Here is a 288,358-nt window from a genome sequence, read left to right on the forward strand (position 1 = left end):
TCAACAACCGCATATAAACCAACATCTGGAAGTAGGGACAAATGTTTGAGAGAACTTGAACGCAGACATTAGAGACAACTCAGTTACGGCAGGGAATCACTGATGAAATAGAAAGGCAATTAAAAAACCCTGCTCCTGGCCCTCCTGCCCCTCCCTTCCCCCCCCCCCCCCCCAAATGTCTAAAATATATTATGCTAGTCTGTGTCTATTTTTCTAAAGAAGGGGGAGAATTATTTTAAAATAGTATAGTCAAGATTTTTTTTCCAAATTAGCCCACTGCAGTGTGTTTTTTCCTTAAGATAGTTTTTGAATCTAATTAAAAAACCTCAATATGACTGTGTCCTTATGCAAAAATTCCTGTTTTCACTATTAAAAAAAATACTTCCTGTGTAAAATGAACTTTTGATTCTCTTTTGATACCTCTTTGAGCATTCAAATACACTGTAATGTTAAACCACTGCAAATAATTTTAGGGTGAACAATGTCAGGGCCGATGTGAACGGTGTCACCAGAACACCACCTATTCCTACAGTTCAGAGCTATCCCACAGTCAGATGCTGGAAGTAGAGAAGAGATGATGAACAAAGCACTATTTATGAAGTCTTTAATATTTTCCTTAATAAAGTAAAAAACTGAACCTAAGAATAGGGCACAAAAATTGCTTGCTAGGAAAAAAGTATGTGCTCTTTTGGAGCACAAATTGCTAATTTTTAGGATTACAGTCATTGCTGTCTCTTAATTGTCTGTAAAATCCAAGATTAACTGCTGATCTACAATGAGAGAAAGGAAAAATAAACCTTTTATCTTGATAGTACATGTAATCAAATCCTATTTTGTGAATTGTCTAAGTTCTAAAATGCCCCAGCTTTATAAACTGAGTTTCGTGTACTGTGAAAAAAAAAATTGAGGACAATCTTTTGTCTGTTCTCTCAATTTTGGGTATCATGTCAAATCACATTACTGCTGTGCACTCTGTAACTTCAGTGTGTGTTGGACACAAAACCTTCCAAAGTGGACTGGCTGAAATGTGTGTTTCCAAGGGTAGGCAAACAAAACCTGAAACTGCTAACAACTGAAGACTGGGAAAATACTGATGGGTCACCATGTTTTGAGATGATAGACACAATGAAGTTCTCATAGAAGAAAAACACAAAGTAGACTACTGTCAATTTCTATTTAAAAAAAAATGCTGTTACTTTTTTTTTTTTGCTTACATGTATTTTCCCATTTACTGTGTGATGTTTAAATAATAGTTAGCTTTACCAAGAGATATATATATGTATTGTGTGGATTTGCATTATTTGTGCTACCGTAGGTTTACAGGCCAATATTATATGCTATCTTACTATGTTAGGCACTCTGTCTAAGAATCACGATCATCTATTTTACATTTGTCTGACAAGTATCATCACAACCTCTATTACACAACAGACTACGGGCCATTACCATGTTGACCCCTCCTTCATATTAAGTATCTGCAGACTAACACGAGAACCAAAACCTCAGGAGATGTAGCTATTTTTAAAAGACTAAACATTCAAGACTACATAGTTCCTCATATTTATTTTGTAACTGTCTTGTTCTAAAACATATTAAAATAGAAAAGATGTTCATCTGATTCATCATACAAAGAAAATACCAACATAGTAATAAAATACTGAAAATATATGAAAGCACCCAAACATTAAAATATCCATATTGGCAAAGACTCTAAGAATATATTTCTTGCAATTTTACAGTAAAGTGCTATTCAATCCACTCAAATTAAGGAATCGGCATTTTAATAGCATGGTTATTATTATCTTAAGGTTACAAATTACTTTGTTACCTTTCTCAACGAGACAACAACCCATTTTGTTGGAAGCAAAGCATTTGAGTTGCATGCACCTGAAAATAACCTAAATAACAGCTTTATAGTAAGCAGTGAACATGTAAGTTGCCAACTCATTAAGAAAACAAAATACTGAGAAACAAACTGAACAGAAATGAGATTAATGAAAAATTAAGAAAATGTAGATGTGGTAAACCATTGTATAAATTAAGAAAGGACAGAAGACTGTGCACCAAACAGTTCTGTATACTTGCCTTTTACATGGTAATTTTTTTAGTAATCATATTATTACTCTGTTTTATTAGTTAATCAGTTTACTAATGCATTTTTTAAACTGCCCTTTTCTATTTCCTAGAAATGATGCTACATCTACAACACACTGGAGAGATACTATAAGCAAAAAGACAGAAGCAGAGTATGACCTTTGTTTTTCCTCAATAATCTCTTCTTACCTATTGAAGTCAACAGACAAAACTAAATGATCTCTTAGAAAGCCAATTTGTAGCAAAAATTAATTCTAGTAAAGAAATTATTTTGAATTTTTAGACCTCATCAAGAGTGAAAATTTTAAATGTATGAAAAATACCATCAGTCTCCTTTTAAGTGTTCATCATTTTAATATACATATTTACAGCAATGAGTACAAAGAATCCTTGTTAGCGTAAGTTCTCGCTAGCTTCATACACCATTTCTACATCAGTTTCTGAGAAATGGCAGATATAACACTTCTATGTTGCCTTCAACAACTATTTAATCTTCCTGAATTGACTTGCTTTTTTCATAAATTCATCTGTAATTTAAGCATATTGCACATCTCAGAATAAGTTCTTACATTGACTATTTATTAGCCTTTTTATGAACCGTTCATAGGTCATCAAAAGTCAATGCTCACACTCCTTCCGCAATTCGACTAAAAGTTGCTTTCAAAAAAAAAAAAAAAAAAAGGAAAGAATAGGAATAGTGTCTCATCATGATTATTTCATTACTATCTTTGGAATCAAACAAGGGTTATATTCCTGGTCAATATGGTTGTGTGTATGTTATTTGGTAGGAAATATTTACAATAACTTTGCATTCAGAAAAAGCACAAAAATAAGGAATTTTACCAATGAAAGCAATGAGCCTGAATTACCAAAATAACTACTAACAACAAATATCTTCCTTTATACGTGCATGTACATAGATTATGTAAAAAAATCTGCCTGTACTACATAATTTCTGTAAATTTTCCTGAATGAACAAGTTAACCTTTAGAATACACTTAAATCGACTGCTTGCACCTTCTATGAGAGTAATTCAGGATGTAGGAATGAATATGATAAAAAGAAACAAAATGTTGTATTTAAAGTAGTTGAATAGAGGGAAAAAAACCCAGTTTTAAATTACGTTGTTGTATTTGGTTTCCTCCTTCCAGTTCAGTAGTATTTATTGAGTTGTACAGTGAAAATAGGTCCTAGCTCTAACATCTTCCTCATGCAGTGTTCTAAGTGTCAACTTTCAGTAATTTCCTTTGCTGGTCATTCATGTCTTCTTTTTTTTTCAGCAAATTTTATCATCGTTCACCCTTGTGGGCTCAAAAACCTCATTTTGGCAGTTCCAGAATCTGAGTGCAGCACTGCGATCTCTTCCACCCCAACTAATCATGATAGGCAGCACATCCAGTGCAAAGCAATTCTTTTTAGCTTCTCTGGGTACATGCCAGGTAGAAGCAGAAGGCAACAACAGTAATTGATAGTAATGATAAAACAACTGACAACTGCTGGAACCAGAGGCAGCGATCAATCTGCTCTTGAAGTCGTCTATTAATTTGCAGTAAACGAGTTAGCTGAAAATAGAAACAGTTTCATTAAATTAGAATTACTGCACATGAAAGTACTTTTTAATTTAGAGCTATTTAGCAATAACTATAAGCACAGGGAAAAAAAAAAAAGACTTCTTTTAGTGATCTCTTAGTGATACCTTTTCTATCACTACATACTTAGGAATCTGTTGTACTAAAAAAGCTTTGGATCTTAAGAGTTATGGATAGCCTATATTGCAGGTGATATCAAGCAGGTGATATCTTTACACTAGGAAGCAAAAGATACCGCTGAGGCTCATTGATACCCCAGATCTGTAATATATACAAAAGAAATGAGCAAACTGCATTGAAAGTAGTATTTTATTAAACCATTACCATTCAACAAAATAATTAAATCACTATCACTGATTTAGTTACTTTCAGTTGCTGAGCTTTTCAAATAGTATAATTTACAAAGTACCAAAGAGGTTTAGTACAAATTCTTTTTATCTCTATCATATTTTATAATTTTGTTCAATATTCAGCACAAAGGAATACACTATTACCTGTATATGTAAATCTTCATTGGTTTTTGCTGGAATATTAAATGTATTCTCTTTCAATGTCAGAGAAGAAGGCTTACTACTTTCTACAACATGACACCTGAGCCTGTGGAAGAAAAGTACGCACCAAAAACCATAAATTTAATGTAACATTGTATAATTAATAGTAAGCAGTCCATTGAACAGTTATTATATATGCTTTATTATCTGTTTTGGTTGATTGATTTTCTAAATGACTGTTAGAATTACAGAATCATAGAATCATTTGGGTTGGAAGGGACCTTTAAAGGTCAAGTCCAATCCCCCTGCAATGAGCAGGGACTATGGCACCCTGAAAAGGTTTCCCCAGTCTAACAGTTATGTTTTGACAGCTTTTGATATAGAAAGCAAGATCAGAATTATCTGCATGCTCAGTTGAAATGTATCTTCATCATCTTAAATTCATAGCAGAGGATCCACTGGATTATTCAGTCAAATACTACTACCAGAGATGCAACAATTTCTTGAACAGCGAGCAAAATCTAAAGGTTTTCTTTCCATTTTAAACCTTAGCAAAAACATTTTTCATGGAGTCCACCTCTTCCACAGTTGGATATGCAGGAACAGAATTTCAAGCCACAACTGAACATAGTGGAATCCTACACAATTTATAAAATACAGCAGAAGCTCCTCTGATAACATGCAAGTCAATTAGCATGGGAATGAATTTATTTCCTAAAGAAATAGTTAAATTGAAGCTGCGGCAATTTTCTATTTTAAGGAAAGAGAAATGCTAAAATTTCTCCGGCAAGACAAAACAAAAAAAAGGAACAAATATGTGTAATAAAATCTAAATAGATTCCTCCATGGCTGGGATAGAGTTAATTTTCTTCACAGTAGCTAGCATGGGGCTATGTTTTGGATTTGTGCTGAAAACAGTGTTGATAACACAGGGATGTTTTTGTTATTGATGGGCAGTGCTTACACAGAGTCAAGGCCTTTGCTGCTTCTCACCCCACCCCACCAGCAAGTAGTAGGGGAGCACAAGAAGCTGGAAGAGGACATGGCCGGGCCAGCTGACCCCAACTGACCAAAGGGATATTCCATACCGTATGATGTCATGCTCAGCATATGAAGCTGGGGGAAGAAGGAGGAAGGGGGGGACATTTGGAGTGATGGCGTTTTGGCTTCCCAAGTAACCATTACATGTGATGCAGCCCTGCTTTCCTGGAGATGGCTGAACACCTGCCTGCCAATGGAAAGTAGTGAGTGAATTCCTTGTTCTGCTTTGCTTGTGTGCACGGCTTTTTCTTTACCTATTAAACTGCTTTTATCTCAACCCACGACTTTTCTCACTTTTACTCTTCTGAGTCTCTCCACCATCCCACTGGGCAGGGAGTGAGCAAGCGGCTGGGTGGGGCTTAGTTGCTGGCTGGGGTTAAACCATGACACTCAGATAAAGCACTTCACTTGTATAATATTCAAGAGACAATAATTATATTCTCCACTACTTTTAATCTAGGTTTAACAAAAAGTAAAGGTCAGTTTTGTATTGATCAGTAACGTACATACATGGCATACTTTGCAGGTGATAAATTTAATGTAATCAAATAATCTCTCCCTATTGTTTCAGGCTCTGTCCTAAAAAAAATTCTAACATTTATCCAAGGAAGCTTAAGGTCACTCACATGATGTAGATTTTGTTTAACAGGGAAGTAAGGGATAAGCATTTGAAGCAAAGATAGAGCAAGACTCAGGCATCAAGTCTCAAAAATACTTTTTCCATCTTAATTTTGGCCATGTGAGGGTAAAGGCAGCTCCAAAAGAAAAAAAAAAAAAAAAAAACAGGAACAATCTAAAGTAAAATACAGTCAAATTATTTTTTTTAAAAGATGAAACAGCATCTGGATTATCATGACTCTCAGACTTCCAGATGAAAGAGAATTACAACGAACTTTTCCTAGAAATATGCAGTGATACAACTAGATGTGAACAGATGAGAGAGAAGAGTAACAGGTATATTTAAGAGAGTGTGTGGGAAAATGTATTTTCCTACTGGTATTTTTTCACCATTAAATATGGAAAAACACACATATAAACATGCGATAGGTTTTACAGAAATTTTCTACAAAATTATGATTTTGCATAGCAGAAATGGAATATTTTTTAATATTGTCTAGAAAAGTTTTGCATTTGGTATGTCTTCTTTCCTTGCTTGTTTTAGAAAAACACAAGTGGCACATTCTTATTTAAAAAAAAAATCTACTGTCCATCTGTATTGTCACAGGCATTCACATTTTTTCCACGTAACTCTTAATCAGCACAAGAACAACAATAAAAACAAAAGCATGTGCAGAATACCATTTTATGCATTAAAAACACCTCTAATCAGTTAAAACAGAGTGGAAGCATCAGCAATATACTTCAGTCAGTAAGGACATAATTGGGTTTAGAGAATCCTTCACTGATTATGAAATGCAAGTGCCATAAATCAGCTAAATGATAATGGCTAAAAAAAACCCTGTCAACAGAAAACCATATGCTCACCTATGTTCCATCACTTTGGTCCTAGGGACTTCTTTCCAAAACTGAGTCAGTTCTGGTACACCTGCTCCAGAAGACTGGTCCATTTCTGCTGCCATTATAAGGAAACGATCCTGCAGAGAAGCTGCAAAACCTGCCCTCAAAGGAAAAAAAAAAGCCGAAGTGTGCTTAGATAAAATGACAATATTACAAAGTGTATAGAAGCATTCTTGACCAAAAGTGTTTTAAAATGAGATCTTGTTCATTGCAGGACATTGGAGACTGACTTACTGGAAATAAAAACAATGAAATTGTTCTCTTAAGCTCGACAATTTTGATTACAATTTTCCCCAAATTCTACAGTTTCATTTTAACAGAACTAGTTACACCTGAATGATTGAAGGACAACCCAGAATTTTGTAAAGAATGCATTCTCCAGCAAATTCACTTGTCCTTGCAACAATTTAGGAAACTGATTTACGGCAAATATACCTCCCACTGTAATAGAGTACAAGTGAGACAGCTGCCACTGCGACTTTTTTTTTTTTAAAGACAAGAAACAGAATGGGCTGCAGACAACAGCTGCTTATACCTAAGTGGAGTAGTAAATCAGTAGGGGCAGTTACTCAAATGCTGTGTGACATCCATATTTTTTATAAATAGTAACACTCTCATACAACAGTCAAGTGGACATGGGTGTCAGTCAGCCTTACATCCCAGCAAGCACATACAAAAGTTAGGATCTAGAGCAGTCAGCCTGTTAATAAAACTTGTCCAGACTTCTTAAAAATTCTATTATAAGATTTTACTTACCACCATGAAGAGAGACTACTATATCCAATGATGTGCCAGGTTCACAGCTGCTGTTACTGGGTTTAACTCTGTATTTTTCAGGAGCAGTTGTTCTCACCTATAAACAAAAAATACCAAGCAAGCATATAGTAAATGCATGCACAAACTATGATTGTTTCATAACCTCCCTCATTCTGTAACAACTAAAATCCCCAAAAGCTTAAATATTAAGACATGGTAATACATATAGTCTTTAAAATACTTTCTTTTGTAGGAGTAATCAGATGCTGGTATTTCACTTTTTCCTCTCTCTCAACTACTTCTATCCTTTCTTTTCTGGCATATGCTGTTTTTCTCTCTTATATACATGCATAAAAAGAGCCAAGAATATTAAATGGACTATCTGTTAAAATTCTTAATGTGAAAGTATGGAAACTTTAGTTATTTGTGTGCGCAGAGAACACAAAAGATGTGGTGGAAAGCCAAATTAAGATGCAAGTCAACTCAGTATTTCTGAAGCATACATTCCTTTGACGGTAACATTTGCAGATGGAGCTGCATCATTTTGGAGCATTACTAATAACTTGTTCCCAGCCAAAATTTAAAAAGGAGAAAAATTCTAAAAAGATCACTTTTCAATGCTTAAGCCTTTCTTTTTCAGGAAGTATTAGGTTCTCACTAAAGAACTAACCATCACCATAGCTCTTTTTCAGTCAGTGCTCCAAAGATTTGTATTACTGATTATCCCCTTTGGGGTGGTACATAATAAGCATAAATTCAGCCAGAAGATTTCTTTGATCTGCTTCAAACATCACAACAAAATAAAAAATTTAGACTGAAAAGTGGGTTTAATAGTACTTCTTCCTCCTTACTCAGAACAAGAAGTTACAGATTTAGTAAAGTAAACCAGGCCACACATAAAATACTTACCTTAAAAGCCACTATGTTTTTAGTGACATTTGTGAGAACTATCAAACATTTTTTCTCCCCAGTTTCTTTGGATCCAAAATACAGTTCTTCTGCTGGGCTAATAAGAAATTTAAAAATAATTAGTTTCTTCAAAATTATTTTTACAACGTATCATAGAAAAAACCTGTCCACATCTACAGGAAAATAAAATACTTTCAACCTTGCATCCACAGTTACTATAAACAGTTTTTCATCAAAAAAGCTGTGAAAATAAAATGCAGAAATTTTGTAGTGAAGCTCAGGTTGACTCATGACCACAAGTGTACCTAGGTGCCTCAGCTGATTACTGCCCTTGACTTTTTCCATCTGGAAGAGCATGACCATGTGCAACAGCAGGAATAGCCAACAGATATATACAGTCACTTCAGCCACTGCATCTTACAGTGGTATGTTAAGGGAAAGCATCACTAATTTTAATTTATGCTAATATTAAAGAGCATAAGGTGTCACAGACAGGGAGTAATTTCCACCTTATACATCTATCCTTGTAATGGGTATAGTGCACACATAAGAGGAGCTGGCAGATATCTGCGAGTGGCAATCATTTCAACCACTACAACTAAATTCACTTGTATTTATGAGTCAGTCTTCACATACTTCTGGTGACACATGCATAAATAAAGTTATTGCTTGTTTTTAATATTCTTGTGCAATTAAGAGAGTCATGCATGAAATCTTTTAAACCATATCAAACTAACACAACTCATTTTGGAATAAGCATTCAAATGAACACTACTAGGCAAAAAGTAGGGCATGCTCATATACTACATGTTGAGAAGAAACTCAAGTAACAAGTGAAAAACTGTTTTCTTTCAATATATCTCATCAGGAGTACACAAAGAACTGCCATACTACACAGTACTACAGAACTGCATATTCTTTTGACAGAAAACCTTTTTCAAAAAATGTGTTACATTTTTTTCCCTTCTCCCCCTTTTAGAATGCCAATTTCATGTTAATTTGACCTCCTCCTCAAAAGACCTCCTTTCATAGTACCAATCCTTCTTTCTCCTCTCACTTAAACAAACCAGTGTATTAGCTGAGAAGAAAAATCCTTGGTGCTGTAGGGCAAGCCTTAACACCCATGCTAGAAGATGGATCCCATGGTGACTGTGTGTGTCAGGGGGTGCCATGTTTTACAACGCATGAGACAGTCCACATGACAAGGATTTTTTTTTCTTTTTGGTGGGGAGGAAGGAAGTGTTCTAAGAGAGACAGAAAGCAAGAAACTGATGGGTTTAAAACAGATTAATAGTGTAACTGTATCCCCTTCTCACCTCAGATTTTTTTCCTGTTCCCAAATTCTCAACTTAAGTAACCAACAACAGTAGGGAACAAAAGGATTTTAATTACAAAGTATTTTGTTTATCTTAATACTGTACTATTGCAGCTGTGTGTTACAGCAATTGCAAGATGAACCATGAGGCAGGAACGCATGAACTAGCATCAAAACAAGCCACAAAAAGAGCTAAGGAAAAGAATGTTCCACTAGAGCCTGATCTTTCTTATTCCACCACCAACTATGGCTATTGACATAAAAAAAAAAAAAAGAAAAGAAAGAAATAGGGCTTGAGGTCACTGCTCTATGCTTGTTGTCTGGGAAATCAACCAGTCCCATAGTGTTAGGGGTGGGTGGAGCATAGTTGTTGGGAGGGTGGGGTGTTTTTATTTTAAACAAACGCCCAAGCTTTCTTAATTTTTATACCACTTTCTTTACTGTGATGTGTGTGGGGTAACCATTTCGGATTGTAGTAGAAATTCTCATCTCAAAATACACAACATGAGTCTTCTGCCAGACAGTGCAAGTAAACTGCTGCTTTTTGTCTGACTAAATATATTCATTTATTGAGGAGGAAGGCCAAAAAAGATCAGTCTTTCATAGTAAGGTATGCAAGGCAAATGCAATCATGGTCTAAACCAGGAAGAGACAGATGACTAGTGAGTATGACTACAAATACAAGAAGCAGAAGAGCACAAGTACCCAGCTTTGGTCATACACCAAAGCCAAAAAGTACTAATAGGTAAGGAATATCCCTGCAGGGGGTCGTAGGAGGCCTCACGGAGTCTTCTGCAGCAGCAGTTAGAGAGGCACAGAAAGGCTGCTGGCTCTTGGCGATTTCATGGTGCCAGAGCTGCTCTGCCTCAGCTTCCCGGGCAGGCTCTAGGCTGCTCCCGTCACAGGGCAACACTGGTATCAGCAAGGATACAAGCTAATCATACTGGCAGAGCTTATAGTCCCCGAGATAGGTGCCTGTGACTAGTTATAAATGGCACTATATATTATCAGTTCAATAAATTTCAGTTCAGTGTCCTGAGAAAAATTCCAGGAAACTCTGTAGTTTCTACACTTAGATTATTAAGAAAGAGCAGTAACTGTGCATACTCGCAAGAATTTACTTTAAAAAAAAAACACAACAAATGAACAGCAAGGACAATGGAGACACCAGTATTTTATTTTCCATGACAGCAAGACTACAAGTATCAGCACCTCTATACTTGACTAAGTTTGGTCTTCCATTAATTTACATGAACTCCAACACTTCTATTCCAATGGTAGAACTTGAAATATTTTAAGAGAAAAAAGGTACAGTGTGTGTGTGGGGGAGGCATTTTATTTTCGGGGGGGTTTTGATTGTTGGGTTGGTGTGGTTTTCTGTTTTTTTTGTCTTTTGGGTTTTTTTTTGGTTTGGGTTTTTTTGTTTGTTTTTAAAGAAGCTGATGGAAGAACACAGCTGCTTTTGTTATAGGTACAGAAAATTTTAAACATTCTTTTAAAATCACAATTCTGCAGTCTATGCCTTTGTCCTGCCATACAAGAAACTAAGTTCATACAGAGGAGGGTTTTCCACAAAGGACTATAATTTTCATTTCAAAACCAGGAAAATTTGACACATACAAAATACTTTTTGATGCTAATGAGCATGTCATTATTCAAATTCATTCCAAAACTAATTCAGTACAGCAGTTACAAAGTTAGCTAAGGAATTACCTATAAATTAGATATTTTCTTCATTCATCTAATAGCAAACTGGAAGTGAAAATAGAAGTTAACATCTAAATCAATTTCTAAACAAGCATCTTAACCTGAAAGGCAGTGAAAAGAAAAAGTGATATTGGCTAATTGATTTTTTTTCCCCCTAGTTTAATGATAAAAAGCAGATTAACTGCAAGATGTAAGCACCTTGGATGACAAAATCTTCTGAGCAGATGTGCTATTTATACACTTCCCACACAAAATAAATTGGACCCATTCAGTAAGCTTCATTGGTGCAAACACTAGTGTAGACATTTACACTATCTTAAGTTAAAAGAATTCAAGCAAAGAATTCAGTGAAAGCTGACTTAGTAAATGCATTGTTTTTCTTAAGCCAATGCAATCAATGTCAAATCACTGCTCTCATTACAGATAAGCACAGGTTTAACTAAATTCAATGACAGACAGTTTCTCAATGAAACAATGAAGCACTTCTACAATTCTGTGAAATGTACACCTAACTAATTAGTACAAATAGCATGCCAACAGTGATATCGAAAGATTCACTAAAAATAATGTAAAACCAGAAAAATTCTTGGAGCTTTGTAAAAATCATTCTTAAAAGGATGTTTATAACTTGTTTTCCTCTAATAGTCTGAAAAAATAGTTTATTTTGAAAACTAACTAGTTCAGTATAAGTGTCCAAGGCACATTGTAAAAAAAATTAAAGAAAATTATTATTACCTGATATGTAATAAAGGTCCTTTAAAAGTGGTTAATGCTTTCTTTGCATTTTTTGGTTTGATCTCTGTTTTGTCAGTTTCCTCTGATTTGGAAATTTGTTCTATAGAATTCATCTGAGTAAAAATGATAGTAGAAACCTGGGTTACACATGTTACAGAATCATGCAGGTATTTCAAAGAATACAAGGAGGCTTATTTCAACAATTTATGTATTACAGATCAAGCTTAATATGTATTCATTCCCTGAAGCTGCTTGAAGTCCACTGAATAAAATGATTTGTTATAGAAGTTACATAATTATTAAACATGCATGAAAACTTCTGCTTTGTTTTTTTCCATGTATTTTCCTGATGCCCAAGGTGGTTATTTTTGAAAGCTCCAGACATGTTAAGTTATAGTACTTCAAATATTTAAGATGAAGCACTGATGTTATTCTTCCACTGCAAAACTTTTCAATCAAAACAGACACCCCAATACAATCACTGCAACACTGAACAAAAAACACAATAACAATTCCATACTTTATTGTATTGCAGAGTTACTAAACATATCTTCACTGCTTTTAGACGGAACTCTGAAGTATTGGAGAACTTAAAAGAAATAATGCCGATTGAATTGATGCATCCAAAACTGCAGGTATCTTAGGTTCTGAGGGTTTTCCTCTATTACATTAAGAAAATAGATGTCAGCAGGCCTGAACATCTTATTATAAAAAAATGAAAGAACTCTGGAATTAAGTGCAAAACGGGGGGTGGGCAGGAATACAGAAGACTGAAAGAATTAGTGACATCATGACTCAAGATCAGCTAGTTGAACAGTTTGCTTAGCCTTGTTTTTATTCCACTTAAAATACAGACAGAAGACATGAAGAGAATTCAGTTATGTAAATTTGAAGTATGGGAATGAAAGGAATACAAAATTTTATAGAAAATAGGTTTTATAAAAAGAAACCACACAGGAATCTGATTTCTTTTTTAATAATTACAGTTATAGTTAAAGGTTAGCGTGGAAATACACTGCACTAGTTGTGTGTTGGGCTTTATTCTACATAAATCTAATTAAAATTACCGGAGAAAATATTACTACAGCACACATTAAAGGTGGAGGCATCTACAGGTCAGGCACTTACTAACCAAGTTTATCACTCATGGCTCCCTCTACTCTGTGGAAAGAAATAGGCTCTTCTACGGGATAAGAAGAGGCATACATATATAAAATAAATCAGATGAATTCTTAGTGATGACAAGAGTCTACATATAAAGACTGGTAGTGCAGTAAATAATGAGGACGATATCTCACAGATTACTTCCAATCTGTTCGTTTGGAAGCTGGCCTTATTAAAAAAATATTTTAATATTTATATTTAGACACAGTCAGGTAAAAATAATTAACTTAGAAATAAGGAATGCCAACCATTCTTAGACAATAAGGGAGTATTTCTGAAAAACACATTTTGGAAAAGAATGTAACATTGAAGTGGCAAACAATGGTGTACTTTCTGTGGAAGAAATAGCAAGTATTATTCTTAAATACATGAACAGACGAATAGTGAGTTGAAGCAAAACAATAATCTACTTTTTACAGAAACAGTACCAACAACAATGAGATGGTCTGAAATTTTAAAAGTATGTTAAAGGTAAGGCCTTAAACGTGCCTTAAGATTAACTGATACATGATGAGCATAAATGTCAATCTTAGTTCATTGAAAAGATTGAGTAGCAGCTTAATTGCACATTATGGTATAAAAGAGAATACCATAAACCAAATCATTATTTTTAAGAGTGGAAAAAAGTAAAAAAAAAAAATACCTTAAGTAGAAAGCTGAAGTCAGCCAAGCAAATTAAAAACAAGCACTGAGGCTATTAAGCATCAAACCCAACTCACACACTGAACAGGAATTCTCCACGTTTCCATATCTGAGAATCAGAGCTTGGAAGATGTGCTACAATCAAAACAAGCTACTGAGTCTAATGGTCGGGAAGTCATCATGGTTATGTAATGCTTCCGTCTGACCTTAAGGTCAGTGAAGTTATCTTTTTTTGAATAGCTGGCCAAGTTGCAAAGAACAGCTGGACTACTTAAAGTGAGCTGTGTGTTTCAAATTATTCGACAAAAAGTTAAAACAGTAAATGAAACTCAAAGTGTAATATTAAAGTATTCCACTCCATTAAGCAGAAGTTTTTGCAATTCACCTTCCAAAATTAATTATGGCACTAAAGTGGTGAATTTCAGATTTTTCCTGCTATTTTCAAGAGCGATATCCCCACTCACTATCACTGCATACTCCTAAATATCACTTCATATAGATTTGTGTAATACAATGCCTTTATACTTCTGGATAAACACCACCGCAGGAAGATTATATTGTAAAACAGGATTGATGGATTAGGGATACAATTTCTAAATGAGACTAAATGAAAAGTTATATGTTGAGATTTTATCAATAATTTAAGAAAACAAATTAACATTCAGCAAAGTATAAATATATAACTGTTAATATTTTCTCATGTACATAGTGACCTAAGTATCTGAGAAAACTAGATGTATTTTAAGATGTACACCACCAGATATCTCAAGATTAAAAGTAAACAAACTAGAAAGACATAACCTTTGAAAACAAAACACAGAAACCTTTTCAATTTTACTGTACAATTCACTATATTCCAGAGATACACTAAATATTCGGTACAGGTTTTACTCATTCAGAAGCATGAATGAGTAAACTGAAGCAAGACTGAAACTGCAAGTATAATTTTCAGTTTTACTGGGTTCTTCTGTCAAACTAGAGGGGAGGGAAAAAAAAAGCCTAACACACAAAGTAAAAGCCTGACAGGAAACAAAAATTATATGCCTTCTGTCTCACTTTGTAACGGTTTAACAGTCTTGCCTCAACCTTCAGAGTTAGATACCTTTTTCTGATTAAGGTTTTGTTCTTCATTCAGCTCCCCAGTCTCCTTGGTGTCCGCATCTATCTCTTCTTTACTTTCATGCTCATCTTCACTAGTAATGGGTCCGTTTTCACATAAAGGAGTTTGAAAATCATCATCAACCAATGGAGGATAACTGTACTTGAAAGAATCCTAAAACGTAAGGAGATTTTTAAAGGACCAGTTATTTAGGAGGATGAGAAGTGACTTCTCTAGTATTTTTGTAAATGGAAATACTATCAATTAATTTTTTTTTGTTTCACATGACTTGTATGTTTCATTTATCCATTTTAAATTGGACCTCTGTGTCTTTATTTTATCATCATTAATAGACAAATAAACACAGTCATCTTAATGAAGCCACTAAATTGTAACACTGTCTGTAATTATAGTCACAGCAGAACCATAGAATCTGGTGTATTGAAGATCAGCATTCAGAGTCTTAAAGCTTAAGTTTTGTTCTTAGTTCTAGGAAACATGGTTTAAAACCTATGACAGCTATTTCTAAAGAATATCCCAAAAGTGATGAAAAACTTCAGCTGTTCTGTATTTTAGTTTCATAATAGCCACAGTTCAAAAACCAAACCAAAACAGAAACAAAACCACAAAATGACCCCAAACAATCCCTCAAGTTTAACCTAACATGTGGACCTTTAACATATCCTGCAACTCAGACCTCAATCTTTGGAATGCCAAATCATTTTAAAGACCATATTCAAGACACCCAAGTAATGCAGAAGCAGCATACTTAAGTTCTCAATGCTTCGACAGTAAAGGTATCTTTTCTATTTCTAGTTTTTGCTAACTAGAAATACTCTTAACATTCTCAAAATAGTTTATTACATCTTAAATAAAAGGAGGAGTTGAATGCACCATTAGCAAGTTTGCTGATGATACCAAACTGGGAGGTGCTGTTGACTCCCTTGAGGGAGAAGAGGCCTTGCAGAGGGATCTAGATAGATTGGAGCATTGGGCAATGATTAATGGCATGAGATTTAACAAGAACAAATGCTGGATGCTGCACCTAGGATGGAGTCACACTAGGCACAAGTATAAATGGGGAGAGGAATGGCTGGAGAGCAGCCTTGCAGAAAGGGATCTGAGGGTGCTGGTCAACAGCAGGCTCAACAGGAGTCAGCAGTGTGCCCTGGCAGCCAAGAGGACAAACCGCATCCTGGGGTGCATTGAACACAGCATAGCCAGCCCATCAAAAGAGGTGATTATCCCGCTGTACTCAGCGTTAGTGCAGCTTCACCTGGAGTACTGTGTGCAGTTCTGGGCCCTGCCATTTGAGAAGGATGTGAAGCTCCTTGAATGCGTCCAGAGGAGAGCAACGAAGTTGGTAAAAGGGCTGGAAGGAATGTCCTATGAGGAGCAGCTGAAGACTTTGGGCTTGTCTAGTTTGGAGAACAGGAGGCTGAGGGGCAACCTCATTGCTCTCTACAGCTTCCTGGGGAGGGGAGCTGGAGAGGGAGGTGCTGAGCTCTCCTCCCTGAGATCCAGTGATATGATGCATGGGAATGCCCCAAAGCTGCATCAATCAGGGGAGGTTCAGACTGGACATTAGGAAGCATTTCTTCACCAAGGGGGTGATCAAACCCTGGACAGGCTTCCTAGAGAGGCGGTTGGTGCCCCAAGCCCGTCAGTGTTTAAAAGGCATTTGGACAATGCCCTTAATAACATGCTTTAACTTTTGGTCAGCCCTGAAGTGGTCAGGCAGTCGAACTAGATGATCGTTGTAGGTCCCCTCCAACTGAAATATTCTATTCTATTATGTTAGAAACAGTATTTAAACAGGGGTCTCTGTTCCTACTGCATTTGCAAACAGTTTTAAACTCCAAGTACACTGAATCAGTTTATCAGCTTTTCCTTTGGAGGAGGAAAATAACATAGCTTTGACTTCTGTGAGGCAGACTTGAACCATGCCCACAGTTCCCAAACTATGCTACCAGCAGGGAGTTAAAAAGAGTGTTTCAAGAGAGTTCTCCATAAGCAAGCATATTTTCTCAAAACAAAGAACAATGTGACTTGGGGGGGGAAGGAAAAAATCTTAGATGGGGCCATTCAAAGAAACCCCAAACAAGACAGTATACTTCCTGCTAATCTATATTCAAGGCCTAAATCTCTCCTATTCTTCAGGCTGAAGCAACAGTCACAGACCTTTAGGTGAATGAAACAGGTATCCATTGGCTCAAGCAATATCTTATTAAGGGCCTAAAGGACAAGCTTTAAGTATCAGTAACAGACTAATTCACTATTAGAAAAGACTCCAGACTGTTACAAACATTACAGTAGGCTTACAGAATACTGACATCCTCCATTTGCAAATACAAGGCAGAAATAGCCAGCTTACCCTTAGCCAAACTGACAAAAAACCTTTTCCACTCCCTTCCAGCATATGATGAAGGACAAATGACAAAGTGACCTTAATAAAGAGATGCTAATTTTGCTGCACATTTCACTTGGCCACAATAATCCATGATGCTGGACAGCTTCAGCAGCTGAACAGAATCTCATCACTGGGACAACTCAAAGCACCACACTTCCCAATCACAGTCCATAAGTTTCAGTGACATGGGCTTATCTAATAACAAGGTGAAAACCTCAGACAGGTAAACAAGACAGATTTATTCAATGCTATATATCAAGCACTGAATAATTCTATAGTCTATAGAACACATATAATGCATTCTATAGACTAATGGCTTTCTTTTTAGCAGATGTAGAGACTTTACACTATCTTTGGCAATTATGGTAGAGATATCTTAAATCATGGTAGTGATAATTTCTAAGATTACATGTACGCATTGGCCATGAAATCACAGGCAAAATGCCTAGTGATGTCTTAACTTCAGGCCACTGACCTATAAAAGGTCCTTCCAAGAAAACAAGCTATGGGCTATCAATTCAGATACCCAGGTGAAGAGTGCAGCATTCTAGTACACATATTGTTCAATATTGGCAGCAGTGGAGGGAATCTTGGCTTTTACAAGGATGAATTGCCCATCTCTGATAAAGGAAAACGAGGCAAATGCACAAACTAAAACCCTACGGTATGTGCATGTCTTGCATCAATATGTACACTGTATGTACACCAATCTTGCACAAAATGTTACTGAACAGGCAACAAATCTCCCTGGCCAGCCAGAAACATGTATGCCTTAAGAATTGGCCTGTTCCACCATTAAAAGCAACATTTGAAACTGGTAGAACATGGGATACAACAAATTGGGAATGCAGGAAAACACTGACTTGCTATAAATTTATTAATAAATGAAAACGATCAGTGAGTGGCTTTTGAGCCCCTAACCCTAGTTTTCCAGATTGCTTATCATTAGCTTACTCCTAAATCTGTTTTGGGCAATTCCAACAAGTTCTCCAAGACAAACCTACTATAAAGAGAGGGACATCTGTGAAGTATGGACAAGAACCACTCAAAGCCAGGTACATGGTATGCAACCACTTTTGATTAGCAGTATGGTAACAGCCACAGCCAACAGACACTGATGAGGACTTGAATAGAACTTATGTTAAGTTTATATTCCAAAGTCCTGCAAAATCCAAGTTTCTGTTTTCCATAATTAGTTTTAATACTTTTGATGCTCTGGAGACACCTTAGTCCATTGTCTAAAACCGAGCAAGTTATTTTCCTCCTTTCACAGCTGGCTGACAGAAAATCCTTGATCAAAGGATCTTCATGCTAAGGAAAGCCTCAAATTCATCCTTTCAGTGACCCTGAGCCACAGTAAAAACAAAACATACATTAAAGATGACTTGACTGAGATACTGAAGCTTGAAGACTTCTGATGGAGACACAGGACAGTTCCCTTGATTAAGCAAAGTAACCATTGACTCCAAGTTCAATATTATTAATTCTATTTTCAAAATGGATTTTTTTGTTAATTTCAAAACTAGTCTCTAACACTTTTCTTGGATACCTAGATTCTACTGCACTTACATTCTCTATATCTCCCTAAAGTAACTAGCCAAATGACCTGGTCCACTAGTTGTTTACATCTGGCAAGACCTGGCTGTTTCAAGATGGATCCTAGTAGTTGACACAGCAGAAAGAGGATGAGAGTCTACTTATGACTACTGCATTGAGTACAAAGGCTGAACAGATACACCATGCTCTTCACCTGCATTACACTAGTTGCAAATATGATGATATGTTCCTAAATGTGGAAATAAAAGACGATGAAGAGAATTGGAAGGAGGCAAGAAAAAACCAAAAAACCACACGCTGGAATGGAGAGTAGAGGGAATTAATTTGTGCAAGTCAGCTACTGCCTTAAAAAAAACCAAACAGGCCTGACAACACTAATAATGGTGAATGTACTCTATCTTCAGAGACTCTAGTTGCCTCAAGAGGAGTCAAGGTTAACCACATCAAGAAAAGTTAAATTCTGAGAAAAGGTCAGTAAGTTGTCTGTCTTCTGGTTGAAAAAACTCCTTGCCATCAGAGAGATGCAAAATCCTGCTTTACTGTATGCACTGAAGAAATCTTTGGAAGGAGGATCCGGAGCACAATTTTGGAGTCTGAGTATTTGCTAACAATGCTTCCAGATGCTAACAGTTCTGAGGTTACAAGTTCAAAACACTCATCAAGCAGCAAAATACCAAAAAGATTCAGTAGTTAGACAAAACATCTGCTGGTTCAAAAAACAGGGCTTTTAATATGCAGAGATATAGCTGTTTTTCTGAAATTGTCAAAACCTTGGAGTCCTTGTCAAGCAAGTTTACTCCTATTCTACTAATTTATTTCTGTCACTGCAGCTTACTACCACAGATGAATGGTTTGGATAAGCCGCCTCCGTGATTCTGGTACTTGTTAATGCTCTTAGACAGGCAACATGAAGCCAACTTCGCCAATCACTAACTGGCAATAAGACCTTGCAGGACCAAGGCAGGATAAAGGATAACTAAGATTGTGTGCTCAGCCAGATATCCTTCAGGAGGATATTTAGCAAAGCCACAAGCTTCCTTCTTTAAAGGTGTAATTAGCTATCAGGTAAGATGGTCTAAAAAGCAGACAGAAGATACTCAGCTCTAGAAAGGAGAAAAAGAACTTCCCCCTCTATTGCAACAATAAGACAACACTGTGGGAGCTAGGCCCAGAACCACTGCTATACCCCGTTCAAATCCTTACTGAAGCCACTTCAGACATCATCAGCCCTTCCCCCAATGCCCACTCCTGAAGTTCAGCAATTTCAGCTTTCTCTAACATGAGAAAGTTCTTACATGAGACTGGGGAGTTTGGGCAGCAATTTTCCATGGAGAAAAAGGATATAATGTCTCATGCAACAGCAGTTCTTAAAGGCTGCTACTTTCAGTCAAATAAACAAGGTACCTTAGACTTTATTTTCCCAAAATAAGTTTCAGATGTTCTGGCTACCAGAACTCTACCTTGAGTTTATATACAAAGGAACACATCCTCTCCTACTGTTGTTGAAGCAGAGTCTTCCTTTTCTCCGTATTGTTACTGCCATAACTCCAAAAACACTTCAGAAAAAAAAAATGGAAAAAACGAATAAAAATAACTTCTCTACAGCGGGCTTATTCCATTACCATAAACTGTCTACAAAAATTTTAAACATGCTCTTTCTGCAAGTTCTATTATAAAGATCATGCAAACTAATTTACTGTTTTGTGAAAAATGAAACCTGTTGTACAAGATGCTTGTGCTGTTTTGCTATTTAGATTGCCCTAGAATAGGATCCAGGTTCTGTCAAAGTGATACCAGATTGTAGCGTACTCTTTGGAGCTCTAATATGCTCTTAAAAAAGAATCTTCTATAGCCATGTCTTAAAATGCAGCCCTAGAGACACAAAGGAAAAATAACTGCAATATGATTGTCTTTACTGAATCATAGCTTTGGAGCAGGATAAAAAAAAAGTCTCAGGGGGCCATGAAACCTATTTTCTGTTCACAGAACTTGTTTCATGAACCAACACATAATTTTTAATTCATTGGGGGGGGGGGAAGAGTAGAAGGAAGAATGACACTTAAAATGGATTTTTTTTTTAAAGGTCTGAAAAACAAAGTGGTTTCCAGTGACTTGAAAGTGGATGAATGATTCAGAAAAGTTATTTCTGTACTGAAGACTGCCAGATATCAAATTCTCATGATGTTAACCCATTTTATATTAATGTGATTTACAAATTATCATTGGCAGAACAATTTCAAGAAATTTCACATCCATGAAGTGCCAACTCTCAACCCCACATATATGATTTATATAGGCATGTCTCAATATCACAAAAGGACCGTGAAATGTTAATATACTTACAGTTCCACCCATGTGAGGTGGCAGATACTCTCCACTGATGTATTCCTGTACATCACTCTTGTTTGTGAACTTTAACATACTTATTGCATCTGGGCCAAGCCAACCCTTCACAATTTTAAAAGCAGCTTTAAAAAAAACAAAAGGTATACATAAGTTGTCAAGAAGGGTTTTTTTGCAGTGTATTGGTAGACACTATGGAACACAATGAGCTACCTCCCATAAGATACGGCAGGACCTGCTCTGAAAGTATCTATTATAATGGGGATAAACAGTGCAAGAAAAAGTATTATTTACAGAGAAAGTATTTTATGGACATACACTTTTCTATAGATGAATGCAGATAGACCACAGACTTTCATGGAAAGAGTATCTCTGATTTAGCAAATGACAATATTATTGTCTTGGAATTTAGCCCAGGAAGTACTGAGGGGGTAAGAGCAATTGTATTTCCAAATCTGTGTAAGGAAGGTTGGGAAAGATATGTGTACATTCTTCCTAGTTCAAATGTTTTACTGCTTTGAAGGACACTTGTTTAGATCTACAGAGTATTTTCAAATACCATAGTTATTTCAGTGATGGTAAAACATGAATATACAGAAAAATATAAAGTCAGCATAAAAATATGTATTCATATGGTAAAATATAGGAATAACATGTTTATCCTGTATATTATAATTAAAGATAATTATTGAAGTATACACATCAAAACGTATGTAATAATATCAGTGTCCACTGTCAGGCATCTATCTTAAATTGTGTATTCTAGTTTTTGGCTAGTTATAAGTGTCCATCATTTGTTGATGACAGTATTCCTAAATCATGAACAGATCTAGCTTTGAAAGGACTACAGCTGGAAACACTCAAGGAATAGAGTATTTATCAAGGTCTCCCAAGCTTTAAAGATAACAGCATGAATACAAACCCCTTTTAAAGTATGACCCAAAATACAATGCTAGAAGGAAAAACAAAAAGTATGCAACCTACAAATTGACAGATTTAAAGATGCACGTTTAACAAATTCCACCATTCAGCTGTATCTACACAGAGCAGAAAAATGCTTCCTATTTATGCTACTAATTTTAAAGAGTTATCATGATCTAAAAAAAACCAACCACAAAACCAAACAACAACTCACCATTCATTATCCATGGCATTTCAAAGATCACTATCTTTGCTGAAAAGACAAAAAGAAAAGGAAATAATCTGAATACCAAGTGTTCTGTATTTCTCTGTTTAAGAGGAAGCACAGCAGTAACGGTCATGTAAAAAGTGAATACTCATTTTTAGAAACCTCCATGTTCGCTTCCTTGTAGAAGCAATTTTGTATAATTGTTTAACATGTATAAACCTATTTCTATTACTATATAAAGACATTAGCTGTTTGTTTGGAAAACAGTTAATAGAATTCTAAGTTATAGACTGTTTATATACTTCTCTTGGGACACTGCTTTTCTGACATACTGTTACTAATAAGTAATCACCCCAAATAAGGTGGAGAACGGTAAGATCTCAACCTGACCTAGAAAAGTAACTATTGAATGGAAAAGAAAGTTTAACAGGTGAATTCAGCACCTCTTCTTACCAAAGAAGCAAATAGCAAGAATCTTTGTAAATCTACATTTTTTCCAAGCTTGCTTTGTTTTAGCGAAGTTTGAAAAGTTAGTACTTTGACTCAGAAGTGTCCCAAAATTTTTCTCTTGAATGTCAAAAAACCAAAAACATGATGTTGCACTTGCCTTTAAGTTTGATATTTGATCAAAGTTTTGAACTTCGATTAGCAAGCTGAAATCTAATATTCAGAGTTTAAGCAGCTGCTGTACAGAATTTCAATATTCAGACATATTTTCACCTAAAATGTACAACTCATGTAAGATGAGCTGGCAAAAACTGTTCCATGTTTGCCTGTCCATAAAAAAAGTTAGCAGGCAAGTATAGGTTTTTCCAACTGTGCACGCAAACATGCCTTAATCTGTTCAGAGTAAACCATTGCTCCCTAAAATTTTCTGCAGTCATTCATTCTTTGTCCCCTGAAGACTCCTAAAGGATAAAAACTGTCATGCAAGTTTGCAAAGCTTCTACCCAAGTAACAAGGAGCAAAAGAAAAAACAGGCCAATTCAGTTCTACTAGATGCTTATATAAATTTTTAATCTGTAAAAACATGTCTTAGATTCTTATTTCATGAAAAGCCAGTTGATTTTTGATGACTGAAGTTTATTTACAACACAAAGTTGTGCTGACTTATGAGCACAGAAGTATTCTGAATCTGTAACATCCACATGTTCCATGTGGTTACCACATAAAGCACATGCAAAAAGACTTAAAAGTCTCTCCCATCACGTGCAACATTATGAAATGCTATTATTATACATATCTACAGTGCTTAAGATGTAATTTACAATACTTACTGAGGAAGTTTGGGTAATAATCAGTAAAACAGTTGACAATAAACCGAACAAAATCCAAGTCCTAAAATAAAAGTACAGAGTAAACACAATATAAATCAAAACATTAAAAATACAGGCTTAGTTAAGCTAAGGTATATATTGAATAGCACAAGATACTTAGATTGTAATCATCTACGTTTAAATTTTACACATACTACAAACATCATCCAAACCAAGGCAATGCTTTTCACATCATTAAATTGCTGCAGGATTGTGGTCAAACTTCACTTTATGATGTAATAAAGAAATCAACAGACCTATTATCAATGCAATAAGTTAGGTATTTAAACTACTGCAGAGTATCAACAGTATTTAAGCTGTACAGGAAAGATGCTGGAAAAATAAATCTTTAGCACTAGAGAAGCTTGACAGATTATCTTAGTGCCTTACAAGGGAGAGCACTAAACATACTGAAATTTCCTTTCAATAACTTATCTTGCATGTTGTTCAATATACTACTGCACTCAGGATCTTCCACAGAAAAAGTAAGTTTTCCTTTTAAGGAAATTTTTGGTTTTAGTATTAGTTTGTGGTATGCAGAGAAATTGCAGGCAAAGGCAGCACTCAAAAGAGCTGCTTGTATACCACCCATTTTCAGGGTGCTTCCATCCAACGAGGAGTCGTACAGAAATAGTATAGCCAAGTCTCCACTGCAAAATCCAGGTATAATAGAACTGACTACACTGTAAAGGGCAAAAAAGGCATTTCATGAAACAGGAAGATAATAAAGTAAGATATGCCTTACCACAATAAAGTATTACAAAGGAGACCTTCAGAAATAGTACAAAATATATTGCTGATAGAGAATCCAAAGCCTGTCATAACAGTAAAAATGCTATGGGGAACGGGCTCTTAAAGTGATGTAAACATGCTATTACAACATTTGCAGAAAGACAGGAAAAAAACCAGCACCCTGTATAAGAGGATTACCCAGAACCTGAAGGTTTTTAGTAGCTTCAGTAATTAGAAACTAACTGAAAGCTTGATATCTTTAGATAGTAGGCAGAAGGTAGCCTTTAATAGAAGCATTTATCTCAACTGGCTGTTGCTTGTACCAAATGCATTATCTTTCATTTAATAGCAGAAACACAGTGATAGATTTCCAAGCAATGATTAGAATCTTCTGTGTGTTAACAAGGATGCTGCTCTTTATTCTGCTAACTAGCCAAAAGCAGCACTATCAGATATCAGGAAGATGGATCCATTATTTTGATGAAAGTCTGGAATTACAAGTACAGATTTCAGTAGACCATTCAATAACTGCATCTATTCTAATTACCTGAACTGATGCAACAAGGCATGAGCTATCAGAATTGCTTGGCTGCATATCAGTCATAAAAGCTGACATAGTAGATGTCCATAGCAATGGAACAAACAAATGAAGCATACTGTGGAAAAGATCTCAGAATCCAAGTTCTTTTACCATAAAATTTATCAATTACTCTACATGGCTACAAACAGCCATGTGATAAATGTACTAAGTACAAAGCAAGGCTGTATAATGGGACACTTATGGATAGCACTTGCTGAGATTGCATTTCTGGACGTCTCAAAGACACTGGAAAGAAGTTGCTTCAGGATATGCTCCACAAAACCTAAATCAAGTTGCTTTTTCACATCATGGAAATTATTACAATCCTTTATTCTTGTTATATAAAACCATAGCTCCAGTATTATCTTTAGCAGTATGGATATACAGCTTTCAAGGCACAGGTAAAAGCACCAATCCTGCCTTGCAAAACTCAATTACACCATATTTACTTGTCAAAATATCTTCTCAAAAGCTTGTGGCCCTGTATGCACAGCTGCAAGGTCCTAATGCAATATTAACCATCTTGCCTGGAAAAGATAGAAAGCAAGTTTTTTTTTTTTTACTTATATTTAAATGTATTCCTGCCATACCAATAAAAAAAGAAAGAACAAGATACAAGTTTTAGCCATTCCTGTAAGAATAACAGGACAGCACGGCATTTTGTAAGAAAAATTTTAATATTCTATAGAAATAAGATTTTTTTTACCTATAGACAATCTATGAGATTTTTAGTTGTTAGAGTGAATCTATAAATATGTAATGATAGGCAAGATCTCCATCCTGCAATCTAAACCAGCTTAGATTCTGCTCCTGAAAGTGTGTGCTAAAAATGTACTTTTCTCTACTGAACTCAAATGAAAATCTACAGAGTTCTCTGTCATTCTCTTCAGATATCTACATTAAAATTACTCAAATGCCACCTCCCCCCACACCTCCAAAAAAAATACTGATTTTTAGGTTGTCTAAGTTGAGGATCAGTAAAAACGTAAGAGATGATATTGTTCTAATCTTCTAAACATGCTTCTAACAAAGTAAATCTTAAAGATGCCTGTAGTAAACTATGGGTATGCATTTGTGCTTTCTTTATAGAGATACTAATAGGTAGAAAATCAGACCTAAAAGGAGATACTACAACATACATTCACTCCTAAATCTACATAAGTTTAAAAAACGCATTTTCATTTCCAAATTTCAGAAGAGGATCTCCACCAATAGATAAGCTGCACACTTAATTCTATGCCATTAACCAGATCAAGCTCTACTGGTGGTAGTAGTGTATCATTCAGACTGTATTAACAGCAACTGTAGATAAAGCTGTACACAAGCTGATACCCAGACTCATACCTAAAACGGATCACAAAAAACTAAATTAACAGGTCTGGTGAATTTAAATATTCACTGTAAAGATGACAACATAAAACAAAGATTACACCTGGCACACTTAGTTCGAAGTAAATCTAGTGATCCAGATATTAATCAGAACTTCTGCTCTACAACAAAAGCAGCTTTTGAGCATGAAGATTTTCATAAGACATACCTAAATCCAACTACACAACATTCTTAGGAGCAAAATCTGCATTAAAAAACCTCTAGAAAAATACACAAAAAAAGTCCAGGTGACAGCATGCAAACAGTCAGTGTACTGATGAGTGTTGAGAAGGGAGAAGAAAGTATTGGGATCAAAAATTCCATCTCAAAGCAAGGGAAGTGAAAAAGAACCACAAAAAATAAAACCCACAGCATGCAGTTGGCAATTCTGTCTTCAACTGCAATGTATTTACAAATAACTCCACATGGAGCAGTTTGTCATTTTGGTCCTCATAGAAGTGCTGACACATATGACATTCAGCAAAAAATCCCTATCTCAAGTTTACTGAAGTAAATACTTAAACAAGTGAACCAAATGTATTTATTCATATGTTTTGTAGGTTGAAATCCATCATCTCAGAAAAACTGTTCACAACAAATATGTACTAAGGCAATTGTTTGCCTCCTGAAATAGAGAACAACATTTCTGCATCGCAATAGAAAAATACCATACTGAGCTGAATCTCTAGCACAGTTGGACTAGAAGAAACCTCACTCTACGTATTACAATACTGATGCTACTACACTACAAACTCAGTATAGTTTAGCAGCCTTCAAAGAAATGCAGGTGTATGGATGCCAAGTTACAACAGGTTCAGATACTGTGCAAGAATCACTGAAGCAAAAGCAAATACAGAGTGTCCTCAAACACTATGAAATTCCAGAGGTCATGTAAAAAAAGATACTTAGGTGCTTTGTGAAAGCTTTAGTGAAAATGAAAGATACTCAACTACAGGATTTCTAAAGTAAGAACATTCCACAGGGAGCAGTTTGGGGGAAATGTTAACATTTCACAGCAATGTTTTCAGGGTCAGTTTATGAAATATTATGGCCAAAGAGACAATAAACAAAGCTTTTGAAAATTCAAAACCCCACAAATCACATTCTTTAAATCTTCCACATCTCCATACAGGCACAGGACTTAACAGTTCAGACCATCAATTCAGGAACAGTTCTTAAATACTTTTAAGTTTCATGTAACATACATGAACAATTTGCTTAATTCTAATGAGCATCTAAACTTAAAACATTCTCTGAAGTTTATTTCAGGCAGAGAGTTACCCAACCCTATGTATAACTGCAATAAATCTCTAAGTAATTCCCAAAGTAGACTACTGACTTGACATATGACTAACTGGTATGCAATTCATTTTTTTTTTATACTTGTTTCCAAATACCTAGAACACGGATTTTCAAATACTTCATTCTGAAATGTTTTTAAAATTGATGAAACTTTGAATTTTGTAAATTATTGTACAAATGGGAAATAGGTTTCTGGAATAGTTTCCAAAACTAGTATAATTCCCCTTGGCTTCTTTAATGATTCAGTTCTACAATTATATCCAAGGCAAAGGTGAAATCCTACTCTTAAAATCATTAGAATTTTCTTATCCAATTGCAATCTTTCAAATAATCATCACTTTTACAGAAGTGAATGAGCTACACTGCTCCTCCTTGTTTTTGTAGTCCTAAAGAACATCTAGAAATGCACAAAAACTTTTGCTAAGAGAAATGTCTTCTCTTCTGAATGAAAAGTTGTAATCTCTCATTTATGTAAGGTCAAGCTTAGAGGAAGTAGTCTTCAGTAAAGCTAACAGGTTGGACAAGGAACTGAAGAAGGGGATGAAGACATTATTCCTGAGGAAGTATAAACTTGAGTCTGATAGACTTCTGAACTGTAGGCCTATCACATCTCTTCAAATTCAGACACCCTCATTTTTTCTATATCTGTACACAGCAACAAGCATACAGATTTCTTCACCAGATTAGTCTCATCATTGTAATAACGTGTTTTGTAAGTAAGAGAAAAGGCAGACTTAGGCTATATTTGGTTAAGATGAATACTGAAAGTAATGCCTACTTAATGACTGCTCTTCCACATCCAGCTAGCTTCTCTTCACAACAAAATTCAATGGTGGAGAGAGATGCATGCAGGGACTTGAGAAATGAACACAATTTAAACATACAGGGACAGCATACATAGCATGGAGGATGGAAAGCCAGGACCAGGATCAGAATTGTCAACTGAAGATGCTGACTTGTCAGAACAGATCAAAGATCAACCACTGCATCTAAGGGTTTTAATGCTTCACCATTACCCCATTTTTCCATCCACTACTCTTTACTGACTGATTCGTCCAAAAGAGATGACAACAATGAAAATGGAGCTGTTGAAGAAACAGCAGCATCTATACTCACAGTAGAAGATGGCTCAGCCTATTGTCTTTTGGGTGCTTAAAAACTAAGTTCTACTACTGTCATCCATGATGACTGGCAAACCAAGCTGGTGAGCAACTACTATATATAGTTACTTTGGCTCAGTTACCAAACTAAAAGCAAGTTTTCAGTGTGCTGTACAAGACGAAGTTTAATACATAACAAAAGATTTTGGAAACTGCTCATGTCATGGGAAGAAGCCCTACATATCACTGATGTGAGCAATTGTTAAGTTATTTAGCTGTCAAGGACTGCACAGGGACTCCTGTTTTTCTGGGGACGTAAGTTAAATAATTCAGAAAGCAGTTAGAAAAACACAATAAAAATACTTACTATGTGACTGATTCCAGTTTCAGCCATGTCAAATACCACTGTTAAGGGCTTCCCATGATCTCTCTTGGCATAATGTTCTAACCAAAAAGCTACCAGTTTCTTTTTCTCAAGTTGCTGTTTAGGATCTCTTATATGATGTTTCACTCTGAACCAAACTTGTGAGAAGAAAGAAAAACACACAAAATTTGAAACAGATCCAAATTAACAGGAAATATTATGCAAATAACTATACAGGATGCACTAAAATTTATTACACCTCTCAGCTTGTATTCTACACTTCTACTGATTTTGTGGCCACTGAACAGCCAGAGAATCAACTGCATATCTTTCCATACACACCCCTTTCCCTGCCCACATTTTTATACTGGAACTTTTTAAAAATTGAAAATACAAAGAATTACAGCACAGAAGAAACAGCAGAATGGAAAAATGCTTTTCATGTATTTAAATACTACTTATCTAGATTATTATTTCATAATTTAAAATTAAATCACGTGGTCCTCAGATATGATACTATGTTCTGCGTATATCCTAAGTATTGTTGTGGTTGTGAAATTTATGTTTCTTCTCCTACTTAAGTTTTCTACAGCATTGTAGTTGATATGTTTTGAAAACTATTTATAGACACATTATGAATTATATAAAAAGCAACAGACCTTTCTAAAATAAAATGAAAAAATCTAGAAAGTGACCAACATTATATAAATGAAAGCCCAATACATGCCCTCCTGGAATAAGAAATGAGTCATGCAGAGACAAGTTTTTCCATGAAAAGTAGCATATTTCAAAGTAACAGACTTTATAAAAATGTCCGAAACCAAATTACTGATTATACAATGAAGTGATAAAAGAAGTATTTGGGGCAGCAATGTGAAGAACAGCCTTCATTTTTGGTACCTCTACAATACCAAAATTAGACAAGGCCTGAAAATAATTGTAGATATACTCTAATATTTTTCTCCCTGAAACTTGGAAAGTCTTGCTAAAAAACAGATTTCTTCTCCATGTCTTTTACTTCCAACTGCAAATAAATATTTTATGGCTCATGTAAAGAAACACTTTTTTTTTAAACATAGTATATTAACTAGATGCTGTAAGTTCTGAATTTCAAAAAGATACCCCTATTCAAACACAGGACTCTTGTGAAAGTAACCAATAATTCTTGAAGAATTTCTTTATACTTTCAAACATTTATTTTACATAACAGAATGAAAATGGAGTATGTGGCCCAAGAAACACATTTCTCAAGAGTTCCTGGTTAGTCAGCATTTAACTATGATACAATCTGAATTTGCATACCAAGTCAGATATTCTGACGCAATTAACGTTCACAGAAAAAACACTTCAGGTATGGAAAATTGAGTCATTAGTTATGTTTCAGTGACAATAAAATCAGAAATCATTATTTGCCTGACTTACACATTCTTGTCATGAAACAGTTGCATAATTTTTTCAGTCCAAGCACTGATGCAAGAAAGTCATGTTTTTTCCACTTCCCCCGCCGCAATCTCACCAAATTGAACCACCCAGTATAATCATGATCAGCTTTCTAAATGCTATAAAAAGATATCACCACCACTCATCCTTGAATACCTACCTTGGAGGCTAAAAGAAAATCATGCAGCATAACAAAGCAGCAATTTTTCATACAGCGCTGATATCTTACAATGATAAGAAAAGGGGCAGTCTGACAAAACACAGCCATAGAATAAAAGCTGTATTCTTCTAGCCACTTTTTTTTTTTAAACTAGTATATCAGTGTTTAAAACAGCCATTTCTGTAAATGATTGGATTGTTAGTGTATTTCTGGAACACACTACAAACTAGTCCTTTAAGCCAAGGAAAAGCAGAATTTCAGATTTAAATTTTTGGTTTTGTTCAAGGTTCAAGATCATTGCTTGAAAAGCCTCATGAGTTATTTGTTTTAAAAGCCTCTTTTACCTCACAGGATTTAAGCTTAATTAAATGTAAATATGTGAGATGTTACAACAGATTAGTTTATAGAAAATAATATTGCCCATCTATTATACACGATTCAAAAAACTCAGGAGTATTTCAGGCAACATTTACTGTTTCCCTACAAATCTTATTATTTAATTACTAGAAGTTAATGACACAACTTGAGAGTTCATTCTCCAACAATTCTCAGCTGTTCACACTATTACTGAACATTCCAATGAAAGAACAAAACAAGAAAACCATTGCAGACCTCCTATGAACCACTGCAAGTATGCAAGAATGTGGGCTGCTAGAAAAGCAATGACAATGCACTATAATAATGAACTAGCCATATACTCGCCACACAACAATACACTTCAACAGGAAAGTTAAAAATTGCATATAATTAGGATAAAGGTTTATGATTTTTGAAAACTGCTGATAAAGTTTCTTCACTCCACTTGTGATCCAAAGAGATACTCAAAGTTGCCAGCTTATCATTTTTAGTAAAAACAGTTGCCAATATGTACCTTCTATTTTTAAAACATTTATTTTTCAAAATAGATGCTAAAATGCTGAAAACAAAATAATGATCGATGACTGAAAATATTATATTCTGTGTAACTTACATAATTTATAGCCCTCCTTATCATATCCATGCAGAAAGAGAGAACCATTTTCAAATAACGATTTTGGAAGGACAGATTCTGTCAAGTCTGCAAAGCCAAATGAAAGATTATTTCAGTAATCATATTAATAATCACATTGTAACTTAACAGAAGTCACTAAAAACGCAGAAGTCTAGCAAGAAAACACAAAACTGTCTCTATAAACCACTTTCCCAGGCCTTTGCTAAATTGATGCAAATATTGAGCTCGTTTGAAATCTTTACTATCTTCTTCCTCTCATGCTGTAGAGTAGAATCTATTTAGAAAGAAATAAGAATAAAAAATTGATGTAAGAAAAAAGTGCTGCAAATGTTTATTTTTGCTCATATCTGCAATACCTCTTGCTCCATCCTCTAATTCAAATTGTGAAGTCCTGTAGATAAAGCTGACCTTCAAAATATTCTCACAGCACAAAAAACAGATCTATTCTACCTCGGGTGTCAGACCAGTGCTACTATGATGAACAACAGATCCTTGGTTTTCGTGTGTTTTTTTTTTTTGTTGTTGTTTGGTTTTTTAAGGACTCCATTCTAGCAAATGCACAAAGACAAAACAAGAGATAGCTGCCTTCCTTCCTGTTAAACAACCTTTCAATAGACATATGGAACCACAACAAAACAGTGAGACAGTACTGGCCAACAAAAAGCAATAGTTCTATTTTTTCCTGTTTTTTTCTTTTTTTTAAATGAGTAGAAAAGTTCTTGCTTAGCTCTCTGTGGTATCTACAAAACCTTTAATGGGTGCTTAATGTAACTACATATAAAAGTCAGTTGTAGTTCAATAGGAAAGCAACATACAACAACAAAATCATTATATAATATAGCTTACCATTAACTGTATATTCTTTCCTCCACTGAAAGCTTTCATCAATCATCTTTAATGTATCATCCACAACATCATGACGCCAAATCAGATAATTTTCAACCCATTTATCATCTTGGTGAAGTCTTTCCACATCTCTAGAATCGTATTTATCTGATTTATCTAGCAAATAAATCAATTATTGTAAGAATGTAGCATTTGTTATGAAAACATAAAAAGGAGATTTGTCAAGTTTCAATATAAGCATCTACTAGGTACATAGGATTACTTTTGCAGTCTCAAATTTAAGCAGACAAAGCATAGCATGAGAAATTGATTAAAAACATCTATCTACTGTGATGATATTTAGGAACACTACAAGATTACTCACACTAGAAAAATATTTTCTGTGATTCTTACTCAAAGAAAAAACATTAGAAAACAAGAAGGTGTGTGTAGGGCAGCTGTAATTTTTCTAAAAACAGCTTTCTATAATTAACAAATCACTCTATAGTCTAAGAATCTGTGTAGTGATGAATGTATATATTAAGCACCACTAGTTCGAGCTAGAGTTCTCAAACTTACAGGCATCAGCATGTCAGACCACGAAATGTCAGACAGCAGATGTTAAAATAACTATTTTTGGCCACACGCTATACATCATTGCATTAAACAAAATTGTTTTCTTTAAAAAGATTACACATTCTACACTTGTTATAAATTGTTACCTTACTGAACACAAACTACATGCAACTCTAGAGCAATACAAAACCCCCAAGCCTCAAACTCTTCTTCTATCAGGTTAGCAACAGGCTAACAGGTTAACATGCTTTAGGAAGTACTTCAGATGAAACAGGAGTTGCTGCTGCTCCTTATTTTTTTTTTAATTATTTTTTAAACAGGAAAGTTTGTAAAATACAAATGCCTAAGTGGACCTATTTTTATTGTAGATACGCTTAAACAACGGCTCAGTTTTTAGATCAATGTTCCTCTTTGTCCAAGAAATCTGCATCATTGGAATGTAAATCAAGTAAGAGCCCATGATAGAAACAGGCTTCTGAAAGCCACAGACACTGATACACATCTCTTTGCTAACTACTAAAAAACATAAGCTCTTAAACTATTCACTTAAATTTATTTGTGATTAGCACAAAAAAAATTAAGACTGCTTGTTAATAAAATAGATGTTAGTTTTCACATACTGCAAAGACTATTCCTCTGTCAGCAGCAATAAACTCAAAATAACTACTTTCAAGGCCATCATAATTAAAATAACTATTTAGAACTGTGACTCGATGGCTTAGGGATGCGTATTGCAGTCAGACATCTTAACTCTGAGGAAGTTGTTAAGAAAAATACACCATTAAATTCCGCTAATATTTTTAGTTTTACTGGCCTACATGCAAAGATATGACCTATTTTACTTGTCTTTCAATTTATACTGTTTCCTGTCACAATGTAACTGTAAGAATATACCATTTTAAATGTGTCCATCCACTAAGAGTTATTATAGTTGCACTCCCCCAATGCATCTCTTCACATCCAACTGCTTCTTACATAATCTACTCAATTCCTTCTTTATTAGCTTTCAAATTTCTCGTTCCCTTGATCCCAACCCTACTTTATCTTTTTCCTTAGCCAAGCCTACAGTCAAATCCCACTTTCCTTAATCTTAGTCCCCTACTTGCTCCTCTCTGCCCATAAACCTCCAATCCACTAAAAACTCTCTCACTCTTTCAGTACCTTCTCTCATCATTTCCAACTTGCACCAGACAGCTCATTCCCTATATTCTAAGTCCAGTAAAGCAAACACTCGGCACAAGACTGAAATGCTATTTAATCTCTCTGTGGCTCTAGGTCAACCACAGAAGGAACAAGTAGCAAAGATTTTGGGTATTAGATTTTGTAAAGTCTCAACTGCTCATTTCAAATTTGATTATTCCCCCAATGATTTACGATTTGGATAGTCTTGCCTGAGAAGCAATAACAGTACCTAGTTTCAAGTTAGAGTCATAAAAAATAACATTGGAGAGGATTTCTCCAGGTCCTAACTCCTGCTCGGTCCTGACTCCTGCTCACAGCAAGGCTAACTTCCAAGCTCAAACAGGTCACTAAGTACCTTTTCCAGTCAAGTTTTCTACCCTCAAAGGCGTAGAAAGATTCCACAGCCTCCCTTCATATAACATGCATTCCAACCCAAATCCCCTTCAGTGATATTGTCATGTACAGTAACCAAGCTGGCACATTCACAGTCAGTTAAAGAGAAGCATTGGCTTCTCTCAGCCATGGTATATTAGCTATTCTATGCCCATGGATTATTCAATATGACATATTGTCTATTCAACCCATTCATAGCTACTCATAGCCACAACAAACTAGGCCTTTGCAAGAGCAAAGATTTATTTTAACATCGGTATTACATGTCTCTAGTGCTTCAGCTACCTTACTTCAACTTGGTTTAATAATCTCTAATATGCACTAGCTTCCAGCTAAGAGAGACAGCAGTTAATCAATCAGCCAAGTATTTTTCTGAGATCAGTCCCATGTGTATCCTATTTGTATAAGGGATTTGAGTACTGTGTAATTAAAGAAAACAACACACACCACCAGGTAAAAACTAAGAGGATAACATTTCACACTGCTTTCTGAGGCTCTCCGTGCTCTCAGTACCTATTTTGGAGCAGAGCTGTCAGAATGACAGAATAGTGCATCTTGTATCAAAAAATAATGATATGCGAATGTTTTTAAATTATGTGGAACATGCCTCAGAACACATGTTTCTGGGCCACTAACAAGTTTTCCCAAACTCTGGACTTAGATGATATTAAAAAAAGACATTTAACTTTATGAATATTTTAAGAAAATGAAAGTGAAAGAGGAATGGAGAAAACATTTTATCCAAACTTTCAACATCACAATGAAAAGCCAGCTGGATTCAGAGATAGGAACAGTTAAAAAAAAAATTAAAATATTTTTCCTCTCTTCAGCAACTAAATTCTCAACAAGATCACACGTGTAATCTGAATTTACATATATACTAGAACACACACTAAAACAGGAACAACTAGTCAGATTCTGCCTCCACAGACACTTGCAGAATACCAGTATTTCAATCAGGTAAGCTTAACAAGACTGACAGAATAACAGGAGTACCAATTACTGTTTTAACCCTACCTGATTTATCCAATTCTTGCTACAATATAAATAAAATTTAGAGTGAGATTGTGAACCCAGAAGAAATGTGTTTTATCTCACACATATAAAGCAGAGTGATACAAAATTGCTGGAGTCCTCCAATAATCCAGCCATTGGCAGTATTTCAATTGAGAGGAGGAATTCCTCTTCAAATTTGTGCATTTCCCATAATTCTATAGACATCTGGAAACTTGTTCGCAAACTATTCTGTGAAATAATCTGAATGTTTCTAATTTTAAATCACTCATGGAACACTTGACTGTAGTTACTGGACTATTAGAAACTTCTGGAGTTACAACAGAATTAGTTGAAAGAAAATAGACCTTTGGAGTTCTCAACACAATTTAAACACATTCTGCACAACAGTTAAGAGGCCAAGAAGAAACAGAAGTCGAGGGGCACCCAAACAGAAATTCAGGTGAAATTATAAACTGAAGTGTCTTACCTCAGACAATCTCCAAGCCTAGCCACTTAAGGTACCTGTAAACATATACTGATGCTTTTCTCACTAGAAAATTAAGCACCTGTTTCATCACACCTGCAGAACTGCCATGAAGATGCTGAGACACCAAGTTTAGTTACCCTCAACTCCAGGGAGATGGACATCTCTATAATTAAGTCCATAACAAACAGAATTTCATAAGGTATTTGGAACACGCCCTGCTTGCCCCAGAAGTAACAGCATTCACAGCTACTTCTGTTCAGAAAAAGCTAGTGAAAGCCAGATATGTAGCAGCAGCGTCAGACTTCTGTGAAACAACCATCTAGAAGCTTGGAAACCCGGTTCCTCTTCAGCCCAAGGGATTCAAACTTTACTGTATCCCAGAATAGTTCCACAGCCAGTGGAAGAGGCAAAACTGGGATGCTGCAAGCCTTTTCTGTTGAACTCGTAAGCTGTGTAGAAACTAATCAAGACTCAGATCCAGAAACCGAGAGAAAGCATAACCTGCTTAGCAAATTTGATATATACCAGAAAGCATTAAAAACCAAATTCTAAGTTATATATAAAGGAGTAACAGTGACAACAGCAAGGAGACAACACCAAAATTAGCTCTCTTCAATGCCTTCAGGAAAATTTGAGTGAGCAAGAAGATTGACCAGGTCTCGGACAGAACTTTAAAGGTTAAGTTCATAATTTTATTTAACCTTATTTTAAAAATTGCTACTTAAAGTTACTTTCATTTCCTTATTGAACATTTGGGAGAAGACTGAGAAGACAGAACAAGTTGTTTGAACAGCAGCTTCTTCCTATTACTCCTTTTTTCTTGCCTAAGTGAGGAGTTCTGTTCTTTTTATGACCATATTCTGCCCTATTAATAGGCGTCTTCAAGCTGAGAAACATACAGTGAAACTCTGACTTAATTACTATCTTCCAACATAGAAAAGCCTGTATAACACAAGACAACAGCTCTGAAAAGAACTCCAGAATCAGGTAAAATTAAATGAACACAAATTTCACTGCAACACTTTCACTGGAAGAACTCATGAAATTCTTTGATGCACAAATTGTAACATCCCTTTGCTTCACATTGGTTTTTTTCAGTGCCATTTACATTATCAGAAGACCAATGCTGCACTGCTGTTTTCTTCCGGCATTCATGCTTTAGGAAGAATAATAGAAATTCGAGAATATTCAACAAGAATATAGAAGAAAGACTACAGGACTGGAAAACAAGCAGCACAGCTAAGTCCCACACTAAAATAATCCAGAGAAATTCAGAATTCGCAACCTGTAAGAATGACTCCTCCCTTCAGGAAGAACTCTCATCCAGAAAAGAAATGTTACAGAACAAGTCATACACAAAGCTAAGTAGGGATAGCAACTACATACCTTTGAATAGAGAAAAAAACCCCACTTCATTGTACAAAAAATTGGAAAAAGCAACTTAAAGTATGTCAAGTGTTCCATTACACAAAGCCTCTCTATTTAACTACTGCCTTAAGCTATTTCAGCCAAGAAGTCTTTGGTCTGAAACAGTCATAGTTATTCTTCTGGCCTTGGCTAGAAAGAGGAAACCCATTTTAATTGGCTGTTGATACCATTTAGGCATGTGCCTTCAATTGTTAGATGAGGAAATCTGCAAGACTGAAAACGATTTAAAAAGGTCAGTAGCCATAAAGGGACAGGGGTGAAGAAAACAAAACTATTTCTGCCCAATAAGGAGTTATTTCAACAAAATCAAGTGGCAATAAACAAATAAAATATCTGCCTCCACAAGATGTGATAAATTTGAACTTTTTGCAAAACTGAACACTCGGTGACAACAAAAACTACTTTCAATAGAAAGCTCAAGCACCAATATCACTTAGCTTTCTATAGAAGTATGGTTTTTATCCTATCCATATGTTTCCTATCTTATCCTTCCACCATTTCTCAGCCTGAAAGCCAAGAACAAGGGAAAATAGTTTTTTCAGAGCGTAAACAGATATAAGCAGGTATTCAAAACATTACCTTAAGAGTTTTCTACAACAGTCATATTACTATGTTTTTTGAGGATGCCCCATATGTCTAAAATTTTATTTGCAGTTGGCCAATATGATTAACAAAACACGTTTTGCTACTGGCTTAAAGAAAGTCATGGTGAAATTTAATCTTTTAAATTGGAGTGGGAAACCTCTCTTGCAAAATCTTTTTCTGAAAATTAAGCTTTGTCTAAAGGAGAAAGGAAGAGTATGCAAATGGGGAAGGGCAGGGAATACAAGCAATAAGAAATGGTAAATATGCAAAAAGAAGTGTGGAAAAGACTTGTTGAATGGAAAAATCTACCAAGATTTGATTACAAATAATTTCCACTGTAACATTAAAATGGAAAGTAATAGCCCAGAAATAAAAGCTTATTTTAGAAATCCTCTAAGGAATGAAAATGAAGAAAAAGACAAGGCTGTTTGGTACTAACAATGTTTTCTAGCAGTCAGTACTGGAAAATAATCTTTTGTTTTCATTGTTCCTGGCACCACCCAAATCATTTACATCACCAACTCTCACAAAGGATCCAAACAGACAAAACAGAAATTAGGCCCCAAACCACAAAGATAAAGTGCTGTCCGCCTATCACATCAGACAGCATTTGCTAGTCTATTGGTCTAACAGGAACTTTTAAAAGGCATATTTCCAATACTGAAATGCAAGGGTTTTAATTACTAGAGATATACATTCCTTACAAGAACTGAAGTTGTCTTTCAAATACAGCTAGAAAATTTACTGAAGAGAAAAACAACCACCACAAGATCTCAGTTAACATTAACCACTGCTTTGCAGATAAGATCTCACAGTGGCCAAGCTTTCCTTCTACAACCCCTCAACAGCCACATTTGCTCAACAACTTCATCAAGAAAGTTCTTGTTAAAACTTTGGGGAAATGAGCCAGTAAGGTTCCCTGACACTGTATTTTCCAAACTGCATCTGACTATTAAAACTATTCTTTGATTTAGTCGCATAAAGGAAACAACTGTATAATTCAGAAAACAGCTTTCTGGTGCTTTCAATTGCTGAACAAAACTTTTCCCATCCTACCTTGAAAATTGTCAAGACTGTAGTCTACAACTATTTGGTTGCAACTTTTATGTGAAATATTCCACCATGTATTATATGTCACAGTTAATATTAGATTTTTCTGAACCAGCTATGTATTAATTGCGCATATTCTGCTTTAATATAAAAATTGTATTCTGCCAATAGATAATTTTAACTAAATAACAGGATTTCAAAGGCCCTCTAAGTTTTCATTGGACAACAAAAATAAACATTACTGCAAGACCATCACAGCATTTGTGAGCATTAACAATTCTTATTGCATGGGGGGAAACCATGTAACTGAGTTCCATAATACGGAAGAATCCCCTCCTAACACAACCACCCAGTTTCTAGAATAATCAGGAACACTGTTTTCCTCAGAGGGAAAATAAACCAGTGGCAGCTGCACCCGCCAGAAACAAAACTGCCTGAAAATTTCACTCAAATTTTATCACTTGCAGCTCCCCTCTAAATGAAATTAGGTTTGTTCTGCAGAGGCCCACAATTCTATGACCACAATGAAGTTTCACAGAAAGTGTCAGTTTCTCAATGTGCCTTAATAGTGCCCTCAGTTTTCAATCGACTAAAATTGCTGGATATGAAGCAATCATTCATACCTTTACCACACAGAAAGTCACATGTTTGGGGGTGTCTGCATACATGCACCTCCACACCCCTTTGTCAATTAAGAGAAAGCATAAAAATACATTTTAGAACATATACATTAAAGGCTGAAGGACCACAATAATACTAAAACTTTGTTTTTCACACTTGAAGTGGGCATGACAAGATTAATTTGCATGTGGTGTTCCTAAATTTGAGGAGGGCACTTAAGAATGTAAACTCAAAATAATCCTAATCCTATTTTCTTGAAAGAGCTAAGCGCCCTAAACCATGACCCAAAAATGGGCTTAGTGAGAAAATGTCTTCAAAATACTGCGAACAGGATTACAGCTTACCTTGCAACAGTATTCAATTATTTTAATGGCTGTAACAACCAGCCCAACACAGGCTTCATTAGAACTAGAGAAACCTGTGGAATTCCAAGATTGTAAGGGAAAGTTCAACTGAAAAAGGTAACACTCCCTTTCAGCAGCAACTGTCCCAAAGTAGTTCTAGGCTTTCCAAAGTTATTTTTTTATGAGTTTGACTCTGGGATAACAGAATAATAAAAAAGCAAGATGAATCACCTATTGCAGGAAAATATACACATTAACAGCAAAAAGAATTTATAATTTAAGACGATCCTCCACTCTCCTGAGCCCAAGCTTTAAGACTGCCAAAGACATCTTTATTCACATAGAAATATCAAATGGCAAAATAAGCTCTCTCTTCTTCAAGACACTACTGTAATAATTTTGTCATCTTGCCAGAAATACAGATCATCTCTAACCAAGGCCAAAGTAATTTCCTTTATGGAAGTTAGGAGTGCAACCATATGAAAAGAAGTTGTACTACACTCAAGACCCTCAAAGTCTGGAGGAAAAGTGCTATAGCCAATCACAAAGAAGACATAGACATGTGCAACCCTTACCTAAAAGCAATAACTAGGTAACCTGAATAATTCTGATCAGGAACATCAAAGCAAGGCATGTGTTTGCAGGATTGAGTCTTATATTAAAGAAGATGCATGCAACTCCTAAACTACTCGGCTCCTACTGTATTTGCATTAAAAATTGGATAGGAACATGTTTTTAATAGAAAGCCTTTGGACAGTCATAATAAAACATACTGCTTACTGCAGTTGTTAGCATACTCTACTACTATATATTCTTCTATCATAAGCAATGCAAATCAACCCTGAAATGAAAGGAAACCCCTCTAGACTTACTCTGGTATTCCTTTCCCCTAGGCACCCCCAGCACCTCCTGGCCTTCATTTACAAGTTTAAAAGCTTCTGCACTTAAGAACTCAGTTGGACTCGCAGCATGATTTTAATTGAGGCCAGCATGAATTTAAAGTGCAAGTTACTCTAGAAAAACAACTGTTTCCTTGACAAACTGGTCAAGGTCAGAATTTGTTTTTTTCTTCTTCCATGTTTTATGTCCAAAAAGCACCAAGCACAGCAGTGTCCCAGAGTCCGCACCACAGCCAAACAAACATAACTGTGAGTCAAAACGACCCAGACCTTTGCCCCGACCCGCCTTGTTGCTCAAGAGAGCGACACAGAAGAGAGCACCAAGAGCCAACAGAGAAAACATCACGCTTTGTGCGCCATCCTCGCCCAGTAGCTTCGGCCACCTGAAGCAAAGGCAGAAACACCCACTCACCTGGGAAAGCGGGGATACAGGAAGCCCACAGGGGAAAAGCGACACCGGTCAAGCCCCAGAGACCACATCCACGGAGCTGGACCCACCGCTCCCAGCCCACCCCCGGCTCCATCACCGAGGCGCTCACCTGGCAGGTACTCCGCCTCGAAACGCCGCCTAGCCTCGCTTATCAGCACGGCCTTGTCCTGTCGTTGCTGAGGAGAAACAAGAAACAGGAGAGGCGTGAAAGGAAGGGAAAGGCCGGGGCCCGACACAGCCCCAGCCCGTCACCTGTGCGACGGGCCCGGCCATGCCCACCGCCCGACCCCCATCCCCAAGCCCCAAGCCCCAAGCCGCTGCCTGTGCGCGGGGGCGGTTGGGGAGGGGAGGCCCGGCGGGCAGCTGGGCAGAGGGCAGGGACTCACCTCAGCCATAGTCCGGCGGAGCCGCCCCCAACGGCCGCACAGCTGCAGCAGGGCCCGCGAGCGCGAGGGGCAGAAGAAATGGGGATGGAGGCGTCGCGTGACCCCGGCAGGGGGCGGGGCCTGCCGGCGGCCCGCCTCCCCCGCAGCAAGAGCGGAGGCGCCGGCGCGGCCCACCACCCACAAGCCCCTCCCAGCCCCTCCGGCCCCGCCCCTTTCCCGGGGCCTGGTCCCTGACCCCGCCCCCGCGCCGGTTCCGTCCGGGCCCCCTCCCCCGCTTCCCCTCCCGTCATGCTCCCTGCGGCGGGAGTTTCGGAGCGGGCGCGCGATCCTCTTGCTTCCTCCCTTCCCCCCCCCCCTCGCCCCGCCCCGAAACTCAGGCGGGAGCGGGGCGACCTCGGCAGCTGGGTAAGGCCTTGCCGGCGCGGAGCCTGTGGTCGCTGTTCCTCTCTGGGCCGGTTCTCTCCGCGGGAGCTTGCGTGGCCCCTGCCGGGCCGGGCGGGGAGGGCGTTAACAGCTGTCAACGGCTCTCGGGGAAGAAGCCGGGCCGGGGCCGCCGTGGGAGCCGCTCGGTGCAGGGAAGGGGGCGGTGAGGCCCGGCTGGGGCTGTGAGGGGCGCGGGGGCGGCTGCTGCGGCGCCTCAGCTGCCCGGGCCCCCTCAGCCGGCGGAGGGAGGGTGCCCTGCCGGGGCGTCTGAGCCAGGCGAGGGGCGTCGCTTCGTACTCCGGGGATTGAGTGAAACCTGGTGAGACGGCTGCCGTTCGCTCTGGGTCCCCGGGGTCTTGTCTGGGGGGGTGAGGGAGGGAGCCTTCTTGGCGGCGAAATGACTGGACTCTTCTTCAGAGAACTTTTTCCTTAAAGAGGAAAATTTCCTTATAATTTTAACGGAGAAGGAATTATATTTATTAATAACGCCTACACCTGAGTGAAGGCTCTTAAATTTGAGAATTCAAAGCACTGTTGCTTTCCAGTGCGCTCAGTATATTTGTGGAGCTGACACCTTCAATCACACAAACAGTGCAGGTACGGTTTGGTTTGGTTTCTCTCAATTTACATTATGTCATGTAGCTGTTGATGAGCAGCAGATTCATGCTTTGGTAAATAAATGCTAGAATACATTTCTGAAATGTTTCTGTTACTTAAATCTCTCAGTACAAAGTTGCTTAACTTCATTTTAATCTGTGAGATTAAAGCACATACTGGCCTCATATTATCAAATTAGTTTATGTCATTGTGTTGCAATGTATAGTTTCTCCTATTCTTAAGGATCAGTTCAGCTAGTCCCAAAACAATTTAATTTTTTTTTTTGTTCACTTTTGTAGATGTAAAATTTCCCCAGAGAAGTAATCCTGACAAAAATGGAGACACATACAGTTTTCGTGTAGAGGAACATATCTAAAGATAAATAAAGATGCTTCTAGGTGAGCAAGAACAATTCTTGTCCTACAATGGCGAAGTCCTTATATTTCAGCTGTCAAAACCAAAACATGTGGAAGGAGCAACTGATAAAACAATGAACTTATGTGTCAGAAGAATGGTGTTCAACAGAGACACTAAGCTGTTTGTTCAGAAGTCTTCTGGAGTATTCAGCATGCGTGCCAGTCACTTAAAAATTGAAATAATTTGTTGTAGCTGCACAACGGATTCCAGAACAGGGATTATTCTTCCCTGCGTTTTGATGAAAAAGAAAAAACAGAACAATGTTGTCAAATACCTTTTATTGTTGCTTCACAGCTCAAATCAATTTGAACTGTCCTTTCATTTTAAATTGGATTATGAGCTGAAAGAAGACATCAGGTTGTTTACTGGCCCTTCAGTCTTGTGGAGGCATACCAACAAGCTGTTCTACATCTCATGCGACACCTGCACTGTTCTGAGTGCTCCTGTTCAGCTTTCCTCTGTTGTGTGGACAGGTGAAATTGAGGATGAAGGCACTGTTGTCTTAGGGATAAGAACGGCTTGCTTGCCAGGGAGTGAAGATGAGGATGAGTTTTCCACTTCAGACAGAGCCATCTGGGGTAGTGAGTTCTTTGGATACGCAATTGAAACACAAAAAATGCTAATTGGCACATGCTTTATGCCTCATGCTTACAGCAGAGTGGTATCTTCTGTTTACGTCTGCAAGAATGAGATATTGAAAAAACAGCTCCGAATATCACTTGTTGCCATAACCCACAAGAATCAGCTTATTTGGTTCCAAGATGGTCTCCCTAAAGGTGTTTGTGAGCTTCCTTATGAGAAACCATGTTCAGTAAAAACAGCTGTAACCAGTAGCAATGATTTGCTATTTATTGTGTCTTTTGCCTCCGGAAATATCTGTGTTGTACAGAGGAGAGACAGCTTACAGGTATTTGTGGGTTTAAACAGCTCCCTTTTCCTACTGTATGTTTTTTTGTATATATTGTCTTACTGGAAGTTTCTGCAACTGAAAAGCTACATGTTTAAGTTCTATAGATTTTGTTATTGTTGTTATTGTTGCTTCTGTTAAAATAACCTGTCTAAAGTGTGAGATTGTTTTGCTTTCATTGCTTGCTTATATATCTGAAAATAAATCCTGGATTCTATAATACATTTTACAAATCTGAGCCAAAGCTTCTGTTGCTAATTGTAAACTTCCAGAGTATGAGAACTTGAAGTTGTAAGATAGTTATGAGTGTGCCTACATAATTTGTGTTAAAGTAAACTGGTATCATTGCAAAGCATAAACTTTTCATTGGAATTTAAAAGCCTTTTGAGTCTCACTTCCTAATAACAAAAAGTATTGTTTATTGTTTCATGAAAATGACAAGAGGAGGCTTCTCTCTTGTTTCCTGAAGTCAGGAGAGACAAAGTTAACTGCTAGGGTTTTGTAATACTCAGTCAAGAAGACTTAGGTAACTCAGGAAATGAAAGTTTGTCCTATTTAGTCGTCAGCATTATTGTACAAATTTGTCTTTACCTCTCAAACGTATTTAAGTGTGCAATGCAACAAAGATGTTTCTGAATGTCAAAGGTATAATGACTTTAACTGATCTGCAAGTATTACTGGTTCTAAATAAATGTTACAGCATTCAGCTATTCAGCTGTTTGAGTACACTGAAAAGTTATCATCTTCTCTCAAACTGTGTTCTCGAAAGTGATCTTTTTCCCCAGGGTTACATAGGCTCTAAATGATGGAGTAAGAGTGAGAGCCTGAAACTTCTTAAAATACTGTATTCCACACACCTGAATAGGTTGCCTCTTTATAAAAAACAAGCTTCACCAAAACAAAATCTTAAATACAAGATTTATTCAAATATATGTGTTTCAAAATCTCTTCTACTGTAGGTGGCCTCCAAATGGCAAAAAGTGAAGTCTGTTCTGGTGGATGATTTTATTGGCTCTGGAAGTGAGCAACTGTTACTGCTTTTTAAGGATGATTCCAATACAGACGTGTTAAGTACATTCAAAATAACGGATCTTGGAGAGGTCAACTATGTAGTAAGTTCAGCTTGCCTTTTCTCAGCTACTCAGTCTGTGCTTACTAAATTAAGAAAACCTCAACAAATCATTAAAGTATTGGTGCAAAGTGAAATTGGATGTGTGCTGTGAAATGCCCTGAAGTCTGAATACAGTATTCCCGGCTGTAATGATAAGTTATCTGGAGAGATTATTCTACTTCCTTGATAGCATCAACATTCGTTTGGGAAATTAAACTAATGCGGTTGAAAATGCTTCACGTATGCAACAGGTTTGCTACAATGCTTACCTTTTGGCTAAGAACTCTTAATTAAGGCCATAGTGCTTGTTAATTATCTTCTCATAATTGGGTCTTTCCATTATGTGCTAGCAAACTAATTGCTTTCAGAAGATAAGATTTTTCTTTTAAAATGCATACTGTGATTCCTCTGGTTTTCTGTATTTTCCCCCAGATTTTTATAATGCTGTGTAATAGCCTGTACCTTGGTTTCAGCTTTTTAATTAATTCAGGGTTTTGTTTTGTTTGTTTAGAGAGGTATTCATTATGAACATGATGTTCCTGCTGCAGAAGGATTGCAAGAGAATAGTTTGCTTACTGTCCAAGCTCTTGAAACAAGATTACAGGTTTGTACTCAATAGTTCTGCCTTCATATTTTCTCCAAATTACTTTTCTGTATCATTACGTTATCTAAAGGCTGAGGTTAATGATACTGTTTTTATTGGAGAAGTGGTTCAGGGAGAAGACAACATCATTAAGTAACCATGCTTGAATCAGTGGTAGTCTGTGTTTCAGTTCTCTCAGTTGTTACAAATGTATTTGGGTAATTGGAAGGGTCTAATTTAATTTTAATTAAACTTTTGAGGTAATACTGAAGCTATCCTATCAAAGCTTCGTAACAGTCATTTTACTCATAGATGTTTAAATACCAGTTTAATAAAATCAGAATGTTTACTACTTTTGCTCCTCATTACATACTTCGAGGTAGCGTAATGCTAGGTTCCCAGTGAGTGCCGATGAGTGGCAGTTAATCCTGAAAATAAAGAAGAGCGTTATGGTCTGTTTCTTTGTCCACAGACTTCAGCCAAGTTGGCTTTTACTTTTGCCCAAATTAGCGACCATGGTTATTTCACCACCTGCTGATGTTTTTCCTTCTGTTACTAGCAGTTTTATAAGGATAATTTTGCAAAGTACAGTAGGTGAAACTAAAATGTATCCTTCTTTTAATTAGCATCATTTATAAAACAAGGTGGAGGGAACTTGCCAGAGTCCAAGTAATCAATGGGGATATATCATTCCTTTCTTTCTTTCTTTCTCCCTTTCATCCCTTCATCCTGCTAGTAAACACCCCGCATACTCTCCAAGATGTTCTTTTGCAGTATTGTGTGTTGGCCTATACCAAATGGGTAATAACTGACAAAATAGGAAGATTATTAAAAAAAAAAAAAAAAAGCTTTAGGAGATAGTGTAAATCTCAAGTTGAGTCAATGATGTGAGGCTATTGTTAGTTTGCTAAGAGTGCTTTAAGTATGAGATAGAAGGTAATTATTCCCGTCATTTGAGAATTAGTGAAAACTTAAGTAGGATATTGTGGCAGTTTTATCTCCAGCCTTTAAAAATGAAGCAAATTAACTGGCAAAAGTTTAGTAATGGAACAAAAGAAGAACTATGACACATTAGGAAAAGACTGAGAGAGAAAAGACTTTTCTAGTTCTAATTGCAAAAGAGATGCCTAAAGAGATATTATATATCTTGCAAAAGAGAATAGCTGTTATTTGGAGAACACTGGACAATAGATTTTTTTTCCTTCCTGAAAGGCACAAGAAAGCAGAAGTTGGATTAATTTCGAGGACCTCTTGAGGTCCCTTCCAACCCTGCATTTTTACAGTTCTTCACTTTGCACATTAGAGACCTATTGGCTTTTACATGCAAAAGTGCAAGCTTCCATCCAAATGCCTTTTTTCCCCGTTTCTGGATTCTTTTGGGTAGTCATATATTTTAAAACTGATTTGCTGCTGCGTTCTTTCCCTACTCGTTACATTACTTTCCTCCTCTACAAAACAGATTAGTTTCAATCTCTCTCATTTGTTGCCCCTTCCACTGTTGTAATGAAGATTGTCACCCTGCCATTGACAGCTGTATGTTCTATGTAACTATGTTCTATGACTTTGTTCTTTTAATACACCAACTGGCTTTCAGCTGTACAGTTCTGTGAATCTGTGTTAGGATCAAATGAATAGTCTGTTTTGCACATTCTACTGGTTCTGCTGGAAACAAGCCACTGGCGGGAGATTTCATGTATCATCTGCTGATAAAGTTCTTACAGACACAGAATCCTTCGTAAGACCTTATTTATTTATTTATTTATTTAAAGATTTTTTTGATCTCTAATTTTCAAAGCCACATGCTAGCACAAGCCTTTTAAGCAAGTTGAAAATCTTCTGATGTTTTAATGCTGTAAATCTTTGAAATTGTCATGCTGATGAATTTGGAAGTAGGTGCAGATATTTCTTTTTAAGCTTACTGTTGCTTCCTTGTTGAGATCTCCGTTGTTCTGTATGTTTCCCTGAACAGTGAAGTACTTTTGCTGGTTTTTGTCATCAGATGATTGTTTTGATGCAATAGGGCATGGATCCTGCTTAGCTTGGGAATTTCCAAACATTATTTAGCCTTGGAGTGGTGCCTCTTGATATTTATCATGAAAATTCACATCTTCTGGAAATTTGCAATCAAATCACGTTTTGACAGTCTCTGTGGAATCTCATCTTTTAGGGCAAAATGAAATAGCAGATATAGCCTTTTTTCCTACCTCTGTTGCTTACCTCTATTTCACATCTGCGTAGCTGTTTTTTCTCCTGCAGAGAACTTCTGCAGGACTGAATTATGGTTCCTTGCATATAAGTAGGCTGCATTTAAGTTATACACAGCAATACATATAAGTTGCACTTTGCAGGTAGTGAAATTGAAAAATATATCAGTCTGTGCATTTTTTAACTGTTCTGTGTTTATCTTGTATACAGTCTTTTGGGCCCAAGTCCAGCCTTTTCTCTTCTGAAGATTTTTTTTCTTTAACACTCGTTTTAGTATCTTCGGAAGAAGACTTCTTTTGGCAGAGTACTACAGTTACATTACAACAGCTGAGGTTACAGCATTTCTCATGGTTTTAGTTGGCTGTTCTTGCAGAAGTACCACGAGGCAGAAGTGTCTTTTTATGTCCACTGGCCTGTTCTCCCCCCAAGTATTTAAGTTTTGCAAGGATTATAATGCCAAATTCTTTTACCTATGATTAATTTATTTCCTTTGACTTAGTTTGCCTGTTTTGGGGCAGGTATTTTTTTAATCCTTACTACTGATTTATTGAATTGTGCAATCTCTAATTGTTTTGTTCTTACTCTGACAATGCTGATTTGGGGTGGGTAGAAAGTTATTTAAGAAATAATTTGATTTTTATTACTATTTTTAGTGTAAGTTTTAAGTATTTATTTTTCTGTCTATTGCTGTGATTGACCCATTTTCTTTTTGATATTTTTTTCACAAGGGATTTTAGTCACTTGAAAAACGTAGAACCAGTTATTTATCATAGGAGCAGCTTCAGCATATAGATCTCTAAATTATGTTTCCCTCTGCCTTTTTTGACTACTTTTTCCATTTACCTTTGCTTTTCCCAATATTTTTTAGTCTTGCCAATCATGAATCTTCCTTTCCATTTTGTTTCCTTTGTAAAAGTGCCAGAGTTCTTGGCTCAGTAGTTTTAGCTCTGTATGTACGGGTATTACTTTATTTATTTATGAATACTGCAACTTTAATTGCAATGTGTCAAAGCACTTGGCTGTTCTACTTTCTAAGCCTCTGCCTTAATTTGCTTTGCTTTTGACAGTGATTCATCTGTTCTGCTGTTCATGGGGGATTTACTCACAGCTCTATTGTGTTTGGCTCTGGACAGCCTTGTTTTTATATTGATGTTTATTTTCTATTTTAAGGTGATCTAGTTGTATTGTCTTGTTTTCACAGTGCAAAGTTTGTGACTTCTGCTGATGTTTGTTGCGCAGTACGTCTTGGCATCTGGCAGAAAGGATGTGCATGTTGCTTGTTCTAGAGAGAGTTGATGGGGGGCGCTACCCAGTCTTGGGTTTGCCATGTGGTGAATTTTAGGTCTCATTCTTGTGTTGCCTTATGAGGAAAAAGGGCTTGCAAAAGTCAGCTTGGTCAGCAAGCATACATCAGTGAATCTCTGGCCATTGGGACAGCTTCTCAGTCTCTGCTTCCCCAGTTGCTTTCTGTTTCTCAGTTGTTTATTCAGGAGTTGCTCACCAATGGGAGTAAGTAATGGTTTGGTGTTCTGATGACCTCGATTAGGAAGGTATTGTAGAATCATCTTTGTTCTTAACTCTTCCTTTTCTTCTCCTGACTCAAGTCTGGCACTGGGTTATTTCTTGGAATCTGGTACTTACAATGCACGGCTTGATAGGTGGCAAATAATTTTTTTACAGAACTTATCATGATGAGCGCTACTTGCCCTAAATGCCCTTTGCCATTGCAGCTTGAGCAGAGGGCATCACTTCACTTAGATGAAGTGCTTTTTATTCGGGCTTGTCAGTTGGTTATGATTGATCCTGATTTGTTTTTTGGTTGTTTGGTTGTTTTTTTTTTTTTTTTGACCCGGGGGGGAGTTTGTTTTTGCATTCTAATGGTGAGCTTTGTTCTCTCCTTGGCAGCACTGGACTTCTCAAGATCTTGCTTTCCAGAGAATAGCTTTTGAGGAGCTTGCTTAAAATCTAAGAAGTTAGTGCTGGAATGCTTCTTTTTTTCTTCTTTTTTCTTTTTTTCTTTTTTTCTTTTTTTCTTTTTCCTTTTTTCTTTCTCTTTTTCTCGTTTTCTCTTTTTCTCGTTTTCTCGTTTTCTCGTTTTCTCGTTTTCTCGTTTTCTCTTTCTCTCTTTCTCTCTTTCTCTCTTTCTCTCTTTCTCTCTTTCTCTCTTTCTCTCTTTCTCTCTTTCTCTCTTTCTCTCTTTCTCTCTTTCTCTCTTTCTCTCTTTCTCTCTTTCTCTCTTTCTCTCTTTCTCTCTTTCTCTCTTTCTCTCTCTCTCTCTCTTTTTCTCTCTCTCTCTTTCTCTCTTTCTCTCTCTCTCTCTCTCTCTCTCTTTCTCTCTTTCTCTCTTTCTCTCTTTCTCTCTTTCTCTCTTTCTCTCTTTCTCTCTTTCTCTCTTTCTCTCTTTCTCTCTTTCTCTCTTTCTCTCTTTCTCTCTTTCTCTCTTTCTCTCTTTCTCTCTTTCTCTCTTTCTCTCTTTCTCTCTTTCTCTCTTTCTCTCTTTCTCTCTTTCTCTCTTTCTCTCTTTCTTTTTCTCTTTTTTTCCTTCCTCCTTCTTTTTTTTTTCCCACGGAGACATAGCCTGCACATAGCTATGTTTATAAACATAGCCTGTTTATAAAACTGTCAACTCTTCAATATATTTACTTGACCAATAATCAATACAAGTCTTGAGAAGAAATCAAAACTGGTATCAATGGAAAAATGAAGCAGAAATAATAATGAAAGGGCTGAATATCTACATAATTTGATAAAATTTACCTTAGAAGTTTGTCTTAAACTCTAGGTTTAATATTGAGAGGCCAAGATTCTTAGATTCATATTTTGGGAGCAGAGTAGCCTGACTTAAACATTTTTTAGAAGCATTACTTGAGGAACGCCAGGATCTTGACTTGTGATACTTGCATAAAAGTGGAAAGCTGAAAAGATATCTTGGTATCTTCAATATCAGTTCTTATTTGCAGTAGGCCTAAGCATAAGTCTAATGATCGTTTTTATCTTTTACAGGCTGGTTGCACCTCTGTTCGAGAGCTACAGCAGCATTTAGGACTCAAAAAGAGGGTTATTCTTGAATCTTGCAGAGCATTAATAGATCTTGTTGAAGAACGAACCCATATTCTACCAACGGCAAAAGAGGTAAAATGCAGAAGAGAGTACAGATCACTTCTGAATTCTGCCAAGCCATTAGTTGAGGGTGCGTCTCTCAACCAGTTGTTACTTTCACCAGTAGGGATTGCCACTATCAAAACTCATTAATCTGCTTTTTAAGTCTGGTTCATTACCTTAACCTGTCAATGTATGTAGATAAGAGTAAATTTAGTTGCCTTTACTTGAAATTGGTTTGCACAATACCTCCTGACAACTGAGTTGTATGAGTAACCTCTAACAAAGAGTTAGTGACAAACAGAAGGGCGAGTGTACAGTCTTAATTGGCACAGTTGCTTAGATATTGAATATCTGTCTGTGATCTAACATGTTACGAAAAATGAGCTGTCATAGATCTGTGTAAGCAAAATTGATTTTATAATGGGGGCAGAGTGAACTGTGGGCTGAGAAAGTGATGGAGGTTAGGAAAATGTTATCTTAATATGTTGTTCTGAAGAAGCCTCCTAATTTGCTTGAAATGGAGTTGATCTCCCTTTCAGTTAATGTTGTGGTCCCTTTCAAGACAGCCAGGTTTAGACAACAAAATTTCGAGCAATTAATGTAGTAATATAAAATACATTCTAGTACCTTAAATCTTCTTGGACAATTAATTGTATGACGGTTCAAGATTTATACATGTGACGTTTACAAGGAGAGAACAAGCTGTGCTTTTCATTATATCATGTGTTTTAAGAAAATGCAATTCTGTCTTTTGAATCTATTGTAGAGAATAAACTAGTTTATACAGATTTCATTTTATGTATCTTAAAAGCACTTCCAGCAATCATTTGTGGTAAAACACAAAGTAATGCAGTATAAAAAGAACTGATATCTCCACTCAATTTATCTAAAAAAACTGTTTTTCTGTAAGGAAGGTCTTGTCTCTCTCTGGGATGATGTAGAAAATCCTCCTCATTCTCTTAGTAAAGAGACATCATTGGCATCTAAAGTCCCAGAGCACTTCATAGAGAAACTGTGGCAGCGTGTTGTGGGTGACAGCTTGGTAGTTGGAGTAAAACTAACTGGATCATTTTACTTGTAAGTATATAAATTTATCTAATAATTTCATTGAGTAGTTTTATAGAAACTGAATTTGCAGGTTAAGCTCTGCAGTAGCAAGAGTGGATTTCTGAGCTTTGAACCTTCTCATTTTGAGCATCTGTATATAAAGCGTTTCAAGTGCATGTCTTTGTCAGTATTGTTGCTACTGCTTGTTTCTCTCTAGCACTGGGCAAAAAAATGCGTTGTATAGGCAAAAATCAGTTGTGTCAGTATAACCACATAATTACTGGAGGCTTTTTACAACAGAGTTTTCTTTCACAAAAATTATGGTCCATGTTGACACAGCTATGCTGACATCAGTATGTGGTGTAGATAAAGCTCTGTCTTAGCTATACAGTTCCTGATGCCTTACTGTTAACATCTTGCCATTCCGAAAGAGTGATTTGCTTAAAGAAACGCAAAAGAAAACATTTTAAATTCTCTGATCGACTTAATAAATACTCAGCTTTTGAATGGAACTATGCTACAGTCCAGTATCCAATCAAATAAAATATTTGCTAAGCTTGTGTTGCATAGATTATGTGGAACAATCAGCCATACAATACTTAAACCTTCAAAATTATTTGTTTATTCTTATTATTGCCTTTAAAATTATTTGTTTATTCTGTTCATTTTAATTGCTTGGTTCTAGTTGTAAATACTACTTATGTCCCTCCTTACTGGGAGGGAACTAATTTGGAACACAGTATAAAAAACAGGATTACATGAAACATAAATTTATGATGTGCATTGTGTAATGTAAACTTTGGTGGAGTAAGAACTTACCTTTTGACTTATATTCCCACAAGCAGTGTAGCTGAGACTGTGTTAGGGTAATCTTAAAGGCTATTGATGCCACTGAAAATCATTCAAGTGGTTGTGAGGGAGCTGACCTGTTACACCCTTTGGCCATTCTGCTGGAGCTGCAGGTATATTATTTCTCAACTGCCAGATTGCTATAACTTTACAAGAAAGTTGACCTGATCTTCTTGACAGCCTCTGTTAAGAGCCACTGAGGCAAGAGATTTTTTTTGCCTTGGCAGTGTTTATTCTTTTAGCTTTGATGATGATGACTTTGTTTTTGAAAATGAAATACTTAATTTCTGTATAGCTTCACAAATCCTCGGAATATTTTGAACCATGCTTTAAAAACGACCAGCAATATTGCCCTCTCCCCCATTTTTACAGTTGAGAAAAGATCTGTGAAGATGAAGTCATTTGTCAAAGGTTACCTGATAGGCTAGCAACAGAACCTAGGTCTTCTGGGCTCCAGTTCAGTACTATATACAACGACCTGTGTTTTGGGGGAAAAGGGCTTGCTTTCTCTCCACCCCCAACACTGTAAGTCTTTATTGATTATTTTTGTACTTCCTACTAATGCAAGATTGCAGCGATGTTTTAGATTGCATTATGAGGTGGTGATACTTCTCCATAAAGAAAATTAGGCATTCATAAGACTTTCAGATGTCAGTGACATCTTGAGTCTGAATTGATTGATAGAATAAGATACCCATTAAGAGAGGGTCTGAAACAGTAATATTAGGATTTCATTGAAAGAACCCTGTATTGAATAAATAAAGTACTTCATACATTTCAGGAAATTACTGCATGTTTAAGGTATTTTAAACCTTTTATTTTACTCTACATTCAATTTTGTTTGAATTATCTATAAAACAATATAGAACATCAGAAGAGCTTTCAGTCCTCAAAGAGGGCAGAATTGATACTTTCTGTAATTTTTTATTAAAAGAAAGTGTTTAAAAATAAACTATAAATGTCATAGAGTATCTGCATGGATTGTGTGGAATTTTCAACATTTTCTGGGTGAATTAGACATCCAAATTCTTTCAGTTGAAATGAGGCATCTAACTCCTAGAAGCTCTTAGAAAATTCAGTCCACGTTTTGAAAATCTTTATACTAAGCTTAGATGAAATAGTCATTTGAAGGACTTACACTCTTTGCACAGTCTATGAGTTAACCTGGAATGATACTGGAGTTTGTGGTAGTCTTAAATGTCTGTATATATCTGCAAAGTTCTGATTATTTGTCAGAAGGCAAAATACAAACTGGGAGTGCGGTCATCTTATATGGATTTTCACAGGTCAATGAGTGATGTCAGTTTATCTTTAGTGATGGATCAAGGCTTCTCTTCGATTTCTCCGATTATCAAGTGTCGAAATAAAATCATTAAGCTGAACAAAGCCGCCTCAGCATTGGCTGTCTCCTCGTGTCAAATTGAACCTCCTCCAAAAAAGATGAAATTGGACTTGCATAGGAAAAATGATCTGAAAAAAGAGTTTCCTAACAGATGTTCAAGGGTTCAGCTGGATGGAGCAAAGACAGTCATTGCTGTTACCAGCCTTTCACCATTATTGGCATTTCATCGTGTATGTTGCATAGTTCTTCTACATGCGAAGAAACAAAAACATCGGAACAATAGTTTACAGGAGAGCAAAAAGATTACTGTACTCTGTGGGAAAATTTTGTTAAGTCTGGAAGATATTTCAAATGGAAAACATTCAGTAAAGATGCTAAGGGATAATAGTTACTGTACAGGTAAATAGATTGATATAATTTGGATTCATAAATATATGGTTGATTCTTCTGTTTACTCTAGGTGTTGCCAAGCTAAGTTTTCAAAGTGTAATCACATCTGTCTCTTTGAACACGAATTGCATAGACCTGTTGGGAATTAAAAGCTGGGTGAAATACAAGATGGAACATTTTTCAAAATGGAAAAAACGTTAAGTGAGTTGCTGTAAGGTTTTGCACTAGCATTGGTGCTGAAGTATATCTGGAAAGGTTAAATTTGAAGATAAGTCTAAGTAAAGAATGCTGAAGCCTGCGTTTTTTCTGTAAATAAGATACTTACTGTTGATTAGATACATAGATTTTTTTTCTGACATAGTATTACCTCTTAAATAATACCAAAGTAATTGAAGCTTTTCCTCATCTGCACGTCTAGTAAGGTAATTTATTTTCCTTTCTTTTAATATTCCTGATTGAATTGATTTTGAACTGGGCTTCTGTTCATGTGGCGAAATACCCTTTTGATCGTTTGCAATGAATTTTAATTTCTTTCTTCTTTTAATGCTGTATTATTGGCTAAAGCCAACATGTCATCTTACTATCACGGGAGGCTATTAATAGTCTTCTTTTGGCAAGGTAACGTTTATCTTTAGAGCTCTCATGATATAGGTGGGGCTCTGTTAATCAGCTAACTTGACAGAAGTAGGTATAAGAATTTAGGTGAGAAGAAAATTCCCAAAGAATGCCTGAATGCAGGTGCAAACTCTTCACGTAAAACTGGGAGTGTGAACCAAAAATCTAAGCACATTTAATGCATGCAACATGATCAAAATATTTAGGTCAAATACCTTCTTACTGTATTTTCTTGCAGGTTCCATGGAAGATATACTTGCTGTCCTTGCAGTATCTGTCAGATTCTCCTTTCAGATTGTGTCTTCTGACTGCACATTGACTCCAGTAAAATTATGGTTACTGGGAGAAATGGAGTGCACACCATTTAAGGAATGCCATGACAACATATTCTGTCATAAAGCAGGAAATGTGTATGGTACAGTTTTTAACTGGACCCTGAAAAATCCTTTTGAAGGAGTTCTAACATTATTTTGCAGGTAAAATTGCTCAAAAAGTGTAGAGTATATTCACCTTGCATACACAATTTTTTATCTTTACACTATTTCTTGCTGGTACCGTAAACAACAGCCAAATTCATTACCAATAGGCTTCCAATATGATGATATGATAACCATCAGCAACAAAGGAATTATTTTCAAATCAGAACTATGGCAGAACCTGAACTGCATTGTTTAATTTTGTCTAGGCTAGAACACTGAATTACAAATAAGTCTAGTCTCCATTAATATCTGCTTGCTACTATTTCTTTTGTTCATTTCACTAGGTCATAATTTTATATTCATTTTTCTTATATTATTCTTAGTTTATATATAATTTTTCTTCAATGTGTTGATTTAGAAAAAAATTCCTTAAGGGGATGTTAAAAACAAACAAACAAAAAAAAAAACCCAAACAAACAACAACAAATCCCAACTTATACTGAATTTAAATTTATTGCTATTGCTATTTATTTTATTGCTATTGTCATTTTGTAGTTTAGTACTGCAACGTACATTTAGTCTAATTTTGTACATGTTTCTGATATATTTATCTCCTATTTACCATGATTTTGAAAAGGAAATAATCTGAAAAGTCTCAGTGATTTACTTTTCTTATGTAGATTCTTGGACAAATGTCTATAAAATTTCCTAAACCAGGCTAAACAAGTTAGTAATACTGCCATAATTTACAATTTAGCTGGATAAGGCTCACAACATAAAAAGTAGTTCTCAAGTATTGAGGAATGTTGCCTGTCCTGAAGAGTTCAAGCTAAAAAATAAAAGAAAGAAAAGGTATATCTCTTAAGAGTCTCTAATTTATAGCGAGGTTCAATCTTTTACTCAAATTAGGAGTTGATTTCCTTCTCTTATGTAAGAGGAAAGGCTGAAATGTTTAAGAAATCAGTCGGTAAATTTTAAGCCTCAGGACTTCTGGTTCCTTTTGAAAAGTTGGTTAGTTGATACTGTTCACTTTTGAGCCAATTTTGCATTAATAGTTAGTGAGCTGCACATTTATGGTGTAACTATGATTGTATTTTCTGTATCTCTTGTTCCCATCTTTGGATTGATCTTTTATCCAGCTAGGATATTTCTGTGATAGGTGGGAGCTACAGACTATTCTTTTCCACAGCCTTTCAGAACTAAAATAAACTATATCTGTTTTAAGTAGTGGAATGTTGAGATAACTAAATTGAAATAGAAGTACTTTAAGGAAAAATGCCTTTCTGATCTGTGTGAAAAAACTAGCTACTTAACGATGCTTGTGGGGGCTTTTGGGTTGTTTTTTTGTTTGGTTGGTTTTGGTGGGTTGCTCTTTTTTTTCTGAGATAATTTTTTTTTTTTTTCCTTCATCAAAAGACATCTTCCGAGGAGTTTGTCTGGGCAAACATGGGAAATAAGACTTTGGACAAACTCTACATTCCTCTTAGAATGAGGAATGTGTCACTGTGTCATATATGCTACACTGGTATCCAAGAGAGTAGGTTCCCTGATGATTACCAGCACTATTTTATCTTGGTTTCTTAATAATTTTGAATGTCTGATTTTTAAGTGCAACTTTCCCTCTCCAGTGACCATTTAAAAAAGACAAGCTGTGGGCCATCTAATAGCCATGCTGTATATACCTGTTGATAGGGACAGTCTATGAATATAAGTGACTTTTTTCTGCCCCTGAATGTAGACCAGACAACACATTTCCTTTGTGCTATTACATGTGGCCTTCACATACCATGAATTGCTTCTTAAAGAAACAAGTGATGCACATGTAACCCTAATCATGGACATATATTTTAGCATAGAATATTTATGTAGCTGAAGTTTGCTTAGTTCTTTTGACATACAGAGGCTAGTGTGCACGCTATTAGAAAGCCCTTGCTTATTCTTGTATGTAGAGTACACATAATACTTAAGACCATATTCAGCATAAGTTTTTCCCTGTTTGATTTAAAGTAGCTTTGTTTAATTTTCCACTACGGAATTTTGAAGATACAAGGTAGCTTTAATAATAATAATCTTATTTTACAGAAATCTGACTGTCTTGTTCCAGTGCCTGCATAGCCTTACTAGAATTCTCCCACCAAGCTGTGATGTAAAACTCCTGAGATCTGGAAGCAAAGGTGTACTTACTGAACAGTTAGCACTGGCTTTGGAAAAAGAAATGCTCACCTCAAGGAGTTCATTCTTCTCAAAAGAGAGTAAAGCTGAAAACAGTTTAACATGGGGGAAGAAGCCTGGCAAGAAAATCAGTGATGCTGCTGTGGCTTCTTTACTGGACAGTGAAGAAGGAGTTCAGCAATTCAGAAAGAAGCTTCAGAATGAACGGGAAGAGAGTGTGCTAAGTATGAATCGAACAATGAATGGTGCTCTTTACCGGGAAATTGTTTTGAAAATAGCAGAAGCTCAGCTCAGTTCAGATATGATAGTGTGGAGACTGAGCAAGTCCTAGAAACTAAATTTATTTTGAATTAAGTTTTATTAAAATTATACTATTAACTAATATTTATATTTTCATGGGTACTTATATTACTTTTTATTCTATAGCTCAGTTATTTCTACAGATAAATACTGGTATTTTGGTTGATGACTTGTAGCTGGTTTGGCAAGAATTTAATATCAAAGATAGCTGAGTCATTATTTTGTTACAGATTTCAAAAATATTATTTTTAAGGTATTTTCTAATAAGTCCTATTCCAAAATCATAATTCTTAACTATAAATGGACTATGTTAGAAAAAATTAACAAGCATGTAGTTTTTAAAATAGTCCTATTAAACTTGAAAGATGACTGTTTACACAGGTAAAACTTTTTTTAGAAATCTTAAAGACAGCTATAGAAAGGATCTAAGTTAAGCAACCAAGTTTAATTCATAATTTGAGTGTGCGGTTTGACAAATTCAAAGAAGAGACAGCTTATCTTCGTGATATATCAAGCCTTTTAAATAACTTTTAATGATATCACTTGAGGAAGAAAACTCTGATTGTACCTTGCAGCCCTATCTTCTAGAGTCCACCCTCAGATCTGAGAGATTTTTGAGTTTTAATTGGAGCTGGAGAATCAGATCAGGCCTCTTACAAAATTTCAAGAACTTATGAAGATTCCCTCTGTAATAAAACGCGTTCAGGTTTGAGAGGTCCATTCCTACCAAAAATCTAGTGATAGGGCTAATCTCATTGGTAAATCCTGGAGGATACTGTCCTTCCTTGGACGTTAACCTTGCTTCAATGTCAGAAGATTTGTTTACTCGTTCCCTGACTCCTAAATGATTGTCTGCTGATACTAACTGCTCAGTGGTTTTGGCCTATCTCAAGTATTTTAAATAATGGGCAACTCTTTGCCTATTATTCCTCCTTTCTCTGGTTTGAACAAGATATCATCTAGGCATCCAGGAAGATAACTGCCTGTGATCTTGCTGAGGTAGTTATTTTTTAATCATTTTTTTCCACCATTTTTCAGCTTTGTGATGGGCAGAAAGCTTAGAAAATCCCAAATCACAGTAATTTGCTTCCTTTTATCTCTGCTTTATGTAAGCAAAACATTCCTAGTGTTTGTCACCATTTTCCTAAAGTTGTCAAAATTTTCCTTTTCAGTTTTCCTGTAAACAAAGTTTTAACAGTTAACATCTGCAGCATGCACTCTGGCAATAAAAGTTTGGCAGGAAGAATGGAGAATATTTATTGACTCAAAGGAACATTGACATTTCAGAATAATTCTACATCTTTTTTTTCATCAGAAAGTTCAACTTCTGTATGTATGTCCTCCAGAAGTATTAGAGTGGTGATGGTTTTCAGTCCGAGGCGTCTTCTCATATTGGCAACAGGAGTAAACCAATGCACATATAAATGCAAAACACTAGCTAGAAAAACAGTAAATGAGAAAACACTGTGCTTTAGAAGTTCAACCCAGTTTAGTGACGTAGCCTCACTTTTGAGATACTCAAAGTATTAAATGTCTCCTTTTTTGGCTATATAGAAGGGAATTTTTGCATTAAGATGTCAAGAATGCCTTAAGAAATTGTCACAGGTATTTGAAACTCAGTATTTACTGGATGAGAAAGAATGGTGAAAAAAAAAACAACTTTCTTTGTTAAGCCACAGTTCTGTTCAGCCCATAGTCAAAGCTCAAGAGTTCATTGTCAGGGCTTGGCAGTTGTCCAAGTTGTCGTTGGAATTTCAGAAGAAAGTTCCTGATTATAAACACTTAAATGAAGCGAAAAATCTAAAAGTGCAATCCTGTAGCTTGCAGCTAAGGGCAAGACCTTGGTAAACCAGCTGAGCAGAAACTTTGAGAACAACAAAGCTACTATTCAGCTCAGGGCACTTGAAGGAATTTATGCAAAGCGATGTAAACAGTCCAGCAGCTGATTTTTATTAGCACTACTGTAGCAGCCTGGTGTCATGTTGTAACTAACCATCATATGTCTGTCTGTCTTTAAAGAGAAACTTCCACTTGTATTTGCATCCCTTTATTGAACTAGTAGAGTGGGACAAATGAAGAGAAGCTGCTAAGGACAGAAGTTGCCAGTTTCTAATTCCATGGAGTTGTTACTTAAGCAAACAGGGAAATCACGGAAGTGTAGAAGTGAAATTATTAGAGTACAATAATAATGCACACAACAACATGTTCCTATTAAAGAGTCTTTCCAGAGGCATGAATGCTTGGTTTGCGTATCATCAGATGAGATAATTAACAGCTTTCCTAACAGCTCTAAGATTCCTGGGAGTAGTTCTCCAACAGACTGATAATGCATAATGACATGGCACAACTTTCAGTCGTAGTGATGCAATTGTTAGGTATATTACATATGCATAGGAGATACTTTTGTGCGCCTGTTGTGGTTTAACCTGGCAGGCAGCTAAACACCACACAGCTGCTACAGTGGGATGGGGGAGAGAATCGAAAAAAAAGTAAAATTTGTGGGTTGAGATGAAGACAGTTTAATAGGACAGAAAAGGAAGGGAAAATAATAATAATGATAAAAGAATATACAAAGCAAGTTATGCACGATGCAATTGCTCACCACCCACTGACCGATGCCCAGCCAGTCCCTGCCCCCCAGCCAACTCCCCCAGTTTATATACTGAGCATGATGTCATATAGTATGGAATATCCCTTTGGCCAGTTTGGGGCAGCGCTCCTGGCTGTGCCCCCTCCCACTTCTTGTGCACCTGCCAGAGCATGGGAAGCTGAAAAGTCCTTGAGTAGGACTTTCAGGACACTACTTAGCAACAACTAAAACATCAGTGTGTTATCAACATTCTTCTCATCCTAAATCCAAAACACAGCACTATGCCAGCTATTAGGAAGAAAATTAACCCTGCCCCAACCGAAACCAGCACAGTATCCACCCCTTATTCTATACCATCTATGTCGTGCCCAGGTCTCACGCTTTCCAATACATTCCAAATAATCACCACCACTTTTCCTGTCCTTTGATATATACACATAGATATCATTCCCTTAGTCTAGAGGCCATCCCTATAAAACGTCCGTTGAGTTCATTTAGCCCATGACTTTGGGCTCCATCTGTCATACCTTCAGGGCAGAAGAGATGGTGTGTGGTGTTGGATTGTTGCATGCTGAAGCCGGTTCTGGTTCCACCACTGCTGCACTTGCCCGGTTCTATCATTGCTTCACTTTACTCGGTTTCATCAAAGTTCATTCTTCATTAATTTGGGTGATTCTTACTGTGATACCATTGATATGGCATATAGTAACCATAGTAGTGATGACATACAGTATTACATAGCAATTAACATCATTCAGTTCATTAGCTATTCTCACCCAAAATCAAATCCCCTTGAGGTACACGTCGGAATTCCCCATCCTCCCGCGTCACCCACCAAGTGCACCCAGGTCCTTGAGAAAAAGCAATCCCATGCATAGGTTTTCCTTTGCCTGAGGGAGGAATAACCCAGATGATCTTCCCCAGCATAATTTTTACGCGCACTTCAGGGACTTTATCCCTCTCCACAGTACGTAAGGGTTTTGATTGGGCAGGGCCAGCTTGATTGACAGATCATCTAGGGTTGACTAATCAGGTGGCTTTTGCTAAATATGTATCCCAATGCTTGAATGTCCCACCACCCATTGCTCTCAGCGTAGTATTTAAGAGTCCATTTATCATTCAATTTTCCCGGAGGCTGGTGCGTGGTAGGGGATGTAATAGACCCACTCAATGCCATGCTCTTTGGCCCAGGTGTCTATGAGGGTGTTTCGGAAATGAGTCCCGTTGGCTGACTCAATCCTTTCTGGGGTGCCATGTTGCCATAGGACTTGTTTTTCAAGGCCCAGGAGAGTGTTCCAGGCAGTGGCATGGGGCATGGGATATGTTCCCAACCATCCGGTGGTTGCTTTCACCATGGTGAGCACATGGCGCTTGCCTTGGCAAGTTTGTGGGAGTGTGATATAATCAATCTGCCAGGCCTCCCCATAGTCCTCCATACCAAAGAGGCTTTACTTGCTTGGCTTGCTTGATTGCAGTGCATGTTTCACATTCATGGACAACCTCTGCAATAGCGTCCATGGTCAAGTCCACCCCTCGATCACGAGCCCATCTGTATGTTGCATCTCTTCCTTGATGCCCCAAGGCGTCATGGGCCCAACGAACCATAAATAATTCACCCTTATGTTGCCAGTCCAGATCCACCTGAACCACTTCAGTCTTAGCAGCCTGATGCACCTGCTGATTGTTTTGATTCTTCAGTGGCCCGACTCTTGGGCACGTGAGCATCTACGTGACGTACTTTTACAGTCAGGTTCTCTACTTGGGCAGCAATATCTTGCCACAATGCGGCAGCCCAGATGGGTTTACCTCTGCGCTGCCAGTTGTTCTGCTTCCACTGCTGCAACCACCCCCACAGGGCATTTGCCACCATCCATGAGTCAGTATAGAGATAAAGTACTGGCCATTTTTCTCGTTCAGCAATGTCCAAGGCCAGTGTCCATCCAATGTCCTGGATGGCTTTCACCTCTGCAAACTGACTCGATTCACCTTCCCCTTCAGCAGTTTCTGTGATTTCTTGTATAGGACTCCATACAGCAGCCTTCCACCTCCGATGCTTTCCCACAAGGTGACAGGACCCATCAGTGAACAGGGCATATTGCTTCTCGCTTTCTGGTAGTTTATTATACGGTGGGGCCTCTTCAGCATGCGTCACCTCTTCCTCTGGGGATATTCCAAAATCTTTGCCTTCTGGCCAGTCCATGATCACTTCCAAGATTAGTGGATGACTGGGTTTTCCAAATTGAGTGATGTGGATCAGTAAATTGTGTGATCAGCGTGACCCACTTACTCCATGTAGCACCCGTTGCTAAAGGGAGGGGGACCCTCCCCTCGAACATCCAGCCCAGCACCGACAGTCGGGGTGCCAGGAGGAGCTGTGCTTCAGTACCAACCGCTTCCGAAGCAGCTCGAACCCCTTCATATGCTGCCAATATCTCCTTCTCAGTTGGAGTGTAGCGGGCCTCGGATCCTCTGTATCCCCGACTCCAGAACCCTAAGGGTCGACCTCGAGTCTCCCCTGGTGCTTTCTGCCAGAGGCTCCAGGTAGGGCCATTCTCCCCGGCTGCGGTGTAGAGCACATTCTTTACATCTTGTCCTGCCCGGACTGGCCCCAGGGCTACTGCCTGAACTATCTCCTGTTTAATTTGCTCAAAGGCTTGTCGCTGCTCAGGGCCCCATTTGAAATTGTTCTTCTTCCTGGTCACTTGATAGAGAGGGCTTACAATCAGGCTGTAATTTGGAATATGCATTCTCCAAAAGCCCACAACACCTAAGGCGGCTGGTGTTTCCTTTTTGCTAGTTGGTGTAGACATGGCTGTTATTTTGTTGATCACATCCATTGGGATCTGACGACATCCATCTTGGCATTTTATTCCTAAAAACTGGATCTCCTGTGCAGGTCCCTTGTCCTTACTTTGTTTTATTGCAAAGCCGGCCTTTAGAAGGATTTGGACTATTCTCTCCCCTTTCTCAAAAACTTCTGCTGTGTTGCCCCACACGATGATGTCATCAATGTACTGCAGGTGTTCTGGAGCCTCACCCTGTTCCAGTGCGGTGTGGATCAGTCCATGGCAAATGGTAGGGCTGTGTTTCCACCCCTGGGGCAGTCGGTTCCAGGTGTACTGGACGCCCCTCCAAGTGAAAGCAAACTGTGGCCTGCACTCTGCTGCCAAAGGGATGGAGAAGAACGCATTAGCGATATCAGTTGTGGTGTACCACTTGGCTGCCTTTGACTCCAGTTTGTATTGATCTCATTAGGTCGTGCAGAGTAGAAATTAGAAAGGCAAAAGCCCAGTTAGAACTCAACCTGGCCACTGTCATGAGAGACAACAGAAAATGCTTTTACGAGTATATTAATGACAAAAGGAGAGCCAAGGAGAATCTCCATCCTCTATTGGATGCGGGGGGGGACATTGCCACCGAGGACGAGGATAAGGCTGAGGTACTCAGTGCCTTCTTTGCCTAAGTCTTTAACAGTCAGAGCAGTTATCCTTAGGGTACTCAGCCCCCTGAGCTGGAAGACAGGGACGGCGAGCAGGATAAACCCCCCATAATCCAAGAGGAAGAAGTTAACGACCTGCTACGCCACCTGGACATTCACAAGTCGATGGGGCTAGAGGGGATCCACCCGAGGGTACTGAGGGAGCTGGTGGAGGAGCTTGCCGAGCTGCTCTCCATCATTTACCAGCAGTCCCGGTTAACTGGGGAGGTCCTGGACGACTGGAGGCTTGCCAATGTGACGCCCATCTACACGAAGGGCCAGAAGGAGGATCCGGGGAACTACAGGTTGGTCAGCCTGACCTCGGTGCCGGGGAAGATCATGGAGCGGTTTGTTTTGAAGGTGCTCACAAGCCATGTGTGGGACAACCAGGGCATCAGGCCCAGCCAGCACGGGTTCATGGAAGGCAGGTCCTGCTTGACCAACCTGATCTCCTTCTATGACCAGGTGACCTGCCTAGTGGATGAGGGAAAGGCTGTGGACGTGGTCTACCTGGACTTCAGTAAAGCCTTTGACACTGTCTCCCACAGCATTCTCCTAGAGAAGCTGGTGGCTCACAGCCTAGACAGGTGCACTCTTCGCTGGGTAAAAAACTGGCTGGACGGCCGAGCCCAGAGAGTTGTGGTGAACGGAGTTAAATCCAGTCGGCGGCCGGTCACGAGCGGTGTTCCCCAGGGCTCAGTACTGGGGCCGGTCCTGTTCAATATCTTTATCAATGATCTGGATGAGGGGATCGAGTGCTCCCTCAGTAAGTTTGCAGATGACACCAAGCTGGGCAGGAGTGTTGATCTGCTGGAGGGTAGGAAGGCTCTTCAGAGGGACCTGGACAGGCTGGATCGATGGGCTGAGGCCAACTGTATGAGGTTCAACAAGGCCAGGTGCCAGGTCCTGCACTTGGGTCACAACAACCCCATGCAACGCTACAGGCTTGGGGAAGAGTGGCTGGAAAGCTGCCCGGAGGAAAAGGACCTGGGGGTGCTGGTTGACAGCCGGCTGAACATGAGCCGGTAGTGTGCCCAGGTGGCCAAGAAGGCCAATGGCATCCTGGCTTGTATCAGAAATAGTGTGGCCAGCAGGAGTAGGGAGGTGATCGTGCCCCTGTACTCGGCACTGGTGAGGTCACGCCTCGAATCCTGTGTTCAGTTTTGGGCCCCTCACCACAAGAAGGACATGGAGGTGCTGGAGCGTGTCCAGAGAAGGGCAACGAAGCTGGTGAAGGGCCTGGAGCACAAGTCTTATGAGGAGCGGCTGAGGGAACTGGGACTGTTTAGTCTGGAGAAGAGGAGGCTGAGGGGAGACCTCATCGCGCTCTACAACTACCTGAAAGGAGGTTGTAGCGAGGTGGGTGTTGGTCTCTTCTGCCAAGTAACAAGCGATAGGACAAGAGGAAATGGCCTCAAGTTGTGCGAAGGGAGGTTTAGACTGGACGTTAGGAGAAATTTCTTTACTGAAAGAGTGGTCAGGCCTTGGACCAGGCTGCCCAGGGAAGTGGTTGAGTCCCCATCCCTGGAAGTATTTAAAAGACGTGGATGAGGCGCTTAGGGACATGGTGTTAGTGGACATGGTGTGTTGGGTTGACGGTTGGACTCGATGATCTTAGAGGTCTTTCCCAACCTTAATAATTCTATGATTCTATGATTCTATCCTGGACTGCATCAAAAGAAGCGTGATGACCTGTAAAGGTCCCTTCTAACCCAAACTATTCTATGATTCTATGATTCTATATCTTCTCTCTTGAGCAGAGGGACACTTACTCCTAATGGCTGACATACTGGTCCGTGGGGAATACGACATATCCTCTTTGAATTGCTGGAACTCCAGGGACAGTTTCTCAAGTTGGGAGAGATACAGATCACAACTAACAGAAGACTTTTTGTTACTAAAGCTGTCACTATTAGTAGATAACTTCACACAACACATTCACTTACTCGCACACTCCTAATTACTCTGTAGGAGCAACAACTGGGAGGCCAATCCCAACCCCTGGGACCTCCGTCTCCTACATAGGCAGTTTAGAAAGTCCCCTGAAGAACCCTTTGCTTCATCAGGTGTGTATATGTAATCCTGAAGGTTTTTTGTCTGCGTTTAGCAGCCACTACTTGCTTGTACTTGATCCAAGTTAATACAACCCATGTTTGATACTAATATGGGTAGTGGCTTTGTACATAGTCAGCAGGCTTTTGGTGTTCTGAATTTATCAGTTCTGGTGGATTTAACCGGACAACTGGTCTCCAGAGCTTACCAGTTCCTGGGAAACATTCACATGCTGCTTCTCAGCATATAATCTTCTTTTCCTCAGCCTGCTGCTTGCTGGTAACCATTCCTCTATCCAGAGCTGTAGAACCCCTTCACAGAAACTCGCACGGCAGGGGCCTTTATCACATATAAATTTTTGACAAGGTAGTAAAATTATGCCAAGAGCCAACTTGTCTTGACCCCAAAGGGTCAAGAAAACATAGTTTTGATTTCTGAAAACCAGCAGATGTCAATGGTTTCTGGCAGGTATCTATAGGAATGGTTCCAGTCCTCTGGCCAGGGCAGTGATCAGCGTATAGATGTGTACCTTGCAATGGCTGTATTACCACCCATTTCAAAAGACTGGGATGCAAAAGGGAAGCCTGGCATAGGAAGCATGAGCTGTCATGCCTAAATGCACTCTTATGTCTGTCTTAGCACTTTAAAAGTCAGCATGATTTAAGGCCCTAAGAAGAGGGATTGTGTGTCAAAGAATCCTGTTTTTCCAGCCAAGTTGGTATAATAAATAAATTTACTTATTATAGTGATTTTTCTCTGTCGTTCTCAGGCAGGAGAAACCCGTCTGCTCTAGAGTAGTCTCTGTTGGATAGCAGTATTTCCTTTTTACGTTTGTGTGTGTGTGTGTGTGTGTGTGTGTATTTTAGATCAACCAACAGGCTGCCAGGTTGTTCGTGGCAGTGAGAGTTAAGGCTTCTCTCCCAGCTACTAATTTCTGTTTTCCCACAGCTTTTGGCAATTTGGGAACTGTGACAGTCTTATGACTGCTTTCTTCTGAATCATGCTGACTCTGCTAAGACAACATAATAATGCTAGCATGTTTATCCATGACTGAGTTATTCATTAGAGACTATTAACAAAGGTGATAGGGTCAGCAAAAGGAGTATCCAAATAGTGGTAGTTTTCTTCTCCTCCCTTCTCTACTTCCCTGGGAGAGATGAAGTTTTAAACAAGTGGAAGATAAGTGTCGATGCAAGGATTTAAAATCTTGAATAGATGTAAAGGCATGGGTTTGAGCATTTTGTTGTTGGTGGTTTTAGTTTCTTTTGGTTTTTGGTTGGTTTCTTTTTCAGTATTCTCTTCTCTGCACTCTAGGCATGCCACTGGGTAGGAAAAAGGTGATCATCTTGATCAGTACGTAGTAGGATTTTCTAGCCAAGAGAAAAGTTGTACCAAATCCTCCCAGGGGAAAGGCAAAAGAGTAGGAGGTTTAGTGCTGCTGTTTAGTCATATTAATTATTGCTTTAAGGAGGTGATACTGCTTTGGTCTTTTCTGTGACCTCAGGTTTCTGGTATGTGACAACCTTACCCCTTGAATGTGTTGAGAAATTCATAATTCATAGGTGCAAGACAGCAGCTGCATGTTTATAAATCACTTGGTTAAAGCAAAGACTGCCAAAGTGTCAGGTTTGTATCAGTCCAGTTCCTGCCTGAAGTCCTACATTCACAAAACCCTGTTGCTTAACCGTGGTATTTAGGTCAGATCCGCAGGTTGGTAAAGCAGTCTCAGGTTAACTAATCCTCCTCCTTATTGTCTAAACGGAGAAGTGCCGAATCATTTGCCCGGCTGCGATCCTCACCTGCGCAGAGAGGTATAAAGGTAAGTGCTTTGTAACGAGTCCTTCAAAACAGCGTGTGCTGCCTCTGTACCGGCCCCCTTTCCCCTCCCTAGAGCCCCAGTTACGGTTTTGAACCGAACATGTGATGTCTTCTTTCATAATCCTGCCTTTGAAATGTTCTCGAGCGTGACGGGAAAAGCAGAAGTTGCCAAAAACTTCTAAAATTCATGGTTGGTGGGAGTCTGCTGTTTCTGTAGATTCTGTACTACCCCCTCTGCTCAGGCTCTACCGACGGTGTATTTTGAGAGCCTTCACGCTTTCTCTCCCCCTCTCGCCCCTGTGATCAAAGGCTGAAGACCAAAAAGACAATCACTTCTAAAATGAAAAAAATAACTTTATCATGTAGGAAAGAGGTATATTTTCTTTTCCGAGGGATATAACTCTGCTAAATCAGATAATCTGCAGATAAAAGTCAGGTCCCGATGCAAAGTGCAGTTTTCAAGTGCCTGGGGCATTCGAGCAATAATTGTGTAACATAGAAAAAACATTCCTGTCCACACCCCTGACACGCACATACACACACCCCGCCCCCCAGCTGAGTACTTTATGACCGTTTATGATAATAAGCTGTTGGATTTTTTTTTTTTTAAGCTTTCTGCAATTAACGCTCATTCTTAATTCAACTCTACTTATTGGCAGTGGATTTTAATGCTGCCTACAACATTTTAAACCTTTGCTTTAATTTTACCTCTTCTCAACCTCATTTAAGAAAATTCAGCACTCACTGGATGTGTTAGTATACTACTACAATTTTTAATCTATATTTGGATGTGAATTTTTAATACACAAGCTTTGTATAAATCCAGAGAGGAGTGAATTTCTGGGGGTTTTGGCAGAATCTTTCTCCTTTCTTTTTCTGAAGGAGTATGAAATTACTTAATGATCAAATCGTGCAGGTATCTCCAAACGCAGATAACATGTACCAGCTTCTTTAATCCCCCTAAATCAGTTGGACAAGACAGTTACATCCGAGAAATCAGAGAAAATCGTGTAACATTGTGGGTATGTATATTTTTCAACACAACGATAAGAAGAAATGATACGAGACAGTCAGACCAGTTCAGCACTCTTGGCTGTTTGTCAGCTTTTTTTGTTTGTCAGCATGGTTAAAATAATCACTGAGAGCAGCTGTTGGATTTGAAGATCCCATGAACTTTCTTAGAATATGTAGCGTGGGTGAGAATTAATTCACATTTGTGATCACAGTCATTAGATTATGAATTCTTACCCATGCTGGAGAGTCAGTGTAGTCATCATGTTGTATGTAGGAGTGGGGTTCTTTCACCATCCCATCCAAAGGCTGTCCGTGAATTAATGACAGGGAGATAAATACAACCACCATCCTATGAATAATAGTAATTGCCACCTCAGCAGGTACAGAGCTAAAATTACAGGTTTCAGCGGGGGATAATCACCGATCGCCTGATGCTGATGGTTTCACTGGGATTATTTTTCCCTAAGGATGTCCCTAACTTTCTCAAAGTACAGGATTTGTATTTAGTTACTCAAACACGGCGTTTCAGTTGTGATTATTTAACTAAAACGCTCAAGAATTCATAACTTGTTTACTCCATGTGGTTTCAAGTCATGTGCACTGCAGCATAATTTACCTGCCACTTGGCCAGAGGAGTCCCTGTGTAAATGCAGAAGTGAAAAAATTTATATTCCTGAGATAGTATCTTAGTGTTTTCATCTCACTGCAAAACTAAGTGAACTATTCCAATGCAAAGTACCTCAGTAGAGCACACCACCTTCTCAATAAACATGGTATTTTTTTAGCTAGAGTTCAGCTTTTAGTAATTTTATGGAAAGAATATATCAGTTTCATTCTTTTCAAAGTAGCTTTTTAAAAATGTGCTCTGAATGCATATATTATTGCTTGATGACTGATACATTTCACCCAGAGTCTATAAAAAGCATCATACTTTATTACTGGGGTGTTTTATTTCAGAAAGAAATTGCTAATTTAAAAACTTTTCCCTTTTTTTAGGATTGGACAATGAAATACACTTGGCAGAAATAATCAATGATGATGAATAAATGATCCCTGCTTATTGCATTTTCCCCAAACATGAATATATTGTCTTCTGAAGTTATAACTAGATAATCCACTGAAATAACATAAACTCTATAATCTTCTCTGAAAAAAAAAATACTTAAAAGGCTTGGGGAAAGAATAAATCCCTACTCTATTTTCCCACCAAAGAGATAGGGATTTGTGCAAACCAGTGTATTTTCTTGATAAATTGACATATCGTAGGCAAAAAGAGGACGAAGAACAGAGTCCTGTCATTTTGAAATGGAGTCCCTCTACGCTAAGTACTCGTTCTTACTGGCTGTTGAAAACACTTGGAGTGAATTGGATTCTTTAAAAATCCACATTAACCTTCTCTAAATTAGTAGCATGTCTGAACAGTAGCACATTAACAGTATCAATGATCCAGGATTTGAATGTTTTAAGTGACTGCGGATAGCCTGAGGTTATAATAATGATTACTTTAACACCATCTGAAGTGCATTTTTTTTTAAGTTACTGGAATTTGTGGCATATTAGACAGCTCATACACATGTAAATCTACCCAGTGATACAGCTAATCTGGGGAGAACTCGCTTCTCAGACTGCCATGTGCCATTTATGGGCCACCATCTTGCGGAGTACTATTTCTAATGCCCTCTTAATATGGATTGTCCAACCCACCCCACATACCTCACATGCTAGCATTGTGGCTGTGGAATTTAATTTTTGCTGTATATCTAAAAACTAAGAATCTTTGCTTTTAAAATCACAAAACCTTTGACGTGTCAGCATTTTGTTTTCATATGGCTGGGAGGTGGCAATTCATCTGTGCACAGCTATAACTGTCCTTCCTCTCTGAATGTCAGTTTTTAAACCTCTTGAGATCCAACGCAATGCCTCCTGTTCTCCACCGCCTCCCCTTTCCCCATCCTGAACTCCTTTTTAGATGTCATACACTCCTTGGGTTAAATCCCGGTCTCATCCAAGACAATGGCAAGGCTTTCTGAGAGCTTCCAAGGTCTGGACATCCTTGTCATGATTCAGAACCTGCTTTTCGTCTCAGCTCTCAGGAGAGCTTAGTGGGTTTCACAGACCCAGATTCTACCCCTTTGCCCAGGCTTTTATCAGGAGTTAGTGTAATTATTTTAATAGGCACAACTTGGCTGAATTTCCAAAGTTAAAGGCAGAGAACTAATAAATTGTAAACACAGCAATAAATTTAGGCTTGCATTTATTTTGCAGTTAGTTACCGTTTATTTGAGTCTCTGTTCTTACTTATTTTTTATTTACACTGGCAACAGATGTGATGCTTCAATTTTATTTGAAATTGTTTGCAATAAAGCTGGCCAATAATGTGCCCATATTCAACAAGGTAACAATAGAACTTGTAGTCATTGATAATGATATTTCAGGTTGTAAATCTTCATGGCAAACTGCACATTTTGAGGATTGAATGAACAAATACTATAATACATGTGCTTTGAATACCAAAGGCGTGCTGGAAAAGAAAACCAGATTTCAGTCATGAATGATGAGAAATCATTAAAGTTACATATAATTTCAGACAAGGAAACACCATTCCTTTTTCAAGTTATAGTAGAAATACTATATGGGTTTTTCTTCCTTTTAGGTTTAAGTTCTTTTTATATTATAGCAAAGGAATAAAGATATACTTAGGAGTTCGTGTTTCCAACTTCTAACATAAAGTTTTAGAGACACAAAGAGTAACTCAAAAGCGAAGTAGTCCTTAATGATACTTGACTAAACATCTCCAGAAGGAATTATCAAATTGTTTTGAGTGTGCCAACCAAAACATAAGGAATTTTCTGGCCATTACCCTCCTACTCAAAAATCATGTAACTTCCCTCTGATAGGTACTATTAAGTGAAAAATTATATTGAAATAATTAATGCAGTTAAGCTATTTCTCTTATGAGTTTGAAAGATGAAGAACACAAGCATTGGGCCACCAGCAAGCTAGCTGTAGGGTACTCCAAGGTGATTTTGGTGATTTGTGAGACTGCAATTTGGGAATCAGCTTGCTTGCATTGACGTATTCTTTATATATTTCTGTGGTCTTGTGTAGATAGTGATGTTAGTACAGAACCTGTTATTTATCTTAAGAAGCTTCTGCAAGATAGCTGATCCTGATAAAATGCTTCAAAGACATCTGTCGGTGCTAAACAACATTGTTACCTTATATCACTTACTCAAAAAAAAAAAGCAGCGTATAAATTCCTCAGCAGTTTCTTGTACATTTAAACAGGGTTTATCCTTTCCCTTATCAGTTTACAGGTCTTATCTTTATTGCAGGTGATGTACCTTGATTTACCTCACCTTCATGCTGGCTTCCCTTATCAATCCATTCTGAATCAGACAAATCTTACCTCGGTAAACTGTGCTGAACTTCTCCATTTGTAACATGCTGCAATTACAAAACCATTCGCAAATCTGTGTTTTCCGGAGGAAAAAAACCAGACTTGAATTTGTATTGCCTTAAAAACAAGATTGCATCACTGAAGAAAGAATAGTGAAGTTCATTTGATACCTGAAAAATGAAATATTATTTGCAAAAGAAAAAGTGATTTCAGTATATTATTTGAAGCTGGCAAAATACGGCCCTTCAAATACTCTTGAAAGAAATAAAATCCTATTTAAATCTCCCTGTGACTTTTACTTGAATTTAGCCTACAGCATATCTACTGATTAATAATCAATGGTAGATTAAGATGCTGTTTGCTGAAAGCACATCTGTCTGCAGTTGGCCTTTGTGGATACATAAAATAACAGATGGTGCCATAAGTGAGGCTATTTGTGTCTATGTACAGTGGATGTCTTTCTTAAAGCTGCACAGAGAATTTTTAAGATGTCCTTTTGTGGCTGCGTTTATCAGCAGGGCAGGCAGGAAGTTTCACATGACCACGAAACCGCCTTCCACGTCCCGCCTTGCCAGCGCGGTCTCGCCGCGCTCCCCCTGCGGCACCCGTGCTCTGCTGGGGAGGAGGTGGTCGGTGCTGGGAGCAGCCTTGCAGTTGCTCCCCAGCGGGCGGCAAGGTTGGAGGAGAAGGCTTCCCGGGATCCCCAGGATCCCCGGCCACAGGGATGGTGCTTGTCCAGGGTCGAGCGCGTGTCAGCGGTTCCCAGCACAGTTTTGGCCGAGGCCAGCAGGTGCTCCTCACCCCTGGTCCCAGGGCACAGGTCGGGGGGACCGAGGGCCGGTCCCAGGAGGCAGTTTAGCCGCGGCCCCACCAGCCTGGGAGGAAGAGGGCTTATCAATGCAGAAGCAAGAGGGAGGAGCCATGGGCCTGTTTTGGTTAGCATTGACATGTTCTGTGTTGTTGGAGGTGGCTCGCTCTTGCGTGGCATGAAACCAAACACCAAAAGCACTTTCAGTGACTAGCAGACCTCAGGGTGACCTCTTGCTGTGGTTCCTGTTTGCTTTGCCCAGCAAGTGTTTTGCAAGCCACCAGAAGAGCAGGCAGGATGGCTCCAAAAGCAACAAGTGCAATGGTGGCCAGCTGAGATCTCCACCCCGAGCAAGTGGTGTTTCTGGAGTGCCTCTCTGCCGGGCTTGAGCTGGAGGGTGCCACAGGGCCGGGAGTGCCGACTGCTGTGCGCTCGGTCGCTTCTCTGCACCCTTCCAGACCCGGCCTAAAAGGTCAAGGAGAGAAAAGTCATTGTGGAGCGATAATAGCAGAAATCGGGGCAGAGGGGTCTGCTTGTTGAACTGGAGCTTTGTTAGCCTAAGCCTTTTTGTATCCTCCCTTCCCTGGGAGAGGCTCCCTGTGATTTTGGGCTCAGTGGCACTGGAGATGCTCTGCCCCCCTCCAGCAGCTGCCACGGGCCATGCTGGCTTCGAATGCCCTGTGTCCCCAGGCCATAGGGAGGTGGTTCTCACTGTGTCTGCGACGTCATGGCCGGAGGTAACGCTCTGGGGGATGTGGTAGCAGAAATAGGGCTCCCATGCATATAAATAGCTCCACGTACTGTTGCATACCCTGGTGGCAGGCTGTTATACTGCTGCCTTATTTATACCTGTCCTGGTTTCATCTGGGATATAGTTAATTTTCTTCCTAGTAGCTGGCAGGCATAGTGCTGTGTTTTGGATTTAGGATGAGAAGAATGTTGATAACACACTGATGTTTTAGTTGTTGCTAAGTAGTGTCTTGAAAGTCCTACTCAAGGACTTTTCAGCTTCCCATGCTCTGGCAGGTGCACAAGAAGTGGGAGGGGGCACAGCCAGGAGCGCTGCCCCAAACTGGCCAAAGGGATATTCCATACCATATGATGTCATGCTCAGTATATAAGCTGGGGGGAGTTGACAAGGGGGCAGCGATCGCTGCTCGGGGACTGGCTGGGCATCAGTTAGTGGGTGGTGAGCAATTGCATCGTGCATCACTTGCTTTGTATATTATTTTATTATTATTATTATTATTATTATTATCACTACTACTACTACTACTACTACTACTACTACTATTTTACTTTATTTTATTTGAATTATTAAACTTTTCTTATCTCAAACCATGAGTTTTCTCACTTTTACTCTTCCGATTCTCTCCCCCACCCCACCAGAGGGGGAGGAGTGAGCGAGCAGCTGTGTGGTGTTTAGTTGCTGGCTAGGGTTAAACCACGACAGTACTTCTGGGCTTGGTAACAGAGCATCAGGTTTGTGCTGTGACTTATTTTGATTCTTTTTCCTCTCGACACAACCTGATTCATAAAAATTCTTGGTTTTCACCATCAGTCTCAGCTTCTTCCATGAAGTGATAGCTACCAAAAAAAGTTTGCCAATTTAAACAGGCAGACCCCAGTTTGGGAGTACTTTACTGGTGGCCCAGAGTAAAAGCTATATGTTCATCTGTTTGCACACGGAGGACCAGGATGCACAAACCTGGGTAGCCCTGGCACATTCATGTTTTTCAGGTGCTTCTGGGCTGGGAATGATCCAGCTAAGAGACTTCGTGATTCAAACTTGAAGCAAAATCATTTTTTATGAGTCGTGTAGTTAGATGTCATTTTGCAATGCTGAAAAATAAACATCTCCATTTCCATTTTGAACACGAAGTTCACTGTCTGACTTTCTGTCCCCCTTCTGTTCTGATCTGTAATTGACAGATCCATTTCCAAAGCACTCTGCTGGCAGAGGGCGGATGCAGGCAGCAAACCGAAGAGCGAACACGTCGGGAAGGGACTATTTCTGACATCGTGGCTGGAGATTGGCAGTGTGTGTGTGATGATTAGGATGCAGGTGAGGAATCATTTGCGGTGAGTAGGTTAATGCATTAGTCTCACACAGCTGTCTCACCTTTAGATGGACCTCATGTTCCAATTCTTGCTTTTTGCCAGAGAAAGAGGCCAACGTGAGGGAGGTAAAGCAGTAGGTAGCAAATCACCGTAATTCTGCAGCTTTGCTAGCTCAACAATTAGTGTTCATGGCCCTGACTACATGTTTATGAGCCTTCAGGAAAAGGGGTGCAATGTTGAAGGGGCCAGAGGAAATAAATGGCTCAATAAAAAGCTTGTGAGCTGGACTTTTTCTGAGAAACGGCCTCCTCCTCGGATATAAAATGTGCTCCTTTGTAACATGTGCATTATGGAGATAATATTTCTGATGGAAACCAACTGAGAGGCTGCTCTCTTAAAGCATACTAATAAAGTCTAGTATTTGTTCAGGTGAATAAATAAACTGTGACTTACTTTGCCTACACCCAGCAGTTCATTTATTTGCTGCGGGTTTTTTTGCAAATATTAGGGAAAGGGACATCTCAACAGTCATATGTCTACAGATGACTGTATGGGGAAATAACTGGTGTGAGCTATGTACTTTTATGTCTTTGCTAGTACTTTGCCGCTTAACAAAAAATCAAGAGTCTGCCCTATTAGAGAGGGAGGGACTTGGTGCATTTGTGTGTAGGAAAATGTTTATTTCCCCCATAGCATTTTATTTGCCCAATATTTTTTTTCTACTGTTTCACAATATTATTATAAAGCATGCTTGTTTTTTCCTGGTAAGAACTGTCAGACCTGCATTTAAAACAAAAAAACTGCCCAGCCCTCAGCACATGCCCAGGTAGTAAATGTCAAGAAGCAATTCTAGAAGCAAAGTTAAGGGGACAGTTTGTAATCAGTTTTGCTTCTTTCCAAAGGGCAGACGAAACACAGTTTTTATTTCCAAAAGATTTTTTTCCTCCTTGATTTTGTCCTTCGAATGACAAACAAAACATTGACCTCTTTCTGGATGGTCTATTTAATCCTTTGCTGGAACTGGAAGGCAACAGCATTAGCAGGAGATTTGAAATACATGTTCTCTTCAGCTGAGAGCAAGGCTGTGCCCAAGTCACCTCTTAACACAAAGAATTCACATGTCCTTGGACCACAAGGACTCAGCAACACTTACACCTGTCAGTACAAAGCACTGATTTATAAAACAGAAGGGAGGAGAGGAACTTGCTGCCTGGCTGCTTCCTAACTAGCGGGGCCTGTTTCACTCTGATCTTGCTGGATTTGGTGAGACAACTACATTTTGGTCCTCTCAGCCCGGTGAGACTGACCCAGATGGGTGTGCACCTGCCTGGAAGGAAGGAGATCTGCACAGGAGCAGCAGCTCAGACTGAGGTGGCCCCTGCAGCTGCGATCCGTACGCAGCCGCCCTGGTGCACCCAGGGGTACCCAAAGTCACCCCTGAGGGAGTCCAGCGGTTGTTTGCTTTTCTCTTTTTTTACATGAGCCAAGGAGCCAGCCGAGTGATGTACCTGGATCCCACCCAACTGGCGTGGGCTGATGGCCAGGACACAGCCACAAGACTAATAGTTACTATTCTCTCAATAAAAAGCTTAACCACAGTGTAGCCTTAACGATACTTATCATCAAGCACCTTACAGTAATCTTAAAGTATTTTAATGACCTATTTTGTATATTTATTCTAGCATTTTTATGAATCTATATCTAGCATCCGTCCACATCCTCATTTCTGTCACTGTTGCTTACGTTTCATTACTCAGTATAAAATCCAATACTCTGTTTCATTTGACGTCCAAAATTGAACTCTTCCAACACAGCCAAATGCCACCTAGTGATTAAAGCAGGAATTGCACTTAATTACTTACACCGCTGTATTGTGTGCGACAAACTCGCTACTAGAATAATTTTTAAAGGCAGCTAATTTGTCTTTGTGATTAGAGAAGTCTGTTATAAAATCGATGCTTGCTGTGAGTAAATCAATTTGTTATCTCCTAATTAGAGCACTATACAGTTGTGAAGCATCATTTAATTGTGATGAGATGCATTTTCCCAAAGAAAATGTTTCCCGCTCCATTTTAACTGTAGTTTACATACATAATATATAGTAAGCATTTCCCAAGGTACCTCTTGGTTGATGCATTGCCACAGACAGGATGGAGGGCCAGCTGGGTAGCATGGGACGTCTGTTTTGCCTCCTACATAGGTGACGTTTTGCCACTTCTGAAAATCCACCCAGAAACCTGTTACGGAAGATCGTGACATTTCTGTTTGTGTATTCCTTAATTATTTTTGTGTTTTGCAAAGGCATGTTTTCTCCAGTGTTGTGTCATTCTGCTTGCAGAGGTAATGCGAAGACAGAACCCGTTCTGTGGAGAGGAATTGCTTTGTTTTCCCTGTTATGATTTCATACCAGGAGCTCTCCCCTTGCAGGCTACCGCGCTTTCAAGCTCTGCATTTTTTTACTGAATTTTTCCCCGTTTGATGGTACCCTCACGCCAACTAGGAGCATCTCCTCCAGGGATCAGCCTTATGGGTTAACCTGCATTCACGGGGGGGCAGCACGGGAGCTGGCTGGATGCTCCTGCAGGGTGCTAAGCCTCTCCTTGGAACTGGTACCTATGGGCATACCGTGTTGCTGTCAGTCCCGAGTGAGGAGGGACTGTGCAACCCAACGCTCGAAGCTGCTCGCCTGGCAAAGTGTGTCCTGCAGTGTGGGGAGGGAGGCCGTGGCCCCTGGAAAGCAGGAGAGGCACCGGGTGCTTCTGCCTGTGCCCCTGGGAAGGGTGCTGTGGCAGCACTCCTCTGCGCTTGCTGGTGGTTGGTACCCTCTAGCACTGCCAGCACAGGATGACAGTATTGAGCTGTCAAGGGAGGACAGCGTGGGGCACCCAATTCCATCAAGTCTGCGCAATGAGTGAGACAGCTGATGTAATTTTTCCTCCCTTACACAGCTTTCTGTGACGCTTTACTAGTCATGACCTAATGCTTGCCCTGACCCAGCCTGGAATATAAATTTCACGTGTGTACAGTGTGATTGCTGCGATGCCAGCGAATCCAGTGCCTCTCCAGGCGTAAAATACCATCCCTGGTCCGGGCTTGGCATGAGGCGTGTTTTTGAGAACTGTATCTGGTGGCATCTGACTCTTCGCTTGCTCGGTCTCTCTCGATGCACCGCAGTTCCTGATGCAATTTCCTATTGCTCTGCACTCGTTTCTCTTGTGTTGACCCACAGAAAGATGTTAAGAAAGGGAATTGTTCATCCATCTTTGTAGGAAATTGAGCTCTGAATGGTAAAGATCGTAAACAAAACTAATATCTTCTGAAAATAAACTAGTACCCACAATGTAACAGATGGACTCCAGCCACAGAAGAAAACAGTGCCTGCCCTGAAAGGTGTAAATTCCTAAAATAAACAGCACAACTTTTAACAGAGGAATACATGAATTTTTGAAACTTATTTTTCTATTTATGTAATTATATTCACATAGAAAATAGAGGGGAAAAAAGAAACTTATAGATTATTCTGGCCAAACTCTTCTCTGTGCAACTTCTCTGATGTCTGTGGAATTACAGCAGGAGAGGGTTTCGCCTTTCTTCTTGATAGTGTGAATGTGCTAGAGAAGAAATAAAGAATTTATCAAAGCTGACCAGTACACTGTACATCTATTTACCTATTTTTTGGCAACTGGTTTTTTTTGCCACCTTTTTTTTTTTTTCAGTGAAGATATCTATATAGAAGACTGAAAGACGATTGTGATTAAAGTTTCTGAAATGTTGGTTTACTTTTAAATGGTGCAGCAAAAAGCCCAAGGGAAAAAAAATCCTTTTTACAGGAACCAACAGTCATTTATAAGGGAACTGATCTCACCCAACAGACTTTGAAGTTGATAATTAACCAGAAACACGAAAGTTCATCATTTGGTAATGAGCTGCCTACAAACCCATCTGATGAATAAAGGCTGTCAAACAAAATCTCTTGGCATGGCACATCCACCTGCAGGGCTTACTACAGATGGCATGACAGTGTCTGACCATCTGATTCAGTCAAGAGATGCTGATGAAAAAGCGGTGCGTGCTCCAGATAATATTTACTAATTCTTCAAATGCTGCAGGAACACGTGATAGAATTTCTATATCCTTGACTGTGAATTTCAGGGGAAGGAGGGAAACACAATCCCAGTCCAGTGTTAGAAGCAAAACACAGTGTAAAACAACAAAATTACATATGCATTATTTAACACCATTACTGGAGAGGATGCAGTGGTGGGGAAAAAGCTACTATAAGAGGATGAAATGGAATCCCAGAACATTTATAATATCCATCTTCCCTGTGGCACAGACTGGCATACATACAGCTAGCCGTTATTTGTTGCAATTTGTACGATTCAAAGCTGTTTTTCACCCCTTTTTAAAAGGCCTACCCAGCAGTCTTTACTCAAAGGAAAACCGTAAATGATAGTTACTGAAGGCTGAAGTTCCATTCATCTAATAATATAGAGCTGAATTGTACAATGAAAATTGTCAGTTCTTTAAGGCTGTGTTGCAGTGCTGTAGGCACCACAGATGTTAAAGCTTTATGGAGCTTATAGGGTACCATGCATGTGCATAAAAGTCAATTGGATAGAAATATACGGTGATAAAGAAACATATCTTTCCTCTCTCCAAACCAAAACGTGTTCTGGGCTTCATTCAACCACCTTCCTCATGGTGAAGAGCTTCATTGGCACTTAACGCAAGACGAGTCGCTGAGAGCTAACCCCAGGCAAGATGTAAAAACGAACAAATAGGGCCCACCCTGGTTGTGTGCAGAGGCAGCTGGTGTGCAGCCGGCCGCATGGGTTTGCAGGAGCAAACGTAGGTGTGCGGTTCCCAGGGCCAACTTCTCCCAGCAGTGAGGGAGTTTCTTGGTGAACAGTCCAGCTGTCTCTGATCAGTCGCGGCGACCAAGGCTCAAGGGCTGCACCGTTCAGAGGGGACAGGGCAGTTGCTCTGCAGAGACCCCCATTGCTAAGGCTCAGCACAGCTCATGGTGTACAAAACACCTGTGAGCACCCTCAAATTCCTTTCAATACAAAGTGCTTCTCTGCATCAGCTGCTAAAGAGCAGGGAGCACAAGCAAGGGTGTATCGCTTGCTGACGTTACCAGCAGATAGTGTTGCCTGGATCATTTGGGCAAAACAAGAGCCAGGTATACAGCTGTGCCAGCCACCTCTGCATGCATCGTACCTCATCGCAGGCAGGGAGTCTGCCCGGAATCCGGGAGAGCCCAAAGGATGGGGGGATTTGTAACAGAAACAGGAAGATTGGTAGGAACAAAGTACTAAGGGAAGGCAGTGTGTGTGATTGAGCACTAGAAGAACTGGCAGAACAAAGAGTTAAATGCATAGATACTCTCTCAAAGACACCTTTTCCAGCAGTAAAATGGAGGCAAGTATTGTTATGCCAAGCCAAGAAGACCTATGAGAAGATTCCAGCCCAGACAACTGTCCAGCAGACCCTGCATCCTACCAACTGGAGGGTGGCACCAACATTGCAACATATCACATATAACATACCGCATAGGCTTTTTCCCATTAGCCCACGAGGAAGATAGACATCTTTTCCAATCAAGTGAAAACAAGCAATGGGCAGCAACCTGGCCTAAGAATTAGAGACCTGAGGACAATACAATGCTCAGACTAGGGACCGCTCCATAAGAGCTAATGCTTCCTAGTAAGAGGTCTGTCCAAAATGTCATTTTGTGTGGCCCTCAAGAGGAACCCCAGGGACAAATAGAGGACTCGGCAGCTGGTGTCCCTTGTCCTCGGTGTCATACACAAGTGATCCAAGTCAGATCTGAGCACAGACATCTTGGTGCTTGTGAGTATGTGGTATGAGAGAATGGGTGAAAAAAATGTATAGGGAATGGCTGTGAACAGGTAAAACTGACTTTCTTGGACATGTTTGTTAAGAAATATCACCTTCCCTTTCCATCATATCTTACACTGAGTTTTGTACCACTAATTTCTATCCAAGTAGATACACCTGGCCAGTTTTAATAACTCTAGCTGCCTCCCAGGCAAGGTAGATCAGGGGGAGTTGTGCTTGTGATGCTTTGCCCAGCTGCAGGGACCATGTGCCGGCAGACCCCAGCTGGCCCCATGTGTGGTGAGCTTGCGTTTGGCAGGTTGGGTCCAGGCTGCACACCAAGCTGAAGTGGCATAGCTGTTTCCCAAATCAGCCTTGGAAATGAGATGGTCACGCTCATGCCTAATAAACTTGGCTCTACGTGAGCTTCCTCTGATGGAGGGTGCCAAGGGATGGTTAATTTGGGATGAAAAAAAATGCCCTGTTTTTACAGTGGGTTGATTAGCTGACCAGTGGAGGATACTGGCATGTGAAAGGCAGGAACGGTGTCTGTTGTTTATGTTTCACATCCGTGGGATTTTCTAGAGAGGGCTATCGGCAACCTGTTGACCTGCTGAATCCCATAATGTCTATAAATATTGATTAACTCCTCATGGAGTCATTTGTTATGTTTTCTAAGTGCAAACCAAGAATAAATTGACTTTTTTTCGGGGAGGAGATTCATTTCAAGGTAATTGAGACTAATGTTGCAGCGAGTAGAAAAAATATTTCCCATTCCCCCAGTGCCAGCACATACAGAACACGTATGACTGCTGTAGTGACACTGTCTCTCTTGAATGTGATTTAACTTATGGTGTTTCATACATGCAGCAATAAACAATGTACTGACTGTATTATTTGACTGAACTCACAAACCTTCACTTTAATTGTATTTTAAGATATTTTTTGACATTTGAGATATAGTTTAATTATGAAGGTTAGGAGCAGCTCCACAGGCAGGGTTAAAATGAATTTTGTACTCAAAAAGTTTCATTTTCTTAGTATGTGCCCTTCTCAAATGACATCAATTGCATTTTCTAAGGCTTTACAAATTAAACATACTGATTAGAAATTAAAATTAATTCATATTAGTATGCCAGAGCACGTAACAACCGATTTTTTTGTGTGCGGCCTTTATCTCCCTAGTAAAAGCACACAGTGTTATCTCTTGCTTTGTACATGGCAGCAACATTATGAAGGAGCTGCCTCTTCCCCTTCCCCCCTGCTGAACTCAAAACGACTGTGTTTACTCGCAAAACATGAAGGCTGTGAGCTACACAAACCCTGCTGCATTACCCGGTCTCTGAAACGCTGAACCAAAGCCGCGCCAGAGGAGTTATAAAGCATTTCGAGCGCCGACCTGCTATTTGACTGCACAGCACAGAGGTACACCTCACACCTGTGGAAGCCTTATGCCAGTATTAATTTCTGTATGAATGCCCTTTGGAAGGAGCAGTGGTCATCTGCAGCTGCTCTTCCTCATAACTGACTGTCCCTCAGCCACCAGAGATGGTTGGTCACTGTAGTTTGCTAAAACAGCTCTGCAGAGGACATTTCCCCAAACGCCTGCCTCTGCGCTCAGCAGAGATGAGGCCACGCAGCCCTAAGCGGGGGCCATTTCCAGGAGCACATCTCCAGTGCCATTCTTGGGTCATGGCTAAAGAAAAGCCTCTGTAAGGGCTTGTACGTACAACCAGCCTTTCATGTGCAACAGATAAACTTGCAAAAGAAAAGGCTGGTGAGGGGGAGATGGGCGAGAGCCGATTAGCCTGCTGCGGCTGCGACCACCAGGCTGACCCCACAGCCAAATCTGCCAGACCAGACTCCCATGGGGATGCCACCTCCAGGTCACCCTGGGGCCTTTCGTTGCTCTCCAGGAGGCTGAGCAATCTATTCTAACATCACAAGGAATAAGAGGTTGCCTCTTGCGAAAAAGAACAATTTTTCATGGAAGATAATTTTCAAATGCAGAAATAATAAGGTCAAAACCAAGTGTTGATCCAAAACAGTTTTTGAAAATCACGAGATACTTGCTGTATCTCCTCCGGAGAAGAAGAAAACGGGAAAGAAACATTAGGCTGTGGAAGTATGGGATGTGTACAGGGGAAGTTGAGAGGTGGTATGGTTTAACAGAAAGCTGTTTGGCAGGAGTGGTGCTATAAAGCCCAACGTTGTCACGAGTTGCTCCAGGAAACCAGGCAGCTGTCTGTCCAGGGAGTCTTGTGGTTCCTGTTTCTTCAGCATTGATTTGAAATGCATGTTCTGGTTATTTCTTTTTAATGTTTTCCCCTCAAGGTGTCACTGCAGGGTAGACTTAAGGTTATTTACAAGCGCCAGCTGTGTGTTATCATTCCTAAAAGTGTTTGCCTTTCATTGAAATGCAACCTTAACTACAAACACCTTGGGTAAATAAAGTATAGTTTGACGATAATGCAACATCTCCATATAATGTCAGTCTCCCTTAAGTTACTCTTCTTCACTTTTTCGTCTTTTCTCCATCTTTGTGTAGCTCACCTGGGAAGAGGAAGAGTTGTGAATGGCTAAGGCATTGGGTCTAAGCCCATTGAAAAGCAGCTCTCTTGCTGGTACTAGAGAAATGCTGATCTGGGATGCCACATGTCCTTCCCGTCCCTGCAGTAAGGCTGCTACCCGCACTAGCATACTATGGACAGCTTTAGTTTCAGAGCCTTTTAGTTTTCTGTGCAAGTCTTGAATCCAAGAGGCTGTCAGCAGTGGCTGACTCTTTACCTGGGGTCTCAGGTGGTCAAAGGCTTAGGGAGAACAACACACTCTTACTTCAGGTGCTTGCCTCTCTGTTGAACAGGAATTGAGGCAAACTCCTTTTTTATTATTTACTTCCAAATTGGTAGGAGCCTTCAGTAGGCTATGAGAGGAAAAATCAATTATTCCATTGGCAGTAGGAGAAATAAAGCCTTATACTCCTAAGCCTTCCCTACGTTACAGTAATCCCAGTTGCCTGGTCTAGCCCCTGTGACACCTCCATCTGAGGGCAAGATACATGCCAGTTGGACAAATGTGCTGATCGTTCAGCCAGCAGTTGTTAAAAAGAATGTGTAACACCTGAAATCTGCCTATCTTTCTGTCAGGGAGATGAAGGGATTAATGAAGGGATTAATTATTTTAATTTTTTTTTTTTCCCAGGGATCTTGGTTTTCATATATATCTTGCAGGGTGTTTCAAACATGTACCTTACATTTGGTTGCAGTTAGCCAGAGAGCTCAAAAGTGATCATTCATAGACATTGTTTTCTTAGGACACCACGCTACTGGTTAAAAAATAGTCAGTAGATGAGCTAGGGAAGTTTCTTCTACTGTGACTTGGATCCTGCAAGATCACTCATCTACTTGCTTATGCACAGGTTGCAGAGATGAGTGAGAAGATGTAACTGCTTATTTAAGCATCCTCTATAAAGGAGTTAGTACCCTCTACAGGTATGGAAGTGAATGGGGAGTCTACTAGTACTTGGGTTGGTTCCTGCTCTGCTCCCTGGTTATTCTGTGTCCTATATGTAATGCACGCAGCTGCTAGTGACAAGTGTCTTCATCACAGATGGTGCTTGCAAATAATGTTCATCTCAGTCTTAGTATATACTGTGATGGAGCTGATGAGCCATGGAAACTGGCCCATCTTCTTAGCCTGGAGTGCTTTATGCACGTCAAGTTCGATTGTGTCTCTCTGGGAGAAGATAGCTACTCACTGGTGGTCCTCATTCCACTTCTGTCTTGTAGACATTTTGACTGCAGGCTTGCTTGACTTTTTTGTTCCGTCCCATCTGCTTAACCAAGTACTTGATCAAGCATCCCTAAGATGGAAAGTAAGCACGCAATGAGAGTCAGCAGGCGGAGTCTGGCTTCTACCTCTCCTCTTCCCCAGTTGCATTTTGTCTTGTGCTCTTCAGGTCTTTCGTGTGACATTTTCCTATTGTTGAAAATAATAACATAGTAACATCGCTGCTTTTGCTGTTAGTAGTAGAGCATCAGAGCTACCTCTCAGAAAACTGATTGGGTCAATAGTGGGTAGTTTGGGGAGAATCTGAATTAAAGCACGCCTGGCTGACAGAGAGAGATATGCAATTAGGGGCCATTAAGCTGAGCGTCCCTACTTGTGATGCAGTTGTGATGATGTTTTAAGCCAGCCTCTGCAATGTAATTACATTCACTGACTATATTAAGAGGGTGTTATGAGGGTGATAATTTAATCACTCAAAAGTTAGAAAATACCAGCATATAGGTTATCTCTGTGATCCAAAGTGCACATTATACAAGTCTCCAATTACTTTCTTTTAAATATATTTTTTAAATCCCCTTCAGAACATGAAATCTAAACACAAGAGCAGGACTTGGAGGCTAGTGTGGGCTGAAATCTTCCTTGTGGCTGCTATCCTAGCTTGTAGGGTGTACACGGTTAATGAGAACTCGCTCACGCCCCCAGTTCACACCCCTGTCAGCTTTCAGATACCTCCAGCCACCTCTTTCCTTACCCTCTGCTGCTGCTCTCTAAAATAACATTGCTCTTTTCCAGCAGGACTGTAGTGCACTGAGTCCAACAGCCTATTTACAGAAATTGTCTCCAACCTGCAGATTTCTATTTTAATGGACCCGCATCAGGATTTCTCACTCCTGCCTTTATGTGTGCAGGCACCCTCTGTGGCAGGTGGACTTCAGAGTCATCATTTAACACTGGGCTTTTGTGAGATTTGGTCGCTGTTTAGTAAAAGGATAGAAATGAAGCGTGGAAGTCCCATGGTGTGCAGAGCCTGGGGCCCGGGCTTGCCCAGAGTGACAAGTCTAGAAGGGCAGTCACCACAAGACCAAGAGGAAGGCAATGTGCAAATCATTCAGAGAAAAAATCATCAGAGATTACTACCCCTGAACCCACAAAGGTTATGTCTACGTTGCAGCCACTGATGTGATTTCTATATATGCTGGCATACCCGAGTAGGCTTAACCTCACTAATTCAATAATAATAGCAAGTTCAAGCAATTCAATATCAGTACAAGCTCAATCACAGTAACAACAGCAGTGAAGATATAACAACACAAACTTCATCTCCATGCTGTTTCCCAGGCAGCCAGGGTCTCAGATGACCTGGACAGCTTGAAGATACCAAGGCATAGGTTTCAGTGCATTGTTATTATCACATCTATCAACTAAATTAAAGCTAGCTCATATGTGCACTACCATGCATACCTAGGATTTTATCACAGGTATAAGAAACAGCATGATTTAAGAGTGGCGTATACAGTTTACCTGCCCCTGACTATGGTTATGGCAAATCAAATGTGAACACTGCTAATCCATTAGACAAGTTGTGATTTAATTTCTTCAAGCACAGCTAAGTGCCAGATTTCAGTAAGATACAACTATGTGAAAAATTTGAGGGGTCTATGCCATTGCTTTGTCAAGCTCATTAGAGCTAACCACTATGAAGTTACTCTCTCTGAATTTAAAACAAAAAACCAAAAAAAACCTAAAAATGTTCCTTTGGAAACAGGAAAAACATCCTAACCAGTGAAAACTTGATATATCTCTGGAGAGAAACTGTGTTGTATTTTTAAATAAAGTCCCACAGAGCAGCCCAGACTTAGACCACAGGGATACAAAGTAAGAATGCTTTTTCATTTCAGAAAATAAAGGTAGACCACTGAGTTACTCAGACCTGTTCAGCTCTTCAGCATTCATCAAGCTGCAAATGTTGAGGTTCAGAGAACACAGCAGTCACCTTGTAGTCTAGGATGTATAATTGCTCTATCCAATTTTATTTGCCCTACTTAATGCAGTATGTCAATTTATGACATATTGATTCAACTTATAGAAGTAATTTTTTTTTCCCAGTTCATTTAAATTATAGTTTAGGCTGAACATGCTTGAAGGAGATGTCTATAAATTATGTCAGCTTTCAGTAAGTCTACAATCAAAAATACAATTTAAATCAAAAGTGCTAACTAATTTTGTTTAATTATTGATTTAAGCCTACTCTGCTTCTGGAAAATGTAATTACCAAAGTTGAATTTGGCCAGATCCACAGAAGATTATATGGATTCAAGTGGTAAAGGAAAGAATTCAGTCTCCTAGATCAATGATGGAAATGTGTTCTTTGGTAGTGGTTCCAGAGAAGAAGTCCAGTGTTTCAGAGTGTCTGTCAGCCATTCCCCAGAGGACAGCAAGTGTCAGTGAGTTTCTGGGTTCTTTCCAATGGTATCTCATTGTGGTGGTGCATTTTCCCCCCCCTCTTAGGCCGCTTGTTGATGTCAGAAATTTCCGTGAGACCCCGGCCTTGGTGTATTGAAGTCTGGCGGTTGAGCGCTCCTTGACCGTGTCAGGAATTCTGCACAGCTGAGTCTGGGAACGGACCCCCACTGCCTGGCCCAGGTGTCCAGTAGAACAACACTGAAACCTTGAGAACTTTTTATTAATTATCACTTGAGACTGCAGCCAAGATGGAAATTTACGGATGACTAAAGCCAACCACCCTGCGAACCTATAAATGGTGGTCCTAAGTGAGGCCCTTTGAGCTCTCCGGGACCGCAGCGGGCTGCGCCCAGCATCTCCCTCTGAGCGGGACGCCTCTCAGAGCTCGCGACCTCTTGGGTCTGCGATATTTGGAGGCCTGTCATCCGACGGGACCTGGGATGAAACTTTTCACTCCTCGAGGCTCACCTCGAGCCTCACTCGTTGACAAATGCCGAGACATTTTACGTGAATATTTCTTCACCGAACTCGAGGGGAATTTTTAAGAGGTATAACTTTTGTATATTTATGTATATATATTTCTGTCTGTGTGTATGTGTAGACTAACAGTAAGCATAATCTGTAATTAAGTCATGATTGTAGTAAACTCTACTTACACTTACTTCATAAATATTAAATTAGTTAGTGATTAAGCGCTGCTAAAGTTGGTTAATGATTAGTTGACGATTAAGTGCTGCTAAAACTGTGCATGAACCCTAGACTGCTGCTAAACACGTATAGTCCCTAAGATATAAACATAGAGACATTAGACATTATAACAGGATTTTTCTTTATATGTTTCATCTGTGTAATAGAGTGAACCTTGCCATCGAATTCTGTTAAGTTGTACCTTTATAAATCTCTGTTAAAATCACTTTCTGCTAATACATTTGATGCTGATTCTTTAAGTGGCCTCTAAACTACTCATTCGCGACACATCAAAATACTGACCAGAGTGATGCTGTTTGAATGAAAAGGAGGTCAGATTAGGTATCGAGCTGAAATGAAAGTCTGCATATTAATGCCTTTTTACACAAATTATACATTCCTGACTGCATATTTGTCACCCCCAGAGTCTGTTCTACTTTTCCTGTATACCCCAATGTGAACTCCAGCAGAAGGACAGGAGGGGTCTTCTCAGGAGGCTCTCGGGGAGGGTCACTCCTGGAAGCATCTCTGCCAGCCTTAAACCTGTGAAGCAGAGAAAGACAGAGTCCCAGGCCCTGGCACCAGAAGAGGCCTTAAATGAGGATCACAGTTTAAATTGTGGTTATTCAAATGATTCCTGCATGTTGCCCAAGAAGGAGGCGACCCCCTGAGACTTTATATACTTGAGAACCAACCAGGTCCTTGGGGGGGGGTGGAGTTTCATCAAGTTGCTCCCACCCATAGGGTTTCCTGTGAGATGATTTTGCTAGACCAGCAGGTTAAAAAGTTTTAAAACAAAAGTTTTTAATGTAACCTTTTTGGACTATCAAAACATGAATTCAGTTGTCTTTAATGAATGCCATAGTACTCTTGAAGGTTAAATTTATTACTCCTAAAAGGTTTCAGTGCTGATCAAATAAAAATCTTTTGCTGATACATTCCTGAAGGATAACACTAGGTTTGTAGGAGGATTTGAAAGATTATGTGAGGGATTGTGAAACAATTTCAGGATAACCTCAAATACGTGTTTTTGAATGACAGCAGCCTCAGTGCAGAAACCACGGCGGGATGCTTTCCTTTCATTACAAATCTTCAGCTCGCTTTCTATCAGGAAAATGGGAGTCTCCAAAGGGTTTCTCTTTCCCAAATAATTTAGGTATGCTCGCAATCCTCCCTCCGATAGAAGCTCTCTGTTTTCCACTTGTTTACACTGCTGAGTAATTAATGGGTTGAGAAGTAAGTTGAGGCTGGAAAGGAACTCAGCTGCACTTGCTTTCCTCTGTCTGCTCAGCTCGCCCGACCTTTGCCAATCTCAACAATCTTTTTGGCAGGGCAGCAAGAAGATCAGGAATCTTTGGACAAGGATTTGAAGGTCGGCCAGGAGAATTAGACTGGGAGCGAATGTCAGGCTGCAGGGATTATTTGCTGCTAAAGGAAGGCTCGTATTTATTCAAGATTGACTGACAAACCCCGTGCTCCTTGCAAAGTCAGGAAGCTGCAGTATGGTTGGTTTTTTTTCAAGGCTGTATGTTTGACAGCCTTTCCCTCTGTAAACCCTTGCCTCACGTAGCAGCTACAGGAAAGAGATTCCTGTGAGGAGCTGAGATGAAGTTGATGCATCTCTGCCGGGATTTCCCTGCAATCGAAAGCAAATCCGAGCTATTGCCCCGTTTGGTCGGCAGCAGGGGAAGATGTCCCTGCTCGCCAGGCACCTCGTGTTATCTCCCTCCAAGCTCTCAGCCAAGAGGAAACAGCTTGCAGCCCATGTGGCACTTCAGCGTGAGCAGTAAACATCACATTAATGTTTGTAGGAACCCAATGATCTGTCACTGTGGGTTTGGCAGGGCTGCCTGAACTGCCCCGGCATCTGCGACCACACGGCAAGGCAGCTGGGAGCACTTAGGGACAGCTTGCCCCTGCCCCTTGGGGCTGCACGGGCTCGGGGAGGGGGAGCAGGGGGGATCGCCCATGGCCAAGCCGTCTCTGCACCCACCTTGCGAAGGAAAGCCAAAACTTCAATAAGCAGCAGCCCCCGTGAGCTCAGCCCTGCCCTGGCCCAGGGAAGCTTGGAGCAAAAGGCGGGGATGTTGCCATTACCCAGTGTGCACCCATGGGCCGTGACAGTGAGGAGGAGCAGGGGGAGACCGGGCAGGTCCTACCTAGCCATGGCTTGGCTCCCCGAAGCTCAGCAGAGACTAGAAGTCATAGAATCACAGAATCAGAGAATCATTTAGGTTGGAAAAGACCTTTAAGATCATCAAGTCCAACCGTTAACCTAGCACTGCCAAGTCCACCACTAAACCATGTCCCTAAGCACCACATCTACATGTCTTTTAAATACCTCCAGGGATGGTGACTCAACTACTTCCCTGGGCGCCTGTTCCAATGCTTGACAACCCTTTTGGTGAAGAAATTTTTCCTAATACCCAATCTAAATGTCCCCTGGCGCAACTTGAGGCCATTTCCTCTTGTCCTGTCGCTTGTTACTTGGGAAAAGAGACAGACACCCACCTCACTACAACCTCCTTTCAGGTAGTTGTAGAGCACGATAAGGTCTCCTCCAGACTAAACAACCCCAGTTCCCTCAGCCGCTCCTCATAAGACCCGTAAGTCCCTCCTGGCACTCCAGAAACTCAGTCTCTGTAAAGCTGCTCTGTGGTTGTAGCCTCATAAAAATACATGCTTTTACCCTTTTGCTATTTATTCATTACTGCCATTCTTTCCTTAAAATAGGGACTCAAAGTCTTGCACAGGCACGTAGGCTGGAAAGCTCTTCAGTTCGACCATAACCAGGATAAGGATATCTGCAGGGAAGGGCTGACTGGGGCAGTCCCTGCTGTGTGGTTCCCCTGTGTTGTGGGTGCTGAGGAAACCTCAGTCGTTTCACAAGCAAGGTGGTGCTATCAGGAGGTTTCACTTTCCCCAGGGGGAAGCTCATACACCCACCTGCACAAAGCCCCCGGCCTGCCCTATGCTGACACCAGTACGTGCTGTTAGAAAAAGCAGGGGCCTGAAACACTGGAAAAGTGCAGAAAATGGTGAATGTGGAGAATTGTGGTAGAACACCTCATGGCTCCTGCTAGAAGATGCTGGAATTGATGTGACAAACACATATGTATGCATAGCTCCAGTCAAAGGACATAACCGAGATCTACATCCCGCTGTGTGGGAGACTGACTTACTTTTTTGAATATTGATAGTCTTTTGAAAGCATCTGCTGAAAACAATACAGGAACAATGGGGAAGAGATGTGTTGTCTGGGAAGATTTGGGTGTTCTTTTTTAATCTTCTGGCTCTGAGATATGTAGGTAATGTTAATGTGGTGGAACGACCTTTTGGACTTGCCTTTTTGCTAGGATGCTTTTCTTAGAAAAATGTCTGACAGGCATCTTTTCCAGTTTTTCTTGTTCCTGTTATGGCAACTTCTAGAGTCCTTTAAAATTTTCCCACTGCAGAGATGCAAGGTGTGACCCACCATGTCCCCAGGGGTTTTGGGCTCAGAGGTCTGCTCAGAAACTACTCTTTGCGAGAAAAAAACAAAGGAGGGAGTTACAAATCAATGACTGGGAAAAACTCCAAGTGAAAGAAGTAGTTTGACGATAATATTTAAGGCTGAGACTTCCAAAATCACTTAATGATTTTGAGTGCCTCACTTCTTGGGTATTCCATCAGAAAAGTCCTTGGAGGGCTTACGCTCAGAGAATAAGTGCTTGGCATTTCCTGAACATTATGTCTCTGTTAACATATTTCAAGTGGTACATGAAGAAAGGGAGCTATTGAAAAATCACAAGGCCAAGATGTTCTTTAGTGACTTAAAACGGTCAGACAAAACATATTGTCATGCTGAGACACAGCTCTTCAAGGATTTTGAACGTTTTTTTCTTTCTCTAAAGGAGACATTAAATAATAGTATATCTGAAATCTTATACTGCACTTGAATTGTGTCATGAAAGATAGAATTCATATTTGATATTAATGAAGCAGGTGAAACGTGAAATGATATTTCTTTAATCTTTAATGAAATTTCTGGTTTTAGCATTTAGCTCGTCTGTTCAATGACACAGAAGAGCTAATAATATCACTGTTTTTGAAGGATTCACTCACTACAGGCAACCTGATTTTCTGAATCTGTAGGAGACTGTTTAGGTGCTCCAAACATGCATGAAAATAATAATAATAAAAAAAAAATCCCGCGTCCTTGAAGCCCAGTGAGCAGAGTTGGAAAGGTATAATTAAAAAAGAAAAAAAATTTCCCAATAAACAACCACCCTGGTAGAGGCACACAGTAGTTTAGAAAATAACAGTCCTCCAGGAATTAGCAGAGGAAGGGCGTGTCAGGACGTCTTCAACTGAGCATGCTCTATAGCTTGGATCAATGCCTGTACATTCAACACTGAAAAGTTGAATGTGCTTTCTGTAGCAAACCGTTTCTTTGCTGAACGACTTTATTGATTTAAAATTTAATAATTGGTTTTGTAAAACCCCATGAAATGGGAAAAGTTACTAACGAAGCTGCAAATTTTTGTGGGGAGAGACTGAATTTTTCTCATGAGGATGTATAAACGAAAAAATACTGTGCATGACAAAAAGTTTTCTATCAGTTTGTCTGTTGATGCTTGCCTCTTAATTTCTCTCCAGGTCATAGCTGCTTATCCTTCACCAGATGGCCGTCCCAGGGCAGGGCATCAGGAAGAGCCTCTTGACTGAAGAGTGAGACAGAGCAGAAGCAAGAAGAGGTCCCGGGTGGGGTGCAGGGGAAGCTCCCATGGCTGCACCTCCTGAGTGCTCACCGTGGGCAGTGGCCAGGAAACAGGGAGTTACTGAGGCAAAGACAAACATACAGCTTCTTACAGTTCCCCAAAATCCCTCCCACAGACCCCTTCCAGCCTCCACACTCACTGATACACACCCAGCGTCCCCTCTCCAGCCCAGCCTCTTTGGGGCCAAAGTAGATTATGCAATCTCTTAAGGTCATTCCCACCCTGATTTTCCATTACTTCAGCCTAGAATTTTCCTGTTTTCTTTTTTTTTTTTTTTCTGAGGGACAGTGCTGACCTTCTTAAAACAGAGGAACATTGGAGTAGTGTCCGATAGATGCAGTTAAGCTTCCAAAAATCAGAGATGCTCTCCAGTACCCATTAAAGCTATCTGGTAATGGAGCTAATATAAACCTTGGCCATTCTCCCAGCTGACTGTCCTAATAATAGAAATGCCCCTTTGAGTGAGTAGCTGATACCGGGGATCTGCCAGGTGATTTCCATTAAAAAGAGCAATTGGTGACAATATCCTTGGTGGAGTCCTGCTTGTCTTCCTCAGAGCACCACTGGGATGAGCAAGAGGAGGCCCTTTCTCCACTCCCTGTTTTCAGATCTCCTTTTGTCATTAGCACTTTCCTGAAGTCTCTGCTCTTTTTGAGGTCTCTCCAAAACACGCTTCTCTTTGCTTTCCAGTTACACTTTTTTTGCACACATAACTCTGCAAAAAAATTCACCCTCTCGCCCTTGCACCAGCTTGTAGGGAACTTCCCAAGCCTGCGTGGCTGAGCTGGGGACCAGCATTGTGTGTGGTTTGGTGTTGGAGGGTGGGTTTTTCCTCCCTCTGTCTTATTTTACAGAGCACCTGGCTCACTTCTTCCATCCAGCCTGAAGGGACAATAGCTAGGGAAGCCAGGAGGACAGCTTCAAGTTGCTGTAAACTTGTAAACCCACCAAGTTGCAGCGGCCAGAGGCAAGATGTGCATGAGGTAGTCGCAAAAGCCACCGGTGTGTAACCACGTGGCCATTTAAGCGCAGCTTGAAAACACCAGTGTGAACGTTAGGGCTTGGGCAACCTCGAAGAGACAATTTGACCAAGCTGTGATGATGAGATTAACCCACTTGTAAAGTAGCCTCATCTTGGACTGCTCCAAGGACCAACATTGCTCATAGCTTAATCTAGATGCCCCCCAACCTGTCTGTTGCTGCAAGGCAGGACCCCCAGGAGGTTGGGGTTGCTTTCCCAGGCACCGGTGCCATGGGGACCCTCTCCAGCTGCAGATGGGGCTTTTGATGTCCTTCTGCATTGTTGTGGCTCTTCTGCCAGGCACAGGGAGAGGTTGAGGAGCTCTCCCCAGGCCTCTTAGTTCATGTTTCCCTTCTGATACATTAACATCAGTTTGTATTTTAATTTGCAGAAAAGATGTACTTCAGTAGTACCGAGAATCACATTTTCTGCTAAAGTCTTCAGATGCGACTGAGAAACCTTATCAGACCGGGCAGAGTGTCTGCTCAGCAAGACTCACTGCAGGTATATCTGAGTGCTGCCATTTGCAGGATGTCTGAGCCATGCCTTAGCTATTTCAGATACATGTATTTAATCCATGGCAGCATATTAGCAGATTAGGCTTATATTAATCAGGCTGAAGATAACTTTTGGACCTTTTCCACAACTAGGTCAGAGATAAAAAACGTAGATATTGTTCTGTGCTACACCACCAGCAAACACTGGGTAGGAGGCAAAATTTTCAGGGACATCAGCCAAAGAAATAATGTAATAAGATTAAGGGAAGCAAAGTGAAAGGGGGGGGGGGGGGTGTATCTGCATGTGTGTGCACAAATGCAATTCAAGCTTTTCAATTTGCAGAAACCATTAATTTCCAGTGAAATTTTCTCTGCTGTTATAGTAGCAAATATGCAAATTCTCTCTATGCTAAAATATGCTCCTTTATTTCCTTAGTGTCATAAAATCAGTCCTGCCCACTGATATTAATACAGAAAGCTACAGCTAGAATAACAACACAGCTGTTCAAAACCAAGGAAAATTCCCCACATGTCAGGAACGGGCCTTACGTTTTGAGGCTTGGTGGTGCCTGCAATAAGTCAGCAAATGCATGGGAATTAGTTCCTTTAAAAATAGAATAGATCACATTTAGGATGTCTAATGTAAAATGTGACTGTGGATATTAATGGGGCACTTCTTTTCTGCAAATTAAAAACCGAGCTAATGTTAATAAATCAAAGGAAACATTAAAATGCTCTTTAGCCCCTACCAGTGTCCCTTGGAAAAGGCCTCTGAAGCACTATCATACACAGAGATTCTGATGAGAGGAAAATTTGATTGAAATTCTAAACTATGTTTAGCAAATCCTTCATTTTTGTGCTCACTTACTGCACTTGCAACACCAGAAGGGTCAGTGATGAAACCTCTCATTATGGTAACTCAAGGAAACAAAGTCACTGGGCTTCAAAGTGAAAAGCAAATGTGCCATAACAAAAGACGGCTGAGATGCGGGCTGAGATCTTGCCCATATTGAAGGTTTCACCATCAACTTGTAATGGCCCAGATTACATCCAAGGTCAGCATAAAAGTTTCTCTTGGTTTTCACTTGAGCTACTATTAGGAAAAAAAAAAGTCAAGAAAGATGCCTTTTTTTTTTTTTTTGCTTTGCTCCTTTCATGGGTTAGTGGAAGATTCTGCTATTCTTTCAGGAAGAGAAGATGCTTTCAGGGCCATATTACAATGAATGTAATACACATGGAAGGGGAACCCAATTTTCCTGCAGCAGGCAGATCTTTCGGCTCTTGTTTTTTAAGCTAATGGCTCAGTAGCAGCCCTGCTGTTCACCCCTCCTCTGAAGAGCATCTTTGGCAATCCCTGTTAGGAACCACTGATGATGTCCCACGTCTCTCCCAGAGGACAGAGTTCATTAGCTTATTATAGGAAAAACGTGCTCACTCTCCTTTTCTAAAGGTTAATTGACATCATTGACATTTGTCCATGCTGCTCTTGTTGGTCTCCCCCAAAAGCAGCCATACACATCTCCCCTTCACACTCCAAGCAATGGCTAAGAGGACATCTCTAACCACAGAATGGCAGCCTTCTTCATTTCCAGACTCTTATGCCTCTTCATAACATCTCTGCCTGACAATGGAGAGAGAGGAGGAGGTAGTATCTCCAGTGTGAAATAAATGACTAGTGCTCTCATTTTCTCACTGGAAATACCTGCGAAAGACTCCAGTTCCACATGCAACATTACAATTTCTTCCTGTTTGGAGCATATGCCCTATCAAGTGTTTTGCAGTAGGGTCTTCATTTTTATTAACAGGGTTGCACCCAGCAGATGAGACTGAAGATATTCTGTAAATACATATTTTAGACTTGACTCTTCTTTGATGAGTTCTCCCCCTTCATGTTAGTCTGATCTGGGGTGGTCTCTGCTCTTGGCCCCACCACTGTCCTGTTCTGTGGCCATCACTGGGCCACTTCCCATCCCTGGGGGTCCCCTTTCCCAATTCCCCTTGGCTGGTCCTGCTCAGGGGCCAGGCTTGCAGAGCAGCCCAAGATGGTGCGTGCGTTGGCTGGCTCATTCCCGCATCTCCCCTCTGCCAGTACCCTTGAGCTCCCTCTCTTCTCGCACCAGCTCTTTGTGCTCCTCAAATCCCTCGCTTCACTCTTCTGGCACCTGGCACCTGAGCAATGCTCAGGTTACTGTGGGGACACATCCTCACACGAGGGTCTTTAGCAATGCTGCAAATACCAATAATACACTGGATTTAGTTTCTGCTGCTTTCATTGGCATAGCTCTTTTCTCTTTTTGGACTAAAAGGAAAACAGGGAAGATGTTTTTTGAGTGCTGCTGTGTTTCTCAAACTATTTCTGCAGCCACAACTGCCACCCTATTGAACATCTCAGGGGTGGGATAGGCTGAATGTGCCTCTAAAGAGGTCTCTGAGCAGCACAGGAACCAGGTTCAGCATCCACAAAACATTCAGCTTCAGGATGTGCTGCAGACCTGACCTGGGAGCCTCAGAGGGCTTTCTGGAGAGTGCATGGCAGGTTTGGGCTCTCAGAGGGGCCAGAAAAGGCACCCTTGCACACGTGGTCCTTCTCCTACACCACGCACCAGTGGTGCATCCTCTTTGCTCTGCTCTCGTCTCTCCACTTGAGAACTTTGGGGCGCTGTGTAATGACCATCAAAGCTGTTTTTCAAAGGCACATCCAGATGGCTGTTCTCCGGGGACCCTGTGTGGCAGGCAAAGAGGACTTGCAGCTGAGAGAAGGGAATTCTCTACAGCCGAGGGATAAAAATGGGATTTCCAGACGTGCCCAGAGATGGGCCTGATCCTGCTGCTGTGACATCAAGGGTAGCACTCTGCATCACCTTAGGGAAAATGGATTCATGTCAAAGCAAAAGGAAGATGGAAGTCTGTGAATCCTTCAACCCATCTGTGCAAATGCATTTTCACTAAGCGCTGCTAAGGCGTATATTCCCCCTGTGCACCCTCAGGGGTCTTGCCATTTTTCCTGGGCAGTGGAAAGAGGAGCAATGTGTCCAGCTGCCACCTCCTTGGCATGGCACATGCTGTCCGCCAGCCCCAGCAATAGCAACCCACTCTGCTGAAAGTCAAATTCAGGTCTTATAGTAAGCTGAAAAAGCTGTTTTTGAATCAGTTATACCGCTGTTCAGATGACTAGAGAGCATTTTATATAATTTGTCCCAGTAAAATAGTTTTTAGCACAAGTGAACTGCTGTCAGGATCCCCAGAATTCACTGCTTTTTTATTAATATTGCCTCACAGGGTTTCTCCACAGCAAAGATATTAATTTAGCATGTTTGTTTCACTGGAAACTTAAAGAACTGAGTGTATGTGTTTCACAAACTCAGTTTTCCTAATTATTATCTGAGATGCTTATTTCGACTCAAGTTTCTATTCCTCCTTAGAGGATACTGAAGAGAGCTAATCCATTGAATATTTTCCCTCCCAGATTATTTCTGCTGTTTAGCATTGGAAACTTATCCTTCATTAGGGACTGATCTAGAAGCTATTGAAGTCAATGGAGCACTTTTTTTTTTCCTTTTTTCCTTCAGTGAGCACTGTGTTGGAATTGGAAGTAAACTGGCTAGATGAGTTTGTCTGGAACTGGTGAAACTGCTCTTGTTCTGCAGCATAACCCTAAATGTGATGACATTTCACATTTTCTATGCAAAAGTAGGAAAAGCATCTTCAAATGGCATAAATATCTTCTTTTTCTCTTCCTGTCAAACCAGAGAAGATTAATTTTTAAAGTAAAATCTGTAAGGGGCATTTATGGAGAAAGCATGACTTTGCTCAGATTATTCTCCTAGGCAGGAGTTCCTCTAGGTAGCCTTGGTTTTGGTTTTCTAGTTTTCCAAACATTGTAAGACATGAATTTCTATGTCAAAAAGCATTAGAATAAGCTACTTTGAAAGTCTGGCAGAAACTTATTTTTCACAGATACTATATTATAGATAACGAAAATTAATAGATTCATTAAAAATAAAATAAGGATTAGAAAACTGTACATATACTCTTTACGCTCACACATCAAATGTGTTTCTTTCTGTATTTAGAAATGTATTTAGAATCATAGAATCATCAAGGCTGGAAAAGACCTCTAAGATCATCGTGTCCAACCGTCAACCCAACACCACCATGCCCATTACACCATGTCCCTAAGTGCCTCATCTACACGTCTTTTAAATACTTCCAGGGATGGGGACTCAACCACTTCCCTGGGCAGCCTGTTCCAAGGCCTGATCACTCTTTCAGTAAAGAAATTTCTCCTAATGTCCAGCCTAAACCTCCCTTGGCACAACTTGAGGTCATTTCCTCTCGTCCTGTCGCTGATTACTTGGCAGAAGAGACCAACCCCCACCTCACTACAACCTCCTTTCAGGTAGTTGTAGAGCACGATGAGGTCTCCCCTCAGCCTCCTCTTCTCCAGGCTAAACAACCCCAGTTCCCTCAGCCGCTCCTCATAAGACTTGTGCTCCAGGCCCTTCACCAGCTTCATTGCCCTTCTCTGGACATGCTCCAGCACCTCAATGTCCTTCTTGTGGTGAAGGGCCCAAAACTGAACACAGGATTCGAGGTGCGGCCTCACCAGTGCCGAGTACAGGGGCACCATCACCTCCCTACTTCTGCTGGCCACACTATTTCTGATACAGGCCAGGATACTGTTGGCTGCCTTGGCCACCTGAGCACACTGCCGGCTCATGTTCAGCCGACTGTCAACCAGCACCCCCAGGTCCTTTTCCTCTGGGCAGCTTTCCAGCCACTCTTCCCCAAGCCTGTAGCGTTGCATGGGGTTGTTGTGACCCAAGTGCAGGACCCGGCACTTGGCCTTGTTGAACCTCATACAGTTGGCCTCAGCCCATCAATCCAGCCTGTCCAGGTCCCTCTGAAGAGCCTTCCTACCCTCCAGTAGATCAACATTCCCGCCCAATTTGGTGTCGTCTGCAAACTTACTGAGGGAGCACCCGATCCCCTCATCCAGATCATTGATAAAGATATTGAACAGGACCGGCCCCAATACTGAGCCTTGGGGAACACCGCTCGTGACCGGACGCTAACCGGATTTAACTCCGTTCACCACAACTCTCTGGGCTCACCCGTCCAGCCAGTTTTTTACCCAGCAAAGAGTGCACCTAAGTTGTGAGCCACCAGCTTCTCTAGGAGAATGCTGTGGGAGACAGTGTCAAAGGCTTTAGTGAAGTCCAGGTAGACCACATCCACAGCCTTTCCCTCACCCATGAGGTGGGTCACCTGGTCATAGAAGGAGATCAGGTTGGTCAAGCAGGACCTGCCTTCCATGAACCCATGTAAGCTGGGCCTGATGTTTCTAAATATAGAAATGTCAATGTTATCCTGGGTGGGATTTTTTGAATAAGTTCATGAAAGGTGACTTCAAGCTGATGCAGAAGCCTGTTGCTGAGCCAAAGATACCAGTTCGGCTCAGTGAGATGCCTATGCCCACGATTTCAAAGATTAGTTCCAGATTCCTCCACAATGCTTTCAATAAGGTAAACTATGTAAGGCTGTAAGTTTTGGCTGGTGCCTCACCTCTGGTCAGCAGTTCCTGTGCCAGTAATGTCAACGACAGGTTTGCACAAAGAAGAAGGGCTGTAGCAGTTCAGCCTGCAGTAGATGAACATTATTTTTCTGTCAGCTCTTTCCTATTGCCTTCAGCATCTCGTGCTGGAGAAGAAGGGAAGCAGAGTGAAAAAGTCTCAATGCCTGTGGGTGAAGGGGGTTGGCCCTTACTCCTCAAGAAAAAATCTGACCCCAGAGGCATCATGTATCCTGGAGTTGTTCCCCAGCAGTTATGAATTGCCCGTGTCTAATACTGGAGACTCCAAAAGCCTCTATTGCTACAACATCTATCACCTATGCTTCAGTACATCAAAAGTGATGGCTCTGCGGCCTGAAAAAATATGGAGAAAAAGAAAGAGGAAAGAGGAACAAAAAGAGACATCTCATCTCATATTACACTTTTTTTCCCTTTCCTCCTATTGCAACAAGTTTTTTCCTAAAGATCTGTTTTATTGATTAGGCTTTATCATAGCGCATGACAGCACCTATCCGGTGAGAGATGGCTAAACCTTTCTCCTCAAGTCTGAACCACTCAGGTCCAGCCTGTAACAACAGGATGCCAATGACCTGACCTGATGTTGCATCCTTTAAAGACATGCTTAAAGCTTTTTAAGCTTTCTTGATAAATTAGAAGTCATTATAATTGTTTTATAGCTAAATGCAAGTAGTTTAAATGCCCTAGGGCTTAATTTTATCTTACTAGCTAGAATTGTAACCTGCAGGCTTTCCAATAGGTCTGGAAGCTCTTCAGAATTAATCCCTGGTCTCTTTCCTTCCATCCTGCTGTGTCTCCTGCTTCATGAAGGCTATTTGTCCAGGACTTATTTTCTAAGACATTGTTTTTCCTCTTGCAATAGTGTACTGAAATGAAACTGCTTCACTATTTAATTCTGCTACTTCTCTGAGTAAGAGGTGGCCAGTATTTGAGTCTTGTTTCTCTGATAACCCTACTGAGCATTTGTTTAGGAAAGACGTGCCCTTCTATAAGTCCTGCTACCCTTGTTACTTGACTTTTTATCTGCAGGCAGCTTCTCAGCCAGTATACATCCTCCTGGTGCGAGCCACGTTCTTTGAGGAAAGGTTCTTTGATACCCGTCTGGTATCAAACCATCTCTGTGTGAGATGGTTCACTGGCCACTGACCAACATGCCAAGAACTCTTCTGTATTATGCAGCCATTCCTAATTCCCATGCTTGGTGGGCTTTGTCCATTCGCATGCATCATTTATGTCCAAAATTTAGTCAGATAATTTCAAGATTCACAACTAATTGCCATGTAGCTATAAATTCTGTCTGTCTTCAAAAAGAGAGACACCGGTAAAGATTTTGTGCACATATTACTCCCATGACTGGACCTAAGTTTATATACAAGGCAGCAGCAGACTAATCTTACCATGCATGCTGTCAGCATACCACAAATCTGATAAGCAGAATATCTTTTAGCAAACTATTTAGTCAATGCTTTTAGTCAAGCGCTGCGAAGTATGCAGGTGAGTTTGTGACGTGCATGCTGGAGGCAGACCAGCTTCACCTCAAAAAGGGACGTGCAAACATCCATCAGCTGAGAATAGTTTTGCATTCCTATTGCAACGGGCTGCGGTCAAACGGGGGAGCTATGAGCAATAGGGTCTGACACTCGTTAGCAACACATCTGTGCTCTGAGGATTAACATTAATCCTGGCATTACACCTTCATTTAAAGCAGAATTTCTGGAACAAGGGGCTGGTGAAAGTGAGCTCTGAATGTTTACGTACCGATGAATGCTCCTAACTTCCCATGCAAACACAGCTTACAGCTGGGTATCCTCACCCTGCTGGAGCTCGTGAGACTAGGATTGCACCGAGGTTATCCTCAACTACATTATCCATAAATCAAATACTGTTCCACTGTAAAAAGCAAATCCTACACTATAAAAATTACAAATATTATGATAGCTAAATTTGAGTTAAAAGCTTATTTTGCAAAGCAAAATAGTTTGGGCAGTTGCCTTGAGCTCTCACTTTAGCTTCTGCTTCCCCCTTCCGGGGCTGTCAGTCACATCTGGATCCACGGTCTCAAGGAGATGAAGATGCCTGTTGCCACTTCTGTCACAGGTACAAGTGACAGGAGAGTCTACAGGGCTGAGGAGGGTATGGGGAGATAAAATGCACAGCTGGCTTTTTACCATTAATTTACGTAATTTATGTTGGGAAGTCAGCCTGGTCAAGATCTCTAGGTGCCCTTCCCAATCCTCGGGAGAGGAACAAAGCCTGGTAGTTACAGGCAGCTGTGTGGGAGGGACGGGGGCACGGACACGGGCACGGACACACACACATACAGGCTCGGCCAGGCTGTGGTAGATGTATCCACAACCTCTCAGCAGAAGCTGGTCCAGGAGTCAAAGCGGAGTGAGAAATGCTGCAGGTGCAGTATGTCTCTGTACCACATCTCACTAGGGGAGGGGGAAAAAATGTCTCTGCTGTGCAGCTACAGGGTGTGTATTTTGGCCTCTCAAGGGAAGGGCAGTGAACTGGATGCAGTTTAATTTGTTTGTAAACTATCAGTCGTTAAGATGTCTACATGAGGCACCTGATGTAGGCCATCTCAGCATGTCCTTCAGCTCACCAAAATGGCGAAGTTGTGAGAAAGTTTAGGATACCCGCAAGCCAGGCACAGCACGTGTGAAGCTGAGGTGTGCTTCTCGCTGTGCACGGGTGCTGTGAGGAGGGAGCGGCGTGCCTCCTCCCCCAGGCCTGGCTCCACAAATGCAGATGTCCTGCAAATGCTCTGCAAATGCTCCTGTCATATCCTAGCCACATTTCTGACACCTTGACTAACTCCAAGGGGCTGCAACAGCCCCTTTGCTGCAGAACAGATAGCAAAATTTGGCGTGCTAAGCCAGGTCAGCAAAGGTTGCTTTCCACCCTCTTTCTGCTGACAGAGCGGTGGAAGAGCTGGGCCCCGGCGCGAACAGCCCTGCTGCTGCAAATGAAGAAAAGAGTGAAGGAATGTTAGTACCACATTTAGCTTTATTGAAATTGAACAAATACCTTTTTTTAATAAACCCTTTTACAGCAAGTGTAAAATTTTAATGTTTGATTCATCTTATGTTACAGGTTGTCATCTTCTGTGTAAGCAAAAATACCATCTTTTTTTTTTTTTTTTTTCCTACTTTAAAACATGTAGCAAGGATTTGAATAACGCAGATCCGGCACCAAAAGGTAACAGGTTCTGAAAATCACAGTACAGTTTTAAAATTCTTAGGTTAATTAATGATACTTAAAATGATAGCCACTTTGAGTAAAGATATAAATTAGAGGTCTGTAAACAAGTTGTGTTTACCTATAGAGCTATTGATTGCAGCTACAATGAGAGCAGTAATAGAAACTCAATGCTAAACTGAGCTACACCTTTAAGGAAACAAGTTCTTACTAAGTAGTGTGGTACGGGGTAGCACAATAGGTAAAATACAGTTTGGCACCTCAAGTTGCATGTAAAATCAGCAGAAATAAAATGAAGTAAGTGCACTGTCTTCCAACAAAAATAAACTGGGCAGTTTCACTGGTTTTGGAGTGTCAACTATCAAATAAATCACACAACACACAAGTTCAACCCCAAAATTACAATTCTAGTAAAGCAAGATAATATTAAAATGCACACCCACAAGGATAGTAAAGTATAAATCTTTTTTTTTTTTCTTTTTCTTTTTTCCTCTCCCCTGTCAGTAGAAATAATTTACAACCCACAAAAGGACTCCTTGGTGAAACCACTAACTACAGACATGGTCATGGAATGTAGCTCAGTAGACTTGTTTCAAATAGAAAGGCAACATTATCCAGAAAAAGTTTGGTCCTTTTATAACTCACTGTACTGTAGCCACCGCAGTCTCTTGGTAGATGTTTTAGGAGAATTGTTTGTTTTCTGATTCTCTTTTGTTTTGAAAGATAATATCTTGGTGATAAAGTTGGGTAAAATTTGGCCCCATTTACAGATGTCTGATCAATGCTGAATCTGGAAGAACAACACTGAGAGTACATAGGGGGAACCTTCATTGACTCACAGCATATTTTTTCATGCAATCACTTTTCCTTCTATACCTCTTTTCCACTTTGTTCATTTTTTTCTTCAGTGTCCTTGGAGGGGGAAGAAACCCTTAGTCCAAATGACAGAAAGACATTTCACTGTTTATTTACATGTGGATCACTTTGGCTAAGAAGTCCTGGCAAACTGGAGTTGCCTATTTCTTGTGAATGTCCTCATGCCGTATAATTTTGTATGTAATCCAGTAAAAGATGTTGAAAATGAGGAAGGCGAGTGGGAATGCAGCGCGCGATATTGTATCAATCCTTTTTGCACGGTCAACAAACTTCTTTTTGATAGAATCAGAATCCTTTGGTGGTGCCGGAGGTGGGTTGGGTGGAGTAGCCTTGACCGCTGTGCCGTCTTTGACTTGGAGACAGTGACCCATGCCATAGCCACTGAAATTGAATCGACTCTCACGAGCAACTTCATCTTCCTGGGAGATAAAGAAGACAAATAAGAGACACAATCACCTGTCTGTTGAGCACACCATGTACTTGAGCAGTTGAGGTGCACCTCTCCAAAGCACCTAAGCAAATTAGCTGGTTAAGCTGTGATACAAAGTCCTGGTTTCAAAGACAAGCAAGAAATTAAAACTCACATAAAAATACATGGAAATTAGGTGACTGCCAGTGTTTGTGAATCAGAGCTTTAATTTCTCTAGCTATGACTAAATCAGTTGCCCTGAGCACAGTCTGTATCCCAACCCCATAGGGAAGAGATCTGACTCCGCAGGTTCCTCATCGCACTCCTTGGGCTTGCTGTGGGGAGGAAACATGGTCATGTTGGTAGCAGGGAGACTGCTCCGGCCAGGTTGAATTGAATGACCCAGAGATCCAGGGGCCCAAGCCCATGGCAATATGTCTCCATGGCTCAATCTAACCACAGCCTTGCACCTCTGTCTCCAATCTGTGAAACAAAGACAGATCATGGTCCCCCCTTGCTCACAGGAGCGCTCTGACAATCAATACTTCAAAGTGCACTGGGCACTTGGATTTAGTGGTAACCAGGAGGTAGGTGCAATAGCACGAGCTAATGTAGCACCATCTTGCAGAAATCCATTCTCTCTCTTGTCTGAGTGGGTAATATTTGTTTTTGGAGAGATGAGTAACTACCACAGAACTTTATCACCATAATAACTGTGTGATGAAAGGTTTGTGACTGTAAATTCTCACTGCCGTTTCTCCTGTTTGATAGCACAATAATACACAAGTTAACAGTTACTGGCAGCCCTCCAAGGAGGATTCAAAACCATCAAACAAGCAAGTCTATTCTTTTTCATTCCAGCAGCAATGAATTGTAGGTCCAGCAGCTTGCCCTAATTAAAGACCTTCTTTTCGACCAACAAATACTTCATTGTTGACTTAAAATGACCACTTCTAGGGCTCACAAGGAGCCCACTCCATCACAGGGAGTGCTCCCTCATGTTTCTCACTAAACCACAGCCTTCTGATCTTAACAGAGAATCAGAGACTGCAAGAAAAAACATCATAGCAGCAAGATATTGAATAAGGAGTACATTTGGTGAAGTTGGGGGTGGGGAGGGAGGATAATTTACACCTATCCAGGATGTAAATTACTGCTCCTTCACAGAAGCATCTCTTTCAGTAATTGCATTTTTCTCTCTCCCCAGATCCAGCATTGGAATTTAATATGTCACCAGACTTGCTCTCCTTACCTTGGAGCTGACGTACAAATGTGAATAACCAGTAGTGTGATCCAAGGCTACCAAATAAGAAATAGTCACTCTGACTGCTTATGACATTAAGTGCTTACGGAAGGAGGATAGGCAGTAAACAGTGCTTTGGAGCCTCTGTCACTTCAGCCTGAGGACTATTCTACAGTGTATCCGTGAGCAGGTGGAAAATTGTGGTATTGCAAGGCTGTTTGATCACTTATCCAGGGTTTATATACCTTTCATTTCAAAAGCTCACCATCATTAAGAAAGAGAAGCATGGTCCTCTCCTTTTTCAATTTTATTTATTTACAGTTTTCAGTCCATCTGTGAAAATTCTGAAATTCTGCTTATCTTGGTGATTATAAATATCTAAAGTATTTTAAAGACGAACCCACTGAGACCTAAGTTCTGGATAGTCTTATAGACAAGGCTTCTCTTGCATGACTTAACAACACCACAAATTCTCCCAATAATACAGGGAGCTGCCTTCCTCACAGTGCTTTCCCTTTTACTGAGTTTGAAGGATAAAATTCATGCCCAGGACACGAGAGGTGATTAAAAAGGGTAACAGATTTTCACCAGCTGTGTTGCCATATGTACTTCATTCATTTTTTTTAAATTTAATTTCTGTTACTCGTGAGGGATCTATGGGAGGAAAGAAAATGTACTGAGCTCAACGCAGGACTTGGAGAGTCCCGACTTCCACTGTGCCCTGCTGGGTCACAGCTTTGTCGCGTGGGGCTGAGCAATTCGTCTTCAATGTCGCAGCCCTGCTTTTGAGCTTACACTGTTGTAACTCGAGTGGGAAGCCATCTGAGGTTAGGGATAGGGATGTTTAAATCACATTCTTTCAAGCCTTTGGCACCCAACCTTTAGCTGTAAGGAGCCACTCACTTCCCAATGGGATTTAGAGCCCTGCTTTTTCCCCCACAAACAGTTGGCTGTGCCACTTATTTCTCACAAAACCCAGAGGGAAGTGTGCCCAGTCCCCATGCTAGTTTTTTTATTTAGGACTGCAGTAGATGCTGATTTACCCTGGATACAGCATTCACCTGGGGTATGAGGAGCACATGCTCGGTTTCCTTCTCTGCTTGAGCAGAGTTGAATCTCCTTCTCCACGATAAATCTGTGGATAGGTTTGTTACCTGTTCTCCCAACATGGAGCACTTTGCTGGTTGCAAAAAACATGTGTGTTTATGTAGCTTTTTTTAAAACTTTATCAGAAGAACTTTTTTCAAAGACGAAATAATTAATTAAGAGAACGGCACTGTGTTTTTACCCTACCACTTGTTTCCATGTTTGATATTACACTCTCACAAAAACTTAGCACTAGAGACACCTAGGCTGCAGCTGTTGCGATCATCTAAGTGCCACACCATCTAAGAAAGCAAAGCCACAGTCCTTACAGCCCCAACTCTAGCCCTGGAGGTGCCGCAGCTCCATAACCACAACATCATTTTCAGTGGTAAAATCCACCAGGAGCCAAAGGGGCTTTGCAGTCTGGCACCTGCCTGCCCCCTGAGCGCTGCCAGCACCTGCAGTCTCGCAGGCAAGGTCTGACCCCATCAGAGCTCTTCCATCTGACCAGACATCACCTGAAAGACCTCGGGGTGGGGAGGTCTCTGCCCTTTCCAATGAAATTGGCCAATAGTGTTGAAAACTATCAATGAAACCCTGCAGAGATCGAGACCCACATGTCTGTGCTAGGAGGATACTTTTCCCATGAGACTGCAGTCGGGCGTGTGTCCTATTGGCCCCCTGAGCCCTTAAACTGGTTCCACCCAAAATGACACAGCAGGGACAGAAAGGCTTCCTCCCTGCTGCTGAAGGGAGCTGGGAGTCAGCCCAAGTGCTGGAACTTCATTGTCCACGCTGCTTGTGGGTTAGCTCACTCTGGCATGGACCATGCCAGTGAGCTTTCTCTGAAGTGAACCTGCTCCACTGGGGACTAACCCTACGCAAGGTAGTCATGAGCCATGTAGTGATAGCTGGCCTCAGGAACAATAAAATCCCCAATGTGATTTACTTTAGCAGTACGGATGTATTTAAAAAACTGTCTCTAAAACACCATAACCTTATGGCAAAGCTACAGTTTGACTTTCAGATGATCTTCCAACATTCTGTTACATATAAAGGATTTTGGGAAATAGTCACAGAGAAAGAAAACCAAATTTAGATCCTGTTACAAAGGGAACCATTTTTTTTCATGTTTCAGTATGTGAGATGAAGAAGTGACCTCAAGTGCCTTCGTTAACATAGTGGATATGTCTTCCTTCAACCTAGATGCTTGGTGATCTACTGGGCAACCTACCTAGTGTACCTTCTGAGGTGGTTGTAGAGTCACACTTCATTCTCAAGGTCAGATTCAGTTTACACCGTCTGACATACCCTACCATGGAGACTGATCCAAAGAGAGTCTTCAATCTGTGCTGTTCAACAGCTTAGTCATTGGTAAAATAGTGCAAACGACTTTGCAAACATGTCTATCGTTATTTTAATCAGATTACACATAAAACTTGCATTCATTTTAAATCAGACACGATCTCACTTGCTTAAATCCTAACGTATTTATGTTTTTATAGATTTTAAAACCAAAATCAAAGAGCAGCTGGAAGCCACTGGACGTCCAGAATCCACTGCCATTGAAGTCATTGACTTTATCCTTCTAAAGGGATGTGAAGTTAGTCTTGCCTAATACGTAGTCATAACTCAATCTGTCCTTGATAAAGACGTGGGGAAAAGAGTCACAAGCTAGGATGAGGAACAGAAAAGAAATAAATAGCAAGATGAAAGTGTTCTTTTGCTGGTTTCCTCTCAGATGTTCACACTCCTGACTATCTTAGAAGAATTATACTTTGAAAACAAAATACATTTCCTGAGATTCGGGCAAATGCTTTCTACAGCCGCTTTTTCAACAACATAGGTTTTTGTGTGTTATCTTATGGTGTCACACTGAACATGCTTAGGCGTTGGCTATAAACAATTTTCATTAAACAAGAAATATTTTTTTTTCTCAATTTCTAATTTCCCTTTATGAATTTAATAATTTTCTGTGCTTTACAAAGTAATGAAATTAGATTCTCTTGACTTAGCTTTATAGTGGGCAACATGTAAATCAGGGGGGTTATATTTCTGACACGGTTTTCTTTCTTTATCTTCCATCTTTGTAAAGCTTTTATTTCTACTCCATCAGGTCTAGAATGTAATTCATACCACCAACTTCACACATGAGGAATGGGAAGAACACTTTAGAAAATCTAGTCCCCTCACCGCCTTGCATGCACAGCTTTCTGTACAATGCATTCTGAAGTGCTTTGTCCTAACCACTTTTAAATGTTTATTGTCAGCATTGACTCAGTTTTAACAATGAGGAAAATGAGAGAGAGGCTGGCTTCAGACAGTGTATTTAATTTACTCTCTGATGTGATTTATTCGTTTAATTTTCCTACTCTTTTTCCAACATATGGTGGGCAAACGATTTAAAAGACTATCTGGTTTAATTAAATTTCAAGGACATAGGAGATTAATTGTAGGTATAGGATAGAGAACATCAGGGAAATTTTCCTTTTGGCATTCATAAGCACAAAGTTAGAAAACCACAATAAATTCAAACTTGAATACAAAATGGAATCAATAGGAATTAGACACCAAAATAGCTTTGGAGACTTCATTCCTAAATCATCTTTATGATTTTGAGACACCTCCCATCTCTCAGTACTTTACATAATTCATGGTGTGGTGTTGCAAAGAGAGTCATGCTCACACGATTTCAGTTCTCAGGAGTCACTGAGTGTGTGGATGAAGGTAGTTCAGCTGAAAAGCATTCTTGGACTTTCAAATCCTCTTTGGTACCCACAGAAGACTCTTACAAAGCTAAATTGAGGAGATGAGAGGGAAGGTCCTTTCATAGATTAACTGTTTAAAAGGCAGTAATGGAGTTTAGGATTAAAAGATCGATTTAATAACTGAGGGATTTGCTGGAGGGGATCCCCAAGAACCTGTGCGAGAACCAGTAACAAGGAAGAGATTTATAAATGAGCTGGGACAAAGGTTCCCAAGGGAAGGTATGCAGGTGAAACAGGCTGTTCAAAGCGGACAAATCTGAGCCAGGCTTTCCAGAAGGATTTCTAAATGCTGAGTGACTCAGTAACAAAATGGCAGTAAGTGAAATACAGGACTGAGAAGTGCAAGATAAAGCACATTGTGAAAGATAACCCTAATTACACATAGACAGTAATGGGCTCAAAATTGGTTCTTTCCTGGGTGGGAGTTTGGGGAATTCCTATGTAGACAGTTCTGACAACATTAGTCCTCTGCTAAGCAGCCATCAGGCAATGGGCAAACAAAACAGAAAACATCATTCTGCCACTTTATCCACTCACAGTGTGATGAATTTTTGAACACGAGGAGCATTTCTGGTCACCCAAACTCAGTAAAGCAGAATTAGGTAAAGTACAAAGGGGAGCAGCAAGGATGATAAAAGACTTTTTCTGCATGAGATGAAACAAAGTAGATGAGATCTCTTCAGCTTAGAAAAGCTGTGTTTGGGGGTGGATATCACAGAGGTCATAAAATCATGGTGCATCTTAATAAATGGAAGGAAAAACAGTAGGTTATGAGGTTTTTTTGTATTTTTTTTTTCAAGGCACGAAATAGGATAAAACACAATGACACTGTGAGGGAGAAGGGAAGAACTTATTTTTTAAAAGGAAGTTATCTTTCATTTACCAGTGTAAATCATTGTGTGAGAACATTTCAGAGGATGAAAACAGCACAATGGCACAGATTCATGTGCAGCCATTGAAAGTGCAACCTAGTTCATGCAGAAGTGCACCCTTGGTTGATTATTTTCAGAAGACAGAAAAATCCTTCTAGGTTTGTCTCACACAAACACAATTTACACACAATTTGTCTCAATATCCATGCCAGACCACTGCTGGAGAAAGGATCCTGGAACAGAGACCATTCCTTCTCACCGAATATTTCACGTCCTATGGGAATTCAGGTATTCTGCCTCTTGATAATATGCCAGGAGCTGGAGCCAATGTTGAAATGTCCTGCGTTTCCACTAGTTTTAGTACTTTGAGTGTCATTTTTTTCTCTTCACATAGTTCTGCCTTGAGGCTAAATCTTGCTGACGCAGAAAGAGATGACTTTTATATAGCAAACCTATGCGTCCCAGTTCCTTAGACAGGAGGAAAAAGTGAGGTTGGAGCAAGCTCTGGTGGAATTCGGTAGCAGAGAGTCACTAACAGACTTCTCTGATTTGTTCCACCCTGAAGAGCCCTGGATCTCAGCTCACCTACACCAGACGCCATTCTCACTCCTTAATCCTCCTTCAGAGGAGCAGAAGGTGATGTAAAATTGTCAGTTTCTCACCTCAATCCTGCCCAAAGTATAGATCAAACAGGTCCCAGAATTTGGCCTAAGTATTGTTTTTTCTAAATATTCTCCAAGGTGTTTCATCAAAAACATAAACAGTCTCTGACCAATCCTACTGCCAATGATGCTGCTCCATCAGAACCCACCACTCTGCATGCAATAGTGTCATTCACCCCTTTTCTGTCTCTCTTATCACCGATTTTTCTGCTCACTGAGGTTTGTTTTTTCTCTCCTTTGGACCCTCATGTTTGTTTTTTCTCTCCTTTGGACCCTCATGCCTTATAAAATCTAGGTAAAACAGACCTTGTATTATAAATAGCACCAACATTTTAATTTATAGAAGAGAAATTGGTCATTGTTGTCTTCAGTAAGGGTTTCCAATGGACAAATTTAAGTTTGTTTTAGAAAGCTGTGTTTAATAATACCTCCTATCTCCAATGAACAGCAGAAGAATCTCCAAAACATGCATGATTTACTTACTCATTCTGTAAGAACAGCAAGTGAACTGTTGCTAATACAATAATGAAATGGTAGTTAATGTGGCTTTGCCCTCTTTGAGTAGGAATTGAACATTATCTAACTGAAAGAGTAACATAATTTAAACGTATTGTGGAGCAAAAATATTTTCCTGGCTTGAAATATCTTTAAGTGGAATCTAAATTTTTCAAGAATTACTTTAATAATAAAGATTATACAGTCAGTAAGGGTGATCAGTTTGCTACCAAAAAGAAAAAAGATTTTCCTTTTTCTTTAGTAAAGCAAGGCTTCCTTCTCTCAATTTTGCAAATGCAGTTAATGTAAATTTCTTATTCAACTTCATGTTTTATAGATAATATAATTAATATTTTAATTTTGGGGGACAGAGGGAGAACCAGATGAACTGCTGTTTTGCACAGCATCGTAAATGTTACAATACAGTTACAGCTCCTAAATAACAGATCTATTCCTGACACAGTGTCTTGATTTCCCTTTGTTTTAAATGAAAGTAATGCCTTGAAATATCTGTGAGAGTCCTATAGACATCGTCTGCCTGGATATTAAATCCTCTCAGGACAGTGAAGTCTGGAGACTTGGCTGTTCTTGGATAACTCTTCGGCCAGTCTCTCTGTGATGAAAGCAGAGGTTGGCCAGTTTATCTGTGGGAACGGCATATTAGTTCTTTTTACATCAGACAAATGCAAGTTAATGACCTAGATTTGAAGGATAATCTGCTCTGACCAAAAATCTGTCAGATATAGGGCAACTAATTTCTGTCATGCTGTCTGCATGCAAGGCTGAGCAAACTGCAAAGCTAGTCTTTAAATACGTGACTATTTCAGCTAGAACGTGGAATAGCAGTTAATGGGCACATCAAAGCAAAATAATGTAAAGCAAGACTATATTTGCTAAAATTTTAGAACCTCAAAATCCTAAAACACCGAGGGAAACGTACCTAAAATTCACCTTTCCCATTTTCTCTTGCTCTCTGCAAAACATCTGCCCCAGGAGAGAAGAGACGGGGCACAAGCAGACTTTCTCACCTGCCTCCTGTTCACAACGTTCACGCCCCAGCCTCAAGACTTCAGCACTCTCCTGCCCTGAAACCTGCTGCAGGGCCAACGCCGCCTGGCAAGTCCCGTCCTGGGACAAGGGCGCACGCTGTCCCGGCAGTGTGACAGGCTTGGGGGACCTGCCACCGCAGCACGTGGGGTGGCTGAGCTCACAGCCCCCAGTTGCAGATGGGGACATCTGAGCGCCCACCCCCCCAGGATTTTTCCCATCAGGTTCTCTGATGCTTTTCTCCAAGAAGATTCAAATATTTTGGGGAAGATCATTTTTATTGCACCTTTGGGAAATTTCTCACTGGTCTCTGCCTTAGCTGTAATCGTCTTAGATCACATTATGAGAGCAACCCTGTGCTCTGACCATGGCATCTCAGAGTACCTCATTTGTTAAACAGTCAAAATTTAAAAAAAAAAAAGAAAAGAAAAAAGAATGTATGTGTGTACAGGGCCCATAAAGAGCACCCATGTTTTGATCCATGCAGATTACCTGCTAGAACAATGTATTGCTGGGGAATTTTTCAGGCTTGTGTTTTGATTCCCTCAGCTCCACCAGTTTTCAGGGCCGATCTTGCAGCCCAGCCCACGGCAGGCCAGGGGCAGTGGACGCTCTCCTCCCCACCTGGGCCAGGGCTGGGGACGAAGCGCTGGGAGCTGTGGCATCCATGCCCCTCGCTGGGCACTGGCTGCCTCCCACTTGGTGCATGGAAGGGGAAAAGGAAGGAGAAGGGGAAGGGGAAAGAGAAGGGGGAGGAGAAAAGGAAGAGGAAGGGGCAGGAAGAGGCTTTTTTCCTCTCTGTTGGTGGATTCTCTTCTTCAAGCCATTTGCTACAACAAACACCCAGAACAAACCCCAACAAATGCAGAGGGAGATTACCAGAGCTTTCTCAGACAGACTTCCTGCATTTAATTTATGCAAATACTGCACAAAACAAATTAAATATTGCAAATTATATTAATAATTTAAATTCTGTAGCTAAAAATAGTCAAGAATATCTGAATAATCTTAAAATGTTCACATGCAAATTTTATAAGTTTTGTGTGGGTTTTTTTTCCTGAGGAGACAAGCCAACTGATAAATAAACGCCTTCCTTTTCCAATTATCAGTTCTTAATACCAGACTTCTAATAAATAATGTTTTGGGGTCGGTTTTCTTTTCTTATCTTCTATTACACAAATTATCCTTTCTGGTTTTGCATATCATTTAGTTCTTGTTGTTAGCCAAGATCTCAATCTGGCTGTTTTTACATAGCTCTGTTTCTCTAGCTGTTTTTACACAGCTCTGAAGCGTGATTGGGTTAAACAAAGCATTTGCCAGCTGTCTGCACTTCAAACTTGTTTCTAAAATTAAATTGTTGCATCTGAGAAACATCTTGACTGGTTGAATGTATTAGAAATTTACTACACAAATAGACTTCTGTATTTTCATTTTGATTTGCTTCTATGAGGGTTGCTCTATAAAACTTTGATATTATTTATTCACAGCAAAATAAATATTCATCATGAGGTAAAAATCAATGGCACTCAATGCTATAGCAACTTGATAGTGCAATCTTTACACAGAATTGTTGTGGGTTTTTTTCTCATCTGGTAAGTAATAAATCCACAAATCCTACAAGGTCGTTGGAAGTATGCGTACAACGGAAATGAAATAAGATTTCATTTAAAATGGGGTTTATAGGTTTTCTTTTACTGTATTACACACACACACATAAATATACACACTCACACAGTCTGTATGCACCCACACATGTAGATATGTGTACATACATGTACATGTGGGCATCTACTTAATTTAGTCATCTAATGCCTTTTGTATTCCCTAAAGGCATTTGTTAGTGAGAAGTCCACCTAGTGACAATTTTTGTATTCCAGCTTAAGGTTAGGAGCTCTCTCTAGAGCATTTATCAAACTGCAAACTCCATTTTGAATAACTTCTCAAAATGCTAACTCTTCTGATAGCTTTTCCCCTTCAGATGGGAATGAGGTTCTGAAGAGCAGGGATACAGAACAAATGAGCAAGGGTCATTAAACCTTCCCAATCCTCTCTGTCCACAACCAGGCTCTGTGGTGGGGTGCTGGCAGCTCTCCAGGAGACCATCTGCCCAGGCCAGTAGCTAAGCAACAGATCGCCTGGTGATGGACTTTTATTACTTGGCAAAATTGATTAAAGGATAACCTGAAACAGTAGATTTAATAGTATATAAGAAAAGTGAGTACTGAAAGGTACAGGTAGATGAAACGCGGAAGCACGGCTACAACAGTGGAAGAGGTATTCTTGGGAAAGGATCCCAGATGCTTATCTGAACTCAAGTTTTGCTCAAGAATATCAAGGAAACTGGGAGAAGAATTGTCCAATTAATTTATCTAGCAAAGAGAGCGCAAGAATAACACCAAAACAAAGTGTTGTTATGCCAGCAGCCTTCCTGAAATGTGCATGTTGTATGTTTCATCTTTTATGTGTCCTGGAGTAATTCTAAATCAGTGTTTGCAGTGCTGGAGCTCTGCAGAAGCCTGTCCTTGGGTATACTGAAGAGGTCAGGACTCACTGTGAGGGCCTACGATCAACTGACCTTGAGGTCTTACTTTTGAGAGGGGATAACACCTGGGGAAGGATCGTGTTCAGAAAATATGCCAATAAGCCAGAGAATGAAGCAGTGCAGGAGCCCACCGAGACAAAGGGAGACCCAGCAGCATGGGTTTCTACTTCACTGGACGTCCAACAGCCTCATGAGTACCAGGCAGGAGCACTCTGCCAGAATCAGACAAGACGATAGGTTTGGGGGCAGCCTAAATACTGCACAATAGGATATCACACACACTGTGCATTTATAACGAGTGGGCATTAACCTGATTTGTTTGTCTTCTGAGCTGGAAACATGAATGGGGTCTTCAAACCACTAATGTGGCAAATTGATTAAGGAAATGGTATTCAATAGCCACTCTTGGTCCTTCTGCTTCCCTGTCTCCTTCCTTCTGCACCTGTCTCTTCTCTTCTTGACCCTTTTTCTACTTTTTTCTACCATACATTTTGCCTCACTAATTCCGAGTTCTGCTCTTGCCTACCTCCTCTTTGATGCTTTTATCCTCACTGATTTCCAAATACGTGACCTTCACCTTCTGCTTGCAAAATTCAGTTCCTTCCTCAACCCCTATCTGCTCTTGCCTCTTTCTGCTCTTTGTGGTTAAATTCTCTTCCTCCAAAGAAAAGACAAATCATAAAAGTAGAGTTCCACCTTGTCAAGTCCACCTCTGAACTGAGTGGTGTTATTCTACTTTTCAAGAATAACCGGGAAATAGTTGATTTTTTAAAAAATTAAAACCTTCCACGTTTGAATATCCACAGAGCTCTTAATTGCTCAAAGAATTTCCAGTACCACAAAGCATTTTGAAATGTATCGCTTCTCATTTGCACTACTGTTCATGACATGCAGCATGCTCCATTCCTGGCATGGAAAGCTGAAGATCGCCGAGTGCGTTGGCCCATGGAGCAGTCTGTGCCTTTGTTCTGACCGCCCAGAACGTGCAACATGAACCTTTTGGAGGCTTTGGAAAATGAACACAATGAGTGCTGCAAAACCAGCGAATGGAATTTCATTTTTATTCTAAGTTTAAAGCTCAGCAAAAAGAGTTGTTATTTGTGCATAGTACATGTTGTTCTGGTCTACCGAAAACTGAGTAACGTGGTAGTATATGCAAATAGTAATAGGTAAAAGATTTGGCATGCTCTGGAATACTCCAATGACATGTCCAATCACAGCAGTACCATCTGCTTTTCCTTAGATGTGCTAAATTTATAACACTGTGCTAATTTCTATATTAGTTTACACATCACCTTCAGGAAATTGTACTTAAAAGATAAGCAATATTTGGGCTTTGTGACTTATCTTTAGCAAACAGTTAGTAAATGTCTCTCCAATTACTCTCAGCTCTCTTCTTGGAGAAAGGAGTTTAGAAATCAATAGCATTGATTATGTACTCTTTTCATCCCTGAAGGAATGGCAATGACTTGCAATTCAAATGTTATTTCCCTAAGTTTTTGCTCATGCTAGAATTTTGACAGACCAAAAGGTGATCAGACTTTCACCTGGAGCTTGGACACCAATAAAACACAAGAACCTTGCTATTGTACAGCTAAATTAAAATTAACCCCTTTTGTATGGAGTGGAATTTTCACCATATTTCTAACTGTACCTTCTTTTCAGGTGGTGTTCAATTTGACGTTACAGAGAATACCACCTTACTGATCAGCAAACCTACAAAACACATGGATATGTTCTCTCTGTAATTTGGAAAGAAAACAAAACTAATGGAAGAAGACCCGTGGAGTATTGGCAACACCCCCTCCTCATGCTTGCCCACTGACACTCTGAAGCACGAGAAGACAGAAGACCAGGCAAGGAAAGGCTCCTTTCGATGGCCAGCTGGGGCTTCTATGAGTCTTTTGGCCTGTCGGCTTCATGGCTGGATGGTTTGTTGATGATCCCGGAGTTCATTTGCAGTATCTCTGCATGACGCTGCTCTGAATGATTTCTCCCCACAGGATGAAAGGCTGAGTTAGCCCTTCTTTGGGTCTGAGGGGAGCAGGTATTTCAAAGCGCGAGACCATTGAACCATCACCTGAGGGGACAGCTGTCTAGAGGATATTTTAAACGTGTTTGACACATTTAAATAGATGGTTTCAGCTTGCCAGTCTTGGAATGGCTCCTAAAATAAACGTCAATATAAAGAATAAGGCCATTCGTTTTGGATGATTAAGTGAATCTGGCTCATATATCCAAGGTGTGACAATTCCAATCACATCTTCATTTCAATTTACAGGAAAGAAATAAACTAGGCTTCATTATTGTTCATACTGCTGGTGCTATATATTTGACATGATAATCTACAGTATTAGTCAGTAAATTGACTCACTGGACTGCCCTTGATCATATGCTCCATTTTCTGCCCAGCAGGGCCCTCTCTAACAGCTATATATAACCAGGGAGAAATAAAAAAAGAGACAGTTCTCTCTTAGATCATTATAAGATGATGTTGCTTTCAGTTTTCCTGTTGCTTCAAAGGTTATAAATGATGTGATCTTTTCACCATCACATATGATATATGTCTGCTGTTTGTCTGACTTGTCAACTCCTCACACAGAAATCCAATACTCCCCACTTGTCACATATTCATTTCAGATGTGTGTTCTCTTGCAGGGTCCAAAATTAAATAGTTACTGTATTCCTACTTGCCAGTTTTCAAGTCTTGCCTTGTGTGGTCCTTCCTTGCCAAACCACAGTTGTCACGTTAGCAACCCACATGAGTACTTGCAGCAAACGTAAAATCTCCTGATCATAATTAAAATTCTGCATGCTTTTCTATTAAATAAAGAAAATCATCGTGCATCCTAATCCATAGCTCTGCTGTTCTGCCACTGTTCTTTAAAGGTCTGATTACTGAGCTAATTGCTCAGGCAGGTTGTTTTTAGACTGCATCGTGCATGTATGGGTTTTATATCACTGTCAAAATAAGTATTGAATTAATCCTGGCTCCTCGTCTATGTGTTGAAAAATGGTTTCCTCAGTCCAGACAGAAGTTAAAATTAGAAGTAACCTCTAAAAGGGGCTATAGAGTGAAGGGCAGTTCTCAGTGCTAAGAAAGGACGAGAGCACAGACTCAGACAGCTCAGTAGGAGATTGGCACAAGTTACAAAATACAAACTTGTGTAGCTGTATTTCAGCAGCATATCTGCAGCTGTAACCTGTGCTGCTGCAGAAGAAAGGGGAAACAAAGAGCCTTAGGATAGAAAGAGCCTATTGCTATTCCTGTCCAGAATAGTAAATAATTGTTCAGAGACTTTTTTACTGACCTTTGTTTCAGGAGTACTTGCAAGTCAAGGAGAATTACAGGGTGTAAATCAGAAATACTCAACTGCGGGTCAGCACATCCACAATGAGATATAATTCAGCTCACAGTCTCCCTGAGGAGCAATCCCTCACAAATCTCTCTTAAACTCACTCCTGATATATTGGGCACATTACAGAAGAAACTGTTTAAGAGCACTGATTAATATTTTCAGCAACTGTAAATCTCCCAGCGTACTGCTTGGTGCCCGCTCTGCCAGCTGGCTCTCAAGGGCTCTTCTGGTCCTGTTCCCTGCTATCCTATGATTCTGTGTTTGTAGTTCGAAGAACAGAATAGAAGTCAATAACCATCCAGACCAAACAGCTTTCTCTACGTTGTAATGCTTTAAACATGCTTCGAAAGCTGCCAGCAGAAAAGGTGCCCAGATTCACATGAATTTGGTACCTATTCCTAAGATATCTTCGCTTTGATATGGAAGGCAAAAGGGGAGGACTTGTGGGAAAAGAAAGGTCAAAATTCACATCCCACCATGGCATGCTGATTACCCCTGGGGCACCCCTGTACCCCTGGGGTACAGTGCTTTGGGAGTGAGGCAGCCTGCAGCTCACACAAGGGATAAAGTGTGGTATGCCCCCCAAAATACCCTTCTGTCTCCCCTCTGATGAATAAGACCTCACTGCAGAAGAACTAGGTTCTTGTTTCATAGCTGAAGGAGGTAAATATTTGACAGACTCACAAGGAGTCATGTTTGGCAGCAAGGAATGTGCAGCAGTGACAGAAAAAAAGCGAGGCTAAGAACACTGGCTGGGATGCTACATGCAATAAAACGATTAGCCTCACGTGAGGTTTGAAAAATATTCAGGAAATAACAGCTGTTAGGTTCAAACACAGCATGTGATGAAAAAAAACTATTGTCATGATATAAGCCTGTTATTCCACCCCAGCTACGCAAATACCCACAAGATGATAACTCACCAAAGGGAAGAGCAGTAACAGAACAAAGAAGGGTGACAAAATCATCAGTCTTCACATGTCAAAAAGCAAAATTCAAATAGCTTATTTTTACAAATATGATTTTTACAAATAATCTATTTTACAGATTATTTTACAAAATGACGGAAGATAAGCCCCAAGGGAATGTGAACAATGATCAAAGAGCAAATAAGAGACAGACAACACAAACAGGCATCCTAGTACCTAGAAGTAATAGAAGAACAGGGGCATACAGCACCAGAGCATCTTAAAAGAGCTGTCGCTTTGTGCAAACTTGAAAAAAAAGAGTATTTACAGCTAGGGAGCAAGACATTTTCTGTGCCTGCAAAAGACTACCGTCTCTGGACTGTTTATTACTCTTTTCTCTCATGCCTGTTTGGTCCCTATGAAAAAGTACAGTTTATATCTCCACAGCACGAACATCCAGCACAGGTAACAATAAGGGCAGAATAATAAAAGACCAGCCCATTAGTGAAAAATACAGAACTGACTCCACCGAAGTTCATGACAGACAAATCTAGGACATCTCCAAAATAAGGAACAAAATGGCAGTGCTCAAAAACATTTAAAAAAAAGAACTCAACAGCTGGCTAATCAATTGCTTTTATGTAAGATCTGAAGTTGATGTGAAAGGTGAAGATTTGGAACAGCAGCACTGACTTAGTGCTCCATGATATTTTTTTTTTTTAATTATGGGAGCAAATAATCTTGCTTTCCTCTGTTGTTTTTGCTTCCTTGCTTGCATGGAGTAAGGACCCCCAGCCACCACCTGAGAAATCTGAAATGGCAGGTTGAAGTTGGCTTACGGTAAGTCCTTAAATATGCTAAATTTGTTCCTGCCCTTGTTCATGTAACTGTGTAAAGAGAAATACCTCAGATCAGGAAAGAAGACTAGCATAACTAGCTCTCTTCCTTTCTCTTTCAACCTTGCTCTCCTTGCAGGCACAGTCACTGAACTCAATATTACTTTGTTCATGACAAATACCGACTGAACCCTGCAAATATCCATTACAATTTGCAAAACCATTAGCCATCCTGTTTCCGTTCATCTAATATATAGTTTTGGTTATTTTTATGTCTTGATTAACCTCGCACAAGATCTTCCTCCACTTCCAACACCCTTTTCACTCCCAACATGCACTCCTGGCAGCTCCAGTGGCCATATGTATTGTTAGTTCCATAAATGCTGAGGAGCTAATACGAAAAACTCGTAGCAAGTTTAAGAAAAGTGTTTTAATAATTCATAAATCATCACATTGAACTGACTGCTCGATCCATAAATAGTAAATCTACTCATCACAAAAATACCACTTCTGGCTTAGAAAGTCCTTGAGCTGCAAAGTCCTGGAGCCCAGAAGGATGCATCGAGGACGTATTGCTGTCACAGAGAGCTTCCTGCACCAGGCAGAGCCCTGGCCTAACATGGGACAGCCTTCTTGGGGTTTATCTTCTCCAGATGGAGCTTCCCACAGCGAAGACATGCAGCCAGTTGCTGAACAGCTGCCCCATGAATTTCAAAGCTACACTGGCTATTTAACAAGTTTGGATAATAATCAGAAGAAATGTTCCTAGCAAGTCCCTTTGCCTTCTGACTATAATGCAGCATGCTTAGCTTGAACAGGTGGCAAGTTCATTTTGCCTAAGATGTAAACCTGAAAACAAGAATCTAAACCTAAAACATTATACATTTCTGTAGGCATTACTAAAACAATTATTTACAAGCATTTTTTTTTAAATCTATAATAAAGATCTATTATTTCTGGTAGGAATCCAGTTTTATGGGATCTGTGATAAGAAATTTGACTATTGCTAGGTAGAAAGGTTAAGCTGAAAATAAATGCTACATGAAGAACACATTGACTAGGCCGAAAAGCCAAGAAGAAGAAGAAAGAAGAAAAGCAAGTAAGCTCATGCTTGGTAGGAAGGGGTTGAAAAGTAATTAAAAAAAGCTATATAGACCACTAATTTTGGAAGTAGCAGATAAATCAAGAAACAACTAATCCTCTTTAGTTTTGCTAGGGAAATCATTAGTGGAAATATTGGTGAGGCTACCTGGAGTGAGAAGCATGATACCCAAACGTAAGAGGCTCAGAGAGAAAACTAGAATTAATAAATTCAGAAAAGCTGAAGCCTAGTCACGGCAGGTCATGCCACCATATGAGAGCCTGGAGAAAACTGGCAATTACTAGGTAGACAGGCACAAAAGAAATCCAGTGACCTGTGTGGGAAATACAGTGTAAAGCTAATGTAGGGAGAATAATATCTAAAATATGTTACGCCTCCTCTGGTTTTTCATCTTAGACACACACACACACACGTACATGCACAAACACCCAAGGAGGGACCTGTCTGATGGAAGATTAGCTGATATTTTGGTCTAATAAGGAAAATGTAGTTGAATAGTTGCATAATTTGCCACTGCTCCGCTGTAAAGAATGGGGCAAGAACTTGCAAAACTTGCAAGAAAGGTAATTGTCTTCTGCAAAAGCCACTGGAAGGTTATAGGAAATACCTATATAGTCTATTGGTAGGGCTGGAAAATTAGTGAGCAAGAGCACAAAGTGATTTTCAGAAGACTTGAGTATCCACTCATTGGTGTAAATATCTGCAAACACAAGAATGTCCCCCAAATTTTGCATGGGAAGTCCCGTGAAAGTGGCAGGGTCACCAACCTTTCAAAGTTAGGACAGAGTATTATGCAGTATAAGCACCCATACTGCACATGCAATGAAACATATGGGACCAGAAAAATACATCTTAATTCATCTAATAGGTAGGTAATGGTGAAAAAAGAGTATTAGGACCTTGTACGTCTTCCAGGCAAAAGATACCAAGGGCTCTAAAAGAGCATCCTGTGATGCACAAGTTTTCTCTATCTCACCAGCCTGTGGTGGTATCACGCTTGATTAGACTTGCTATAATTTCCCTTGCCCGCCATGCTCAGCACAGAAAAAAGCCTGAAACAAGTTGAAAATTCTGCAGATGGGGCAAATGAGGGGACTTAGTGTCTGGTTCTACACTGTGTTTTGCAAAACCTGAAGACTGTGAATGTGGTAAAACCCTTTGTTTTTTTTTCATAAATATCTGTTGTACAGATCTTTCCTGTCAATTTGACAACAGAAACAAACCATATCAGAAAAGTGAGCCCTCCATGGAAGTGGAAGAGAAAGCTAGCATGAATTAACAGTCAACAGATAGATTAATTTCTCAGAAAGTTCGTGCTAGAGAATATCAGGGCTGCTGCATGCAGGTACCTGCAAAATGTTACATCCTAAAGAGGAAATACACAACTTACTTTCCTAGAATGGCATGCAAGATCTCACGTTTGTGCAACTCAAGTAATCTCTAATGAACAGGGTTTGTGATCTCCATTCTTAATTATTTATTCTTTTGACAGATGAAGATTACAGAGCACCTGAAGGCAAGTCTCTACTACCAGCAGGCTTGGGAAGACTTAACAGAAAAATGAATGAGTCAGTCACAGGCAGAGCACTTCCACATGACTAGCAGAAAGAGTTATCTCAGAAAACTACATGGAGAACAGCTTGAAGAGAGTGAGGTGAGACATGAAAACAAAGGCATCATGTCTCCTAGGAGTCTTGTCGTGATATCACAGAGAAATTAAAACCTTGGCAACTTGGTAAAATAACTTGCATTTATGCAGTGGATTATATATGTATGAGTGTGTACCAATGCACACACAATATCTGTGTGAGAAATTACATACACAGGTTAGAAGTTAAATGATTCAAAGAGCTATGCTATCGCTTAGAGAGAAGTTACAGGCTCGAAGCAGAAATTCACAGGTAGGATTCTGGACTTCTGTTACTCCATGTGTTTAGGCAACCACAGTAGCCTTTTCTGACCTTTCCAATCTGTTTATCCAAGAGCTAAAAACACTCTGGCACACTCAGTATGCCAGGTATATTCAACCAGCCACTGGAAAACTGAGCTTTCCAATAGCAAGTCCTTCTTGACATTGATCCTGCTGTAGTAAAGAAGTGTTGTGTGGGAAGATCCAGGGCTGTGCCAGCTCTGAGATGCCATGGGGAGAGTCCAGTCACAAGAGCAGAAGTGGGTAAATTTTTAGTGACCTGTGGCTGGGCTTGGCAAGGAGTATTCAGATTCTCCCAACTTGAAATGGGTCTTTGTGAAGACTCTGGGAAGACTCAGCAACAAGCACTCAGAATAGGTAGAACTTCAAGGTGTTTATTCCTTCCAGTGTAACTATCTCTAGGCCCTTCCTCATGTTGTAGCAAAGAAAATCTCCTTCCCCACCTATCCATCTACTCCCAGTTAGCCAATTGCTTCTTTTGTGCAAGATAGATTAGTGTTATTACAAAAAAAGAAAAACAGTTAAAAAAACCCCCAAAAAACAGGCAGCAAGAGAAATACCCAAGTATGAATATCCATATTTACAGTAAATAGCATCTTGCTCTAGCAGTGGATCAAGTGAAATAAACATGTCTGATCATTAAATCAAACTAAATGTGTCAGAATCAGGCTCTGACTGATCAGTTTGCCATAAGCAATGGCTGTTAACTTGAATAGAAATGACTAAACAATGTTGTATTCCTTCTGGAAAAAAAAAGATAGAGAAACAAATGGCTTCATCTCCACTTTTTTAGAAGTACTATAAAAACTGGATTTTACTGGAACCCATGAAGCTTTTCAGACCTTGAGACAGCATGAGGTTTCAACAGTCTAGTTAATACAATTTGGTTTTGCACAATGTCATTTGGACAACATCATTACAGAATGCTTCACAATTAATTACATTCAAATAGCAGCTTCTATCCCCTGTGGAGAATGGGATTAATTGGGTCAGATGTAAATACGCATTTCATGGATCCTACTGAACACTTGCCCATCTCCCCAATTTACTATGTAATTTGATACAACTGGCGTACTATGCTCTGGAGATGCGCAGGGCGAGCACAGTTGCAAGTCAGGGTAGAAATACACGGATACAGCAGTGCTGGTATTCTCAGCCTGCATTATGCTTGGCTCTAACTGCACAACCCTTTCATTTTCTTGCAGAAACACTAATTTATATTTATTCATGCTGAAATACTCTGCTGTTGAAAATGAAGCTTGGGACAGAACTCAGAACTGATATGAAGCGTTGTGATGGACCCCTGGCAATGTGGGATCAGAAACTGTTCTCCTCCCAGGTGTCTTCACGCCCTGTTGGAAAGAGGACTTGACCATCACTGCAATGAGAAATCCTGAGACCCTTAGTGGGTCCTGACTCTGGGCAAGAAAACAGTAAAGATAAGCTACCTACAGGGAAAGAACAAAGGAGCCAACTTTGGGGCAAAGTTGTTTCCTTGACCCCTTCTGCCTAAATCTTGGGACTGTAATGGTTTTTCACACTCTTTCTGGAGTCTTGGGTAGGGGCAGTTTTCATTAAACATACCCCTCCTGAAGTCCCCTTTCTTCATTTTTTTATCATGAAACACATATTTAGCTGGGTTTTTTTCCATGAAATACGGTGGGCCAGAACACATCCAGCAAAAAAATCACCATTTTCTAAAATAATCTGGAAAATAAAAGCTTGCGCCTGTGGCAAGTGGTTCTTGAAAAGCTACTTCTTGTTGCTTTAAAGCATCAAAAATAAGAACACTGTTTCCTGGCTCTTTCTAGCTTCCTCTGCCCTATTTTCAGTTTGCACTCTCCCCTAGGTATAATAAGAAATGAGACATTTGCACCCAGCTGGAGAGTACCTTTCATGAGCTGGAAAACTGCAGAGTTCATTTCTGGCGTGTTTCCTGCTGTTCATGAGTAACTATCAGGACAAACTCACTTGAGTGAAGTGCAGACTTCAGTCCCCAAGGCTTGTCAGTTCAGAGCTGATCCTTTCAGCCACTGCGTGCAGGCGAGGTACAAGAGAGGACTCGGGGTTTCTAAAGCAAAGTAACACTACTGAGCAAACAAAAAAAACTTTATTGAGTATTCCTTCTGGCTTTTGCAGTCCTACCTGTCCCAGGTGGTGCAGCATACAGTCATTTTGTCATTCCAGATCTGAAATTTTGTAATATTACTGCTCTGTAGCCTCTTTAAACCTAGTTTTACAATGCTTATATCCTGTTCATATCTTATTTAACATTAAGGAGTAATTTGCTACAGTATTTACCACCTGGCCAGCAGGACTCATTATACCGTATCATGTCCTACTTGCTGCTTTGGTGCCACGCCTGGTCCCTACCATTTGATTTTCTGTCCCCTGCTGCCACTGAGTACTCCATGTTGCACCACTCTGATCATTGAAGTGGATATAAAGATTCACCATTCTGCAGCCTTACCAACTCCCCAGAAGTTCTCCACTTCTCTGGTTTCCACCACCTCTAAACTAGGCATTTTTTCCCTCTCCTCCATTTTTTTTCCCCCCAGAACTATGAATTTTGTTCTCCTGATTTTGTTCTCCTGGCTTTGCCTCTACTCTGGTACCTGGATTCCATTACTTCAGCTTGCACACTTGTAGTCTACCAGCTTTAATTAATGCTTGGATATTTGGGAGTTGATATTTGAAGGTCTTTCTCAGGAGCTGGTATTACATGTTGCATAAATTAGTCTGTCTTTGATAACAGAATGTTTAGTGTACCCAAATTTTTATTTGGTTTTCAGAGTTCTCTCCCTTGAAATGTAACTACCCTTTTTCTCTTCTGTTTCTTGGTTTGGGGCGAAAAATCCACCCCGTGTAGTCCATCATCTTATTATGTCTGAGGCTGTAAAACACATGAAACACAGATACTTGTTCTGAGTTTTTTTACCTTCCTTCCTCCAAAAAGGGAGGGAAAAGCTTCCATTTCACTTTTAACGACACTTGTAAACAGTCCCTTATAAAAAAAAAATCTCTCTTTTACTGTTTCTTTGTCTGTGTGTGCTTTTCACTGGAAAATCTGCATTTCCAGTGAGCTTAGTCTGTCCACCTGGACAAACTGCTCTTACTAGATTTTTGATCCATTGCTTGGATACCATCCCCATGGCTGAACTGCTTCTTTTCCGACAGGTTGATCTTTCTTTGGGGACTCCTGTCTCTCTTTAGACTTGTGCCTAGAGCTAGGCTAAGGATTTATATCCAGATGTTTTTCCAGTTTAAAATGATGCTTTTGTTTAAATGTTTAAACTCACTGTGGTAAGTCCATTTAATAAACAATAAAGATACTTGACTGCTGTTAACTAGGGCCATTCCTAGCCTATTCATGCTCGCAATAAAATGACAGACAAGGACATTCAGATGAAGTCACAAGGTGACACGGGAACATGTTGAAATGTATTGCGTCTATTATTTAACTGGTTCTGTGCAGTCGTATGCAGGACTGTAACTTCAAGCTAAATGATCATTTTTGTGTTTTTATCTTCTGCTGGATTTTTCTGTGCAGTTACATTAAAGCGCTAATGCAATTGCCCTGGAAAAAGAAAAGTAACCGCAATATCTTGAGGGTGTTTATCTACAGCAGAAGCTACATGCTCTTTAATCCGTTAAGTAAGCAAGATGTGTGTGAGAGAGAAAGCCGTTCAGACTCGGGTTCTTATTTTTCACAATGAAACTCGTGTGCCTGAGCTCGCCTGGTGAGTACCAAAAATAGCTCAGCAAAAAGGGTTTTCCTTGAGCACTTCCATTATTCACATGATGCGGCACCTTACATAACGCGAGGCGTGCACGTCATCCCGCCGAGTGCGGCGCACACGGGTGCTAGCGGGCAAAAATTTCCGCCAGGGACAGTAGTACCACGTGCTTTAAAGGCAAAGTCAGGCTGAAGGCACTGATTGTTTTCAATGGGCAAGGCTAGAAAATCTTAGAAAATTGTTTGGGAGCTCTAACAGAAGGGTTTCGCTATGATTAAAATGGCAGAGACAGCCTTTGAAAACCACTGTTGCTCAATGTGTACTCTTCTCCTTTTTAAAGATGGAAATATTGTATCATCCTGACAGTTGCCGTGACTTTGGGCACTTGGGGCACCTGCCTTGCCACCTGCAGCTCCATCCAGAGACCAGCAGTTCTCTGAAGCACTCGTCCAGGTGCTGCCATCTTTGCTTAGTGGAGTTATCCTTTGCTGCTGTAATCACTTAGTCTCAGTCCTAGCGCCTTCATTTAAAAACACCATTTGTGCCTCCCTTTGCTAATCTGCATGCATGTGAACCCCCCTGGCTGCAGCACTGTTATTTGTATTGCTCTGTGTTCCCTGCACATGGGATTAAAGTCTGTCACAGCCTCCAGCTGCACAGTTTTTTGTTCAAGCTATAAAGTATTGCTTTTAACACTAACGGTCCCAAACTTAACCCCTATTCTTGGTCACAGTGGTAACCATCGCACATATAATTTAGGAAGTCATCTCTGAGATGATGGTATGAATACTAGTGTACCGTGCGTCATTTTGACTACTGAACGTATAACATAATAATTACTGTTTTAAAAAAGGGATGACTGAACCTGTGTAAACAGAGTTCTTCTGCTTCCCTGGAAACACATCATTTTGAAAAATAAGCAAATCTTGTTTGATTATTACAAATTATATTTAAAAAAGAAGTTCCTTTCTTTCAGGTGATTTGGCACTATGCAAATTTAGGTTTTAATATAATGAAACTGTACTACATCCTCAGTACCATCAGACTCACGGCTTCTGTGGCCTGTAGTCTCTCTATGCAAAAAGTAGTATCATGATATATAATAAATAGGCAACCATTTCTCTCAGCAGTGAAGTATTGCTACTGTTGGGTGTATTTCACCGTGAGCAGGAAGACTACACAAATCTTTAGGACAAGCATTGAATCCTTCCTCCAACAGAAACTGCACGGGGAAGGCAGACAGGTTGAAGCACTGATTACCTGAGGATATAGGGATTTATTCAGTATGGAAGATGGCAACAGGTCCTGATAGTGCCATCTGTTCTAATGCAATGACAGGTCAATGGTTCAGCAGTAAATACAATTTCTGGACTGTCAACAACACAACCTGGACTTTCCTAGAGAAACATTAACCAGTCTGATCTTTGGCTTAAGAGATCTGACAGTCTCTTAAGGTATCTTGTGCTTTCATGCAATGCTCTGAGGGTTGCAGCAGTAAGAAGAACAAGACCCTGCAGAAGCAATAATGAAAGCAGTGACAGAGATATAGGCTTATAAAACTGAGAAGAGTATCTTTCTTCTTTTGTAGATCTAGCTGCTAAACCCAGGAATCCTGGTCAGGCATGGTTTCGCACCTATTTTTTCCCTCCCCAGATTAGCACTGAATGATGCAGTATAAATATTCAATCAATCACCCCTCTTTTACACTGTCTTCTCTTGACTGTGTCACAATCACTTGCCTGTGACTTTTAGATTCGCATTTACCATAAACCCTAGTTCAGTGAGCAATACCTCATCAAGTCAAGCTCCCTGCTTGTGAGGTTTCTTCTGGCACCAGTTGTTGCTCTGTTCTCCTCTGTACACAAATGTCCTTCTCTTGAGCAGAAAAATACCGAGCTGCAGCTATGGTAGCATTGGTCCAGAAACCTCTGTCTTGGTATGTCTCCTCTGTTCACCTCTCAAGTGCACATCGCTTCTGTGGTGGGAGTTCTCCAGGGGAAATCAACGCCAGTGCAGCTCCAGCTCTCAGGGCTTTGCAGCAAAAGTACTGCAGCGACATGGCCCCTCTGCCTACTGTCCTGGCCGCATATGTAATCCACAGTATTCAAAAGTAGAAGAGAGCTTTCTGCAAGCGTTCCTTAGGGAGAGGGTAACCAAGCCTTACATGAACCTTAGCTGGACTACTAGCACTATGTGACTGATAAGACACACCACACTGAGTACGTACTTGGACGGTTTCTGTAGTTGTGTGGCACCAGCTTTCCAGTGACAGCATAGTAATATTGGTCCTGTCTTCTAGAGAGACCCTGAAATTTTTCGTTATATGTTCAGTTCTGTATATGTGTAAATATGATTATTTCTACAGTAGAAGGTATCCAGAAAAGAAGGCTCTCTTCTACTGCTTGATATCGTAGCTCTGAAAGTGAACAATTTATTGCATTACAAACCCTCTATCCTAATTTTGCTGTGTAACGTGAACTGTGATTTTTGCTTTGATTTTGAAAGCTACTAATTCCCTTTACAGTGTACAAAATGCACTGAAATCATCTGCATCTTATAATCACGTAACTTTACAGAGCTTGATCAAAGTCAGAGGCCCATTACAGCTCAAAAGCTGCTCAGGCAATGTTTTTGTTCTGGGAAATCAGGTCCCGAGAGATTTAAATCCTGGTCCCATTTTATTTAAATGAATAAATTTCATTTCTCAGCCACTAGTACCAAGCAGTGAGCTGCACACTAAGCTCATTTCTCTCTCCATCACTGATTTTATTGCCTCCACAACTCACCCGTAATCTGGATCTATCAACTGCTATCATATTGCTTCAGATCTGCTACACGTTATGCTGCGTATAAGATTTCAGCTCCATGGCTCTTCTCCAAGCAAATAAAAAGAAACCAACGAAATTTTTTTTTCATTCATAGATATTCATACTCCACTAAGCAGGGCTCAGGACATAAGAGGAGGAACACTGCAAGTTGACAGTTCAGGAATAAATATCGTAGCATTAAAAATGCATTTCATCATTATACATACCAAGTTTTGTTGGAATATGCTCATCTGAAAGATGACACAATGTGGGATTTTCTGTCTCAAAGCATTTCCTATGCTCCTGTCCCCCCCCCGCCCCCCTACATTTATACAGGACCAGGCTACCGAATATACATGCACTTTCTTTGGGAGGTTTGGAATGGGGGTGGCGCAAGCCAACCATGGAAAAGAGCAAGCATAAGGATGGGCCACAATAATGTACAACATGAAACTGCTGTTCATGCTGGGGACAGTATTGTATATTTTGTGGGGACGTTTAGCAAAGAGAATACAAGAGACTACTAGTGATGCCATGAAAATCATCCATTTTGCTGATTTATGACATCATCGCACATACTAAAACTCTCTCTTGCTTTCTCTTTCTCACTACAGTTTTACCCTCAAACTTGAATTGCCGATCTGATTCACTGTCCCGTAAGCTGATGACTCTTTGCTCCGCAAGCCATTCATGCGCCGCACGGACTCGACGCTTTCATTCCCAACAGTCATAGTCTGTGCCTGTCCCCAGAGTGTCAGCATAGATAGCAGCAGCAAGAATGAGAATATCACAGTGGTAACACAATGACACACATACACAACACACAAAGAGAAGAATGACTCAATTAGAGAAGACCATCATGCAAAACAATGTGAATCACTTTCAAGACAAAATAAACTGAGAAAATTGTGAGAGACAAACTCAAGTAAAGAGATGCAGAAAACACCTCCTAAAGAGATGGCCTTAGTAACATCATTCCCTGTTTTGAAATTCATGCAACCAGATTCATAGGAAAAGTGAAAGCAAGCCTGTGCAAATGGTTAGGTGTCTCTTACTCCAGCAGAATATTTCCTTGTATTTAATTAAGGCATTACCCATTTTGCAAAAAATCCATGTACCCACTGGCTTAGGATAAACACAGGTCTTCTGGTGATTTGGTTTTAAATAACTTTCTTTTAATAGTCACCAGAATAATCATTCCCACAACAGATGAATAACCACTTCCATGGACCAAAACCTCATAATTTTTGAGTGATGCCACTGGATACTGTTACTTACCAATGGTGGCTTCTTGCCTACTTGTTCATCTCTGAAGAAGACATGGTATCCAAATCTGAAATTACAGACCCCATACAGCAGCTTCTGCTGCTGCCATGCTGGTTTTGGAAACAAAGGCTTCCAGTGGCAGTGCATCCAGCCTGTGTGGCTGCAGACGGGCAAGCATTTCTGCTCTCTCTTGTAATCTAATCTTATCGGGAATCTCAATTCACCGGACAATAATATCAAACTAGAGAACAGCACTGGATTGCTTCCCAGAGCATCCATCAAATATTGCATTAGCTACAGAATATTTATTAGACAGACCTGTCAAAACACAAATGCCCTGTGCCATTGTTGTCATCCCTCTTGTAAAGGAAACCATTATTTGTGGCTTGAAGCACTCGTGCAGCTCAAGCAAATATTTACTTCACCTAGCAAATGCATGTGTACAGCGTAAACCTAAATGTTTCTACTGATACTGAAAATCAGTGACATAGATACAGGAAGGAGGAAACCTTTATAGTTGTGGGAATGATCATATCTGGGCTAAAATTCAATTTAATGTCTATTCTTGTCTTTCCATTTACCAAAGAAAAAATTAGGAAAGCTGGGCAGACTTCCTAAAAATATTTCTAGACTGACATCTAGATTAAAAACAAGCCTCTCTTCCACATTTCAGTCACTGGTATAAAATGATATGATGACAATACTCACAAATAGTCCCTTTGCTAAAAATTTGAAGCTAGTATCAGTAACAAACTGCGAAATAGTAGAATGTAGAGAAGAAATTGTCCTAATCCTTCACTTTTTTAAAGTGGCCATGTTTCCTGGTTTCAGCTGGGAAAGACACCAGTCCCTGGTGGTTTAGAAGTGAGGGCAGAACTGCTGCTCACTCTGCAATAGGCTACCCTAAGGAATCTCCCATTTTAGCATGACTAGCTAGGTAGCACTAGAAAAGACACGTCTCAAGCATGTGCTGATGTCAGCACGTCTGGATGATGTCAAGGAAATAATATTGGTCCTCTATGTCATTGCTTCCAACTGTTCTTTATGTGCTGGTAGTTGTCACATAACAGCATAATATTTGGGGATCAGAAGAAAATCAGTTTCACAGGTAAAGGTACAACTGCCTCAGCAATTGCAAGAAGAGAATAAAATTCTTGGAATCAGTGACCAATCTATTGACATTGATCAATAACTTCATAAACTGCAAATAAACCTAGTGGCAAGTTTTCAGCTCTTTATGAAGGAGTCACTCACTCAAAAGGAAACTTTAGAATAAGATTCTCCTGCAAGGGCAAGAAGAACTGAGGTGCGAAATCAACTGCATATCAGCATGCTGTCCAGGCAGACTCCGTCACCCCAAGTAAAGAGCAGCTGTACCTTGTTTTGTCTTCTTTGCCTTCTTCGGAGCCTCAGAAACTCCTTGTGCTGCCGTGAAACAAAGTTGACTGCTGCATACTCCAGTAATGCAGCAAAAACGAAGAGAAGGCACACGGCCATCCAGATGTCGATAGCTTTTACGTAGGAGACCTACAAAGAAATAAGACACAGCATGTTATATTTCAAACTTCTTCATGAGCTGAAGATATTGACGTGAAAAAATAAATACATTTCTGCACAGCATGAGTTCCAATTGTTCAATGAGGTGGGTTTTTTCTTGTTTTGGTTTGTTAGTTTATTGGCTTATAACAAATAAATAATCCAACAATTAATGGAAATGCGTGTTCACAAAGAATACACAAATTCTAAGCTGCTGCCTTTAGGAAAAGAATCAAGATTAGTCTAACAAAATACAAATGCTCTTATAGTCACAATCACAGCTTATCAGAAAGAATATGAATACATGACGTGGTTCAATACCTATAGAAAAACAACTCTAGAAAGTTTATAGTTATCACCTTTTTCATCTTTTATGAACCTATTACCATATTGATTAATTAGCTATGGTTGGTATCCATAACCTCAAAGTAAACTCAGGGTACTGTATCCTATTGGTTGATACAACGTTACTAATATATGTGTTATTAAATATTCGATCCTAGTTGCATGGCAACATGTTTATCCAACAACTCTATACGAAAAATAAATCTTCATAGATATTATCTACTACAAATGCCCAAATACCAAATGCCTCTGTTCTAGTAAAAGCCTATTCCGATTTGAATTGACTGGTCCACAATAAAATCAGATGTATTGCAGCACTGCAATGTCACAAGATTTTTATCATATTACCTACACAGTGGGCCAAAGAGTCGCCAATTAATGAGCTACACACTATGCATATCAAAGGAACATTGTCCTCCATAGATGTATTTAGTCTCTGCCTTTCTTGGTAGTCTTGCAGTTTTTAAGCAAAGATCTTATGATTAGACAACAGCAGGTTGTCTCTTTTGTTTATCAGGTATTACATCCAGGGTGGAATTAAAATCATCTGACTTTTAATGTCTAACGTACATGTAAGCTAGTTGCCTAAACTCCTTTGATATAAATAAATCAAGCAATGAAGAAGAACAGGCATTTCTAGCATGCAATGCATCTGAATTGTTTTAGATGTCTCCTTTGGGATGTGATGAATAACACCCAAATAGTGCTTCTCCATCTTCATGTCTCTAAAGAGGAGCTTAGAACCACTGTCTAAGCATAGATACATGGGGCTTTACTCAGTTGTCTAAATAAAAGCATCACATACTGCCACATTAGGTACCTAGCTTCTATTTGGTAATCCAGCAGAGCACAAATGTCCTGTATTATACTAACCAGTCCTCTGGAGATGTCTCAGATACCCAAGGTCACCTCAAATGGCACCACCATAAAACTGAATCAAGATAAGCAAAATAGATTGTACCTAAACTCTGAAAAACTATAATCAAAGGTATTTAAAGTCTGAATAATATCCTGCAGGCCAAACATTTCAATGCTGTCAAAACATACAGTGGTCTGAAAAGAGAGCAGAAAAGGATGTATTGTGCATTTAACACTCTAATGTTTAGGAGACCCAGTCTCCACCTTGGAAAACTCCACCACTACCCTTTGCACACTATTTGAGATGACCTTGCTCTTATGGTCATGGCTACCATTTCATGATGAAGGGAAGAACACCTATTTCAGTAGATTTTGCTCCTGTTTACCATGTGGTTGAATAGCACCACTTTTCAAAGTCAAAAGTAGAACATTTTTTGTTAATGTCAAATGGAATATACTGCACTATGTGTTCCAGCAAGCAATATGAGCAGAGGAACTGGCATTTAAAGCATGGCAGAAAGGATACAGAGCTCCATCCTGCAGATCCTGAACACTGAGCAGGACATTTCAGAGGAGCCAAATATTGCTATTCAGCCTGCACTATGGGAACATACATTTCTGTAGCTGAGGCTATACTCCAGCTCCACACTGCCATGCCCACTGCAATGCCCACAATACAACATGCACAGGCTGAGGTGGAAGAGGAGGCTTTAGCAGGCTAAGGTGACACTATGAATCTGTGCCTTTCAATTAGATACACAACAGGTATGCATTTCTCTCTCCCACGCATAAAAAAATCTTACAAGTTACATATTTACTGAGTAGATGTGAAACCCAGTGAAAACTCAACAGTGTCCCAGACACTCTGTGCCACAGGCTGAGGCACAGTAGGAATCAAGTCACTGAAACTTCTGCAAAATGCAGCTGAGTTTAGATTGTTTGTTACCTTCCTTGAAGGGGCAGCTTGTTTTCCTTTACAAATGCCCTTAGGAGATGTATTAGATATGCATAAACAACTGGACTGTGCTGCCAGAGACAGCGCATTGCTGGGAGCTGAAGCCACAAGAATCAGCATTTCTGACTGTGCAAATCCTGTCCTAGTGGGCTTAAAGCAGGGAGGGCAAAATAATAAAGGAAGCCCTGAGTTAGCCTTCCTGCCTCTTACACAGTGCTGCCATAAATGGCATCCACACAATTGCTGAGCCAGCTGGATTGTTTTAACTCCAGCCTGCTGGGCTGGAATCAGAGGATCACGATATGCTTGGCAGGTAGGCAGATTGTTTTATTGTTTAGCCACTGCCATACCATGGCACAGCTTTAGATGTGAAAACGGCACATTAAAAATAAATAAATGGAGAAGTCCTGCTGATCCCTTTGTTTTCAAATCACTTTATGTAATTTTACCTATGTATCCCCAGTATGTACAGAATTATGCTGCCAAAAGCCTAAAAGCCCATGCGATTTTCTGAAGTCAGACTTTTTTCTAGCCACCCCTCTGCATGGAAAATGACGTGGATCTATTACACCAAGCCTAAGAAGGCCTCACGTGGTACATATTTCGAAAGAAGTCCTAAAGTGAGAGCCCAGATTTTAGATCAGGACTTTGGTATCTAAAGCATGCACAATGTAAAGATTCAGTGGATTTTAGGGTCTCTGATTGCTTTAGCTGACTTTCACCTGTGTCTTCCTTCAACTAGGAAAAGGTCACATCTACCAGATTGTAGACTGATCTGAAGTCAACCTCTCTCAACCACCCTTGCTGAAGCTGTTCCACTTTGTATGAAAACACTTAAAAATCCATTGGCTTGGGGACTGGGCACAGAGTCTCCCCTTCCTAGATGCAAATCTTAAGCAGTGGAATATGAAGTCATTCTCTGTCTCTGTCCCAAACACACGCAGGGATTGAGAAGGCCCTATCACAGATATTTCATGGTGCTTGAACAATTTCCTCAGTGAGATGAGCACAGAAAGGATGTGAATTTGATCTGCACATTCCAGGTGAGTGCTATAACCACTTGCCTGTCAGATGCTGTAGCTTCTTACAGTGGTGTCTCACATGTCAATGAAATGCCTTTTTCTAAGAGCTCCTCAGCCATTTCCCACTTATCTCCACAGGAAACTCTCCACTCGGCAGGCTCTAGTGTGCATCTCATTCCTAGGTGCTTATTTTTCCTTTGCACTGTACAAGGAACCTTTCACATCTAATTTTCAGCTAGAAATATTGCTGAGTGACAGGCTCATAGGAGCTGGGGTCTGCAAAACAGTACTTCATGATATCATAGGCACATCCATTGCTTTGGGAGGTTCTTCCACCAAACTCAAAAACAGTGTTACCAGCTATGTTTTTTCCCAGATCATAGTATAGCTTGAAAACTCGTATGTTTGCTCAACTAAAAGGCTTACATCACCTGCCTTGGTAAGGACTCATCAAACAATACTGTATCTCCAGCTTCCTTAACTACCATGTCCATGCTCCATGCTCCATAGTCACTACTGTGTACATGTATAGACCCTGATTTTTTTGGAGAAGGCTTCATCTCACCTAACTTAAAACATGTTATATATATGTGGGGTTTTTTTTAAATTAATGGTAAGAAATAAGCATTTTTAGGACAAAATGTATCTAAGTGTGAGATAGATATCTATAATATAATCAAACGAACTGTACCCTAAAAATGCTGGTCTCTCATTTTTGACCAAGACTGAAGTTTTGTATGGCTATTTCAGGTATATATGTCTGCTTGGTATAGGCCTATGTTGGTTAGATAAAGTCTGTGAATCATCTCTATTAGCTAGTGTCTTGATGTAATCCTCAACAGAATAGAGCAGAATAAAACAAGTTACCCACATGAGCCTATGTAATAGAGACTGTTACCTGAGCATTTGCCACCTTTCCCATAATTTCACTTGCAGGACAGAATGCAAGGTGTGCAGTAACACTACAAATTCAGAGTAAACATTATCAAGCTACAAAGTAGTAGTAGTGATTGGTGTTTTTTCGAAGGCAGACCTTGTAAAACTTTCTCTGAAAAGCCTGTAACCCTGACAGCACACTGGCTCCACTTACTTCGCAGTACTTTGGAAGTGGATGTTTGCAAACTCTGCCTCGTTCAGTGTTACTGTGTTCAGAAAGCACATTAAGATTTGCTTGCCCTTTTCTTTCTTTAAATAGCTGTTCCACTTTTTACTGCATGTTGCAGAGCTTCCTCTCTGCTGTTGTTTGAGGGGAGGGGATTTAATGGCTCCCACCAATAAAACCATAAATTATATCAATTATTCAAGTGCTCTGTAAATGTTTTAGGGCCAGCTAATGAGGGAAATTTTTCAGAGTGAGAGCTGTCTGCACCAAGAGCCAAGTATGATAAGGCTGAGCACAGTAAATGTGACAAAGCAACTCCTTTCCCTTCATAATTTTCCTCATTTGTTACTTGGCCATGTCCACAACGTAAATAAAAGACCAGTTAATACTCTATGCAGCACTGCTGTAGCATCAATGACCCCAGTGAAGTGCCTGGAAATTAAAGTCTAAGGGGGATCACACTGTTCATGAACACCTTGCAAAGATTAAACCTTCCACTTTTCCAGCTCTTTTTATTTTAGCACTGTGACTCTCTCACAGCTTGTGGGTACCTTTCGGAATACCGCCATGTGTGACCACCAGAACGAGGCATGCTTTTGTGGAGAGAAGCAGCGGGGAAACATAGTCATGGGTCCTGCAGTTGAGCAGCTGTCGTTTGTTGACATTTATGAATCCACCCAAATGTGAGCTCTATTTCTGCTACAGCACCAGCCTCATGAGACTCCAGACAACTGCCTTAACTCTCTGATTCAGTTGAACAGGTGTAAAATGGAAATAGAGACACATCCAGAGTTCTGCATTGTGAAGATAACTTCAATATGCAGTGCAAGGTGCTCAACCTGTTTTAAAAAACATATATTCCCTTATTTCACTTGATAGGATCTCATGAAAAAATATCTTTGACTTGTGATATGAAGCCCCAAACCTCTACTTTTGCACAATACCACATTCTAGACATGATTTTTTTAAAGAAAGTTTTCAGCTACTGGAAGATGTTACAATTTAAAATTAATTTCTCCTATGCATGAAAAGAATCTCTTGGGGAAAAAAATTTCAGAGAATTTTTTTCAGATTGGAAATGTGGAAATAGAACAAAGTAACATTTTAAATCAAACTTGAAACAAAAGTTATGTAAAACTGCCTTCCGTTCAAGGCATTGATGTTGCAGAAAATTTCACTTTATTTTTTTAAACCAAAGCACTTACACGAAATCCTGTTATCATAAAACTTACTGGGTTGTTTGGGTTTTTTTTTTCAAATCTTGAATTCATAAAGAAATTGATAGCTTTTTCCTGCATTTCAGCTTTATATAGCTGAAGCTGAAAGCACCAGTCCTGGTTTCATCCCATTTTCCAGGCAGAGAAGTTTCTGAATGAAGAACATGCTGTAAGCTGCTATTACAAGGAAAGTGTTTTCTTTTTGTCTCACTTTTACTCTGGATCTTTATTTTCACCCAAATATTTCACCCCCATGAAATATCATCATTCTAAAACAAATTCATATTGGGAAAGTAATTTGCATTTTCAGTCATTTTATACTATTCTGTTGTTGCAACACTTTCCAGTTAATTATCCTTCACACCATGCAATTTTAAAAGGTCACAGTCACTGTGCAATACCTTGACGGGTCAGGTCAACAAGACTCTTTAGCTTAGTGGACAATACGGCATAAACCAGAAAGTGGTTTAGATTCCACCAAGTTTAAAATTAATGCAATTGATCACCTGGTGAGAAAATCTTCATGAAGTGTTCAGGAGAGGGCAAGTAAAGCAACTGTCCATACAGCTGGCTTTGGGACCTGTTCTTGAAGGGGGCTGCTTCTGCAGGGGAGGGAATGCTAAAGAAAGTTTTCGTCTTCCAGAGTGTGGTAAATGTTTGTTTGCCTCTTCAAGACTTCAATATCCATATTCTTTCCATAATGTACTTTGCAATGAAAATGGTTAAGCTACCAGAGCTACTATTCTGTTACTGGAAAATAAGCGCTCAGAGTATGGGGCACATTTTGAGAGGAGATGGTTCATTGGTGAATGAGTCCTGTGGAAGTTGTAGGTGTCCTTCATCAGCTCACTTATTGCTTTGCTAGGCAGCTTGGGAAGATAACCAGCCTGGCTGGTGACTTTCTTTCCTTTTGAGGTGAAATAAGGTTAGAATCAAGTCCCAAATGTCCTACTCGGGAGCCAAGCTACTACTCTCAGAGTAAAATACCTGTTCCAAGATGATGACATAACTAATTAGGTTTTTTTGTTGGATGAATGAAAAAATGACAGTATTTGGTGAATGTGAAACACACTTTTTCCAGTTATTTTAATAAAAAAACTTCATTTTTTTTTAATTGACCAATATATTTTGTTCAACTCCTTTTTCTTTTTCTTTCTTTTTTGAAACCTCTACTTTATCTTCCATTTTTAAATGAAATTTCGGCAATTTTCAAAACAAAACAAGAAACAAGCAAGTAATGTTTAATTTAAAAATGCTGAAACAAATTTTCCCTCCCTCCCTCCATTATTCAAATTCCATCTGAAAGTATCCACCTAACTCAGCAAGGACTCACAAGTTGTCCCAGTCACCCAAAATTGCCTTTTTCAGTGAATAAACTATTCATCCACAATTTTTTGCTCTATTTCTATAGCTGGTTCTGCCAAGTCATGAGATGCTAAACCTCCTACCCACTGCTGATGCAGAACTAAATGCCGACTGCATTCACGCCAGGAAAAGTATGGAAAGCATTTATGGTTTGTTTTTCCTTCAAAGATGAAGGAAAATTTTCTTTAAGTCTTTGAAGAAGATTAGGGAGTTAAGGTATTTACAAAGATGCTCAGAGAGAGGACCCCGGAGCAAGATGTTCCCCACCTTCAGAATGGGGCTGGGCCCCAAGAAACTGCAGGTACTATCCAACACTGTGAACCTCTGCAACACATGGCTAACACCTGATTCAGGAGATGCAGGACTGTGTTATAGTACATCCTGCAGGATGTAATAAAGGGAGCACAGAGCAGTAACTGCACACTGGAGACCGATATTTCTTTAAATTTTGTAACTATATTCTATATGACACATTATTAAAAAAAAGTAAACTTGTGTTCCAGGTAAAGGAAAGCCATTCTAGAGAAGCAATAAAATATTTCTTTTTAGCCTGGGCTGCGTCTATTCATACTTTATGCTCCTTCTTCTCAAACAGCGTATTTCCGCCTTTGAAAAATGCAGTCCCACAAATACAGAATCAGTTATCATATTGGCGAAGCCAAGACTGCTTGTTTTTCCTTCCCAAGGGCATATGAAGTATTGGCATGTTCATCGTGTGTCATTTTGTGCAATCATGCCTTGTATTTCCCATTCCTGACAATTCATTCTTTCTGTACAGGAAATTTAGACAGGATGTACCACTTCCACTTCAAAAGCCCTTGATTTCCTTGAAAATAGTGTGACTATATTTCAGGCAAAGAAAAAGAATCTGAGCAATAGCTTAAGGCAGTTTTTCTAACCAAGCAGGTTACAGCTGAGAAAACAAAGGCTTGTGCTTTGCACAGATAATGGTGTTGGTTCTCAGCTTGGGAGCAAACTGGGTGATTTTATTATGCATTGATAATGCAGGGGTGGGTTGACCTCTGCTACTGGGAATGAAGTAACACTAATTGAAATTGTAACCAAGGTCAAAAGCCCAGTTTTGCAAACAGGTAGTCAACTGTGTGTTGTATCACTTTTCACTAAGATGACAATGAAGTGGAAATGTCTCTTATATCTAGGCCAGGAGTTCAAGTCTAGCTCAGACCTCTACCAAAATGGTTAACAAGATGGTACAGATGGGAAATGCTGAATTATTTGGAAACAGGACGTTCTGGTGACCCTCCCCAAGAACTGTGTAAAAAAGGGCAGAGTGGAACTAGGAATGAGCAGATTAATATCAGGGTGTGTGAAGTTTGGGTGCATGGATGGACTAAATAATAAATGGACTAGTTATTTCTGCCTGATTGCCTCTTTTCAGCCCGCTGCAGAAACAGATTTTGGGGAGAATCAAAACTGTGAAAGAGAGAGAGGGGGAAAAATACATATTCCTCTGTTCATCATTAATTAGGACTTTCGCATTCACCAGGGCACTGCTGACTTTTTTCATTGCCCTGATCCTGAAAAACACTGGGCAAGAACACAGGTCAGGGGACACCACCACTCCCACCACCTCAGCCACACCCTCAACACTACATGGAAATGGGAAACTGTGGGTTTTGTTACTCTCCAGTCTGGTTGCCTCTCTCTGCCCTCTTGGTAAAAAGAGTCTGGCTTAACCGGCCAACAAAAATGTGCTCTACAGTAGTGTTGCAGACCAAGAAGCAGCTAACCCCACTCCAACCCAAAGTCACAGCCAGAGGTGGTACGGTTTTGTCAGATCTCAGACAAGCCAGTAAGACCCACAGTCTGTGCTTGAGCTGTCCCAGAAAGAGACCTGCAACACCAAGCATCAGCTTCTCACCACTAATATTCTGCACATCTCTGCTATTTATCTCGATCCCATTTTGTATGTTTCGTCTTCTTCTGTCTTCAAGAAATTGGTCTTGAATAAGACCTCGTAACCATTTGACTAAGTCTTTTTCTTTTTTCCTTCAAAAACAATCAGATTTCCGATAAAACTTTCTACAGTCAAAGGGAAGACCAATCCTCCTGCCCCCACAAAAAACTAGGACTCTCTGTGCACACAGACTCCCCACAGGTTACTACAGCATCTCAGTGCCCCACCAATTAATCCTTCAGGTTTGGCTTGTGAATAAAGAAAGGCAGAAAAGCAAGCTCGTGTTGGCAGAAATAAAATAAACAATACCAATATTTGTAATATTTCTTGTGTATGGACCAAAGAAAGTCATCAACAGATTGGTGGAGCCATGATGATCAGTTTATGAAGGTGACATAAGGATTGATGTCCCTGCTCCAAGGAAGCAGCTTCTTATTGTTAAGTAATTGAGAGACATTTATCACACAGAAACACCCCCATATCCAGCTGAGATCAGTGCAAGTTGAGAATTATATGTGGCTGCATTAAGACACGGGCAAATACACATATGGGCAGCCTTTGTAGCTAGATGAGAATGTCAGTCTCGGGTCTCATTTACAATAGAAGCTTCTGGCTCTTCCTTCCTAGTGAAATCAACACATAATACGTCTTTAATGTCATTCAGTGCTCACTTGACTACTTGGACTCTAAGTGGTAAATTCTTCAGTGGATGAGGGTGTGGGTAAAAACAATAACCGAGGAGAAAAAAATGAGGAAGATTAAGGAGGAGCCACAACACCATGATTACATGATTGCTAGCAAGAACCACTGCCAGGATTTTGAAACAATGTCATTAAATTCATAAACAGAGTAAAATGCTGATACTTACCAAAGGAGCATTTATATTTAAGATTAATTTGAAATAAGAAGCCAATGTGGTATGTATCTGAGTACAGCCAGAGTGTCTACTTCTAAAATGCCAGCTTTTCTGCTGTGATTACAGTTTTCTGAAATGTTTTTTTGTTTGGGCTTTTTTTTTTTTTTCAAACAGAGCATTAACTCAGGTTCAGAAAACCCTTTCCATTTCCTCTGCGGATCCAAAAGTGCCTCAGTCACCTCAGGTGAAAAGTAATCTTTATTCAGCTCAGCTGCAGCCATGCCAGATGCAGTTATTACCTCTGCCACCCAGTTAGGAAGAATTGCACCAAATTGCATTATTCTTTGACCTTTGAAGAGTTAACTGACTCAGTGCATGGCTGTTATCAAATAACAAGTCAGGATTTTATTTTTGTAGCAATAGGAACAAATCTTTTCCGTTCATGTAAAGCAGGTAAGAATCACAGAACTGGCGGATGGCAGTGTAGTTACCATGATCAATACCAAGAACATTTGCACCTATACGTACATTTTTAGGTATGATTCTTCCATTGGATAGCATGAAAATTGTGTTAATGCTCAGGTGACTGCAGAACATTCTACAACATCCTCTCTGTTTTCCTATTGTAGTCACAACTAAGCGAACCATTAAAAGTGATCCACTTCACTGAACCAAACAACAAAAACCTAAAATTAGAAAAAGGATGCCTAGGGCAATATGCCTTTTTTTCTTTAACTCTTGGTCTCTGCTGTTTGTGAATAGAGAGTTGATTTTTCTAATTCTTCCCTAAGATTATATTCCTAAATTCTGGATTTCTTAGGACTTCCAGCAATGTAATTTGGTGGGAAAATGCATTTGTTTATTTTTATGACTGCCAATCTCTCTAGATTACAGATGGGCAAATTAAATTAATCCTTTGGCCAGAGAAAATTGCTTTACCAATACTAAATATAATATCAGACTAAAACAACTGAGAATGGGATGGTTCATTACATTACTCAGTATCTACATATGCTTCTTTCTTCACTATTGCTTCATCAGTTACTTACTATTCCTGAGCCACCTATCATTCTTAATGATTCTTCTGGTTCTGTATTCTGAATTGAAATACTTTCATCTGATTAAACTGGAAGGGAGACAAAATACTTTATTTGTGGATAATTTAAGTAATATGTAACTAATAATAATGGTGCAACAAATAGATCTGTACACGCAGTCCATCAAATTATTCTCTTTCTATCTTTGGAAGAAAAAGGGATTTCAAATGAAAAATAAAAGTGTCCCTAAAAAAAGATCCTGAAGATGACATCAAAGAAAACATAGGCTCAGGAGGGATAACATGGTCCAATTCCAATTGTAAGTGTGAGTGAGTCATATTTCATGTACAGTAAAACACTTAAGGAAATACAGGATTGAAAGAGGATGTACAATGGGAATAATAGAATATGGCAAAGGTGAAAATGTACGTGGAAAGAAATCGGTGGTCTGAATATTAATAAGCAGAACGAAAGAAAACGGGATAAAGAAGGCAGGTTCAAGGAAAGAAAATGGAATTCAAATAAAGGGGAACAAACATAAGCATTTAGCAAGATTCATACAAAGATTTTTTTTTTTAAACTGGATTAGTTTCCACACTCTAAAGGGATCAGAGCTGCCACATTAATATAAATGTACCTATCACACACCCAAATTAGCTCAAGGCCTTAGGCTCAGGAATCAACACTGGTGAAGCACAGGTTGCATGCCCAGACCGCTGTTTTGCAGAAGGTCACCTTGCTCAGGATGGTGCAGAAAGCCGAGCGGTTCTTCCTTTTCCATGATTCCTCCAACCAAGGGCCCACCTGACCTACTCTGTAGGTCCCACTAACCAGCTCCAGACAGTCAACCTGCACCACCTCTTTGGAAGAAAAAGGCTGGGACCTGCGGCTCACATTGCACCAGGTTTTGTGATAGCAGCAGACCCATACAGCAGATTTGAAGCTACTGGCAAGTACCTCCTTCCCTATTTTTCCTGTTCACATTCTTTGGAATTTAATGATCTTTTTGTTCTCTTTTCTAAACTCAGGCAGTACTTCCTAATCAAGATCTACCTGTCCTTTCCAGCCAGAGATGTCTGACCAATTAACATTTGTTAACTGAATTATGTTTTCGATCCACTTGTGGAAGACCAACCATGGAACAAAAAAGCAGGAAAAACCAGCACAGGAACACATCATTGTAGGTTCCCTTTTGTGTCCGTGTGGAACCACCAGGAACACCTGCAAGGACTCACCAGGCTCACTCAAGCACAGAAGAGACAGTGTCACTTTTCAAGCTCATTTTCTGCTGCGGATTCTGATTATTTGTAATAGCTTATTGATGGTCTGCTGCTAACATATTTCAGAATGCAATTATCTCCACAGCAATTCAAGAGACAAAATAATCTATTGATTTATAGTAAAAATTGGGCCTCCAAATTCTGAGACTTTGCTTCCAAGCACAGTACTAAAGTTTTGTTTGCAGCTATCGTGTTTTTCACAGAATTTCATTTTCACCTGACCTGTAAATCCAATCATATTGTAATGTTAAATTCTCTCCAGGACACTCATACTAAGAGCTTTGTTCAGAACCATGCCATCACACAGCAAGGCTGAGTGAAGTAATTTTCAGCCACAATAGCTAGGAATCTAGTGCAAGTATATAAAAAAAGCGATAGCTAAGAACATCATTGCTTCTCGCTGAAGGATGTTTGTGCAGAAGCCTTCTAGCCATGCATTCTTGTGTTTGGGGCACATCTATACTCCCTTCTCAGCTTATCTTTGAGCCAAAGTACTGGACTTTCATAACACGAGAATCCTTTTCTGAAGGTTATTTGAATGCTTAGCCTGAAGTCCAATGTTTACTCCTATAAACTGCTCTTTTTTCCTCATCCATTTTCTAATGCCAGAGTGGGTGCATTTGTTCTGTACTGTCTGCAGCTATAGTTAAAGCATCCAGAGACTCTCCAAGGAACAGGAAATCAGAGCTGCACATCACCGAGCACTAAAGGCACCCACAACTCTCTCAGTACCAGTCACGGAGGCACTCTAGAGTACATATGGAGACTTATATGCAGGATCATGCAGACACCTCTCAGAAAGGCTGCTGTTGGCCCTGGAGGTTCAAAGCACTGCAGCACAAGTAACGGGAATGGTTTTCATGTCAGTCTGATGCCATGTGCTCAAGACTTATTGAAGTCTGTTGCCCCGTAGCAAGCAAAAGCTTTCTGGCTGCGTGCAGGATGACTTCGTGATACTGACAGATGAATGTTCACCTTACAAAAATGCTGGAGAAATCCTGGAGGGAGCTAACAATTCCATATCTAGTGAGCATATTGCCACTGCTCAGTGAATATTCACAGTGGAGATTGCTCATCTGTGCAGGAAGTAGGCAATAAATCACTTCTGGTTCTCTTATTTCTATTTGCAATGTTATAGGCTCTGGCATATGATGTATTGGGTTATATCCTTCCTGCAAGCATGGCATTGTAGTTGATGGTATAGGTCCCTTTATTTCTTTTTTTTTTTTTGTGTTCCTAGTTTGTGTCACATGCTGTGTCTGCAAAACAGTGAATAGGTGAGGTTGAACAGCCTACAAGGAGGGGAGACTGCTGCATCCTCAGGGAACTGCTAATCCTGCTCAAATGGAGAAGGTTCAAGAGACTTTCTCCAGATACGGGATCTAGAGAAACTGTACTGAGAAGCCAGACACACCTCAGACATGATGGACAGAATAATTTCCTAAGACCCAGAGGGGACCAAACTGAGTTTTCTGCTACTCAAAGTCATTGGGATGGCTGGAATTGAGGACGCAGTAGGTAGGAGGAGAGCTGTGTATGAACCTTTGCATTTCTGCTCAGTCTTACCTAGTTGCTTTGAGTTTATTTAAAAAAAAAAAAATTCAACTTCCCTTGTTCTGTTCAAGTTCTGATGAAACGTGGGCAATTTTTATGTTCAAAAAAACTTTTTACCTCTTGCAGCATCTCATTGTGAGAAGAAGATACAGGCACATCCCCCTCAAAGCTCTGGCTGATGCAGGGTCTTGACACAGGCACCATTTTGCGAAACGAAGAGACTCTGTGCCTTTCAGACAACTGCCCAGCCTTTCATGTGTCAGACACAGAGTCAGTGGGCCTTTCCTCTGATACTCCTCTCTGTACTCCCAGGGCTTCAGAGCAAGAAGCAAAAGCCAACTTGCTCACCATGAGCATAATTTACGGCTGCCCTGCAATGCCCCCGAAAAGGAGCAGCCGCGTAGCACACAGGGATTGTTCCTCTTGCAAAGTCACAGACCTGGATACCCCGGAGCCCATTTTCTTCTTTCCATCTGAGAGTGGGGCCACCTGGCACGGGCGCTGCATGAGCCTGAGTTCTCCATGTCAAAGGTGGGAGAGAAAATGAACAGCTTTTCTGATGTTCAGACAATCCTGACCTGCTTAGATGAGTCATGTAACTTAAAAGAAGCTGCAAAACTGAGCCAGCCTACCCAGGAGAAGACAACAACATATACATAAATAACAACCTGTATAACTTTTCCCCTGTCAATTCTGTAAGTAGCTAGAGAAGAACAAAACTTTGAAGCGAGTCATGTTAACTCCCTTTCTCACTCTCTTTTTTTTTCTAACTCTGAACGTTATAAGGAAGCTCAGAAAACACACTGATCAGAATTTTAAATCATGAAGATCAGGGTCAAATCTCTTTCAGGAGATTTTAATGAACTGCCTAAGCCAGTAATTCTATTTGCATAATTGGGAATGAACATGTATCTTCCTTGAATCATTTTGTAAGCATTTGCCTTACTCCTAAGTCTAGGGTAGTATTAGCTCACTGCCAGCTTTCTTTCCAGCACTACATACTCTTGCAACACCAGTCTGTTCCTGCTACCAGCTTAAACACAGGAATGCACACCTACATCCTTTATATCCACGTGGTTATTACAAGCTCCATTTCCATTATGACACAGCAGAATTAGTACATAATACACAGTTTTGACTCCTATTAGATCAAAAGAGTCTGATAGTCCTGTAGAGAAGCCCAGATTGTGTTGCCCTGTTACCCAGTATTTGTGTTCAGCATTAATAAATGTATCTTTTGAAAAACCCCTAGCTCTTAAAAACTCTGACCCCACTAGCAAGTTGCTGAGGAGAGTGACACATGGCTAGAAATACAAAAAGACACACTTCATATTATATTTAAGAGCTATCTTTATGTCCAATAAGTTATTAATGGATGTCAGAAATTTGAGTAACACTTGCTCTATCATTATTAATTAGAGCTGTGGGGAAGTACTTGCCTGGCTGGTGAACCCTGTTAAATGTTTTTCACAGGAACTGACATTTACTCACTTGTCATGATGTTGGAGATGAAAAAGAAAACAAACAAATAAAAAAATCAGAGAACTATTCTGCATGGAACAGTACATTCTGCATGCAACTACATAGCAGAGAGTAGATTGCATGTAATGAGACTCAAAACTACAAAAAAGGTCTCAGTATTTCTCTGCCTCTTTCCTCTGAAAGATCTTAATGAAGTCTTAAAGAAGCTAAGCCACCTGCTTTGCAAAGAGTATGTGCAATGCAGGGAAATATTGCTAGCTCCATTTTACAAATAGGGAGATTAAGGTATGCGTATGGCAAGTACGTTGCCCAGGGCTACAGGAGGAGCCAGTGGCAGAGTTGCTGACAAAATCTTAATCTTTTGGCTACCACATCCGTGTTTTAGAGACCAGATCATCCTTCCCACCTGCCTGTGAGAGGGATCCACATTGCTGGCAGTTCCACAGAACTGCCTAAATCCATGGGAACTTTGCTGGGGAGACTCTGCATCACCACCACACTGCAAATGGGTTTTTGCAAAAAATGCATATTTGTATCAATGTCAGACACATCAGGAGGAAAACAGCAGAAAGACAGGGGAAAAAATGTAAAATAATAGTACCCACTCCTTCTTGACTATTACTGTTCTTGGACATAATAAGAAGCAGTGAAGAGAAATTTAAAAAGATTTGGGTTTTTTCCATGTAGGTTATACTCATAGTTAAGTGGTTTGTTTTCTTCCAGCATATGCAGCTGCAAGAGAGATTTTGCTTAAGTTGTCAATACAATGTTTATTTTGTAAACATATTTGTCAAGTTTGCAACACTTACTCTGCCTAAAGGGTACCTTGAACCTAATGTTATTCCAGCAGCCATGACTTTGATTGATTGCACATCAGGAAGCTTAAGTGCAGAAAACTCCTACACAAAATCACTTTAAAGTATGGAAATTAAAATTTAAAGGCTGCTACTTTAACACGCTTCTTGTGTGCCAGAGCAGCCACAGCCCCAGCCTGAAATGTGGGGGCAGCAGGGAGGAAGGGGGGCACAGCCATTCAGCCCTACTCCCACTGGACATGTCATAGGTACAAACATTACATTAAGTGGTGCTAATGTGGGAGGGGAGCAAAGTAGAAAAGCCTCCATAGCCTCCTGTTTCTAGCAAACCCACATCTGTTTAACATCCCTAGCTTCCAACTAACTGCAGAAGAGCACAGAAAAAGCCACAAGCAGGACCAGGTTCTCCAACAAACATGCTCACCATAACCCTTTCATGCACATCTCGTCAAAGTCCATCATTGCCATCCAGTTGATATTAATATACTTTTACTGGAGGAAGGGGTGCACACAGCATCCTCAACCAAAGGCTTTTTATCCTTAGTGAATAACTTCAGAGCTGCCCAGCATGTCTGACAGCAGCCTTTCCTGCACAGGATGATCTCCACAAAGGATCTGCTGAGCTCTTGGGGAGCTCTTTGCATTCTTATCTGAGGGCTGTTAATTTTAGAGTACTCCTCAACAAATCTTCCTGAAGGCTGCAAGTCAGCGTTCCTGTTGGCACTGGTGTTGCAACGCAGCAGGTGCACTGGCACTGATTTTCCATTGCTACAATTTTTTGCCCCCTTTTGCAGGGCAGGTGACTTCCCATGACTGCATTAGGTCCAATGGCCTTTGAAGTAATTTGCTATATCATACTATGTTCCTTCTTTCAACTCAACTCAAGTTTCCCTCTTGGCCTTTCTTAACAAACCAGCTCCTAAGTATTTACCCTTTTCTTTTCCACCCAATGGCTGTACAAAAGAATAACAATTAGCTGGAGGGGAGTGTTTAATTCATCTTTCCTTTCTGTCCAATCTCCCTTTGATCATAGATACATAAAAGACATAAGTCCAAACACTTTTCCTTTGTTCAGCTGCTGCTTAACTCTGGAGATAACTTCAGTTCAGTAGGTCCTTCATTGTTTAACTTCAATGTTTTATGGGCAGCTGAGTTCTGCTCATGCCCAGAATATCGCCTTCTACATGCAGGGAGGTATCTAGCTCCAATGTGGGTCCAAACATGATTCAGGAGCTACAATGAGAACATATAGGGACTGTGCACGGGAGTTTCTTCAGAGCCCACCAAGCACACACTGACAGCTTCAGGTGTTTTAAAAAAATGCCTTGCAGGAATATTAAAACAAAATCATGCTAGCCTTTCCATTGGAAGCTTTGTGGTATAAAGGAAGAGGGAAATACACCTTAAATGCCTCCCCAAGCCTGAGAGGATACCAGTGCATTTCTTCTATCTCCCACAATACCTGTATCAGGCCACAGGCAGGGCTGGGAAGAAAAGGGGCTTTAAAGCTCAAATGGGAGCTGTTCTGCTGCACAGAAAAGAAAGCAGGATTCATTAATTTTGTAGCAAGGAAGAGGGGAAAAGGAGCTATGCCTTAGATGCTTCTGTTGGTAAGTTATTCGCGCTCTGTCCAATTTGAAAAAATGGTACTGCTGCTGTCAGAGGAACGGTCCTCAGCTATGTGAATGACTGGGGGAGGATTCAGCTCTGAATCCTCTGAGCACATAGGCAGCTCCAGGGTAGACTTCATCCCATCTTCTTTAGGTGTTGATTGCCATAGGGATGAATTGTCTCTCTGGAAGTATCAATTTCCATCCACTGAAGAGGGAACTAAGATAAAGAATACTTGCTAGCCAAATCGGTCCAAAAAGCAAAGTTGGGCATTTGAAGAGGGGAGGAAGGGGAAGCTAGAAATATAGGGGAGAAGAATCCAATGAAACTAACTTGGAGTTCAATTCAGAAACTACAAAAACATAGGGTTCCCTGACTCATTCTGTCTTCTTTCTTGCTATGAACAGTCTCTTAATTGGAAGAGCAGTTCCCAAGTTTTATACTGGTTTGTCTATTTATATTCAAGGCTTAATAGAGACAAACATGATTAAAACACAGTTTGGAAAAGCCTTTCAACACTGCCATTTATTTTAAATATTATTGTTTAATCACTGATTTCCCTGTGGTATTTATGTTATGTTTAGGCTTTGGGTTTTTTTAATCGGTGTTTTCCTGTGGCTTGGGTGTGATTCCTGCAGAAGCCTTGTAATAACCAAATAACTAGGACAGCCTAATCTAATAAATTGTGCATGCATGTTCAGGGGGATTACTAAAGTTATTTTCTCACTACAATGTTATCAGCTTAGAAAGCCGAGGTGTTGCAGGCCAATGACTTCTCATTGCAAAAATGTTTAATACAGTCGTATGTACCAGACTGCAGTTGCATATGCTAACGTCATTTATTCCATTGATTTTGCCTTTTGAAAGGAATCTTGCTGTTCTCTATTTTTGCTTAAAAAATCCTAACAACCAAAATAATGTTGTTCAAATGGCAAATGTTTGTTGAAACTGAAAGCTGGAATATTTGTCTAGACTAAAAGAGTCGGATATGCTTTAGTTTGACAGGACTTGTTATTAACTTAGGACATGAGGCCTTGAGAATTTTTTCCTGCTTTAATAGCATTGTATTTCACGCCCCCAGCACAACTAATTTAAACAGTTCCAGGGGTAGAACCTAATCAGTTTTGCACACCAAGATGGAAGTCAGTCCCATAGTACTAATTTCCCTGCAGTGTAAAAACAGTGATAACAAAGAAAGGCAATAAAATAAAACGTAATAGCATGAATGTAGACAGTATTACTCAGACTTTTTTGTTCTGCTGGAGTAGTCTAAATTTCAAAGCCACCTCCCACACATACACTTACACATAACATTTTGAAATACAATACTTCCTCAGATGTTGCATTCATTGTCATACAGTTTATTCCTAGATATTTTGCTATAAAAAGCAAAACTACATCAGTATTTTTCTTCTCTAATGATTCATTCTGGATGCTGAAAGAAAGACCTGATATACAATAAAAAAGGAGCACAAGCAAAGGGAAAGAGATAAAGATATGGGCTGATACATGTCAATATTATTCAGTTGCTTGAGCCATGATATGCACAGTATGTCATGACTCTGCCGTCGTACATGCCTCATACTTCTCATTTGAATTATAATTCTTCTTGGTGTAATTGTAGCAAATATAGCCATACTGCAATTAACATTGTATCCATAATCCTTTCAGTGAATTATCTTAAATTTTTTTTGAGTTTCAGAATCCACACTAGGAAGGGTTTGTTTAATCAGCTAGAGAGACCATAACATCAAACTGTGACAAGCCTTTCTCAGGGACTATAAGGAGGCAAAGGCTTAACCTGCTGTTCGTATACCCTTGTTACTTAGCCTTGATTATTGCAGAAATAATGTTTACTGCAGAAAAGTTCAAATAAAGCATTGTCTTCTAAAGTTCAGTTGCATCTGAATGTTGGCCCATTTTTTCGAGTGTTATGCAAAGCCTCTTGCTTGTTAAACAAGGACATTAGAAGATGTGGTAGGGAAAATGAAGATATTGTCAGGTCCCCGTGGGCTCCAACAAGGCTTGGTTGCCCTAACCAGTTTCACCTGAGTCCTCAGGCAAACTCCCTCTGTCTGTTGGTCCAAGAGTACCCTAGTTTGGGTTATGTCATACATAGGCTGTGCCCAGCCAGGTCTCCTGCATGGACCTTGGACCTGTGTTATAGTTAGCCCTACCACCAGCCTGGCCTCCAACTGTCCTGACTGGCTGCCTGGGCTTCCTGGATCAACTCTGGTTGGATCAGGGATCTCTGTTCCTTGCCCCCAGTCCTGTCTCTCCTCCTGGTTGCACCCCAACCCTTGCTCATCATGTCATCTCATCTGGGACTGTCAGTGGATCACATCACTGTTACCACCCCAGCCCTGCCCAGATCCTGTGGATCAGTGTCCTGGCCTGGTCTGTGCTGTAGATGCCCTTGGCCCCTGGCTTGCTCTCCCTCATGGAGCAGCTCGGCTTATGCTGCTCCCTGACAGATGTCATTGGGCTATCGCTGCTACTATCTCAGTCATTTATGACTCACTTAATTTTTTGTGGGTCTTTCCCACTGCTATGGGTTTGGACTCTGAAGACATTTCAATGTGTAAAGAACAAAGTGCAAAGCTCTACTTGCTATACTACATTAATAATCAACCTGGGTTTATAAAGCTTCCTTCATCAGGGAAGCCAGTAGATGTGGATTTTTTTTTATTTTAGCAAAGTTTTTGATACTGTCTCTCACAGTATCCTTCTGGACAAATTGTCCAGCATACAGCTAGACAAGTCCATACTACGTTGAGTGAGCAATTGGCTGAGGAGTCGGGCTCAAAGAGTTATAGTAAATGTGGTTACATCAGGCTGACGGCCAGTCACCAGTGGGGTTCCCCAGGGAACAATTTTAGGACCAGTGTTCTTTAATATTTTTATAAATTATCTGGATGCAGGAACCAAATGTACATTAAGTTAAGTTTGCTGATGGTACTAAAATAGGAGGAGCTGTAGACTACCTTGAGGGTAGAGAGGCCTTACAGAGAGATCTGGATAGACTAGAGAGCTGGGCAATCACCAACCACATGAAATTTAAAGAGAGCAGGTGCTGGATTCCCCACCTGGGATGTGGTAATCCTGGTTATACATACAAATTGAAGGTTGATAGGATGGAGAGCAGCCCCATGGAAAGAGATCTGGGGGTTTGGGTTGATGGCAAGTTGAACACGAGTCAACAGTGTGCCCTGGCAACCAAAAGGGCCAACTGTGTCCTGGGGTGCACCAAGCACAGCATAGCTAGCCTATTGAGGGAGGTGATTATTCCACTCCACAGTGCACTGGTGCGGCCCCACCTCAAGTACTGTGTGCAGTTTTGAGCACCTCAGGATAAGAAGGACATCAAACTATTAGCGTGTGTTCAGAGGAGAGCGACCAAGATGATGAAAGGCCTCAAGGGCAAGACTTACAAGGAATGGCTGAGGTCGCTTGTTTTGTTCAGCTTGAAGAAGAGAAGGCTGAGAGGTGACCTCATCGCAGTCTACAACTTCCTCAAGGGGGAGGGCGGAAGGGGAGATGCTGATGTCCTCTCTCCGGTCACCACCAACAGACACGAGGAAATGGAATGAAGCTGCATCAGGGGAAGTTCAGATTGGACATTAGGAAAAAGTTCTTCACTGAGAGGGTGGTGGGTTACTGGAACAGGCTCCCCAGGGAAGTGGTCACGGCACCAAGCCTGTCAGAGTTCAGGAAGCATCTGGATGATGCTCTTCTTTAGTCATATGGTTTAGTATTAGGTAGTCCTGCAAGGAGCAGGGAGTTGGACTTGATGATCCTTATGGGTCCCTTCCAACTTGAGATATTCTATCATGATCATGCAAATTGTTATGCAAAATTAAGAATAAATATTATTATTGAGAATATTGTTTTTCCTGTAGAAAAAAGTCTGTCAAAAATCAACATTTAGTGTGCAAGAGCAGTTTTCTAGCAGAAGTATAAAAGCTACAGAGCTTTCAAATAGTTAGTGATCATAGTGACCCTGGGGAATCTCAAGTCCACCGAAAACTTCATTTTGAACTTTAATATATACATAATCTTGTTTTAACTTATCAAACCTGATGAGGAAAGACACAAAGGTAATAAATGCATAATAATTCATGACAGGATAGATAAAAGATGCTGATGCAAAATTATAAAGACGTCCTTCCCACTTGAGGTCTAACCAGAAATACCAGAGTTCACAGGACCTACAGGACAGCAAATGCTCTACAACGGAAACAGCTTGGGCAGCCTCCCAAACTTTTGTGCCGCTGGGGCTTCTGGTAATGCATCTGCTTTTCTTGAGTTGTCTCTGGCCCTTCTTCACAGGTAGGAATGAGAGAGGACAGAAAGCTTCTTTGGGGAAATTTCTGACTTTCTCTCCACATGTGCCCTCACTTTCTCTGTCTGCAAAGAATGAGTGAATGGTTCCCTGCTTACAGGAAGCATAGTCTTCTCCACTTTTAATCTTTCCTTTTTTTTTTTTTATTTTTGTTATAGAACACTTTTTTTTTTCAGTAATCCAGAACAAACACTTGGAAAGTAAAATCTGAGAGTAGTTTTGCAGTTTTGGGAATTTTATCCTAGTCTTCTGTGCCATTTTAGCAAATCCTGTCTTCAAATTATGACCCATTGGCTACACAGATTCATGTATTAGGATACTCAAAACGAGGACATCCAAACCATCATAGGCTATAATTAATTGGTTTTGGTGGGTTTTGAGATGGACTGTATTGAAATCAGAATGAAATTCAAGAGAAGAAAAAAAATGGTAGTCAGGATGTTATGATTTTGATCCCCTAATATGAAACATACCATGAGTAGTGATGAACATTTACACCATGTGAAATCTTTGCTTTTATTGGGCAGTTCAAAGGTATCACAAAAGGAGAATGTCAGCAATTTGTTAAGAATACGAACATCATCTTTCTAAAAGTAGGCGTCGGTCATGAATCTAGGGTAGAATATAAAAAGTCCAAAAATAGGACTATTTCAATCCTTATTTCTGTTTTCCAGTGACCTTATGGTCACAGAAACTTCTACTGCCAGGTAGGAACTCTCTTTTTTACTTTTTTACTGAGCTCCTGCACAGCAGAGATTTTTGCCTTAGCTCCTGTAAGCCTGACACAAAATACATGTGTGAAAAGATGCCCTAACTGCAACTTTTAAGTCTAATGTAGCTTCTTTACCTGACCTTACATTTTCTGGCAAACAGCTCACTGAAGTTCACTTTTGATCAATGTCACTGTCATTTCTAGGCTCATCTTCATTCACGAGTAATGGCAGAACCTCCTCTCTCCATTTCTACCCTTAGGTAACGGCACGATACCCGTGATTTGTGGGTACTGACTGTTTTGTACAAGACCACAGTTGACTACATTGAGAAATGCAATAATATGCACATCACTTCTCTGGTCCTGCTAAGACAAGTGAAACAACATAATGCTACCTGAGGAAGCCTGATGCTATGGTAACCTGTCACAGGAAGCATCCCTAGGAAGTCCCCTTATCTGCAGCAGATGGGAATCAACTAAAGTCTCCAGCCACACACAACCTCCACACATACATTCATTGAAACCTTGAGTCAGTGCCCAGCTGCGCTGCAGGACTTCAGCTGCACGGTTCACATGCTCCAAAATGAAACGTGGCTAAATTTGGACAAAGAAGGAATACTCAACACCTGACAGGACAGACTAACAGAGCCAGCAAGGTGACTTCTGACAAGTGGAAGTAACTGCAATTTTCCCTACATTATTATTTTACCTGTTTTCAATAAATAACGCCATTATTCTGAGAATTTTAATTCACAGTTGCATATGTGTATGCAACTTTGAACCATTGTATTTTCCTTGTAAAACATATAATTTCTCTGCCAAAAGGAGATATGAAGAGCTTGAGTCCCTTTTAATCTGTATTTGGCCAGCAGTAGTACATGCTAAAACTCCTAATCACATCTTGTGTTTTACCAGGACCAGAGGTGAAGAGATGCTGTTTAACCTTTCTCAACCCCCAGCTGGTTCCTTCTCATTCAAAGGATCTATACACTGCATTTATGGATAATGACCTCCAGGGCTACAAGAAAGCTTTGGTCCACTTTATACTCTTTGCACTGAGACCCAGACGGATGGGGACGCAGAAGCCATCGCATCAGGGACAGAGGAACTGTCTGTGTCTGGACAGTTTAGCCATTCCCAAACTTGCCTGAGCACAGTAAAATTCCTGTGCCCATCCTCGAAGGTCTTCTGCTCTCTTCCAAAATGAAGTCCAATGCTTAGCTCTGATGCACTGGAAGCACAGGTCAGCACTGCAGGTGGGGGTATTGGCACCCAGGTTGTGCTGTCTGGGTATGAAGAGCATGGTCTGAGCAGGAGCACACCCTGTCTCTCCCGCTGACATCAAAATCAAGCAGGAGGGCAAACAGGATCCGCTTCTCACAAGCAGCTGCTGACTGTGAACACACAGTTCACCCTTTTCTCTGTCGCTCAGAGCTGAGGACCAGGTGCTTATAAGCCGTGATCCTCTAAACTCTTCAACCCCTGGAGGTGCAGCAGGCAAAGGCAGTGTGTTAAACTGCCTGTAAAATCCCCTCCTAGCCCAGGTCTGCGTAGCGTAGCAAGCGCAAGTGCCTATAAAATGTCACTAGCAAGTTTCAGGAACCTGCATTTTCCCTTGGGGTCTGTGATTTTAAAATACTTGAAATATATTTGTATTGTGTTTATCCTCTCTGTTTTCACATCAGAGAAACCTGTCAGCAATTTGCTGTGGGGATAGGTAGAAATAAAGCCACAATTTTAGTGGGATAGTGATGGAAGACTGGAAAATTCCTCCCCTTTTGTTCCTCCGTGGAGCATGACAAACTTGAACCTCAGTTTGTTTTCTTGAGGAAATTGTAGCAGACAGCTCCTGGTTTAAATCTGCTCTCTTCCTATCTTTAAATCACTCAGATTTTGGAAGGATTCTTGCCAAGAAGCAAGCTTCATGTTATTATGGGGACAATAAAAAAAAAGTGCCCATGAAGTAGTGTTAAAAAAGAGTTTTATGAATTTATAGCATTCATGTTAAAGTACCTTTGAAATACCAAAGCAAAATAAAAGCATTTTTTGATTTCTTTAACAAAAAGGTAATCACATTAAGATTCACAGTAGGCCTCCTATTCCTTTAGGTTTTTTACATGAATGCATGCTGAAATAAAAGGTCAATGGTGGTATCATTGGCACACAATTTGCAAATGGCTTTGTGAGATGTTTATTGCATTTTGGGCAAGTATGTGTGCATGACCCATGTATTCAATATGGGTGAGCTGTGGAAAGAGAACAAGTATGACGACAACATAATCTCCATACAAAAATAAGAGTAACAGGCCAATACTTGTTACTCATACCTTGAGAAGGGCAAGAAGAACAGCTTATCTACTCTTTGCATGTCTGATTCATTACTTTTTGTTCTCTGAAAAATGTCTAGCTGAAATCCTTGCTTAAATCATGACTTTTTTAGCCTGCTCTGATCCTGAATTTAAAATAAAACAACATAAAAACCTGCGTATGATAATGTGATGTAATTTCGCTGGATATCACATTTACTCATTGCCTTTCTCTGCCATGACTTTTATGTACCTTGTATGTATCTTTGTATGTACCTTGTATGTATTGTTTGTATTCCAGACCCTGGAAGAGTGTATGTGCAAGGATCACAAAACGTTAGTCAAATTCCAGAAGACTAAAATTGCTCACACAGTTATGTATGACATCTTTTATCTACTTCAACTAAAAATTACAATAACAAGCAAGTTTCCGGTTCTCTCTCATTAACTCTGCCCTGGCAGAAGATAGACTGCCAGCTTCATCATTTGGTAGCACCCATGTTTGTTGTGCATACTTCCCAAAAATGGGACATGGTTTATCACAATTTAATGACTTGACTAACCTGACACAACTGACTAGTCAGCAACATTCAACATTAACTGACAAGAGCTATTTCTCCATCAGCTATTTAATCATAATTAACTGACATGATACTGATAGTTAAGTTCCTCGGAAGAGTCAGTCATGCAGAGCATCGTGTTAGCTAATTTGATTTTTGGCTTCCACATTCAAAGGAAAACTGATGTCTAATCAAGAAAACACGTTCAAAGTCTTTCTCTCATTTCTCTTGTGCATGTTATAAGGTTTCAGACTGACACATTCATTTGAGGCCAGCCTAATCAGCACACTATTGACTATGTGAAAATGTGCAACATGTTTGAATGTGAATGAAGGCAAAGAAGTTCACTGTATATACTGCAACTTCTAAAGTTCCAGTTTCTGGAGCAAAAGCACCTGTACAAGTTTTTCCATATCTTGATTTTTCAATTTTTAGCCTGATTTCTAAGGAAAAGAACCCTGTATTGCTGTACATGTCCTTCCTTCTGGTCTATGCATATCTCTCTCTGTCACTTCTTGGAAACCTGAAGAAATTAAGCAATTTCAATGAAATTTGAGAGCAGGACAAAAATTCAAAGATATCAAATCCCCAAAGCTATTGAATCAGCAAAGATTCATATTGTAACAACAAAATCCTAGAATCATAGAATAGGCCAGGCTGGACAGACCTCCAAAGATCAACTGGTCCAACCTTTTATGGGAAAGGGAGCCTAGATGAGATTATCTACCACCCTGTCCAATCACATCTTGAAAACCCCCAGTGATGGGGACTCTACCACGTCCCTGGGGAAGTTGTTCCAGTCAATGATTGTTCTCACTGTAAAAAAATTCTTTATGACATTGAGATGAAACCTCTCCCAGTGCAACTTTTACCCGTTGCCCTTTGTTTTCTCCATGTGGCTCCTTGTGAATAGACAGGGGAGGTATTTTTTAGTCTTCCATCATTATCCCACTAAAAATTGTGGCTTTATTTCTAAAGGGTTGCCAACAGCAATGAACAATCCCTCGGAAAAACATCCGGGTCAGATCTGTGGCACAAAGAAGCCGGTTTGCCCATTCCCAAGTGACAAAATTGGTCTACAATTTGCCTGACTAGTTTGACATTACCTAAAAGGGAAAAGCTGAAAGCTGAGGTGGTGCAGCCACCGCTATCTCTAGATGCACATATCTTTAGGTGTTTACACTAAAGCTCTGCCTTGTCATGAGAGTAAGCACCACTGAGCTGCGCTTGGCTTGATGTGTTATTGTGCATCAAGCTGATGAAGATGGCAGGCGATTTTCTAGTATTTCCAGCATACTCCTCCCATCTCTTCTACCTATCCCACAGCAAATTGCTGACAGGTTTCCCTGATGTGAAAACAGAGAAGATAAACACAATACAAATGTATTTCAAGTATTTTAAACTCACAAACCCCAAGGGAAAATGCAGGTTCTTGAAACTTGCTAGTGTGAAATTGTGACATTTTGTAAGTGCTGGCACTCGCTACGCCATGCAGACCTGGGCTAGGAGGGGATTTTACAGGCAGTTTAACACACTGCCTTTGCCTGCTGCACCTCCAGGGGTTGAAGATATCTCCCATCGTTTTTATCTCCATAGTTACTTTCTCTCTATGGGACTGCATGTATTAGAGCCTGCAATGTGAAAACATAAGGAGAAGAGCAAATGAGGAAGCCCCATATTTGAAGTGTGTGTTGTGACTGTCCTGAGGAAACCTCCTCATCTCTATTTTGAAGCTTGGAAAATTGATGGATACAGAGTTTGCTGACTTGAGCAGAACTACCTGGCCCGCAACACGCAGAGCTGAGTAGGACTGTCTCAACCATAAGGATGGCTTTTTGGCAGAGCAGATGCAGCAGATTTTATATGGCAGGTGCAGTGAGCCCATTGTCATGAGGTGCCCTCACTCAGCTGTGTGCCGCATACGTATGAGGTCTGACATTGGCTCTGTTGACTGTGGACACCCTTGTAATCTGGTTGCTTCTGGACCTTAGCCATGCTCTACAACCTCAGAGAAGTTGGGAATGGACCCTGAATCTGAAAACACTTGGTCCAAGGAATGCTGCTATTCCTCACCCCTGGAAGTATCTGTACTTAGTCTGTTTCCAGGGTACCTCACACTGAAGAGATGCCCTTAAACAATGGCAGGATCTGAACAACATATTACCCTGAGCCCTGGGCCCTGAACAACAACCAGCAGAAAAATAAATTAATTGTCAAAGGGATACACTGTAAGTATTCCTCAGTGCCCAGTGTAGCTTACAGACTGCTAGGTTCAGAGCCATTCCTTAGGAAGCATCTGTCCCCACTGCCTGTCCTGTGCCAAAGCACCTCTACTGAGCCTTTCTTCTCTCCCAATCAACTAATTAATTTCCACAATGGGGAGCAAATTGAATCAATCTGGGATCCACCTTGCCTCCCCTGTCTGATCCCTGCACATGTAACTAACCACCTCTGCTTCCTTTTTCTCCGGTCCCCACAGCCAGGCCCCTTCCCCAGTATCTCCAGCCCATTTGCTGATTCCCTGCTGTGCACAGGCTCTGTTCAGGAGTTGAAGAGTCCAGCACAAAAGCCCCTGGCTTTCCAAGGAGCAATGCCGAGTGAGCAGGGATTCCTCCAAATGGCATTTACACGCTGTCTCCTTCCAGCCCCTGCAGCTGAGAGTACACATTTGCCATTCTCATTTGGCTTCTCCTTCTATAATAACCTGCAGCAGATGTTTGATGTTTCACTCAGTACTAACTAGAGATGCATATTGTTTTAATTTCCATTAGTGAATCCCTGACACTTTCAAAGTCTTTTTTCATGTATTTTAATACTCCGCTGATATTCAACACAATTAAAATCTCCATCTCACAGAGACTGTTCAAAATGTGTACTGAAACATGGATTTTCTCTTTCCGAGAAAAAGTGATTATACTGACCATGCAGCCTACTGAAGGGATGCCTTGGCTGCACAGTTTTTTAATAAAAAACCTGCAGAAGATAATGATGGCAGAGCTTTGGTCAGAGTGACTCCAGAATATTATTCCAACACCATCCAGCAGGAATCCATTCAGTGCTGAGGAAGGACATAGCCATATGATTGAGTTTCCTAGCACTGTTTTTAGCTTTAGAGACTTGAATTCTACTGCAGTTCAGCAGAATGCAAATAAATAACAGCAGAGGAGTTACTGCAGCCATGCTGGTCTACAGACTCAAAAGAAACGGGGTTTGAGGAGATGAGTTCTCTCTTATTAGAGCAGATGATGTTCCTGAGAAAAGCAGATTGGTTTGGGGACAAGAGACCCTGTGTGAGCATAATGCTGACAGGAAGCATCACAACCCAACGAACCAGCAGAAGTACAATAAAGGAGCCTGTTGAGCCCTTCTCCCGTGCCCTGAGGTGAATCTCTGCTCTCACCCCCATCATCCTGCAGGTCTGACCTAGAAGGGCGCTGGTCCCTGTCTCAGAGACTGTCTCACCAGCTCAACTCTCAGCTGATCTGTGCTCATGAAGGTAAAGGCAGGGAGGAGGTCCCAAGGACGTGCAAGAAGCAAATGGAAAGGTGTACTGAGTACAGGAGCCGGTGTCTTTCCCCAGTCTTGGTTTCTTGCAGTGCCGGTCCAAGCCTCTGGTGGCAGCAGAGCCGATGATCCCTAATCCAGCTTTGGCGACAGGCTGCGGTAAAGGGATGGCCACAGGGTGGCAAGGTGCAGGGGCAAGGCTGGTTCAGAGAAGCTTCTAAGGTGAAACTGTTGGTTGTCAAGAAGGGAGCTGGAAAGGCACCTTCAGTGAGGCAAAAGAGACCTCTAGATTGCACCTTTTCTCTGACTCTTCCTCTTCCCCTGATTCCCATCTCAGCTGGAGCAAGGATGGGGAGAGGGGAAACATTATGTGGCTGGACAGCGGATGGCATGGCAAAGATAAGTCAAGGATGGCTTCAAAAGGCTCTTTAAGACTGGCTGCTGTGTACGTGCTGTGTATATGTCTACACATGTGAGTCAGGATAAGCTGCCTTTTACTTTTAACTGGAAATGTATAATCAGTTCCAAAGGAAAACGGTTCTCTCTGCCTCGTCTTGTCTGCCTTCATATTGGAAATTGTGTTTTTGTCCTCCTTCAAAGTGCTTAGCTTGATAGTCCATCTCACATGAATTTTAGGCAAAATTGGCTTTATCCTGATCAGGCACGCATAAAATTAATTTTCCTCCATTTAATAATAGTAATAAAAAGTAAATATTCAATATATACCAAAACATTGACAGCTACTTCCTTGCTTCCTTGGTACACTGAGGTGGGCTAAATTTCATTAATGATATCCTTTTCTTAGAAAGGCACTGGTTTTGCTTAAATTTCTATGCCAAGAAAATAATATATGTTCAGAAAATAATTTTCTCACCAAGAGCTGTGTATTTGCCCTGAATAAGGAACTGGTCATAAAAGGCTTCAGAGAAAGTCCATTGCAATTGAAAGGGTTAAAAAATCTCAGTTATACAGGTTTTTCTGAATACTCTCCCTCCAACAGAGTTGCAGCGCAGGAGCTGCCATGGTTCAGAGCTCCCCTAGCCATTTGAAAGGCTGTCACTCCCACTGCCCACCCCACTTCCCCTGGACTCACACACACGCAACCTTTGAGCTCGCTCTTCCACAGAATGGAAGTTGGTTGAGTTGTAGGAAGCAAAATAGGAACTTCAGGGTAAGGACTTATTCTGGTTCTAAGTGTGTAAGAAAAGGCATGAAGTATTGCTAAAAGCATTATTTGTAGTCAAGAGGGAATACTTGAGCACCCTCACAGGTCTTTTCTGTACTTAAGTCATGAACATAAAGGCAAATCAGCAGCAGACATTCAGTTTGAGTTTGTTATTTCTTTGAGAGGGGGCAAAGGGCAACTCACTTTTACTTTTCAGTTTTTATTAGGGCTTGTGCACTTATAAAAAAACTCTTGTGTGTTATTGTCCTAATGGTTCTGAGGAAGTACAAATCTGTCTGACAAACAGAAGGAGGTGAGTGATGCTGCTTATAATGCTTATGTAAAATCCTGCCTCTCTCAGGGTATTTTCTTCCTCAAGTCCTTGCAATCTGCTTCCATCAGTCTCAGCCGTGGGAACTCAGCAGTTAACATGGCTTATTTTCACACCTGTATAAAAGTCACAATCAAAAGCAGTAGGACCTCTGCCCTGAGGGCAGGGAGGAGGACTGGCATGTAGCACAATAGTTGTTCTTTTTCTCTGAAAGGTGAAGTCACCAATTATTAGGGCTTTGTTTGCTCAGTAAGTTTTAATTACTATAATCTAAGCCTCAGTTTCTTTTGTCATCCTAGCTACCTGCAGCAGATAAGTTGCCTTCTAAAGTATTTCATGTGAGTGGGCAGGACTGACTCCTTATACAGACTAAAAATATTTGCTCTCTTAATGCCATGGTAGATTCTATCCATAAGAGGATTAATTAAACCATGACTGCGAATATACAGATATCATGATCATCAACCACAGAGCACATACGCACACACACACAAGCAGCACAGTGAAATGAATCAATGCCTCCAGAGAACTGTGTCACTTGATCTACCAATGAACTTCTCCATCCAGGCCCTTTTGGCTGGCTCTAAAGTGGGTGCAAGGGACCTCATCCCAGTTTTGGGTCCTTGCAGGCAGGATTGAGTCCTAGCACACAGGAGACAGCAGGGAGCGCTCCAGACCTCTTCTCCTGCCCCTACACAGGCCCAGAGGATGCCAACAGGTGTCTGTCAGGGACTCCCCAAACATAGCCCACAGGAGGCTGCATCTCACTGGGGAGGATTAACCCACACTTCACCAGGGAGTGTCGCAGATGACTTTACAAACCAGTTGTTGCAGAATTGAGGATGCCACCAACTGTTCCCTGCGGGACAGGGTGTCTTTGTAACCTTATGATGTCACAACGTGCTAACAGCAACAATTTTTTTTTCTTGTCAAGATGGTCATGCAATAGCAGGCTGGCCAGAGCAGAGCAGAGAGCAGAGTTGGCTCACCTACTACATGTCAGCTTGTGATCGTGTTATTTCACCTGAATGGGTTTGGAATTCACAAGTAACCTTCTGTGATGCAGAGCCTAATACGGGTTTAAAGTACATCCAGGGCTGATTAACCATTTTCCTAGTGAAGTTCAGGGCTTCTCACACCAGGGCAAGCCAAGGCCATCAGGTCCTAACGGTATCAATGATAACCGTCTCAGTAATTTGAGATTCCCTTCCCTTAAAAGGATGAAGTGACAACAAGAAAAGTGGGTCACAAATGGAATGTAGGACAAAACATTAAGGGATAAGCTGATCTTGCACTGGCTTCATCGAAATTATGCTACAGTGAATTTAGTGTCACGTCTCTATTGAACTTCTTGCGTTGCTACAGAAAGAAGCATGGGCAGGGGGAGCAGGCTGTTAGCGCCTGAAGTTTCCAGGATTTGTTACCACAGGATTAGGTGCTGTTCATTTGTTGGCTGATACTTAGATCTTCAGATGAACCCAGGGGGTTCAGCGTCCAATTCCTAGATGCCCTAAGGCTGAGGGGTATCCTGTCCTGTCTTCCTATGTCCTCCCATTTCCTGGGCAAAGCCAGCCATGCAAGGAGATCTTCAGAAACCAAGCTGAAGTATGTCTAAGCTATTCAGGAATGAGATGCAGAGAAAAGAAAAAAGACACCTAACTGACTGCACTCACTATGGACACAACTGCCTTGCCTTGGATTTAGGGACTGAAACCTACTGTTTCTGCCAGCACATCATCACAGAGAGAATCTGCCAACTGCCAGCAGTTGAGTAGTCTTCAACCTCGCCCACAGTCAGCAGTGGTGTTGCCATGCTACTGAGGGGCTCTGCTGTTGTCCAGACTGACAGCCAAGTACGATACTGTACTTTTTTATATTATTGACTGTGGGTAGGTGAAGGTTGAGCACCACGGGTGTGCAGCAAGTATTCAGCAAGTACGAAGTCGTGTTCGACATCATTCAGAGAAAAATAGGTACCAGCTGAGTGCCTTACCTCCCAGTTACTGCTTACTCTAGGAGACAGGAATGGTGCCAAATTGTCAGGGGAAGGAGAAAGGGAGGAGAGGGAAAAAGAGGTGTTTTTCTCTACTACACAAATAACAATAGACTTTTAATTAAACACATTTCAAGAAGAAGCTTCCTGTCTTTAGCTCTAGGCAGAACAAAAAGCTAATTCCAAATCTTCCGTGTCCCTGGAGCGTCGCTGGCACTAGGACATGACCATGTCTTGCCCCTCTCGGAAAATGCCTACAGCACGTACTGGGCTGGTGAGACATACTGGCTCCAAGAGCTGCCTTCCAAGGCTTTGGCATGAGCTAGAGTTTCTCATTTCTCATCGGGTCAGGGGTGAGACTGGTGCTGAAACAGCATAGAGAGCTTAGACATTTAAAGGATTAAGCTGCCAGTAATGATGTGTGGGAGCCCCTAAATAGCATAAACCATTTGCATTTGATTCAGATATCACTATGAAGTTTAGAATATATCTATGTGGTATGAGGATGTCTTTTCAGAGGAGTAAATTAACCCTTAGCTGATTTATCAATATACGTTTCCTGTGTCTGCTTGCTTGCTGTCACCACAAAACTTCTCAAGCTGTTTTCATAGGAAGTCAGTGGTGAAAGTTTTCTCCTATAATTTAGAAGTTGCTATGTCTTTATTGCAAGGTGTGTGTGTCTGCAGCGCTGGCCGTACTATCCCTGTATCCGTATAGCACAGCCCCTTCCCGTTCAAAGGGCAGCGTGAGTTCAGGTACCTGACATAATGCATCAGTCCTTCCCTCATGGGACACTGAGCTTTTTTTGGGACCTATACGCAAATTGTCTGCTTGATGCTGACCACATGGTATCACCGCAAGAGCTGATGGGGTAGGCAGAGGGGGACACTGTCTGGGGATAATCTGCCTGATTTACTCACATAACTTGCCCTGCCATAGTCCACAGAGTTCAGGTATACCTCAGAGGGCCATAAAGCAAGTCTGACTCAAGTACAGCACTTAAGGGGGGGGTTTAATGCAGTTTGCCACTGGCTCTTACTGTGCCGCCCTTGACAGTGTCCAAGACAGCCGATGTCAAGCTAGTGCAGCTGAGCTTACCCTCAGCAGCGTTGCTGGCACACTGGAGACAGCTAAGCAAATGGATTTTCTGTTAGTTAGTTTTGATTGGGAATTTATTTTCAGTTAATCAAAGACAAACTAGAGAAAAGAGAAGTGAAATTCTTGTAAAGCAATTTAGCCCCTTGGATTTCAGCTCTGGATCACATTTTACGACAAATAAAAAGGGGAAATGTCCCCTTTGAATGAAAAATGTCCCTGTCATTTTTGTCAGTGCCTATGCTGTCCGTCTCTGTATAAGTGGTGTGCATGTTTACAGACTGCAGCTACCTGGATGAATCTATCAGGCCACACAGAGCTTTATCATATAAGATGGCAGGACAACGTCAAAGGGTTTCAGCACAGAACGTGAAAAAAGAGAATGCAAGGAAAGGCTGTTAATCTCAGCAAAAAAACAGATGAGAGTAAAACCGTCTCCAGGATCATTACACAAAGAATAACAGTTTTTAGTTTTGTAAAGCAGCTATGAGTTCTACCTTGCCTACTCGCATAAAAAAGGCAATACACAAAGTGCTAGTCATAAAAATACTTTATAAAGAGGTAAAATCATCTTTCCATTCCCATTCACAGCTGACACACCCATAAACCAAGTTAGCTACTTTTGCACGGCATCTGTCTGTAGTCCTTGTGTAATTGCTTGTCCACTATAATTTCTAAAACTTTTTGGGATTTACTGCTTTCCAGAATACATTTCCTGAAATGTGAGCCATGCATGTCTAACACTCTGAAAATAAAATTCTGCCTTGGAAATACTCGGAGTTTCATTTTTCTGTTGTTGTTGTTCTATTACCTTAAAACAAAATGGTGATCTGTGTATATTTTTCATAAGACACTGTGGAGGGAGAAGCTCATAAACTAAAATAGTCAGTAGAACAGGAGTTAGCGCACTAGCTGCAGACACGTCTGATGGCAGGGGAGTCATTTCATCTAACTGCAGCATCTTTACAAGACGATCTGTTATTTCTACAAGAAGGGGAGAGGAACAGACATCTCTGGGGCATAGTTCAGGTCTTCTATTTGAGTCATTTATATTTATTCAGTGGAGTTAAGGTTTAGTTTACCCCTACTTAGAGTTAAAATCAGACCTGGTTTTAATCAGAACCAGAGATCTCAATTTCCCAGTTTTGTACTTCAATCTCCAGGTTATCCTGGGATCATAAAACATCATCCTGTCCCCATGAATCTTTCCTGAATTTGACAAATTGGTATTTTCAAGTAAAAAAATAAGATGGTACTAAAAAAATCCCCTAACAGGTTCAAAATCCATATTCTTCAACAGACAACTTGGTCTCTTGGCTACACGAATATGAGTCCAGAGCATCACTTGGACCACTGTGCACTGCTGGACGGTAGAGTAGTTGACATCAGCACCTTCCTTGCTGCTTCTCCAAGAGCCAGAAACGCCAGGTAAGCTCCGTGACCTTAACTGAGACAAATGTGAACGACACACTGAAAGGAGCAGATCTCAAGAAGCACATGCTCCGGTCTATTCTCACGTATTCATGAGCCTCACCCAGAGAGCACTAACGGAGATGCCTCCCATCCCTCGCCTCTGATGCACATCTCCCGAGCCTGCCAACGCGGCACGAAAACCCCGCAAAGAGAAGCCCTCTCCAGAGCGATCACACTTCTGTACCTGGTCACAGCTGGGAGCCCTGTAAAAACAACCTTTCTCAGTATCCTGGCAACTCCGCATGGAGCGTGCTTATGTGGGAGGGAAGAGAGGTAGGAGGGGGGAGGATGTGTGGCTCTTTGAAAACATTTGTATAAATATGTTCACTTCAAGTTCCTTTCTACAAGTGACACGAACAGTACAAGGACAGATTGCTTTGTGAGTTTTTTCCAGTGCAGCTTTGGCTTTGTATGAAATCACCAATTTGCAGATTTTCGGCCAAGTTCATAGTGTCAGAAATGACAGTTAAAGGCAAAAAGGATGCAAGATAATTACTTTCCTCCAATTCCATTCTAACACTCAAATCCCAGTTGCATTGCTCTAATCTACTGTTATATCTGTCTGTTATTACTGGGCATTAGTAGCAATGGAGAAATAGTTAAAGGCTTTTTGTGATGTAGCGGTAAGCAGAAGTGTTGAACATGTACAATATCCTTGATAAAATTCTCAGAGGAGGGGAATGTTCTCTGCAGTTGGCAAAGCATGTGTTTATTTGTTAGGTAAAAAGGAATTTCACTTCTGGTTTCATCTCGTCACAGAATTCTTGCACTTCAATCCATTTTTGAGAGTCTAAATTACAAAATATTCTGCTTTTGTTACCAAATTCATGTATAAACAATGACATCTGAAAATTTAAATAATTGCATATGGGAAGTAAGGTGCAGTGTACAGACCACTGCTAGTTTTAGATGTAAACTGTTGCACTGAAGGTTATCTAGTAGAATGAAAGAAGAGCAAACATTTCCACAAGATGGGCATATTGGGAACTTGTTGTGGTTTCACAGAAGTGTTTCCCTTAATCAGCAAAACTTCCTGTTGTTTTAGGATCCTGGATTGTAGAAATGACCAAGAGACAACAACATAGGGAGATGATAAATCGCATAAGCGATAATGTGAACAGTGTTGAAATGTTAACAGCAGCTTCCCTCTAAGGGAGCACTGGAACTAGCAAGAGCACACACAACAGCATTCATGTGTCAGCTTTCCAATTTGGAACAAGACAAAAATCATTCAATAAGAAAGGGTTACCACATATTTGCTGGGGGATGGTTTAGCTCTTTGTTCTCCTAGGATCTCTATGGGTTTTTCTTTCAGCTCAGACTACATGTCCCCTGATACATTCTCTCGGAAGGAGCCAGTAGTGCATTATAGGAGGCAGTAAAGCATCCGAAATGTCAGGGAAGGACGCAGAAGAAAGAGGAGTATGACACAAGTGATTCCCAGATTTCCTGAAGCAGTTGCAATAGAGTATCCAAATGGAAACACTTCAAGCTTTTCTTGGATGTTCTGATTTTTAATCATCTGAAGAAAAAATCCCTAAATTTTCCATTAAAAGAAGATACTAAGATACTTATCAACAGAATGTTGATGTAATTTTAAAAAAATATTCTTCCATCAAAAAATATATGTACTCAAACAAGGTCTCCAGTAGGTAAATTAGCCAGAGGATGTGTCAGTTTAAAAGAACTGTGTATTTAGCCTCCTCTCTGAAAAGCAGATCTCAATTGCATGGTGTGTGTTTGTTCCACACATATGAGAGATCCACAAATCTGACAATACTGGAGAATTTATCCAGGAAAGCTCAGCTTTTTATCTTCTGTAAGGTTTTAGAATCTCCCCACGTAGCCTGTTGGGCACACTGAAGCAAAGGACTCAATTAAATACTTTATATTAGATTCTGAGACACACTTGCAACCTTGTTCGCACACTGAACTCTGAATGCATTTACACAAAAAAGTAGCAAATAAAATCTCACCCCAATGAGTAAGAAGCTCTGACAGTATATACCAGACTCAAGCATTGGTCTTCTGCACAGAAGGAGTGATATCTCCTGAGTCTGGCACGTGGCTTGCATTTGCCTCTCCTTCCTTCAAACACGCAGAATGCCAATGACATCCACAAAGGCCTGAAAATCCACTATGTGAATAAATGCAACCCAGAGCTCTCATAGAGTAAGGAGCATTATATAAATGCTCTATGCATAGCAGACCTATGCATAAGTGGAAAAATGCCACTGGTATATCACTCAAAATGATGTAAGAAAACCAATATTGGCTCCAGTCAGTATGCAATGCGACCATTTTATACACAGGAGGATTTGATAAGATTAGTTGATGACAATCCATTCTTGAAATGCTTAAATCATTTTTATCTAGAAATGCTTACATTGAAGAAATGACTGACTAATATAAGCCTTTTTCTCTGATTTCCTCCTAGAATGCCCAAAACCGTGTGCCACTTTATGCTGAGAATTGATTTTTTTAATCCACTGTGAAGTTACATATCTATTATTTCAATTATTTCTACTTTGTATGTATTCAATTTTCTTTTCTAATTTACAGTTCCAACAGTCACACTGAGTCCTTGTGATCATGCACTTCTTTGCCTGTGAAACTACTGGCGACTGAATTATGCCCTGTGGACAGCCCCACTGGCCCTATACAGGGCCTTAGAGTCACCTCCTGTAACCTATTTGTCTTGAAGATTAACAGATGTGTAACAGATTGTAATGAAACAAGGGTTTGAATACCACCTCATCCACAATTCATTCACTCTAATCTGTGTCGGCACTGCACACAAAAAAGAATGAGGAAAAAAAAATTCATTTCTTTTCCTAAATACTACAGGTTTGATCTCAATGACACACAAATAATAGATCTAGGTAAGAAGATTCTTATATAGCCACTTGTCTGGAAAAAAAAATAGAGCTTAATATTTTGAATATTTCTGTATTATGATTCACATTTTACTATTTTTCAGACATCTGACTTTCAGACTGGTCACCTTGGCTTCCCTTGTCAGCACTTGAAACAAGCAGTTCATCTGAGCTACCTTGTGGGCCTGTCTGAGCGCAGAAGAATTTGGCAGTGGAGGTGTCTCCTTCTTTGTTGACTAGAAAAGCAGTCTAGAACAACTTTCAATCACCTCAGTTTTGACAGTTGGATCTCACTGCAGGTTAACAAGTCCAATATTTACTTTCTGATTTAAAATTGGTTGTGAAATACAGACGCATATAATAAAGTAGCCATCATTAGGCTAAGTGGAAAGAATTGCTCTGGCTTTCTCCAGAAAACTTTAGAAATGCAAATGAAACTGGGACACAATTTCTTTCCATTATGGGCTGTTTTACTCTTTCCTCAATCTGTTATTACAAACCACAGCTGAAGAATAATCCTCTATTCATATTCTTCACATACAGTTATATATGAATATTTTCAGTGCATGTACATAATTAGTTGATTTTAAGCAATAACTAATAAGGGTCTTGTTATTTATTTCCTCCTCTCTCTTCCCCTACCCCCTTATGTTTTTTCTTTTTCTTGTGCATTTTTTATCTCACATGGATGGAAATGTAACTCTTTACATTATTACAGTTCCTCAAATCCAAGAGCAAGCCTACATTTTTTAATTTTTACTATTTTTAACACTGTCTTTTTTCACTTTAATTGATACCAGAAATTATTGCCTGTCTGGCTTTGCTTATGAAAAGCTTTTTCTCTTCTCAGGCTAATGTTGCCACTAGAACTCTGTTGTCTCACAATTAATGAAGCTCATAAACTTCTCTTATATGTGTTTCATCTTAATCCACATTGTTCCTATTTGATGCTGTACAGACTTGACTTCTTATCAATTCTTACTTCTCCTCACCCATGCACCCAAACTGTCAACTACTTGTCTGTCTGGGGACCTGGAAGGCTCTCACGCAGCCATGCCTCTCCCAGCTGCCCTAGACTCTATCACTATTTAACTGGCTAAATGGACATAAACTGCCATTTTTCACAACACTGTCTGATACTCTTTGCAAGTTACTACTCAATTTAATCTAATTTTTCCATTTTTATTTCAATTTAGTTCTCAGTATACCTTCTTATTCCACGAATGGCAAGAAAAGTCACGGAAACTTTCAGAATCCTCCTTTTGTCCATTTACAGTCTGGTATGTCTTCAGCTGTAGCTTTCTCTATAAGTTTCCTCCCACTAAGAATGAACCATTTACAGTCAGATGGGTTTTCAGAAGGCAGTAACTTTGTCCTAACTTACATGGCATAAGCACAGATCGTCACAAATCTTTTCTTATTTACTAGCATACTAGTACACTACATACGTAACTAGTATGTTACAACCATGAAAGAGTGTCCTGGTTTTGGCTGGGATGGAGTTGATTTTCTTCCTATTAACTGGTATAGTGCTGTGTTTTGGATGTAGTGTGAGAATAATGTTGGTGACACACTGATGTTTTGGTTGTTGCTAGGTATTGTTTACACTAGTCAAGGACTTTTCATCTTCCCATGCGCTGCCAGATGTGCAGGGGGCTGGGAGGGAGCGTGGACAGGACGGCTGGCCCAGCTGGCCAGTGGGCTATTCCATACCATATGACGTCATGCTCAGCATATAAGGCTGGGTGAAGAAGAAGGAGGGGGGGCGTTCAGAGTGATGGCGTTTGTCTTCCTAAGTAACCGTTACGCGTGATGGAGCCCTGCTTTCCTGGCGATGGCTGAACACCTGCCTGACGGTGGGAAGTAGGGAATGAATTCCTTGTTTTGCTTTGCTTGCATGCGCGGCTTTTGCTTTCCCTATTAAACTGTCTTTAACCTCAACCCGCGAGTTTTTGTCACTTTTACCCTTCTGATTCTCTCCCCCATCCCACCCGGCAGGGGGGGTGAGTGAGCGGCTGCGTGGTATTTGGCTGCTGCCAGGTTAAACCACGATAAAGAGTTAAAAATTTTAATAACTGTAACTCCACAACCATCAAACAGGGTAAATTTGGGGTTTAAGTACCCTTTATGGCATTACAGGAGAAGCCGAAATAGCCAATACTATTGGAAAAAAGCTAAAAAGGAAATACTTAAAGGCCAGGTAAAACCAGAAGAAAATGAGCACCAATCAATAGAAAAAAGGAGTCCTGGAAAAATGAAGAAAAATATCAGAAGAAAAAAAGAATGGTAAGACTATAAACAATGATAAAATAAGGTATATAGTAAAATAGAATTAGGATTCCTGGGCACTTCCAAACCAAGCACTTGTGAAAAGAGCCCAGTACCAGGTCACACTGCTGGAGTTAAGGAGGGGGCCACATCCGTAGGCAGGGTGGCTGTGCCGCGCACTGCCAGTGGTACTGAAAGGGACTGACGATGAGCATCAGCTGTGCAAAGCTGTGGGGAAAAGGTGAATATAACTACTGAGTCTATAAACAGAACAGAGGAGGAGGAGGAGAAGGAGGAGGAAGAAAGCTATATTAAGAGTTTCCACTGTAGCATAGTTGTGGTTGCTATATTTAAAAACATGATACTAGCACAGTGAGGAAGATACAAGATTGAAGGCTGAAGAAGACATCGTACGAGTGAGAGGCAAAAGAAGCTCAATATATTTAGTTTACCAAAAAAGATCAAAAGGTTGCTCGATTTCATCATAGGAATTCTTGAATGAGAAAAGACACTGGGTCTGGAAAGCATTTGTATTTCAGAAGAGAAATGCATAGCAAGGAACACCGGCTAGAGGGTAAAGCCAGAGAATCCCCAGTCTCTAAAAAACATTTCCCTTTAAGAATGTGTGTGGGTAGTTATTGAAATAAACTTCCAAACTTCTTTTTCAAAGCAAGACTGCACACTTTTAAGACATGCTTAAGCCAAATATAGAGTATAGAACACAACCGTAACAGCAATTGGATGCAAAAAGCAGTATTATCCTGGAAGGCCACATTGTCCCTTCTGGACTTGGGGAAAAAAAAAAAAAGATCTATGATTTCTAGAAGTCACTAAGCCACATCAGAATAGAAACAACTGATTAAGCTATGCTTAATATGACTTGAGCTTCATGTGCTTATATGACTTGAGCTTCATATGCTGGCTACAATGATCATGGCTGGAGCTCACTATGAGGTAGTTTGACTTTATTCTCTTCTTCTCAGAGTGTTTAAGTGCCTGAGTTTGATCTTGTGACTGTAGTAAGGTTTTAATTAGAGCAATTTTTCTCTGAACTCTTAGTATTATTTAAAGTTGAAAAGTGCCTACCAGTATCTCAGTAAATGTTATATCTGAGTGGGATGTTGTTTTTCCCTTCCCTGGGGATTTTTGACATTTAAGAAATGTCTTCTAAATCAGAATAAAAAAGAAAAGGTAAAAAAAGTCACAAATCACAAATTTGATTTTTTTTAAATCACATCAGTTGAACCATTTCCTTCATTTCCAGTTTCAAGTCAAACTTTTCAGATATTTTTAGATTGATTAACTTTTGATTTCCAAGTAACAAGGCAGTTTCAAAAATTAAAAAAAAAAGCTATCTTGGAGAAATCAAACAGTGGTGGTGGTTGGAAGTCAACAGCAATGGTTTGGGAAATTTTTCCAATAAATGAGAACATTAGTCTTGCATAGCTTCAACAAAGGGACATTTTTTTACAAAAAGCACTCCCTCAGAGAAAATGCCTGACCCCGTCTAAAACGGAGCACAGATCTAATACATGTACTACGCCGGCAAAAAGGAGTTAGGAAGAACTATGTATCTGATGTTAGCTGAAAATAGCAGAATTTGGTTTTAGTTGAAAATATTATAGCTGAAAATTCATTTTCATTCTCTCTTCAGGGTGATTTTCAGTTGTTTTTTTTTTTCTTAAAAGAGTATGAATTACAAAAAAAAATTCATAATGAGGACAACGGCTAGCACTGGCAAGGATTTATTTTAAAAGTCTGTTTCACAGATGGCAGACAGAGGAGCTGGGTAAGATGCTTTTGAACTCTGCTGCGGTCAACAGCTGCTATTGAGGCTGCCTTTCCTTGACTAAGAGGGAAGTACATCTGGAGGAAGTCAGTCTAATCGCTGAAATCATGAATGAAACTGGCCAGATGAACTTGCCATGAAGTGCAGTTCCCGTATTCAGGCAATCCACAGTCTTTTAATTAGATATGCCTTTCAATTTGGGAAAAGCTTTTACTGAAACCTCGTTAATGTAAGAAGTTAATCAACTCTTATAGCCGCACTCACCAAGAGAGTTTTACCTTTAAACAATTCACCATGAAATCATTTGCCAAGCTACAAGCCTTGCCTGGAAGCATGTGTAGTACACACGGTTTTGACTTGTTGCAAAACATCTGTCTGCTGTTCCAGTCAATGTAGAAAAAGATAAGAAGTCACCTCTATACACAGTGGTGTGGTTGGCACAGAGCAATTCTAGTTTGAGCAATGCAGTGTTTATGCCCATTCTAACAGAGCATTGGAAAATTGTTAAAAAAAAAAAAGGTCTCATTTCTTATTTACCAAAAAGACCATGCTACCCAGTTAAAATCAACACTACGCCATTACTGAAGAATGACAAATGAACCAACTTCAGAGAGAACAATTAACCAATTAAGAGAATAATTATGTCTTATTCTTCCCACTCACTAGATGGGACTGATAGAGAAAACAAGACATAAAAAAAGACTACATTGCTTCCTACAGTAGTATTTTAGCCATTTTGAGATTTGTAAAAGCAAGGTTATTTTTGGTTTCATATCCAGGGAGAGATATATGCACAACTGAGTTGTTCTGCGCCGTTATCTTTGTGGCATAACCCTGTCATGCTTGACTTTGGGGAGCCCTCGTAAGAAGTAACAGCAGCGGTAAAGCCTGAGCATCTGAATGCTTTAATTCAAGTCATTCCCAGTGACAGGATTTTGTTTTCATTCCGAGCAGATTCTGTTTCTGCTAGAAGGTTCAGGAGACAGCAAAATGCAGCCAACAAACTCATAAAATAGATCCTGTCAGACAACTACAACTTCCTTAAAAAAACAAGTGAGTAGTTTGATTGTTTGAATAAGAAAAAGCAAAAGAACACACTAACTCTAAGAGTTTTTATTATAATCCTGACACTTGGGCTGCTTCACACTTTCTTAACTTTTCATTATTTCTTTGTCAGTTCCATGCAAATTTAAACTGTTTTTAAATCAGTTTTTGATGAGCAGAGCACGCTCACGCATGGAGTGGTGCAGTCTGGGAGGGTGGTACTCTCATTGCTGTCTGTGACCATCTACATGGTTCCCTGAAAAATTAAGAAGTGTTTTTAAGTTGATCATGCCCTATAAAGGGATGGGCATCAGTGCCTCCTGACCACAGGTAAGTTTTAAAAGTAGTGCTTTTCATCATATTTTAGTACAAATCTATCAATAAAGTGTTTTGATTGCCATTACGCAGACAAAGGAAAATGTCCTTCTGCAGAAAAGAGGCGAAAAATGCAATCATTTATATCAATGAAATACTTTAAACTAATTTTTAGTTTCTCAGTAGACCATCTTTTAATAGAAATAGTTTCTCCCATATGTGACAGATATTGATAAGTTCTCATTATAATAGTGTCATTATTGATAATTATTTATAACATAACTGTACTATCTTTTCTATGAATACGTGTACTGAGCAACATTCGTTATGTGTTCTCCCTTTTTTGTAACTTACATTTTCTGCTGTGATTTAGTCACTTAAGTTTCCCTCCAGACTTAATGAGAGTCCAGGCTCAATTCTCCACAGCCTTAATCTTTGGTAGAAAAGGAAAGACAGCACGCTATGTCACGCTATTTCTCACAGGCAAGGAGGCCTAACACCAGATACAAGCTACTGAGGATCAAAGCTCTTTGCTCTCGTGCTCCCTTCTCTTTGAGACAAGATATCTCAATTAACTCCAAGCTTCTAGGAAGAAGAAACAAGAAGGAAAAGAGACTACTTCTTCAGGGTTTTTAACTTTACATCCAAGGATCTGTGAATAATAATGCATTCTAGAGTGCATGACTATATTTCCATGCCTTAAAAAAAAATCATATTGTTTTCTTGCCATTGCCTAGTTCAGAATTGTTTAATTTCCCTGATGTTACTATAACAAAGAATAGTGTGCTCAACTACTGGCAAATTAAAGTCATAGTCATGACATATCACAGATATTATATACAAAACCAAGACACTGAGTCATTTAGTTCCTCCTCCTGCAGAAGTTTTTTTGACCCATCCATGAAGAAAAGTAAATTGCTCCTCTCTGTTTTCTTTGGGCAGGTGGGGAGACGGAGAGGAGAGGAAGGGGTTAATACTTCTAGGCATCAATATCAACAAGCTTTTTTTTTTCCCCAGAAAAATGTTTCCCAAAGGGAAAAAAGACCTGTCATTTAAGCAACGGAGTTCGTATGGTTGCACTGTAACTCAAGGACAACTTTTGGGGAGTAAGATGTCAATAGCCCAGCTGCCTTAACAGCCATGTGCACTGATGGTCAGACTGGAACATGGCAGCCTTAAGGTACATTGCAAATGACAGTGTTTTTCACAGACTCCAGGGGCTCCCATCAATGTTATTTCAAATGAAATATTAACAGGGGATATTCATAAGTTATACGCCTAAATGATCTAATAGAGTCAAGGCTTGCAATTATTTGAAATGAATGAGCCACAACAGCCTACGTCGTTGCTTTAGAGCGGGTTTGCAGTGCTTATGTGTGTGAAAGAGTGGTACAGAGTGTTCCTCAGAGAGCCACTAAAAGCCTCCAGAAGGTCCTGGAGGGTGCGACAATGAAGCCGGAGAGCCCCAGTATCGTGCCAGGGTTATGAAACAACCGGCAGACTGGTGTGCACAGTAACTTCAACTCTTCTCTGATGCTTGAAATAGGCTCCGCTGAATGCCAGCCCTCCCAGATGACTGCATTATAAAACCTGCTGAGGAAGTGCCAGGAGTACTCAAACTACATCCCAGAGGTATTTAGACACATCTTATCGCATATTTTTATCTGTCACGCATGGCAGCAACTACTGTTTTTGTAGTACGGTAAATACCACTGTCCTCACTATACAGAAAAGTAAACTTTAGAAGTTTAGATTAGTACAGTGGAAAAAGTGACTGATTTACTGAGTCTTTTTTTTCTTTTTTACTTTCATAGGGTAGAATTTGCTATAGACCAAATGTATTCGTTTTTATCCAGTATCTTGTCAGTCAGCTTTGCACAGAATAAAAGGCAGCAAGAATTTCACTAGAATTCATACATAACCATTTTAAGACCCAAAGATTAACCAGGACACCTCATCTCTGTGGCCAAGCTAAACAGAATGATGTGGTAATTTCTAGCAACAGATTTAGGTGCTCTGTTTAACATCTACATCCTTCTTCCTCCTGCTCTTCCTACAAGAAACATGGATCCTGCTGGTTTTTGTCGTCTTACCCATGCAGCAGACCCAAATCTTCGGTTTTGCAGAACTGGAAGCGATTGTGGAATGGAAGAAAAAAATTTCTTCTTATTATGGATGCATGATCACAGCATATATAACTGTGCCAAAGTTCATCCAACATAGCTTTAATTGAGATACTGCTCCCAGTGAAGTTGTAACTGCTAGCTGTGTAAGTATCTACCTAGATCTCAAAGGAGAAGATTTGCAAGAAGGGAAAGTGTCTTTTACAAGACCAGCAGATGTAGGTGGAAGCAGCACAGCAGCTTCTGGGCACCGCACAGTCTTTTTGTCAGGACCGAGCATGTATTGTCAAGCTGGTATTAACATGGTACTTGAAGTGGCTAGAAAGTTGTCTCTGGTACATCACGTATCATCTGGTACATATACCACATCTTCCACTGCAGTTCAAACACTCTCTTGCCCTCAAGCATAAACACATTAATATCTTGCCTCGAAACCATTCATGAGAAAACATAAATAAAAAGGGAAGGAGAAAGATTACAGAAATGGAATATGAAAAATCTGTAGATCAGAATCAGAAAATACCTTTTTGAACTATAATTTATGAGCAGGTGTTTATAAACAACTTGACAGGAATCTGTTTTATAGTATTTTGTAGGACTCCTTATTTTGTACACAGAACTTTGTATTTAATGACAATTAGTTTGTACTGAAGTAGTTGCGTCAATAAGTCACAAGCAAATATATGCTTACTTACTTATGACCCTTGTTTTACTTTGGAACTTTTTTTGTTGAAAAAGAGCTTCAGTCTACGTGAGTCCCTCTGTTGTGTAGTGTAGGATGAATCTCTGTATGCAAATTCAAACAATCTATGGAATATAACAATGGATATTGAAAACTCTGTCTGAATACAAGATTTAGTTGCATCTAGCTTTGCCAAACTCAAAAAAAAAAAAAAAAAAGAGCTAAAGCAGGTTTCATAATTCTCTTAATATAAGTAAAAGATGGAATATATGTTATATGTTAAAACTATAATGGAGAGGGAAAAGAAAGTTATATAAGAAGATTGGAAGTGAACAAAACAAGGGACTGCTAAAACATTTCTGTATAGGCACATGACTGAGGAATAGATCCTCGTGGTTACTTGACAGCGCAGCCTGACTTCCCAAGGGTTTGGACATGCCCACTTTTATTATGGTCAAGAAAACTGACAACCACTAGGATGTTTCTTTTTGAATCCACTCAAGGCCCCTGAACAAATTTTTTAAAAGTGGAAATTTTTTTGCAGTTCCCCCATTAGAATCAATAAATATGTGACATAGGGCAGGCATATTAAATATCATGGTACTGTTTTAGGACCATCAGATCTACAACAGGAATTTATAAACATCTAATAAAAATAGAGCTGGCCTAATTATTTAAGCAGCATGTCAGGTGCTCAGACACCTGTATAAGCCAACTAAGTGCCAATTAACATATCTCATGATCATTGAATTACTCCTGTATTTCCTCTTCAGATCCTGAGACTAGAGGAAAAGTAATTTGTCAAAAAATTACTTCCATTCCAAGTTACTTAATTATTGCTTTTTTACCATAATGCTGCACCAAAATGTATCATCTCTGTGTTTTGTTACATGAAAGAGTAAGCTATCATCTTAGGTGCTCTACTTTCTGTGAAGACCAATGAACACAGAATAATGTAATCTCTGAGAACAGCATCTATTCATTTTTCTTTATTGTTATTTCTCCTCATTTCTTCCTTTCTTTTTAAATTTTATTATGGCATCATTTTAACCTTAATTCAAAATAAAAAATGTGCTGTATTCTTGGAGCTTCTTTACTTGATAACTTTTGGCATTCAAAAAAGGACAGGTTACTTTCTCAGACTGGTCTGCCAGAAGCCCAAGAATCTTGAAAAGTCTCCAAATATGCTGGGGGTAGTGGACGACACATAAAAGCAGTCATTTGCTGCCAAAGGGGATAGACTTCATTGACTTTGATTTTGCAAGTCTCTGCACCTATTAGAATATAATGCTTTTATTGCATTTGGTAATGTATTTAGTGATCCAAAGCAAAATGAAGTGAATGGAAGGACTCCCAGAGGTTTCAGTGAGCTTTCAATGAGACTTTTTTTCTGCACAGATTGCTCCCTGGGGAAGAAACATGCATTCATTAAGCACTGTGCATTAAAGTAACACAATATGAATGCTATGCAACTGTGTAAAATACAGTTGCTATCACTTACCTGACTTAAAGTATCCTCAAATGTTTTGCTTTATGGCATTAAAAGTAATTCATTTTCTTGGACTGTTGTTGCTAAGGTTTGGCTTATATAAGTGTTTTAAGAAGAAGGCAATCTGAAAAACACCCAATTACTAGCACAGCAGAGAACTCATTATTCTTTCAAATGCCTTTTTTGAAAATGTTTTAAAACTTCTGATTCTGTTGATTCAACAAAAGAGAAGTTATTTAAAAATAAATAGAAGAGCAAGAGAATATTCACTCAGTGCTCTGAAGAACTGTTTCCTAACACTTCTCAACAATTCTGCGCTATTGTACCTTGATATCCTTTTTACTCCCCCAGCTTATACACAGCTGGGATCATAAAATATGTAGAGCCATATTCTATGTCTCTGTGTCCCTTATGATTCCCAGACATTCCTTTCTCCACATTTTGATGAATACATACTGCTGGTTTTGTGCTGTGGGTCTGATACTTCCAGAAGGCATTGGATCTAAGCATGTGCTGAGTATGGCATGGATGTATGGAAGGTTACATCAGATTCTCGATTTGTGTGTCGTAGAGTTTCTCTGCATAGATGAAGTCCAGCGAACCCTAGGTGCAAGGGAGCTCCCGGGCTCATGCACAGGACTCGCATAGAAAGCTCAGTGTTTCCTAAGGGTTTCATTGTGGATGTGTGGTCACGCTGTCACCCAGCTGGCAACCAGGATTTCTGCTCAGCTGGCCGATCGGCAAGAGCTACTGCTGTAGCTGGGTGCAAAAACATTTATCTAGCCAAAGTTTCTAAGTGGAAAACAATGACACGACCAGAGGGCATAGAGTATCAGATGTGGGTAAGACTTATACACATAAACGTGTGGGAAGGGGAACTGACCATAGGAACCCTGCTATTTTGGATCAACATTCCTAGCCATCTCAGCAATGGATTAGCCAAACTGGAGGGAGGGTATTCAACCCCAGCTTTCTGGATGAGTTCCTTACCACCCTAACACAACCAGTAAGAGTAACTCTGGTCACAGGACCCCTCACTAGTCTTCTGTAACAAACAGAATAAACAAAAATAATTTCATCATTATAAAAGAGGTAGACACCATGGTGAATATTTCTCTGCAGATACACCCTATATAGAAAAACATTATTTCATGTCCATGAAGGAAGCAGGACGCGATATTCCTCATCTTATGCTAAAACTGTAGAGGAAGAGAACCTTTCTGCTTTCTGCAACAGGCACTGCAGATCTCCCTTCCTAGAACAGTAGCTTTTGGGGGATGTAAACTCTCTCATGGTTTATTCTTACCTTTTGTAACAAAGTAATCAACTTTGTAGAAGAATAAGGAAAAATAATGCATATTGATTTCTTTACTACCATGTTGATGATATTGGAATTTGACCCTATGTTCTTAGCCAGAATTTCAAAAAGCTATGAAGATAATAATTCCACAGAAATACTACAAAATTTACCAAATAAATATAATTACATCTCATTTGGAAGAGGTTTTCTAGATGTTTCTCTTATGTGCAGCAAACATGAGCCTCAGCTGGAATTAATTTCATCCTTCCCTTTCCTTTCCTTTCCTTTCCTTTCCTTTCCTTTCCTTTCCTTTCCTTTCCTTTCCTTTCCTTTCCTTTCCTTTCCTTTCCTTTCCTTTCCTTTCCTTTCCTTTCCTTTCCTTTCCTTTCCTTTCCTTTCCTTTCCTTTCCTTTCCTTTCCTTTCCTTTCCTTTCCTTCCCTTTCCTTTCCTTTCCTTTCCTTTCCTTTCCTTTCCTTTCCTTTCCTTTCCTTTCCTTTCCTTTCCTTTCCTTTCCTTTCCTTTCCTTTCCTTTCCTTTCCTTTCCTTCCCTTCCCTTCCCTTCCCTTTCCTTTCCTTTCCTTTCCTTTCCTTTCCTTTCCTTTCCTTCCCTTTCCTTTCCTTTCCTTTCCTTTCCTTTCCTTTCCTTTCCTTTCCTTTCCTTTCCTTTCCTTTCCTTTCCTTTCCTTTCCTTTCCTTTCCTTTCCTTTCCTTTCCCTTCCTTTCCTTTCCTTTCCTCTTCTTTTCTTTTCCTTTCCTCTTCTTTTCTTTTCAGCAGTCTCAATATTATGTTCAATTTTCAATAACTGAATGCCTAATGTCTATGTTGCCATGACCTATCATTATGAAATCTGTGTATCAAAATGTGTATTAGGTATTAATATGGAAAAGAGCAGTTTTAAGCAAACAGAACTCTGTCATGTAATCTTATACCAGGGTTGAGAACAATATGTAGGTAATTATTTCTAAACAGTACCACTTTAATCATTTAGACAGTAACTTGGAAACTGACAATAAAAACTAACCAGGAATCTTCTCATCACAATTCTTCTTTGCCTTTTTTAGGTAAAGGAATTGTTCCCTTTAAAGTTGGTGAGTTGTGATGATTTGTTGTTTTTTGTGGTAAAGCTCTACTAAAATAGAGAAGAATGAGAAGAAACTTTTGGCATGTGACAGTGGGTAAATTAAAGGTAAAGTTAAGTTGTATAAATGTGCGTTACTAAGAATAGGACACAAAGAAGGATGGGGAAAAAAAAATAACTCTTGTATTCAAATCTAGGCGGCTTTCACAAAGCAAAGTTGCATCTGTTTTTTCAGTACTCTTGCAAAAATAACCCTCCTGACATGTCTTATTCTGTTAGATATTCATGCTTGGAGCATTTTTTAAATGGATGTTTTATTGACAGCCTAACTTCCTGCGTCTTGGCAATATGTAGACAGGACTTAGAAAAATATTAAAGAGCCATTTTGGGACTTCAGATTTAACACTGATTTCATTCAATTCTTTTCATATTGTATTTCTAAATGCATTTCAGCTGGACATATTTTATTAAGAAATACAATTTTGGTATTAAGTTACAGATGAGGTTTTAAAATAGCTAGGTGCCTGCAACAGCAACAGCAAGAAAAGCTTGCTTCTTCTTTGTGTAAGGAATCAGATACTGGTGACATGAGACCTGTATGGCTCTACGTGGCTATACAGCTACATGTGCACACAAAGCCTGTTTTGAAGCACTTTGGTTTTGGTCAGTCCCGTGTTTCTTCAGGCACCTGATTCATCTGAGGTGGGAGTCAGCTGGCAGGTATGCTAGCATTTACTTCGAATCACATTTTTAAGTCAACTGGCACACCTTCAAAAGCCCCCACAAGGATTAACTCACTTATAGAGAGTTGTAAAAAGCGGTAAAGTACAGCCAGCTGAATTACACAGTGGAATTGCAACAACTGGGTGTAGCCTGACTGAAATAAGTCTGCTGGGCTCTCTGGTGAGGTACTTTTCCTTAGTACGTCTCTTCTGGCAAAGGAACACAGCAGAAAACACTAGGAGAGGGTGGACTAGAGCCAGAGCATCACCGTTCTCTGACAGCTGCTGAGATAAATCTATTTAATCCTGAGGCTGGAGAAGAACCTCTCCGAAAATCAAATAGCCACAGACAACATATTCTGGATCTTTGTATTTCCTCCACTCAGCAGAAGCCCAGAAAATTATTCAGCAAATACTTTTCTACTCAAACGAGGCAGAATACAAAAGGGAGAAACATTTCAGCTTGATCAAAAGCATATGATAAAAAAATCTTTCTAAAACATTAGCATTTTGGGCATGCTAACACTGCAGAACTTCTTGGCAGGGTATGTTTGCCCAGTTGGAAATGGGGGTGGAAATCTCCACTACAGTGATTGTACCACATCTAATTCTCAAGCCACCTCTAATTTGGAAGAAACTTGGAATATATCAGCATGGAATCTTGTTGTACCATCTAGACAGAGTCTTTGGTGATTTCAAACTTGTTATCTACAGAGCTTGTATGCTCCTTGCCAAGATTATCTCTTTGTTGACTTTCTTTTCAGAGTGTTCACTTGGTAATATTGACTGAATTGTCTGAACAAATGTTTAAGAAATTATCCATTTGAAATTCTAAGATAATATATGAATTCACATATCTCCAAGTGAACAAGTGAAGCTCAACCAACTGTTGTAGTTATGAGATTTTTAAGTGATGCTTTCTCATTACCAACAGAAGAGTAACACAATCTGTGCGGTTTTTGAAGTTGCCCTATATATGCTCCATTTGAACAAATTACAGTATTTGGAATGAGACTAAATATGATACTGAGGGTAACGTAGAACAAAATACAACATGCTTTTTGGAATGGATCATGATCTGTACAAACAGCCAAAATTTGTGCTTTCATTGCTGCTAGAGCAGTTTTATCATCCTGGTCCCTGTGATGCAGGACTGCTGTAAAGAGGACTCTTCAGGGAGTATATCTCATGACTCCTTAGGCTATTGCAAACTGATCTACCTCTGAGCTCTCTTCCAGAAAATTGTACAATGCCTGAGCACGCACATGAAATTCTGCTGGGAATGCTATCAGCAGAATTATGCAGGCTGTGCCCATGCTGAAAAGAGCTGTCAGCCTGACTAAACAAAGGATCCAGTCTGTAATCTGTAAACCCATCTACAGCATCTGGCCTGGATTAAAAAGACCACAAAATTCGAATGAAAGGATATTTTTGTGTGTAGACAGGATGGAAGTCTGCAGACGACACTTGAATGAGAACATGGACAAATTCTGCCATGAAGCAAAGACATCAGCAGTTCCTCACTGAAAAGATTCTCCAGATAAACCTTCTAGGTGTATACGTGTTATATATATGTATTTTATATATACATATAAATATTTATGTATATTTATATATCCATTGGACTAAGTGCCATATCTAGAAACATCGAGGTATTTCAGAGTCTAACAGCCCAGAAAAGACCAGACAGAGTTTGTAAAGTCCCCAGTCAGATAGAATGTCCAATTTTCATGGAAGTGCTTTCAGAAATCCAGTCAGGTACCTAAATACTTCAGAAAAATCTGGCTTCTAAATGCTGAAAACTTAGTTTCAAAACTAGTAAAAACTCATTGAAAATCCATACCTTTGAGCCCTCCAGCCATCCCGCAAACCAGCAGACACCTGCCTTAATCCAAATGCAAGGGTATTGCAACATTTTAACACCACACTGCTACCACTTTCTCCTGTATTCTTATCAGATGCGTATTTACACAGATCTTTCAGAAACTTCAAAATTAGTACAAATATTTCTTCCTAAGAACAAATCGGTGGTACAAAATTATTTCCTTACTTTTGGGAGGGAAGCTCTCGATCCTGAACTTTGCGTGGTCATTGTCAAAACTGTAGTGATACCCAGTGCGACTCTAGCTGGAGCAGCATCCATGTTGATCCAGAAAGAAACCCAGGACAAAATGACAATCAGCAGGCTAGGAATGTACATCTGGATTAAATAGTATCCCATCTGACGCTCCAAATGAAACTTGACTTCAATGCATGTAAACTTTCCTAGAACATGAAATTACTTTCATAAATGCTTTTTGTACATTTTTATCTTGTTTTCTGAACATAAGTTAGATGAATGGCCAGTTTCCTAACCTAACACTGCAAGCAGATCCTGATACACAAATGCGAGCCAGCCATTTGTTGCACGCTAGCTTGGGAGACACATGGGACCCCTGACTCACATTAACTGAGAAAATTAATATTAGCACAGTTGTTTCACTTCCGAAAAATATAATGTAATGTTTCTTTTCTCAAATTTTAATAAGATTTTACTTTAGTCAAATATGTTTAGTATTAAAAGGGGACAGCATTTTGCTCTTTTAATTACATGAGATTAAGCAAATGTACTTAAACAGACAAATTGTAAACAATTAGTCTTACAGTCCTATGGTAGATCACATCCCTTCTCATCCTGGTCATGTCATTTGCCTGTGTCTGTGGAATGTTTCTCACAGCAAAATCAACTCAAAGCCTGCTTTGAATTTCACTCCAGGAAACCCATCTCTTGTGGGAGGTGAGTAATTCTTCAAACAACAAATAGCTGCTCCACAAGGGTAGCGGAGGACAGTTTAGGATTGCCTAACAGGGGAGCTAGCCGTGCAGCAGCAGATGAAGAGTCCTGAGTTGCAACAGTTCATCAGCTACTAATCCAGCCACTCTGTGCTGCTCTCCAAATTACTGTGTATCCTGACTGTGGTTTAGGTACTGTGAAGGCTCTCACTCGAGGCAGACTAATCCAAGTACAAAAATGTCTGTCCTTCCTGAGATGTCATGCCAATGGTTTCAAAAGACCCCTTTTGTCCTGGTTGATCAAGTGCTTGACGATGCATTGTTCCTTTTTCGTCCTTTCAGGGGAAATTAGATTTTTTGCTGCCTTTTGTGATGCATGTATATTTTTTTTCTGCTCCAGAAAGCTGAATGGCAGGGTGCGAGAGTTGGCATAAGGGACAATGCAGAGACTGTTTGGCAAAAAGGGGAGGGGAGAAGAACTGAATAATATCTTTTGGCAGGACAGAAGCTCATATATGAGTGTCCTGACCTGTTGAGTTGCCTGACCTGTGGATAGAGACCGATCCTGACCGATCTGCCCATACAGGAGGGGACTCGAAAGGTGTGGGTGGCCATGTGTGGCAGCAACGGCATTAGAGTAGCCCAGTCTGTCACATGCTCTCCAGATTCCTGCGGTGCAACCTGGACAGAGTGCCTTGCAGTGTGGGTGGGAGGAGAAGGCTGAATAATACAGCTTTTATCCACATTTGAACTTCACAGCAAACCTGAAGGAGCCATGAAGGAGCATGCTACAGAGAAGACAGCACTGTGGGTGCCTGTAGGCAAAGTTTTCTTTTGCTGGAATACTGCTTTTCAGTTCCCCTGGCCAGGATACACACTTTTAACTTTTGTTTATTAGACATTCATTTTGTTTAACTATATGTAATGGAAGCTATTAATTGGCATTTTTATCCTTTGTGGGGAATCTTCATGGGTATACAAGGAAGCTATTGCTCATGCTCTCCCCCCTCTCTTACTTTCAGTGTTTGACCCTGCAAAATGGTTATCTGACAGTAATTAGAAAAGCAGATGAACTCACTTATTCAGAGTTTGAGTTATGTGCTGGGAAATGGCTAAACTTTGTATCAGCCAAGTTACAAATGGGTAAGCTCTGTCTATCGGAATTTACTCTCGATTACCCCCTTTAAGTGTGAGAAAAGATGAGAAGTCACAGCAGTCCCCCTTTCCACGGGTCTTGGACTGTGGAATCACAAAGTTTTCCTTCCTTGGCACTTTGGGCCCCAAAATGAGAAGTTGTATTTGTAAAAATGAAAAACAATAATTTTCTTTTCATAAGGAATGAATGTGACTTATTTTTGGCAGAGACAGAACCTCTCATGTTGTGTTATTTCACAGAATGAAACAAATGTATTTGATGCAACCAGATTGGCTCTTATGCTGAAATGATGAAAAAGCTATTTTAGATGAAAGGGATTATATCTAATCCCAGCAAGCACCCAGCAAAGCATTCTCTAAACGCTGTATCTATTAAATAAACTTCAAGCAGCTAAATCCAAATTTTAACAGAGTTCCCTCTGCTCTGTAAATCTAAAGACAGAAAACACAGCATTTGAAACTTCAAAATAGCAAATATAGGAAAATATTACAGTATTAAGGAAACATTTAATTTCCAGCATTTCAGGTCTGTACACTATTCAGATCAGCAATGAAAGCATTGTCTTTTCAAATACTACATTTCATAGGTTAGACGACACATAAAGGCTGGTGAAAATTTGTTATTCCCCCCCCCTGGCACTTTGATATGCTGAAGAAATAAACCAAGTTCAGAAAGTACTTTAAAAGTACTGAATCAATATTTAAGAAAAAATTCAGTTTGTTAAAAAAAGTTTCATTTTAAGGAAATCAAAACAACTGGATTTTTTAATCAGTTTTTAAAGATTTTAAATTCCTTAATGATTTTAAGGATATTAGAATATGTATATTAGAATATCTTTAATGAAATTAAAGGAAATTTGGAAACAAAATCTTTCAAACAAACAAAAATAAAAGGGAGAAAATTTCATTTTTTAAGATTTAAAAATAAATGTAGCTGAATCAAATTTTAATTTCAATTTTTTTTTTTTCATTTTACCCATCTTTTCCCTTTACAAATTGACAACAGATACCATTAGAGCAATTAACAGAAAAAAATAGAATAATGCTCACCAGTGTTGTAATGTTTTGTGCAATAACCAAGTTCTTTATCTTCTTTCAAAATAAACTGTGGCAAGGTTAAACCCTCTGCAACTTGCACAGGTCCATCACTTAACCACTCAAATATCAGATCATTCATAGTGTAGCCAACTACAATAAAGAAATCAGAGTTCGTTAGATGGTAACTGACTAGCAAACATCAAAAGCAAATATTATTATGTCTGAGAAGCATGTCTTTTATTGCAATACATGTTATCTCAGTTATGTTTTTAAGCTGTCTAATTAACAACAGCACTATTGCTGTTAGTTACCAGTTACTATTACTGCACTATTACTCTATTAAGAGCAACAAGTAACACCATTATGTTCTGAAACACTGCCCTGGTTTGCTACTAAAAAATAATTTTGCTGGCCCATCAAAGATACTGTTTACAACTGAAATGACATTTCTCTGTGCCTATGTATCAGTCTGCATTTTGCTTTATTTTCATCATTCTTTGATGATGCAGCTGGTGGACACCAACAAAACAAGGATTACTGGACTGCAGAAAGCTGGGCCCTTACCGAAAAGAAAACTGCAGCTTTGGTAAACCTGTGAACCTACCACTGAGAGGTGCCGAGGGGAACGAGAGAGGCTTCAACTCACTGAAGTCTCTTTTTGGCTGCAATGGCTACATATTTACGGGTAAATTAAACAAGCTGTGTGCTGACACTTGAACGAGGTACAGCTACGCGGTACAGATGAGTGTGTGCCGATACCCAGGTCCATGCCTTGGCCCCATTTATCTTACTAGCCTAAGCGTCCCTACAGGACCTCTGCTTCATCGGGTGTGTTGCTTCCATTTTCCATTGTCTTGATCAGACATAGCTAACCCCTGGCTGTGTACTAACTGGTCTTACTTTCCTGAGATTTGATTTCTTCTGCACAGCATCGCTGTGGTTATCCCTGGAAGTGATGCAGCCCTGATGGGTGAGGTGATGTGCCCCGGGAAGGGGAAAGGGAAGGGAGCAGGAACAGCACAGAGACAGAGGACCCGCACGGTACAGTGATGGACAGTTAAAGCACTGTTCCTCCACGATTTTCCCTTACAAAATAGGAATATTGAGTCTCACCACACAAATACAACAATGTAGATACTATCTAACCACCAAATGTTATGGTAAAATCTTGTTCTTCGCTAGATAAAGCAATTGGACACTCACAGCTCTCTAGCTGCATTGTACATGTCTGTACATCCATAGGAAAATTCTTCAAGTCCATGGGACAGGATAAGGTTAAAGTAAGCCTAAAATTGGAGGAGGGAAAAAAAAAGAAGCTATTGTTAGAAATCTACAGGTTTTAGCCAAAGCCCCATATTTAGAGTTTAAAGGATCAAAACCAAATCTTAACACCTCAGAGGCTGGACTCACTCTCCCCTCTGAGCTTTTAAGGACGTAAGAGCTGTGAAGACAGAGCGGGTAAGCAAACCAGGCGCTCGCTGGCTGCGTTGGCTGAGCAGAACAGGGACAGAGAAGACAACATCAAGATAGCAAGAAATGCTCTCCACTAATGTACCAGTGAATGTTTTATGTATAATACTGAACCCAGATAATGCAAAAGCTGAAATGACTGGTCATGGGACACATATTTTTAAGCTTTGTTTTGGAAAAGCAAAGGAAGGAAACAACAACTACGGGTTTTTTTCAACAGAGAGTGCTTTTATTGTGTATGAAGCCCATTTCCAACCCTTCATTCTTACTGTTTAGCCATTAAAAGAAAGAAAAAAACACCATACAGTAAAAGCTAGAATTATATAGCATTAAAAGATAAAGAGTGCAGACAGAAAAAAGTAAGCCTAAAGGAACATTATCATACAAACTAAATTTCTCTTTTAATTTTTAAGTTGTTATTGTCCCAGATAAGGCATAATTTTACTTGCATGGGAATATTCTTAATGTTTCTTTCTTTCCTCTTCTTTTTTTTTTAGTTGTTTACTTTTTCTCATTTGATTGAAATCTGTTTCAAGACTTCTCCTCTGCTTTCTTTCTGTTCTTGTATGTGTAGGGAGAAGAAACAATTTTTAACAAACCAAGATACTGGAATGACATAATTACAAACAACTAGCTGCTTTGAAAAACAGAAGAATTGTTAAGATTTTGGGTTAAGTCATATAAAAAGAGTACATTTTTAGTTCATATTACCTTCAGCACAAAAAACACTTTGACACAAAAAAGGCAAGTAAACCAAAACCTCTGCACCCATTTACCATCAAGGACGAGAACTAGATTGTCAGATTTGAAGGTACACTGAAACATTAACACAGTACAATGAGAAAAACTTTTTAATTATACCAGTGAACCCACGGGCCAGCTGCTAATCTTGAATGTATGTTGTCTCACAGACAAATGCAATCTGTATGGAGAAATACCTCACTAAGCTCTGTCTCCCATGGTGATTTTGTGCTTATCACCACATACAGCTGATTCAAGCTCTCTCAGTCTATTTCTTCAATTTTTTGGGATGTCATGACTGGGCCTTCTAGTCCTACTGTCCTGCCATCAAATCACTATAACAAGAACATGATATTTAGGTAACTGAGATCAAAATTATCTCAGCCTGACCAAAAATCCCATTCAACATCTCTGCTTTTGCCTACTCATGGGCTACCTAGAGAAAGTCACATTATTTTCCTCTTGACAGAGTCTTCAGTGTACAAGATGATAATATCAGGAAATTAGAGATAGGTTGTCTGTGGCAGTGAAGTGCACTGAGATGAAGAAAAGCCCCCAGTAGTCCTCTCAACACTGCCATACTAAATAAACTCCCTTTTAACCTTTGGGAGCAAATAGCATAAGCATTAAAAAAAAAATTGATCATCTAGAGAAAAAAGTATATCTAGTAGACATATAAATGTCATTGAAAATCTGCCCTTTCCTCATTTAAATATTTTAAGTGCCCTGCAAATGTTAACTAGTCTCATTTTTACTAGGTAATTTCCTGGATTAAAGATTGAGCTATTTGAATTGCTAATCTCCAGTGTTAACAAAAGACCGCCTCTGCCTTTTTTTCTGAAATGTTGATATATCAAACTCTCTTCCTTCTTTTCAGTCATCTTCTAAATATGGCTTAGATGTTTTAAGCTCATTTCAAACATGCCTTTACGCAAATGCAGCCTTTCTAAATATGTCATTTGTTTGTATTCATTGAAGTAGGCATGGCCTATCCACCCCTCTGTGTGGATTGCACGCTGACTATGCTTTCTTCCCCCTTCATCCCTTTCTAGTCCCCAAAACCCTCAAAGGCTCTGGGGATTTGACTATATACATGGGCAGGGGGGGTCTCTTTTATTAGTCTAATATCAAACTCATGAGAAAGCGAATACATCCAGTTGCAGCTTTCAAGCCTCCCAGGGGTAAATTGATCTATCTGCACTGATATTAGGTAGAAATATCAATTATTTTTTTCTGGAGGTGAGCTGAGAAAATGCTCGTTATGTTGGTTCATACATGTTGGTTGACATCTCTTCTTTCTTTTCCTAACTAATGGTGTCTTTCATGAAGACTAAATTCTCTGCTCACCCTGACAAATGGAAAATAATTTCTATTCACTGTATTGATAAGACTAGCTCGAGAGATCATGCCCTGATAGCTTTACCTCTACTTGTTCATCTCAGCAGAGTAGCCATTCATAGTTAACAACTTTGCCTCTGCAATCCCTTTTACTAGGAGTAATGCAAGTGTTGAACCCAACCCATACTGCCTGATATCGTCCACAGATCCACTGAGTTTCAACAAGATTACTACATGCTAAATGTTCAGCTGCTGGAGTCCGAAGTAGCTCCAGTGAAGTCCATGGTGGTGGGTCAATTTATAGCAATTGACTCTTTTTCAGTAAAAATATGATCCTGCAAGTGTTTCCAAACCCAGGTGCCATGTCACTACCTGTATGTTTACATTAATAAGGAAACAGGCTCAGAAATTGAAAGTGTTAGGTAGCTATAGCTACCCACACTGCCTATAATAACAGTGTCATTGACAGAAAATGTTTCAGAAAAGTGAATGTCTCACACTTGGCAAATTCAAGAAGGGCCTCTGGAGATTTGATGCAAAGTGAAAGTTTAACTGGCAATTACATTGATGAATGTTTTAATCATTAATAAAACAGAAGAAACTGTAATAGAACAATTATTTTATTTTTCAGTCACGCCGCCACCAAGGCATTTGAGACGCATAAACAACAGATTTGGTGACATAGCACCATAAAATACTGATGGGAGGAGTTTTATGAACAATATATGTAAAGCTGAAAGGAGAAGAAGCTGACCAAGGACCTGATTTTGTCTTCAGTTACCTGAGTATTCTTTACCTCCTGTTATCAAGGTTGCACAGCTCTCTCAGGGATAGCTCTGGGGTTGGTTATATTTTAGGATATATTATAGGAGACAGTCACACCTCCAGCACCCCAGCACGTCAGGCACAACGTCAGGGCCAGCAAGATGCCCCAGAAGAGAGGCAAAGTTGCTCTTCTCCTTTCCCTCCCCGCTCCCTCACCCTTCCCGCAGTCAAGGAAAAATCGAGCCCTGGAATAGTGCAAATAGAGAAAGAACAGAACAAAATGCAGAATCAGAGCCAGAAAACAAAGAATGAGCAATTAGCCAGCACTGTGACAAAAATAATTAAAAAATAAATCAATAATATTACTGAGCAATTCTGTGGCAGAGGCAGGGTTGTAATCCAAGTAGTCCAGGGCATCATTGCCTGTCTTAAACTTTGGACCCTCTTCCCTCATACATTAGGTAAGTCATTTTGAGCAGCATCTGCTGATACTTTAAATGCCTTCAAAGTGCAATGGTCACTGCTGGGAATTCTTCATTCAGCATTTCATTCAAATCCTCCTCTTTCATCCCCAGGTTTCACCAGAATGTCCTGAGAAACCATTCAGACTTGGGCTGTGGGTCTGTCTCTCCTCCCACCCCAGCTCAACATCTCTCACAACATGTTATTAATCAGAAATCCTCATGCTGGTGATCTTTAACACCTGAAAACGTTGTTTTTGCAACGTCAGTGTTTTCTCCAGATGGGAGCAGACGTGCCCTCAGACGGACCAGCAGCAGAGCTCAGCACAGGCACTCCCGCTGCCCTAAACGTAGCAGCTGTAGCCAGCTATCATCCTCCAAGGAAAAGCCAGCGGAGGGAGGTGACACACATGTGCAGCCAAGGGAGCTCAGAGGTATTTACACTCAGTGCAAACAAGTCCTGAGCTTAGCGGTGGGACTGAGACACCGTGCTTCTTATGCATCCTTCACCCATTCCTGCCCTTGTCCTGTCTTTTCTCTGGCCCTGGAGATACTTTCCCCATCCCCTCCTATGTCTGCCCACCTACCTACGTCTCTCCCAGAGACACCTACACGACCCAGAGCCCAGCCTCAGCATCCTAGTCTCTCCTCCTACACTTTCCCCCTCCCTTTCCTGTTGTCCTCTCTTTTACCCCAGTTCCTGCCAAATCCCACCCCCACCTCTCTTTGGGGTATTAAGCCTTGAGGCCACTCCACTTGTTGACACCTGATCCCCAAAGCAGCACCATCAGTGGAGGGTAAGGTCCTTTAATACAAAAAAATTCAATAGGAGTAAAATGTTTGTAAACAGGTTATTCTCAAGATCATCTCCAATCTCTTTCTTTCTCTTAGAGGTTTTGAATGCTGATGCTCATCATCATCATGCCACTTCTCTGATAATCTCAGGCTACAAAAACCCTTCAGCATACTACACATACAGACGGCTTGTGAATGGTCTGCAGCACAAAACTGAGGTAAAGAACTACTAGTATTAAACCCTTAGGGAATTGGGTTTACACATTACATAATCCAAGAATTTTTTTTTGATAAATTTAAGAGTATATCTAATTTTAACTGGGATTTGACGTATTGCCTAATCTGCAGCAAACATTAAACCGTATTCTAACCCACTACTTCTTTATAAGCAGCTATCACGCCTTAGCCTGATGTGTTGCAACTCAACCAAAACTTCCCTTGATCTGAGTGATAACTCTTGCCCCGGGGGAGGACGCTGATCCCACAAGAGAAAGGCCCTATGGATCACAATAAGAGGCATCTGATGACAAGGGGAATACCATTTTCATTAATTATCCTGCAGCAGGGCGATTTGTGAGTGGACTACAGAAAAACAGCCTCCTCACACAGTTTTTTCTAATGAGAAATAACTAGGGTCAGTCTTATTAAGTATAGAATTACTGCTGGAAATTTAAATAGTCCTGGAGATAAGAGTACAAGTCCCTTCTGTCTCCAAAAAAATGCATGATTATCTCCTCATAAGCATAAATAGCAACAAATGCCTCACCATGAGTGGGCACGATATCAAAAATAACATTTTTTTTCTATTCTCATCCCTTCATTCTTTCAAGCTACACCCATCTGCAGCACAGCAGATGGAACAGGAGACTTCACAACCTAGGATTTTATGCTGCAAATACCAGAACACAAGAAGTATATACATTGTCACTGCTAACGTTGGCTATGTGCCATTTTTATGAAAAGTCTTATACCTGTGTAAAACCCACAGTGTTGGGCTTAGTGAGACAAGTGGGATTTTTTTTTCAGTATTGCCAATTCTAAAGACGCTATCATAAACTGCAACATTTCTGGTATTTTTCTTAAAGCTCCAAGCTGACAATAAAGGTAAAAATATTCTTAGCGGTACATTTTTCTTTGGAAGAAATTCCTGATCCTTATAGCTGCTGAAATAACATTAAAATATTACCTAAGCACAAGCAGACAAAGTTCTCCATTAAACTGGCAGAGGAGATGGAGTTGCACAGCAACCATGACAACATCGCATGACACAGGAGCAAATGCCATTCAGACTAGTGGCACTGAAACAGGGAGAAGAATCTAAAATCTCCTTATATTCCTCCCAGCCCCCTCTCTTGGGTTATCTGTGCCTGAAAGAAGGACACACACACTGTTCATATATCAGAAGACCAAAAAAAAAATTCCCAGTGACATTCTTCTTTTAAAGGGCTTTTCATTTTGTAGTCCATCTCATTATTTTTTCAGGGACCTGACTCATCGTTTTGAATGTCAATTCGGTAATTTCCACAGTCTACAGGCTTTGTCCTGTTAAATGGAACAGTCAAACTGTCTGCTTTTTCCCTTATTTTTGAGGAGTCCTGGAATTCCTCTCTAATATTTGTCATGTTCTGCGGCTTCATTTCTGTCAGATGGGAACGGGCTGAAGTCAAGCTTAGAGGAGACGTGGAGCCTTCTCTGCTATGGTAAAATGCGAGATGTAGGCTGGAGTTTCACGTACTGCTGTTTATGAGCGTGTTCTCGCTCCCTCCAGTGCTTTGCTTTGCTTCATGTGCTGCTTAACAACACAGCAGCTGGCACGGGGTGGGGTGGTGGATTTCTCATTGCAGGCATCCCACTTCTCATTGTAATGCAATCATTGTCTGTAGATACACAATGCCAGCACATGAGCTGCCAGCAAATGATTTTCCAATTATTGCTCAAGCAAATCTATGAAATTAAATTCAAGTATGATTTCACGTAACAGTTAAATTCTGTAACCACCTGTTTCCTTTCCATGAAGAACGGTATTTTATCTCTCCTTTCTCCTCTGTCATTTTCTACCGTAGTTTTCCCGCTGTGTGTGTTTAGTATGGTGTTGCTTTCCTCCTGGCGTGATGACATCTCTGTTCTAAGCTGTATATTGCAATGCGATTGGCAAAAGACCTTCATCCCTGGGAACACATTCCAGGAAAACATGCTTTTTTGTACCATTTAGAAAGGGCTGCCACACCTACATCATTTTACACCTAGCCTTTAACTGCTCCAGTGCAAGTTCAATGGGTAAATGGAGTGATTGGTCACTAGCAATCAAGGACGGGCATTGCCATTACCCGTAAGGAGAACAGGTACGCAGACATGTGTCTTGGCTATGCAACTATCCCATTGGTGTAGACATCCAGAAGTAATCACCTGCCAGTATTTTTTGATCCTGTCAGCCAAGAAAAACTTTATGTGCACATATTGGTCTCCAACAGTATTTCCCGCTTTTTTACTTAGAACAAAGTCTTCCTTTTTATTTCAGACACAGGAATATAGGACTATAGAAATGACGTCTTGGGCCATCAGATATGATCATCTGCTATCACACATATGCACATCATCTAATCCCTTTCAAAAATTATCAAGGTTCATTTAATGATATCTAGTTCCATTCCCCCCCCTTATTTCTGTTGAAATCTTGTTCTAGGAATTCAGGGTGTATATGGCTGGAAACTTTATAACTTCCACTTTAAGCTTACTTATGACCAGTTCAGAGCCAGTTGTTCTCCTGGCAGCATTGTCCTTCAGTCTAAGTAGCTCTTCTGTTGTGTTTGTGTTTACCTCACCTCCACTGCTCTTGTGTGTCAGCTGGAGACATGCAGGGCATTAGAGGAAGAAGTGAGGCAGTACATGTTCAGGTATAATGTCCATATCCCCATTTTGCTTTAAATGCCTTATGAAGTGAAAAAGCAACTAATTTTGTGCCATTAAAATGTATATTATTCTTTCCTTAAGCAGGATGATCAATATGGTTTTGACAATAGCTGTGCTAGTTGCATAATAAAGTACCCGCATTAGGCTTTATTATTTATTTAGTAGCTTTTATTATTTGCTATGCAAAACAAGTACTTTAGATACAACAGAAAAATAAGGGTATTGGAAACCCACGGCTAGATCCTCAGTCTGGATTTGTAGATTGGGAGGGAGTGAGAAAGACAAGAGTGGGTGATGGGATGGTGCAGTTAAGAGTGTTAGAAAACCGCTCCAAAGGGTGCAAAGAATCTCTTAATTAAAAGACCCCAAAAAGAAGGATGGTGGAGGTGGAAGGAGAGGCAGGAGTAAGGGCAAGAAGGAAAGAAAAAGGACACGTGAAAAGTGGGCTGCTAATGATAATCCGAGGACATTGGGTTCAGCCGTAATGAGAACGGCTGCTGGTTCCACAGGAGGCTGCAATTTTTTAGCCTCTGAAACCATTGTTATTATTGTAATCATGCCCATGGGAAGACAAATTTGTCGAATTCACTGGATTCACATAGCAGCCACAATTTGGGAAGTCACCGTGTCCCACTAACATTGTGCGGTTTAATAAGGTCTAGCGATTCCAGCACTATTTATATAATGTCTATAAGGCTTCTGCCTACAATATATAATCGCTGTCAAACCCAAAACTTCTTTAGATATGTGCCCTATTTCAGTTAGTATTTCTGCATTGATTCTTCTTCTTCTTTTTTTTTTTTTTTTAATGTGGAGAAGTTACTTTAAGGTATATGAAGACATTTTATGCTTTTGGAAAATCAGGGCAGTGAGCATGGGATGGTGTGCAGTTTTGCCAACAGGAGAACTAAATAATTTTCTATGAAAATGTTCCTGTGCTGATTGAGATTAACTTCCAAGGGAAAATCTCCACCTTGTCAATATTGGTATTATTCTAGTAGGAGCTGAGGTAATCAATACGCTTATGTGAGGTCAGAGAGAGGGGTTCCTGCATAGTAAACGGCCATGTCGATCATGATAACAGTCTCTCTGCTCCCCGCTCTGCTAATCTGTCACATGGAAAGACAATGCTGCTAGTAAAGTCCAAATCCTCTTAAATCACAACATTAGATTGTAAAATAAAATTGAAGTCATCAAATTAAAGCGCAGGATGCACACAGAGCTGTAAAACATAACATTTCCCACCATTCTGTTAGGCTAGACTGTGCTGTGCCATGAATGATTTACACACAACGATGTCATCAGGTGTAAATGGAGCGTCATTATCGTATAGCTGATAAGGTCTGTACCCCAAAATTATTTTAGAAAACCCACGCCTGACTTTACTGTAACATGGCAGCATATTCTGTAGTAGCCACCCTAAAGATCTAAGATCCGAACTTATTTAAAACCAAAATATTTCAGAAGGATAGTGGACTTTTCTCCTGATGAATAGTCTATTACAGTGGGACTAGCAGTGTTACCTATGTATTTCCTTAATCTGCTTTGTGTTTCTTTCCCACAGGTCAGAGAACACAGATACAGAGGAGACTACAAAACACAGAAGTTTCACTCAGAAAAGCTGAATTATAAAATGCTGTAGATTACTTCTGATGATTTATGGGAGGGACTTGGTAATCATAACTCGTAATATAACCCAAAATGGTGTGTGGGGCGGTGGGCGTGCAGGGGGGAGTAGGCTCGGTGCTCTGTCACTCGGCACTATGGCCACACTAGGAAGGGTTGGTTTTGGAAACTCCTGAGTAAGGCAGCTGGCAGAGGAGATAGCATTGCAAATACATGTGCTGTTTTCACGGATACCTCTCTTCGATTGCATAGCAGGCGAGGGCTTTTGGATGTGCCAACTCATCCTGTCAGCTACTTGTTGCCAAACGGAGGGGCTAGTAATCACCCCCAGAACAGCTGCACAGATAGAGAGCAATCTAATAGCTTGAATTTCTTCTGTTCCGTGGTGCCCTAACAGCACAGTACTGGTCTCTAGTAGACGCTCTGCCTTCGGCCATAATAACATTTAACAATTAAATCTAGGTCAAGAGTTGAAACCATGAAGAACTAATTGTCTACATAACTGTAAAATTTCTTGCACTGTGCAGATAAACAAAGACAGAAAAACAGATATTTTGAAAGACTTGAGGAAATTTTTCCAAAGTATTTCATTGCTCTTTGAACAGGAATAGCAAACATGGGGGGAGAATTGTAATTTGTGAATTTGCAGAAATCTCCTCCCTAGAATTCCAAGTGGCTCTCTTGTCAAATTACGCAACACCTTCTAAAATCTCTGCATGTTTTAAGAATATGAAATAATCTGCTTTGTAACTCTTTCTGGCTAAATGCACTGGCACTACGTTTCAGAGCACAGCTCTACAACCTTATCAGGCAATTGGGAGTGTTTTCTGGAGCAGCAGGGGAAAAAAAAAGGAGTTACAGCCTCTTTACCTTCCTGACCAATATATTCTAGGTTCAGTGCCATGGCTCAATATTACGACTGAGTTATACCACCTTCTGCATCAAGCTCATATGGCTGAGATGCCCTGAAAATATTAAAAGGAGAGGGAGGGAATTAATGAAGGAAAAAAACCAAACCGTAAATAAAACCATTCCACTTTCTATCACTTTGCTAAAATAAGCTTTTTGGCAGATGTTAATATTCTGAGCTGGCTGGCAGCCTGAAATGAGTTTGTGGGAATCAGGTAGCACAAATGGGTGGCTCAGAGAGACCACAAAACCTCCTATGAGGTTATTTAACATTTTCCTGATGTCCCGGGTATCTGCAATGGGCCAGAGAAGATACTATCCTTGCCCCTGGCACATAAAATCAGTGCAGCAGTGTCTACAGTGCAAAATCCATGTGTCACACAGAATATGACTGCCAGGAACAGGATTCTCAGTATCATCACACAGTGCTGCCACTCTTTCCAAGTGCATAGCCCCCTACAAAATCCAATCCATGCAGAGATCATTCAAAGGTTGGGAGTGGATGAGTCAGAGGCATCTGGAGGGTGACGTTATGTGGGTTCTGATTTTAACTCTCATTGTTTTTTCAGCATACAAAATATACACAACTTAAGCTAATTTTATTGAACACTGCTATAACAAACCCCTCTTGTTAACTACTCTCTGCAGAGGGCTTTAAAATAAAAGTTATAGCTATTTAACTGTTTTGCAGCTCAAAGAATGCAACTGAGACTGATCTTGACTAAAGTGTAGTTGTTTGCTGAATATAACTTTGCTGTAACTGCTGAATTCTCAAAACACATGCACCTCCAAGAGCTCTTGTTACATCTCTAGTGGCAATAGCATATATTTGTGGTACAGAGTAGTGCTGGATTCCCTCCCCAAGGTTCTAGTTCTCTCTGCAGTACCCAAAGGTTTAGACCAGTCATAGAGTTATAGAGCCTGATATAGTTCTATATAGTATATATAGCATGTTATTTGAGATCAAAACAAATACCAAGGTAGTCATTTGAGCACGCAGCAAATATCTAAAAATAGCTTTAGACTGCAAAGCTTATATGATTCATAGGTGGGTACATCAACCATTAACAACTCTGGCTTTATTTTCTATAACAACTCCCAGAGAATTAATTATAGATCTAGAGTCTGCACGCATGAGCATCATAATTAAGTATTCTAAGGTAAACTACGATGGAAATCTACATCATGCTTACCATCACCAGTAAATGCAGGATGGCTTATCGCTTGCTAAGAGAAGGACAAAGAGCCTCATGCTTACCATGAGGTGAGATAATTCCCAGAGCTAAGCTGGTGGGGCTAATACACGGGCCAGACCCTCACTGACCCTGCCATGACTTATCTGAGCACCCATATCCTACACCAACTGTCTTGTTTTAGTAAAGTATGGGCCATGAGATCTAGTCCCAGATGACTTTCCAAATTCTTTTCAGAAAGGGCAGGACTGGCCTCTGAGAGTATTTAACAGCATAAGCCAGTTGTGCCTCTTGCATAGCATATTTCCATGTTTTTGGTGCAGCATACAGGGAAGAGGAATACCACTGCCATATAATACGCACACCTTGCTTCTTACCCATTAATTACCAGGACGAGTTCCAAACTCATTTTATGCAGAAAGCAGTTTATATTTATGTGAGATAAACTTGTCCTTGATTTTACTAAATTCGGAAATACGACAAAACAGCCTACACCACCATTTCTCAGACATCTTCATAAAGTGCTTTAAACATTTACAGCACCCTAAATGCTCAATGTTAAATATCATGATGCCAGGCTAAGTGCTATTGGTGTACTAGTGAAAATGGCAACATCATAACATTCTCAATGTACTCAAACCAATCACTAAAATATTCCTGTTTGTTTCCGCATAGCAAAATTAAAAGTGACTGGCAACACACAGATACATCTAGCCCAGTATCTAGAGAATAAAGACAAGTTTTTCTACCTACTTCTGACTTCAGATTTCCATACTCTGGAGTTTTCTTCACCGTAAAGTACTATTCAAAATTAAATGCCATGTTAGAGGTGCCAGGTAAGGCTCTATTACTGCTGTGTGATACAAATGAGAAACAATGAGCTTTGCTTAGTACTCCATTGGAATACTGCTTACTCTGCTTCAGATTATTTTGCATTTAGGTGTGGGAATTTTACAAATGTGATATGACAGCTCGAAATATTACTTTTCCCCCATGGACAAATGTCAGGAAAATTATCCATCTGCATTCAGAACAGCACCCAACTGCACTGTTGCCTCCAATAAGACAGTGCCTGATGTCATTCAAACAAACAGATGCATTCATTTCTTTCCCAGGGTGAAGGAAGAAATATTTGTAAGTGACAGCATATTTATCACTCTGCTAGTACTAGTTTCATCCTTGTATCCTATTTTTTTTCTCAAACTGTTCAGGTACGCCAATTTGAAACCTTGCTCAATAAACATTTACGTTCCACACTGCTTAATCCATCCAAATATTACTGGAGTCTTATCAAGGAATTTCCACGAGAATTAAATAAATGAAGGAAGTGTCATGGTATTTATTTAGCATCCTAAAGAACACAGCTGTCCTGAATCTGGATCCATAACAATTCCTTAATGAAAATGCAGGTCACAAACAGATTGCCCAGTCAAAAACAACTACCTTTTAAACTAATCTTCCTTACAGATGAGTAAATTGACTAAACAACCTGTTAAACAAATACTATCATGTTTACTTTCCACAATGCAAGGAAGGCAAAAGCTGAGAAACATTCCCAGGCACAAATAAAACACAGTAATTAGGTTTTTTTTAAACAATTGTAAGAGCAATAATACAGTGGTTTGCATCTTTGACTACCTATATTAAGCAATTAACGGTGCACAGTAAACTGAATGTCAAATAAATACTGCAGATTATTTTCTGCTGTTTATGCCTGTGCAATGCAATTCAGATTCTCTGTATATGTCCCCCTCCATCAGTCATATCAAATCATGTTTTGTCAGTGTTTATTAATTCAACCTAAATCCAGTCACATGACACACACTTCAATGCACTTAGTATTAAAAAACGCTTTCCGTAATTCCAGTTATTTTTAAATGTGAATAGATACATCCGATTACCCAGTGACTTGCATGTCAAGTTTATTGCATTTTAAGCATGTTTTTACTTTAGGTGTTGAGCAGTCATTTAAAATACTATTCCCCTTTACTTTTAAATTGCAACCCACAAACTATGGAAGAGTTGATTTCCTCTCTTTGTAAGAGGAGTGACTTGAGCTAACGCTAATGGGAATTATTGAGGCGTATCATTAAAGCATTAGACAGCCTTAAGTTTCCAACAATACTCAGAAGTACTGCTGTGCCACTTACAGACTATTTTGTGAAAAGTAAAAGCTTAGCAAAGGAACGTAAGCAAAATTTCCTTCTACCCTCTTATGCTTAAGTCTCATTTCAGTTGTACACATGGGACAACAAAAAATTAAATATGTACATTATGTTCTGTAAGCCTAGTTACATCCAGCAGAACAGGGAGTGAGGGGAAAGAAGGGGATGGAGAGAAAAAAAATAAAGTTAACTGGTTTACCTGATACTGTACAAAACTTTTCCAGTTTTAGAAATCCTCAGCAACTTGTTGTCTGTTGTGACATCATGGAAGTTTGCTCCCTTCTCATTGGCAAAGAATAAATCTGGCTTCCAAATAGAGTCCAACATAGAGGGATCCAAATCCAGGGAATCATCGGGATATTCACTGTAAGCCAAACGTGAGTCGTTCCACTGCTGTCTCAAAAAAATGTTCACTCTGTAGTCCTACAGAAATGCCATGTAAAAAGGTTACTAAGCGACTTACCAAAACTGGAAGCCCACTATAGCTTTCTTTATGCTCTTAGACTTACTACAGTACCAGCATTACAGCATTTATGTTATCCTTTGAACATAAGAGTTGTCATTTGAAAATAAAGCAGTCTAAATGCTGTATTGAACGAAACAAACACAACTGGTACATTTTCCAAATCAAAATTACTTCAGTGATGAAAAAAAAAAATTAACTGCAATATTATACATAACTGTCTTTCAAATGTTATGGATTAACTCAGAGGTACTTACAAAGTCAAAAAACATTGCAGCTAGATATATACAATTTCAACAAAGATTCTATAAAATTACTAATTTAAATAAATTGCTTCCAATATGTAAATCAGTTATTTCTAATGTAGTCATGAATAATTGCTAATTCCAGTGAAGCCAGATTTGTATAGAGGAAATTAAATCAGCACTTCTTATTTACTGTTTGTATCCTTTTTCTATCTACCGTATGCTTTTCTCTGTAGGTTCCTTCATTCATTCCTCCCTCTCTGCACCCCTCTGCATTGTTCTAATTGCATTCTTCTGCTTAGTGGTCTGCTAGTCACAACTGGGAAAGGCAGCAATTATTCAGAGGTTCGTTTAGAACTAATGTTAACGCTGTGTCAAGAACTGGCTGTTAAAGGGGAGTGTGAAAAGAGCTTTTGGGGTCTAAACTCTCTGGAGGGAATGGAAAGATGCTAAAGCTTATTCTCCTTATTCTGAATTTCCAAAATCAGCAAATAAGAACTTCACCTCCCCCATCTTTCCCTGCCATTATAGCATATTTACCTGAAATTGCTACACTTAACTTGCTGTCTTAGAAATACATCTACTTCTCCTCTAAAAGGAAAATATTTAATAATATTTATATCAATTATATTATCTGAAGGAATATACTAGCAAATAATTCTTCCAACTGTACAAACCCCTCACATTTAAGATTTGCTTCATGATAGCAGCAGTACATTAAAATGGCAGCACTGAGCTTTTGATTTGGAAAATGTATGAGTTGACCTGGGTTTAGTTAGGCCACTGAACTGCGTAGTCTAAAGAACTTATTATACTTGAAATGTAAATAAATATTCTCACTCTGATTAGAGCTGCAGAAAGCAGCTTGCCCAATATGCAGACTCTGTGAAACGAACCCCTCCAAGCTTCAGCGTTTCCCACCCTTCATTCAGTAGGTTGGTGAAGAAGTGTGCTGCTGCCCTGACAGAATATTTCTGACATCCAAACTGATGCCATTTTTGAACCCTATGGGATGATGCTTTAAAATCTCACTAGGAATGTGAATTTTCTTGCTTTCTTTATCATTTTCATTTTGCTGTTGGGTAGAGGCGAGTCAAAACAGGAGTGTCTACTAATCAGAGCAAGACAGACCTGAGAGAGGTCTCAAGAATAGCAGATTTATTAAAGATACTTACAAAAGCCTGTATCTTTTTTTCACAAGCAACTGTACTTTTATGATGGTGGTGTTTCATACAGTTAAAGATCAAATAGCTACTTGCAGTTCTGTGCTTATAAATGTCATCACATCTTGTGAGGATACACTAACCCTAAGCATACTTTCCCTTGTTTCTCAGTCTTAGTTATAAAGTTTTAGTTATAAAGCCAGGGAAGCACTTGATTTTCATTCTGCACAAAAGAAGACAGGAGCTGTCATCCGCAACTGCTGCTAGAATAAAATTGCTACAATGTCTTTAATTTTTCTTTGAAATAAGATATACAATGAAGTCTATCAAAAGCAGAGGGATTTGTCCCCCCATGACATAGAAATCGTAAATCAGTCGAATCAGTAAATTTTTTTGAAATATCTAAAAATAAATGTGCTTTCATAAACTTCAGTAGCTGGTGATTTAGATAACAAAAAACAGTCTGAAAAATCCTTATTCATAGAAGAGCTTGCATATGATGATATATATTATACCAAAAGCATAAATTATACCAATATGATTATACTATCTTTTTCAATATGTACCTTCATAAATATATCAGAGCCATCACACTGATACACTTAGAAATGCTTTCTCTCTGCAAGCTTTGTTGTTAGAAGCAAAACAGCACTGAAACCTTTGTTTATGTCTGATAGGCTTTGCATATATAGAGATGTATAGATATTTTAATAAGAAATAAAAATGGAAATATAATATAACATGCACATGACAAAACCATCATTACTTTTTTTCTCCTACGCTTGTGCTATAAGCAGCTGAGGGTGATGTGTGTTTACACAGTCAGACCTAATCATGTGCAGAATTTTGAATTTACTTTTCCTGTGCTAACATTGTAACTATCTTCCGAAGAAAAACTATCCTGAGAACGGTATCACAACATGGAGCTCAGGCAGACTACAGTGTGTATCTTGCAAGTTCCTGAGGGTAGAATTGGGTGGACTGGAGTAAAGCACTCCTACACAACCATGCGTACACCTGCTCCACAAATTCTTTCTGACAGCACCACTGCTCTGAATGAGTGTGGACCTGAAGATTCAATCTCAGTTGCAACACCAATGCCAGCGATATCTCAAGGCAACTCAGATAAACATTTTCCTCTGTTCTCAAGGCATAAGATCATGCTAAACGAATATTCATCTGATTCATTTTAGTAGATCTATTTGAAGATTCAGGGACTCCATCCACAGATATACTTAGTTTTTTCTATAGGAATCTAGAGAGAAATGGTCTTTCAGCAAACCCAAGGCCACCAGGTTCCCTTCCCAGAGCTTCAGCAAAGCTCTGGGTCCCTTTGACCTCAGGCAATGCTGTGGCAGGGGGATGCTGGGGAGCCCCGCTCCATTTTTGGTGCTATTTTCTGTCTCTGAACTGATGGTTATCTTAGATCTTAGCCTTCCTCCCATCTTCCCCTCCAACAGCATTGATTGCCCAGGTATTGAGTCAGAAGTCTGAGGCAAACAGCAGATTTAGCTGACTTTCCATGCATAGGAGGGGCTTGCCAAAGAGACTACTCTCTCTTTCCAAATCCTAAATATGAATGCTAAATGAAAAGTAGTGGTTTAATCATCTGTTTCAAGGCCATGTGACAGAACAGCACTTGGTTACCTATGTACTTAGGCACACAAGGTGCCCCCAATGGTTTCAGTGGGAGTCTCTTAAGCAGTTAAAACTATGCATGTGAATTAATCAGGATCTAACAAGCTGATTTGTAATTATGTTTTTTCTAGTGGGAAGATAATATCATACAGCCAGCCACAGCCAAGCATTATTGCTCCTAAAATTTTAAAAGGAACGGCATTTTTTCTGCTAACATAAGTAATCAAAACACAACTGGAGTTTGATGCATTTACCCCAAGAGAGAACCTGCTGCATTGTGTCAGTCATTGATTATAGGGCATAACGACAATAATAATGTCCTCGCAGTTAGTCATTTCTGTAATTAACAATTAGCTCATCAATGTACAAACTGCTCTTAGCTTCTCCTACAGCTGATAGCTAAAAAATCCTGGTCATTAACAACACTGAACATCTGAATTCTTTGGGACTCTGCCCAGCCTGATGTAGATTACTCATCTGTGATACTCAACTGCAGTCATGCTGTACAGTGAATTTTCTGCTGAATACTCTGTGTGTGAATGCTTCCAAAAATAGATACAGACCTTACTGGCATAACTGCTTTATTCAGTGAAGGAACGCCTTTTTCTCTTTCTTTGCAAGTAAGGGCTTAAATGAAAGACAAGCGAACCAGTGAAGAAAATTTCCAACAATATTGACTCTGATCTGGCCTTTTTTTTTACTGTTTTTATTTTGGTATAATATACATCATCCTAATATAGAAGAAAACCATTTCTTTTGGAGAAAAAAAAAAATCAGTTGCGATACTGTCCCGTACGTGCATTATAGTGCAGAAAGACTAATACATATGCATTTTGTTTCCCTAGATTTTTGGGAACAAAACTCATGAAGACTCTATGGAATTCATCCATTTGGAGAAAGCCAGCACAAAATCCTGTATTATTTCTGATTGAAGGGATTTAGCTTTTAGATGAATATACTGGACATAGGAGTTGTGTTGACTTTTCACACAGAAGTGAATTTCACCTTGGTGTCCGTCCTAATCATAAAACAGAAGCTATTCCTGCTGATGTTATTGAGAACCTGGTTTACTGAATGTAGTAGGTCTGGGACTGTAATCCTGTTTGCCATGTTCATTTCTCCTACTGAAAGCTTCTCTAAACAAGTTTTCATCTCCCAAGTAGATCGTCCAAGTTACATTGATAATGTCCCTTTGACACATATATATGGTTTCATTAAGCATTCCTGTCCTCTGAGACAGGAGTGTCTCTATTGAACTTACAATCCAGGGTTTTAAATGAATCTTTTAGTTTTATGTCAAAACCATCAAGAGCATTTTATAGGAAAAAATGAATCCTAGCAGTCAAACAAAACTCATTATTTATCACAAGGGATGCCAACATTTTTACCACATGATTACATCTGTTGCAGAAAGGCAAAGTAGACGGAACAGTAATTGATGTCTGCCTCTCAGAGTTGTTTTAAAACATCCTAAAACTAGTCACACTAGTCATTAAAGAAATGACAGCATTAAGAAAATCAATATCAAACCATTGAACAGCATCTAAGAGAAATCTTTCCACACTTTCAGCAGATATTATGAACAAAGCAAAGTAAGAAAGCCAATAGTCTTTGTTTTCATCTGCTTGAATGTTTGGCTGTTTTCAGCAGAATGTGTTAATGAACATTGGAAAGGTGCACATTAACATATTTGATAGAAGGTAAAATGCAATGAGGGGATTTAATCAAAGCAATGAAGGAGTCTAATTAATGCAATCAGCATTAGATCGTGCAAATATTTTCATTGAATGCCATCTTGTAAAGCCAGTGACGTGCAGGATTTTTGCTACTTAATGCTATGCTGATGCCTCTATACACTAGGATCAACAGACATGGCTGGGTAAAAAAAGGCTACATTCATAGCTATGTTCTCAGAATCCTTTAAACATAGGAAAACAAATGAAGTTTTCAAAAAAAAAAAAAAAGACATTTAAATCTGTTGATAATTATGTTACATCAAGACATGTTTTTCCCCATCATTTTTAACTTGATTTTGGTTTTCTTTTAAGGTGTTTTTAAAATATTACAGATACATATTCTAAAGCATTAACGTATCTTTTTATTTTATAGCTCTGTGTGTTATAGCTTGCCATTCATAGAAGAATCTTTCCCAAACTATTTAAGAAAGCAACCTGCCTAGCAATATCTTGCCCTTTATCTCTAGAAAACATTAAACAACAGGGTGGTTTTTTAAATAAAAATATTTAGAAGAGAAGATTTGTGTTCTTACATTCTTAGGCACCAGTTACTAAAATGGTGGCTTGAATTACAATTTAATTTAAATGAAGTATTTGAATATTAAATAATATAATTATTGGGCTAAATATCTGCTCTTCCTTCATAATGCAAGGATTGCAAGGCAGCATCTATCCCATTTTATAAAAAAATTGTTCTTTGGTCTACCTTAAGTCCTTTTGTGGGTAGCAAGTTCATTTTTAGTTACCCAGAACTCAGTCCTACAGGATGTTAAGCCCCTTTATTGCCTCTGGCTTCAGCAAATACAGGAAGACCTGGACGCTATGCAGGAATCCCCGGAAAACAGACTTGTGAAGCTACATTGCAATTGCTTCAAAAGTGTCCATAGTGTCCTGAGGCAATGAAAACAACTCTTGCAAAATTTCAATGAAGGTGAGAGCACCCATTTTTAGTTTATTTTGTGGCAGCGGTGACTTGAAGATTCAAAGTCAAGATGGGATTTGTCACTAAACCCTTTCTAGAATGGGTTTAACCCACTTCTTGTATATGAGCACCTAATAATTATTACAGGTTTATCACATTATTATAAGAAAGCCATCAAAAAACTCTCTCTGGACTAACCCCAGTAGTCAGGTGTAGGTATAAATAATAAATTGAATAAATAACTGATCTTTTTTGTTCATTGTTTGAAAAAGAAGATTAAAAAACTCAGCATGTTTTTAAATGGACTCAGAAAAAGTATTTTTCATTTTTTTAGCAAATACTGACAAAAAAGAAAACTCACTTCTAGAATAAAAAAGAAAAAATTTTGGACTAAATGGACTAATTGGACTAAAATTTTCGTTTCAATTTTTTTAGCTTGACTTTGTTAATCCTAAATTTTGGTAATTTTTAAAAGAAATATCTAATCTTGAAATGAAAAATCAAACTATTTATTTTTATATATATCAAAATTAAAACTCTGACATTTTCATGTTGGCCTTGTTTTTTTGACTGATAAGGTTCTTTGAATTCAGTCAAAATACACATTTCATTCAGCTGGGGTCCCATCATTTCCTAGTACCAATTTAACCCTCAAAATACCTAAGTCTCCTTATAGCTATATGTTTTAGTTATTTGACTCAAGTTATGCATTCACTTCAGTTACTGATGTGGCTGCAGTTCACAGAGATTTAGCTAAGTTAAACAAGACCGTTCTGGTAGCTCTGTCAGCACAGTCTGCAGCAGCAGATAATTCAGCACTCCCACTCAAAATATGGAGTACTTGGCAGAGAGCCTCACAGCTGAACTCCAGCCATTCCTCTGCCTCTTCGGTGCTAATAAAACCTGAGAAACCTTGTTTGCACACACCTATATTTGCTGCCATCACAGTCACTACAGACTATGGTGCAGTCACTACATACGTACTTTTAGACTTGGTAGTTGAGTTTAATAATTTATATATCTCTTTATATAGTTATTTTGTATTTATTTTAATTAAGCTGGTAGGTTTTTAGTAGCTTAATAACTTAGTAAATGTCCCCACGTCCTGAGCATCTCTATTCTACATCACATCCCACTTCTTCACAAGATGGCTTCAATGACCAGTCCCACTCACCATTGTAGTTTCTGCTATTGAACCAAAGCTGTTGATAAATATGTTGCAGGTAACATTTACAGGAGGACCTGCAAGTTGAACAATAAATAGAAAAATTGACAGGTTGTGTTCATGACATATATTAAGTATTGTTGTTCTCTTGCCAATGGCATCATAGCACTTACCATTGTGGTTTCTGTGACTGATCCAAAACTGTTGATAAAAATATTGCAAGTAACGTTTACTGGAGGACCTGTGGAATGCAATAAAAATGTTGCAATATACTTTGAAACAAAAGTACAGATCCCTCAGCCTCCGTACAATCTGGTACAGATGTGGCTGAAAACAAGTAGAAAGTGAGTTTTCCCAAACAGATCATGTAAACATCGATCAAAAGAAAAACATTATCAACACTAATTTAATTAACCTAGTTTCATTGGAATACACGAATACACAAATACACAGAACTACATCCTTGCATTTAAGGATTTATAAGAAAAGGTGAGTGAGTATAACAGCTTTTTCTTTATCCGCAGTACCAGCGCAGAATATGCTTTAGCATTGCAACCACTCCTCTCTCCCTTCCTTCTTAGACTTAAAATTAAAAGATTACCTCTCCACACCTATTCCACTCTGTATGCAAAGGCTTGCCACTGAAATTCCCAGAAAGGGCCACTTTTCACACTGATTCCAGTCCACTGAAAATGAATTTAGACAAGCAGCTCTTCGTGCACCTGATCTGGAGATGTCTGCCTTGCCACAAACAAATATTTTAGCAATATCTGTTCTGGCTTGACACAGCTTTCATTAAACAGCTATTTGTAATCTCTTCCTTCCCATCTCCTTTCCTGTCATTCAGCAGTCACTGACATGTAGCAGAATGAATGGGGACTTAATATTTAATTAGTTGTCTATTAACCTCCTAGTTTTTTAGGCGTGATGATATAAACAGGGGTTCTCAACTGAATCAAAAAGGATTAATGCTAAATGCCTGAATTTCAGTGATGCAAAAGTTGATACAAGCATTGAGTATCAAGTACTTTCTTCTCTCTTTTCTCATTATTATTTTTAATCACATTATTTTCCTTATATTAAAAAAAATAATGTCAGAGAACAGAATATAGATACCTACATTTGGTTTCATATTTAGATCTGAAATTGCTTTACAAAAGATGAAAACATTGTTACTTTCTTTTCTGAAAAATGGAAGGATAGGTTAATGTGCCCAGTGAAACCCAGTACACTATCAGCTTCCTGAGTGCTAGATCATCCACCTTCGAGGAAACAAACATGTTGCTTTTGGGAAGAAAAACCACAACAGTAATATGCTTTGAGGCTGTTAAATAAATGAAGTGTGTTGTTATTTATTATTTATTTATTTATTAAATAAATAAATGAAATGTGTTGTTCAACTCAGTTTTTGCAACAATTGTTTTTAAAAAAACATTTCCTTTTTATGTTGTAAATGTGTTCTCACTTTCAACACCAAGCTAAAACAATCCAAATAGTCTGCTATCCTCCCTCCATAGTATCATTTTTTTTCCTTTTTACTTGATGATATTTCTACAAGTTGGGCAGCTTGACCAACACATTTCTTTACATCTAAACAAAGAGAATCACTGAATCATTGAAGTTGGAAGGAGACCTTTGGGGATCACCCAGTCTCCCCTAGTCCATCTAGTCCCAGTGCAGGGTCAGCTGGAGCAGGTTACTCAGAACCATGCCCCGTCAGGTTTTGAATATCTCCAGGGATGGAGACTCCACAACAGCTTCTCTGGGCAACCTGTGCCAGTGCTCAGTCACCCTCACAGTAAAAGGTTTTTCTTACATTTAAGTGGAATGTCCTGTGTTTCAGTTTGTGCCCACTGCCTCTTGTCCTATAACTGGCTACCGCTGAGAAGAATCTGGATCCACCTTCTTTACTTACCTCCCATCAGTTACTTATGAACATGGATAAGATCCCCCTGAACCTTATCTTCTCCAGGCTGAGCGGCCTCAGCTATCCCAGCCTCTTCTTGTATGACAGATCCTCCAGTCCTTTAATCACCTTCGTGACCCTTTGCTGGGCCCACACCAGTAAGTCCATGTCTCTCTTATACTGAGCAGCCCAGAGCTGGACCCAGCGGTCCAGATGTGCGTCACCAGTGCTGAGCAGAGTGAAGGATCCCCTCCCTCAACCTGCTGGCAATGCTCTGCCTAATGCAGCCCAGGAGGCTATCGGCCGCCTTTGCTGCAAGGGCACATTGCTGACTCATGTTCAACTTGGTGTCCACCAGGACAGCTGCATTCCAGTTGGTCATCTCCCAGATTGTTCCTCCCCAGGTGCAGGACTGCATTTCCCCTTGCTGAACATCGTGAGGTTCCTATTGGCCCATTTCTGCAGCCTACCCAGCTGCTTCTGAATGGCAGCACAACCCTCTGGGGCATCAACCATTCCTCCCAGTCTTGTATCTGCTGCAAACCTGTTGAGGGTGCACTCTGTCCCATCATCCAGGTAATTAATGAAGGTGTTAAACAGTATCAACCCCTGCAGTACACCAGTAGTGACTGGCTTCCAGCTGGACTTCGTGCTGCTGATCACAACCCTTTGAGCATGGCAATTCAGCCAGTTTTCCATGTACCTCACTGTCCATTTATCTAGTCTGTTCCAATAGTTTGTCTATGAGGATGTTGTGACAGACAGTGCCAAAAGCCTTGCTAAAGTTGAGATAAACAACAACCTCTGTTCTCCCCTCATCCATGAAGCCAGTCAAGTCAAGTCATCATAAAAGGCTATTAGTGTAGTCAGGAATGATTTCCCCTTCATAAATCCATATTGTCCATCCATCCCCAGTCATCTTCCTGTCCTTCATATCTGGAAATGACTTCAAGGAGGATTTGCTTCAGGCTTTGAGGTATGACTGGCCAGAACTGGTAGTTCCTCAATCTTCCTCCTTGTCCTTCTTGAAGATAGGAGCGATACTTTTTTCCTTTGATGAGGAACCTCCTCCAGTCGCCATGACCTTTCAAAGATAATTAAGAATGGCCCCACAATGCCGTCAGCCAGCTCCCTCAGCACTTGTGGGTGCTTTCTGTGTGGTCCCATGGACTTGTCTGTGTCCAGTTTGCCTAGACGCTCTGTAGCCTGATTCTTCTCCATTAAGTTTTCCTTGTTCGGGACTTTCCCACAGGTCGCAGGGCATGGGATTCCTGAAAACCAGTCTTATCAGTAAAGACTGAGGTGAAGGAGGCATTGAGTGCCTTGGCATTTTCCCATGCTTTTTGTCAACTTTTCTTTAATATCATGGTGTCGTCTTGCAAAAGCCACCATATGTGAGCACCACAGCTTTCAATTCCTGAGTGCCAGCAGAACCTAATAAACACGCTTATCTATGTTAGGAAAACATACTTACCTATGTTAGGAAATACACTACCGCACCACAGACTGCAGTTCAGATGTACACTAAGTAGGTACATGCTAGAGCACTTATCTTACAACAAAGCCTCCCTCCATTTCTCTACTCAATTGTATAATGTCTTTTACTTGTCTTCTGCTGGTAGATGTGGAATAGTATAAGAGCTCAGTAAACCTAAGTACTGCCAGCAAAACCAGTCACGTTCTCTTCATCCTCAGAGTTTTCTGGAAAGAGCTTTATTGGTGAGATATCACCAATTTGATTTTTTTCTGATCATTTATATTTGTTTATAAACATCAAAAACGTAATGCAAGATTTGCAACCAAATGAGAACAGAAGATACTTATCAGAGGATCTTAAAAACTAACATTTGATCATATAACTTACAGATTCTAAGCTAAAAGTCCAACTTTCTCTTAAAGTCAATCTGCTAGTGATGGGTTTTCTAAATGTGCATAGGAAACACAAGCCAAATCAAGTAGATAAGAAAAAGATAACTAACTGAGCACTGAAGTTCGAAATGCTTTTATTCTTTTTTTATTGAGCTTTTTTCCTACTGTTGATATTATTTCAGTGGGGAGGGGGTGTATAGGTGTTGTACATCTTAAGGAAGAAGTGCACTTTCAGGATGGCATACAACACCATTTTTTCCAATGAAACGTTTCACACACTCCATCCTATAAAATTTTCCTCATCTAATAGTTCAGTTAAAATGAAAGCAGTAAACTTCTATGAAGTATAGCCAAGGCAATGTAAACATTTATTTTGACTTTACTGCTTAAAATCTAAAAAGAGTTGACATTGCCTCTGAAAAATTAAGCAAAGTATACTTTATAATGAAATCCTTTTTTCCCCCTACTTTTCCTTTTGTCACCAATGCAACAAGGTAACAGTCCAGGTGCCTTTCAGGCACATTCAAGATAATCAAAGCAATTTTCGAGTCATAAGGAAAATGTCTGTTTCTTGAAAGGACCCAGGCAAAAAAACCAACCAAACCCAAAACAGGTGGCTAACGCTCAAATCCACCAGAAAGTAGATGTGTGCTATTCTGACAAACAGCTAAGATACCGCTTCTGTTCCCTGCAGTTCCCTTCCCCCTGCTTCCCCAGGGGGGGCTGCTGCTACTGCCAGCCGAAGGGACTCTCCGATACACTTTTTGAAAAGCCCTGACATTATACTGTCTCATACACCTCCTGTGACTTCGGGACTTAGCACTTAGCATTTACAGAAAGTCCTCAGCACTCATCTGCTCACCTTACCCACAAGAAACCCTGAAGATACTGAATATTCCCCTGAATTTGCTGTGGCATATTGCCTCATAGCTCCTGTACTATGACCTTGCCACTGTCTGGCTAGAGATTGAATCCTTTCCTTGTCAGCTGCCAGAGGGGGTGAATCCATCCCAGCACGTGGGGGAGTCCCCATGTTGAGTGGCGGGTGCTGAAAGATGTACGCTGAGCCCCGTCCAGCTGCTAACTGCAGCTTTTGGTGAATATTCTCCAGTATTGATTACACACGGCCCCAAACCTTCCTTCATTTGGTAGGTTCTTGAGAAGACTTACTTGTACTCTTGCCCTGGAGATCATCCTAACTGCAACTAATTGTAACTGTATTCTCATGTCCATCCCAACTCTGCCTTTGTGGTGTACGGTTTCCAGGCTGCACCTGGCAGCCTTTTTTTCTTCATATTAATTTCAGCCATATAGATAAAATGTCCTTAGTGGGAATATTATAATCATACAAGAGATTTAAAATGATACTTGTGCACTTGTCAGTTTTCTTTGACGTGTATTTATTGAGGGATTTTGTAAGGCAAACTAAAATACAGTACACACACACACAGAACTGTGGGCAAAGCAGAGAGATGTGGAAGCAAAAATGAGAGATAATGAGGCAGAACCACCTCATGGAATGACAGTGAAAATACTGGCAAGATATTACAGATCTGTGAAGAATCTTGTGTTTTTCTCTATACGTAATGTTTTTTGGTCCATCTGCTGATTTTGGCCCACGTGCCAATGAAAGGAGTCTTTTCCCACCATCTTGGGTGGTTTATTTCATCCCATATACAGGGGAGAAAGGTGAACTGAACTGCCCTTCTCCCCTTACTGCAGAGAGCAGGATAAGCATCAGGACTGTTTGAAAAGATTAAAATCAGTCCCGCTTGAGTGTAGGGATAGAGCAGGGATCCAGGAACAGGACCAAGGGGCAAAGCGAGGAGGCAGTGATCCCACCAGGGCCTGGGCGTCCCCTCGTCTGTGGAGCAGGGATTTCATGTCTGAGCTTAAACGAGGGAAGGGATCAAAATGTGGGTGAGGGCAGGACAAAGACCCACATGCTGACCTGAGCACTGGTAACACAGATCCCAGGACAGCAAGCAGAGCTTGCTGGAGATGGTTTTTTAATTGCCAGTTTTGGAGGCAGCTGGGGTTTTAGCAACCATTTCTCCTCAGCCAAAGTGAACAGCCTCCAACGTCCAGCACAGTCCTCATGAGACCTCAAACAGAGCTAACCTCCATGGAGGGCTCTGCTTTTGCAGCTGCAGTACTACAGGCACCTGAATTACCACTTCAAGAGCTTGCCAATGCATCTCTTCTTGGCCCTGCAGGCACATCCCTGTAAGTCAGACAGCAAGGCTGAGCTACTGCTGGGACATCTCAGCTGGCCATGGTCATTAGGCAGGAGCAAGTTGTTTATCTTCCTGGCTTCCTACCTGCTCAGGGTGAGACAGGCGGGGTAAGGAATGGAGAAGTGCTGTCAAAGGCAGCTCAGCCAGTCCTGTGGCCAGGGACCACGGATATTGGGCCAGGGAGAGAAAGGCAGCTTTGATGCACTAGAAAAGTTCCTCTGAGCCATAGGGATCCTGCAGCTACTCCAGAAGCAGTGCATCTTGCACACTTGTTTTCAAGGATCTGTATAATGCATAGTCCAACCCCTGATGAGAAAATTCACATGATTTAACAAGTTTACTTAAGGTTCTAGTAAGAAAGCAGGAGGTAGACCACAGGTAGTCTTTATTGCAAGTACCTAGGTAAGCCTTCTCCCTTTCCCTATCTTTCTGCCGCTGGGCAAAACCAATGTTTTACTCCATTTAAACAACATTACCTCATTAGAGCGTTAACAGCAAGGGAAATGTATCAGTCACAGGAAGCAAAATTACACCAGGACAACATAGTTACCCTAAGGCCTACAAATCAAGGTGACATTTCTTGTTGGGGAGTGATGCCTTTCATTTATGAGGTTGTCTTTCTGTGGGATTTCCTTGGAGTGCATCACCCTGACTCCCTAAGTATAATCATGCCCAGTAAACAGAGAATTCCTTCTTCTTTAGAAGTACTCACCACAATCCAATGATGTACCACAGAAATCATTATGCTTATGTCACTTTTATTATTCATTGACGGCAATTCTACCTACTAAACAAACAAAAAAAATTCCAAAAGCCAGAAAAAAACACAAGGGCAGAGATCTCAGGAACCTCTGAAATACAGTAATTGTATGATACTTTGCATTGATGCAATTTGCTGGAAAAATCAAATAAAGACAAAATTATTGTTCTGCTTCATCAAGATAAAACCAACATCCTCCGAAAGTTCATCTGTCATATATAATTACTTAGGTTGCTGAGATTGCCATATGTCCTGGTAGGAATGTGGCAACAGTTTTGGATGCTTACTGTTGCATCTGAGCCTCAGAATCATATTCTGTGATATCAGTATACATTTATGATCAACAGAATAAGGCTAAGAGCCACGAAGGCACTTACAGAGCCAGAGCAAGACCTGCAGAGATATTCAGGTGTCTAAATCCTTTTTAGGACTCTCATTCCCACTGATATCACTGAGCCCAAATACTACCAAGTATCTGAGCAATATATGTGAGCAATGCCACTTATGGCAATGGCATTTACAAACTGGAGGAGACACAACATGTCCTACCCAAAGCAGGAGAGGCAGAGAGCCAACGCTGAACGGAATCAGCAGGAAAGCATTACAGATAGAGGAAAGTACAATTTTTCCCTACTTCCAGCTGCCTATTTCCAGAAGTGCACATGCAGGCACACACACAAATATAAATAAGCAAAATGACATCAAGAGAACTATTCTCTTACATCAAGATTTAAACTGCTTCCCTTCACTTGGTTAACTTGAGAAAACATCTGAGCAAAAATAGGGCCTTATGACATGACCTGGATATAAAAAGGGCATGTGACATTCCAAAATTGAAAGCTCTTCTTCAGCAAAATACCACTGAGGCCTCACAAGACAAATACTCAAGCGATTGTCAGATCCAGGTGGTTACAGAATGAGTCACAGAAAGAAAATGTCTCTGGAGTAAGTACAGCTAAAGACATCTATATGTATGCATTGACATAGTCTGAGGTCAAACAGTGAGTAATCAATTTCTGAAGTGGTATGTGAGTTTTCAGCTGTGGGACTCTTGCTGAATGTAGCGGGAGTCATGCCAGTAAAATCCTATCAATGTTTCACGGAAGGAGAATCCCTGCTAAGATGCACTTTTTTGTGCCTTAAAGCGCCTGTGAAAATTGTTGGATTGGTATGATTCACATTCTGTGAATGCCTTTGTCCCCAGACCCAGATCTGGAAGAGGAAGGTAAGTCTCACACTTAAAACCTCTTCAGTTCTGCATTTGGCATTACAGGATAGTCCACACGATGTGTTCATTCTTCCCTGCCTCTTTCTGCTGAGGCTGATAACAGAAACATATATTACTGTCAGCTCTGGGGTGCAGTGGGATATTTCCACATAGGTTATCTAATAGACACTGCACAAGAACAATTTCCAGGCACTATTTTATTTCACTCCACAAACCAGGAGCTCAGAAATGAAAAGCCCTTTAAAGAGTTGACATGCTCCTGATGTACCCAGCTAACCTGAGCTAGTCTACAAAGAATATATAGCCATAGCAGTCACAACGGATTGTATAAATGCACTGGGGCTGGCCTTCACGTAGGTAGTTTGAGGGCTGCTGCTGATGTAGCCATGGCAGCTGGAATTCACTGGAGGCCATTAACCTCAGGCACTGTAGCTTGTGCTGAGCTCTGTATCACCTCGGTGTGGCGCAGAGCACCTCTGAGCACATCACTTGAAAGCTAACTCAGCTATTTCTACACAAGCCTCAGTCACATTTGTGACTGAGTGCAGCCAGTCCCAGAGCTAAAGCCTTCCATGTTCAAATGAGTCTGTGGAAATAAATCTAAAAAGCAGTGAATCAGAAATCTTACATCCAGAAACTTCCCATTGGAACTAGAAGCCTATAGTGCAAAGTTACTTAGGACTTACGTCAACTTTGAAAATATTCAAATAAATGTTTTAATTCTTCATATGTCCATCAAACTACTTTTTTTTTTCTGAGCCCTCTACTCTTCTTTCAAATATTTCCCTCCCAAGTCATGACAAACACCTCACTGCAAGGCATGTCTTTCTGAAGTCTTTCTTCCCCCAATGCAATAGAGCAATGGGTAGTAGTTGGGGAAATTGAATTGTTTGCTTTTCTTATGACATGAAAAGATCCAGGCACCTACTTCTTTTCTCATCACAAAACCGTGCTCACCGAAGAGAGCAAATGGCAAGGCAGAGGCTCTCAGCCTCACTGGGAGCAAGTAGCAGAGATGCTCCTTGCACCTGATTCTGAGAAACTGCTTGGTTGTTTTGCATTAATGAAGACAGAGCTCTTCACTGCTGATCAGCATGAGAACTGCATAATGTGTGCAGAGGCCTGGGACACTCCTGAATGTGGTTAAATAAAAGATGGTATTACTCCTCTGGTCATGAAATCTGCACTCCAGCATAGGGTGAGTCAAACTCCTCCTGGGTAATCTTAGTTTTAATAATGTTTTACAAAGTCAGTGAGGCCAACTCATCTAAAAGACCACATGGAACCACAAGATAAAAAATGTGCACTGAGAAGAGAAGGCAGGAGGGAAGATCTACTTAATGAAAAAAGAAGTATTAATAATAATATTGAAATGTTGTCAACCAGTCTAGGCTTCTATTTTCAGTCAGAATGAACTGCTTCATTCTGCTCGGCATACTCATCTCAAAACATTTATTTAAAAAAAAAAAGGTACTTCATTGCTTTCTCTCTAAATATTTCTTACTTTGTTCCTTCTCTGTGATTCCGATCTTGTGCTGCAGAAATTAATGGAAGGTCAGTTATAAAAGAAGTCAATAGGTACAGTCTCAAATACAGGGCTTGGTCAATACCTCTCTCTGTGGCCACAGAGAGGTCTCAAAATCAATTTTAATTCCTTTTTTTTGTTCTTCTGAGCTCGGACATTCACTTTATTTCACAATTCTGCCAGCTTTTCCTTTAATGTCTCCATAATGTTTCTTGCTTTACTGTCAGAAGGCATATGCAGGACTTGAAGAAAAAGAGCCATTTGGGTGACTAACATTACTGAGCAGACATTGATTTATGGCTGCTAGGGAATTATACACCAAATGATACATGGGACACAGATAAACAATGGGATTTAGAGAAATGGGGTGGCTTAGGCATAGGGACAAATGACAACAGAAATGGTCAGGAGCTGGTACAGGTGGCAATCTGCAACTGGTCAGAGACACACAGACCCATATACTCACCACATCTAGCACTAATAAAAACCTTTCAACTATTGGGAACTTCCCATTTTTTACCTCCTTATAGTTCAATTCATTTCCATACAATCTGCGCAGAATATTACTTTGAAATGAATTCCTCCCTCCCGACTCTCAGCTTCAATGCTCCCATCAGTTGATCTGTTGCATGTTTAGCTCACTTTCCTATCCCCTCTCCTTCACACATCCCCTTTCCCTTTGGGAACCTCCTATGTGATCTCTCACATCCTGAATACCAAAAAGGATCTGTCTTTTAAGACCAAGACATCCTTAAGGCACTGCTTGGGTGTCTTTCACCAGTGATTTTTTCAGTCATCACTTCTTCCTATGTATAAAATGGCTGGAAGAATGGGAGAGGGAATGAGAACCTTTCACCAACCTAGAAAATAAGCATCTTATAAACTGACTGGCTTACTTTTTTATCGATACCAAACCACTTGTTGTAAGGAAACTATCACCTCTTTGATGCGGGACGCTCACTGCATTGCTGAGAGGAGCATCATGTGGCTTTCACACAGGCTCAGAGCTCTGCTGGCATAGAGTGTGTTGCAGGGTCAGGGCCTATGGTCTTTTTCTGGTTTCTACCAATAGTCATCCTGAGTAAGAGTCTTATACAAAGTTATCCAAATGAGACTATATCCACACTGCGGAGCTTATTGGCTTGAATTGAATCTGTCCCTAATTATTTATAACTTTGATAAGTCAAAGTTTTTATTTTATTATAAAAAAAGAAGAGTTAAGATCTGTTTTTACCAGATTGTGTGTGCTTTACCCTACATGCCTCAGAAGTGTGACAAACCCAAAATTCTCGGGGGTATGAAGCCAAAGAGCTACAAAATTATTCTCGGGAGTATAGAGCCAAAGAGCTGCAAAATTCTCCCAGCTGCTTATTTTTAGGATGGCTTCTATAACCAGATTGACCAAAGGCTTTTAACACCTCAGACTGCTCCATCTGATGGTATATCACTCTCTGGAAAGGAAAATTGCTGCAGTCTGAAACCCTTAGGCGGAGTGGCCATATCTGCATTTTAGTTTGGCATAGGACAGAGTATGTGCATGTTGTTTATGCATAGGCAATAGGCTACTTTCACATCTGGAAAAAGAAGTTTTTACATATGTTTCTGGTTTGGCCTCATACATTAATCTGCATGCATCTCTTCAATAACTGCTTTACATTGCATTGTGAGAGTTTATAGCAGCATTCCTGCCAAAGTGTTATTGTTATTTTATTTATTATTTAGGACTAACTCTTTATTAGACATAGTAAACAGCACAAGAATAAAGAGCAGTCCTGATAAGACAGTTTTATAGCCTAAGAGGAAGACATAAAGACAGCACACATTGGGAATGTAGTCATTAGAGGCAGCCTAACATAATGAGTATTGATCTGGTTTTCCCTGACCAGCTATTGCTGGTTTAAGGAAAGCATTTAGCCTTTTCTCATCTATATTTCCCCAAGTACAAAAGCGAGGGAGATATAACACATAGATGTGTTCCCAGGACGGAGGAAGAATGAGTTTGTTCATGCCGTGTGAACCGATTGAATATCAGTTACTATTCTTTAAGGGAACATGTCCACAATTCAGCTAGTCACAGATGTGCCCAGTTACTTCCATGCAGTCCTGGCCTTTGGAGACATAGAACACAGGTAGGGGTTATTAGCTTTCGGAGGAGAGCATCATACCACTACTGTGCTTCCCTGGACAGCCCACTCTTTGCTATAGCCAAAAAAATCTCGACCCCATGATAGGTAGAAGCCGTTGCAGTGTCTGACACTTTGATGTGTAACACCCAGGCCCTTGTGGAGGAATCCTAAGGGCCTCATAGAGTCCACGGGCAGAGCACGATGCTTCAGCACAGTGGGGCATCATTTGCAGAGAGCAAATAATTCACAATAGGCTCTTCAGGGGCCCTCCTGAAACCCTGCTTCTCAGCAAGGCTGAGGTATCTCACTCAGGATCCATAGCTCAGAGCATTTTCCACAAGTCAACACATACACCCTTCCTTTGAAAAAACATTCAAAAATTTCAATCTTTCCTTCTAAAACACAGCCAGCTTTGCGGCCCATAACAAAATGTTGAGAGATTTCATGCAGAAAGAGTCCTTTCTAGGATCTTCTACATCTGCCTCAGATTGAAGGGATGCAAACTTACACCTCCTAGGCTACAAGGCTATGGGTTTCTTGGGACTGGAGTAGGAAATCTCTCACTGTCTCCTATTCAGAGGGGATGGGATTCATCCTAAAGTGCAGCTATGGTCACTTTTAAAAATATTTAATAGGTGTGGATAGCCTACCGAACCCAGCAAGTTGTGCAGCAAAGCACTTAGGATACAATATTTGGAAAAAGAGAGAGAAAGTGCACTCGCGGACATTTGTATCTTAGTGGTCGGGGCAATTATCAGGAAGAGTGAGAGAAGTGCTGGCTCCCAATCCCTGTCCTTACAACTTTTGCTGTAACAGTTACATCAGCTGCCCCAAAGGGGTAATGGCTACAACAGTCACTTTCGTGCATCACATCAAAATGGTCAAGAGTAAAAGGTCTCCCCTCTCGGACAAGCAGCTACATCACAAGATTGAAAAGCCATGTTCCCCTTATATTTTCTCCCGGGCTTAGTGAAGTTTGAATTCTTTGCTGTAAAATGGGCTGCTTGGAATCATTTATAGTACTTTGGATCAGATACTGAACCCTTTAAGCTGAGGGGAAACTGGACCAAAAATCTATATACTGTAGAGGAAGGCAGGCCACCCATAGACACTGTTGTGTGTTTGTGGTTTTTTTGGGTTTTTTAAGTGATCACAGATCCACCCTGAGAGGAATCCCTTTTCTGTGGAATATAAGGCAGGCTCTGAGATACCTGGTTCCTACAGGGAGATGGAGGTGGAGCAGTGCCTCATCAGAGAGCCTGGATTTGGCTGAGGAGTAAGGTGGGTGCTAAGCGAGGCAGCCTGGGGCAGTTCTGGGCACACTCAGGAGAATCTGAGGAGCTTTAAAATAAAACAGTAATGCACTGCCAGCTTTACACAGCAGGTAGATGGGGGATTTCCAGGGGGGTTTGTTTGTTTCTGGACTTATATTCCGTCTAAGTCCTGTTTTAAAAGTTTACTTCTTTTATCGGCTCATGAAGCCTTCATGCTTCCACTCTTCCCAGCTGCTGACATACAGCTGAGGCATAAGGAGTCATCAATGTGTCTTCATGCCCTTGCAATACCTGAGGACTGCTGGTAGCTGACACAGTTCAGATAAGGCACTAGGCTGCTCTAATTTATCCCTTACAAGTAACTGAATGCTTGGTGAAAGGCACTTCTCCCTCATGAACTGCACTGCTCACATCTTGCGTGCTTTCCAGAATCACAACCTCAATATTTCTGTAAATTTTGAATTTTAACCATGGACTTGGTGTTTATGACATTGGTAGGTCACTATTTATGCCAGATACTGTGTAACCTTCATCTTAGAGCTGTGTCAGACACCGTACCACCCTGTCTGCGTCATTGTGGGGGGTCTTCTCTGCAGACTGTTAAAATCATTCATTTCTGTGAAAGGTTGTGAAATGCGTATTTGGAAGCTGAACCATCAAACATACATTTTCTGATGACTTAATCAGAGATTTATATTCATATTTCCAGAGGGGAAAAAAAAAAGATAACGAGTCTGTCTAATAAAACTGCACATTTCTGCTTTACGTATACATATTCCTAGTTACTATATCACCGCATGTAATAGAATTGCAGTTTATAAATGTGTATATTTATAGTAAATTAAGTGTACATGTTTTTATATATTCTATATATATACTGCACGTTTTCTAAGACAGCTGAAGCACAACAAGACGCTTAACGAGTGACCCTAAGGCATTGGCTTCAACTGCATAGAAAATTTAAATCTAAACATGACACTGGATGTAATGAAAACAGTACAATTAAATTAGAACACGATTGGAACAATAGTGTCTCCTGCTTTGATATCGAAGATCTTTGGTTCTTCTTTGACATTTGTTTCTCATAAATTCCCTTGGCAGTTTATGTAACAGCAGACCAATATTCCATGACAACAGCCAAATCCATTGATATCTCTTAATTAAACCACTGGTTCTGAGTAAAGGCAACACACCAATACGATATGGATCACTGTGGCTAACCTTTTAAATATAAAAGAAGACCAGGGACAGATCCTCCGTGTGGATGCCATGAGGCACTCGTTAGCTTGTGCTTACACTGCTGCATGCTCGCAGCCTTTCTGACTTGCTTTGGAGGGAACTGGCTGCAGGAAGCTCAGAAAGAGATCCAGAGAATGAGCAAACAGCTAAGCAGCGTAGATAATCGGGGGGCCGCTTGAGCTTGCTGTCCGGTCCCATTTGTATGGAAGCCTAGACATAACCTAACTGGCCATGCAACTCCTCCAGCCTACTCATGTTCTGTGAAAGAACGTGAAGTTAAAGAAAGATGAGCAGAAGCACAAGTTCCATAGCCCTCTTTACCAGCAAATTTAAAAGAAACACAATTAAAAGAAACCTTGCGTAATTGCGGTAAAAAGGTTTCTGCATGAAATTGCGCATACCTAGGGTGGGGCTGAACATCATTTCCTTAGCTACATTTTTGTAGTTGAAGAAAAATGAAACAAAACCAAACAAACCCAATATCCTGTGGGTAAGGATCCTCATACAGCATCTGACTGTGCAGTGAGATGTGTGTACACAGCTTCATCTGAAAGCAGCATAAAGTTGTAGATGTGTTTCAAGGCAGAAAATAAATCAGAAGTGTGCCGCTCTAATAATGGATGCTTGCACATCTCAAGCAAGCTAGGGATTACACTTTAGGGAGTGTAATGGCCTGGCCACATCCAAAAACTGGCCACATAACCTTCCTCCTTCTACAATGCACCTTCAGTCCATGCCCTACAACAGGAATGCATCGATAGCGTGCACTCCCTTACTACATGCTGTCGTGCCTGAATGGGATTTGAGTCTCCATCGGCCATGGTCCTTTGTGGCTCAAACTGTGTGGAAAATAGCCCAGTACAGGATACTCACTGCATCTGACTTCATGGCCAGTAGCTGCTAGCAATGGAAGTCTGGCTTTGGGAAGGTTGTTAACCACTGGAGAACAAATCGCTGCAGCCCTGCAGCCTATCTTAGGTATGCTTTTCAATTCTTATATGTATTTAGAGGTTGTTTTTCCAACAGGTATTTATCGTGAAGTGTCACGTCTAGATTAAGGTCGACTTCTGCAGACAGTGCCTCTTCTTAGCACGTACATAGAAGCTGCTTTTATTTATTAAGCCTGATGCCATTAATTTCACCCTTGAATGTCATTCAGTGGTTTCCATTCATGCTTTTTTAAGCATTTCATTACTGCTCAACTCAGGGGCCAAATAAGTAAGCAATGGGCTTGAACATATGGGAAAAACTGACCCTTGCTGCCAAGGAGTTAAAGTATTAAAGTGCATAAGCCATTTCCTGTAACAGTTGTCAAGCTAATTTTCAGTAAATTACTTAGTCCATGTGTTTATTATTCAGATATAAACCCACTGACTCGGCATGAAAATGACATTACACCGCTGTAATCACAGACTAATCTTTTACAACTATAGTCACTACACCCCCAAACTGCATCCCTCTAACAAGACTTCTCTGAGTTCAGAAACAGCAGCTTTTGAGCAAGTTAATTCACACTGCATTGCACCGTCCGGTGATGAGGGTAACATTAATGGGCACTGTTGCTGCACGCCTCCATGTAACTCCATAAAAATTAGAATATTCTTTAGCAAGTAACGACTTAATGGGAAAGAATGAAGTATTTGACATAAAAGACATAGTAGTGCCTATAGATAAATAGTTTTCTCTATCTGATAATTTCTAGCTCATGTTTAGATTTTAAGTGGTTTTATAAGATGAAGGTGTTAAAAAGTGGAAATAATTTAGTAATCTCTGAAGGTCAACACCTGCTAGGAAACTTTAAATTCAAGCTGACTTTCCATTAGCCCCACGTCTCATGTTGTGATTAAGTTATAGATTGATCCCTTGTATCATGGCATTGCACACAGTGCTCCTGAGGGAGCCTGAGCTGAATATATGTTAATCTAAGCTACCACTTCACTATCCCTGTTTTTTACCAACGAGAAAGCACATTCTTGGATAGTTTTGTAACACAGATGTGCTACGCTGCTATTTCTGGTTTTGTTAAGGAAAGCAAAGTGAGCAGTGGAGAAAGTACAATCATCACTCTGATTTGTTGTTGGTGGTTTTTACCATTATAACATATAACATTAATATTAATCAGGTAAAAAGTACATCATGCAGGTTTCACTGTTTATTATTTTACAGAAACCACACTCAACTGATATTATAGTTGAAGAAGAAATAGCAAGTCAACTCATAGGACCACAAGCGTGTGTTTGCTGTCAGACAGACTCTCAGGGACTTCAATCAGTATTAGATTGCAGTCTTCATATTTACATTTAAAAGTATTCCCCTCCGTGTCCTTACACAAATTATTAGCCTATTCAAATTCAATAAAAGATAAGTGTAAGATGAAAAAGTATGCATTAAGTATCTGACAGACAGTGATTAAAGAAAGGCAATTTTGAGAGCTGTCCTTCTGGCACTTCTCTCTGGCTGTTCATCAGTGTGACAGTCCCTCTCAGTGCCTGGTCATTTTGTATCTGATCACTTGGTGTGTCAAGAAGAACCAGAAATCTGCTCCTTTGATTTCAAATGATTGTATAAGACAGAAAGACACAAAAAAGAAAGGATCTTCCAGTATACAGTACTGCTGTCAAAAAAAAAAAAAAAAAAAAAAACCCTGTTGTTCATGTCTAAACATTTATATATTCACCTGTTGCTCTACCATTACGTTCCTGAATTTTCTAATTCACAAGAGCAACTTAGAGAAAAGCAGTAACTAATGATGAAATGCTTTATCTGGATAAAACATCTGGTTCCAGTAAGTAGCATTTTTCTCTCTCTTTAGAATGCGTAGCCTTTATTCCACAAATTAATCAAATAGCTGCTGTTTTCCAGTAATTCAGACTAGTCATAAAAGTATATTTAATTATTGTATAATCAGTGGTATAAGATAAATGGTTTCTACTCAGTTGCCTTTCCATGAAATCAGACTTTTCTGACACTTTAAAATGCCTACGGTGAACTAGGAGAAAGCTATGTAACTGGTCTAAAGCAGAAAAAGCTAGACAAATGCATGAGTAGTGGCACAGCTGTCTTGATCCGCAGCGTCTTTGCGAAACACAGGAAACAAATATTAACCCCAAACTACACGCAAGGCCAGATAGCAGATCCCTAGTTTAAACCATTGTTCCTGCAGACCTCTTTTATGCTTGAAAGTTCTTGCCTTAAAATACAAAAAGTGTTTTAAATTAGGTAATCATTCAACATTTCATACATCCATCCATTTATATATTTTAGCATTTCAGTATTGTATAATAGCCCGTATCCCCAAAAAGATCTCAAACAGATTAATGCATGTTAGAAACTGAAACAATTTGTATTATGGTCACAATAAAGACTCGGTATAAAAAATATTTTTATAATACTTAGCTCCATGCAAGATAAATTTTTTTTGACCTCTTTGCAGCTGTACTCATTCTTTAAAAGGAAAAAATATGCAATATAGAACAATAAGTATTTTCAATTTTTTAAAAAATTTAACAAGACTTGGGCAACTAGAACATGGGTGTGCATCATATTGACTAATAAAAATTATCAGCTGACAAGGTTTTGACTGGTGATGTGAAGTTCAAAACTGCATTACTTAATCCTCTACTTCTGAACTCTGAGATAGAAAATACGCTTCAAGGGGACATAGCAAGGAATAAGAAAGCCTTTCAGACCCCTCACCAGAAGACTGAGAGCTCCGGGAGAGCTCAGAGATGTGAAGTTATGAAAAAATGCTGAAGATCTGTTTATCAGTTCAAACTGCTGCAAAGTACCATCCTGCTCTGGAAAGTGACTTAATAAAAAAATCAAAAATAAGAAATGGCAGATTCTTTGCCATTAAGGGTTCATGGGTGTCATCAGGCAGCAGCTTCACTTTGGGAAGACAAACAAACCACAGGACTTGGAGGAGAGCAGGGTCTGTCAAACAGCTCAGCATGCACCATACAACGTTGTGCACACCATACCTGCTCTGCCCCCTTGAACATCAGGGGAGCAAAGCTGTGAATCTCTCTCCTCCTGTGATTGTCATGAAATGGTTTTAGACATGTACTGGGGAGCAATAAAGAGCTGTCTTTAAGTTGTCCTATATACGGGGACTGATACTATTCCTGGTTTTATCTGAGCTGCAAGAGATGAAGGAATGGGCAGGAATAAGTTCTTAATGATTGCTACCTTGCTCAGTTCAGGCAATTTCTGCCTTCATTTGCATTCTCTAAAAGTGCACTAATACTCACGCAAATGCACAAAATCAATGTGAGAGCCTAATGCGGTATTACTTATTACAAGATAATGTGAACTCCAGTTCAGGAACCCAATAAGCACTTTGAAAACTATTCTGAAATTAAAACTTAATACTTCCCTGACTAGAGTTTTTTTAACTTGTCAGCTTTCAAACCTTTGGATCTAAAAGCCGTACTCGGTTCCTCCTCACTTAGGCATAGGAAGCAGTCAAAAAACCCACTTTGTTCCAAATCTTGTAATTTGCACATGTGATACAGAGAGAAGAAACTGATCTTTGATGTAAATTTAATTAAACACTTTTCTCATTGACATGCGAGCTTCTTCTTTCCTAACAGTTCATTCACTGGCTAAGAAGTGATTGTTTTTTCCAGTCATTATGAACTTTCACAGCACTGCTAACAAGGCTCAGTACAGGAAAACATGCATTTCGGTGACCAAAGCCAATAGATATGAGTGCAAATGTACATTGGTATCAGATTTATTAAGGAAGGAAGCATTTTATCAGTTTTCAAAGCAAAACCACATTCTGAGCTTTATAGAAGAGCCAGTTTTGGTGGAATTATAGGGCTCTCCAGAAATGCTAAATATTTGCAATGAAAACTTCTCTCCCAATTCCTTTCATTCAAAGCCACAAGACATTCTGTGCTCACTTCCGTAGGGATTTACAGGACTACAGCAAGGAAAACTTGCTGTGAATAGTAATGGTTGCAAAAGAAGCCTCCAGTCCATAGCCACCTTTGTGCTGGAATGGTGGTGGTGGCTCTCCGCAACTCAGTCCAAATTTTGGAAGAAAAGGGGAGGACTTATGGAAGCGACAGACAGAATATGTTTTTTTATTTTGTCGGGATCCTGAGAAATTGGTTCTTCTCATTCAGTCAACATTCGCAGGATAAAATCTGCTGTATGGATACCTTGAGTCCTATCTCCCTACTTTGGGGAAGAAGGTTTTACTTTCTTCAAGTTGAACAAAAGCATAGACCTTTTCTTCAGACACTGCTATAAAGAAGACAACAGCTCAGCACAGAAGTGTTAAAGATATTGTCTTCATGGCTTAAAAATTTCAGGAACAAGTCATCTCAATTGCTTTTAGTGTGGAACCTGGAATCCTGTTTACTGTGTGGAATTAGTAAAGTCTTCAGAAGCAACCTCTGACAGCTAAACATTATTGTCATGTGAAAAGAGGGTTTTCAAACTCTGGACCCGTATTACCTACACTGTTCTCCTAGTCCTCTCCATGGATCAACTGGTCTCCATGGCATTACCACACTGCAAAACTGAAGTTATTGAAAAGAGAATCAGAACCCAGAGGTAAAACCCTCAAACCTATAATTTGTCCAAAATATAATCGATTAATTAATCAGAAGTCTTAAAAAAGCTTACCTTTAAAATTTGGTCTGATTCTAGCATCATACCCCGATGTCCTTCCCATCAATTTGTCCAAAAAATCTGAAGGAGACAGGGTCTGTGAGGGGGTTTTTCCAGATCTTGAATCATGTTCTTTACAGAAAGTCGTCCTAAATAAATTATTAGCCACCATTAGCTAATATTTAGCTTGTATTGTATTCAAGTCGTGGAGAAATTATAAATAAAATTGTCTCAATTCAGTGAATGTAGCAATTAATATTTTTATAGAAAAATATAGTCTATTTTTCATCTGAAAACTTTATTCTAGAAATAAAAATGAGCTTAAGGTAGTGTGCATGGACACAATTTGCTATTCAGAAAAAAACTTCAGCTTTAAAAAGAAATTTATTACAGCTTTAAGACTTTAGAAGATTTACTTTTCATCTTAATGTGTAGAGCAATCTTACAGGGACTTTGATATCCTGTTTCATATCATTACTTTAATTACATGTATGCTGTTAAAACTGTATGTTAAGTCTGGTTTAAGGTGGTCTTAAACTGCCAGACAATAGCTTGCAACACTCACCAAGCAACACTGAAAAATATTGGGTTTGTTGATGTTGGGAAGGATATAGATGCAAAAAAAAATGTTTTTTACAGATGCTACCCAACAAAGATTTAAATCATTCTAGTGAATGTCTGGATTCTTCCCCAGCATTGCAAAAAGGGTTCCAGAGTCAGTCACATCTGATCTTAGGGGTTTTTTTACCAATGAACATTGAGTAATAAAATTTATCAGTATTACCACCAGCTCATATTTATATGCAAGATCTTGGAACACATCTCTGTTTTCAGGATTTAAGAGCAAATTTCTGGTACCATATCATGCATACCACTGTGTACAGAGCATATTGCATATCGTAAGCACATTAACTATTGCAGAGAAACAGAATTTAGGAGTTGCCCATGGTTGTTCCCTAGGGAAAAAGAAACTAGAATGAAATGGTCATATTTGGTGTGTAGAGGCACAGATTTCATCATAAAGCATTATCTTGATTCTTAAATAACCAATTTCATTGTATCTATGTTTCAACATAATCTTTGAGCTATATTGAAAGCAATTCTATGTCTGTGCCTTCCTAACCATTCTCTCTTTAAATATTTGCCCAAAGGAAGCCACTCAGTTTCAGGAGCGTTTCGTGGGGTTTTTTTGTGCATGTAAACGCAAGTATAAACAAATGAGATATACATGTGAGCATCTGAAATGAGAAGCAAATATCAAATCCTTTATCCCTTTACAAAAGCACCAGACTTGTTAAAAGGCAAGGTGATAGTAAATTCTCGTGGTGTGATTCCATTTACAGGGGGCAGTTGCTTCTTTTTGCTTTTGTCAATGACATGGTACCGTTACAGAATTTTTAATACATAGTAGATGATATTCCCCACTTAAATATTAAAAACATTCAGTCAAGATAATAAAAACTGGAAAATTAATCCAGTGCGCTTATTTGGGATGTTCCTGTACAAATTACTTCTGTTTTCATTCAGAGCCCACTAGTTATGAGTTGCGTTGTGATCCCAGACTCACGAATATAAACACTATTTCATTCTGTCACTGTATATATACCTCATTACTCATATAAAAACACTTTATATGTGTACATGTAGATACACAGCAGTGTACAGTATAATAATGAATCTCAGCTAAAATGGTGTTTAGGTTAATAGGACTGACCTGTTTGCTTTGTACTGCAAAAAGTCAAGAGCTGAAGCAAAAGCGCATGAAACGTTAAAAAAAATTAGACACAACAATCATACGTAGTGGTACTTTACGTGAGCACAATATTGGTCTGATCCAGGGTTTTCCCAAAATCAGAGGACGGGTTCTCTAACTGCAGATAACTACATCCCTGACAAAACTGGTTCAACCGTTTCCAAAGCTTGAAGAGGAGGGAACCAAAGCAACTTCCTAAACAACCTCCGGTGGGAGCAGAGAATTTACATTTGGGAAGAAAAACTGAAGAAAATGTTTTTAGCTATGCTGATACTCAGTGCAAAAACATGTCTTTGAATCAGAGAAATGGAAAATAGATCACCCAAACTTGAGATTATTATTTTTTGTGTTTGTTACCAAGCAACGAGTCTCTGAGTGTGAAAGGGATAGCCTATATAGAATGAACATGAAATACTCTCAAATATAGCAAACAAACTAGGTTAATGTGACGTAGTATCTTTATAGTTATGATTTCCACAACCTTTTGACAAAAATCATCACACAGAGTCGTATCACCTACCTGAAGTGGTTTGTCTCTAAGAAAAATGCAAACAAGGTTGTCAAAATTCTCACTAGCTGCCGGTTCATTCCTCCTGCTTTCTGTGATGATTTGGAAAATATCCCAGAAATTATTCCAGAGAGATGCAGGGAAAAAGTAAGCTTGTGCTGCCTAGATTCCCAAATTCAGCAACAATTTAATTTTCTTGACAATCAGGAAAAGAAGGTCTGGATCTCTACAAACTGGGGGTAAAAAAGAAGTGCCAGTCCTTGGAATCATGGTCAGGTCAAGCCTAGGCTCATCTCCAGCAGCCAGCACAGAAGAGACAAAGCATCAGACCCGGTCGTTCCCTCGCCTCGCTTTTGGTGATGGAGGGGGGGAAAAAAAAAAGAAAAAAAAAAAGAAAAGAAAAAGAAAGAAAGGAAAAAAGGAAAGGAAAAGAAGAGGAAACCCAACTACCCAAGCAGCATCACGCAAAAGGGAATAGCGCTGGGAGCAGTTCTGTTGCCGGTATGTTTTGTTCCCCTTTCGCTTTGAAAATTAGTATTTATGAACGGTGGTGGGGCTACTGGGTCGGTCTGCTTTTCCCCTCTTTGGGCAGGGAGGCGTCGGCGCTGCCGGGGAGGGAGGGAAGGAGGGAGGGAGGGCTGGAAGGAGGGAGGGAGGGCTGGAAGGAGGGAGGGAGGGCTGGAGCGGGCGGGGGCCGCGGGGAACCCCAGCGCCTGTGCTGGAATGAGGCGGGCGGGAGCGCACCGCGATATAAATTCAGCGCTCGGACAGCTCCGCCACTGCCGCTGCGCATGCGCCTGCCGGCCGCGGGGAGCCGGCAGGGGGGGCGGCCGCGCGCCTCTGTCTGTGTCCGCCTGTGCGCGCCCGGGACCTGTCTGCGGGGTGCGGGGCGGTTGTGGAGGGGATGTGTGTGAGGGGGTGGCTCGGTGGGGTGTGTTTGGGGAGGGGTGTGCGTGTTTCTGCGTGGAAGGCGCGCGGTGTGTTTCTGCGAGCGGGGATGCGTGGGTGTGTTTGGTGAGGGCGCTTCGGGGGGTGTTTCTGCGTGGCGGGGGAGGGGGACCTCGGTGTGTGGTGTGGCGTGGTTCTGAGCGGGGGGCGGTGTGTGGCGGGGGGTGCGTGTGCGAGGGGGTGTCTGCGTGCGTTGGGACCCGTGTGGGGTGTATCCGCGTGGTGTGTTTGTGCGTGGGGGGTGTGTGAGGGGTGTCTGTATGTGCGATGTCTCTGTCAGTGGGATCGCGCGCGTGGTTGTGGGAGGGGGGTGCGTGGGGGTGTGCGCGCGCACACGCCGCTGGCGGCGCTGCCCCCGCCGGGCTGGCGGCCTTCCCCTGCGGCGGGCAGGAGGGCGCCATGTCGCGCCCCTCAGGGAAGTGCCGTCTTCCCGCAGGTGTCCTGGCGAGGCAGGGGGGAAAACCTCCCCTTCCTTGGTGGGGAGGGGGAGGAAGGAGCCCGGCTGCCCCGTGGCCGAGGGATGAGTGCGGAGAAGGATGGCCCCCGCGACAGGAGCTGGGCCCTCTCTTGGGAGCTCCTCCATAAAGACCCAAGTGGGTGTGAGGAGGAGGAAAGTGTGGTCTGTGGGGAGTTTGTCGAGAAGCCAAAGCGGGGGAAGATTGCGTAGTTTCCAATTGTTACTTGGTTTTATTTTTCTTCTCCATGTCGTAGAGAAGATAATGACAGGCAGCTTACTAGGGGATATTCCCATGACCGGCATGCTGGAAGGAGATACTTCTCTTTTTGTACATGGGGAGTTGAAACAGGGGATGTAATTACCCGAGACCCCGCCGATGGCCAGTGACGGAGCAGGGGTGAGGCTTTGCTGTTCTCCAAAGTCCCAGTCCTGTGTCCTTCCCCCAACGCTTCCCACAACTTTAATTGCTCAGTTACAAGTCCTCATGTTAAACCCAAGCTGTCACTGAGGTGTCACATTGTTCAAGAGAAGGAAGAGAATAACTTGCCCCTCTGAAGCGCATATGGCGACTGATGGAAACTCTGCTCAACACACTACAACACTTAAAGCATTTTGGTGACATGATTTTAAATGGGCAGCTGGGGAATCTCACCTTGCGATGTTCAGGGAATATAAAATGCTTTTTCCTTTGCTACCACCATGGTTTTCCCCCCCTCCCACCCACCGCCGGTTACTCTCTTGTTCTGTGTCCTCTGCAACACCCTGAGAAGAAGCTGGATGCTTCGCCACCAATTCGGTTGGTTCCCATTGGAAAATCCTAAATTTTGTGTAAATCAGAATCAAATCTGTTTCAACAATCTGGAAACCAATTCCTGCAAAGAAGTTGTCTTTTTTACCCATCCTGCACTCCCAAAATAAACAAATTACTCTTCCTCGGTTTTAGGTCCAGCTGTATTCTCCTGCCACAGGACCAATCCACTGCTTCACTTCCACGAAAGTACTTGCACACACAGACATTTCTCATATCTCCAAGTAAAATACCTACCACTTCATGACAGATACTCTTACCATGTTTGTAGTTATCTTCAAAAATTGCTTCTGAAAAGTAGTTGTTCTGTTCCCATGTTAGCAAGAGATCAAAACTGGTTACTGTTCATTAAATGAAACTCAGTTGTTGCATTTTGTTTGTTTATTTTACTTTAATACTGTAGGACATGCCTGAAAAAAATCTACTGTATTAGCTATTCGTAGGTGCAAATGCTAGATAGTACAACATCCTATGTACAAATAAATGAAAAAGCAGTCCAAATATGCAAACGTAAGTTAAATCCTTTATTGCTTAGCCTGATGAGTCTGTGTCAGTAGGATAAAGGAAGGTCCAGCAAAAGAAAGGCCAGATAATTTGTTTTTATTAAAACTATCAATGTTTAACAGTGGACATTGAGGGTTGATGCTGAATCACTGTACTGTAACATCCTCTAACCTCTTCAGAAGATGAGTGCTCCTGCTAACATATTAAAGAAGAGAGGTTGTGTTATGTCTCTTACTGCAGTGTCTTGTTCTGAGAAATAAAGCTTACAACGCTGCATCTGGAAATAATGGAATGGTTTTGAGTCAACAAAGATGTACTTTTCAAAATTTGTGCCTGTTGCCATCTGGGTAGGAACCCAGTAACATTGCTATATATTGTTACCTTCGGTTAAGATAAATGGAGAAATTGGAAAGTGACAATTTCTATCAGCTGCAGGAAAAATGTATGTCTCTCTAACCTACACTGCCACCTGCTTAAAAGTGTGGGGAATCTCAGGACTGCTTGCAGAGTTCCTAATGCAGAGATCACTGAATACGACAGGTATCTTTCCGAAGAGGCTGTTCACGTGGATTTTGTGACAGGACATGCTTTTAAAGACCTATAAATGTTCATTACCTTTTTTGGTGGAAGAAAGTAGCTGAACATTTCTGTAAGTTTTCTAACTAGAGAAAACCTACTTGAAAGTCTGCTTTCCAAGATTTAGCTGCTAGCAGCGATTTTTTGCTCTTCAGTATTTGAAATGCTAAATAACTATATCCCTAAGCTAAATAAAAGTTGCAGGAAGTTCTTCAAAATAACCTGCCCTTAATTGGGGTGGGGATTGTAAAAACATGGTGAGAGATGTAATAATGAAAATTTTTAGTATCTTCTCCATCATTCCTTACACCTCCAAACGCCTAGAGGCTTCAGTGACACGTTACTCAACATGGAAATGCCAAACAGAACTTAATTATTAAGGGTTGAAAATAGTGCATTACTGATACTAACTTAAGTAACAGCAACGTTCGCTCAAATAGCTCTCTTCTTGAAACTCTGAGGGCTCAAAGCAACCATTTTCTCTAACCAGAGGGTTCCAGGTCAAGCTCCCATCTGTATTTGGGGGGGGGCAGATTTCAGTGCATCCTTCACCTCTTTTCCATTAATTAACACGTGCGTGAAAAAGTTCCTTCTTTCAGCCATTCTTGCAACACCATCTCTCCTCACCTTCCTCCCATTTAAAAAAAAAAAAAAGTTGTTTATAGTTGTTTTGAATACTGTAAGTCTGTAAGCTGTCATTCATCCACAATTAAATATTGTCTATAAAATGCACACCCGATGGTGAGGGATGATTCACAGCTCTGCAGGTCAGGGGGAACCATTTGGAAGCAGTGCACCTGGATGTCCACAGCGCTTCCCGGTGTTCCCTTCCTGTGCGGGAGCCAGAGCTGCGAGCAGTACAGCCATCGACGTGCGGCAGTTTCTGGATGAGCTGTGTACATCAAGTTGCACGGATGCGGTTCTTTCCAGTGCCACTCATCTGTTATCTCTCACAACACATTTCTGACAGCAGAAGTGTGGCAAATGAATGGGAGTCAGGGGCTCCCACCCGGGATGGGACAGGGAGGCTTGTTGTAAAGTGGGGCAGGGAGGTGAAGAAAGGTGAGAGGGAAATTATGTTCTTCCAATGAAGAGGCTAAATAACACATCCCTGCGGTTCCTCAGGCATGTACCAAAGCATAATAATCATACTAAATATGATATATTATGTCAAGTATGAATTAATTCAGTCATTTCTCTATTCCACCTGAGTTTCTTAAGCACTAAATGCTGGACAGAAAATAGGACAGAATCACTCTCTTTCCATGTAAATGGTTTTGTAACAGTTAGTTGATGGCACATGATTTATGTTTGCACTGTTGTCGTGGCTTAATCCCAGCCGGCAACTAAGCCCCACCCAGCCGCTCACTCACTCCCCCCCAGTGGGATGGGGGAGAGAATCAGAAGGGTAAAAGTGAGAAAACTTGTGGGTTGAGATAAAGACAGTTTAATAGGGAAAACAAAAGCCGCACATGCAAGCAAAGCAAAACAAGGAATCATTCCCTCCTTCCCACCGGCAGGCAGGTGTTCAGCCATCTCCAGGAAAGCAGGGCTCCATCACGCGTAGCGGTGACTTGGAAAGACAAATGCCATCACTCCGAACGTCCCCCCCTTCCTTCTTCTTCCCCCAGCTTTATATGCTGAGCATGACGTCGTATGGTATGGAATATCCCTTTGGTCAGTTGGGGTCAGCTGTCCCGACTATGTCCCCTCCCAGCTTCTTGTGCACCCCCAGCCTCCTTGCCGGTGGGGTGGGGTGAGGAGCAGCAAAGGACTTGACTCTGTGTAAGCGCTGCTCAGCAGTAACGAAAACATCCCTGTGTTATCAGCACTGTTTCCAGCACAAATCCAAAACATAGCCCCATACTAGCTTCTATGAAGAAAATTAACTCTATCCTGGTCAAAACCAGCACAACTGTGTATGCATTTCTGGAAACCTAAGAAATGGAAGAAATAAGGTCATGCCACTTTCTCAAATTATGATAAATAAGTGATCCAGAAGCATGCTTCTGAGGAAACAAAATCCATCACTTCAAATACGCAATTAGTGTCTATAAGAAGAGAAAATTCAATATAACTTTCAAAATGGTATGTCAGATTATCATAATTGTTGAATGTTTGTTAACAATGTATTTCAATATATGGCCAAATATAAATGAATAAAGAGTACAGTCTATGTAAAAGGTCCAATTATAATGAAGGTAAAAAAGCTAAAACAAAAACCTGAAGGTAGTCAAACATGACTGCATGATGACCTAAGGGTGAGAAACCAACTGGCCTGTTTTTTGAACTGTACCGTAACAGATTGTGTAAAGGATTGAAAAATGTAAACAAATCCTGTCTCTCTTTAATGTTGAGACCTGTGTAAATAAGAAGTCTTTTTCAGTGAATGACAGTGATAGCCTTAGTTATGTAAGGCAATAGCTAGTTGTTCAGCTGTCCAATATGAAATAAAATTATGTATTATTTCAAACATTTTTATGTCTGACATTAACAGATATAAAAAAGCATTTGTCAATACAGATCCATTTTGCATATATTCAAAATATTCAACATCCTCCCTTCTTTTTTCTTATTAGTTGCCTGAGTCTCTCTTCTCTATTACATATTACACAAGACCTGTTTAGGTGATTGACAACACTTTACTCCTCATGTGGTACCAGTGAAGCCATTACAGAATAGGGGAGCATTTCATACAAATAAAATGACAACATCTGGCATTTGGAGTAGGATAATGTTGGAAATAAGGGAAAATATGAACATAACGTTACATATACTTCAACCTGTCCAGATCTCCTTTGGGAGTAGGAGGAGGAAGAAAAGTTAAAATGAGTAACTTATTCAGTCCTTGACCTTCAGTCCCAGTATGTAGTTCATACTGGGAGGGGCTGGTAGATATCCAAACAGGAGAAAAAATAATACTCAGAAACATTACAAAATTGTTCATATCCATCCTTTCAGGCAATTTAGATATGAATCTGAATCATTCCTAGCTCTTTGGTGTCATTTATGACTTAAATTCCTTAAGACAACACATTATACATCACAGATTTCAAGAAAGTATCCAAAGCGAACCCTTCCACCAAAGGCAGCCTTACTAATGATGAAAAATCAGTCTTAAACTTTAAACTGCTGCCTTGCTCTTTAAGTCTTCTCTTGTGAAATCAGAACCTCCTTGTTTGGAAATACTTGCTGGCTTAGTGGAAGGGATCCCAGTAGCCAGAAGTGGTTCCAGACCCACTCCAGCAGTGGATTTCTCCCTCTCTGCACTGCACTGCTTCAGTTTATGATAGCCAGGAGGCAGAGAAGGTGGCATGAATTGACAGGGTGCTGTCCAGGAAGAGGGCAAACAGCAAATAACCTCGTATACTTCTGCATACTTACCTCCAAAGTACAGTTAAGTAAGTTGCAATAAAAGTTCTTGTTCCTTTGTATGTGTCTGGACTTTGAGTCACCACCCCTAAGTCATCATTGCTACAGGAAAACGGTTTACAACTCTTGTTTTAATCTCGATTGAATGGAAACATCATCAGTTACAATTTCTACAAAATACGTCACATGCAAATTGAGATTACTAAGTGGGGCCACTGAAAAGAAAAAGCAATAATGTGAACTACGTTATTTTTGCTTTTGCTGTATATGAACCTGTACTCAATGAATTTATTGTAAATACATGCTCCTGCCCACCTCCTTTGTTTACTTTATCTGGGCTAACCACAGCTATGAGAGACAAGTTTTCTGTAGGAAATCAACAGGCCATTCGTTTCTTAGAGTTTGGTAGCCAAACTCAATGCCAACATTCATTCAGCTTTAGTATTTCAAATTTTTTAAGTTCTGATAGAAACAGTGGCGAGAAAGAACTATACAAAAGATCTATCTAATGTATGTCTGATAGGATGACTAACAGAGTTCTGTTATATTAAGATATTTATCTAGTGAACACTTGCTTCTGAGATATATATACACACATGAAAATTCTGTCACACTTCTTGATTTCATTTGCAGTAATTATTTTGTTCCAGATGTTATATATTAACCCGGTGAACAAAATATCTTACTTCTACTGTAAATTAGAGACTTTGGCAGACAGCAGAATTGTATAGTAACGATGACTAATGCTGCGCATCATAATCAGTTTAATCATGTCTTCCCTTAATGCTTGTAAGCTGAACTTGCTTCTCTTCTGATGGTATTATTTTGTAAATTTTGGTCTTTGATATTTAATCAAATATGCATACTCCTGGCTTGCAACAAAACAATTTTTTACCCCATTTAATGCTTATCAAGCTTATTTAAAATAACATTTTTAAATAGACTTTACAACATGGCATCTGATCTAGCCATAAGGATGCTGAGATCTGAAGTGTAATAATGTATGCAGACTGAAGAAATCTGTAAAGCTTAATTTATTTGTAAATGGATTACAAGGGTTCCTTTAAAACGATCTTTTAATTTTATATGCCTGTTGAAGAGCGTGATGAAAACAATCATAGTACAAAATATGGATGATTTAGATAATTATGTGTGTCCTGCTTGTGCTGGTTCTACCTTACCAGGATTAGTTATCCCCTAGCAAAATCAAAATGCAGACACATACTCATTTTCAGTACTGTTAACAAATGTAAAAAAAAATAAACAGAATAGAAGGAGGAAAATACTTCCTCCCAGGCGATATTTGAACACTTACCTGTGCATTTGCACTACAAAGTTCTTTAGTCACAGAACAACATGCTGTCACAATAGCGTGGAGTATGCAATAAGGTATCAACATCACAAACCAAATACTGTTGTGTGCTCTGAAAAGTTCGTTTTGGGGTTTTCCACACCACAAAAGTGTCTCTCATTTCTATTTTTTAATCTAGCGTTTACTAGAGAGAGTATCAAGAGCAAATATGTGTGAATGTGTGGGTGCATAAATGCTTTCCCCCTATCTTTTCCACGGTTCTAGCTACTGGTTTCTGTGGTGCAGCGTAGAGAGGGAGGGATCTCAGTTTCTGCATTCCAGTGACTCTAGCTGTGCAGCCGCCTGGTAGCAGGCAGAATTGGGGTATTCCTGTGATAAGGAGTCTATTAGACTTCAAAAGCAGAGGAAAGACCCGAAGATGTGTTGACTCCAGACTCACAGGCTACATGTTATTGGTATGCACATTCATAATCAGTTTTCCCTGTGAATAGAGGTATCTGCAAGGTATCCTCTAAGTCATTAGCAATATTAGAGCTATGATTGTTTCTTAGCTTTAGAGCATCTGTTTGCCTATGACGGTAATACATGCTGTGGCAGGGTCGGGTTCTTGGGACCTAGAGGAATTAAAATGCTGCTGAGTTATGTCTCAGTCACCTGTAAGGCTGTCTGAGACCCAAAGATGAACGGTGTTCCAGAAAGGGTGATTTATTTGTAAATTTATTGAGCAACATTAGCATGCTATGTGATTTTATATAAAAGACTTTCTTGGCTTCTTTCTAGCTTACACTGAATAATAGATAGCACTAGAAAAATTGCATAAACCAGTATTTAAAACACGTTGAAGAAAATTGTATTATTCAGGAAGTGGTATACGATCATATAATTAAAGGCTATAACATAATGCATTATTCATTATGGGGTAAAATGAAGATTGCCCATACATTTCCTGACTGGAATGCTTAACCATGCAGGTTTGTATTCTCTCACCTTGCTTTTTGTATGAAATTTTTATTAATCCAATGTTTAAATGATCTTCTCATATCTGGTGGTATTCACTGACAAAACTGGTACTGAGTGATAGAAAGATAATATAAAGAAGAAATTTATTACAAAACATATCTTTTAGCTAAACTCTTCTCTTTGGAACGTAATTAAGCAACAAGTTTCTGTTAAACATTTTACCTATATTATTGCTACTGCCCCGACAGGAATTTGACTAATGCTTATTAACTCACTGCATTGAACAGTGGCCTAGAACAGTTGTAATAAGATTTTATGAAGAGTTACCAATTTAAAATTTCCATTCCCTCCCAGTGCATGTGCATAATTACTATCGACACCAATGTGAGTTGCACATTCATTACACAGTATGTACTGAGAAGAGAAAAAGGCTCCTAAGGAGAATGTGGATCTGTTCATCTCTCTCTCTCAATTGTTTACACTCTAGGGAATAAGCAAAGGTTATTCTCCCGGGCTTTTCTCCTTTCCTGCCAAAGTATGAGCCAAATTGAAGTCAATTGGAGTTTCACTGGAGCTTTCAGACATTATAAGTATTCAGCTTGTTAAACAGGTTTGCTTCAAAGCTCTTATAAACCAAAAAAAGCCTGTTTGTTTTCAAGTAAATTCAGTAAAGGCTGCTTACGCCAAGGTTTCAGTCATCTCCACAGTTATATTTTATAGCTAGGTAGTTAATGCCTCTTCTAAAATCATCTGGGTGGTGGTGTATCCTAACAACAACATCCCAGAATCTGCTATTCATAAAGGAATATATTTTGGCAAAATTGGAGTGTTCAGCTTTTGCTGCTTCAATAATCATTAGTATGCAACAGGAGACAAAAAGAAAAAAATCAACAAACCCAAAGCCTTCCTAACAACATAATCTTAAAACACTAAGATTCTCTTGCAGCTGTTGATCTCTGTATTAAAAAAGACAAGAACAGTACTGATTTTTTTTAAGAAAGATATTAACCACCCACTAGTTAAAGTTGTGGTGTTGTGGAATTAATCCTCATAGCAAGCTAAAGACTGACACCAATACGGAAAGAAAGCCTTCAAGTTTATTTAAGCAAATATAGATCCGGGAGAACCAAAGCATAGCTACAGACCCTTAGTGATACACTTAGACCGTTTCCATGGTCCAGTTAGAGACATAGGGACCCCGGACTGCCAGCATCTTCAGTTTTTCGCCTTTTCTCTTAAACTTGAGGTCTTCCAAGCTAAAACATGCAGTGTTCTGTCTAATGTCGAGTGCCTCAGTCATATGAATTATACAGGACTTTAAAATCATGGAAAAACATTTTTAGAATAAAAAAAAAAACCACTGTAAATTACAGTTTTGTTAATGACACTGAGAAGAAGGCATCATTAAAAAGATTACCCAGCCTGGATCATTTCCTTTTTTTTTTTAGGAAAATCCTCCCTATAGCATGAATAAAAGTTCCAGTGCAGTGCAGGATGCCCCCCAGATTTGATCTGGCAAAACAGGATGCAGAAAAACTTTGAAGCCTGTGAAGCTTTCACTGAGACTTGGAAAGCAGCAAGTTATCACCCACGAAAAGGTTGGAACTGTCTTACATTCTCTAACCTCTCTCTGTTGGTGCAAGCCAAGGCACCTTTCGCGCCTGGCTGCCAGATCTGATATTTCAACAGTTCGTCAGCACTTCTAACCCTACTTTCTTGGATGCCAACCAAAAATTACTTAGGAGCAGGGTCAAGCAAAAGAATATTTTTACTATAAATGCAGAGAAAATACCACCACCATAGCAAATGTGTAGTTCTTACATAGCGTTTCCGTAAACAGAACTTGAAGGAGATGATTATGGATGTGTCAATTTTCCCAGTATTTAAGCTCAGAATTGCAATTCACTTGCATGTGAACCCTTTGGGCACCTGAAGACAGCCTTCTAGAAAACCTTCAGATAACATCAGCCTGCCTTGCCTCTCCCACCTAAGCCATTACAAACAGTGAATTCCAGCTGCGTCACGTGAATCCTCATGCACTCCAAGATGCAGGAAGCCCAAGCAAAGGTGTGTCTGTTCTACAGACGACTGCTGTCTCGGAGCTGTGGGACTGGAAATCCACAATATTTATATATCACGTCTTTGAATTAAACCAAAAGCTTATGTGTCTCAGTTAACTGTCTGTTCCTTTTTTCTCTTTTAAGACAATTTTGCTAGGATGCTGAGGTCTTCCTTGCGACAGTATGATTACTTGGAATTTTTTAATGTGGGGATATCCTCCAATATCAGTTGTGGGGATAACACAAAGTAACTGGAACATGAAAAAAAAAAAAGACCAAGTTAAGATAAGTGGTAATCAGTGCATAATTAATGAATCATCTTCCCTATTGTGTTTAACCCAGGAGGATAATCAAATGTGCTTAAGGACAAACTAAATTGTGATATACTGTACCGAGTCCTGCTAGCAGGTAGGTAAGTTGCTTGCAGACTTTTAAAAACTTAGATTTATTTATCTAGTGGACCTAACTGGTCCCTTTGGAGTATTACTGAAGATGTTTCTATGAATTATTCATACAACCTGGTTTTAGTATTTGAAAGCTTATAGTATATCATTGATGATGCTTTTTGTAAATAAGCAGTGCAGAGAATCTGAAAGATTTATTTTATGTATACTTTGACCACATCCTTCTGTTACATTGCCACCTAATTTCAATGCTGGATATGGAAACTACCCTCAGTTCACAAGGGAAGATTTACACAGTTAAATTCACTTACATATTCCATATTCAGCTCATGAATGTTGGCCTATGCCAATATTGCCTTCCCCTCCCCCCCCCCCCCCCCCGAAATACTGCAAGGAATATATTTTAAATTTTCTATTTACTTATTTTGGGGTTTTAAATCTAAATTCTCTTCCCCAATCTGCATCACTGATTTCTACTTGTCTTCGTATAGAACTCATATTGATATCAAGAAGAATTGTGACTATTTAAGACTTACCTCCTAATGCAATCAAAACAAGTCTGTGTTTTGACTTCAATTGGAACTCATGTTCATTGGGAAAAGCTGAATAAATATGCAGAGAAGGAAAGGGAGAGTTCAGACCTTTGCTTCCTTTTTTATTATAATTGCTTTGGAAGCAACTTTTTAGAAATGTAAAAATTATATCTCTCTGAATAAAAATTTAGCAAACATTGATCCTTTTGTCCTGTATTTTTGTTACAGCACAGTCTTCCTTCATTTAATTTCCTTTCTTGTGATCGAACATTATTCATGATGTCTCTGATCCTTCACAACAAATTCACGGAGCAGTCTAGTCTCTTCCACATTATTTATTTGCTTTCATTTTCTAACATATGTCCTCAAAGTAGCTTCCCACTTAGTCGTATGCTAAACACTGGTTCAGTCCCACAAAAAGCACTGCTCCTTAAAATATCCTTGACGGGAAAGATCGCCCAGTTCCTGCATGGCCGTGAACTTCATCTAGGACTTCCCGCCGCATTACAAAATTCAGGACATTACTGAAACCCTGTCTGAGTCGCTACATGATCTCAACAAGTTGCAAAAATCTGTAATAAGAAATACCCCTTTTGCCAACACAGAGCTACGAGACACTTTTTAGGATGACTCCCCATGAAGACAAATACTCTACAAGAGTATTAAAACGAAGCTTAAAACGAAGATGGTGTTCAAGCTAGAAGGGAGCAATCCTATTTGGATAAGCAAGGTAGTATCATTTATATGCAGGATGCTGTGTGGATCTGGGTAAAGAGCTATAAGAATTATTCAGATTATGTCATCACTAAGTCTGATGAACACAATCTGACTGAAGAGCAGTGCTTCCGGGTCAACAGTGCAATACTTCTCCGACAGAAATCTCGTTTCAGGACAGCTGCCTGGGAACACCGAGAAATCCAACGCCGGAAGGCTGTCACCTACGCAGAGTTTTCAGGACCCTGAAGCATCCCCAGCCTTCAGCATTACTTGATTCCATCGGAAACCATCTTAAAACTTAGCCTCTATGGCTAAAGAGAAAGTATAGGAAACTTTTCCAATTTAGAGGTGAATAGTTTTATTTGACTTTGCAGATACCTTCTGGATTTCCATGATCCCACTTGTCATTTTAAGCTTAGCCACAGCAGTAATATCCTGTTTTCTTCACCTGCTGGAAGTGATGAAATACCTTCTCTTTATCTCCATATCAAAACATTACATATAACCTTGACTGACTGGCAGTCCAGCTATAGAAATTTCTGTTTGACTTCCTCTCTCACCTGTGTGAGGAAGACACCTGAGTCACTGGGGACATCTGAAGCACAATGGTCACCTGAGTTGATTACCTGACTCAGTCACCCAGACCAACAATGAAATGCGGGTCTAAGTTTCCATGGAAATGATACAGATGAAACAAGTGGATGCCAGATTTGTTGAATCTTCTGTAGAGTTATAAAAATAAAATGAGCTTAATCAAATTTTTATTCATACCTTTTTTAAACAGGCTGACATTTACTGCAAATATTTTGGAGGTATTTGCCAGTTCTTCTTTGTTCAGTTACACATCATCTAATAAAATGTCTCTGAGAATTGGAGGTGGGGGGGTTAATGCCACCTTCAGAGCAGGAGGTGGTAAGATGCCTCATGAACAATTGGAGCTAATTAAAGTAGTTTTAGATGGCTGGTTATTAAGAACAACAGTATTTTTCCTAACTGATAAAACCTCATTTTCATTCTTAAAGATTAGCCCTCATTAATCTAAAGCAAGAAAACTTCTAAAATTTCATGTATAGTCTGTCTATTTCCAGCTAGACATCTCAGTGACACTTGCAGAACTTTTAAAAAGGGAAGGGCTGTATAATCATTAATAGTACAGCTTGTCAAGAACTGTTCCATCCATCAAATCAATTTTTTTTGGCTCCTCATCATATCTCTAGAACAATGAAGTGAACTTCAGGTCCTTTACACCTGTTTTTCATTAAAATGTAGTAGGAAATGCAGATGCAGCAGGAAAAAAATGAACCATAAACATCTGACTTTATATAAGATAGGTAAATTAGTAGCCACATATTGTGTTCCATGGAAGACATTCATGGAATTTCTACAAAGAACAAATGAAGTTTTTAATCCAATGTTTAAAAAGATACACACACATATATGTTTAAAAGTAGTATGATAAAGCCTATGTATTAATGTTTTTGTTTCTCAAAGAACATTGAACATTTTTCAAAATTAGAAGACTAGATATATTTCTTCTTTGTTTTTATTTTCTGCTATGCCATGAGCACTACTAGATAAATCCTTATATTTACTCAGCTTACAACTTTGTCAGACTCTCATTTTTACACTAACTTCGAGACCACATTCCATTCAATAAGTGGAATCAAGCAGTGAAATCACAAGGGACAGAATGACTGGCTTGCTGGGATGTTTCAGACCATTCCCTGCTTGCAGACCGGTCTCCTGCGATGTCCCCTCTAAGGTCTTCCTTGCATCGGGTGAGCAGCTTCACCCTCCTGGCTCCTGGGCTCTCTGCTGCCCTGTCTTTTCTCTCCTGCCTCCCCAGCTGCAGCTCACAGTACTCTCCCCAGTAGCAACCTCTGGCTCACTCTGCCCATGCATATATCTCCGAGTCAGGTATCTTCTGGTCTTCCTTTTACCTGGACTCTGAAGGGCTCTGGCGACTGGATGCTTAATATTGCAGGAAGAATGAATGAATTGCTACAGCTGATCATATGAAAGGATTGAAACAGCCAAAAATCAACAGGCAAAAAAAGAGAGAAGAAAAAAGTCTGCACCAGATTTTGGATCAAACAGCTTGAAATGGTCAGTAAATTTGTTCCTGTGTACAAAGAAAGTAAATCCCCATAACATAAACTGAACTATAGCTGTAAACGCTAAGAATTTTCTTACTTGATGCTAAGTCCTGGAAGTTATCGTATCCACATTGTTGGTATAGGTATTTGAAAATGCCAACACTGTGATACACTTATTCAGACTAAAATTTTAGTTTGCCTTTTATACCCACAGGAGACAGCAAGAGTTTTGTGATCTTCGTCTCTTTGCGTGAATGACTCCGTAACTATTGCTGTATGAATGACAGCCCACTTGGTGTCTGTGACACGGTCAAAACAATGTGTTTTCAGTTAAAAGTTTGAGGCAAAGAATGCCCAGTGGTCCATGAAAAGTTGTGAAAGTTGGTAGTAATATAGTCAAGGACTCTGAAGATCCCTGTTATAGATAACTCGTAAGATGAACGGGAGGCTTTCCTTTTGCCTCACAGTTCAGTAGGATGCGCACAATATCAGTACTCCTGCCATTTGATGGCTTTCCTACTCTCCTTACCACAGCTTCCTGCATCTGTACACCTTAGCAACAGCACGTGCCTAAACGTAATATTGCGTGGCATGTCTCACTTAGCTTTATAGCCACCTTTTGTCCTTCTGTTCTTTAACTGAACAATAGTTCTGCATCTTTCAGACCAGGATTCATTAGACATGCTCCATTCTGCCATAGATTTCTTGCAGACCGGCCTCACAATTCCCCCTGGTCTGTTTTCCTCAGGGAGGAAAGCATCCAATGATTACTAATGGATTTGAAGGCCAATATTTCACTGTTTTTTACCACAGTTTGAGGTAGAAAGAGCTAAAAAAGGTTTCTGTGAGGCATCATTATTTTAACTAATCTGAAGTGATCCATCCTGTCCATAGTACTCCTGAGGCATTCCTAGAAGCATTCATTTAAGTGATAGTGTTTTGTTGGTAGGGAAGGCAGCATTTCAAGGCCTCCTCATTATTTCTAGATGTCCCTCAGAATATGACTGTTAACAATTGCCTTTGGTTGCAGAGAACACAGAATAAAAATTATAACATAAAAAGTACTGTGGCTAATAAGGAGATTTAACCGGGTGCAAGAACTGTACATTTGTTTTTTTAATCCTTTGCAATGAGTAGGATATTTAAGATAGCCTGCTGTTCTTTCTGATAACAGATGACAAAACAACATATTTTAACTGAAAATACATGCAAAGATATTATTACTTGGCTATAAGTATCCATTGCTCCCCTTTCAGAAAAGGTCATATATTTCTCTAGGACAGGGAGGCATATAGGAAAGTCCACGTTCACATTTTCCTTTGAAATACAGCCCTGCTGAGTACCACAGCATTGCAGCCAATGGTCTCCTAGAATTTCTGTTTACTGCTGCAAAGAGCTGTATTTCACCAAAAGACATAATAATAGCAATGTGATAATTGAAAAATGTTTGTGAACTTTCAAAGTGAGATAACGCTTTAAAATGGTTACAGCTGAAGTTGAGTCGGTGGTATTATGTTGTTTTTGAAACAGTAAAATTGTATCGTGATCTACAAAGAGGAGCATCATTGCTAAAACAGTTCAAATAATCTCCGTTCTGCTCAGCACTGGGAAGGGCTCACCTGCAAGACTGGGTCCAGACTGGGTCTTTGTTTTCCTGAGATCCATTGACTAATTAGAGAAGGTTCAAAGGAAACAACAAGAATGATCAGAGGTCTACATGTCCGGTAGACTGAAGAAATCTGGATTGCTTAGTCTAGGGAAAAGGAGCCCAAGGTGATGTACAGCTGTCTTCAGCTATAGAAAAGGTAGCTGCAAAACAAAAGATTAATTAACCAATCATTGTCAGCACTGGGTTTAGGGCAAAATATAATGGGCTTAAATTACATCAAGGAAGATTTAGATTTGACGTCAAGAAAAAATTCCTAATAGTAAGAATAGTTGGATGCTAGAACAGATTTCTGGGAGGCTGTAAAAATGTCCAGGAACAGAGAATATTCCTAATACTTCAGTCCTGAGAAACAGGAACAGGTGACATTGCACTGGGAGAGGAGGGACTAAATGGCCTCCTGAAGCCTTGTGCAGTGCAATTTCTATGGTTTTTGTGTTATAAAAATACAGGTTCCTCAGCACCCTATTTTTTTGCCATTGCTTGAAGAGGTTTGTATGGTCTTTTCTATAATCAATGTTCTATCTCCTTGTGCTTTCATTCTGAATTCTTAATAACTCAGAATTTTGTGTATCCTTGTGTACTGGCCTTCCCATAAAAAGGGCAGGCATTTTTCACAATCCATGCACGTGGATACTAATGTAACTGCATCTTCAGATTCCTGTGTCTGGAAAACAGCAGTGGACACTATTGCACATGGAGGTAGAAAATTTATCAAAGCACTATCAAGAGGGTAGTATGAATCAAATGATCTGTGGACGCAGTGTTTGGAATCAGTGCACTTATGGATAATTATTTTTCTGAATACATCTCACAATGTTGGTATCTTTAAACCTCTTGGTTTGCGAATGTTGTGAGATGTATTCAGAAACCAAAAGTTTTAAAGAACTCCAAAGAGTATCTCCAGTGATCAGTGACCTGCTTTTCCCAGAAGCATCAATTGCTGAATTAACAGGAATGGCTGAGGAGAGACCTATCCCACTGAGTTTCAAACACTGCTCAGCTCTACAAACACCAGACAGAAAGCACTCCAGGAACATCTCTCCTAGTTTCCCCTATTCAAAGTGTTAAATGTCATTACAGCCAACAGAGATAATACAGGTTTCATTTTAGCTGTATAACTTTCCTCCACAAATGCAAGAACTGTAACTAATAATTTCACCAACCTAAATGGTCAACTAGATTGGAGCCTGGAATTTAGGAGCACAGTAATATGCACAGCTGCCATCCAGCAACCAAAAAGGTTTCCTTAGAGCCTTCCTGTTCCTTTTCAATAATCTCTGTAATGTAAATACTAAGAACACCATGGCAAGTAAATGTTCAGCTATGGGGATTTTGAAATTTGCAATGAGAGCATGAAGTGTGTGATAATTATTTCTAGTTGGATAACATCTTTGTGTGTTAAAGATTAGTTGGGTTAGGAATTGAAACTTGTCTTCTTACCTCTCACCTTGAGAAGTATAATGTCCTGATTTACGGTGTAGATGCAAAAGTCACCATCGCCTTCATTGAAATTTCTAGGCACTTAGCACTTTTGGGGCAGTTTAAACCAAGTCAGTTCAGCAACTTATTTATCCTAGATGGAGCCCAGGCAATAGCCTCCGTTCTTAAATGAGATCTGGAGGTAAACACTGCTACAGATTGCCTTGAAGTCTTCATCATTAGATTTGGGTGTAGGCAAGGTAAATGTCAGTTAGGAATGATGAAAGGTGAAAACTTTCTCCCTGTTCTTTGGGAGAGGGATTGGACTTCCTCACCTTCGAGTCTTTGATGATATTCTCAATGCGTACAGGTTTCTTTAATGAGGCTTCCTTTGCCTCTTAGAAATAAATAAAAAATTGAAATATTAGGTTATTCTGGAATTTTCAGCTTCCTAATTTGATGTGTGTTCTTGGAGTAGCTGTTCAAAGTAGTCTACCGTTAATATTGTACCTTTTGCAGAATTATAGTCTAGTCCCAAAGAGACAGAATCAATTTGAATGTACTTATTTTTAATTTGCAGAATAGTGAATTTGTGAAGAACAGTTTTGGTATTTTTAAGGAACTGGAGGTATGCCAACGCTACTGCTACTAAGATTTTTTTTTCTAATTACAATGTTGAACATGGTTAATTTCATACCAGTCATGAGATTTTACAATAGGTTGTAATATACTGTGAACCTACACTTCCACATTATATCAGAATCAGAAGTGATAATTGCATTGTATCATCCTACAATAATGGTCCAATTAACCTATCATACTCTGCTTTAGTAGATCCCATTTTGGTGCAGTAGCTTTGTCTAGTTAAAAAAAAAAATGGCTTAGGTTCACTCTAAGCATTAAAGAAGTAGATAATTCCCCACTTCCTATGCCAGAGATAGCATTAAGTCCTAAATGAAACGACTATTTTTCTCCTACAATCTGGGTTGTGCAAGGAAGAGTACCCTGGGGTATTCTGGAATATCACCAGCAAAGGTCTGTCTGCAATGAGGATGAAGTAATTAAACAGAAAAGTCTTGCCAGCAACCTTCCTCTATTAGTCTAAGGTTCATACTGAAGAAAATATGCTGGTTTTCTACAGCTGCTACAAACATCTTGAGTTTGGGTCCCAGTTCCTCCCACTGAAACCCAATTTCCATAGACCCATTTCTTGGCATTTTCCCATTTTCTAGCAATATAATTTCCTTCTGGGATTTCTGAAGTGCACTTACATTTCAAATGAACTTACAACAACATGAAGTTTCCACAATCTACCAGAAGCTCAGTCAATCATGTGCAACATAGCTACCATGAGGGTGCCCTTTGATCAGTGCTCCCACATTCATTTATGGCTACACCTAAACAAGTGTTTGTTGAACATGTCCCTTGCATAAAATTATCTTGATTTTTGACTCAGGAGCCTGGTCCTACACCCATGTTAGAGCTGCCGTAGGTAAAGAGAAAAGGAATGACTTTGGAACACCTTTTCCGATGGATAAACATAGATGAGAGAACCAGAACAACTCAGTTCATACGGAAAAATGGATTTGAATCTATATAAAGCCATTTCAGATTGAGGAAGTCATGATAGACAAACATCTGTACAGTGTGGCACAAGTGTAGTGGGGAGAAGGAGTGGTGACCTCAGTGTCCTTTCTGTGATTTCCCTCCTCAGTTCAATTCATGGTAAAACTTAAAGCTGTCCTGCTTGACTTTGACTATTACAACTATTATAACTGTTATATTACAATCCACCCCTATCTCCATGAGTGGGATGGGTTCAAGGAAAGGCTTCAAAAGCATTGACTCTTTTTCCAAAAGGGATCTGCGGGAAGGAATTCGTCCTTCTGCTGATGGGATGCTATGGATGACTTTCACAGAAACCAGCTCTTTAAATGGTTCTTGATAGAAATGTGGATCTTCTGGACTTTTTTGAGGGTGATTTTTTTTTTTTTTTCTGTCCCAAAACTTAGTGGAACTGTAGGAACTGAAACTTAGAAATAATTGGCATTAAAAGGGTGAGAAATCATTAGGGGAAGATGAGGACTTCTACAGAGGTAGAATAATGAAAAATGAAAGCGGCGTACACTGGAAGTATTTTGGGAAAGAGTTAACAGATAAGACAGAAATAAAAGGGAAAATATTTAAGAATTGAGGGTGCCTCAAAAGTAGGCAAATTAAGCTGTCCTACTTAAAAAAGAGAGTTAAAAGACAAAAATCATAGAATTTCTGCTTTACAAATGCATACTGACTTGAAATGTGGAAAAATGTTTTCTACAAAATAGAGATGATAAACTTGTTTTTGTTATTACTGTCACTAAACAATATCTGAACTCAAATTTGCAGAGTATAATTGGCAGATTTCCACCTATGCCAATTTCTTGTTTCCTTCACATTTCTGTTCCTGGTATCAGCAAAAAGAAGTGTTAATTAACCTTAGCAGCAAAGCAATGTAAGACCATGCTCTGAATTCAGAATGTCTTCTGACAGGAGACTGCAATCTGCAGTCTGTAAGTAATGCTGGCCTGTCAATTAAACAGGACAAGCTAGGGAAAGAGGGCAGAAGAGCTTCATACTGTTTTCTTGAACTGAAAAGATCAACAACTCAGTCAGTCAGAAATAATTGTCTGCATTACTGCCTGCAACTACTGTTAATGGGACTGTGATAATATCTGGACGATGTGCCTATAAAGTACTTGCGAGCCAGAGAGATGAAACAGTGTTTGCTCAGCCTTTTGAAAGAGATTAATCAAGGGTAGGTGTTTCACTGCAAAATTGTAGGTGTGTTTCAGAAAGAAATGCACAGAACAATGATGTTCTGCACTTTGTTTGGAAACAAGCGCAGCAAACTTCTGAAATAGGCCAGAATTATTCAGACTATTGTATTAGGCTTGGATAACAACAGCAATGCTCTGCATGGGCTGGCCAAATAAAGCTAACTTAATTGAAGACACTTCCGTATAATTGCTTTTTTTTTTTTATTTTTGTAATCGTAACCATTCTTATGTGCTTGAGCAGCTACCCAAGTTCTAGGAAAGCAGTCATCATGAGAAGCACTGCCTTTCCATGGAGGGGAAAAACTTCTGATAAGGTAGATGAAAACTGACAAAGCCCTGTCTGTTTCTTACCTGTTGTTTACTTAACAGAAATGGTTTGTATCTCGACTTTTTTTTCAGGAAAACAGATTTTTCTTGATCCTCTTAGAGTTTGGTTTTTTTTTTCATATCTCATTAGATTTTTATGTGTTTTTCATAAGCAGTCAATGTTTGCTTGTTTGTCACCTGCTCTTACAAAGTTCATACCAAACAGAAAATGGAAAAATAGCATTTCTAGAAATATGATTCCAAAATTCCAATGATATCTTGAAAATGAGGAGTCAAGAATGTGGGGCATGTGAGGGGTTTTTTGTTTGTTTGTCTGGAGTGAATAAACATTTAATTATGTGTTTGTTAATTTATCAAATTAAATACACATTAATTAAAGTTTAACAGCAAGCTAGAAAAGATTATAAACACCACAGGCCTCCTTAGTTTTCTAATAATGAAAGTTTCACACACAGAAACAAAAGTTTATTAAAAAACACATACACAAAAGGGGACAATTATGGATGGCATACTTCTCCATGAGTTGAATAAAAATATGATCATTAATTTCAATGGATTTATATTTTTTTTTCTGTGATATTTTCTTCTTTATTCTGCTGAGGTCTCTTTGCTTAAAGAATCTCCAAATCATCTCATGATTTTGCTAATTAATAATAAAAATATCTCTTTGTGCCACTAATGGGAAGAATTTCAGTTCTGAAGCTGAAAATTCTTAGTCTCAGTTCTATAGAGACATGTTACTCCAAGAAATTAAAAAAATTCCCATTTACTGACCAATGATGTGCTCTGTTGTCTCAAGGGTTTTCTCCATTTACTGTCAAAACCAAGTTCTTCCACCTTCTACTACTCTTTAAGGAACATATTTCGTTCCTGTGGGAAGGATGTTCAGTGTAAACACAGTCTGCATAACATCCGTGCACTGAATTTAAGGTTTCTGCTAAGAAAAATGATCCAAGACCCCTTGTACTGTTTGACCACTGCCAAAAACAAAATCTGCTTTTTGTTATCAAGGCCCTACCTCCGGGTTCATATTAGAGCTATGAAGAGAAATTCTTTGCCATACATTAAGTGCAAATAAATGCCTTCTGGCATTCATATGACCGCCCCAATATCTTGCCTTTCAGAAACAATTTGTTCATGCATTTTGCAAGAGCAAGAAAGCATGAAATGACTTGTCCCTAGCATCATAGCAATGTCAGGAGAGTTCCCAGCTTGTGCTAGATCTATCACTTGTATTTCTAATTTAAGCAGCTGAATTCCGACACCATCAACTCTTCTCCAGAAATTATTTACAATTGCCTGCAAACACTTGTGGTTTTCTCTCACTCTTACCACAAAGGTGGACATTCTGCTTAATATAATTTCCAAGTTGCAAGTACTGCTCTCTTTTCTCACTAGGATGCCGTCCAAATAATACTGTGTAGCAGCTGCTCTACAGTGATTTGAAAAAATACAGTGCTGCACTCCTGCATCCCAGGGCAACAAGTTACACTGGGATAATCCTTTTAATAACTGATGGCAAGGCAGGGTGACCAGCCAGCACCACCTTCTGCTAAGCGGGGACCGAGCTCGGTGAGCCCCTCTCCTCCCGAGACACACCGAGTGAAGGAGGCATTGATCCACGTCTGAGGAAAGATTAATTGCTACTTTATAATCCTCATGAACTGGTACACCGCCATCTGTTTTCACTACAGTACACATATAGTAGGGAAGATTATCCCTTCATTTTCTACCTCCCTGCACTGCTGTTTCACAGAGACTCTTCTGGAAGCTTTTGGGGGACTTTTGTATGGATTGCGGAACTGCTCTGCTTTTTGTCTTGACTTTTAGACTTGACTTTTGGACTCAGCACTATTAACAGAGCCTGCTCCTAACGTGAGCATAGATGTTTGCTCAATGAGCAGTTTCCTACTGACTGAGCACACTGCCCGGCGACGACCTCTCTCAGCTTCTGAGTCCAGCTTGTGTAGCAGGCTCCCGCAAACCCCCCACCTACTGCTATTGCCTAATGCCCCCCACATGCTGTCAGTCCCCAGCAGCTGGCAGACTGGTACAGGAGGATATCCGAAGGCTCCAATCTAACACAACCGTGTAAGTGCACCCAGCTTCACCCAGCTCTATGGCTCTGCTGAACCGCGTGGGGTTGTCCTCACTGCAGTGGTAGCACCGTTCTGCCAAAGCACGCTGAAGGTGCGTACTTTTGTCCAATACCTGCATTTTCTATCCTACTGTATTGCTACTAACTGAACTAGGATGACCAATTTTTAAAATAAAGAGCATGAATAACATATTTCCTTAGAGAACTGAAAAGCAGCAGCCTCATCAAAGAATTGAGTATCACAAGCACTGAGGTTTTCTTAAACTAGAAAACCCAGATGGTGTGGCAAACTCTTTGGCAGTTATGTCTTTGCCCTGGCTAACTGAGAAACCGATGAAATGGCACATGTTTCATGATATTCCTATTTTCAAACCACAGTTCTAATGTTTTTCAGGGTCATAACAGATTGTGCTATACCTTCTATATACAACAGTGAGTAAGGGGTTGTTTGCTTTCCTATACCTAGAGATCTTATGATCTCTATTAATAAAAAACATCTTTAGCATTGAAATAAAAACAGAAAACTTTCAGAGTGTCTCATCATGTCCAGGTATCTTATTTTCAAGTTAGCTGATCCCACCCTGCAGAGGTGACATTTAGTTACAATTAACTTAAAAAAATAGGAAAAAACTCAACCCAAAGCAGATAGGTCTTCAACTTGTGCATGCCTCAAGTAAGGAGAAGGCATAGACAATCCAGGCAGTTGTTTACAGCACAATATACAAACATACAAATGCTAGAACAAGCATTACCTACCTAATACAAAATAAAATAAAAAGTAATTCAAAATTAAGAGAGGTAACTTGGAAAAAAATTGTGAAAGGCTTTAACAACTCACTTTCAATACACTCGATGACTAATACTGCATTTATTTGATGGCCACAGAAGCAAGAAGCAGCAGTCAGAAGCAAACGGCAACAGGGAAGTCCCACTTTTAGGAATTTTTAGGTGAGAAGAAAGAAGGATCCTTTAACACAAATTACCCTCTATCCTGACTCTCTCTGATACTCTCTCTTCATGTTGTTCTCTTTTTAGCTATTAACTTAGCTCTGCAAAAATTGATCTACGGGGATTTTCACTATTTTTCCTGATCTTCTAAAGCTGAACACTGGTGAAATTTGTCCTGCAGCAGCATCTGACTCCAGATGCCTCTATTGTGCTGCCATAGCGCCCAATGGTGGCCTCAGGAGCTTCCTGTTCACCATTAGCTAATTCAGCCCTCAAGGCATCTATATGGACTCCCCCAAATGCCCGTCTTGTGCTACCTCCCCTTATCGTGTCTGTGAACCCAGCAGGGCCTTCGTGAGATGATCTGACTCTTTTTTCTGTGGCGATGTCCTCGCACAGACATGATAGCTCATAGGGGAGATTGGAAGGGGGAAGATGGGCTTCTTCCAGCTGCACCCTGAAGAAGAGCCATGCTACTCTTCAGCCACAGTATAAAACACAGATTTTTATACAATGCCCCCAAAGAACAAGAGAAGTCATGCATAATCATACCCTAAACCACCAGGTCATCATTGAGGGCCCGATGCACCGTGCACTAGGTTACAATATAAAGCACACTGAAATTTTATCAGTCCTACTACAGAGAAATACGACTCATTCCCAGTTACTTCTAGAAATGTCTTTCCTCTTTCTAATTGTTTTGTTGGAAACTTATCCCATTCTCTACACAATTTTACAGTAAACTTCCTTTCCTATTCTCAGGACAAGAAAAATTGTACACGGGAAGAAAGCAGATGCTTGAGACAGTCAAGCCTGAAATACAGGTCAGCAGGCTTGAGCAGGAGACCGGAGCTAGGAAACTACTGAAACTATTCATGCGGGGAAAAACCTTTAAGATTACACAAGCTTAGGATAAACCATTGGTCACAGAAGTCAGTTTTACCCCTTTCTCTTCAGTGGTCTGGAATTTCACTTCTGTGTACAGGAGAAAATAGCTACCTATACATTTTAGTTGTTACCAGGAAATTCCTACAAAACTCTCTCCATGCCATATAGATAAGCGCTCTGGCTTACTCTTCTCTGAAGTAGACACTTGCCTATTAAGCAGGACTAGCAGTGCTCGTCTACCCCAGCAAACATAATGGACCAAGGCCTCTCCTATGCTGAGTGACAGAACAGCTTGCGCCCCTACACCTAAGCTTTCCACCCCACAAAAACAGAACAGCCTTATCCATATCATCTATTAGGAATGGTCCATGGCCTATGCTCTTCCCTAAGCCACCTTTGGCCTTTTATGAAGAGCACTTGTTGACCACTAAAACTGTACCAGAAAACGTGCTAACAATTTGACAGGATTGTGGTCCGCTTACCTGCACCATGCCCATACTTAATGGACACCACGCCACCCCCATGGACATAGCCAAATGGACCCCAAGATCATGAAGTCCAGCTGCTGCCAGCATACAGCAATTGCATCTTACAGGGCTCTTATTAAACTCATTGGTCTCCGTTTTAAAACTAGGGTGGGCTTTTCTCCCTCTAATGCTGAAATGGCCAGAGACTTGGAGTAGAAATACTGCCTTCTTAAAGCGAGCATACCACAAGGATTCCAAGCTCTACAATTCATGACCAGATAGCTCTTTAGGGCGTAAAATTCAAACCACCAAAGTTTGAAAACAAGCCTACAGCCAGCCCATGGTGGGAAGACATGTGTTTCCTTCCAATCCTGTTTTCCCAGCCAGCAGTATTTTGTGGCTTCTGGACTCCAACAAAACTCTGGCATCCAAGTCTCTTTCTTCCACCATCTTTGAGGCCTGTCTGTGAGTCTGTTCCTTGCAGAATGCAGCCACATGCTTCTGCCTTGTAGTCTGTCCCTGTGCCACAGGCTCCCTACCTGCTCTGTCTACTCCTGCAACCACCTGCCACATCTTGGCTCCGAAAGCTTCTCCTGACCAAGTCAGCCCAGCAGCACTCAGGGTAGAGGGAATCTCCTCTTCTCTGCAACTTTGCCAACCAACATGGGAAAACAAAGCAGCCTTCCACTCTGTTGCCCAGCCATGTGCTTTTTAAGAAAATACATAATGTAAGTACTAACAGAGTAAATCTCCATAGCCTCTGTTGCATACCCCCACCTCTCATCTGCAACACTGCTCCAGAACCTCACTGCTTTCCTAATTCTTCTACTGATCAGCTTAAGGTTAATTCTTGGTTCATTCACATCCACTTATTTTTGTGCCAATATTATGTACCAGGTGGCGCAGAAGGGCCAGACACTGGACAAAACTTATTTCCTGGAGTCTCACATTGCCATGAAAATCTCTGGATGCTGAGGAACAGTTGCAATGGTTCCTGGCCATTTTCCAAGCAATCTCTCTGAATTGAAACAGAGCTCATTTTTTGGTGAGGACCTCCAAATCTGTCATTAGCAGAGCAATTTCTGGGCCCACAAGCAGCAGCCAGCTGCTAGGCATCACCTTGCAAGCTGTGTCAAAGTCCACTGCAGACAGGCATCTGCGGGGGAAAGGCCAAGATCTGGGAAGTCCACAGTGTGGATCCACACAGGTTTACCAGCTTGGACCTGGAAATAATACACCTGCTTTTGCATAATTCAACGCCCAGTTAATGCAACCTTCCCTGGGCTGTTAAACTGGGAAGAAGAGGTGTTTGAACATGCCCTCTGCTTCCAGGGCTGAGCTGTTTCCACACTGCACTGCCCACTGACTCTGCTATGTCCTAGATGGCTGCAAGCAGCAGCAAGGACCACCTTGTCTCTTCTCCAAGACCAAGCAAGAACAGGCGACCAGACCAAATGATTCATCCTTCCATCTCTTCAGATTAACTGGATAACTGACTCTTCACCAGCTAACACAGTAAGTGTTGATGCTATTTAGCAAAGGTGATGAAAGCTGGGGGGGGATGAGTTTAAGAATTTGAGCATGAAATAGAAAAAGATCTGTCCATAATGATCTGCTGGAAGAAGAAATGGCATTGAAAACCCTTTCTCATGCCTCTGTGTGCTGTCATAAACCAATGCACAATGAAAGGCATTCAGTCAGCTTTTAAATAATTTTAAGCTTTATTGCAAATTGCCCTAAAGATATCTTAGTATGACATGGCAGAAGTTTGTTGCCCATGACATTTATTTTAATTCCTACAACATGACAGCTTGCCATAGTGTCTGCAGTGCGATTCAAGAATGGAACAAAGTGCAAACAAATGTTAATGTGCCATATGCAAACAACATTTAAATTTCCTGTTGGCAGCATAATTTGAAGCATTATTCAGGAAACTTCCAGCCATGACCCTTATTAAAAATGTCAGCTGGCAGTGAAGTACTCGCATATATATGAAAAAAAAAAATCTGCAGGCTTTTTAAAATTAGCTTTGATTGGGATATGCTTAAACATTTTTACTTATTGCTGCTGACACCAGCATACACCTTCTAATCTTGACAAAACCTACCTTTATTAATAAAGTATTGAATCACATACTTCATACTGTGAACAAGATGCACTTCATCTGTTACAATAGTTTAAGGACCAGAATGTTAATTTCACTTAGAATTTCAGAATTTTACATCAAAATTGAGAAAAGTTAGCTCAAAAAGAAGGAGACCTACAACACACTGCTGTAAGATGTCTGACTTCTGATGAAAGTCCATTCCAGGAGAAAACTTGTTGCAACTGCAAAATATGTCTTGAAATAGAACAAGGACCTGATATGTTAGTATAGCCAGCAGAATATACTCTCTTAAATGCTTTCTAATAAGACTGAAGCAATTCATTCTCATAACCTCAAATAACAATATAAATCAAGGTCCACAGTGTTCAACGTACCGAATGCTAAGCTAATAAGGTAGGTTCCTGGGGAAATTGTGGGGGAGGATGATCAGCAGTTGTAGCCCTCTTTTCATACTAGGCAGCAACAGAGAGGTCCCCAAAATGCTCAGCCCTGTCTCTCTTCTGGCAGTGAGGGTATCACCACACCCCTAATATGTATTCTGCTAAATACAACTTTGTAATACACTGCACTGGTCAAATACCTACCTTCTGATGTCATCAAAACAAAAGATTTCAGTCTTGTCAAGATAGAAGTTAAAAATAAATGTTTACATTTTTCCAAATGGCTTTTGATGCACTGACTGTATATAGTGTCATCACTATACATATGTGTGTATGTGTCCTATGAGCTTGTGTATATGTGTGTGTGGGTTTGACCAGAAAATTTGTTCATCCAAGGTTTTTCAATTAGCAATAACAGGACATAATTATCTCTCTTTGGTCAGATTCTTCTAATGTTATTTTTGTTGTACCTAAAAGCAAATGCAGCGAGCACACTTAGTCCCATAAATATTCATCACAAGTGTCTGTGTAATGTTTATTCCTAACTGGCTATGCTTATGTGTTTTATATTCATCAATGTTGTGGCATTATAAATTATTAAATATATATTTAAAATATAAAATATATATTTAAAATCTGTCAAGTTTGTATAGTTCAGGTGGGTTTTGTTCATACTTATGGTGGAACTCTAATTACATTTTAAGATTTTTCACTATACTGGTTTCAATAATGTGATTTTTGTTTTAGGAAAAAGATGGTGATCAGTGTTCAGTGTTATCATTCCAGGTAAAAGCACAACATCCTAACAAACATACAGTCCTCGATTTTTAAGTCTATGGCTGATTAATCCATTTGCATGAATCAGATCAGCAGAGCTGGACACAAGATGACCTACATTTATTGATTTAAGGAATCTCATGCAAGAGAGATCCTCATAGCTTGATGGTTTGAGATTCTAAAGGTTACCACCAAGTAATCTTAACTTTGCTTTTTTGTGGCCCAGAGAGAGAGGGCAGATCTAAGCACCGTGGAGGAGTAGGTATGAGAACAGCAATGGGGTTCAAACCCTGATTCCAACACCTGGTGGAACGAGAAGCTGGAAAGCTGCACAGGCAACCGACACTGCCACCTTCCCACTGACAATGAGCCCAGGACAACTCCTTCAGGCTGGGAAAAGTCTCTGTCGTGGTTTAACCGGGCAGGCAGCCAAATACCACGTAGCCGCTCACTCACTCCCCCCCACCCCCAGCGGGACGGGGAGAGAATCGGAAGGGTAAGAGTGAGAAAAACTCGTGGGTTGAGATAAAGACAGCTTAATAGAACAGAAAAAGGGAAAATAATAATGATAAAGATAAAATATACAAAATGAGTGATGCACAATGCAATTGCTCACCACTCGCGCTGACCGATAACCAAGTAGCGATCGCTACTTCCTGGATCACGCCTAGCCTTCATATACTGAGCATGACGTCACATGGTATGGAATACCCCATTAGCCAGCTGGGCTGGCTGTCCTGATTATGTTCCCTCCCATCTTGTGTACCTAGCTCAGTCAGTAGGCACGGGAGCTGTCCTTGGACTAGGAGGGCACTTAGCAACAACTGAAAACATCGGTGTGTTATCAACATTCTCCTCATACTAAATCCAAAACACAGCACTAGGAAGAAATTTAACCCTATCCCAGCCAGCTACTTCAACCCTTCGAGCCCCACGTTGGGCGCCAAAAAGGACTGTTGTGGTTTAACTTGGCAGGCAGCCAAATACCACACAGCCACTCACTCACTCCCCCTCCAACCAGTGCAACAAGCACTGCAGCCACTCAAACCAGCTACTTCAACCTGCACGACAACCACTGTGGCTACTCAAACCCCCAGGACAGTCTCCAAAAAATAAACCCTCAGGTCACTGCAAGTGAAATTCTTTCAGTCCTTGGAGAAGAAAGGTGGGGAAATTAAGATTCCCATATGACGTAAGGATTGATACTACTAGGAAAGTTTTGGGACATTCAGTCACTGAAAAGCATCTGACAAAATACCATCTCTTTTCAGCAGAGCACTCTCTGAGAGAGAGGACGTAGATAGCCTCTGGGAGCTGAGGCTGGCATGAGTGAAAGAGTTTTAAATGAAGGAATGAGGGTGAAAGCTGGCAGGTAGTTGTGTAATCACCATACTTGGTCCTAATATACAGCAAAAAAAAAAAAAAATTCAAGTGAAGGCAGTGAAAGAGCATCAAATCCTAGAGGTTGTACACCCTGAAGAAAGAAGCTGGTAGTAGTGGTTAGAACAATAGTCAAATGTGCAATCCTCCCAGATGGCTATACATAAAATCTCGTACCTCATCCACACAGATACTGGGGTAAAATCAGTAAGAAATACCTGATATGCATAGCTGGTCTTTGGCTTACCCCTTTTCCTATTCACAGCAATATCAACGCACAGGGTTGCCTTGCTTGAAACACACAGTAACTCTGGGAGCATTGTGCTGGTAATTTCTCAGGGATTTCATTCTCGCATTTATGACAGAACCACGGCAACCCCTCTTTGCTCGTGTTAGGAGGCAGCTCCATTTGCTCTGCCCTTGGAGCCCCCCATGCACCCAGGCCCACCCTTCGCTATCAGTGTGACAGTGCGGCCCTGCCTGACTGCTTCTGTGAACAGCTCACTCGGCTTTCAGGCCACTGAGCAAGGGCTTGAACAAGCTTTAATATCGTAGCCTTTGAAGCTTTGTGCAGGAATTGGAGGGAGTGTCAGTGAAAAGAAAGAAGCGTGACCTCCTTCAGTCTCTCTCACCCTGTGGGCATCAGGCCAAAATATATATGGAATTAATTTGTCCAATTGCAGCTCATAATGATTGCATGGTGCTTTGTGTACATTGTTCTTGAGATGCCCTAAAGCAACATATGTTCTAGCACAATCTGTGCTTTTAAAGACAGTTTCAAGAGCCTGCGGTGTATCGGCTCTCTGTGTTTCCAGTTAGACAGTTAGGAACAGATAACTGAAGCTTGCAGGAGCTCTCTATGGTCATTTGCCCAAGCAATGTATATCAGATGTCACCCTTTATATTCTAGCAACAAACTGTCACAGGGCACAAATGCCTTTGATGCCTGTAACTCCCAAGTTTATTAAAATAGGTGAAGAAAAAAAAACAATCCACCAAATCACCACTCAGATATCTGGCTGCCATGACAGATCTCATATCTCATATGATATATCATTTTTCTAAGTGATCTGAGACCCCTGCATACATGAAACATGCCTGTTCTGTGATTCCCCAGTCTTTGGGAAGGCTGTTCAAGCAATCTTGTGGACTTTCATTTGCATGGTGTGGTAAGCAAAGTAGGGTGTTTGGATAGTCATCTTCCATTATGCAACGAGAGTAGGTGTTTCCTGTTCAGTGGGTGGCATCCTCTCCATTCGTCTCCCACAGAGCTCACCTCGAGACCTGTGGGAGCTGAAGGTACTGGAGGCTGTTCCCCTCACCGCAGGTAGGTGAGCGGGTAAGTCTCTTCACCTCTTTAGATGAGGCCCGCGTGGACTGGAAAAGAAGTGGCCTGGATCCCATTCTCACTGGCCATATTTGTCTTTTGTTCACACCTTGTGCTTCTGGCAAGTGCTGTTGTTTGTTTGTTTTTAACACAGCCCAGGGATTTTTTGGAGGATTCCATTGAACTTCACATTGAACCAACTCTTTGTGCACACACTTTTATCTTCAGATTTTTCCACAGGATGTATGAACTGGTGGATTGATCAAGGATCAATGTGGCACCTGATTTTTCTGATTGGGGACAGAAAAAGACCCTTGAAAGACTCACCTTTCACCAGGAAAAAAAGCAGGAAACAACCACTTGGTTAATGAAGCTGGGGAAACGATTAATAGAATTGATGAAAGCAGTGGAAAACTATTTCCATGGACAACTGTCTCTTCACACAGCTTGTCATGAAACATTTCAATACACTTATTTTTGTGGCCATGAAGGAAAAGGTGGAGGTCCAAAGCTTTCTTCTCACATTAGAGGATTTGTTGTCGAAAGGAAAAAATCTCTCTGCTTCTCACTTGCTTAGTTCAAGTCAACTGTTTTGAAAAGCCTATTTGTGGGTTTCTGATTAAAGCCTCCCTAAAGTTCTTAATCAATCTGAATCTTTCTTTATTCTTGAGTTACAATTATTGTTCTCTTTATTTAAAGGAAATGTATTTAAAATTACTCCACCATTTCATAATAAAGAATCTGAGGTTTTGGAGATCAAATACCTGAAGTGAAATCCTGCCTCTATGTAAGTAGGTGGGAATTCTGCTGAGGTACAGAAGTTACCATAAACACAAAAATGGAAAAGATTAGTTTGAAATTCATCCCTCAAAGAGATCCAGAGAAGCCCTCTTCCAGGTCTGTTTTTCAGACTTCAACTTCAGGAACAGAGGCTGACACAGAATATCTCAATTTTCTTTAAGTGAACATGAAGAGAAATTACCTTCTGAATGCTGTGCCTGAACATATGCAGATATTTGTTATTCCCATTCTAGGTAGTCTGGGATTACAGATTGCAAACTTTAGTCTTACTTGGTTCAATTTTTGTTACTTAAACCAAAGTTGTTGCCAAAATAACCTACCATAAAAATTCCTTCATCCTATTTCTGAGTTTCATTATCGCTCTCGTTTATCTCTCTGTTCTCTTCTGAGGAAGACGTTGCATTTTGTCTCCATTAATCTGAACAATGACTCAACATGCAATGATGACACAACACTAGAAAATTATTTCTGAACCCCATCCTCAATAACATATGCAATGGAGAGGTCTCTAGTAGCTGTAAGAAGACAAGAGCACAGAGAAGCTGATTCACCTGGCAGTCAGAGGACCAGGCTGCCACTGTTTCCAAGCTGATTCCTATATAACGTTTTCTAAGAAAGAAATTCTACCAAAATTAAATAATATAAACTTTAATACAAAGCTAAAAATGGTCTGCTTATGGCATTTCTTCTGTTTCCTTTCCAGCCTGCCATGGGGTTTTGGCCCTTGGTTTCATAACGTTGTCAGGCTGCATGTTTTCATTTTCACTCTCCAAAGGAGAAAGTTTGTCATCAGTGTCAATCAAAAGATAATTTGAGCTATTGTGTCCTGCCTCTTTAAAATATATCCAACCAAATATACACAATCCAGCACCGTTTTTTCTTATCATTTCCCTGAATTTCCTCTACCACCTACAAACATTTTTAAACATCTCAAATTGTCTTATATTTGGTAATGACTATGAGCTTCCCCTTTTGGAGATACTCCAACAACAGGATCCTAAATCTAATTTGAGTTTCTTGCCTCATCCAAGGATCTTGTAAACTATCAGTTTCTTCTCATGGGAAATCAGCTTAAAAGGAGCAGCTGCAGAGAAGTTCCTTTCAGATGTGTAGGAAGGTGTTCTGCAGAAAGAAAAGAGTAACCTCACTTTTCTCTTAGCTGGAAAGTAGTGGAGTTTGCAACACACGAATAAAGTGCTTGTGAAGGCTCAGCCAACCGAACGCGTATTCTCTCCTTTGCAGTTATGGCCGTGTCTGCGGGAAACTAGGTCAGCTCCCTCAGTTCCTCTGGCAGGTGAACAACTTGTTTCCTCCTTTTTCTGTTGTTTGTTTGGAAATCAAAAGGAACGATTTTCGGAGAGGAAGCTGGTCGTGTATGCATTAATCATAGCCGTTTGTGGGCGAATCTCCTCTGAGGCCGTACAAGGAAAGGAAAAGCAAGCACCTGCTTCAGGAAGCAAGCCCTTAGGGAGATACTGCAAAGACAAGTCAAGGCAAACAGTTGCCTTGCTGGTGAGGGTAGGCTGAGGAAGACCTTGCTGTAATGCACACCAGCAGTGGGACGTGGAGGAGGCTATGTAGGGCAAGACTTTTCAAAATATTTCTGCACATAAAGATGCAATCAGGGGCCACTGGGATTTCCCAAAGCATTGGAACAGCTCAGGTGCTTTACACCTGCTTACTGGAAATCCCGATCTGGTTCTTCTGGTGCTTCAGTGCTTGCAAATCTGGCTGATCATCTGAGCATTGCGTACCCACAAATGCCCAGAGCTAAGTGGGAAACAGATGGTCCTAGAAACTTTCCTTACATGTATGTCGTGGTTTAACCCTAGCAAACAACTAAACGCCACACAGCCGCTTGCTCACCCCACCCCCCCCCCCCCCATGGGATGGAGGAGAGAATCGGGAGAGTAAAAGTGAGAAGACTTGTGGGCTGAGATAAAGACAGTTTAATAATTGAAATAAAATAAAGTAAAAAAGGAGAAGGAGGAGGAGGAATAGGTGTAATAATAATAATAATAATAATAATAATAATAACAACAACAATAACAAAAAGAATATACAAAGCAAGTGATGCACGATGCAATTGCTCACCACCCACTGACCGATGCCCAGCCAGTCCCCAAGCAGCGATCGCTGCCCCCCGGCCAACTCCCCCAGTTTATATACTGAGCATGACGTCATATGGTATGGAATATCCCTCTGGCCAGTTTGGGTCAGCTGTCCTGGCTATGCCCCCTCCCAGCTTCTTGTGCACTTGGCAGAGCATGGGAAGCTGAAAAATCCTTGACTAGATAAACACTACTTAGCAACAACTAAAACATCAGTGTGTTATCAACGTTATTCTCATCCTAAATCCAAAACACAGCACTACGCCAGCTACTAGGAAGAAAATTATCCCAGCCGAAACCAGGGCAATGTAGAGCCAAATTAACATGCCAAATTGCAGCAGCAGCAAGGCAGCCCTTTCAGCCAGGAGCCTCTTCTGAGCCCATTGCCACAAGCTTTGTATGTTGTGGCAGGTGAGGGGACAAGTTGAGAGAATTTGGAGAAGCGCTATCAATCCCTGCAGGGAGCACCCGTTGCCACAAGCTTTGTATGTTGTGGCAGGTGAGGGAACAAGTTGAGAGAATTTGGAGAAGTGCTATCAATCCCTGCACAGCACCAGAAGAAATGTAGGTCTTGAGTAGGTATCAGCAACTGACAAGTTAAAAATTGAGGATAAAATGGAAATCTCAGTATGCCTCTCTAGGGTCAAGAGGTCTGGGTATCTTGCTCTTTCACACGTCACACACAAGCATAGTCTCATACTTTCTAAGATCAAACAGAGCGTATCTAAGTGGTGACAGCCTCATTTTTGATCACCTGCACATAATTTTTCCATTCACTCTTCCATATTTCTTGCTCACCTTTGTTTTACCCTTTGGCTTCCAACCATGTTTTTTGCCAGTACCATAAACCGGCCAGAAGACCCTAAACTTAGAGTAACATAATGAATAGTATTACTGTTAGGGGCTCGTGAAATGATGGTTCAAAATATGTTCTCTGGGAGCAGGAAGAGGTGTATTGTCTGCCATCATCATAATTGACAACTATTCTCACGGCAAAACTCCTGACTACTGGCAGGGGTGCCACCACATTATGCCCTGAGGGAGTCCCCCTCCCACCACCCTGCTCCGACCTCAATGGAGCATCCTGCAGCACTGCTGCCAAACCACACAGATCTAGTTTTCACTTGGATTTCAAAACACCTTTAACCCATCACAGCTGCAGCCTGGAACTCAGAGCAAGTCAGGAAATCTCCCAGGCACTTTCATTTTTAAGAGAATTTCATGTCGCTCCTTTTTCTTTTTTTTTCTTTTTATTTAAGAAATGTGTTTGAAGGTGCCCTTGTAATGGGCACGTGGTCACGTATAACCACTGTTGCAAAATTGGTGTGGTTTCATATTACCATTAATCAATGCAACACGTATTAACTAAGTACTTCATTCTGCTCTTGCATGATTTATTAGGTCTTCCTTCATTAATGTGTTTGATCAGAAAACTAATTCAACAATGAACTGTGGCAGCAACACATACTTTGCATCAATTATTAAAAGCAGGTTTCTTGGAATAAAAATGTGGTAATGAATACTTGAGTTATCATGGGTTACACTTTATGTCAAATTATCTGAACTGATAGTAGCACTAATCCTTGGCTTTCCCATTTATGAGCAAACTAGATATGACAGTGTTAAAGACAAGCATACTAAGTTTGTTTCCAACACTGATACTTTAAATATTGGCAAATAAGGAGTGAGTTCCTAGACTTGACATACTATACAGGTGTGTTCTATATATTAACATCTGCTTTTTTGAAACAGTGTAAGGCCTCATTTGTCATCTTCATTACCAGTCACTGAGTATACTCATACCGTATCTGGAACTTGCTATGTTGAACACCGAAGATATTAGTAATGTCTCCGTGAATAAAGCAAGATTTAGTTCCCCTACGTAAAATTTTAACCTAACAAATTTCAAGCTATTTGCTTACTTGTTCTTCAAAATGCATTCTTCCTGCACTATTGTGGTTCATTTTCCCATGGTTTATGAAGCCTGGTTTATGCCAGTCAGATTACCCATGCTGTTAGTTACGCAGATCTTACAGACAGCAGAGCTGCTTACCTGCCTGAGCCTCATTCCTCTCACATTCCACCTTCATATACTGAGAATTACACTCACGGGCCATATTCCAGATTTGTTTTGTGGTTATTTCTGAGGAGAGTCTCTCATATATTTATGTAGTGGAAGAATAAAAAAAAAAAAAAGTAACTATCCCATACCCCTAAAGAGGGGAGCACTTGGTGCCACTTTTCATTAAATGCCACACTGTTATTTAAAGCTCCCTCTCTATCATAATTGGGGATTGAGACAATAATCCATCAACCACTTTATTTCATAAGCTTGATGTATTCCTCAAACCTGGGACCCAGATTGTTTTGAGAAATACTGCATCCCTAGAACCATGCATTCATACTGGCCTTATTAAAATGTACAATTTCAAGAAGCAGTTTCCCCTTTATTCCCTGTTAATCACACTCTAGCTTCAGCCTTCTGCACAGTCATAAAGTACTTGGAGTGAATTTCCTCAGTGACAGTTTCAGATATTGCTCAGATCATCTCCCAGATGTGGCTGGCCATGAGCTGATTAGCTTCTCGACCAGCAGGACATTTGGAGGAATACATTTCTGTAATGGGTTTTAGCTTGTGCCAGGGGAAGTGAATATTTCCATGAGTGGGAGTTTACCTCCTTTCCCAAAATCGGCTTACAGCGTACCATTGCCATCTGACTTACAAAAGGCAAGTTCGCTTCCATCTGGATGCACCTATCCTTCACTTCTAGCTGACAACCACACATTATGCAAATCCCTGGGCTCTGATGGAGAACAAAGATGAGCAATAAGAAATCAGAGGTTTTCATAATCAGTGTACATTTCTTACAGGTTCTGTGTTCCCGAACAGACCTCCAGCTTCCCCACTACAGTCGGCTGAGCGTAGCAATGATCCTCCTCTAAATAACTGCTTACTGCCTTACTCTTACCAGCTCCTACTTTCCTTTCTTAAATTGGTGTCTCACTAACGGAAAGGTGGATCTGTCTTCTTTCTGCCTTATTCAGAAGCCAGAGCACACATACCCAACATGTGCAAGAAGTACATAAGAGCCCATGCCTGCTTCTGTAGGTACTAAAAAGAAATGGGCTGTCATTTTGAAAAAGGGAAGGATTTTGAATTGAATTTGTTTTGAAATTCATTGATTCATTTTGGTGCTACTCCCATAACTGTTAAGCTTTTTCCATTATGAATTTACAAATATGTATATTCTACACATATTTACAGTATCACATGAAAATTTTAACAAGGTGCAATCAATAACACAGCTCAGCCTAATTTTCATTACACTAGAAACAGACTGTTACGCAGGATTCTCTAACAGATTTCACTGCATTAGACTACAGGGTGCAAGTACCAGGATGTTGTGGAGCATTTTAATGTTATACTACAACATGCTTAACATTCATGTTATACAGTGCCAGATAAAAACAGTTTCAGATAGAAAGATTCATTTCAATCAACCTAACTCAGAGAATCCTCAACCTGCGGTATGGTAAATATATTATATAAGCTTTGTAGGCTGACCAGAGCTTGACAGAGCCTTATGGCCTCCCTGATTTTGCATATTCTAGGAGTTGTCATCAATTGTGATATAGATAAGAGGACACAATTATCTGTAGGAGGGAAAGGAAAAAAAAACAGCCCAAAAGAGCCCTAACATTTCTGCATGCAAAACACACAATCCTTTTACTCAAGCAAAGATAATTTGAGGACAGCATTAGCCTTTATCTGAGATAAAGACTTAAATGGCAAGCTGCTATGAAAAATTAACTCAGATAAGTAAGCAGGCATGCTTCTACCTGACCCACAGCACTCTCACTTGTTTCACCTTCCCCATGATTTCCTGTGACGCTACCTAACCCCCTTGTTCTGCGTTATCAGCTCCCAACCTCAGGCTGAGCTTTCAGGCTGTCCTGCCGTTTGAACACCGTTGGCGTCATGCTTCAAAAAGTTGCCTTCTGTTATCTCAGGCGTTTTGTGAAAGTCCGATTGTGGATGTTTTTCCCAAGTGGGTGCTGGAAACTGAACGCTTTGTTTTATCGTGTGCCAGCTTAGCTACAGCACGCACTCTCTGGGCAGCTCTCAGAAAGGGATTTTAGCTTGTTACACACTTTAGAGCTCATTCAGATCTGCTCACTGTCCTACAGCACTGTTAGGGGCAATGCTGGAGTCCCCTTTAGGTGACATTTGTGTATTTATGCCTTTACTGCAATGCCCACGTTGCCTTTACTGCAATCCAAGGCATGGACTTTCAGAGCCAAAGCAATTTCACATTGTCCTGACATTGTCCAACCTTACTGTCCAAAGCTCACAAAGTACTTCTAGCTGCCTTGGGATATGGTAGAAGGAGGTGAACAGTGTTTCAAGGGGAAATCCTAATCCTGGCTAAAAAAGTTCAAAGCAAATTTAAATTGTCTGATAGCATTTGGCCAAATTATAGTTTTTTTCTGTACTGTACATTCTTCTCATACTTTCGGGGAAAATATTGCTCATCTAAAATTTGCTCAGACAATTAACTTCAGTTATCCTCACCAGGTACTTCTAATAGGTACTTCAAATTTTCTTTAAAATCCCAAACTCAGAGAATTAATTGCAAACATTACAGGCGTCTCTTCACATTGAATATTCAGGAAACCTGTGTTTCCTCTGAGTGATGTACTGCAGATATACTTCTCAAAGGAATTAAGGAGTCCTTACAGGTCTGCAGGTGCTTATGGTATTGTCACTTCTACAAGGTTAAGTGCTGAGGTCTGAACATAAGCAGTAGCTGGAAAACAGAAAAAAAAGGACTATTTTCCTCACTGTTTTCTTTGTTTGTACCTCTACAATTTTCACAGCCCCTCATAAATTATTCTTTTTGGCTCTCTGTCCATTCCTTTTGTAACTATACTACAGTTACTATAACTATAGCTTTGGTGCTTTTGTCAATCGCCAAAGAGCAACGCAAATACAAATAAAGAATAAAAGTTTCCAATGAATTGCAGCATCAAGAATTTCTCATGCAGGCTACTGCCAAAGGTAATTCTGAAGGCTCTTTTGTCAGTAAATGCTTCACAGCATAATAAAATGAAATTGTTTAAGGCAGGCAGTCACAGGCTGTAAAGAATATCACATATAACACAATGACATTTAAAGAGGCTTCAGAAGTTCTTTAAGTACAACCTGTATCTAAGTCAAGGCATTATGTCTCAAACTTGCAGCTGTATATTTTAATATTTTGCTTCAGTGTGACATTAACTCCCTTTGGCATCTTTCGAAATCATAAATCCATACAAATCCAAAGTTTAAATATTGTCAAGTTAAATAAAAGTGTTGTGATGTGCCTGGAGGGACTCTTAAGGTCTTTGATTCCCTTTAGAAACTCTGTCACCAAATTGAGGAGAGGTTGGCATGATTTTCCTGCTTCTGATGGAGATAACTCAGTGCTGAATACTGCCAGAACTGAAGCTGCAGGAATGGAAATGCACTGCGGAGTTTACTGCCCTGATTAGCTCAGTGTATGTCATTCTTCCACCACGCTTACCTCAGCTGCTTTATATTATTTGAATATGAGCAGTTCTGCACAAGACAAAAGGAAAAGGAATGAAAAACCTAAGGAGGATATCTCCATATTGTCCCCATAGTCTCGATTTCCCCTGTACCAAGTAACTACCTTGTAACACTCAGCAGGCTCAGACTTTCCCACCTTATTGCTGTTTAGCAACACGGTGGAGGAGTTTGCTGCAGATCTGGAAACAGTGCCTACGCTAGTCAGCCTGCAACACTATTCCTCTGTCAACAGATCAGAAAATCTAGATGCAGAATTGCAACTGTTCCTTCACTGAAATGCCAACTTTTTTGTTTCAATTTATTTCTATGAAAAGGTGGGACATCTAAAGACAACATCTGCATAAAGAGAAAAAAAACAGAGGGGGGAGGGGTTATTAATCAGCTCCAAAGTCAGGCCCTTGCTCTAAGTGTGATGTGCTGTGGGGAAAAAGCTGCCTTCTTACTTATATTCTACTTATATAAGTAGAATACTTCATAAACTTTTCATGCTATATTGACAATTAATTAATACAATTAATAATGACACACTGACAAGTCTACTGCTTTTAATGTCTTCAAGAATTTGCAGCTTCATTCATGTGCCACAGTGCTCAAGGGACACCAGATTTATATCAGGCCATTAAATATTGTTGATTTTAAATGTAGATCAAATAGAAGTCCTGCTCTGAGATAAAAAGTTCTAGGGTCTCGAAGGAGATACAGAGTTTTCTTTCTTGTATGGACCCCCTCACAGTATTAGAAAGGATGAGGAAGCACACAGGTGTGCACACATGCATCCACATCCATATACAACTGCATGCATATTTTCTTCTGAATGTGAGAACTGAATTAAGAGAGAGAGGGAACTGTGAGTGAGAGTAAGAGCAAGTGAGAGTTTCCATCCTTGGAGATATTCAAAAGTCATCTGGACACGGTCTTGGACAATTGGCTGTAGGTGGCCCTGCTTGAGCAGGGGGGTTGGACCAGATGACTTCCAGAGGTCCCTTCCTACCTCAGCCATCCTGCAACTCTGTGATTGTGTGACTTCTACAACTAGTAACAGTAAAAACACCCCACTAAACCCTACTCTGCTGAAATACAAGGTAAAAATCAAATTTTGTTTCGTCCTTAGCAGTATTATTAGTTCAGGAGCACTAAGAAGAGTAAATGTGGCACACAGAAAAAGTCCATCTCTCCATCCATTCATCAGGAAAGTGCTCTGACAGCACTTGTCTCAGAACATGGCAGGAATGTAGGGATGTCGAGAAGGTGTCCTTTTTGTATTGTCTTTCCTGCCTGCCCCCCTCACGTTAGGATCTATCCCCAACCACAATTTAATGCCTTGGTTTTCGTTCTGCTCTGCTTTTGTGCAAGTGGGACTTGAGTCCTTTGTCCAAAGCTGAAATGTCAGCCTTCCTGCAGCTGCTGTGCACATCAGAGGAGTCTGCTGACTGCCAGTCACTGCCTTCAGTTATGCTTTATTTTGATGCCATAATTGTCTCATGAAATACAAGTTCTACAGTGCAGAAGTAAAACTATTATTTTTCAAGAGCATCTACATTTCTTCAAGTGGGTTTAAAATGTCCTCAGTATCTGTCCACACCTTCAATAACCAGAAGTTCCATTGGCAACTTACCAACTGCAAGAAGAAAAGGATCTTAAACTGAAATAGGAAGATCCTCTGAAAGCGTCCTTGCAAATATCATGAAGTTTGTGGCACACAGCCATGAGATCTGAAGGCTATGTAAACTTTAAGTGAACTCACCTGTAAACTAGGACTTTGTTAGCCTGTCTCTTGGGCATGAGTACTATATATTCATGCTTTACCGACCCACAAAAAGAAAGGGAAAAAAGCATCTGCAGGAAAGCAGATGACCAAAAAATAAGAATGGTTCACCAGTGACGCAGACAGCTGCTTGTGTTAAAGCATCAGAGAGAAAATGGTCATGAGTGAGAACGAGGCCCCTCAGCCCCACGACCAAAGCCAGCCTTATGCATCAGCATTTCAGAAATAAGATGTTTGCTTTATCTTGCTTATGGTACCTAAAGGTTAGAGGATAATCAAGATTGTGTAGCGGAAGTAGCTGGTTGAATACAGTGTGCAGGGATTGCCAAGCCTATCAGGGCTGTGATTCATCAACTTCAATACCCTATTTCCAAGAGCAGTGAGTGCCACATGTTTCAGAGAACGCTACAAAAACAGTCTGTCATGGACAATTAAGGATATTACTTCTTCATGGAGGGAATCATCTTTCAGGCCCTGGGTCTTAATCAACAGAACTGAATCAACAGAATCAGTGAATCCAGTCCCCTGCTATTTTAAGAAACCACATCTTGTAATGCCCTTCAGGACTGATCAAAAAGAATTGGTTAAGCCCTGAAGTGTGAAAGTTTATCTCATTACTCTAAGTGGATCTGTCTCCAACGTAACTATGATACATCTACACATCTCTATTTCAGCCTTGAATTCCTCACATCACTAACGTTTTATGACAAAATGCAGCATAGGCTAATATCTTGTATTTGTTGGCAGACTTTAATTTTACAGCCTTTCAAAGCAGCAGGAGTGGAGTTCAGCTCAGGTTCAGACACCTAAGCTTATATGACCAAATGAGATGCTGTAGATGCCTCAAATTTGGGGGCTAAGCCCCCACTCACCCCAATAGTGAAGTTAAACATGAGCAAAATACAATGTAAAGTAACAGGAAGGAAAAAAAAACTCTATTTCAAGGACCCTTTTGAACCTGGTGTAAGCCAAGACCTTTGTCTTCAGAACTGAGAAAGACCAAATCCACTCACACAGTCAAGATACCTCAGTTGGGCTGAGAGGTGGTAATATGTAAAGCCACTGCAATCGGTTTACTTACGATTTTTCTCAAGCGCTATGTATTGGTTTTGCATGGCAAGGTTTTGGTAGCAGGGGGGCTACAGAGGTGGCTTCTGTGAGAAGCTGCTAGAAGCTTCCCCCATGTCCGATAGAGCCAATGCCAGCCGGTTCCAAGACGGACCCGCCGCTGGCCAACGCCGAGACCATCAACAACGGTGGTAGCACCTCTGTGATAACATATTTAGAAGGGGGAAAAAAAAAACTGCTGCGGAATAGCAGCCAGAGAGAGGAGTGAGAATATGTGAGAGAAACAACTCTGCAGACACCCAGGTCAGTGAAGAAGGAGGGGGAGGAGGTGCTCCAGGCACCGGAGGAGAGATTCCCCTGCAGCCCGTGGTGAAGACCATGGTGAGGCAGGCTGTCCCCCTGCAGCCCATGGAGGTCCACGATGGAGCAGATATCCACCTGCAGCCCATGGAAAGGACCCACGCTGGAGCAGTTCATGAAGAACTGCAGCCCATGGAAAGGACTCACGTTGGAGAATTTTGTGGAAGACTGTCCCCTGTGGGAGGGACCCCATGCTGGAGCAGGGGAGGAGTGTGAGGAGGAGGGAACGGCAGAGACAACGTGTGATGAACTGACTGCAACCCCCATTCCCTGTCCCCCTGCGCCGCTCACGGGGAGGAGGTAGAGAATTCGGTAGTGAAGTCAGACCCAGGAAGAAGCGGGGGGGGGAGGTGTTTTAAGATTTGGTTTTATTTCTCATTACCTTACTCTGATTTGATTTAGCTTCTAGGGCAAGCTCTGCTTATTGGAAACACTTGGAAGTCCAGCGAGGATCAACCCCCCACATGCTAACCAGTTGCCTCAACCACCTCTCAGTGTGCTTTTCTCGAATTGGCACTTTGGAACAGAGTAAAGTGTTTCTTGAATTATTGTGGCATTGATTTATACACCACAACATTTTCCATGCATTACCTGCAGCTGCAAACATGCTGTTGGTGTGCCTGAGCCCAGCACTCAGAGGACCTGGACGATGTCTAAGCTGTGGGTGGTTCCTTACTGAGTGGCTGCCACTCATGCAAAATTCAGCAACATTTCTGTTAGCAGCTCAGATGGCCAAAGAAGAGACATTTAGCTTCTAGGGCAAGCTCTGCTTATTGGAAACACTTAGAAGTTTAAAATTAGGAAATGATAGCTAATTTCTAACGCGTGTGCTTGATGTGGGTTATTTTATATTAAATGCTTGACAGTTTTAAGACTGAAAAATATATTCGCTGAACTTGGCTTGATTTATAAGTCTCAGAGTTATGAAAATAATGATTACTGGTGCCTGAAATGCTTATTTTTAAGTTTTTTTATTTATTCAAACACAACTGTTAGAGAATCTAATAAACACTCAGAGAACTCATTTGATTACGCTCAGTTTATTTTAGAAATCTTTGCACTGAGCAGTCTGAAAGTGATAAATCATTAAAAAAAGAAAGTTTAGAGAAGAAGCTAAAATCTGTAACTAAGTCTCTGAGTGTAAATTCATATCTTCCATAGTGTGTACGTGTGCTCTGTACAACCCCATAATTTTCCGGAGAAAGCAATCCCTCGAATACTACATTATAACGATAAGAGAGGTTTTAAAAGGTGAGCGGATGGAGGGACTGATGAGAAGAAGAGAGTAACAAGCTGTGTTGTGGGTCTGGAGTTTAAAAAGGTGGTGAGTGTATCGATCTGCACAGGTGTGTGGGATTGAAAATTTCTGATTAATCTGTTTTCAGTATCCAATGGGGTTTTGGCAAAATGTATGTTTTCCACTTTATAGAGAAATAATAGCAATGCTGAACTGATTTGGAAACATCATTCTTCTAGTTCAGAGAAGTTGTACTTAGGTCATATCCTGTCCTAGTTCTCCCCCACTGACTACATTCACTGGCTCAACTTCATCTTCAGGCCATCGACATCCATGATGAAAAAGGCCCTTCTCTCCCCAGAAAGGTGACTCTTGCTTCTGGTTATATGTAGTTTAAAAGTCATCTACAGAAGAATGGAAATTTAAGGTAACCAAATTACAGCCTCCATGAGACATCATTTCAATTTGAGGAGCTAGAAGCTCTTAGTATGAAATTTTTTTTGGCCAAAACATTTAAATTTTTGCTTGAAAAAACATTAGCACTTTAAAATCCATTTTATTTTGGCAATAGCTTGAAATGGGTTTCAACAGTAACAGAAGCAATATGTGTAGCCCAACATCAGACAAGTGCACTCAGCTTTCTAAGTGCATCTTTTCTACACAAGACAGAACAAGGTGTGGCTCTAAATAACTAAAAGAGGTAATTAATGAACAGTCATCCAAAGAACAGAGCTATAGCTGTTGGAGCTATATGCTATATTGTGTTGTAATAATAGCTCTAATAGCCCTGCCTCTAAGTAGCATCAAACGAACAAAGAAGAAACAAACTTTTCTGGCATTCACACTCAGTCACCATGAGCATCCAGGGATGTACATCCAGGGATCCAGACAGATTTGGTCAAAGGACTGAAGAGAGCATCCTCACAACCAGCAGATAGACATTACATGGCTAGGGATGGAATTGGGCTGTGAGGTCGCACTTCTTTCACAACTACAATGTGCTACAGCCACTAGCAAGCTCTGCTGGGTTTACACTCCTCCACAAGCACAAAGCAGCCATCAGCCATGCTTAATAGATGGGCTTGAAGTTGTTTGGCGTTGCCAGAATGATCTGAAGACATAGACTGAACATGGGAATCAGACCCAGCAGGTTACCTTTCCCGCGCTGTAGCAAAGACTATAATCACTTTGTCTGTATTCACTTACAAAAGGTCACATTTCTTGCCCTTTGTTGAAGAAAAGCATCATGAAGAAAATACACAGGCCCAGCTGGGTGCCCAGGAGCACCACTTAGTTATTATGCAAAACCGAGGAGATGCACCTGGCTGCTCTGGCAAGTTTCCGAGGGCTTCTTAAGCACAGAGCAAAGCAAGAGCCAACAGAGAGACTGAACCCTCTAAAGGAAGGCTCTTCCATTACTATGCATCACATGCAAAATCAAGGAGAGGGAGTGGTACAAGATTTTTTTCCCTCTCAGTCATGGTCCAGTCCCAAACTGACACAGCAGAGTTTTAAAGCCATTTCTGTTTACAAGCCCTGAAGACTTGGGGCCTACAGCAATGGAAAGCACATACGTAATAAAAGTAATGAGGGTGTCACAACTATAATATCTGTTCCTCTGGAAGCTGGGCAATTTTCTCAGCACAGAAACATCAAACTCGCAACCTCAGTTCACTGCAACCTTATGATCTCTTGGTTCGTAAACCTGCCACTATGGCTTACTTCCATAAACTAAGATTGAAATTGCTTTAGTGCAATCACGTCTGGTCTATTAACTCACAAATTGTCTTGATCCTTTGAAGATGGCAGCAGTTGCATGTCCTCAACATAGAACAGTAAAATAAAAAAAAAAATCCTCTCTCTTTCTTCTTGCACACAAAATCTGTTAAGCTACTGCACAGCATCTGATATGAACTCTTCAGCAGAGGAAAGGAAATCTGCATTTGGTCTGTTTGGGAAATAAACCCAGAGCTCAGAGCATGGCTGAGCTACAGGGACAGGTTTATAAGTTAACAGATCGTAAGGTTTCAGGGAACAGAGGTGCCAAATCTGATGATTATCTGATGAGAAAATTGCTTATGGAGAAAGAATTTAAATTTGGTTTAAGTGAATGTTTGAGCAAGTAAGTTTCAGCTTCATTTTCCATAAATGCTTATGACAGAAAAAAATTAATCACATATATCTACAGAAAGGGAAAACAGAAAAGATTATGAGACATTTTATCTGAAATTACAAGTTAAGAACCAGAAGCCTTCTCAGTAAATGCTGTTATAAATATATTTTCTTCAGTAGTTACTCAAGACCTACTTGAAGGCACGCAGTAGGCAAATAGGACAAATAAAGGAGTTTACATACACCTACACAGACTATTCAGCCATCATAACACAGAAGAAATCAAGCTATTATTCTCTTTCTGTATTTCTAAATGCAAGTGCAATATTCACAATAGCGAACAAAGAGCAAGAGAGAACATTGACAAGTACAACATGGAAAATGAGATGAAAAAATTCACCACAAGAATACCAGGAAAATTTAAAAAGTGTTTTCCTTGTCGCAGTTTCCAGAGGAGAAACAAACTGGCCTACGCTGTCTGGGAACACACGAAAAACTCCTCTGCACCCTTGCAGAAAAACCTCCTGCACCCGCTCCTTGAGGGCCGTCACTCGGGGGGCTCAGGGCTTGCAAGGCTGCCTGCTGGGGATCTGTGGACGTACAAGCAGAAAGACAAAGCTCAAAGTACCAAAGCGGAATAAACCTTACCAGGGTAGCTTGTCCAGCAAGCAGGCTAGGTGTTTCAAAGTGTAAGAAATGACAAAGCTGTTTGCTGGAAAACAAACATTAAAAAGCTACAGACAGACGTTAAAAGGTTAGATACATCCCTCTGTGGACCATTCTGTATGACTCCTAAGAATAATATTATATGTTCACAGCTTTTGAAAAAATGGGAAATATGATTTGTCAACAGTTCACTCATTCATTTTTCCATGGTTGCTGTTTGTTTTCTCAACTGAGAATCTGACATATAATGTCCTTCTTTATATGTCTTAGAGATCAAATTTAAAAAAAAAAAAATTTAAAACTATTTTTTCTTTGTTTCTCCAACTGAAATTCCCCCAAAATACCGGGCTTGAAGTTACAATGCAATCAAACTCAAAAAAGATGTCATGGATAACGTCACTACACCTTTAGGAACATCTATTGGCATAGCAGCCACTTTATAGAATCTTAGAGTCATAGAATAGTTTGGATTGGAAGGGACCTTTAAAGGTCATCTAGTCCAAGCCCCTGCCATGGGCAGGGACATCTTCAACTAGATCAGGTTGCTCAGAGCCCCATCCAACCTGACCTTGAATGGTTCCAGGGATGGGGCATCTACCACCTCTCTGGGCAACCTGTGCCAGTGATTCACCACCCTCATTGTAAAAAAAATTTCCTCCTTATATCTAGTCTAAATCTATCCTCTTTTAGTTTAAAACCATTCCCCCTTGCCCTGTCGCAACAGGCCCTGCTAAAAGGTTTGTCCCCATCTTTCTTATAAGCCCCCTTTAAGTACTGATAGGCTGCAATAAGGTCTCCCCGGAGCCTTCTCTTCTCCAGGCTTGTTGTGGTTTAACCGGGCAGGCAGCCAAATACCACGTAGCCGCTCACTCACTCCCCCCGCCCCCCCAGCGGGACGGGGAGAGAATCGGAAGGGTAAGAGTGAGAAAAACTCGTGGGTTGAGATAAAGACAGTTTAATAGAACAGAAAAGGGAAAATAATAATGATAATGATAAAATGTACAAAATGAGTGATGCACAATGCAATTGCTCACCACCCGCGCTGACCGATAACCAAGTAGCGATCGGTACTTCCTGGATCACGCCTACCCTTCATATACTGAGCATGACGTCACATGGTATGGAATACCCCATTGGCCAGCTGGGCTGGCTGTCCTGATTATGTTCCCTCCCATCTTGTGTACCTAGCTCAGTCAGTAGGCACGGGAGCTGTCCTTGGACTAGGAGGGCACTTAGCAACAACTGAAAACATCAGTGTGTTATCAACATTCTCCTCATACTGAATCCAAAACACAGCACTAGGAAGAAATTTAACCCTATCCCAGCCGAAACCAGGACAGTATCCACCCCTTACTCTATACCATTTACGTCGTGCTTAGGTCTCACATCTTTTTTTAATACATTTCAATTAACCACCACTATCTTTCTTTATATATACACACATATATATATATGCACGCACAGATATCATTCCCTTGGTCTATGGACTATCCCTCTAAAATGTCCACTGAGTTCATTTAGTCCATTACTTTGGGCTCCATCTGTTATAACAGTCTTTCAGGGCCGAAGAGATGGTGTGCGGTGTTGGGCTGTTGCATCCTGAAGCCAGTTCTCATTTCGGTACTGCTGCGCTCGTCCAGTTCTATCATCGTTGCACTTCGCTCGGTTTCATCAGAGTTAGTTCATTCTTCATTAATCTGGGTGATTTTCACTGCTATACCATTGATAGCAACCATAGAAATAATGATATACAATATCATGTAACAGTTGACATCAAAATTCAGTTCATTGGCTATTTTCACCCAAAATCAAATCCCCTTGAGGTACACACCGGACCTCCCCATCCTTTCGCATCACCCACCAAGTGTACCCAGGTCCTTGAGCAAAAGCAATCCCACAGATGGGTTTTCCCTTGCCAGAGGCAGGAGTAACCCAGACTGTCTTCCCCAGCATATTTCTTATGTGCACGACAGGGACTTTATCTCCATTTACAGTACATAAGAGTCTTGATTGGGCAGGACCAGCTCAATTGGCAGATCTCCTGGTATTGACTAACCAGGTGGCTTTTGCTAAATGTGTGTCCCAATGCTTGAATGTCCCACCACCCATTGCTCTCAGCATAGTCTTTAGCAGCCCGTTGTATCGTTCGATTTTCCCGGAGGCTGGTGCGTGGTAGGGGATGTGATAGACCCACTCAATGCCATGCTCTTTGGCCCAGGTGTCTATGAGGGTGTTTCGGAAATGAGTCCCGTTGTCTGACTCAATTCTTTCTGGGGTGCCATGTTGCCATAGGACTTGCTTTTCAAGGCCCAGGATGGTGTTCCGGGCAGTGGCATGGGGCACAGGGTATGTTTCCAGCCATCCGGTGGTTGCTTCCACCATGGTGAGCACATAGCGCTTACCGTGCCAGGTTTGTGGGAGTGTGATATAATCAATCTGCCAGGCCTCCCCATATTTATATTTCAACCATCGTCCTCCATACCAAAGAGGCTTTACTCGCTTGGCTTGTTTGATTGTAGCGCACGTTTCACATTCGTGGATAACCTGTGCAATAGCGTCCATGGTTAAGTCCACCCCTCGATCACGAGCCCATCTATATGTTGCATCTCTTCCTTGATGGCCTGACGCGTCATGGGCCCACCGAGCTATAAATAATTCACCTTTATGTTGCCAGTCCAAATCCACCTAGGTCACTTCAATCTTAGCAGCCTGGTCCACCTGCTTGTTATTTTGATGTTCCTCAGTGGCCCGACTCTTGGGTACATGAGCATCTACATGACGTACTTTTACAGTCAGGTTCTCTACCCGGGCAGCAATATCTTGCCACAATGCGGCAGCCCAGATGGGTTTACCTCTGCGCTGCCAGTTGTTCTGCTTCCACTGCTGCAACCACCCCCACAGGGCATTTGCCACCATCCATGAGTCAGTATAGAGATAAAGTACTGGCCATTTTTCTCGTCCGGCAATGCCCAAGGCCAGCTGGATGGCTTTCACCTCTGCAAACTGGCTCGATTCACCTTCTCCTTCAGCAGTTTCTGCAACTTGGCGTATAGGACTCCATACAGCAGCTTTCCACCTCCGATGTTTTCCCACAAGGCGACAGGACCCATCAGTGAACAGGGCATATTGCTTCTCGTTTTCTGGTAGTTTATTATACAGTGGGGCTTCTTCAGCACGTGTCACCTCCTCCTCTGGGGATATTCCGAAATCTTTGCCTTCTGGCCAGTTCGTGATCACCTCCAAGATTCCTGGGCGACTGGGGTTTCCTATTTGGGCCCGTTGTGTGATCAGTGCGACCCACTTACTCCACGTAGCATCGGTTGCATGATGTGTAGAGGGGACCCTCCCCTTGAACATCCAGCCCAGCACCGGCAGTCGGGGTGCCAGGAGGAGCTGTGCTTCAGTACCAACCGCTTCCGAAGCAGCTCGAACCCCTTCATATGCTGCCAATATCTCCTTCTCAGTTGGAGTGTAGCGGGCCTCGGATCCTCTGTATCCCCGACTCCAGAACCCTAAGGGTCGACCTCGAGTCTCCCCTGGTGCTTTCTGCCAGAGGGTCCAAGTAGGACCATTCTCCCCGGCTGCGGTGTAGAGCACATTCTTTACATCTTGTCCTGCCCGGACTGGCCCCAGGGCTACTGCATGAACTATCTCCTGTTTAATTTGTTCAAAGGCTTGTCGCTGCTCAGAGCCCCATTTGAAGTCGTTCTTCTTCCTGGTCATCTGATAGAGAGGGCTTACGGTCTGACTGTAATTTGGAATAGGCATTCTCCAAAAACCCACAATGCCTAAGAAAGCTTGTGTTTCCTTTTTGCTAGTTGGTGGGGACATGGCTGTTATTTTGTTGATCACACCCATTGGGATCTGACGACGTCCATCTTGCCATTTTATTCCTAAAAACTGGATCTCCTGTGCAGGTCCCTTGACCTTACTTTGTTTTATGGCAAAACCGGCTTTCAGAAGGATTTGAATTATTCTCTCCCCTTTCTCAAAAAATTCTTCTGATGTGTTGCCCCATACGATGATGTCATCAATGTACTGCAGGTGTTCCGGAGCCTCATCCTGTTCCAGTGCGGTGTGGATCAGTCCATGGCAAATGGTAGGGCTGTGTTTCCACCCCTGGGGCAGTCGGTTCCAGGTGTACTGGACGCCCCTCCAAGTGAAGGCAAACTGTGGCCTGCACTCTGCCGCCAAAGGGATTGAGAAGAACACATTAGCGATATCAGTTGTGGCGTACCACTTGGCTGCCTTTGACTCCAGTTCGTATTGAAGTTCCAGCATGTCCGGCACGGCAGCACTCAGTGGTGGCGTGACTTCGTTCAGGCCACGGTAGTCTACTGTTAGTCTCCACTCTCCATTGGACTTTCGCACTGGCCATATGGGACTGTTAAAGGGTGAGCAAGTCTTGCTGATCACTCCTTGGCTCTCCAGTCGACGAATCAGCTCATGGATGGGGATCAGAGAGTCTCGGTTGGTGCGATATTGCTGCCGGTGCACTGTTGTGGTAGCGATTGGTACCTGCTGTTCTTCAACCCTCAGCAACCCCACAACAGAAGGGTCCTCCGAGAGATCAGGCAAGGTGGACAGCTGTTTAATTTCCTCCGTCTCCAGGGCAGCTATACCAAAAGCCCACCGGTACCCTTTTGGGTCTTTGAAATACCCTCTCCTGAGGTAGTCTATGCCAAGGGTGCACGGAGCCTCTGGGCCAGTCACAATGGGGTGCTTCTGCCACTCATTCCCGGTTAGGCTCACTTCGGCCTCCAATACAGTTAACTCTTGGGATCCCCCTGTCACTCCAGAAATACAAATGGGTTCTGCCCCTTTATAGTTTGATGGCATCAGGGTACACTGTGCACCGGTGTCTACGAGAGCCTTATACTCCTGTGGCTCTGATGTGCCAGGCCATCGAATCCACACAGTCCAGTAAACCCGGTTGTCCCTTTCCTCCACCTGGCTGGAGGCAGGGCCCCTCTAGTTCTGGTCATAGTATCCATCTCTCACTTCTTGCAAACGTGAGTTAAGAATTTCTTCATCACAATTACAATCCAAAGTAAGATCAGCTCTTCTACTCTGTCTGGGGAACTGTTCACTGGAAACTGGACCGTTGTGAGACAGGTTTTTCCTGACAACTGGAGCAGCATTTTTCCTGGGAGAACTCCCTTGTGTGATTGTTTTTCCTTGCAACTCACGTACACATGCCTCTAGGATGAAGGCAGGTTTTCCATCCCACTGCCTCATGTCCTCTCCATAGTCACGCAGGTAAAACCACAAGGTGCCCCGTGGTGTGTACTTTCTATATCCTCTCTCTTGAGGAGAAAAACGCTGACTCCTAATGGCTGAGATACTGGTCCGTACAGGTGGAGAATAGGACATACCCTCTTCGAGTTGCTGGACCTTCCGAGACAGCTTCTCCACAGCCGAGCAAGGGAGGAGGAGATAGTTTCTTCAAAATCCCGAAGTCTGCTAACTAAGACATCCACTGTTGGTGCTTCTTCCTCTGCCCAGGACAGTACTGCCAATGAACTGGCATACGATGCTGGTGCGCTCCGTACCAACTTCCGCCACATGGGCCGCGTGCACTGGACATCATCTGGATCTCTGGGTGTTCGGACATCATCCAGGTCACTATAAACCACCTCCAGCATGCCTAGTTCTCTCAGGTACTGGATACCTCTCTCCATAGTGGTCCATTTGCTTGGGCGATATATAACATCTTCCTTGAAGGGATACCTTTCCTTCACGCCTGACAGCAGTCGCCTCCAGAGGCTGAGGACCTGTGTCCCTTTTCCGATTGCTTTGTCAATACCCACTTCCCTAGCAAGGGATCCCAGCTGTTTGGCTTCCTTCCCCTCTAATTCCAGGCTACTGGCCCCATTATCCCAGCATAGGAGCAGCCAGGTAACAATATGCTCGCCTGGACGACGGCTGAAATCTTTCTGCATATCTCGCAGCTCACTCAGGGATAGGGATCGGGTGGTTTCCGTCTCATTTATGAGTTCTTCCTCTTCCTCCTCCCCTCCTCGTGATGGCCATGCTTTTCCATCATCCTTTTCTAAACGACCTGACTTCTGCTTCAAAGATTTCTTCTTCTGTACAGGGGCGACGGATACCAGCGACGGTTGGTCCTCTGGTTCAGCTGTAGTACCCATCGCGAGGGTTTGGGTAGCTGCAGTGCCTGTCGCGGGGGTTGGAGTATTTGTAGTGACTGTTGCCGAGGTTTGAGTGGCTGCAGTGCTTGTCGCACTGGTTGGAGTAACTGCAGTGACTGTTGGCGGAGTTTGAGTAGCTGCAGTGCCTGTTGCGGGGTTTGGAGTAACTGTAGTGACTGTTGCCGGGGTCTGAGTAGCCACAGTGGTTGTCGTGCGGGTTGAAGTAGCTGCAGTGCCTGTTGTGGGGGTTTGAGTAGTCACCGTGTCTGTTGCCGGGGTTGATCTCTGGACAGTATTCCTGAATAGTTGTTTAACTCTAAACAAGGCCTGAACCACATTCAGGAGACATAGCAATATGATCATGCTTGTTTGAACATCCCAAGGATATTCAAAATTCTCAGGGAATATTGTGGACGTCTTCATGAAGAGGATAGAAGAAAAAGGAGTTTCTGAAGATATGGAAGGGAAGGTGAACAAGTGGGAGAAAGTGTCCCATCCTGTCTCCCCACTAAATTCATCCTCTGAGGTGAAGACGTAAGAAGTGTAATTATTAATAGTTTCCAAAAGATAGCTCCCGAAGAACAGGAATGATGGCAGTGCTGAGTCCAGGCTCGTGACCAATAATTTTATCATAACATAAAGCCAGGTCACACAGTATAGCAAAGCAATGACCTTAATCCATTTCCCAGAAATGACCAACCCCACATACAAACTGATAATCAGCAGTATAGACAGCCAGTAAGGTGCTATATACCACAACTCCAAAAACAGATCCAACAACTCTGAGAGCAAATAAACTAACATTGTGAACATCGAGTACTAAACTGATATAATGAATGCTTATAACAAATTTGTTTTAACCCGTTCGGGTCAGATGTGTCGTTATCTCAACCCTTTGAGCCCCTTTGAGTTGGGCGCCAAAAAAGGACTGTTGTGGTTTAACCTGGCAGGCAGCCAAATACCACGCAGCCGCTCACTCACTCCCCCCGCCCCCCCAGCGGGACGGGGAGAGAATCGGAAGGGTAAGAGTGAGAAAAACTCGTGGGTTGAGATAAAGACAGTTTAATAGAACAGAAAAAGGGAAAATAATAATGATAATGATAAAATGTACAAAATGAGTGATGCACAATGCAATTGCTCACCACCCGCGCTGACCGATAACCAAGTAGCGATCGGTACTTCCTGGATCACGCCTACCCTTCATATACTGAGCATGACGTCACATGGTATGGAATACCCCATTGGCCAGCTGGGCTGGCTGTCCTGATTATGTTCCCTCCCATCTTGTGTACCTAGCTCAGTCAGTAGGCACGGGAGCTGTCCTTGGACTAGGAGGGCACTTAGCAACAACTGAAAACATCAGTGTGTTATCAACATTCTCCTCATACTAAATCCAAAACACAGCACTAGGAAGAAATTTAACCCTATCCCAGCCGAAACCAGGACAAGGCTGAACAACCCCAACTCTCTCAGCCTTTCTTCATAGGAGAGGCGTTCCATCCCCCTGATCATTTCTGTGGCCCTCCTCTGGACCTACTCCAACAGGTCCATGTCTTTCTTGTGCTGAGGGCTCCAGAGCTAGTTGCAGTACTCCAGGTGGGGTCTCACCAGAGCAGAGTAGAGGGGCAGAAACACCTCCCTTGACCTGCTGGCCACGCTTCTTGTGATGCAGCCCAGGATACGGTTGGCCTTCTGGGCTGCGAGCACACACTGTCGGCTCATGTCCAGCTTTTCATCCACCAGTACCCCCAAGTCCTTCTCGGCAGGGCTGCTCTCAATCCCTTCATCCCCCAGCCTGTATTGATACTGGGGGTTGCCCCGACCCAGATGCAGGACCTTGCACTTGGCCTTGTTGAACCTCATGAGGTTCACATGGGCCCACTTCTCAAGCTTGTCCAGGTCCCTCTGGATGGCATCCCGTCCCTCAGGCGTGTCGACTGCACCACTCAGCTTGGTGTCATCTGCAAACTTACTGAGGGTGCACTCGATCCCACTGTCTCTGTTATTGATGAAGATATTAAACAATACTGGTCCCAGTATGGACCACTGTGGGACACCATTCGTCACCGATCTCCATCTGGACATTGAGCCATTGAGCACTACCCTCTGGATATGACCATCCAACCAATTCCTCACCCACCGGACAGTCGACCCATCAAATCCATACCTCTTCAGTTTAGAGAGAAGGATGTTGTAGGGGACCGTGTCAAAGGCCTTACAGAGGTCCAGATAGACGACATTGGTAGTCCTTCCCATGTCCATTGATGTAGTCACTCCATCACAGAAGGCCACTAGGTGGGTCAGGCAGGACTTGCCCTTGGTGAAGCCATGCTGGCTGTCTCGAATCACCTCCTTGTCCTCCATGTGCCTTAGCATAGCTTCCAGGAGGATCTGTTCCATGATCTTCCCAGGCACAGAGGTGAGACTGACTGGCCTGTAGTTCCCCAGGTCTTCCTTTTTTCCCTTTTTAAAAATGGGGGTTATGTTTCCCCTTTTCCAGTCAGTGGGAGCTTCACTGGACTGCCACGACTTCTCAAATAGTGGATAGTGGCTTAGCAACTTCATCCGCTAGTTCTGCGGATGGATCTCATTGGGTCCCATGGACTTGTGCACCTTCAGGTTCCTTAGATGGTCTCGAACCTGATCTTCTCCTACAGTGGGCGGCTCTTCATTCTCCCAGTCCCTGCCTTTGTCTTCTGCAGTTTGGGTGGTGAGGCTCGAGCACTTGCCGGCGAAGACCGAGGCAAAGAAGTTGT

General features: G+C 40.4%; 3 protein-coding genes across 9 annotated transcripts; 1 reads left to right on the plus strand and 2 right to left on the minus strand.

The window, feature by feature from the left end:
- Positions 1-1,546: 1,546 nt before the first annotated feature.
- MOSPD2 (motile sperm domain containing 2) lies at positions 1,547-42,246 on the minus strand. The gene is made up of 15 exons (XM_075175885.1): positions 42,055-42,246; positions 41,778-41,844; positions 32,699-32,854; positions 31,832-31,918; positions 29,265-29,419; positions 23,777-23,837; positions 22,506-22,544; positions 21,371-21,495; positions 15,064-15,234; positions 12,156-12,268; positions 8,399-8,495; positions 7,490-7,586; positions 6,701-6,830; positions 4,178-4,280; positions 1,547-3,656 (listed from the first exon to the last, which is right to left on the minus strand). Exons 1-15 carry the CDS (start codon positions 42,061-42,063, stop codon positions 3,510-3,512), a joined length of 1,557 nt encoding a protein of 518 aa, XP_075031986.1. The 5' UTR covers positions 42,064-42,246; the 3' UTR covers positions 1,547-3,509.
- Positions 42,247-42,275: 29 nt separating this feature from the next.
- On the plus strand, positions 42,276-94,462 carry FANCB (FA complementation group B). Of its 6 annotated transcripts, none has more exons than XM_075175863.1 (11): positions 42,475-43,074; positions 43,374-44,398; positions 45,358-45,510; positions 46,021-46,113; positions 51,301-51,429; positions 52,310-52,476; positions 54,582-55,036; positions 55,881-56,118; positions 58,144-58,457; positions 75,626-75,758; positions 93,176-94,462. In XM_075175863.1, exons 2-10 carry the CDS (start codon positions 43,463-43,465, stop codon positions 75,709-75,711), a joined length of 2,571 nt encoding a protein of 856 aa, XP_075031964.1. In that variant the 5' UTR covers positions 42,475-43,074; positions 43,374-43,462; the 3' UTR covers positions 75,712-75,758; positions 93,176-94,462. The 6 variants fall into 6 exon arrangements, with proteins under 6 accessions (XP_075031952.1, XP_075031964.1, XP_075031961.1 ...); XM_075175860.1 differs by lacking the exon at positions 93,176-94,462 and adding an exon at positions 78,093-80,719; XM_075175870.1 differs by lacking the exon at positions 93,176-94,462 and adding an exon at positions 76,782-77,144.
- An 8,939-nt stretch (positions 94,463-103,401) lies between these two features.
- Positions 103,402-233,123, minus strand: GLRA2 (glycine receptor alpha 2). 2 transcript variants are annotated; one of them, XM_075175828.1, is made up of 9 exons: positions 232,406-233,123; positions 230,148-230,281; positions 210,356-210,423; positions 203,214-203,437; positions 189,845-189,927; positions 188,654-188,791; positions 185,727-185,941; positions 132,932-133,081; positions 103,402-104,904 (listed from the first exon to the last, which is right to left on the minus strand). In XM_075175828.1, exons 1-9 carry the CDS (start codon positions 232,471-232,473, stop codon positions 104,626-104,628), a joined length of 1,359 nt encoding a protein of 452 aa, XP_075031929.1. In that variant the 5' UTR covers positions 232,474-233,123; the 3' UTR covers positions 103,402-104,625. The 2 variants fall into 2 exon arrangements, with proteins under 2 accessions (XP_075031929.1, XP_075031919.1); XM_075175818.1 differs by lacking the exon at positions 210,356-210,423 and adding an exon at positions 210,520-210,587.
- Between the last annotated feature and the right edge of the window lie 55,235 nt (positions 233,124-288,358).

The sequence above is a fragment of the Calonectris borealis genome, chromosome 1, assembly GCF_964195595.1.
Source record: "Calonectris borealis chromosome 1, bCalBor7.hap1.2, whole genome shotgun sequence".
NCBI lineage: Eukaryota > Metazoa > Chordata > Aves > Procellariiformes > Procellariidae > Calonectris > Calonectris borealis.

Coding starts and splice junctions, on each gene's coding strand:
- MOSPD2 (XM_075175885.1), bottom strand. Junction 32,855..41,777: donor CGAGGCGGAGTACCTGCCAG/GTGAGCGCCTCG, acceptor TTTATTTGCTAG/ATAAATCAGATAAATACGAT. Junction 4,281..6,700: donor ACCAAAGTGATGGAACATAG/GTGAGCATATGG, acceptor TTTCTTCCACAG/GCTCAGGTGTCATGTTGTAG.
- FANCB (XM_075175851.1), top strand. CDS start 43,463: ATGCTTCTAGGTGAGCAAGAACAATTCTTGTCCTACAATGGCGAAGTC. Junction 52,477..54,581: donor CTAACTGGATCATTTTACTT/GTAAGTATATAA, acceptor GGATTTTCACAG/GTCAATGAGTGATGTCAGTT. Junction 56,119..58,143: donor GTTCTAACATTATTTTGCAG/GTAAAATTGCTC, acceptor CTTATTTTACAG/AAATCTGACTGTCTTGTTCC.
- GLRA2 (XM_075175828.1), bottom strand. CDS start 232,473: ATGAACCGGCAGCTAGTGAGAATTTTGACAACCTTGTTTGCATTTTTC. Junction 210,424..230,147: donor AATCAGACCAAATTTTAAAG/GTAAGCTTTTTT, acceptor TTCAACTTGCAG/GTCCTCCTGTAAATGTTACC. Junction 104,905..132,931: donor GGCAAAGAAGACAAAACAAG/GTACAGCTGCTC, acceptor TTTATCTCCCAG/GAAGATGAAGTTGCTCGTGA.